General features: G+C 40.1%; 2 protein-coding genes across 3 annotated transcripts; one reads left to right on the top strand and one right to left on the bottom strand.

Moving 5' to 3' along the window:
* Window positions 1–82733: 82733 nt before the first annotated feature.
* CDYL (chromodomain Y like) lies at window positions 82734–240082 on the top strand. Its single transcript, XM_089516676.1, has 7 exons — window positions 82734–83306; window positions 149354–150008; window positions 217039–217292; window positions 218804–218976; window positions 222431–222641; window positions 235895–236038; window positions 238044–240082. The coding sequence occupies exons 1-7, from the start codon at window positions 83283–83285 to the stop codon at window positions 238200–238202; spliced, it is 1620 nt and encodes a 539-aa protein (XP_089372802.1). The 5' UTR covers window positions 82734–83282; the 3' UTR covers window positions 238203–240082.
* An 18800-nt stretch (window positions 240083–258882) lies between these two features.
* Window positions 258883–270693, bottom strand: LOC149317015 (ribonuclease P protein subunit p40-like). Of its 2 annotated transcripts, none has more exons than XM_089518800.1 (8): window positions 270536–270693; window positions 269626–269770; window positions 268087–268155; window positions 267787–267882; window positions 265504–265629; window positions 264235–264433; window positions 263920–264054; window positions 258883–259107 (listed from the first exon to the last, which is right to left on the bottom strand). In XM_089518800.1, coding segments are annotated over exons 1-8 (897 nt in total). In that variant the 5' UTR covers window positions 270662–270693; the 3' UTR covers window positions 258883–259106. The 2 variants fall into 2 exon arrangements, with proteins under 2 accessions (XP_089374926.1, XP_089374925.1); XM_089518799.1 differs by lacking the exon at window positions 258883–259107 and adding an exon at window positions 261681–262032.
* Window positions 270694–274486: the final 3793 nt, after the last annotated feature.

Consider the following 274486-nt stretch of genomic DNA (forward strand, 5'->3'; position numbering starts at 1 on the left):
CGTTGAGACAGTGGTAGAAGAGGGTGTTCTAAAGAATTAACAAAAGCCAAAAAGGATAACTATTTCTCTTCAAATGGAGTGTGACACAAAATGGGGATGTTGATCTTGTCCGATCACTTTTCCATTAATAAGGTGTTCCAGAACTTTTAACCCTCAATTAACTCAGGTGGAGGAAAAGGAGAGGGGGGCATCTTGCCCTTCCCAGTGGGCTCTGGCGAAAGTAAACTTCTGCAGCTTTGCCTAGATGGTGTGTTTCTCATTAATAACTTTTGCCACCTTGGCCACACTTGGCCACATGTATCCCAGTTTTCATCTGTGAAATGGTGCAGGACATTGGACCTACCTTGCAGCAAACCCTTCCCTTAGTTGGAGATGTGGTGGGGTGTGTCAGCTTTCAAGCTCATTCAGAATGCTTAGAGAAATGTTTGGTTGCAAAAAATCTCCTAACAACCAGTTCCTACCTAGAGACATTGGCAGGCCATCCTGGGACACTGAGAAACATTTCCCTTCTGTCAAATGATCCCAGGCTCTGATCCACCACCGCTTTAAGGCAAAACTGGAGGGACAAATTGTTCCAAGTACTCAGGCAGCAAACTCACAGGAAGATGCAATCTTGAATCTCTTAATATATGCTCAACGACTACGGGAAGGCAAGAGTGGGAGGAGAAAAGGAGAAATTTGTTAGTCTTGGTTCTTATTTTGGTCATTGTGGAATTTTTTGGTTATGTGGGCTGTGCTAGTGTATCTTTTCATTTTGTTTTGTTTTGTATTGTATTGTATTATATGTTATAAGTAAACTTCAATAAAACTTCAATAAAAATTATTAATAAAAATATGCTCTCAATGATGGAGGATAGACATGATGGAGAGAAAGCTGGCCTCGGAGCATCACTCACATGATTCATCAAAAGAGTTGTTGAGAGGGCTTCCCTTCCTTATCTCCCTGAAGCCATTGATGGTAGAAGATGCTTCTAGGCAACTTGTTCCTTGTGTTACCAAAGAAAAGAAGCTTAGGCATTCTGCTTTCCCTGCCTTAGCTGATCTTCTCTGGTAGAGAACCACAGAAACCTAACCATTAGGAGATTACAAACATTTCCAGATGGAGGCCTTCCTCATTCCAGCAATTAGATAGCACTTTGTAGCTATTCCATCTTTTTATTTTTACCAAATTTTGTGTGTTAAGTAAAAATATAATTCAGTGGAAGGGGAAGTTCGAAGTGGAAAACGGCATAATCTAAACTGCCTACAAAATTCAGTGAATGAGGCTGGTACGTTGTGTGACCAAAGGCTTTTAAGAAAGGTCTCAGTTTTTGGACACCATGGAAATTTGGTAAACAGAATGGTGTTGGGAGGAGGGAACCTCCACAATAAAATAGCTGGCAACAATCCTGGCCAAGCTTTAGTTTGAGACTAGAGGTTATGAGAAAGCAATAGTCCTGCTTTAGAGAAAACCACCTTCTGTTTCAAAGGTTGTCTGGATCAGGACCGCTTTAAAGAAAAAGAATTATGAGAAGGGAAAATAAGAGCCTTGAAGCTGCATTGACATTTTGTATCTAGATCACAAGAAGAGTAGGCAGAAAGGACAACCTGGTCTTCCCCATGATTGCAGGATACAGTGCATTTCTCTTTAAATTCAGTATTGATTTCTTAATTTGCATCTAATTTAACATATGCAGATATTATGCAACTCTGCCTTATGAAGGGCAAAACTGTTTTAAGTTATTCAAATATCAAATTATACAATTGTTTAATATGTCACAGATGATTTACATTAATTTTTTATCATTTTACATTTCAGATTGTTTAGAACTGATTTAAGATGGCCCAATAATAATAATAATAATAATAATAATAAATTTTATTTGTATTTCCCGCCTCTCCCTGCGGATCGAGGTGGGATTACAACAGGGAATAAAATCAATAAAATACAAGATACAGTATTATCTAAAAATACAATCAATTGAACAAACAACAAAACTACTACCAATCACTAAAATGACCAAATCATCATCGGTTTTCCATGCTATCAAAGTCAGAAGTATTCTTTGAGATTAGCTATAGAAGGTCAGATGGTTAGGTCTGCCGGAAGAGGACATGAAAGAAATATTTTAATTAATTAATTGTTAATTTAATTAATTTATTGCAATTAATTAATTAATTCAAATCATTCTTATCCTTCATAAACAATCCAGGCTTTTGCAAACATCCATTAAAAAAACAACAAACCAATCTTATATTCAAGCAGAATTAAAATAGTTAAAATGCTAATACAAACATACATGATCTAAATTGCTTATACCAAGTTAATTTGCTAATACAAACATAAATGATCTAATCTTGTCACCAGTTTTCTTTCCAATGAAAAGATGTACTCTAACAGTTCTTCAGAAGCACAGCAACAATGGGTCAGAGGCGACATTGTGAGATAGGTATTGTCAAGGACATTATTCTCTTTCTAAAATTGTAGTTTAAAACACATGTGTGATAAAGTCTCTGGCACACTGAAACCCCTCACCACATTAAAGTGCACATCTGAGAAAGGAAAGAGGAATACACTTGGGGTGATATTCTGAAAGACAGTGTGATACAGTGACCAGAGGGTTCAATCCAGCCTTAGGACATCAGACTCTTCATTGTGGCTAAGTCATTCAGCTCATTTTGTGAGCCTGAGTGAGGCAGCCACTCTAAGCATCTCTCCTTGGGCCCCTTCAGTGTTTCAAGAAGAAGGCATACCATGGGGAAAAGCCATATGTTCTACTTTCCCCATCTGGTTTGAGACCTGTGAGATTACTTTCATGATTTGAGAAGGAGCCACAATGCAGCCACTATATTGTCACAGAGCTAATATGAAAAGAAGCCCACGGGGTGCCGTGAAAGTGAAATGAGCTCTCTCCACATATGCTATCTTGAACACTGTTGAGGAAGGGTAGGTCAGCAGTAATGGTGGGTGACTACAGTGGAGTACCTTTCCAACACCAAAGCAGTGTCATCATAGCTAACTCATATTACCACTGCACAGAGAAAGGCAAACGTGAGCCTCCTTGCAATAAACTTTCACCAAGCAAACCCCAGGATGAGATGATCCAAGACATAACAAGAGAGAGGGACTGGACACAAACAGAGAACTAAAAGAGCAGAACAGAGGGCAAGCACAAATAGAGATGTGGTCCAGGGCAAAACAGAACTAAAGATGGGAAACGACCCAACATACATATTTAAAAATGAAAAGAAGATCCAGGACTGTACTAAACATGCTCTAGGCCCATGGAATGTGAGAAGCATGAGTCAAGGGAAACTAGACATAATAAAAATGGAAATGGAACAAATAAACGTAGCAATACTAGGAGTGAGTGAACTAAAATGTACAGGAATAGTGCATTTTGAGTCAGGTAACAATACAGTGTTTTACTCAGGAAATGAAAAAGGAGAAAGAACGGAGCATCATTAATAGTGAGGAAAGACATACCAAAAACAGTAAAAATCTAGTGCAAAGTCTGACTGAATCATGTCAATAAAGCTTCAGTGAAAACCAATAAAGCTCAACATAATCCATGTGCCAAGCACAGAGGCAGAGTAAGAAGAAATTAAGAATTTCTGTGATGGAGTCCAGGAAGAAATCAATAACACACCAAAACAGGACTGTTTGATAATCATAGGCAATTGGGATGCCAAAGTCTGAAGCAGAGAATAATCAAAGAAAGTAGAGAGATTTGGACTAGGTTCGAGAAATGAAACAAGAGAGCAATTGATAGAGTTCTGCAAGTCCAACAATTTATTCATCTCAAATACATTCTTCATACAACCAAAGAGGAGATTGTACACATGGACATCACTGGATGATCAACACAAAAACTGAATAGATTACATAACAAGGAACAAAGGATGGAGAAGCTCCATTCTTGTGGCAAAAACAAGACAAGATGTAGACTATGCCACAGACTGTGAATTAGTAATATATACAAAATAAGAAAAAGCTAAAGAAGAATAGCATAGAATCATAGAATCGGAAGAGACCATCCAGTCCAACCCCCCTGCCATGCAGGAAATCACAATCAAAGCATCCCCAACAGATGACCATCCAGCCTCTGTTTAAAGACCTCCAAGGAAGGAGACCCCACAATGCTCTGAGGGAGTGCATTCCACTGTCGAACAGCTCTGTCAAGAAGTTCCTCTTCATGTTGAGGTGGAATCTCTTTACCTGTAGTTTGCATCCATTGTTTCGTGTTTTAGTCTCTGGAGCAGCAGAAAACAAGCTTGCTCCATCCTCAATATGACATCCCTTCAAATACTTAAACGGGGCTATCAGGTCAATTCTTAACCCTGTCTTCTGCATGTTAAACATACCAGATCACTAAGTCTTTCCTCATAAGGCATGATTTCTAGACCCTTCACCATTTTTTCTGCTCTCCTCTGGACCCACTCCAATTTGTCAACACCCTTTTTGAATTGTGGTACCCAGAACTGGACACAATATTCCAGGTGCGGCCTGACCAGAGCAGAATAGAGTGGCACTATTACTTCTCTTGATCTAGACACTATACTTTTATTGATGCAGCCTAAAATTGCATTGGCCTTTTTAGCTGCCGCATCACACTGTTGACTCCTTTTCAGCTTTTGGTCTATTTGGACTCCTAGATCCCTTTCACATGTAGTCTCCTTAAGCCAGCTATCCCCCATCCTATATCTATGCATTTCATTTTTCTGCCCTAAGTGTAGTACCTTACAATCCTCCATGTTGAATTTCATTTTGTTAGCTTTGGCCCAGCTTTCCAGTCTATTCAGGCCATGTTGAATTTTGATCCTGTCCTCTGGGGTATTAGCTACTCCTCCTAATTTGTTGTCATCTGACAATTTGATAAGTATGCCCCCAATTCTGTCATCCAAGTCATTGATAAAGATGTTGAACAGTACTGGGCCAAAGACAGAGCCCTGTGGGACCCAACTGGTCACTTCTCTCCAGGATGAAAAGGAGCCATTGTTCAGCACCCTTTGGGTCCAGCCGGTCAACCAATTACAAATCTATGTAACAGTTACGTTGTCTAGCCCACATTTTATAAGCTTGTCTGCAAGAATATGATGGGGGACCTTGTTAAAGGCCTTACTGAATTTGAGATATGCTATATCTACAGCATTCCCTTTGTCTACCAAGCTGGTAATTTTATCACAAAAGGAGATCAGATTAGTCTGGCATTAACTTGTTTCTCAGAAACCCATGTTGACTTTTTGTGATAATGGCATTGCTTTCTAAATGTTCACAGACTCTCTGCTTAATGATCTGCTCTAGAATCTTTCCGGTCATTGATGTGAGACGATAATCATTGGGATCCTTCCCCCCCCCCCCCCCCTTTTGAAGATGGGGACATTTGCCCTCCTCCAGTCGGGTGGACTACTCCTGTTTTCCAAGAATTCTCAAAAATTGTTGCCAATGGCTCTGAGATTATATTTACCAGTTCTTTTAATACCCTTGCATATAGTTCATCTGGTCCTGGAGACTTACATTCATTTAGATTAACCAGGTATTCCTATACTTCCCCTTTACTTATTCTGTGCTGCATTTCCCCTATTGTGCCCTCTGCTTCATTTTCCTCAGGTTGAGCACCCTTTTCCTTTTCTGAGAAGACTGAGACAAAGAAGGTGTTGAATAGTTCTACCTTGTCTCTGTCCCCTGTTAGCATTTCACCATCTTCTCCATGCAATGGCCCTACCATTTCATTTTCTTCCTTTTGCTACGGACATACCTAAGAAAGCCCTTTTTATTGTTCTTAACCTCTCTAGCATGCCTGAGTTCATTCTGCGCTTTAGCTTGTCTGACTTTACCCCTACATGTGCTCGCTATTTGTTTGAATTCCCCTTTGGTGATTTCCCCATTTTTCCATTTCTTATACATGTTTAATTTAAAATTTAGCTCAGTTGAAAGTTCCTTAGTCATCCATCCTGGTTTCTTGAGACATCTCCCATTTTTATACCTCACTGGAACTGTTTGAAATTGTGCCTTCAGTATCACCCTTTTGACAAACTCCCATCCATCCTGACCATTCCTGACCATGGGATCATGATTAGTATTTCTCTAAGTTTACTGAAACCAGCTCTCCTAAAGTCTAGAATGCATGTCTGACTATGCCTGGCTTCTTCTTTCCACTGTATAACAAACTCCAAGAGAACATGGCCACTCCCACCTAAGGATCCCACCACTTGCACCCCTTTAACCAGGTCACCCTTGTTGGTCAGGATCAGATCTGAAATGGCTAATCCCCTTTGTTGCCTCTTCCACTTTCTGGACAATGAAACTGTCTTCCAGCAAATCAATAGCCATGCCAAAATATGATCTGGAAAACATCTGAACAGAATTTAAAGAAAACGTAAAAAAGAGACTCGCACTATTAGGTTTAGCTCAGTGAGAACCAGAACTATGAACAGATGTCAGGGACACACTCAAACAGGGATGCCGAAATATAATAAATGTGGCCAGAAAAGAAGGAGAAGACACAATGGATGACAGAAATACTGCAAGCAGTTAAAGAAAGGCAAAATGCAAAAGCAAAGGGTGACAGGAACAAAATTAGAACCATGAATGCTACAGTCCAACAATTAGTGCACAAGGACAAAGAGAATTTCTACAACAGCCAGTGCAGACAAATAGAAGCTGAAAACAAAAATGGAAGCACAAGAGACCTCTTCCACAAGATCTAGGAATTCAAAGAGAAATTTAAACCAAGGGCGGGAATGCTCTATGATCAGAAGGGGAGCATAATACATGACCAAGATGTAATTTAAAACACACACACACACACACTGGAAACAATACACAGCCAAGGTATATAAAAATGTGAAAGGATAAAAAGGAGACAGGAACAAAATGCTACCATCCAATGATTAAAGTGCAAAGACAAAGAAAATTTCTATAATAATCAATGTAGAGAAATAGAAGCTGAAAACAAACAAACACAAACACAAACAAACAAACAAAAATAAGAGATTTATTCCACAAGATTTGGGAATTCAAATAGAAATTTAAACCAAGGGTGAGGAATATTCTATGATCAGAACTGGAGCATAATACATAACCAAGATAAAATTTAAACAAATCAATGGAAACAATACACAGACAAGCTATATAAAAATGTGAAAGGATAAATGACACATGGGAAGAAGAAACATACAAAAACGAATCCCAAATTTTGGAAAGTAAAATGAAAGCCATATTCAAAACAATTGGGAAAAATAAATCACAAGGAACAGGTGGCATACCAATAGAACTGCTACAATCCACAAAATCAGGTTCAGTTCCAACTAAATTCTGTTAACAAATATGAAAAACAGAGCAATGTCCTAAAGAATGAAAATGATTAATATACATTCGTGTACACAACAAAGGAGAAACAAAAGATTGCAGGACCATTGCACTAATGTCCTATGCAATCAAGGTCATGCCCAAAATAGTGTAGCAAATGTTATTGTATATTTGTATTGAAAATGTTCAGATGTGACATTGGTTTGCTAAAGTAAAAAATTGGTTACAGACTGAAGGCCAAAAGACTAGGCCTCAGACAAAGTGTTCAAGGACATCGGACGAGACAAAATGTAAACAAGACATGTTTTTCTGTTTGTACTATGATCAGTTCCTATGTTGCATGGCAACTGGTGGGAAAGAGGCTGGACTATGAGACTACATCGTGGGAATGTGATTCTTGTGAGAGAACAAAGACTGATGTTATGTTCAAGTTTTTTCTGAGAGTATGGACTTTAAGAGAAAGATGTGTTGTACAGTTATTAGCTATTAGCTCATGTATATAGCAACTAAGACAATAAAAGCCCTCTGAAGAGTGAAGCCTGCTATAGTGTTTGTTCTTTTAATTAAGCAGCTGTTTCACTAGGCATTGTTCCAGCAAGCTGAAGCTTGTGTTGGAGTTTGCCAGGATCCTGAGTTCCAGAAGAGACTGCATCTACATCCAGTTGGAACCATGGGGCAAGAGTCATCACCCAAAACAAATTTTTCTAACAGCAAAGACTGCTACCATATATGGAATGAGAAATTCAGGAGGAGCAAGCTCATTTCAGGAAAGGAAGAGACACTATAGATCACACTGCAAACATACAGTGGATAACAGAATGCACCAAGGAATTCCAGAAGAAAATCTGCATGTGCTTTATTGACTGCAGTAAAGCCCTTGACTGCATAGAGCACAAAAAACTATGGAGTGCTCTCAGTGAAATGGGATTACCTCTACATTTGATTGAACATCAAGAAAGCAAAAAAACAAAAACAAAAAATGACTATGGAAAATCTACAAGAATTCATCCTAGATGACGAGAAAATTGAAATAGTCAAAGAGTTCCCATACCTTGTTTCAAACATTAATCAGAAGGGAGACTGCAATCAAGAAATTAGAAGAAGGCTAGGATTGGAAGGGCAGCTATGAAAGAAATGGACAAGATCTAAAGTGCAAAGATATAATTCTGAACACTAAAGTAAGGGTTGTCCAAGCCACTGTATTCCCCATCACCATGTATAGATGTGAGAACTAGACAGTGAAAAAAGCTAACAGAAAGAAAATAAATTCTTTTGAAATGTGGTGCTGAAGAAGAGTTTTGAGGATACCATGGCCAGCCAAGAAAATGAACAAATAGGTTCTAGAACAAATCAAGTCCGAACTCTCCCTGGACTCCAGGATGACTAAACTGAGGCTGTTGTATTTTGGTCACATCATGAGAAGACATGAATAATTAGAAAAAAGAAATAATGCTAGAAAAAGTTGAGGGAAGCAGAAAGAGAGTAAGATCATATGCTATATGGATGGACTCAAGCTGCAGGACCTGAGCAGAACAGTGGAGGATAGGTGGTCTTGGCAAAGTCTCATCCACAGGGTCATCATGAGCTGAAGACAACTCAAGGGCAGTTAACAACAAAGGTCACAATTAGAATACAGCAAGGATGTGGACTCTTCACCCCATGGGAAATTATTAGACACTAACTCTATCAGCCCCAGTCAGCTAGGCCAGTGGCAGGGATGATGTAGTCCATCAGCTTCTGGAGGGCTATGGTTTCCACATTCAGAGATACACGAACAGCAATGTCTTATTTTTTTCTGAAATAGTTCCAATTGAGACCTCATTCACACATACATAACTCAACAGATCCAGTTGAGGGTCATTGCTTGTATTCTCCTAATATAATTCTGTTCTGGGGCAGAAATTCTTTTTTTTTTTTTAAGTGATCATTTCATTGTGCCAAAATCACTGAGGATTTCCCCCCATCTCCCTCAGCCTTAGCAAACATGCAATCCAGCACTGACACTTTTATGCAGTTAAGAGAATCTCAAAATAGCTTGGGGGAGATCAATCAAACTGGAGTCATAATTTAGCTGTAAAAGAAAATCACATCATGCATGCCGTACTAGGCACGCCGCTTTGGAAAGACAACATGAGATTAGAGATACTACTCCAAAGGAGAAGCTGCCACCCGATGAATTGTCATTTTAATTTATGGCTGCAATACAGCAGGCTGCATGATTTCTATATGATTCAATAACATTCGATTATTTCTGAGTGATGCACAGAGCAAACCTGCATCAGTGTCCCAGTACTAAATACATCTAAATATGGCAATCATTTCTTTTCTTCTGAGAGAAATGATGATTTCAAATGTCATTTTTTTAGACAGTGCTTAACAATATCCCTGTCACTATTGTCACAGTGAACCATTGTTATTAATTTGGGATTATATGACATCTGAAAGCAGATAATCTTGAAGCATGGATATAAAACATGCTTTCTGGTTCCTGTAAGAATTCCTGGGAATTGATCTTCTATTTTTATCAACTGTTTCATGATTAGGCTGGCTGAGTTAGAAATTGTGTTTCATGGGCAGATGGAGGAATGGCCTTGCAACCAACAGAGAGATTCTGACATCCAGATCTGCTGACCAGATGAGGTTAGAATGGAGCAGACATGTATCTATGTCATTTAAAAGGAGTTCCACCGGTAGAGGACCATGTGTGAACTGCAACTCTGGTGTACCTGCTGGAAACACTGCTCCTGCATATCTTTCACTAGGAATGTTTCTACTGATGGTAGGCCCTGAAATATGATGCTCCAATGGTGGACTGGAGACCAGCCTTGAGTTTGCTAGATCTAAACACAATAGTTTCCAGAATTAGGCCTCTGTTTAGAAAGTTACTTTTAAGACAAATAAATATAATGATACCATGAATCTATCCATAACAGACACTCCAAGGCCAATAGCATCATCCTATCTCTACTCATTTATGGATCGTTCCAATGTTTTATTCCATTCATTCATGTTAAAAGTAACTCACATTTTGTTCTTGTCTGGGTCCTTTTGGATCTAGCAATGGCATCTCCCCCCGCCATCAAAAACTGAAGGATGTGCTTTTAAAAAAGAGGACACAAAGAGATAAGACTACCTCTTCCTTGGCTCACTTCTTACCCAACCCAATTAGAATTGTTCTGCCCAATCTGTTTTCCTACTGTTCTCATTTCCTCTCATAAACTTCCCATGGTCATTAAAAATTGTTACATAAAACAGAAAGAAAATAGGAGACCTTTGTACCTCTGCCAGGCTTATGACTGGTTGGGAGAAAGCAATGTAATTGTATTTCTCAATAGTAAGTTTGTCTCAGAAATCAAGGCATGTTTAATTTTCCTTCCCCTACTGGCAAAAACAATTCAGTCTGGGGCACTTGTTCAAAGGACAACGCTCAGATTATTTCTGTATCCAGACAGTGATACAGATAGGAAAAGGCTGCATCCTGTCACCTTACTTGTTTAACTTCTATGCTGAAAAAATGAGAAAAGCAGAATTAGAAGCAGAAAATGGAGGAATGAAGATAGAAGGAAGGAGCATCAACAACCTAAGATATGTGGACGACACCATAATATTAGCAGAATACATTAAAGAATTGGAACAGTTAATAAGGAAGGACAAAGATGAAAGTACAAAGGCAGGTCTGATGTTAAACATAAAGAAAACATAAATAATGACCACAGAAGAAATACACAAAGTCAATCTAGACAACGAGGAAATTGAAATAGTTAAAGAATTCCCATATATAAGATCAAACATTGACCAGAACAGAGACTGTAGTCAAGAAATAAGAAGGTTAGGAATGGGTAGGGCAGCTATGAAAGAACTGAAAAATCTACTGAGGAGCAAAGACATACAACTGAGCACTAATGTCAGAATCATTTAGGCCATTGTATTCCCAATTACACTGTAAAGATGTGAGAGCTGGACAGTGAAGGAAGCAGACAGAACGAAAATCAACTCATTCTAGATGTGATGCTGGAGAGTGGTACTTAAGATACCGTGGGCAGCCAAGAAAACAAACAGAGGGTCCTTGAACAGATCAGACCAAACCTCTCCTTGGATACAAAGATGATCAAGTTGAGACTATTGTACTTTGGCCACATAATTAGAAGGCATAGATAACTAGAAAAATCAATAATGCTAGGAAAGGTACAGGGTAGAAGACAAAGAGGAAGACCACAAACCAACTGGACAGACTCAATCAGGGGGTTATGGGCAAGGGCTTGCCCATAAGGGATTCTTGGAGATGTCTCATCCACAGGATCACCATGAGTTGAGGTAGACTCAAGGGCAACTAACAATAAGTTCAGACAGACAAATGTACACAGTGGCTTTTTCAGAGAACATAGAATCATAAAGTTGGAAGAGACCACAAGGGCCATCCAGTCCAACTTCCTGCCATGCCGAAATACACAAAACACTCCCAACAAATGGCCATCCAGCCTCTGTTTAAAAACCTCCAGAAAAGGAGAATCCGCCACACTCTGAGGCAGCATATTCCACTGTTGAACAGCTTTTACAATCAGGAAGTTCTTACTAAAGTTTAGGTAGAATCTCCTTTCCTATAGTTTCAATTTATTACTCTATGTCTTTGTCTCTGTAGCAGCAGAAAACAAGCATGCTCCATCTTCAATATGACATCCCTTCAAATATTTAAGCATGGCTATCATGTCACCTCTTAACCTTGTCTTCTTCAGGCTAAACATACCAAGCTCCCTAAATTGTTTCTCATGGAGCATGATTTCCAAATCTTTCACCATTTTGGTCACTCTCCCTTGTGATGTTTCTCCTCTTTCCCCATATCGTATATTAGTCTTCAACATTTCCCCTGGTACATTCAGATTTATAAGCTATCATTCCAAGTAGTGCCTAGGATCATGTCATTTTAAAGACCGAGCTGCTTGAGTTTTTATGAGGGAAATAGACAAAACTTTTTTGCTACATTAGAATTAAAGGGGAAAGGTCACCACATTTTCCTCCTCAAAAATCACTATGTGAATCGGCCCTAATTAAAGTGAAGCTTGTTCTGTAAGTGATTCATAGCTATATAAATAATTTTAGTAAAATTAACACTACATAGCTGCATTTGTGCATCACTGCATCCTGGCATGAAACTACAATGCAACCAACTGTGTGATGATACATACAGTGCATTCATTTCTGCTTCACTCCTGCGCACACAATGAGATAAACAAATTGGACATTTATGTAGCTGAGCATGAAATCAAAATTTGGGATTAATTTTTTTCGTGACTAATTAAACCACAATGGCAAGCTTTAAACCAAGGCATGCTGCTGTTTGAACAAATCAGGCAAAAATGGGCTACAAACACTAATACACCCATTTGTACTGAAATGAGCTAAAAACACTAATACACAGACCATTTGTGTCATTGTCTAAGAAGCCAAGATTTGGGGCTTAAAGAGGGGGTGGGGATTTTGCAGTCCTCCAGATGTTGCTTGAACTGCAACTCTCAGCAGCCCCAGGTAGCATAGCCAACAGTATGGGATGCTGTGAGTTCAACAACATCTGGAGGTCCCTATGATTCCAACTCCTGGCGTAAAGTGACATATGAACATAGTCACTGCCACATACTTGGGAAAAGAAGTTTCATATTATTGCCACTTTTAATCCAGCAAACAGTAAAGGCATACACTAGAATACACTAGAAACAATAAGAGGTTAAACATTAATTCTAAAGAAAGGTTGCAACCCAGAAACTCTCCTTACTACGTTAAAAACGGGCTGGAAGTCTTCTGCCACAGCGGGACCCACCCTTGCTGCTGCAAACTCCTCCAGATCCCATTTGATCTTCGAAGCTAAGCAGAGTCAGCCCTGGTTATTACTTGGATAGCAGACCACCAATGAATACCAGGTATTCATTATGCACTATAATAATAAAAATGATGATGATGATGATGATGATGATGATGATGATGATGATGATAATAATAATAATTTATTTATAGCCCGCTCAATCATGTAGAATCCGGGCGGGTAACAACAATAGCAAAAATGCATAACAATTAATAGTTTCAATTAAAAAATAGCAATACAAATGTATATCAAATGTGTGTGTGTGTGTGAGTGTGTATTAGAAGGAACTGGCAAAACCATCTCTGAGTATTCCTTTACTAAAACCCAATGGAATTCATGGGGCCACCATAAGTAAACAGGGGACTTGAAAGCAGGCACACACCTGGGCACCCACACATCCACACACCTAAAGCTACTATTGTTGTTGGGATTCCCATCTGAAGGGCAGAGCTTGGGAAAGTTACATTTTGGGGATACATCGCTAAAAATCCCCTATTCAACATGGCTAATATGGCCATGCTGTCAAAGAAATTCTGGAAGTTATAGTGGAAAAGATATTAACACTATTATATTTACTTTACAAGGCGGGGGGGGGGGGGGGAACAAGGCAGCAGTTTTGGTGATAGATTTCAGAATTAATATAGGACCCATTTTCTTAAAGCCAAGTGGACAATTACAGTGGCCCATTTTTCTGTCCCTCTGAGGACCAAAAAAGACTATTTTTTTCTGTTAAGCAATGTGGAGGTGGGCTACAACCTATTTTAAAAAATCTGCTGCTCCTGGAGGCTTTCTGGAAAGCCGGGTCATTTTTCCCCCCTTTTTGGCCAGAAGGGTTGTCAGGAAGATCTGGAGGGGCCAAAACAGACTAGGAGGCCACAAGCAGCTCTGGGACCTACTTTGCTCACCACTGGCTTAGGACAGATTCATTTGTAATTTTTTAAACTACAAAGCCAGAACTGGCTGCCAGTGATACAAGGGCAGAATGACAAAGATACCCTTGCTGTCCTCTAAACTCCAAATTAATTAATTGGCGATTGCTTCACTCTCTCAAGGACATATCTGACAGCAAGGGAAGAAGTGCTGGGAATGAGTGAATGAGTGAGAATCTGAACATATGGTTCACTGCTCAGTCTGTCCGTCTCCCCATTGCTGAGATGTAGTTATCCTTTCAGCCTTGAAGGTCATGATTCAGTTGCTAACTGTGGGTGGGCCAAATAAAACAGTCTCACCTAATTCTCACAGTGAGGTGTCCAAACAACAAACTGGATAATTGGGGCAGAATCTGGGACTTTTCATCAGCTCAGGGCTTTTAATCCAGAAGAGGTGGGTGGGAATTTATCTCATTTTGAGCAGAAAAACCAGATATCTACACTCCATAGCAACATCGTTGTGGGTCCAGGGGGGAATAAGTTTAGAAATATGTAGATACACTTGTATTGGGGGGGGGGGGGGGACTGGAGCAGCCACCGCCATGTGGCCATGCATACTGCAGTTTATTGGACCAGAGTGGATTCAAAACAGAGAACCATGCGGTAATCATGTAGACAAGCCCATGGTCCTGCAGATCAGGTAAGATGAATTTCCTGTCAATGTAGATGTGCTCTGTGGGTAAACTCTGGGTGTTTCTCAGAGAAAGAGAATAAAATGAAAACCAGCTCTTAATTTGCAAAAATCTCACACAAGAATGCATGCAATGTTTGCATTGGACAAAAATGGAGAAACCCAGGCTAATGAGAAGAACAAAAACTTAATAGCACAAGGGATACCAATCTTTTGGCAAGACAGATCTAACACATGATCTTAATATATTCCAAAAGGGTAGTTATATTAGTCTGTTGAAGGAAAAACAAAATCTTTCATCTAGCTGCGCTTTGTTGTCTTGTACTCCAAAATGCCATACCTCATGACTAGGAAGCAACCAACAAACTAACCAGAGCTTGCTTATTTCATCAGAAACACAAGGAAACACTCTAGGCAAAACCAGAGGAAACATAATTTTGGCATACAGAAAGCTAACATCCCACAATGCCGAAGTCCTGATCAAAATCACAGTTATCATTATCATTATATTTATTTATATCTCACATTTTCCACAATTCAGGACTCAAGACAGCTTAAATCAAACACAGCTAAAAATCAAAGCATACAAAATGTGAAAATGTAATTACACTATCAAAAAAAAATCAAAACCTGTTAAAAATAAACTTTTAAAAGGAAAACAGTGAACAGCACAATAGAAAGCTGCTGTTCCCCCTGAGGGAAGCTGCCATCTGTACTAATACAGGACTTATATCCCACTCCTTGACACCCCTCATTCCCTCAGGTAGCTGGTAAGCAGTTATGAATAACAAGGGTTGCAGGGCAAGATGGAGAAATGCACTAAAAAACAATGTTCCTGGAAACTAAGACTGTATTGAAGAAGTTTCTACAAGCTAATCAGGCAGAACTGAGAAACAGACGTTCAGTATACTGAACTGGGTGTGTGCACATACAGAGAGGTTTTGACTCTCTCAATATAGTGCGGGTGTTTTATTATTATTGTTGTTGTTCCAGAGTAGCCGATTAGCCAAAACTCAAGGCCAGTCTAGCAGGAACCAGGTGGATTCATTCTGTAGCTGGGCTCCAGGCAAAGCAAAATCCTGTCTTGATATAAACCAGTCTAGTTTTTCATTCTACTGAAGGTAAGAGCTGGTACCTTCATCCAGACACCCTGGTATTTCTGGTTTAAATGATAGGTGTCTGGACTCGGTACTTTTCTCTTACTCCAATTTGAAAGTACTTTTTAAAAAGAACACCATGGAAGTGCATCCAGTGTAGTGCATATTTATTCTGAAAGACCAAACAAAGACATGTTTGAATAAACCATGGCAGATTCACTTCATGACATTTATCCTCTTTCCCCACATTATTTAAAGAAGAAAGATGGACTAAGTGGAGACACATGGGAGCATGTTCCTGTTAGTTCTGCCAGACCACCTGGGCATTTTGGTATATCTTTCGCCATGGTATCTTTTGAATATGTGAAACAGCAGTGTACACAAAATGTCTTCAATGGTTGCATATTATAACCCAGAGAAATACAGTGCAACAATCTTGACTTTTTAATTAAAGAAGCATAAATGACTTAATTGAACCATTATCTTCTAGTTACTAGTATACTCATATAAGTCCTGACTTGTCTAGGCCGCTTGAGTATATGATGCTAGTAGTGCCCACTGTAACTTGTGCCCACAGTAAAAGCAATGCATTTTATTTTGCATTTTAAGCATTTATACACCTCTCATCAGCCAAAAAGGCTCCCAGGACATCTTACAAATAATTTCAATAATATACAATTGCTCATCTCAAGCTTATAATATAAGGTCTAATCTGCACTGCAGAAATAATGAAATGTGATACCGCTTTAATTGCCATGGCTCCACCCTATGGATTTCTGGGATTTGGAGTTTGTTGTGGCACTAGAGCACTCTGACAGAGAAGGCTAAATATCTCACGAAACTACAAGTCTCAGAATTCTATAGCATTGAGCCAAATGGCATTAATGTAGTGTCAAACTGCATTGTTTCTGCAGTGCAGTTTAGACCTAGGTAAGGCATGTAACCCAAGTGAAAATGAATGGCAAGGCAGAGTAAATTCAGTAGTGCCTGGCACAATGAAGGTATGCATGGCTGCTCTTCTTTTTCCTTAGAAGCCAGAGCAATGGTGATTGGAAACTGGAGGGAAGGGCTCTCACAGCATTTGGGTTTAGGCTCAAATTTTCTCATTCTGTTCATTCCCACAAGGCTTGGTAGCTCTGAAGTCTTCTAGGTTACTCTTGTAAAGTGGAAGCACGCACAAGTGTGCTTCTTTAGACAAGCTGGGCCAAGAGGAACTATTTTGAGTTCCTGTTTCAACATTTGAAACACAGCCATTTGAACATTGTCTCACCACAAGCTACTTCCAGTGGAACAATGAATTCTATGAGCAGAGAGATGGGGTAGCCATGGGAAGCCCTCTGAGCCCTGTGATAGCAAACTTTTTACATGGAAAACTTTGAAAAGCAAGCCCTGGAAACAGCACCAAAAAGCCCACAACATGGTTCCACTATGTGGACAACGCTTTCACTATTTGGAACCACGGAGAAGAAGATCTGACCTTATTTTTTAACCATCTGAACAACATCCACCCCAACATCCAATTCACGATGGAAAAAGAAAAGGAAGGAATATCAGGGTTCTTGAGTGTCCTGGTCATCTGCAAACCAAACCAACGATTGGGCCACACAGTATACAGAAAACCTACACAGACGGACAGATAACTACACAAGAACAACAACCATCACCCAGGACAAAAAAGAAGCACAATAAAAACACTGGTAGACTGCGCAAAAAAGATCTGCAAACTCCACTTCCTGGAAGATGAATTGAAGCACCTAAACTGGGCTAATGGTAACTCCAGCTCAGACATCAGAAGAGCTGCCAGACCCAGAAAAAACCACAGGAGCGAGGAAAAACAACCACCCAAAGGGACTCCATCCCCCAGGGCGCCATGATGCTGTGTGGTGCTCCACATGGCGGCAGCATCATGGCATTCCTCTGGCGCTGTGTCCATATGACGCAGTGTCAAAGGAGTACCATATAGCTGTGGCAATGTGGCTATGTCGCCCTTTCCAGGCCGCTTTTTGTGGCTCCTTTTCATGCCCTGGAAAGGCCAGATCGGAGCCACTGCATGAGGTTGCCACAGCCCCAATTTGGCTTAAGAAGGGGTGGCTGGAGGCCGCCCCTTCAGGGCTGTTTGTACAGCCCCAAAGAAAGAGTTAAGTTGAGCTTCCCTAGGCAGGGAATTCCACAGGTTTAGCTCTCTCTCTCTCTACTTTTCCCAGAGAACAGATCAGCATCTGGTGGGATGGCAAGAATAATTTATCCTGCAGATCTTAAGAACCAGACAGAATCATACAGCAATGGCAGGCCTCTAGGTCTCCCAAACCTAAGCTGTTTAGGACTTGAAAGGTAACAGGTTGCAAAGTTTGGATAGGGTCCAGAAACAAACCACAAATTAGTCCAGCTCTTCCAATATGGGTGTCTATTAAAACTACAGTGAGGTTTTCCAAACGTCCAAGTGACCTCCTATTCTGTCCTTCTGTTGCTGCATTTTGTCTCCTTCAATACTGCAAAAGGGACCATTTTACTTGCATCATAAGGTTAGACTTCTAGAGATTCCATTTCCCGATTCTCTCTTTTCCATCATGCTTTAAGAAGGAGGTGTAGTTTCTGAACTGGTGTCTGAGATTTGTAGTGGGCTGGATAAGTACTAGCAAAATGAAGAAACAGGGTGAACTGACTGTCCACTGATTACAGTCTGTTTGGGATGAAAATTACTTAACACAATAATCAGGACTGCAACACAGGAGGGCTCTTAAGCACAGGAAATCACCTTGAGAATCTGTACTCCTCTCCAAGATACTACTGAAATGCAGTTCCTATCAATTGTATACAGCCTGGAATATCATAAAAGCAGTAGTTTATCAGTATTTGGAAGTCCATAACTTCCTCATCCAGGTCCTAGTTGATAGAATCATAGAGTTGAAAGATACCACAAGGGTATCCAGTCCAACCCCCTGCCATGCAAGAACTCACAACCAAAGCATCATTGACAATGGCCATCCAATCTCTGTTTAAAGACCTCCAAGGAAGGAGATTCCACCACACTCTGAGGGAGTGTGTTCTACCGTCTAACAGCTCTTACTATCAAGAACTTCCTCCTAATGTTGAGGTGGAATCTCTTTTCCTGTAGTTTGAACCCAGTGCTCCACATCCTATTCTTTGGAGCAGCAGAAAACAAGCTTGCTCCATCCTCAATATGACATCCCTTCAAATATTTAAACAGGGCTATCATATCACCTCTTAACCATCTCTTCAGGCTAAACATACCCAGCAATCTAGTTAGTTCTTCATAGGTCATGGTTTCCAGACCCTTCACCATATTAGTCACCCCCTCCTTTGGACTCCAGCTTGTCGACATCTTTTTTGAATTGTGGTATCCAGAACTGGACACAGTATTCCAGGTGAGGCCTGACTAAAGCAGAATAAAGTGGCACTATTACTTCCCTTGGTCTACACACTATACTTCTACTGATGCAGCCTAGAATCGATTGGCCTTTTTAGCTGTCACATCACACTATTGACTCATGTTCAACTTGTGGTCTACTAGGACTCCTAGATCCTTTTCACACATAGATGCTTTACAGAGTGCCCAAAAAGGGCGCTCTGCTGGCGCCTGTGTTTGCTGTGCGAGGGAGCCATAGCAGACAAACTGCGCGGCTCCCCCGCGCAGCAAAAAGAACCCGCAAAAAGCGGGTTCTTCTTGCGACTCAGTTGTGACGCTGCAAGGCGCCAATGGCGCACTTGCGGCATCACAACCATGCCGCGACGTGCGGACGCTAAGCGACTGTCACGTCAAAATGGCAGTGCCCTTGTGTATAGGGCACCGCCATTTTTACGCCCCCAGTACGTAGTAGGGGTGAGGCCTGATTGGACGCTGCGTCCTCGGCCAACCCCTAGTACGTACTGGGGCGGAGCAAAGGCCCGTCTATAAAGGACCATAGTCTCCTTAAGCCAGGTGTCCCCCATCCTATATTTATTCATTTCATTTTTCCGCCCTTTCATCCAAGCCATTAATAAAGATGTTGAATAGTACTGGCAAGAACCCTATGGCACCCCACTGGTCACTTCTCTCCAGGATGAAGAGGAGCCATTGCTGAGCACCCTTTCGGTTTGGCTGGTCAACCAATTACATATCCATTTAACAGTTGCACTGTGTAGTCCACATTTTACTGGCTTGATTGAAAGAATGTCATGGGGAACCTTGTCAAAGGCCTTACTGAAATCACAAGACATGCTATATCCACAGCAAAGAACATATAGTAAGGTACCTACAGTGAGGGATCCTTTTAAGTAGTTTTGGTAGGCACTCCCACTACACCTACACATGAAAAGGGCATGGTGGCCACTGTTATACATGGCTTATTTTACAGTTCACCTATTACACAGGATCACCTTTGAAAAGTATTTGCAAACTGCATCTTGTACAGAATACTGCAGAAATGATGCAGTTGGCTTCTATCTTGGGAGCGTGTTATTCTGTTTTTTGATCTACACTGACTTCTGACTTCTGACCCCAATTCACTGTATCGGCTGTTCTCTTTAAAGCTCTAAATGTTTCATTCTGCTATCACATCACCCTGTATGACCACTTAGGTCTTTTGCAGAGGTTCTACTCTGTGTACCACTGAAATGTAGCTGGTGGGAATGTTGAAGAGAGCACTTCCAGTTGTAGCACACACTGCAGAAATAATCCATTTTGGGATCACTTTACTTGCCCAGCTCAATGCGTTTGAGTTCTGGGACCTTTCGTTTTGTAAAACATTTAGCCTTCTCTGTCAGAAAGCTCTGGAACCACAATAAACTACAATTCCAAAGATTCCATAGCACTGAGCCAGGGCAGTTAAAGCACTCTCAAACTGGATTAATTTTGCAGTGTGTTTTGGACTACAGATTCTTGAAGTCCCTCAGATTGGGAGGCCAAGTTATTGCGTCCCCTTCTAATATTTCAAAAATATGGAGGCTATTCAGCATAACCAAAGTATTCATGTTGCCTAATTTATTTCTTCTGTTCTGCTTAGCTTTACATATATCTGCAGCTTTTTCAATGCCTATTACCACTTAAGTGATTAAATATGTAAATTGATTTTATTGTATGATTGGCACTGTCATGCCACCAGAGCATCTTTGATGCTCTTGAGACATATATTTAGTTGAGATTATATTAGGCTTTCTGAGGTGCGTTACCGACTGGCGAAAAGAAGCGGCTTGCACCCGCCCCTTTCCCCGCCAGATCGGGGTCTCAGTGGCCAGAGCGGCAGCTGCTGAGGCCCCAATCTGCCGCTTTCCAGGCCACGGGGAAGCGGCAAAAGGCCACTTCCCCAAGGCCTGGAAAGGGGTGTCCTTGGGGCTTCAAGCCCCAAGGACACCCCGTGGCGGCGGGGAGAAGGAGGAGAAAGGGGCCACTTGGCCCCTTTCTCCTCTGCGTCGCTGGGCGCAGCCATCTAAAGGCTGCGCCAGTAACGCAAGACCAGGAAGGAGCTCCGTTTCGGAGTTCCTTCCTGCACACATGAAAGGGCTCACTAAGTGCCCTCGCGCAGCACGACGGCATCACATCCGCGCTGCCTCGTTCGTGACGCCATCATGGTGGCCCCCATGTAGATGGGACACCGCCATCTTGTACGTCCTCAGGACGTATTAGGCTTGGGGGCGTCAAGAAGTGACGCCCCTTTTAAAACCTAGGACGTACTGAGGATGTCCCTTATGGCGGTCTGTAACCCGCCTATGTATCAGTTTAGGAGGGGAAATAGAGATCTACAGCTTTAAGAAAGACAAGGATTGTGGGAAATCCCAGGGTCTTATACTGTCCCCCTCTAGCTAGTTTCAGTTATGTAGTAAGATTTCAGCCAAGTCAGACCTGGAGAGAGTATTTTCCTTTGACAAAGTCCACAGAAGAAGAAAGATAAGTCCACAGAAGAAGAAAGATAAAACCCACCAAGAAGAAAGAGCAAGGTATTTAAGAAGGACTATTGAGAAAAAGGAGATCAATTTCATGTTTTTGTGTTTATAACTAGTAAAGCTTTCAGGCTGTGTTCCTAGGAGCCAGAGGCCTTACTACACCAAAAGTCCATAGCATTGCTCTTGGGACAAAACAGGCACCCTATATCCACAGATTATTTAGCCACAGATTCAAGCATCCACAGCTTGATTATACACACACACACACACACACATTCTAAAAAGCACACCCTGATTTTGCTGTTTTATATAATGGGCACCAATTTACTATCCACTGTACTTAATGGCACTTGAACATCCATGGATTTTGATATCCATGGGAGTGGTGACTGGAATCAAATCCCAGTGGATGCCCAAGGCCCACTGTATTTGAATGTGCTTCTATCTCCCACAGAAGCCATTTTGGTCAAAAAGCATCATCTGTCTGAATACGAACAAAACTTTTATTTCTGAGATCACTGTCATTTGTATTCTGCAGATAAGTTCCATATGAAAGTATACCCTGCAATAGGAATGACTTTTAAATGTAATGTTTAATCACTGGGTCCTTCTAGGAGAAGGTTGAAAATTTGTAGCCTTCAAGATGTTCAGCTCTAGTTACCATCTGCCCCTGGAAGGTGAGAGATCATGGAAGTAATAGTTCATCAATATCTAGAGTGCCACAAGTTCCCAATCATTTTCTCAAGGTTCAACAGATTCTCAGATAAGACTTAAATCTGCATTCTGGATCAAGGCCATAAATGATAGTAATTGTGCCTGTTAAGCATTCCATGAGGGAGGTTCTAGGCTTTTACTGAGTAATAATATGAGCAAGAAAGACTTGTCTTAAATCCTCATTTGAAAATAAGGATGGCAGGATAGAAATGAAAAAAAAAAAGGAAGACAAGAACAAGATATTAAAAAAATATATATAGAAACTTGCCATAGAGTGACAATTCTGCTATCCAAGTTTTCTTCTAAACCACATTTCTTCTTCTTCATGGATCTAGCTGCTATCATATAATTAAACCAGAAGATAACACTGATGTCTAGAATACAGTTTTATATGCACTCCGCATTCAAACAACAACTAATTTGTATGGTGAGATGTGGTGCCTGGAAGCTCATGCAAATCAGAAATGTGAAGAGAACTACCTTGCTTCTGTTCTTTGAACCTGAAATGAAATAATCATGGCTCTGAAAGTGGAAAACTGGTCTCTCTCCAAAACTACATTTGTGTTACAGCTGGAATAGCACACACAGAACCCTGAGCAGATAGATACTTGGGATAGATCCAGATAGGTGTTCAGTGGAAAAGAGGAGAACTAAATCCAACCTCCTGTTCCTCTTCATGAACAGATGAACAGTGTTATAACAGCTACAGAACTAGCGCTACATGTTCTTAGTTCTAGTAAACAGGTTTGGGTGTGAAACTAGACACTCAGCACACATTTGTGTATGCAATACCTTGTCTAACTAGGGCAGTGGTGGCAGACCTTTTACCCTCCCAATGTTGATGAATGACTATTCCCTTCATCCTTCTCATCACAGACCAAGAACTTTACTGTACCCATTTTTTTTCCACTGTTACGGGTACAGAAAGAGGACGCTCATGTGCACGTGAGACCGGCCAAAAATGGATTTTATCGCATGCCAAAGCATCCTCCAAAAGGCCCCATTCCGTCCCCCGGCACCAAGCCGTCCCCCTTCAGTGCTGAGGCGCATGAAATGTTCTGGTTGGAAGTCTTCCGACCGAGGAAAATGGTGCCCGTCAGCACTGAAAGGGGACGGCTTGGCTCCAGGGGACGGAATGGGGCCTTTTGGAGCATGCTTTGGAAAATCTGGTTTTAGCCAGTTGCACACGCACACCAGTGTCCTCTTTCTGTACCCATAACGGTGGAAAAAACGGGTGTGATAAAGTTCCAAGGCTAACAGGAACTGGAGGCCATTCTGGAGGAACACAGGTTCTCCAGGCCTGAAGTGGGGGCAGTTACAGATATTTAGGTCCCAAACACACTGCAGAAATAATCCAGTTTGAGAGTTCTTTAACTGCCTTAGCTCAATGCTAGGGAATTCTAGGAACTGTAGTTTTGTGAGACATTTAGCCTTCTCTATCAGAATGCTCTGGTGCCACAATAAACTACAGTTCCCAGGATCCCCTAGCACTGAGCCAGGGCAGTTAAAGCGGTCTGAAACTGGATCATTTCTGCAGTGTGTTTGGGACCATCGTTTCTAACCAGGCTGGGACTTTGAAAGTCACATGTGGGAAATATACGATTTGTGAGCTGCCCTTGGGTGGGTCCTTTGTATCCCCCCCCCCCCCCGAACTGCCAAGCCCTGGATTTTGATTTTAAATCAGAAAAACAAATCATTTTGTGAACATCATATCCCACTTTTCTCCTGAATGGGACTTAAAGTGGCTAAACACTGTATTCTCCCCCCCCCCAAGAAAAAAAATCACATCAGAAAATAACCCTAAATAACTGTCTGAAATGTTACTTCTAATTGCTGCTGAAACTATGAGGTCAGAGGGGGGTTGCCATTGGTTCTCTCTGAGGCTGAGAGATTGAGACTTGCCCTAGATTACACAGTAGGTTTCCATGCCCAACTAGGGATTCAAACCCTGGCCTCCTACAAATTCTAGTACAACACACAAACTACTGTACAGTGATCCCTTGTTATCCAGTGAGGTTTGGTTCCAGGACCCCACCCCTCTGTGGAAAACAAAATCTGTGGATGCTCAAGTTCCAGTAAATATAATTGGGTAGTAAAATTGTGTCCCTTATATAAAATTGAATTTTTAATTTTTTTGAATATTTTCAAGCTATTGATGCTTGAATCCATGGATAAAAACATCTGTGGATAAGGAAGGCCAATTGTACCATGCTGGCTCTTTCTAGAGAAGGGACACAAACACAATTAATAGCCTTTATGAAGTCAGTGAAGGAATTTCCTCAGTAACAAAATCACTTATCTGCAGATTTTCACTGAATCTGTCAGAGTATGAAAAGTTACTTTTAAAAGTATTATCTTAGTAAAAGTAAACAGTAAAAGTAATAATTTAAAGCTACAGTATGGTTAGTAACAGTTATAATTTTGAAGTAACTTTCCCTTTTTCATTTCTCAGAAGTAATGTATAGTATTTGATTCAATAAAACATCTGAGAGCTACAAGCTGCTACCTTGGGGCACAAAATGCACTTTCTTCCCATCATTAACTCAACATATCCTACGTCTCCAGCAGAAACCAAGGTAGGATCATGAGACACAGCACAAACCAGTTTGTGAACCTTGTGATGTCTACGTAGTTCAGTGAGGCCACAAATCCTGACTACAGAAGTAACCAAAATATTCAGTTACAACACAATATGACCAAAGTTATCTCTCTTTAATTTACCAATGTACTTTCAACTTTGTTAGGGTGGAAAACAGCTACCATATATATTCGACTATAAGTTGACCTCATGTAAAGTTGAGGGCAGGTTTTGAGTCTGAAATTATGGATTTTGATATGACCCATGGATAAGTCAAGGGCATATAACAAAGAATCTAAAGGATGAAACGAAGCAAAACAATGTCAAAGAACTTACAAAATTCCAGTAGACAAAGCTCTTTGTGCTCACTCCTAAGGCTGGATGGTTGAGAGAATAGAGGGTATCGGTGCTTCCAGGACAGATTATACTCTTGTCTTTCACCAGGACATGGTTCCTTCTTTTAAATAAGAGTTAAAATACAGTACTTACATTGACCCGTATATAAGTCGACGCAGTTTTTTGGGGTCAATTTTTGGCCTAAATTTCTAGACATATACATGAGTATATACAGTAATTGTGTGTAACAAATTACTTCCAAATATTGATTTCTCTGTTGTGAATTGCCAGTGAGGGCTAATATTTAGAAAAGGAATTGTTAAAATGGTGTCTCTAATTAAACTTAGGCCTGTTACAGACAGGGCAAAATAAAGCTGCTTCGAGTCACTTTGGAGGTAAGGTATTTCAATGATGTATGCGTCCTAAGAGTCCAAAAGCCGCACCAAAGCTGCACTCCAGTCCTTAGAAATGGAGTGTGGCTTTGGTACGGCTTTTGGACTCTTAGGACGCATGCATCATTGAAATACCATACCTCTAAAGTGACTCGAAGCAGCTTTATTTTGGCCTGTCTGTAACAGGCCATTGATCCCAGTTTTCAAAGCCAAACTAGGCACTGTACAGGAAATAAGTTAATAACATTTTCCAGCCTTGTTTTTTAAACTTTAAATCAGCAGCAGAATTTTCAACCACCGAAAATGCCCCCACCGACCACCTTAGTGAGGGCCATTTTAAGTCAACAAACAACTTACACATTAAGTTTTAAGGAGTCCTTGCTGTTCCTTAACTGAAACTGCCAGCTTCCAATGCTGCTCTCTTTCCACTTTTAAAAAGTTGTGATATAATTTATGTATGTATTTCCCACATGTTGGTTATTTAGGTCCTAGAAGAAGACACAATGGGGTTCTTGCTGTTGCAATGAGACAGTTTGGGTTAGATTTGGACTGCCTTGTAATGTCAAACCTTATACCCACTCCTGTTATTAGCAAAGAGAGCTGGTGTAGTATAATGACTAAGGCTGCAATACGATGTCTGGATACTTATATAGGAAAAAAAAAATCCCATCACTGGTGGCAAGTGGCTTCCATGTTAGTGGGACAGTAAATCCACTTTGACCTTTAGTCCACACTTTAACATAGTGGGACTCTGCCCACAAAATAGGTTCAACACCTCAGATAGCTCCTTCAAAGTTAGGACCAAAATGCAGAGCAGAATCCCCATCCCATTAACTGTTGAGCCACCAACTATGTTTGAGTCCCATTGAATTCACTGGGATCTGCTTTTGAACACAGAGTCATAGGATTTTACTGGATGAGACTGAAGTCCCAGTGTGGTGCCACAACAAACTACAGTCCCCAGAATTCCATAGCATTCAGCCATGGCAGTTAAAGTGGTGTCAAACCAGATTATTTCTGCAGTGTAGATGCAGCCTACGTTGCTTCAGTTAAGGCCCTCCCAGCCACAGTTCCCCTTTAAGTATGGGGACAACTAGACTGCTCTGGCCATTGTAAAAAATTGCTGCCTGAATGTGTGTGAAGTGCTTTGAGCAACCTAAAGTGTGATGTAAATGCTAACCATTAACATGTAATAGTAAAGAAAATGCCAAGTAATTTGTCATCAGTTTGTCAAGAGAACCATTTCCCCATTGCCATGGATACAGTGTTCTATTTGTGGGCCTCATGTTTTGCCCAACAGGTGAGAGAATTCAACAGCCAAAAGAAAAGCTGAGAACATTTTATTCTCAGTTTTCCTCTTGTTTGAAAATAGTTCCCTCTTGTTCCTCTGCTTTTATACCAACTTCACTGACTGCCAGTTTCTTTCTAGGTGCAGTCCAAAGGGCTTGTATCATGTCTGAAGCCTTAAATAGTTTATGACCAAGGGGCCTTGCACACTATACTATTATATCACTATGATTCCAGTTTAATTCCCATGGCTCCATTCTATGGGATCCTGGGGTATGCCCCTAATAAAAAAATGTTTGCCTTCTTTCTCTTCCCTGCTTCCATTTGTAAATGAGACTCCTAGGGAATACTATTTGGGAGGCATCTAAGACAAAGGTTAAAATGTCAAAATACTAAACGCTAAAGACAGTTCTGTTAACAAACTTGTAATAATGAGAGCCAGCCCGGTGTAATGGTTTGAGCATTGGACTATGATTATGGAGATCAGGGTTCGAATCCCTGCTCAGCTATGGAAACCTTCTGGGTGACCTCTTGGGCAAGTCACACTTCCTCAGAGGAAGGCAAGGCAAACTCCCTCTCAACAAACTCTGCCAATAAAACCTGTGATAGGGTTACCTTAGGTTTGCCATAAATCAGAAACACCTTGAAGACACACAACAACAAGCATTCTTTTCTTGTTGTGCTTTTATTATTCTATTTTTGTATACTTTTATTTACTGGAAGCCTCACCGAGCATTTTAAGAAAATAAAGAAATCCAGAAATAAAGTTTTTAAAAAAGAAATCCAGGAAGAAATACATGTTAGCATCCTTTTCAGTGTTCAGAAAATACCATCATCCCTCTATTTTCAGTGCCACATTAACAAACACAGCACAAACCATGCTAGAGAAATGACAATGTTGTTTTCACTATTAGGTGTGTAAATGGTTTTGACACCTCTTAATTGTTATGCTTGGTCAGTAGACAAAAATACAGATTTACAACAAAGTTTTTGGGTTTTCAGAAGCTCAAGGTGACCTGAGCTTCTGCCAATTACTGTTGCTTGATGAGAACTGGTGGCTACTATATACTATATAGGCCAGTAAATCTGTTCTGACAATTAGTCCAAACTCTAAAGGAAGTATCCAAGGTCCTGACCTCAAAAATAGGTTCAAGAACCCCAAAAGCACCTTTATGTTGTTGTTGTTGTTGTTGTTGTTGTTGTGTGCCCACAAGTCATTTCCAACTTATATTGACCCTGAGGCAAGTTTCTTCAGTGAGGGTTTGCTACTGTCATCTTCTAAGGCTGAGAAAGTGTGTAGTTCAAGCTAAAACCTGGAACAGAGTCACCACGCTCTGAGCAAGAATCCACTACTGCTGTTACAGTTGCTGATGTTCTCAGCAATGTGGTCTTTTCCTACTTGAAAGACCAACACCATGATTTAGTTCTTGTTGCCATCACACAGGCAGGTTACAGACCGCCAGAAAGTACGCGACGAGCGCATACTAGGGTTAGGAAGGGGCTGTGCTTCCGCACCCCCCTAACCCTAGTACATGCGCCGCGCGCACAAAATGGCGGTGGCCATTCCACACGGCTGCCGCCATTTTGACGTAACGGATGCTCTGCGTCTGCACGTGGCGCCCTGGAAGTGACGCCGCGAGTGCACGATTAGCGCCTTACGACGTCTTTTCTGGGGCGCAAGAAGGAGCGCGATTTCCGTTTAAAGGCTGCGGCTCCCGGACGCTGCAAGCAGAGGCGGAGCCAGACCGCCGCTTTTCAGTGGTCTGTAACCCGCCATAGTTGCATAGTTATCATCACTGTCATCATACGAGAAAAGTTGCTTGCCCCAAGCACTTTATAGTCTGAAAAAATTCTAAGCATGATCACAACTTTACATCTCCTGAATCCTATCTTGCAGAGCTGATGTCATCACCTGGCATCTTTGTGCAGCTACTGGGGACCTATCAGGGCGCACCATAGACACATCTGGAGAGAAGTGACTAGTGGGATACCACGTGGTTCTGTCCTAGGCCCAGTGCTATTCAACCTCTCTATCAGTTGCTTAAATGATGGAATAGGGGGCATGATTATCAAATTTACAGATGACACTAAATTAGGAGGGGCAGCTAATACCCCAGAGGAGAGGAGCAGAATTCAAAATGAGTGGAGAACTGAGCCAAAATAATAAAATAAATTTCAACAGGGAGAAATGTAAGGTACTGCACTTAGGAAGAAAACATGAAGTGTGCAGATATAGGATGTGTGATATCTGGCTTAACAACAGTACATGTGAAATGGATCTAGGAGTCTTAGGACATTATGACATAGGGTTATCCCATCTTTGTCCCTTTCCTGTCCCATCCTTCCCACGCAAACACGGGAAGGACTTTCAGATGGTATTGTGCTTATCCAGACATTATCTCATCCAAAAAAATGCAATTGACCATTATTGTACAAAAGACTTTCAGATGACACTGCACAGATCTCATCATTATCCCATCATTAACCTGGTGTAGCTGGTGTAGTATCATGACTATGGCTACATTTTGCATTTATGGAAGTTCGAGTTATTGCAATGCCGCTTTAATGGCAGGTTAATGTTGAGATTGGTGCTACAATTTGAAAGCTTTTGTGCTATCACAGTCATGGACAGGTTAATGATGGGATAAGAATGGGGGAAGCGATCCCATCCCTATCCCATCTGTGTGTGATAATCTCCTTAGTAGACCACAAACTGATTGTGAGTCAACAGTGTGATGTAGCAGCTAAAAAAGCCAATGGGATTCTAGGCTGTATCAATAGGAGTATAGCGTCTAGCTTGAGGGAAGTAACAGTGCCACACTATTCTGCTTTGGTTCTGGGCACCACAATTCAAAAAGGACATTGAGAAGCTAGAGTGTGTCTAGAGGAGGGCAACCAAAATGGTGAAAGGTCTAGAAACCAGGTCCTATGAGGAGTGACTTAGGGAGCTGGGTATGTTTAGTTTGGAGAAGAGATGGTTAAGAGGTGATATGATAGCCCTGTTTAAATATTTGAATGGATGTCATATTGAGGATGGAACAAGTTCGTTTTCTGCAGAGAATAGGACAAGGAGCAATTCAAGCTACAGGAAAAGAGATTACACTTGAATAATAGGAAGAACTTCCTGGTGGTAACAGCTGTTTGGTAGTGGAATATGTTGCCTCAGAGAGAGATGGAGCCTCCTTCTTTTGAACTTTTTAAACTAAGGATGAATGGCCATCTGTTCAGACTGCTTTCTTGGTGTCTTCCTGCATGGTATGTGGTTAGACTGGATGGCCCTTGTGGTAATTTCCAGCCCTATGGTTCTATGAGCTGTCTTGGGCCTTCTTTAAGAAAAGAAGATGTGCTGGCCAAATGGCCGTAATAAAGTTATTATTATAAGAAAAGAAGAAGAATAAAGACAACCGTCCAAGAAATCTCAGGTAAGTAGGTACGGTTGCTATTCAAATGCCCCATAGTGCCCTGCAAAACATTGCTTTAGGACACTGTGGGAATGTAAAGTGGTGGCTAGAGGTACTTGCTTGATCATATTTGGAAAGCTGCCATTGATTGCCAGGAAAACCACTGTGTATTTTGTCTAGGGCCATTATATGATTAATAAAAACATAAGAGCAGTGTTGGATCAAAACCTTTATCTATTCCAGCACTGTGTTCCTGCATTGGTTAACCAATTGCCTCTGGGATGCCCTTCAACAGGACATGAGCACAATAGCATCCCTCTCCCAATGTGATTGGAACTAGCAGACATAGTCCTTCTTTATCTTAATTTCCAGGGAGATGTTGGTGGAGGGGAGGGGTTGGACGCACCTATTTAATTTACTGGGGCAAAACCAGCAGTCTAGTGACACCAGAAAGGCTGAAATGTATTATGACGCATAATTTCCATAGAATGCAGCCGACTTCATGCATAACTTTTCACTCCCACCTGTACAGGAGTCCAACCCTAAAACACTCCTGAAAAGTGGCCATCTAACATCCATTTAAAAACTTCCAATACAAGGCACTATCTTCTGAGGCAGTCTATCATTGAACAGCTGTTTCTGTCAGGAAGTTCTTCTGGGTGTTTAGTTGGAATCTCCATACTTGTAATGTGAATCCATTGGTTCAGGTCCTTTGTGACTGTTCTCGGATTAATTCATTCAGCATTAGAAAAAGTGCAATTTTATTAATCATCTTTTCCTCTTTCCCTCATGATCCTCTCAAGTATTAGCACTTCAGCAGTACTTTACAAGTGTTGGAAGATTTCAGATCCATTTGTCTCCTCTTGGGAGTTATCAAAATAATTGTGTCCTGCAGACTGTACTGTAGAAAGCATGGAAGCATCCTTGGCCCTGTGGGAAAGCTCAGGAACCTAATTATTGCGATTTATACGGGTTGGGAAGGGGGAGGAAAGAATGAAGCAGGGGAGCCTATACCACTGGAAATAATCAAAGGCTTCATAAAATGTGTAGCCTGCAGCTGAGCCTTGCTTTCTTTTTTACTCCCACATAGGCACACAAGGCCTCAATCTGGATCATGGACTAGGGTTGCCAGGGTAAAAACTGGAGAGGACTCCTGTATCTTTAATGGTTATGTGAAAGAGGGAATTTCAACCAGTATTGCTTGTCATGCAACCAAGATGACAAGCAACACTGGCTGAAGTCCCTTTTTCTACTCAACTATTAAAGATCCAGGGGCCCCTTCAGTTTTCACCCAGTTTGCATACAAAGATTTAAACCCATCCACCACAAGATTCTTTCTTAAAATCCCAATGCTTACTCACATTTATTAGCAGTGGGGCCTTAACAATCCAAACTTTGGACATTATCACACAAGCTTTTTTCTCTCTCATGACATTTACATTAGTGAAGCAAATGGGAACATACTAGTTTGAAAATGTTCAGTATCACACTTTTCTTCAATCTTGGGAGTGTGTTGCTTTGGCATTCCATGATCCCACCTTCCATGCATTGCAGTGCTTATATGCCTTTGCTGAGATTGTTTTTACTCCATTCCTTTCAGGTTTCTTTTTAAAATGTTGTAATTATACAATCACAGCAAAAATAAAAATTTTAAAAAACGGTGAAAGGCACGGAGGGAAAAAACCTTTGATCTGCTTGGGATTGCTGTCAATCTTTACAGACATGGAAGAGACTTATCACATCAGGGGGACTAATGGAATAGGAGCGATATTAGGAACCTATTTAAAGGTTTTCCCAAGGTTTTCCCTATCAATAAAAAGGTGCACTACAGAAATAAAGGAAATGCAAAGCAGCAACTGAATAGACATGATATCATGGGATAGGTAATGGACAAATATATTAATAACTTGCTTTAATTCCAATTTACTGCCTCGTGTAAATAAGTCCTTCATTAATGCCAATGGAATCCTTTTCTCAGCTCTCTCACTGGTGGGAGAAAGTTTTTGAGAGAAAAACAGTTGAGTGGGAGTTTTAAAACTCTTCTGCCTGCACACAGTCAGCTAATCTGGATAACATGAAGCTGTGGTCCTACTTCTGAGGCAGAAGGGAAACTGCTTACCTAACTACCAGTATTTCTCCAAGCCAACAGAGGCAATCAAAGTATACACAGACTTTGGAAGAGAGAGGTTAAGTAACAAACTAAACATAAGCCCGAGACAGATGGGCCGAAAGGGGCATGGTGGTGGCAATACTAGGGTTCCAGACCACACAGCAACCGCACGGTCTGGAACCCTAGTATGCAATGGTGGTGGCCTGATGGCGGTGTCCCGTCCACATGGGCACTGCCATCTTGACATAAGAGAAACACAGCATGCGCACATTGTTGCACATCTGTTATGTCACAAGTGTGACAATGGCGCACTTGTGATTTAACCCAGGCACTGCTAAAAGAACCCGGAAAAACCAGGTTCTTTTAACTCCAGAGGGACGTCGCGTGGTCTGGCGGCTGCAGTGTTCCTCCGGAGTTAAAACGGGCGCCTGCAGACTGCCATTTTTGGGCGGTTTGTACTGCGCCATAGTTGGCATTCTTCTGGTGACCCTTGGCTTTGTCTGTCATGACCCCACCCTCTGCTCCACCAGCCCCAATGGGCAACAGCCTCCATTGCTTGATTTTTTGGGAGTGCTATTTGTTTTGTTTTCTTTAAGAGGATGCCTCATTTAAATGTGCTATGTATTTAATGTACTGAACTTCAACCAACCCGATGATAAATAAACTAGAGCAGCCACATAATCAATACCAAAGCAGGTTATTTGGAAGATGCTTAACAGAAATAAATAAAAGGTGGCTTCCTATTAGCCTTCAATTATATTATTAAATGGTAGAATAATGACTGCTGTATTAACTATGAGATGTCATTTATCATCCCTTTCTTATAGTCCAGTATTCAAATAATATCCTGAGTATCAGTATAATTTACTTTAGGTAATACTTATATTTCTCCAGGAGATAAAGAATGGCTTTGCCTTGATAATACTTCTTTCCTGTTCATCTGCTGCCTGAAGACTTCATTACAATATTTTTTTCCAAATGGATTTGCAAAGTACTGTTGAAAGGGAAAAAAATGCAAGTAGCTATAAAGTGTTGAGCTCAGCTTCTCAGCAGTTAATGTTAACTTCCTATTATTTTATGCTCCCCTACTCATGAAACAGTGGGACATTCTGCCTTACAGGCTCAGTTGCCTGGTGAGAAAGGAAACAGGCACACTACTTTTAAATATTAGTCCTTCAAAAGCAATGCAGCAGCTCCGTTGCAGTTCTCCTAGGCAGCCTTTGGTCAGCCCACTCTGAACAATAAGATAATAATAATAATAATAATAATAATAATAATAATAATAATAATAATTTTATTTATAGTTCCCGCATCTCCCTGCGGATCGAGGCAGGATTACATCAATAAAATAATATAATATAGTATAAAATATAGTCAATAAAATGCTAATATTACTACAATAAAATAGCTAGAGCATCATCTAAGATAATTTTTGACCATGTGTCAATTTTTTTAAAAATGGAGCACACTGGCCAAGGCTCATCCCAATAGTGGTGGAGCAGCGAGCTCTGCTGATTCATTTTTATCAAGCTTCCATTCCCTTTAACAACCTCAGTTTATGGTGCAAGGGTACGCCACCACACTGATTCAATGCTGGAGGCCCCCAGGCATCATCCAGCTACCATTTTGCAGATGGGAGCAAAGCAAGTAATGTTGCCTTGATGGACCCACAGGAAGTTATCCTACAGTATTTCACCATAGGAATTCCAATCACTATGTCTTTTCATCCTTCTTGGCGTAATGTTCTGTAGCCCCTTATGACTTATGGTGACCCTAAGGCAACCCTATCATGGGGCTGAGAGTATATGACATTGAGACTCACCCAAGGTTACCCAGTGAGTTTCCAAGGCTGAGCAGGGAATCAAATCCTGGTCTCCATGGCTGCCGTCTTATGCTCAAACCATGACACCACTCTCTCTCTTTACAGACTACAAAATATTGTAGCCTACACAGGCATTAACTATACTAGCTGAAGGATTCTGGGAACTGTAGTCTTGAAAAGTCACTTTCAAGCTCTGAACCTGCCTTCCAAATTCTAGAAACATTAACTGACCTTCACTGGTCATAAAGCTAGCATCTTTAGCGATTAGCCTATAGAAAAGGTTAAAAGAGGGCCCATTCACACTACCATATACCCCGGTTTCCACCCCGGATTAAAAGTGAGAAGTTCCCACTGGCAGCGGATTTTTCACACCAGGATCAGGAAGTTCCCGAAAGTAAAAAGGTGTCATTTTTGTCGACTTTCTGTTCACTTTATTTTTGCATTATTGCTCTTTGGAAGAAACATCATCATCTGAAAAACACCCCACATTTGCAGTTTTTTTCTACTTTTAAATCCTGTTTCTGCCTGGGATTCATCAAGTGTGATAAGGTCCATTCATGCAACATGCTAGGAATAGTGGGAAGCTGCACTGGCCCCTTGGATACAATTCCCTTTCCACCTTCCTTTTATTCTTTATATCAGGACATTGACATGAGCCATGGATGACCGCTATTTCCATGGTGCCAGGGAGGAAATTTACCTTGGACCATACTCATAGGGTTTTGCCTTCGCTGTGGCAATTCACCTATTCCTCTTTGTTTATTTATTAATTTATGTCTGGGGGAGGGGGGTTGTCACAGTTTAACTCTGGGGACATGGTTGGTTGGCATTGCACAGGATACATTTCTGGGGCAGGAGATAGGTCTAACTGCTTCTCCAAAGAGGAAGGTCAAGTTCCAGAAGGGCCAGAATTTAAGGCTCTCTAGGCACATTCCCAGCTCAGGACAACTGAGGAGTAATCAGCATCATTATTGGGAAAAGGGAGCCACACACTGGATTCATGCCCAATGCTGTGCCCAAATTTGCCAGAACTGTATTCAATAAAATTGTGCCCCATTTTATCCTGGTTCAGTCAGGTCATACCCTCCAACTGTCCCGATCTGGCAGGGGCAGTCCTAATTACTCTGTGGTCCGACTTTTTTATCTGTTTATAAAATATTCTAGTTTCTTTCTCCTTCCATCACTCTTTTCCTGAGCTAATTTCAATTGCTGCAAAGAGAGTTTAAAATACAAAAGGAGTTTGCATTCCATTAACATATCAGAAGGGAAAGGAAAGGAGGGGGCAGAAGCTTGGCCCTCCCAGTAGGCTCAGGCAAAAGTAAAATACTGCAGTCTCTCCTGGATTGCATCTTCTTTCTCATTAGTAACTTTTGCCATCTTGACCTCACTCTGATGTTGCTTGTATCCTGGTTTTCATTCATGAAGTGTTGGAAGGTATGTGGCATTGGTCTGGTTTGCTCAGCTCCCTCCTTCTCCCTTTAGCACCCATCACTGCTAAGGCTGAAAAGTGTTACTATTTAAATTCATTATTACTGTACTATACTGCTTGGAAGAGGGTGCTTTTCTATCTCAAGTGGCAAACTTGTCATGTCTTAAATACTCTGTAGTGTAGCATAGTGGTTTGAGTGTGGGACTACAACTCTGGAGACCAGGGTTCAACTCTCCACTTGGCCATGAAACCCATTGGGTGACCTTGAACAAGCCACACTCTCTTGGCCTCAGGAGAAGGCAATGGCAAACCTCCTCTGAATAAATCTTGCCCAAAAAACCCTAAGATAGGGTCGCCTGAAGGTCATCATAAGTCAGAAATTACTCGAAGGCACAGAACAACAACAAATATCAAAGAAAAAAAATATCTTGGGCCACAATTGAATATCTGTCTCCAAATGGCAAGCTATTTATGTTCAGTGGCAATGTGGATTCAACAAGTTGTTCCATGCCACCACACAAACCCTGAAATAAAACAGACAGTAGTACAGGGAAACTGTCCACCCCCATTTGGATCTTCTGCGTGGAAAGAGCCATTCTAAAGCCAGAATCAAATTATATATTTCCACTGCAGCCTATACTTTCCACATGAACTGGTAATTACCTCCTCCCTCCTACAGTTTTTAGGTGCCACAGAGAATTACCAGTACAGTGGGAGCGGAAACAAAACCTAGCTTCAGTAGTGTTAGATACCGGAGTATACTACTGGATGTAGGCCTAAGACATCAGACATCATGGCTGGCCCTATCATCAGACAGAGTAAGGAGGCCACCTCAAGTGTTAAATGCTGACATATGGAGAACAGTAATGAGGATAAAACTTGCAGCACTGAGACGCAACCCTTCTGCTATTAGGAATCTATGCTGAAATTCTGTTATACAGTCTCTTTGATTGTGTTCTGTATGTGGGACTAAAGGGCAAGGCACTTGTCTTTCACTTCATGCAGCAAAATGTCTTGGGCCAGCCATGTTCAAGAGTCACTGCCAGTTTACAACACTTGGTTGACTGGACACCAAGCAACTGTTGTTTAAAACTGTCACTGTTTTGTGTGCAGTAGCTTAAGAATAACTGGTTTTGCTGCTGGGTAATGCCTGAAGGAGTCTTTTCTCTCTGTCCAGTCTGACTAAGAGAGAAGCATGGTGGCGGTTGTCATTATACAGCAGGCAAATGAGATCATTTTTAGAGATACAAAGCTTGCACTGTACCTTAAAGTGGAGGATGGTAGCAAGAACAGATATGCCAATTTGGTATGACCTCCCTAGAAATAGAACAACATAGAATAAATTAACAACTTGAATACAAGAGTAGTTTACATGTTTTATCATCCCTGATAAAGCAGTTTCGAATATGCACAGCTCAGCTGATCAAAAGCCTATAAATGGGTATGTCTGTGAGCTGACATGAGGGCAGAAAGCACCAAGATGAAAACAGACATACTGTATCCCATGGTCTATAAAAGGTATTTGTTTGTTTTTTAGGGGGTGTCGATAAGCCACCTCATCCAATCCCATATACTTTTTCCCCAGCTTTCTGGAAGAGAATTATGGCAACCCTATTCACTTTTCTCCTGTCCAGTCCTCAGGGCAGGTCATTCATCAAGGCAAACAAAGTGTGACTCTTTCAAATAATAATATTAATAATAATAATAATAATAATATAATAATAATAATTTGTATCTATATTTCCTGCCTCTCCCTGCGGATTCCAAGGTGGGATTACAACAATAAAAACAACATTACAACAATAAAAGCTACAATATCATATAAAATACACTCGGGCCCCATACAGACAGGCCAAAATAAAGCTGCTTCAGGTCAATTTGGAGGTATGCTATTTAAATGATGCATGTGTACCAAGAGTCTGGAAGCCACGCCAAAACCACAATCCAGTCCTAAGGACTAGAGTGCAGCTTTGGCATAGTTTCCAGACTCTTAATACGCATGCATCATTGAAACAGCATACCTCCAAAGTGACCTGAAGCAGCCTTATTTTGGCCTGTCTGTATGGGGCCTCAGTAAAACAGTAACACCACTACAATGCATTTTATAGCTATGTCTGAAACCCCCTTGATAATCCATTTCATTCAGGATAATCCATTTCACCTCTGGAACTGGGAGGCCACCACATAGTAGTACAGTGAGCCCTTGCCTTGTGTGGGGGATCCATTCCAGACCACCACCCCCCTCATGTAAGGCAAATTCCTCATATGCTCAAGCCCCATTGAAAACAATGGGGTTCGTGCATGTGATGCGGTGCGGCACGCGCACCATGGGTGCACACACCATTTCCTCTTCTGTCACACTGCTTTCGGTGTAAGCTGAAAGCTGCATATAGCGCGCCTGCGTATGACAAAGTACCAGGCAAACTGTTCACATGGGCTATGGAGTTGATAAATAAATACTTAAATAAATAAAATGGTGTTTGAGGTATATATAAGAAGAGCATTATAGAGGGAGGAATAATTTTTTTCATTGATTCTACACAGAAATCCCTTCACTTTGAGTGGTTTATATATAAAATTGTCCATTTTCAGACGCTTCCCGGGTTCTTGCTTAGAAAAATGGCAGACAAATGTCAAACATGTTTCCTCCTAGTTGCCATCTTCATGACATTGACAAATTAAACAATGGCTGTTTTAATCTTAGACACGAACAAGCTTGTGCAGTGGAACACTATGTTCAACACACTCCGTCACTATGGAAATAGTGGGCAGAATTTGTAGAAGCAGTCTTTGAAAGAGGGGGGAATCCTATACATTGCATTTAGGTGCATCTGTTCTGAATCTAAAACTATAGGCTTCTCTATGATGCTTACCTACAGAATACAATGCCATTTCTCAAAAATTCTGAACTATCCATTCTCAACTATACAGAAAAGTTTAATGATTTATTTAATGCAATTCCATACAGGTGGGATGATTTTATACAGAATGAGCTATTAAGGCCACTCTGCTAATTTGTCAGCTGTTTTGTTTTAGTGCCAGGGATAAAGACATTTAGCTCAGCTGTGTGATCTGCAGTTGTCCATGGCTGCATCTGCACTGAAGAAATAATATGCTTTGACACTGCACAATGCTATTGAATCATGGGATTTGGAATTTGTTGTGACAGAGAAGGCTAAATATCTCCCAAAACTACAAATCCCTTAATTCCATAGCATTGAGCCATGGCAGTTAAATGCAACTACTAAATGGGAGCTAGAGAAGCAGGTTCCTGAAAACAGGATACCAGAGAGGATACAAGTGGACTGTGGTGAAAACATGGGCACTACTGACAATATGGGAGAAGAAGAGCTGCCTTTGTGAGCTGCCTTGGTTCTAATTTAGGAGAAAAGTGGCAAAGAAAGAAGAAAACTTATTCTTCTCCTATAACAGCAGAGGATAAAAGAAACACAATGGTCAGGGAGGAAAGGAGGGGTTCAAAGGTGACCTCGTGAAAAAAGAAAGATGATTCAAAACACCAGGGGTCACTTTGTATTCAATATCGTCAATTTCTAACATTTTAGAAATAGCAGCTAGAATCCTCTATCACAGTCCACATTATGTAACTTGAAGTATACTTAGCTACATAACAGAGGCACTAAGAAACCTTGCTAGTGAATTACGGATCTGCATAATGAGCCACCAGCAAGAGTGTCCTGATGCACATTGGCACTCCCTAGCCAGTGTCCTGTTGTGCATCAGTCACTTTGCTGGCTCCCTGTGTAGTAATGTAGGAGCAGCCCCTTACTGGATATGGAAGTTACAGAACTGCCTAATTCTAATTCCTGCACACATAAGTCCATGTTTTTGTTGTTTGTTCTTAACTACCCTCAAGTTGATCTCTCACATGGGTTGAGAATAATATATCTCCAAGACTCCCTGGCCTCACTGCTCTGCTTAGTTCCTGCAAACTCATACCTGTGACCTCCTTAATAGAGTATATCCATCTAGCATGCAGCCTTCCTCTCTTTCTACTTTCCTCCACCTTTCCTAGCATTACTGTTGTTTTTTCCAGTGAGTTGTGCCTTCTCATAATGTGTCCGAAGTACGACAGCCTGTTTTGTCATCTTGGCTTCCAGGGAGATTTCTGGCTTGATCTGCTCTAGGACCCACTTGTTTGTCTTTTTAGCTGTCCATGGAATCCTCATCACTCTTCTCCAGCACCATATCTCAAATGAATTGATTTTGTTCCTATTTTCTTTTTTAACTGTCCAGCTCTCACATCCATACATGATAATAGAGAATACAATGGCTTGTATAATTCTAACTTTTGTATTCTGTTGTATATCATTGCATTTTAAAATCTTTTCTAGTTCTTTCATAGCTGCCCTTTCCCAGTCTTAATTTTCTTCTGATTTCCTGACTGCAGTCCCTATTCTTGTCAATGTTTGATCCCAGGCATGAGAGTTCTTTTGCTCTTTCTATTTTTTTCATTATCTAAATTGAATTTGTGTAAATTCTTTGCATTCATCTTTTTTGTTTTGTTTTTTTATGTTCAACATTAAGCCTGCCTTTGCACTTTCTTCTTTGATCTTTCTCAGTAGTTGTTCCAGGTCTATGAGGTTTTCTGCTAGTATTGCGGTGTCATCTGCGCATCTTATGAGCTTATCACATGAACTTTAAAACTGGATCAAGCCTCCCGGGCTGCAACCAGGGTTGGAGGCGGGGATATTTGCATGCTAAATCAATGCCTGATCACAGGCCACCATCAGCCCAGGTCCCAGCCATGCTCTGGCAGCACTTTTTAGAAGCTGGAAAGCTTCCAACTTCTAAAAAGTGCTGGCAGAGTGCAGCTGGGACCCAGCTTGAACCCAGGCTGATGGTGGCCGGCAATTAGGCCACAATTTAGCATGTGATAATCCCCACCTCCATCCCGTGTCCTGGCTGCAGCCCAGGAGGCTTCAGCCGGTTTTAAAGTTCATACGATAAGCTCCTTTTAAACTATGATTAATAATACTATTGAGCTAAGAAATACATGTAAGTGTACTCCTAATTATTTCAATATTAGGTATATAAATAAGTGCAAATTAATATGGTGTAAATGGATATAATGCCAATGTTTATTTTAATATATGACCACTAGATTATTATTATTATTATTATTATTATGGTGATGGTGGTGTTGCTAGCTAACAAGAGCCACAATCATTCATACTTGAGCTGAATAGTATAGTGTTCTGGAACAAGTATGAAATAGCTGGAACCCTTATAACAAAGAAAGGAAAATACGTCCTGCTGGAATGCATTTCTTGTTGCCACTAACACAAATAGACATATACACAGAGGTAATAATAATAATAATAATAATAATAATAATAATAATAATAAATAAATAAAAATTTTATTTATATCCCGCTCCTTTGAGGTCAATCGGTATGTTTGTTTCTGAGGTATGTTTCTGAGACTGCATCTACACTGCAGAAATAATGCAATTGGACACCACTTTAACTGCCATGGCTCAACGGTATGTAATCCTGGGGTTTACAGCTCATTGTGGCACCAGAGCTCTCTGATGGAGGAGGCTAAATATCTCACAAAACTACAAATCCTAGAATTCCATAGCACTGAGCCATGGCAGTTATATCAGTATCAAACTGCATAATTTCTTCAGTGCAGATGCAGCCTGAAGAATGTAGAAGAATGGCAGCCATCCCCTAGATTGCTTTTGGTTTCATGTAACAAAGAATATCTTTGTTCTTTTGAATGTGTTGTAAACATACTGTTTTTCCCCCCATTTTTTCTTAAGGTTTCTCCCCCCCCCCCTTTTTTTTTGTTTTTTTGTTTTTTTGTTTGTCTTTCCTGACAAATGGAAGATCACGAAGGTCATGAAAAAGGGGGAAAGAGAATCGGAGCTGAACAGCAAGATAGCCCCACAGGGAAACAGCAGATATTGAGCAGTATAATTTTTGAACAGTCTGTTTCTCCCCAGTATTTCTGACTGAGAAGGGAATTGTTGTCACTGGCTGCTGCTTCCTTCAAAATGCTATCTATTAATCATGCATGTAAGATTCTAGTTTTTATAGTGGAATATTGCTGATGGGGTCAGGCCTTTTAGTTAATGTGTACAGTTAAAGGTGTTTGTCTCCTGCATCATTTTTTCACACATGCATTTCTTTCTGATCTCACATGTAGTGGATTCCTTCTCTCCCAAGCTCAAAATAGAGATGAGCAGCAAGAGCAGTGAAATCTTGGATAGGAATTTCCATCTTCATACCAGTAAAGTTTTTAGTTGAATAATGTAATGCCAATTTAAATGCCAAGTAGGAATTAACGTAATGCAATAAACAACCCCCTTTTCTAAATAATATTTTGAGGGGGACTTTTCAGTGTCATCATAACACAGCTTGCATCTACACTGCAGACATAATGAGGTTTGACACCCCGTTAACTGCCATGGCTCAATGCTATGGAATTCTGGAATTTGTAGTTTTGTGAGATATTTAGCCTTCTCTGTCAGAGAGCTCTGGTGCCACAACAAACTACAAATCCCAGGATTTCATAGGCTGGAGCAATGATAGTTAAAGCTGTTCCATACTGCATTAATTCTGCCGTGTGGGAGCAGGTCCAACTGCATTTTTTTAAACTAATAATGGGAAGGGTGGAGGTGATCTCCAGTGTATCCTGGAATCTCTGGAGTATCCAGAAAAGGTGTGGCTGGGCAATTAAAACGTTGAACAGAAACAATCCAGACAGTACTAGTTAGGTCACTAGTCTCGCTTATATACTTATAAACTTATATACTACTTTCACGTAGTGCTGAATTCAAATAATGTATAGCTCAGTTCAATCCATGCTTGATTAGAAACTCTATTATTTCACAAACCTTCCTCTAGAATAAATGTACTGAGGAACAGATAGGTTTCTAAACTGATGTGTCAGTATAAATAATAATAATAATAAATGTTTTATTTGTATACCGCCCTTCCATGAGATCAGGGCGGTTCACAACATTAAAAATACACAAGAAACTCCAATAAAATGATATTAAAATTACAAAACAATACAAAGATAAAAACAACAACAAATGCCCCCGGGTTAGCCAACCATTGCCTGTGCGGCCTTTGCGGCGGGGGGGCCTATAAGGACTTAATCGGGGAATGCGATTTTAAACAGGTGGGTCTTCAACTCCCGTTTGAATTGGGCCAGGGAGGTGACTGAGTGGAGCTCTATGGGCAGCGTGTTCCAAAGGGCCGGGGCGGCGATGGAGAAAGACCTCCTAGAAGTGGAGGATAACCTTGCCCCGGGAACCCTAAGGAGTTGCTGCCCAGATGTTCTGAGGGTGCGAGGCGGAATGTACGGGGAGAGGCGGTCCTTCAGGTATCCTGGGCCCAAGCCATTTAGGACTTTATCGGTCATTACCAGCACCTTGTATTGCGCCCGGAAGCGAATGGGCAGCCAATGGAGGTTTTTTAAAACCGGTGTTATATGGCTGGCCCTGGACGTGCCAGTGACCAGCCTTGCAGCCATGTTCTGCACCAATTGAAGCTTCCGGGTTTGGTACAAGGGCTGTCCCATGTAGAGTCCATTGCAGAAATCCAATCTCGAGGTTACCAGGGCATGTACCACAGTTTCAAGGTCCCTCTGGGCCAGGTATGGGCGCAGCTGGCGAAGAAGCCGAAGCTGATAGCAGGTGCTCTTGACCGTCGCATCCACCTGAGCAGTCAGGTGAAGCGACGAGTCAAGAAGCACCCCCAGACTGCGCACGGAGTCCTTCACAGGGAGCGTGACCCCGTTCAGGACAGGTGGAACCACCACCATTCCTGGACCAGGGGAACCTATCACAAGTACCTCCGTTTTCTCTGGATTCAGCTTGAGTCGGTTTTCCCTCATCCAGCCCATTACTGACTCTAGACAGGCCACGAGAGGAGAGACGCCATCCTCAGTCACTGCATCAGTCGGAGACATAGAGAAAATTATTTGGGTGTCATCTGTATTTATCATCCAGACCTGCAGCCTCCTGGAAAGAAAGAAAGAAAGAAAGAAAGAAAGAAAGAAAGAAAGAAAGAAAGTTAAATTAAATCTGACAGGACTTCATTTTGATAAAACAATTCCTTACATTACAATCCTTCATATCAGATATGAAATAAATATGCACACTGAATATCAAAATCCAAACACAAACCAATAAGCAATTCTCCTATTTCAGTGTCTGAAATTAGTGGTTTGAGGTCAAATGTTAAACTAAGCACAAAGAAGCAGCCAAATCAAAGAGTTCAGCCTATGCTTTATGAAGAGAAATGGAAAATGTTACTAAAATCCCACAACCAGCATGGATACTTGTCATTCTAGCTGAGCAGTAGCCCAAAGTTTGATGTATTGCCCTAACTCAAGGACCAGATGTTGTTGGATTGCAAGTTTAATGAGACTGATCCAGCATAGGTACTGGTGAAGAGTGCTGGCAGTTGCAGTACTACTATATCTGGAGGGATGCATGGTTCCTATCCCTGCTCTAACAGTTACCAGCCTGAAAGCTCTCACTGGAGTAAACCTAAAGTATATTGACACTATGTTTGCCACTGTTGTGTGCATTCAAATAGTTTCCCACTTATTTTTCCAAAAGCAAATGTATCGTGGTGTTTTCTTGGCAAGATTTGTTCAGAAGAGGTTTGCCATCACCTTCCCCTTAGGCTGAGAACATGTGATTTGCACAAGGCCACCCAGTAGATTTCATGGCTGAGCTGGGAATCAGCTGGTCCTGGTCTTCAGAGTCAAAGTCCAGATTACTACACGTAGCTTTTAAACAGCAATTACTGCTGGAAAAAAGCACCTTTGGTGATACTTATTGCACAGTGAGGCCTTTGACCCCTTGGTTGTTGTGTCCCTGAAGCATGTTTGGTCATCCCTTTTCACTGATGGGGAAAACTTGTCAATGAGCTCCCAATTGCACTAGACCCCAGGTGTGAAAAGTCACTTCCAGGGTAATTGCGATATGGGCAGACATGTGGTGCCAGTATCTCCTCTTCTTTTCTATTCTTGAAAAAGCAGAGGGAGAAACCTGGGTTGTAGACAGGCTCCCTAGGTGGATATGGGCTGCCTACAGCCTGGGCACGGGTAAATGCAATAAGACCCATTTTTGTCTTTTAGATTTCATGTCTCTCCCACCAGTTTTTATGTGTGCAATAATCTCCTATGGCACCAGTGGGACCCTGCTGATGGATTCAAAGCAAATCACAGAATAAGAACTGGGGAATTTCCTATATTTCAAGAGACCTTGTGCAGAAGAATTTCCCAGTGGACTGTGTCCTCAGAGGAGCATACACCTGAATCCAGTGATGTAGACTCAGATCAGATGACTCAGACTCAGCTCGACTTGTACTTAACTCAGCAATAAATGATACACTGAATCAACTCAAGTCATGACTTGTATGTTTTTAGCAACTAACTTGCTGGCCTAACTTCATCAAGAAACATTACAGAACAGAAAATAATTTTCCTCCTTTGAACAACACTTCCATCTCACTCCTTTTTCCTACCAGTCATGTGATGGAAGAGGTACTTTACATTTGCTGCTTCAAGCTATTTGCTGTTCCCCACTGAAAAACATGTCCTGTGCTATGGGGAACAGTCTTGCCTGCTCCTCCTAGGAAGACCTTTAGAAGGCTCCTTCAATGTGCTGTAAGGACAGGCTGCTGAGAAGACCTAATTTTTCTAAACTGCAATCTTAATATATTTCCTATGATAATTTGTTTTTTAAACTAATTTTGTGCACATCTTCTTGGTTTGTTAGTTGTTAAAACTCCACCCTCTTTACACACATCACTTCCTTTTTTCTGATAAAGTTGACTCCCAAACTTGAGACTCAGTTTGAGACTTGACTTGAAGTATCTTGCAAGGATTTGAGACTAGACTTGAAACTGAGACTTGGACTAAAAGAGTTGGAGGACCACTAAAAACATGTCTTACCACTGCTGAATTGAAGCTTCATTAGGGCTGTATCCTGGTGTTATCACACAGCTTTCTCCCCAAAACCGCCATCCAGGTACAGCCCGGCTCCAACACAGGTCCTAGAACTCGCTTTGGGAGCCATTTTTCAAAATCGGAAGCTGTACCCGGATGCAGTTTGGGGGAGAAAAGCTGTGTGATAACACCAGGATACAGCCCAAATGAAGCTTCAGTTTGGCAGTGGTAAGGCACGTTTTTCAGCGTGTGATAATCCCCTTGAATACATCACTGCCTGAATCTAATTTATTCCTTTACTTTTCAGCTGAAAACCACTGCAAGTTTTGCCTCTACTTTAACTCCTCTGATTCTAAAGTGAGAGGTGAGGACAAATGGTGAGGCACTCAGATCTTTGAGACATCGGCATGAAAAAGGCCCTGCTGGGTTCTTGCCTGTGAGTGTTAAGAGTCAATTAGCTTTGTCATCCCAATATTATCAGGTCTGTTGTGTCATTATTTTCTCCAGTGAACCCCATTCCAAAAAGAATGGGAAGGAAAAGGAGTTAAATATACTGCTGTCGCTGTTGCTGATGTTGATGTGTTCCTTCAAGTCATTACCAACTTAAAGTGACCCTAAGGCTAACCTATCATGGGGCTTTCTTGGCAAGATTTGTTTAGAGGAGGTTTGCCCTTGTCTTCCCCTGAGGCTAAGAGAGTGTGACTTGCCCAAGGTCACCCAGTGGGTTTCCATGGCTGAGCTGGGATTTGACTTTGGTTTCCAGAGTCCAATGTTCAAACCACTACACCACACTGGTTCTCTAAAATATGCTCCACAGCACATTTTTATTTCTATTGTTATTGGGAGGTTTCAGATCCAAAGGGCTGAACTTCTCTCCCTGCCCACTGCCATTCCCCAGTTGTCCTTTCCTCTTCTCCAAGATTTGGGTTATGATCTGGGTGGGAACAGCCACCATGGAATCCTCTGTGTGATGGCTTAAAGCGGGTGGATGTCTGATGTCACATCTTCCCAGAGTATGTGGAAAGTTTTTCTTGTTTAAACTACATCATTTACACTGGCTGGGAGATTCCAGAAGATGTAGTCAAAACAAAATAATCTTTTCCAAGCTCTGGATGTATCCCTCTGAGGACGGACCATTTTTGAACATTTTGCCAGATCTCAGAGGGAGGGATAGCTCCTTTAGATGCCTTCTGGGATTAAAGGATTGCAACCTTAATTGGCTAATGTTGTAGTCTTTACATTCTTTTTAACTGGTATTTCTTTCTTCCTAATTACCCTAAAATTGCATCATCTTATTGGATCTTAGTACTGTCATGTTGAGTTTCCATATCTGCCTTATGGAAGTTCTCGAGTTCCAGGACATTAGTTCCGTTAGCCAGTTATTTAAAACCATGAGATGTTAATTTAATGTTTCTTCTAAGTTATAAGTTGTTGTAAAAACCATTGCATCATACCATGGTATTTTGATTATATTAACTAATCATTATTCAATTCCTTTCCAATTACGGAATAGAAAATAAGTGATGGATAATGGTTTCTTTTCTAAAGTACTTTTTAAAAACTCCCCAGATCATTGTCCTTTGCCCTTCTAGACACAGATTTTCAGTTACACATTTAGATTCTCATTCTTCTGTTCTCTACACTTTATAGTGTGTACAAGTTCCCATCACTTTTTATATAGCAACAGCAAAAAAATGTCTTTTATTGCCAGATTTATTTTCTCATATAATATTTTATTGCCTTTTCCTTTAGTCTGTTTCAAGATTTTTCCCCCCTGTATTTGTTTTGAATGTGAAACAAGAATGATTTTCAGAATCTGAATATAGCTCATGTTGCTTTCCTATATTAATAATACCTGTAGCAATCTTGTAATAATGTCTCTATCACAGCTCCTCATCTATCCAGACTTAGGTTTGTTGTTGCTGTTAACTGCCATCAAGTTGACTTCAGCTTATGGCAACCCTGTGTATAAGAGACCTCCAAGTCACATTATCAACAGCCCTGCTCAGATCTTGCAAACTCAGGGCCACGGCTTCTTTGACTTAGCCTATCATTGGGTGCATCTACACTGTAGAAATAATGCAGTTTGATACCACTTTAACTGCCATGGTTCCATCCTGCAGAAACCTGGGATTTGTAGTTTTGTAAGGCACCAGCATTCTTTGGCAGATAACACTAAAGACTGTGTAAAACTACAAATCCCAGGATTCCATAGATGGAGCTACAGCATTTAATCTAGATGCACCCCATCTGGAATGCAGTCTTTCTCTTTTCCAACTGCCTTCTACTTTGTTAAGCATAATTGTCTTTTCTAGTGAGTCATGTGGTCTTATGTGGCCAAAGTATAACATGTCAATAAGACTAAAGGGAAAACCCATCAACATAACCATAATCTAAGAAGAAGAAATTGAAAGATTCTATGCTGGAGTCCAGGAGTAAATTGATCACACACCAGAACAGGGCTTCTTATTAATCATAGGTAATTGAAATGCAAAACCAGGGAAAAGAGCAGAATTAAAGATTTTAGGAAAATTTGGCCTAGGATCAAGAAATGAAGCAGGACACCAAATAACTGAATTTTGCAAGGCCAACAGTTCGTTCATTACAGAAATATTCTTCAAACGATCTAAGAAGCAAACGGACATCATCTGAAGGCCAATATAGAAGTCAAATAGACTATATCATTGCAAGCAGAAGATGGAAAAACAGGACCAGGAGCAAATTCTGGCACAGACCATGAACCACTAATAGCAAATGTTAGATTAGATCTAAAGAAAAGCATGAAACCAACCGTCATGCTGAAATGCAAATTGTGTCTCCCTTATCCAAAATGCTTAGGACTAGAAGTGTTTTGACTTTTGGAGATTTTGGAATATTTGCATATACATAATGAGATATCTTGGCTATAGGACCCCAGTCTAAACATGAAATTTATTTGCATTTTGTATGCACCTTAAATATATAGCCCGAAGGTAATTTTAAACATATTTTTAAATAATTTTCTGCATGAAACAAAGTTTGTATCCACTGAACTATTAGAAAGCAAAGGTGTGACTATATCAGCCACCCATGTGGACAATTATGGATTTTTTTAATATTTTGGAATTTGGAATTCTGGATAAGGGAGACTTGACCTGTACAATCTGAAGAACCTCCCTGTAGAATTTGAAGATAATGTGAAAAATAGATTTGCACTATTAAGCCTAATTGTCTGAGAATCTGATGTTGTAAGGCAGATCAAGGAAGGAATAAGGACTTTGCCTGTGTTGGATGGGGTTACACACCCCTGAAATCTAAGGCTCACAGTGTGGATGTTCTCCTGGACTCAACTCTGAGCCTTGTTGCACAGGTTCCAGCAATGGCCAGGAGTGTATTTGCACAGTTAAAACTAGTGTGCCAGTTGCACTCATTCCTTGAGATGTCAGATCTGGCTCCAGTGATACATGCCTTTATTACATCCTGTTTCTACTACTGTAATGCACTCTATGTGGAGCTTTTAGAAACTTAAGCAGGTTCAAATGCCACAGCTAGAATGCTGACCAGGGCCCGTTATAGGGAGCATGTAACTCCCTTGTAGAAACTGGCTATTGGCTTGTTTCCAAGCACAATTCAAAGTACTGGTCATGACCTACAAAGCCCTGTACGGATTATGTTCAGACTATTTGAGAGACCACATCTCCCCATAAGAACCTGCTAGAACCCTAAGATCCTCAAGAGAACTCCCTTCCATGGGAAGATAAGCTGCCCCCCTCCCTGCTTGCTTTTCACCAGAAAACAAAAAACATTTCTATTTAGGCAGGCTTTTTAATATGAGAGGGTGGTTTTATATGGAGTATTTTAGTTTTAACTTTTGTAACTGTTTTTGAATTTTTATTGCAAAATCTTTTAAAATGTTTTTTTTCTTGTGGGCCACCTTTGGTTCCTTTCTTGAAGAAAAGTGGCATAGAAATGAAATGAAAAGAATAGATTTATCTACACTACATGATTATAGTGGTCTGGTCCAACTAACAGTGATGGTTCCTTTCTATGGAATCTTGTGATTTATAGTTTGGGGAAGGACTTAGGAGTTTTCTGTTAGAGAGCTCTAGAGCTGTGGTTCAGGGAGAGTCCATACAGAATTCTAAGTCCCTCCTCAAAATACAAACCCCGTGATTTCCTAGGATGGAGTTATGGAATTTAAAGTGGGATCAAAGAGTTATACAATGAAGACGCACCTGAATTAGTTATCATACCCTTTATCATTTTTATGCAAAGGAAATGAATATTATTTATATGCAGCCATATTTTGACTGAATTCTGGCAATGTAGTCCAAATAAATAAATAAAATAAATCCATGCTTTTTAGAATACACGACTGCTGAAATACACAGTGGAGTTTATCAGACAAGGGAAACTGGAAGTATAATCCAATGGCAAGCCGAATGCAATCATGGGGTTTAACGTTATTGCGTGATAACCCACTACATGCAAATTCGGTCAATGGGAAGTCAGTCCGAGCGCAATCATGGGGTTTCACATTATTGCGTGATAGACTGCCACACGCAAATTAGGACAATGGCATGCTATTTTCGGGCAGTGGGAAGCCAGTTCAAATGCAATGTGCATTCACGTAACTGCGCAAAACTAGCGACTTTAAGTGAATGCGTTCTGGCCCCGCTTTCTTTTCATTCGAATTTAAGAGAAATTCCTCCCATTTGATAAACTCCACAGTAGAGAGCTGACTTCATCCTTTCTAAGATTTTGGTTTTTCTTGAATTACACCTTAATTATATGTAACAGTGGAGATATAGACATTGTTAGACTGAAACTGCCATCAGCTTTCACCGCTGACTAAGCTGACTAGTGCTGATGCGAATGGTACAATAACATCTAGAGGGCCTCAAGATGCCCACCTGTAAGTAATATCTTGATTATGCTGGGCCAACTCAAATACACAATGTACTGTGGCAATAAACTGTATTTAAACTCAGTTTTTCAGTAAAGTATTTAAATAATAACATCAGATTGTGCAATAATAGAAGAATGCAAGTTTTTCATGCCCTATGTAACATAATTTAAATTTCAACAACTATTGGAAACTATATGCTATTGACATAACTATGGAAATGATGGATGGGTCAGTTCTGAAAACTAAGCCTACTCCAAACTGAGCCACAGCATTATCAGCCAGTTCTTATGCCACATATGACTATCGATAGGGGTCACATATCTTTCTTGAGCATGACTTCCCCTTTAGCAAAAGTCATGATGTTACCATTATAAAGGAGGAAGCAAGACAATATCAAGCTTGTTGTAGTCATCACCACAGGAGAAATGAAAGTCTACAGAACGCACACAACATGACACAACCACTTTTTTGTGGGTCTCCAGCCCTTAACTCCTCAAGCCTACTAACCTCCCACAGATTAATTTTTAGGGTAGAAAACTGTTTGGAAAGCAGCAGTTTCCTTGTTATGAGCTTGTGGCCTCCAATCTGCCTCAAACACCTAAAAAGGTTTAAAAATTAGCTGAAAAACCAAGAAGGAAAAAAAATAGTCCTGGTCATTTCTGGGAGCTTTTCTTAGCTGATTTCCAGGTGAAAATGTGGCAGTGTGGACCACTACAGGGACACATAGCTTACCATTTGCACCTTGATAAACAGCATAATGAGAACTTTAGTCTTATATAAATTGCAGACCAAATTTGCTACTGTGGAAACTAATGTTCACAGGAGTCCTTTACACTTACCGTGTCATTTACTCCATGCCTTAACAAGAGCTCATGCTTGTAGAGGTATTGCATATATTGTACCTTATATTTTGGTTTCTAACTATTGCTTACCTTGTTTATCGTCCCAGAAAATTCTCTGTCTGGCTTTGAACGGCTTAAGACAAACAGCCAATAGGTTTTTCTACCAGATTATATTTATCTAAACTGTGTTTTCTATGTTAATGTATTTTCTGTAAGAATATTATTAATTACCTTAAGTAAAATAAGACTCAATGTGTTATCATTTCCACTTCTTTCTTCTGACAGTTTTTTTTAATACACTGCAGTCATGTGAGCTACATTCTAATATCCTGAGTATGTTCTCATTCTGAGACACAGCATATCTTGAGCAGTGTCAGTTAGTTTCATTATGACCAATGCGGTGCAGTGAGTTTGAATGTGGGGAACCTACATTTAAATTCTTCCTCAGCTTTTATGCTAATTCGATAAGCTTGGATATGTACCTCACAGCATTTGCTACTCTCAGAGTGGCGATAAAATGCTGTTTTCATCTCACTGGGGGAAAGTTTACATGCAGAATAAGTAAGCAAATGGATCTTGCAACTTCTTTGAGACTAACTGTGCAAAAGAAGTTGTAGCATGAGCTTTCGTAGGCTTGGTCTATTTCCTCAGAAGCATGCAAAAGCTCATGCTACAAGTTCTTTAGCACAATTAGTCTCAAAGGTGTAGCAAAATCCTTTGCATACTGATAACACAGCTATGTCTCTGTATTCTACTCCCATGCAGAATTAGGTTAGGGGTACAATGACATCCATGTACTTAAACAGTGAGCCTAAACAGTGTCCACCTATAAAGATCTTTTTATTTTTAGTTTCTGTCAGTAACTCCTTGTACTGCTTTGAATGCTCCCATTAAGAGCACCCTACTTCAGGAGCAGTCTTTCAGAAAGCACAAGGAGTTTCTATGGAAAGAAGTGGGGATGCTAAACTCAAGTATTATTTTTCATATCTCTCATACATTTGTCCCAATCTTCCTGCAAAGACCTCCAGATGATTCACATAACATCATCCTTTCTGCCTACCATGTTATTCTCAATAAGCTTCTCACAGTATTTTCACAATATAGTAATCCTCTGAGAAAGGATAGGACAGAGGACCAGGTTGACAACTGTCATTCAGAGGACATTTTCTTCATCCACCTTTAGACTGTGGAACGACCTGCCAGAAAAGATTCAACAGCTGAATATGCTATCTGAATGTAAAATAGCATTAAAGGCTAGTCTCTCCTGGTAGGCCTACCAAGATGATTTTAAAATGATGAATATTTAAATGTGGATTGTTTTAATATGTATGAATCTTATTTGTTCTTTTAAACTGATATGTGTTTTTAACTGGTGTTGTGTATTTGTTAGTCTGTTGTTCCTCATTTTGATTGATTTTTGATAGGAAGAGGCGAGTAAGAAATGATGGTGGTGATGGTGATGGTGGTGATGATGATGATGATGATGATGATGATGATGATGATTCCATTAAATTGTGTTTGGGAAAGATTTATGTAAAGTACTCATCCTTCTAATTAGTAATTTGGGGGTATTTCCTATGGCATAATATGAGGGGTAGTGTTTGCATTCACAACCTTGTTCCCTTTCTAACAACCTTCCCAAAGCAATGTCCACAGCTGCAATGCTAAGTGTGGTAGGAAACATGGAACAAGAGGAGAGAGGAGCAGGAAGAGGGAGCCTGCAGTGTGCTGTCTCGTGGTGTAGAAATGTGTAAGAAAGGGAGGCTGCCAGTGCAGAAAATGATGAGAAGAGAATGGATGCATGATAGCTCAGGTGAAATAAGAGAAAGGAGAGTGGAAGAAAGTCACATGAAGGACACATGACACATTAGAGCAAATCACATGAGATTACACACATTGGAGGAGGACAGTAACAAGGAGATATATAAATTATAGAGGAATCAATACGGATGAGGTAAATTACTAAAAATTGTTCAGTATTTTTTATTAAAATGGGGTCATCATACGAAGATATTGTTGATGAAGCTTAAAGAGTGAACTTGTGTGACTCTGATTTATAATTTACAGATAATGCTCTTTTTATTTCCTACATCCTTCGTGTGTGTGTGTGTGTGTTTTAACTTTACTCGTTCCCTTTCTATTGGTGGGTGGGTGAGAAATGAACTTTTCTTCTTTCCCCAGGCTCAAAACAGGGACAAATGGGTGGAAATCATGGACACAATTTTTCACCTGCATTCTGTTAATGTTTACTTGCAAATGTAAATTTAAATGCCATGTTAGAATTGGCATAGTAAAAATAAATGTCCCCTTTTTAATGTAAATATTTTCCTTTATTTATTGATTTTATACTAAATCATACCATACAACTTATATAATAAACCATTACTAAATATTTCCATCTTTACAGTACAAACATTTCCAACCCTGCTCCATCATCCCCCTCTGATGGTTATAACAAATATTTTAGTATCCAGTACCCATAATGTGGAAAAAATTACTAATAGTTTCTCTCACTTCAATGTATCCCTTTCTTTTTAATGTAACATTAATGTATTCTTATTAATGCATTGTTTTTACTTAACTGTTCTTTAATGTATTGTTTTTATGCTGGTCTTTGACCATAATAAAGTATCATTCATTCATTCATTCATTCATTCATTCATTCATTCAATGTTTCCCTTTTCACCTTTGACTTTCACAATCCAAAATCCCATTTATCCCATCAGATAATTTCCTTTTTTTAAATGTAAATATAATTATGTTTAAAAATGGAAAACCTAACATGGTGGCATTTTCCCACTAACTTTCATATCTCTGGGTTAGGCTGATAGACTTTGACTGGGCCAAATTCACATAATAAGCTTCATAGTGGAATTCAACTTGGATTTCTTCACAGTTTCAGTCCAACACTATAGCATATTTTAAAATATTTTAAAGCCTTTTCAGTAACTGCTGAACAGAAGTAAGAAATGGATAAGGAAAGGGGGAACTACTAATTCTTTATTTCACGTGTGTTTACTACCTTCTCTTGTGATTAAATGCATATATTTGTATTTTATTATTTATTATTTAAGGACCCCCATATGTCCTTAAAACTAATGCTTGCAAATGTGTTCAAAACAGGATTGGGATTATGTTTTCAATGCAGAATTTAGAAATCATAATTTTCAACAACACAAATTTACTCTTTGGCTAGACAAAGGAGTTTATCACATGAGGCTAGTAAAGTGCAATCACAGTAGGTTAATAGCATCTTTAGCAGGAACTTATTGCATGACTTCTTGTCTCAGCTGTTGCTGCTTTGCATTTTAATCATTGATGGAGTGCACCTTTTCACTGATTTGCTCCCCCCACGGTCATTTAAAAGGTGCACTCCACCAACAATTGATAGGCTGTGTGATAAGTACATGCCAAATTGTTAATGTATATTTAAGGTGAAAATGTTCAGATGTGGCAATGGTTGCTAAAGTTTAAATTGGCTACAATTGAAGGCCAGAAGCCTGGGCCGCAGACAGGATGTTCAAGGTCGACGGAACAAGACAAAATGTAAACAAGATATGTTTTCTGTCTGTACTGGGTTTGGTTTCTATGTTGCATGGCAACTTGTAAGAACAGAGGCTGGACTAAGTAGTTACATCATGGGAATGTTGTACACATGAGAACAAACACTGTTCTAGTGGATTCTTGGAGAATGGAGTCTGAGAGAGTAAGACATGTTGTACAGTAATTGTTACTAGCTCGTGTATATAGCAACAAGACAATAAAAGCCCTCTTAAGGAGTGAATACTGCTGGAGTCTGTTTCTTTAATTAAACAGCTGTTTCACTAGGCATTGTTCCAGCTACCTGCAAAGCCTGTTTTGAAGTTTTGTTTTGATCCTGAGTTGCAGAGGAGCCTGCATCTGCATCCAGTTGGTACCAGACCGGGACCACGGGCAAGATACATCACCCAAAACAATTCAACAAAATATGCTTTTATCCTATTGTAATTGCACTTTATTAGCCTTATGTGATATTAGGGTTGCCATCATTGTCAACTAAAACCTGGGACAAAATGTAGGACAAAATCTAGACCAAACTGTAGGACAACTGCAGGACAAAACTCAGCCCAAAATGTAGGACATTTAAAGTCCTCCATTTTTCTTAAATGTCGTACATTTTGGGCTGAATTTTGTCCTGCAGTTGCCCTACAGTTTGGTCTAGATTTTGTCCCGGGTTTTAGTGGACAATTATGGCAACCCTATGCTTGATTATATCACCAGTACCCACCCCTGTGACACTAATAGGAGGCATCCCTATGTTTCAGATACTGGTTCTGGGATACTCCTGACCTAGAAACACATTGTCTTCTTCTCAGTATCTAGTCTTAAATCTCTACCTGTTTCCTCTGGTTGGAATGCAACTCCCATCACCCCATATCTCAGGTTTTAATGTATGTATGTGTCAAGCAGACTTAGGAAGAGGAGATGAATCTGGGAATAGGTCTTTTAGGCCCAGAACAGATGGGCTGAATGCACCGTGCTGACGCTGATTCTAGGGTTAGGGACTGTGCACCAGCCCCACAGTCCCTAATCCTTGCATGGTGCAGCAGCGTACTAATGGCAGCCTCCCATCCACATGGAGGCTGCCATCTTACATAACAGACGCATAGCATCCGAATGTCCTGGCGCGTCCGTAACGTCACGAGTGTGCCATTGGCGCACTCGCAATGTAACCAGGGCGCCGGGGGAAAAAACCCAGAAATTGGTTCTTTTAACTTCAGAAGGATGTCACATGGTCTAACGGCTGCGGCGTCCCTCCGGAGTTAAAATGGGCACCTGCAAACCGCTGTTTTCAGGAAGTCTGTACCGTGCCTTAGTTAAGAATCCTATTTTAGTTTCCAGCCAGAGAAATATTTGCTGTGTGTGCATGTGTATGTGCTTGAATGGCATGCTGTGAGGAACTGTGATTGATGCTTGATCTATAATGCTTAATGACACCACCAGGATTTACCACCTGTGAAATCACCATGGGAGCTGTCCCTAGATCTCAGGGTTTGGGAAGATTCTGACCTGGCAGTCCTAATGATGACAAGATAACTACTTTGCTGTCGATTGTTAGGCCTGCAATCCACAAACTAATAATGTTGGCAGAGTGTATTGAAATTAATCAACATGCCAATCCTATAGGTATTTTGGACATACAGCCTTTCTACAAAATAGCCTGAACTCACTGAAATGCCAAAATAATATCATATCTTTTAATAGACTGGCAGGGATGTTCATTTTACTTGTTCAGAACTGCAAATATTTTCTGTGCCACATCATCTAGGAACCCATGCTCTCACACCATCTCACTCCCACACAACTATACTAAGGCCCAAAGCACACTGTTTCGGGGTTATGACATGCAGATGAGGCATGCATCCAGATCAGCTCAAAGTCACCAGCAAAAGAAGTGTAGAAATGTGCTCCTTGTTGGTGGCTCATTTGGGAACATGGCAGTGGCCTGCTTTCAGAGCAGGCCATCCAATCGCTTTGGTCCTGGGCTGATTGGGGCTGGAGTGGCCAGAGGCCAGAGGCCGCTCCAAGCCACTGGTCTGGTTTGGCCCTATGTCTCTCTATGAAGATACATTGGTACACACTTCATAGGCACATAATTTTTCTTTATTTTTCTCATTTGTAACTTTGTCATAACACACTACACAACTGTTTCCTCTTAGGCAGGGGTGGGGATGCCATCTCAACAGAACTTGATGTTTTCCTAAGGAAAGAAACAAGACTAATACATAAGGGAATTAGTTCTAATGAAAGCAGATTAAATAAAAACCCAGAAAATCCTATTTGATGATATGGCATTTATGAATCTGAAAGCAAATTTGATACTTGAACTCTCATTTGTTTTCTGTTTGGTTGTTTGTTTTTGTTTTTTATCTGAATGAAAAGCAGAGAAATGAGTTTTGTGCTGTGTCTTTTTATTAATATGTGTCTTTTGTGTGAGCTGTGTGCTGTATCTTTTGAATATGAGAAACAGCATTACACAGAAATGTATTTAAGTTATTTGTCAGAATCTCCTAAAACACAGCATAGCATGTTACTTCAAGAAATCATAAAAACTATTCCCTTTAAACTGAAAAGCTAGTATGGACTACAAGCATTGAAAACTTCTCAGCTGGACTCTTAAAGAGGTGGTACCGAAGACTGCCCAGAAATATGTATGATTGTATGATGGGAGACAGTCAACTTTTTTAAATGATAGTAATTTATAAGAGGAATAATTACTTGCAACATATAAGTTTATCTTAAATAAAGGTTAATAATAATAATAATAATAATAATAATAATAATAATAATAATCTGATAGAAAAAGATCTGTTTAATTGTAGATGACGAGAAGTGTGTGTTTACACCTTAGGAAGCAGACCATCTTTCAAATCACTTCCAGTTACTTGAAAGACTATTCTTTGCAGTGTAAAATAGCAATACAAGATGTCTTTCTTCAGTCCTACAGATACTGTCCAGGGAGTAAACTTGAGAAACAAAGTCAGATCTGCTTTAATGTGAACATTCATAGGACTGGACTGTCAGGACTGTTATACTTTAAAATATTCCGTTTGAAACAAATAGAAACACTACTTTAAAAGGTAGAGGCAGTTGGCAATATGTGGATCTGATTGTATAGAAAAATACCCCAAAGTGTTGAGCATACGAAGCTTTTAAAAAAAAATATTTTTGAATTTTTGATCCAGTAATACAAGGTAGCTTTACAATACGCCCTGATCAGAGATAATGTTTGAAATACAGCACTGTTCAATAAAAGGCTTAGGGAGTCCACTTTCATGAAGCTGAGGAGCAATAATGGCCAACAAGTGCTTTGGCACATCTGCAGGGAACATAGAAAACATTTAAGAAGAGATAAAATGATTGTTGAAGGTAATGAATAATGATGATTAGAAAGAAACAGAATTCCTTTTTTCATATGGGACATTATGAGGTATAATGCTTAGAATTAATTGCTAATGGTTGCCCCAGGTCACCCATTTAACTCACTAAAATGTCCTGATCTACAGTTGCTCTGGGGCATTGGGAGAACTACAAGGTGTGTCTAGAGCCTGTTGCCCAGTGGTGATCAGCCAGAGGTCCTCTAATAAGGTTTCTATAGAGTGAATACAACAGAGGTTTGGATATTTGCTGCTGTTCTTGTTTTATTCTTGTTTTGGTGTGGCTTTAAATATTCAAACAACATTTCTGTTGTCCTGGACTATTTTCTAGCAATTCCCAATACCAGCTCCAATATTTTATTCTCACTTTCAAGTGGGTTGCTTTTTAATTCTGAAACATATCAGAACAATATGTTGCTTTCTCATCTCCTCCTTTCATCCTTTTACCCTTTTTTAGCGTTATAGGGCTGTAGGGCATTAATGAAATGGTACTTTTACACTATAACACTGGAATTCTAAATTTTTAAAAATATGTCTTCATACTACAGAACCACCTCAGAAAACCATGCCCCAACAATCATCGCCAACAATACTATTGCTGTGTTTGAGAAGACCAATGCACTAGTCAGTTTCATGAGGCGAATTATGCCTTCTGACACCAACTGATCACCACTTCTCCACCCAGGCACATAACTGTGTGTGAAGAAACTACAAGTATTTTACAAGCTGTTCCTTCTGGACTTCAGCAGAGAAAAGCTTGCAACAATCCCCCCACCCCCGGCCACCTCTCTTTTCCAGTCTTGCGTTCTTCTGTTTTTCAAGGGCACCATTGATTCCAATGGAAACTTAATCATGTGTATATGGTCTTTCCAAACACATCAGGAGCATCATTGGAACCTACTATTTGAATATGAAAGCACTAAAGCACTAAGAGAGTTTTACATTTTAAAAAAATCAAAAGGACAAATGAGGGAGGAAGATGGGAAATAAGACAGAGAACAGAAACATTTTGAAAAAAGAGTTGAGGTTTGTTGTTGTGTTTCTTCAAGTCATTTCTGACTTATGGCAGCCATACAGCAAACTTATGGTCTTCCTAGAATTTGTTCGGGGTGGGATGGGGAGGTTGACAGTGCCTTCCTCTGAGGCTGCCAGAGTGTGACTTGCCGCAAGTCACCCTGTGTGTTTCCATGGCTGAGCAGGGAATCCCTGTGCTATAAAAACCTTTACAGTGCGCCCTCGCCTTATGCAGGGGATCCATTCTGGACCCCTCCACATAAGGCAAATAGTGCATATGTTCGAGCCCCGTTGAAAATAATGGGGCTCGTGCATGATGCGCAGTGCGGGGTGCGTGCCATGGGCGCACACGCCATTGCAACTCCATCGCATCGCTTTCAGCATAAGCTGTAAGCTGTGTAAAAGGCACCCGCATATGATGTGGACGCACTGTATTTTTTAATTTATGGAAATAAAAAGACACTGACAGCAATACACCGAAGAGTTACATAAAAGAGATGAGGGAATGGATGATATTTGGAATATGAAGATCAACCCCAAATACTAAGAAGTGAAGTGGAATCTGCAATAAAGGAAATAGGAAGAAATAAATCACTGGGAACAGATGATATCCTAATTCAACTACTACAGGACCTACAGACAGATGCAACTTTAGTGCTAACTGAAATATGCCAACAAATATGGAAACAAAGAGGTGGCCAACAGACTGGAAACACTTGATATACATACCAATCCACAAGAAATGAGATACAAAAGATTGCAGCAATAGCACTAATCTCACATGCAAGCAAAATAACGTTCAAAATTCTGCAGCATAGACTCCAGTCATACATGGAGAGAGAAATTCCAGAGGTGCAAGCAGGATTCAGAAAAGGACGGGGCACTAGGGACCACATTGAAAACATGTGATGGCTAATGGAGCACACCAAATAATTCCAAAAAACAATCAGCATGTTTTTCATAGACTACAGCAAAGCATTTGATTGTATAGATCACGAAAAACTATGGAATTAACTCAAAGCCATGGGCATGCCACAACATTTGATAGTCCTGGTGAGGAATCTGTACCAAGGACAAGAGGCCATAGCCAGAACAGAATTTGGGGAAACAGAGTGGTTCCCAATAGGCAAAGGGGTAAGACAAGCCTGCATCCTATCACCCGACTTGTTTAATTTATATGCTGAAAACATTATAAGAAAAGCAGAATTAGAATCAGAAAAAGGAGGACTGAAGATAGGAGGAAGCAACATTACCAACTTAAGATATGCAGACGACACCATAATATTAGCAGACGACATTCAGAAATTGAAAGTTAATAAGGAAGGTCAAAGATATATGTGCCAAGGCAGGTCTGAATAACAAAATAACGGCCACAGAAGAAATACACAACTTCAATCTAGACAATGAGGAAATTGAAACAATTAAAAATTCCCATATCTAGGATCAAACACTGACCAGAAGAGAGACTACAGTCAAGAAATAGGAAAAGACTAGGAATGGGAAGGGCAGCTATGAAACAAATGGAAAAGATACTGAAGAGCAAAAACATACAACTGAGCACTGAAGTCAGAATCGTTCAGACCATTGTATTCCCAATTACCAGGTACGGATGCAAGAGTGGACAGTGAAGGAAGGAGACAGAAAGAAAATCAACTCATTTGAAATATGGTGCTGGAGACAAGTACTTAGGATACCATGGTCAGCCAAGAAGACAAACAAATGGGTTCTTGAACAGATCAGACCAGGACGCTCCTTGGAAGCAAAGATGATCCAGTTGAGACTATCATACTTTTGCTACATAATGAGAAGGCAAGGATCACTAGAAAAAACAATAATCCTAGGAAAGGTAGAGGGTAGAAGAAAGAGAGGAAGACCACAAACCAGATGGATAGACTCAATCAGGGGCAGAGACGTAGCCAGGATTTTGGGAAGGGGGGTCCAGACTAAGTGCCACCATTATAATGGGGCTTGGGTGAGGCGACGCGGCAGCACGCACCATTCATTTTATCTAATGGAGGGGGGGTCTGGACCCCAAGGCCCCCCCCCTTGGCTACGTCCCTGTCAGGGGGGTTATGAGCAAGGGCTTGCAGGATCTGGGCAAGGCAGTGGAGGATAGAGATTCTTGGAGATGTCTCATCCACAGGATCGCCATGAGTCGGAACCAACTCAAGAACAGCCAGCAGCAACAATCCCAGTGTTTTTGGGTGCACATGCACTATCTGATGAGCATAGGCAGGAATATAAAATATTTTGGAATGATGTGGAAAAGGAAGGGAAATAGCCGCAGATACCTCATGCTTACCAAAATGTAATTTAGACTTTTAATTTTAATTTTTTTAGAAAATTGAAAAATACAGTAGCAAATTTACCCCATCTGGAAGACCCCACTGTGAAGTTCTAAAATGTAAATTTAAAACAGCAATGCACTTCAGTGCAAATAATGTGGCAAATATCTGAACCTTGGCAGAAAACAATGGTCATTGCTACATAATTATCAACTTCTTCAGGAAGGAAATTGGCCATGCTGCCTATGGCAGCCCATTAGGTTATTATCTTATTTCATTTTGTTGTTAGGATAGCTTCACCAGAACTCTCATCATTTCCTAAAGAATACATAATTGTCTTGCTAGATGGAAAATATTCCTGGATCTTAGATCTTGTTTTTGCAAATGGAGGTTTAAAAAATAAGGCTGTTGTAAGTCAATTTATGATAGTTTACTTTGAATAAACACATGTAGGACTACATTATTAATCGTGTACCTACTTACCTGGAAATAAGGACCAAAGAATTCAGTAGGATTTACTTTTGAATAGACATAGACAGGATTGTGCAGTAAAATCTTTTCTGAGAGCTGAAGGCAAAATAAAGCAGAAAGGTCCCCATTCTGCAAGCACTTAATGGTTAACACAACTGAGTTAAATAATACATTGAAGTTAATGGTGTGTAATGATGAATAATGATACAACTATCCACTATAGTACAGACTCAGAGAACAGCAGTTGCAAAAATCCTAACTACTCATAATCTTTATGGATTGTCCATATTTTGGAAGTCTAGCTGACGAAAAATAGAAACATGTACCCCAGAATCGGAGAGGAGGGGCTCATAACAATGACTGAACTATAACATATGGATAAAATAGATTCCAGTCACAGGAATAGAATGACTGTCCTGCTCTCATTGATCCTTGGAAACACATACACCAATTAACTGTTTCACTGAACCAAATGTAGGCTTACCTCTTGGAGTAAGAGAGAGGCAGGGGAGCTTGCCGTAAATCATATTTATTCTGTGTGCAAGAGAAAGATCTGGAAAGGAAACATCTACAGCATTGTAACTCAGAGTCATCCTTGAGTGAGTAACATCCACAAAGTATCTTTCTGCTTTTTTAAAATTACATTTTACATGTGCTCTCAAGCTAGTTTCTCTCATCACTTTAGGACTTTGGGATATTGATGGCTCATATCTGAGTCACAGAATCATACAGTCTGAATAGATTTTAAGAGTTATTTAGTCTATCCTCTGCCTGAGCATCACTGCTGAGAAATGGTCATCCAGTCTTAGCTTAGCAATCTCCAATGAGGCAGAGTCTACTATCCTCCAAGGCAGCTCTCCAAGGGACCTTGTTGTACACAATAGTGGCAGAAGGACTGCACTATACTTTAATATACAGTCGGCCCTTCTTATACACAGATTTTTTTATACACGGATTCAAGCATATACGGTTTGAAAATGTTCCAAAAAAGTATAATTTTACCTTGATATTCCATTTTTTATAAGGGACACCATTTTGCTATGTCATTATATTTAATGGGACTTGAGCATACACGGATTTTGTTATACACGGGGGATCTTGGAACCAAACCCCAGCGTATAACAAGGGTCCACTGTATTATGCATAAGCCCTTAGTCTCACTAAAATTTAAAATTAATATTTGGTTCTGTTGTCATAGTGAGGCAATCAACGAAGAAGCAATTTTTTACTGAGACAAGTTTTTAACAGTAAAATCCTAAATGCAGGATTATTATGTAACTGTGTCATGTCTTACTTGCCTTCTTTCTAAGCTGATCAACTACAAACATTGTAATATGTCTTCATAGGTGAGATGCTCCAGTCCTTTGGTCATTTTGGTCACCCTTTTCTGCACCTTTTCCATCTCTTCAATATACCTTTCAAGTGCAGTGACCACAATTGTACACAGTATTAACAGATGTGGTTGCACCATGGATTTGTATAAAGGTAATATGGGAGAGTCAGCATGGTTAAGTGGCTTGAGTATTGAACTTGGGCTCTGGGAACTCAGGCTTTAAATCCCTGCTCAGCCATAGAAACGCACTGGGTCAACTTGGGTAAGTCACCGTCTCTCAGCTAGACAAGAAGGCAAAGGTAACCCCCCTCTGAACAAATCCTGCCAAGAAAATCCAGTTACGTTTGCCTTAGGGTTGCCATAAAATGATTTGAAGGTACACAACAACTACTATATGATTTTGGCTGTTGTATTTTTTATTTCTTTTCTAATTATGCCCAATTTGGATTTTGCCCAAAACAGCAACAACAACAACAACACATTGAAAGCAGCAGGAGAACAGAGTTCGAATCTCTGCTCAGCTGTGGAAACCACTGGGATAGCTCAGGCAAGTCACAATACTCTCAGCCTTAGAGGAAGGCAATCTCTTCTGAATAAATATTACCATGAAAACCCTAGGATGGGGCGACCATAAGTCAGAATCTATTGCAAGGCATATAACAACAAAGACACACTAGGTTGACATTTTCACAGATATAACAACCATAACCCCCAGACCCCTTCGGTCAATTGCTGCCAGGTCACATCTCATCAGTATATATATGAAGCTGGAATTTTCTTTTTTGCCACAATATGCATCACTTGATTTGTTTAATTATTCATATTTAGTATTTATTTACATTTGCACTGGTTTTCATTGAATTTTTAATTGCTATTTTAAAACCCAGTATACAAAAGGATCTTGTAGCACCTTTGAAACTATGGGGCAAAGCAGATGGGTAGGAAGGAGCAGCCAGATACCACTCCCAGCCCAATCACCCTGGGGCACAGTGATCACATGCCCCAAGGGCACCTTCTGCCATGGTCCCAAAAGGAGTGGAAAAGGTCCAGTCCTTCTGGGGCCAGTTTTGGGCCACCTTAGGTAGCCACAGGGCCTCTGGGCTCTGAGGGTATGCCTTGTGTAAACGCCATTCCCCCGAGCAGCCGGAAGCTGCCCCCATCTGCCTGTCTGTTTCAGGCCTAACTTTGTGAAAGAAGTTGTAGCACAAGCTTTCGTATACTTAGTCTACTTCTTCAAATGCATAGTGTAAACTATGCACTCCGTGCATGTATGGGTTCACTTCATACATATGAGGAAGCAGACCAAGTCTATAAAAGCTTAATGCTACAACTTCTTTCGCACAGTTAGTCTCAAATCCCTTTGTATGATGATATTTTCCAGACTAATAGCCAAAACAGATGGCCCCTAAGGGGTGGCATGAGTGCTGGATTGGGGCTCCGCCAACCACAGCCCCAATCCAGCTAGCCTCTGCCCCAAATAGGAGCTGAAAAAGTCAGCTCTTATATGGGGCAGAAAAAAACTTCCCTTTCCACATGGTGGTGACTTTTCAGCACTTTTGCGTGCAGCGCATGTAAACGCCACACCACCAAAACATCATGAAGCCAGCGTATGTGCGACCAGCCATGCAGTTTCCTGGTGGCATGAGAGTGTGGGGGGTCTAAATGCCGTGCTCAGATGCCACTCCCAAGCCGGCACAAAGGGGGTAGTATGCTTCGGCAATAACATGACTCTGTCTCTGAATTTTGAAATCTATTATCTTAAATTATTATAATTTAAAGCCTGAGATCCTTTTGAAACTATAATGTCTTTCTTTTCTCACTATCCTACATAATTTATTTTATCCGCAAATTTGACCGCTTTACTGAAGAACCCTAACTCCAGATATTCCATCCAGATACCTCTTGCTTAGTAGATACAGTGGGCCCTTGGTATCCACTGGGATTTGGTTCCAGGAGCCCCTGTGGATACCAAAATGTGTGGATGTTCAAATCCAGTTAAATACAAGGATGTAGTGAATTGTATCCCTTATATACAATGGAAAAAATCAAGGTTTGCTTTTGGCATTTATATTATTTTAAAATAATTTCAAGCCATGGATGCTTGAATCTGTGGATAAAGATTCCATGGATTTCGAGGGCTGGCTGTACATATTTTCTTTTTCTTTTGAAAGTATCTTCATGGTATCTGACACAGATTTTGCTTTTGAAATAGTGGAGTGGACTAATGGGTGTGTTAGGAAACTTTGCAGGTACCTTTACATTCACTTAATGGATTCTTAACATACTTTTCCCTTTGCTTGATAGATTAATTGTATGTATACATTTTTTTATTTACTCAGTTTTGTAATATTTCATTTATTAATTTGCCTTGGCTTTTATGGTAGTCACATAATTATTTGATTCTTATGGTGATGATGCTGAGAAGGCTTTCAGCGCAATGTATTCTGTGTTTGTTTTGTAAAAACACACCTGTAAGTAGGCAAGACTAATAATGTTTTGCCAATGTTGAGCCTCCATCAACTTAAAATTAGTTTCAGGATCCCTGAATAGAAGATGTTTTATAGATGGAGTTCTCATATATTTTGTCCCAGGAAATAAAATCTCAGTTCCTGACAAGATATTCCTCAAGAATGACAAATCATAGACAAATGTACATCAACCTCAGGTAAGGAAATTTCTACAGATCAAGAAATGAGACAGTTTGGTAGAACTGCCTTCCTCAAATCATAGTACATAAGTGAGGAATAAGTGGTCCTCCAGGTGTTGTTGGACTGCAGCTCCCATTTTTTTGTTAACTGCCCTCAAGTCGAGCCCAATTCATGGTGACCCTGTGGACGAGACATCTCCAAGACCCACTGTTCTCCACTGCTTTGTTCAAGTCCTACAGATTCATGCTCATGAGTCTGTCCATCTACCGTGTGGCCTTCCTCTTTTCTTATTTCCCTCTATCTTTCCTAGAATTATTGTCTTTTCTAAATGAGTCGTGCCTTCTCATGATATGGCCAACAAAGGACAGCCTGAATTTGGTCATCTTGGCTTCCAGGGACGGTTCAGGTTTGTTCTGTTCAAGGACCCATTTGTTTGTCTCTTTGGCTGTCCATGGTATCATCAGCACTCTTCTCCAGCACCACATCTCAAATGCATTGATTTTCTTCTTATCTGCTTTCTTCATTGTCCAGCTCTCACAACCATGCATGGTTATGGGGAATACAATGGCCTATACGATTCTAACTTCAGTGCTTAGTTGTATATCTTTACTCCTTAGGATCTTTTCTAGTTCTTTCATAGCTGCCCTCCCCATTCTTAGTCGTCTTCTGGTTTCTCCCATTAGTTCTATCCAAAACAACTGATGCAGAGGGATGATGGGAGTTTAAGGTCATATGTTCTCCATCTTTGCTGAAAGGAAAAGTAAACCTTTCTTTTCTAGAAGTCCATCTACAGCAGATTGAATAAAAGAGGCAGATGCCATAAATTCTTTGATGCCCTCCTTGTGCTGCCTTGTTAATGGTGCAATTGGCTATGCTGGCCATAAACCATCAGGTTAAATGGTGAAGATATGGTTTAGAATGTGTACATCATCTTTCTTTGCAACTTGGTTTCCAAAGCAGCACACAACATAAGCAAATCAGTCCATGATATCACAGTACATGGTAACTATAAACACAATATAACAATATAAGGACAATAAAAGAAGCAATAGCAATATAAGGAGAAAAACTGTATGTTTATGTATATGCATGTGTGTGTGTGTGTGTGTGTGTGTATACACACATACTGTTTTTCTCCTTATATTGCTATTGCTTCTTTCATATACACACACACACACACACAGAGTCCTCCCTCCATTTTCGAGAACTTCAAGTCCGTTGTCTCAGTCCTTTGTGGACCAGCAAGTGGGAAGGGTTAAAATGGTGTGCGCACCCATAGAGCACACGCAGATCCGCACACAGGAGTGCGCGGCCATTCAAACCAATGGGTCTTGAATATGTCCGAATTTCCATTTTCATGTGGGGGGGGGGCAAAATGGATCCTCCGCAAAAATAGAGGGACATTATTATTATTATTATTATTATTATTATAGTTTATTTTTATACAGCTGTAAATGTACACAGCGCTGTTCATACAAATGATCAAATCAATAAAAATGAAACCTCCCAATGACATACAATCTACAAAATACGTATAAACAATAGGTAATAATATAATATAGAATTGGTTAAAATAAGCCGGCAACAATTAAAAACATCAACATCAACTATCCAATCAAAAAACAGATAGATAATCACACAGTGCCTGGGAACGCTTCCCTGAACAGGATAGTCTTCAACTCAGATTTAAAAGTGGTCAAAGAAGTGATGAGCCATGTTCATGGGGGAAGGAGTTTCCAGGAATGAGGGGCAGCAAGTAAGAAGGGATAATTCCAGGATGGGGCAGTGGAGATCCTAGGCTGGGACAGCAGACCTTGACTACTAGAACAGAGGGTACGAGTGAGAATGTATAGAGAAAGAAGTTCAGATAAATAAAGAGGGGCCAGCCCATGCAGAGCTTTAAAGGTCAACAACAGAAGCTTATACTGAATACAGAAGGGTAAGGGGAGCCAGTGAAGGGATGATAATAAAGGAGAAACATGGTCAAAGCGGCGAGTGGATGTAATGATGTGTGCCACTGAATGCTGAACAGAAATTAAGGGACGAAGATAAGAGAGCGAGAAAGCCCTGCCAGAAGGAGGTTGCAGTAATCTAGTCGGGAGACTACGAGAGCGTGGACCAGAGTCTTGGCAGTGGAAGTCGAGAGAAATGGACGGATTTTGGCAATGTTGTAGAGAAAGAATCTACAGGCTTTGGCTGTGGCCTGGATGTGGGGGATAAAAGACAGAGAGGGACGACTATATATCAACAACACCAGCAAGAACATACCCACCAACTGTTTCAATTTGGCAGGGACAGTTCCAATTAATCCTCTGTCATCCCATTTTTTTCAGCTGCTTTTAAAAATGTCCCAATTTTACTCTCCTCCTCCCACTTTCCCTCTTTATCCTTAGCTTACTTCAATTGCTGTTCAGAGCACAAAATAGTTTACACTCAATTAATAGGGAGGTGAAGGGGAATATTGCCTTCCCCTATAGACTCTGGTCAAAGCAAACTGCTGCAGGCTTTCCTAGCTTGTGTGTTCCTCTTCATTACTGATTTCTACCATTTTGACTACACCCTGGTGTTACTTGGCCATACCAGGCCCAGTTTTCAAGTGTGAAGCATTGGATGATGATGATGATGATGATGATGATGATGATGATGATGATGATGATTATCCCTCCTCTTCAAAAGTATCAAGGCGACTTACAAGAATTGGTATGCAAGAATTATAGCAGCGGTTTATACAAATAAAATTGCTAGTATAGCCAGGAACACAAACCTATGCTATATCACTCTCTTAAAGGAAAAAATATTATACCTTGCATGCTGTCAATGTACTGTAATAAAAACATATGACTAAAATATTTGGTGGCAAGAACCCACACTCTCACTCTGGTTCTGCTTTGGCAGACAATATGGTGGGAGAAAGCCCTTGATTATTGGCATCCCAACAACCCAGGGAGTACAATGTGTCTTCTAATATTTCAGAGCCTGCATAAGATTTCAATAGGGCCTACCAAAATATATAGTCAAATAAAAGAAATCCTACTTCCTAATAACTGTAATTTGAAGAGATGAAGAATGAAGACATGATATAACTACTGTTGTAGTAAACACCCAGGACTCAAAACTAAAGCTCTTCTAGTTATCCATGTTATATAGTGCATTGAGTCAGCACATGCGTCATATGCAAACAACTCTAGAGACAAAAACCATGGTGGAGGGGTAATCTAATACAAGAACTCAAAGAAAGTGCTTCTACTGTGCTACCTAGAAGAACAACCTTAGAACTAATGTTCTCGGATTAGCACCCATAGCAAAAGGATGCACTAGTGTATATGTGCCTTCAAGTCACCTGTTGACTTATGTCAACCCTATAGATTTCATTGTGTTCTCTTAGACAAGGAGTACACAGAGATGGTTTTCCATTGCCTCCTCTAAAATACAACCAGCAGCAGCTGGTACTCTTTGGTAGTCTCCCATCTCAGTACTAACCATGGCTGACCTTGAGTAGCTTCCAAGATCAGATGGGATCTAGTCCCTTTAGGGTATTTAGACATATGCTCTAGTAACATCCAGATTTTTATAAGGAATTTAATGCAATCAGCTGTCTGCAATTAATGGCTTCTCAAAGATATTTGCAGGCACATACTCAAAAAGCAACATATGAAAGCAGAACATATTAAAGAACTAGGCAACATGATTATCCAGTCTCGGTGCTTAGTAATACTAAGAAACATCATAGGAAAAAAGTGTCGAATAATCCTAACTCTGGCTCTGCAGGAGTTATGTGGAAGAGTCGTGCTTGCTTTACAGATACCACAAGAGCTGTCTGGAAGCAAAAAGGAATTTTCATTAAAAAATAGAAACTCTTTTGTTGACCATGAAGGGATGGTGTGACAAACTCACATAAGTTATTGTTTTCTCCCTTAAAGATCAAAACATTGAGAAATTATTGTTTGTAATAGCCAGGACTGCTGGTTCAAGTGTTTAGGAAGTTGTGGTTGAAAAAAATGTATATTCCAATCTCTGTTCAAAAGATATGGTGACTATGGATTTTATTATTTATTTATTTATGGTATTTATACCCCACCCTTCAGCCCTAAAGGCTATCAGAGCGGCTTACAATTATTATTTTTAATTAGACGGTTCCCTGCCCTCAGGCTTACAATCTAAAAGACACGACACAAAAGGAGAAGGGAATGGTGGCAGGAAAGGGGATGAGGTCCAGTAGTTATTCTCTCCCTCTGAGGCCTGGACCAAGGCAGATGGACTGGAGGGAGGGCTCTCTTTCTTCAGGCTAGCCCTGATGGAGCTGGGCCTGCTTGTTCACTCCCTCGCAGGCCGAAGGATATGGGCTGGTTATAGAGTTTGTGCTTGCTTCTTTCATCTCACTTAATTAAGCCATTTTACCCTAGGAAACTATTAGGAAACCTCTGGCCCACCAAATATTTTAGTGCTCCTAATCAAGGTTGGCCCTACCTTTGGGAGAGGGTAGTAGACAAAAGGATCAAATGGTATAATTTGAAAAACTCAGCCATGGAAACCCAGTGGGTGAACTTGAGTAAGTCTCACACTCTCAGCCTCAGGGGATGGTAATGGCAAACCTCCTCTGAACAAATATTATATATAAAAAACTGTGATAGGCTCACCATAAGTCAGAAATGACTTCAAGGTACACAACAACAAAACTGCATAGACATGAATGTTTGCTAGGATATTGGAATGATAGAATTGGAATGATAAAGATTTTAAGCAGTTTAATGTAATCCCCTTTGAAATATCAGATTCAACTAACATATATATTGTATTAGTATTTTATCCCAGAACTATCACATGTAGTTCATATGCAGAGCACATGATGCACTTGTCAACCCATTGTCCTGACGTACTTTCTTTTTTAATACTCTTTCCCTCTTTGAACTACTTTAATGATATTTTTTTCCACTGGTTGCACTTTTTTTTTTACACTAGCAGCCACATGTATTTGAACCCACTAGTGTTATAATTCATACTGGTGGGACTGGCTTTAAAGCTACTGAACCTGTTTTGCATCTTTCCCCTTACCTCCACATCTTTCACCTCCTCTTCTCTTTCCTGACTCTTTCCTTCCAAGGATTTAGTTTAGATTTGCAAGCAGGAAATCACTGTAGGTTTTATGAAGAATTTTTTAAAAGAACAACTATGCACCTACAGTACATTGCCGTGCTGTTGTGAATCATCTCAGAAAAAGGGAACTTGAAACAGAAGTGTGACCTTCTCATCTTCTTCCCACTATTTCCTTTCTCAGATAGAATTTGATGGGATTTATGAGTTAAAAATCCATGGTGTTGTTTTTAGATTGTTTTAAAATGTGCACCTACAGAGCTGCAGAGCTGCACAAGCACAAAATGTATTTTTAAACCATTCCTTCACAGTTGCAAAGGTTAACACTGAGTTACTGGACTATTTTTTAAAACAACCAGAAACTGCACATAGCCTTCCAGTTCTTTTGCAGTTGAAGCAAATGCTGTGCTGTGTACATTAAAAGTGTGCCTCTGGAGCAGTTTGCTTTTTGGGGGGAAATGCCAACATAGCAATGGAAAAAATGCCAGCATAGACCAAATGGGCTTCATTGAAAAGCCTACTGAAATCACGACTACTCTTCTTTAACATTACTTGTTTGCTGTTAGCCTGATGATGTTAGTAAGGTTGGGTTCTGAATGTTAATAATAGTGAAGTGAAGGTGTCTCTAATTCTAATTAGAAACAAATACAGATTTGATGCTTCTTTTGAGGTTCAGATTGGTTTATTGGTTGGATCTAAATGTGTGTTGATATGAATGGGACTGAGTTAGTAATGACTAAAGTAAATCACAATAGCCAACATGGTGTAGTGGTCTCAGATTTCGACTGTGACTCTCGAGGCCAGGGTTTGAATCCCTACGGCCACGGAAACCACCTGGGTGACCTTCGGCAAGTCATGTTCTCTCAGTCTCAGAGGGAGACAAAGGCAAATCCCTTTGAAAGAACTTGACAAGAAAATCCCATGATTTTTGGTTTGCTGTAAGTCAAAAATGACTTGAAGGCACACAACAACAGCAACATTAATTCCGATGGATCTGTTCAAACTATGACTAAGCCCTGAAGCAACCTAGCATATTGTTTTATCTTATGAGGTAACTTTTAATAGAAACTAGATACTGTATAGTTGTTGTTGTTTTAAAAAGGTCTTTACAAGATTAGGTTTTAATTCTTCAGTGTACTCCCCCCAAAAATTTCAGTATCAATAGTTTCCATATACCCATCTATCATATGAGACTGTACTTTCAGAACAATTGTAGTTATGCATTATGCTATTACTATGAAAATATACAAAAGGAATCCCACAGGAGCTTTGAGACAAAGACAAAGAAAAAGAAATTGATGATGATTAGTGGAAAAAGTTCTTCATTTCAACCGATAAGCAGATAAATATATGAAAATAGAGGAAGTTCCGTTGAAATTAGGAATTTCTTCCACCATTTGATGTTTATCTGGGCTTGTATGTAAAACCTGTCTTCCACTTTTCTTTCTTTAACTACTCTCTTTGACCACTATTGAGGTTGAACTTGTCACTTCATCACCATAAACATTAAAGTATTAAAAAAGAAATTTTGCATTTATATTACAATTCACACACCCCTCCACCTATACCCATTGGTATAAATGTCAGCCCAAGAGATCTTCATTCATTTGACAAAGTGGACTGTAATCCACGAATGCTAATGGTAGAAATTGGTTTTTCTTATTCTCAAAGATGCTACAGTGGATACCTGGGGTTTGGTTCCAAGTTCCTTTGTGGATAAAAAAATGTGTGGATGCTCAAGTCCCATTAAATATAATGACATAGCAAAATGGTGTCCCTTATAAAAAAGTGAAAATCAAGGTTTGATATTTGAAATTTATACTTTTTTTGAACATTTTCAAACCGTGGATGCTTGAATCCGAGTATAAAAAAACCCGCGTATAAGAAGGGCTGGCTGTATCTTTTAGACTGAAATTGACTATCAAGGCTATGTCTTTGAATACTACTATATTTCTAGTTTTAGAAACACTATATTACATAATTTAATGGTAAATGCTAGTAGAGGACAGAAAGAAAGTGGGATTGCTCAACACTTACTTTGCCTCAGGCTTCTCCAAAAAGGAAAACAGTATCCAGCCTGGTATGTTTAGAACAAAAGATGCAGTCACACCTCACCTAAATATCCTAAAAGCATTAGATGTTAGTTAGTACTTGGATGGGAAACCACAAACATATCAGGTATTGTAGGCTATATTTCAGAGGAAGGAATTGGTAAAAACACCTGAGTATTCCTTACCTAAGAAAACCCTATGAAATTCATTGGGGTTGCCATAAACAGAATGAGAATAATATTTGTGGTTCTTATACTTCTTGCCACAGTGAAGAATGCAAACATAGGGTCAGTTTAAAACATTTATTCCAGTCAATTCCCATTTTGAAATTATCATGCTTGCTGAACAAGAATACATATCTGCTTTACAAGACATAATTATAATGACATATTATTATATTTTGGATCATGCAGCTCATGTACCTTTTGCACTGCATAAATCATATAGCTGAAAGTAAAAGACTGGTTTCTCTTTGGCCACTCTCATTACAAAAGAATGTCAAGAAGATTATTTTCTTGAATGTTAAGACCATAATTTAGATCTATTCATTTTGGACTTGTTCAAGTGTTAAAGAGTTCCTGTATTGAGGGTCAAACATTGATCAGAATGTTGACTGTAGTCAAAAAAATAAGAAGACTAGGAATACTGAGAAGTTGGAGCATGTCCAGAAGAGGGTGATCAAAATGGTGAGGGGTCTAGAAACCATGGCCTATGAGGAGAGGCTTAGGGAAATGGGTGTTTAGCCTAGAGAAGTTTCAGAGGTGCTATAATAGCCCTGTATAAATATTTGAAGGGGAATCATACTGAGGATGGAGCAGGCTTGTTTTCTGCAGCTCCAGAGAACAAGACCTAGAACAATAGATTCAAACTAAAGGAAAGGAGATTCCACCTCAACATTAGGAAGAACTTCCTGACAGTAGAGCTGTTTGGCAGTGGAACACACTTCCTCGAAGTGTAGTAGACTCTCTTTCTTTGGAGGTTTTTACACAGAGGTTGGATGGCCATCTGTCGGGGGTGCTTTCATTGTGTATTTCTGCATGGCTGGGGGTTGGACTGGATGGCTCTTGTGGTCTTTTCCAACTCTATGATTCTGTGATTCTATGAAGTGAACAGGCAACTTACAAGGCACAGACACTCACAGACAGAATGCTGTGTCCAGTTCTTCACACCACACTTTATGAAAGATATTGACAGACTGGAACATGCCCAGGGGAGAATGACTGAGATGATAAAATGTCTAGAAACCAAGCCCTATGAGGAACAGCTTAGGGAGTTTGGTATATTTAGCTTGAAGAAGAGAGTGACATGATAGCCATCTGTAAATATCCGAGGGGAAGCCATATAGAAGATGGCGCAAGCTTGTTTTCAGCTACTCTAGAGTAATAAAAAGAGATTCCACATAAACATAGGGAGAACTACCTTATGGCAATACCTATTTGACAGTGGAACAGACTGCCTCTCCTTCCCAGGAGATTTTTAAACAGAGATTGAATGGCTATCTTGCACAAGTGTTTTAGCTTGTATTCCTGCATGGCAGGAGATTGAACTAGATGGCCTTTGCTCTTTGCTCTAGCTCTATTATTAGGATGGAAGTTTATAATAGGATATCTACATATACAAATTATATGTGATCCTGTACCACCTCTGTAGAGGAAGAAAGTGCTTATGATGGGTGGAAAGAGAACTTTGAGACAAACTTTAACAGATGAAATAGCCCTTCCATCCTCCCTCTGTTCTTGTTCGGATGTTAACATTGTTTTTCATTAAAACAGCATCCATTAGAGGAGATAATCTTGCGCCTAAATGTGACAGAGCATTGCCTTAGATACCACATACCCAATATCTAAAGAAACTGTTCACCTGTGAACTACAGTAAAATATATGTGTCAAATTTATTATGTTATCACTCATTCACTAACCCATCTGAGACACACTTGGACATTTCATATCAGTAACTTCAAAATCAATCACCCTGTCAGATAAATTTTTCTTCTCTCATGTAATGTTGTATTATTTCCCCTCCCAAATCATTTTGTGAAGGTTTGGCAGTTTTTCTTGAAGCTTTCTGATGCGCAGCACAAAAGATAAGTTCCACTGCAAATAAATTTTGATTAATAGGTCAAAGGGGCCTTGATGTTTACTTCTAGTAGATGTCTAAAGTTCAACTGCACTGTCTTATCTCTTTTTCATGTGAATTTTGCACAAATGACTTAAAACCAATCTTAATCCATATAGTTATTCAGAAGCAAACTATACTGAGTTCAACAAACTTAATCCAACAAACTTAATCTAGAATTGCAGCATTGGGGTTACAAAAACACTAGGATCATTAACCAATTAAATGGGTTTTAGTTGCTTAAGAATTTGTCTTTTAACAAATATATTAAATTTAAATAGATTTGTGCATTACTCTCTCTCCCCATAAGCCCAATTTTGGGGCCTTTTTTTGAAATACTTTGCAATTAAATATAAAAGTATAAAATGCAAAAGCAGTCTGCTGAGAGGACAGTCATCCCTTCATAACCATGGATTCAACCATCCATGGCTTGAAAATATTTTTAAAATATATAAATTCTAAAAAGCAAACCTTGATTTTGCCATTTTATATAAGGGACACCATTTTACTATGCCATTGTATTTAATGGGACTTGAGCATCCACATGTTTTGGTATCTACAGGAGGGACTGGAATCGAACACAAGGAGATACCAAGGGCCCACTTTATATTGAAGGGCAGTCTAATAAGAATGAAATAGCTAGTTTTAGTATTTTTCAAGTGTTATCTTGTGTTGTATTTTTAATGTTCTACTGGATGCAAAATAGCTTCACAACAGCATGTGCTCTTAATTTGGAGATCCAGTGAATAATATAATGTCTCCCACAACTGCAGAAAAAATGTACAATCCAGCCCAAGCAACAGTGATCTTTGTAGGGCATTATTGTGTTGAATATCTGGTGCTCAATGGTAGTGATATCTGCTGCTATCACTACCATTGTCATCCTCTGTCACCATGTGCTCCTCTGGTCAATGCCACTGGAAGCATCATCTGCTTTTCACATCAATCAGAAATTAATGGGAGCAGGGAGGCGAGAGAACACATGTCAGAGCCTACTGGCATGCAAGACAGCTATCAGAGCACTCCAATTTCCCCCAAACCTAAACAAAAATAGTACTAGGAGTATTTTGTTGTAATCATGATTACTGAGATTTTGAAGCTTTGGAGAGATTCCACCTTGAGACCACATTCTACATGGCTGCATATTATTTCTTTTGTTGCAGGGTCTGGCTCCAGACATTAGGAATTTGACTTGTATAACACCACATCCCTACCTTTGCATGTAGACTTCTAAAACTAGCACTGACATGCTGCAAGTATCATGATACATTTTACACTGAATACATTGATCCATTTCCCTGCTATTTAGTAAGTATTTTTGATGGACAGATACCATGCCAATCAATGTACCTTGCACTTTGCTGGATAGGATTAAAATAGAATTCTTGTTCGATTACAGTCTAAAAGATTACTTGAGGAAGCAACAGAAGAAAACAGAAAAGAAAAGATAGAGGCAAGCAAAGAAAATGTGTTCAGTTCGGTTATATCTGGTTTCACTTTGTCTCAGTCCAATAAGGGTTGAACATCAACAGGACACACTAAGCCATCAAAGAAATGGCAGGTTTCTAAAAACATAAAAGCCACAATATTGATTGAATTGATTTTATTTTTTAAAAAATCAGTCAATCCAAAATTGGTGCTCATTATTCAGACAAACCACAAAGCCAATCTGCTTTAATTGGAAAGTTTGCCTCTCTCTCTCTCTGTTTCAGTGCATGGGACCTTAGTTGGTCCAGTCAGAAGTGGCATCAGATGTCAAGCACATTGACCATGTTTACTGCCTCATTAACGGCAAATAAGTAAAATGGTGACATATGAGAACCAAATATCTAATTATTAGTTACTTAAATTGAATTGATATCTTTGAAAACTAGTTGATTCTGCTAAAATGCTGGTGATAAACCTACAAGATGGTAAATGGATATTTCTAACACAAGGCCCATTGTATTGTAGTGAATTCAGGAGAAATATAATACATACTACTTACAGTATGAACTGACATGACTAATTAGCTCTTTGGTAACGCGGACTAGCACCATTACTTTTAGTTGTTTTAAGAAAAATAAAGTAAATGCAGCATTTTTAAATAATGAATAACATTACCTTTTTTTTACTTCAAAATGTGCTTTGAGGGATCATTATTGCAATGTTAGGCTATGTTTTTATTTTTAAAGTGTTTTTTTAAAGTAAAATATTAGGAACATGTTGAGCCAGGGTAGTGTAGTGATTGGAGTGTTGGAGCAGGGACATAGCTAGGATTTTAGGAAGGGGGGGGGGTCCAGACTAAGTGCCACCATTATAATGGGGCTTGAGTGCGGCGGCGCAGCGGCACACACCATTCATTTTTCTAATGGAAGGGGGGGTCCAGACCCCAAGAACCCCCTTGGCTACGTCCCTGGTTGGAGTATGACTCTGGAGACCAAGATTTGATTCCCAGTTTAGCCATGAAACCCACTGAGTGCTCTTGGACAAGTCATATGCTCTCAGCCTCAGAGGAAGGCAAGGGCAAACGCCCTCTGAACAAATCTTGCCAAGAAAACCCTGTGATAAGTTGGAAATGATTTGAAAGCACACAACAACAACAGCAAACACGTTACCAACAAGTAATACACTTTTCTGACTTTATTGATATTGATATTGTGTAAAATTAATGACTTAAAAATAACAATTGCATTTGAGCTTGTAAAGCCACACTTTAAGCAGTGTTTATGAAGTAGCACAACTATTCATGATGAAATAAACATTCTAAGAACTAGTGCTAGCAGATTGCACAGATTACTTCTTAGCTAGTCATAGTTTTCTGGAAATAATGGTGGTTTGAGTGTTGGAATACAACCTCAGAGGTAGGCAAAAATAAACACCTCTGAACAAATCCTGGCAAGAAAAACCTTATTATAGATTCGCCTTAGAGTTGGAAACAACTTGCACACAACAACAAGAGCAAGAACAAGCACCACCAGTTTCTGCCCAGATCGCAGCTGGCAGTTCTGTACAGCAACATTTTAGATTAAGAAAGTGACAGGAAGGTAAAGTACTGATGTGTATAGTAATATGAAGTGGAAGAATACTGGGAGGCAACTAGCATTGGTTAGTGTACAACAATGAATGAATGCCTTCTAGCCAGTGAGAAGTCTAAATTTTGAAATGGAAGATGTGGCAGTCTACAGAGAAGTAATAATAAATTTTATGTAGCTTCAGTTAGGTAGCCTAAATTTTGCAAATTATGGAGGATTCTTGATTCCAATGGATTATATAGAAATATGTTTTCGTTTTAGGAAACAGGACACATGAGCCAGGAAAACAAAACTGCATGTGGACTTGATCACAACATGGAACTTTTCTTTGCATAATGCTATATATTTTCATATTACAGATAATGCAGATCTGATTTTTGGTGGTTGTTGAGAAAGCCTCCATGAACTTTTCTTTATTAGAATGGAACAAGATCCAGAATCCGATTAGAGCATTACAGTCTTGATTTTTTTTGAAAGTTACTTCATATTGTTTTTTGCTGCTAACTTATCAAATGGTCTCATTGTTTCTCACAGTCATCCAGGATATACTTCAGTGTTTAAAGCAAAACACTCATTGGTGACTTGAGAGAGGATGAGCGTATGAAACCTTAAAAGATAAAAGGAAGCAACTGCTTTTGATATCATGGTCGAAGACTGAAATGCTCAGTCTGGCTGTAACTCATGAAAACTCAAACGCTTAGTACAAAAGTATTATGGTCAACCAGACTGTTTTACCAGAAAAGAAAATGTAGAACTCTTTTTTCAGTAACTGTTATTTCTGTAACGGTAACTTCTGATCCAGGAGCAGTCAATTAAATTGCTGAAATTTCTATATGTTGTACACTTGTCATAGCAAATACTGCATGTGCAAAGTGAAATTGAATATACTAGACTAAGCAGCAGTACAAGTTTAATGATCCTCCTGTCTGGTGGGAGACAATTTCACTTCTTCCCAGTATACTTAAACAAAAAGCTCTCTTCACTTCGTAATCCAGCCATTTAAATCTCTCATGAGTGCATTTTCCATGCAGCAAGAATTGTTGTCAATAAGCTTTGCCCGTCCATGGATTCTGCAAATGTAAACAACCTAATTTGTTTTGAAATCCTGGCTGCAGAATGACAGCTAAGTAATCCTGTGTTATATTTTATATTGTTTAATGTTCCTATGCTCTACAAACCTGAAAAATTGTTTGGGTTTTTTTTTTTCATTTTCTTTCCTGGTAAATATGCTTCCAAATTTCTGAAAAGTGACTTTTCCCCTTGAAATGTTGATTTTATTTGTATACAAATTTATGATCAATTAACTTTATAACAATTGTCTGAGTGTCTTTGACTGTGTGTAAACCCTAGTTTTAACTTCACTTGATGCTACTGTCCTTACATAGTTGACTGGGTCTTGATTCTGTGACTATGTTTTCCCTTGAGTGGAGTCAGGCTTTCAGCAATTTTAGAGGCAACATTTAATCTTTTTTTTTTCTGATGGAGCTGGAGAGATTGTCTAGGAAGCCATTCACGAATGCTGCTGCTGTTGTATGATTTCTCTTGTTCAAATGCTCCACTAGTATTTGGTCTCTGCAAGCAGCCATAGTAATGCATGCATAGCCAACTTACATTTTGAAGTCTTTATATAAAAATATGTCAGGAACTGAGTAAAATAAGATGGATAAATAGGCTATGGACAGATGAAACCTAAGGGACAAATGGATAGCCTACAAATGGATTGGATGGACAGTGGATGGGATTGGGCAACACAGCAAAATAGAAATAGGTGAAAGCAATTAAGGTAAAGATGAATGAGAAGATAGAGAAATAGAATGAAGGTGATGAGTAGGGAATACTTTGGAAGAGATGAACAAGTTAATGTAAAATGGATGGGCTAAATATAATAAAGTATAATAAAGTATATTATAATAAAATATATTATATAAAGTATAAAATATAATATAGTGGGTAGGCAATAACATGTAAAACCAGATGTAATAGGAGATGTCACATGTAAGACTTGTAAAAGGAGAACATGTAAAAGGGGTGAAAATAATAAGACTTGGAAACTCTACAGTGATGAACAGATGGAGATAATGTGATATGTAGACGTGTGAATGGGAAATGGGCAACATGATGGGGTTTGTGGATTTTAGGTGGATATGAGTGAGCAAAAACCAAGTAGACAGGAGAACGTATGGATGGGCAAGACAGTGGGGTAGGATAATCAATCAGATATGTAGATGGAGGAGGACCACTGTTGATCGGTTGAAGGTGAATTGATGGAAAGAATACATCATCGAATCATACAATTGGAAGAGACCTCAAGTGTCATTAAAGATGGGGACGGACTAAGAAAGGTATGTGAAATAAACATGAAATGGGAGGATGGGCAAATATTTGAAATTTTAAAAAAGACAGACAAGTAAGTGGATGGAAAGATCAACATTTAGGTGGCAATGTGGAAAGGCAAGGAAATTCTGGAAGACCATACACACACACACAAAAAAAATAGAACAAACATTAAACACCAGCTTCACATTGTCACCCAAGTTGTATCTCCTAAATATGCTGATGGAAATAGATGCTCGACTTGAGAAGAGATACGGAAAAATATTGCTCTACATGGCCACTGCAGCAAGAATAACAGATGCAAAAAGGGGGAAAGATAAGAAGACACCACCTGTTACAGAGCAGATAGCTACATTAATGGACCTATCAATAATGGATAGGATCACAAACCAGCTAAATAATAACCCTAATAAAACCTTCAAGGAGACTTGGAAAGAGGTTGCTACCCTATGGGAAAGGAAAGAAAAGGAAGAGACTTCAACAAGATAGAAGAAATAGCCAATTTCAAAAGAAATTATAAGAAACTTACAGGAATAATAATAATAATATCTATCTATCTAATGATGTCAGATCCCGTATGAAGAAAGTGCTTGAGGAGAGTATCAAATTATAAATTAAAAATCAAGAACATAAAAGGAAAAATAGACTAAACAATGCAGCCTTAGTAACGGTGTTAGGATTCCATAAATAGGAAGGGATGGAAGAGAAGATTGAAAGAGAATGATAGATAAAATGTTTATTGATGGATGGAAGGATTGTAGGAATGTGTAGGAATGTGGTCAACATATTGGGTAATGGCTATAACGGACTGATTTTTCTACTTAACTAACCAACTGGAATTGTATGAGGAGTTTTTATACGTTTTAATCTAAAAATTTAATAAAAATTAATATTAAAAAAAAAGGATGAACATTTATTTAGTCAATGTTCTGTCAAAAGGCCGTCAAGACGGATTTCTTGCGACAGGCCTTTCCTGACTGATCGACCCGTCCACACTGATATGGACGGTTCCAATGACTGCCCCAAGATGTCTTTCTCCGTTACGACTGTTTTAAATGAGTGGTTTTAATTGTTTTTTATAATTGTTTGCTGAATTGTAATTATATGTGGATTAGTTTAAAGAAAGTGGGGATAATGGGATTTATTTTATTGTGTTATATGTTTTCATTGACGTAAGCCGCCTTGATCTTATTGAAGAGGCGGGATAGACATAAAATGTATTATTATTATTATTATTATTATTATTTAGACGGCTCGATGCAGTCACAGTTGTCCTGAAGTGAGTTTGGGTGGATTCAAGGTTGAAGAGGAGAGATGGATTTAAAGATATAGCCGTGTTCATCTGTGGAATTAGTATGTAGAGAGATCTTGTAGCACCTTTGAGACTAACTGAAAGAGCTTTCTCAGACTTTAGTCTACTTCCTCAGATGCATTTAATAATAATAATAATAATTTTTATTTATATTTCCCGCCTCTCCCAAGGATCGAAGTGGTATTACATCATTAAAATAATGCAATACAGTCCAGAAAAACAATGTAATACTAATACTGAATTACACATCCCTATTAATTCCCATCTACTTCCTCAGATGCATTTATTGTAAGCTGCCTTGATCTGTCTAGAGAGGCGGGATATAAATAAAATGTGTTTATTATTATTATTATTATTATGAAGGAGTGGATGCTGAGTGTGTGGCCCAGAGTGTGTCTTGGGTGGTTGAGGCACTTGTGACTGGAAGGCTAGAGGGCATGTAATGGCTGACTCTTTGACTTTCATGACATGAGGGAGGAGGCTGAGGTGATGCCCCCTTTTGAGCAGAGGGCCCCTTCCCAGTTGCTTGGGAAACCCCAATCTCCAAGCAACTTCTCCTCAGGGCGGCCACCACCGACGACGACGACGACTTCCTCCAACGAAGCATATGGTGGCTGCGATGGTGGAATGGCGCCCCTCCCCCACTTTCTGTGGCCCCGCCCCTCACTGCCGTGGCCCCGCCCCCTCCCTCCCTCCCTCCCTTCCTCCCGGTCGGCCATTGGCCCGATCCCCGCCGCCCCCTCCTCGCGCCGCCGCTCAGCTGAGGAGACAATGGGCGATCAAAGAGGAAGAGGAGGAAGAGGGCGCTAGGCGAGGCGCTCGGCGCTCGATTAGTGCGCCTGGAGGGAGGTTCCGAAGGACGGCGGCGGCGGCGGCGGCGGGTGCGAGGGGAATCATCGTCGCCGCCGCAGCTGCTGCTGCCTTGCCCTCCTCCTCTTCCTCCTCCAGCCCCCTCCCTTGCCTCGCGAGCAAAGTGTGCAGCGGCAGCAGCAGCAGCAGCAGCGGCGGCGAGAGTGAGTGCGAGTGCGAGAGTGAGGGAGCGAGAAGGAGAGCGGGCGGGCTGAGCCCCGTTGCGCAGCTCGCTCTGCGCACCAGCCCCGCCGCCGCCGCCGCCGCCGCCAGGACCAGCACCGGAGGCAGAGGACGGCGGCAGCAGAAGGAGGAGGAGGAGGAGGAGGAGGAGGAAGGGGAGGCCACGGAGTGAGACAAAAGTCTCCCCGAGCCAGCACCCAACTCCACCTTGGGAGGAAGAGGAGGAGGAGGAGGAGGGCGCCCCAGCATGGCTTCCGAGGAACTCTACGAGGTAACAGCCCCCGCCTCCCCCCGAGGAAGAGGAGGAGGAGGAAGGAGCCTCCCTGCTTCTCTCCGGATGAGGAGACATCGGCACCCTCGCCCCCACTGGAGCCCCCCCCTCCCCATGGGGGTCATCTGGTTGTGTTAATCTGCAACTGTGACCCCCCTCCTCTTTTTTCCTTGGCAGGGCCTTAGTGCGTGTGTTTCCAAATTAGGAGCCCCCTCCCCCTTCTTTTTCTCTCCCTCTCTTTTCCTCCTCCCTCATTCTCTCTCTCCCTCATTCTTTCCCCCTCTCCCCTTCACTCCCTCCTTCTCTTTTTCCTCCTCTCTCTTTCTCCTTCCTTCCTTCTCTTTTTCTCTTCCCCTCTCCCTTTCCTTCCTTCTCTCTCTCTTTTTCTTTCCCTCATTCTCTCTCTCCTCCTCTCTCTCCTTTCCTCCCTTCTTCTCTTTTCCTCTCCCCTCCTATTCTCTTTCCCTCTTTCTCCTTCCTTCCTTCTCTCCCCCTCTTACTTTCTTCTCTTTCCCTCTCTTTCTCTCCCCCTCTTTCTCTTTCCCTCCTTCTTTCTCTCCCCTTTTCTCTTTCCCTACTTCCTTCCCCTTCTTCCTTCTTCCTTTCTCTTTCCCTCTCTCCCTCCTTCTCTCTCTCCCTTTTTCCTCTTTCTCCTTCCTTCTCTCTCCCTCTTCCCCCTCTTTCTCTTTCCCTCCTTTCCCATCTTCTTTCTCTTTTTCTTCCCCCCTATCTCGCTCTCCTTCTATCTCTCCCTCTCTTCCTTCCCCTCTTTCCCTCCTTCTCTCTCTTCCTCCTCCAGTTTCGAGGACGGAAATGTGTCTGGAAGGAGAGGAGAGGGCGAAGTGTTGCCATTGGCTTGCACTCTCTCTCTCTCTCTCTCTCCTTGCCCGCCTTCCCCCCTTCCAGCTCCTTGGCCACCCCTTACCCTTCTTCTCCTCCTCCTCCTCCATCCTGGCCACGAGGAGAGAAGGAGAAGGAGGGTGGGCGGGAAGGAAGGAAGGAAGGAGGGAGCCTGGCTGAGTGGTGGGTGCTGCTTCTGACTTGCTCACACTCCTTTCTTTGCACACTCAAGTGTGGGCTCCCTTTCACTGGTGTGTGTGTGTGTCCCTTTCTCTTTTGGGGAGGGAGGGTTTCTTCTGCCCCTTTTGGACCTCCATTGGGCATCAGCTTCATGGTTGCAGATGCAAACCACCCAAAACTGAGAGGGCTCCACACTGTTTGCAGAAAAAAGACAAGGTGGTTTTTTTGGGGGGGAGGGGGTGTTTATAATACATAGTAGGAGAAATACACTAAATAATGTCAAAATTCATTACGACACACAATATATATGTATTTACAATTGACTTCCCATGCTCATCCAGGTTGTGTAAAAGTTTTATCACTTGATTCTCAATGTTGTTTTTAATGGACGTTCTTGAGTCACCAGCCTTGCCCTTGACTCTCTGCTTGAAAAATGGCCAAGTGATTGACTCAAGGGTCTCTCTTTTTTGTCTTTGGCTAAGAAAGAAGTGACTACTTTTCCTTTGATTCTTTGGTGTCATGTTTCCTATCCTTAATGTCTGGGCCCACATTGGGATTTCTCTTGGATGCAACTTTCCTGGTGTTATGTGTTGTACCAAGTGGTGTGTTGAAGATCATGCAACACTTGTCTGTTTGGGAACCATCCCAGCTTTCAGTGAGGAAACTATAGTTTTCTGGTTCCTTGTGGAAATAAATTTTGAGATAGGTTTTTGGAGTCTCTGTGTATCTGTATAGGTTTTGGGAATCTTCTGTGTGGCTCTTGTGTAGTTTTAAATTGCTGACATCCTTCTGAGTCTAGAACCTTAGAACCATTGATGTACCTGGAACAAAGAATTTGAAACTTGGCCCGTGTTGTTAAACACAATTAGAGTAAGACTTGTTGAACACAGTGAGACATCCTTTTGTATAAACATGCATCACATTGCAGTCTTAGTTGTGTTGCCAGTGCAGCAGGAACAACTTATTATGAATGGAGAATATAGCCAGTTCAGCCAACTAAAGGAAGATACATGCTATGAATGTTTTGAGTAAATTGGCTACCATGAAGTTTTTGAACTTGTAAAGCTTTGGTCGAATGGTTTCACTTGTAAGGGTGGTAGATCATGGCTAACGTTTATGAAGTTTTGGCCACCTTCAGACCATAAGAGAAATTATATCTTGGAGGGGGCGAAATAGTAAGGAAATAGCTTTGTGACTAGGTTCAATAACTTAAGACATTTATTGTTGTTAGTGTGTGCTTTTAAGTTGACTTATGGCGACCTCAAGCCATGGTTGCCATATCATGGGGTTTCCTTGGCAAGGTTGGTTCAGAGGGGGTTTGTCATTGCCTTCCCCTGAGGCTGAAAGCATATGCTTTGCTCAAGAGCACCCAATGAATTTCATGGCCAAGCGGGGAATTAAACCCTGGTCTCCAGAGTCATAGTCCAACACTCAAACCATGACGCCTCACTGGCTCTCAGCTTAGACATACTCAGACCTTGTTACTCAGATCTCAACCACCTAGAAGCCAGTCTTGCAATGGTTTTAAGTTACCTGATGAGTTACCAAATTGTCTTTGGTTCATCTGGGTATCAAGGTGCATGGTGTTGAGCGTCATCATTCATTAATACATATAGTGGGCTTGAGAAGCTTAGCTACACCAGATTGGTCCAGAAAGAGTCACTGAGTGGGAAATTTATTTAAAGATGTAAATATAGGCTAAGACTTAGGGTAAATAACCATATGACTCTAATCTAGATTTTGAGTTGGAAATATTTAACTTCAGCTGCACTCCTAAGCATATTTAAGTCCTCTAGAACTGAGTGGGATTTACTTCCAAGTAGATGTGAATGTGATTGTAAGTGAAGCCTGTTGACCAAGGCCATTATTTACATTATATATTAGGATGAAAACTTTATTTACAAAAACATATTTGTTCTTATCTTAGAGCACCTTGTAACATACATGTGTATTATCCGCTTTTATAGCTTTTCACAAATATTCACTTCAATATATATGTTGAATAATGTCAGAGTTGCTTTATGATCTTCATTGCCAAGTTTCAGGTGGAAGAGAACTGAGTCTAATTTTGCTTATAAAGGGCTGGATAGAAACAATGATTTGGGATACACATTTTGTTCAGACACAACTGCAGACTTTGCATTGAATTCTGAAATGATTAATTGGTAATCACTAATACACAGTATTAAATGAAATAGCTACTTTGTACTCTCTTCCTCGGTCATTCGTTGACTTTATCCTTGAGAGCCGGGATATGGTAGTACTGCCTTGGGTCTACATTATTAAAGTAATTTGAAAGATTTATGATTTTCTTCATCATGATACTTTCTGGAAATACAAGAAAACCATGAAAATGGAATACAAATCTCAACTATTGGATGTTGCTGGGAATTACATGTCCACTTTATTGTTTGGGAATACAAGCAGCAACTGGGAAATGGAAAGTTTTTGGATTTTTTTGGTTGAAAATGTGGATTATGGAATCCTTAGAAGACTTTATTATTGTTGAATGTGGAGGGTTTTTTGCAACTAAAAAGCAACTTGACCAGCACTTGCTTCCATGTTGAAGGAGAACATGCTTTGAGAAGCTGTGGATCGAATGTATCTTCCTTCCTGGATATAGTTGTCCTTGGGTTAATTTAATTGTTCAGAGGAGGATGCATGAACACAACTGAAGAAGTAAATGCCATTCCAGGAGTATTACAGTTGTTGCAATCTAAAAGCATTCTGGAAATTATAAAACAAGCATTCATTCATTCGAAGAGCTGATGAACCTTAAAGTCAGTGAATACAACTCCTTCCCTTCTGAAAATATTACTTCTGCTTTTTATTAATGGCACCACTTTTTTTTTACTAAGGAGTTCTGTGCACCTTGAAGCTTAAGCAACATCTGTAATTAATTTGACACATTCTGCAGTGTTGAATTTGTTTTTGTGGTGGAAAAGAAAGAAGAGTAGTACCAGGCCACCTGGTTCCACATGAAACGGCTGAATTGTCTAAGATATTCAAAGGCCTTTCAGTAGTGACCTCGATTTATAAATGAAATGGGTGGCAGTTCTGGAGAGTGCTTTTCTGTGGTAGTCCCTTGCTGTGGAACCTCTTCCTCTGAGATGTTCATCTGATCTTATTGACTTTTAGGTATCTGTTAAATATACCTGTCTCTATTGCAAGATGCTTTTGCTGTTATTTTTAGAGTTTTAATTCAGTTTAAGGATGTTTTTGTCATTTTATATAGGTGTCACTTTGAAAACCTAAGTAGTGTATTATTCTTTCGTTGTTAATTTGGAAGCTGACTTTCAGATTTTCTTGTAAGACTTAAAGGTTGGGCAAAGCATCCTAAACAAATAGGAGGTTACTATTTAACCGTCTAATCCACAAGGCCATTAGCTGGAGAACTTAACATCAATGGCTGACATACAAGAGAGATTCCTACCCTGCACTGTCTACTAGGTTTGGTACAATTTATCATTTGAAATAGACAAGATAAAATGTGCATTATACCTCTCACATTAAATGTGAATGCTGACCACTAAATGACAGCCAGAGTAAAAAGACATATTATTTCTAAATTGTATTTAGGCTTTGGTGACTGCCTTGGGAAAGGGAATACCCATAGCTGTTTAGATTTGACACATAGATGGAGTAATCAAAATAATCTCAGTTGAAGTGGGAATTATGATGAGATGTATAGGAGGAAGAGGGGTCTCTGGTGACTAGGGCCTAAGGAGTTTCAAAATGCTATGTGTTACTAGCGGTATGACTCTGAGACAAATAAGTGATTTCAATCTGCTTCTATTATTTACCACTGTCTTTGTTAGTTAATTGTTATTATTATTATTATGCTTTATTTATATAGCACTGTATATTTACACAGCGCTGTACATTAGTTAGGGTGTGATCATTACTCTTAAATGTGAAGCTCTTCCATCATGAAAATCAGGGCAAGGTAGACAGTTTATTGTGGTCAGCAGAAAGGATAACAGCTAATTTGTGACAAAACCTACAATCTAATCAAAATGCAAAGACAAAAATTGAAGAATGATTGAAACAAATAAAAATGTGATACAGTTAAAAGTTGGTGCTTTCTGTAGATTCTTGGAATAAAGGTGTTGAGCTAGATTATGGGTTATAAAACGGTTGAAGACTGAGGGGACTTGGGGTAAGAGGATTATAATCTGATGGTCAGCTTGTATTTTATCAAGTACTGGTGCTTGCTGTGTATATATAGTACTTCTTTCAAGTTTGCAACTGTCTGTTAGAAATGCATTAGACAGTGGGAACTAGTTGTAATTCCCCAGTGGATGCCCACTCTGTGTCTGGATATATGCAATTGCCCTTTGATGCTTATGGTTTCAATGCTCACAAAAGTCAAAATGTTGATTGGTTCTCAAGTACAGCATGTTTTAAAGGAGGTTTATTCTGAGGTGAGATATATGAAGAAACAGAATGTACTTGTCTTGCTGAATGAGACCAAGGTTGGCCACCCCCATGGTCAACTAATTGCTTTTGTAAGTGGATGATGTTGTTCCCTGCTTGTCCCCATTCTCTGCTAATCAGAGATGTGGGGTGTCTGAAACAAGAGGTTCTGTTTTAGCTATCATAATGAACTGGTTGGAAGAACTGTCCTCTATGTATTTGTCTAATTTAACCTCAAAATGTTGAAACTAGAGTTCTTTGAGAACAGCAATCGTAATCCAGGTTGAGGTGTGTTGTGTCAAAGAGGTGAATAAATTTTCTGCAAAACATGATACATACCGTAGATAGTAGTGGAAAGTTTTTAGTGAAAGGGCTGAAGAATTCATGTTTCTGAATAAGAACATAGCATAATAACAGCACCACATTGCTATATTTTTAAATTTATCTTAGTATTTGTGGAATATACAAGGATGAGCTTTTAACCAAGGTTTAAAATAGATGAAATCTATAAAATCTTATGAAATATTAAATCTGGTTGTAGTGAAATTGCACACTTTATATGCATGCCTTGAGTTTAATCATACTGTATATACTCATGTATAAGTCTAGAAATTTAGGTTAAAAAATTATTTTATTGTATTATTTTTGTATGTTGCGAACCGCTATGATCTACCTAGGAATAGCGGTATACAAATAAAATTTTATTATTATTATTATTATTACCCAAAAAAACTGACTCAACTTAAACACGGGTCAATGTAAATACTGTACTTTAAATCATACACAAACACACACACAATCATCCTCTGGTGAAAGGCAAGAGTTTAATCTGCCCTGAAAGCACTTACCTCCTTCCACTTGCGCATCCATCCCACCTTATGAGGGCAAATAGTTATGTCTGCTAGAATTTTGTAAGTTCTTTGGCATTGTTTTCTTTTGCTTCATCTTTTACATCCTTCATTTACATGCCCCTAAGTTTTACCCTTGGCTTATCCATGGGTCATATCAAGATCCATAATTTTAGCCCCTAAAGCTGCCCTTGACTTATACATGAGTTCGATATATAGTCAGGTATACACGGTATCCTTCCATTAGTGGTTTACTGTGTTATTCATATGCACTTTCCTGATACTGTGTAGTATTAAAAACTTCTATTGACAGATAAATTGATAGTTGAACTGTAAATGTCCATTGATAGACAATCTTACTATTGGTGTCAGATATACGCCTCTAAAACATGTTACTAAAATATTTGGTAGAAGGTATTGAACATCATAAGATATCTTTTTAATTTTTTTTTAACTTAAGCAACATAGTTGTACACTAATGATCAGGGTCAGTAATACAAGACAAATACAAAAACTTACACAAACACTATATGTGGCCTAATTAATTCCATGGATTATTAAACTGAAGATAATATATTTTAATTTTAAGACAAATATTGACATACTGGTTTTAAAACAAAAGTCACCTTAAGTGTAACAGTTCAACCGTCATGAGTTATGAATTGCCAGCAGCAATAACAGATCTCACAACCTTTGCAGCTATACCATATCATAAATGAGCTGCCCATGTATAATCACATTGCATAGGACAGACAACAGTTATATGTTGCACATTGTTGTGGTGGTTTTCCTTCTTTGTATCAATAAATGAAATATCGCACCCATTTTATTCTTACTGTCAGGTCCTACTAGTTCTGTGGCTGCGTCTTAACATCTCAGCCAAACTGGATATGTCTTTAGACTCAACTCAGTTGATAATCAATTCTACACTCTGGGCTGCTAGTAAGGTACATATTAGGATATTTATAATGTTGTAGGTTATTACACACTGCATGGGCATCTGTACAAGCAGTGAGTCAGTGGTTTGTGTGCTAGACTACAAATCTGGAGACCAGGGTTTGAATCCCCATTCGGCCATGGAAATCTTTTGGGTGACCTTGGGCAAGTCACATGCTCTCAGGCTCAGAGGAAAGCAAAGGCAACCCACCTCTTAACAAAAACAACAACAACCCTGTGATAGGTTCACTTTAGGGTCACTGTCAGTCGGTAACACAACAATAGCCAGTGATCAAGTACATTTAAACAAAAACACTGTTAGCCATAAATGTTTGGAAATATATCTGAAGACTATTTGGTTATAGATTTCTCTCGAAGTTTTAGTCTTGCTATTATAATAAATTGCCTCAGGTTTAGATTTGTTGCTGGGGGTTACTGGATCTTTATGCGCTGAAGAAAGGAGAGTTGGTCACTTTTTTGGATTTTTTTCCGGCAGCATGTTAGCCAGAATCAGTTTTTTCTTAATATAGCTAGTTCTCTGGCTAGTTTCGTATTGCAGAAAAGTGGTCAGTTCTTTTAATGCAGCTAGAATCTGGAAACTTGGATTAACCACTGTTTGATCTAGATTCAGGCCATGCTCAGATATGTCAATATAAATATATGATGATCTAGAATTGTAGCACAGCTCAAACTTTATGCTATACTTTGTAGTTTCGGATGCCATGTATTGTTTTATTAGGTATCTTCCATTGAATGCTAATTTATCATTTACTATTCCTTCATGGTGTAAAGCTCTACTAGCTCAATGGTCTCCAAAACCAGATTAATAGGTTTTATGCAAAACAATAGGTGTGGTGAGTCCTAAGGAAGATTCTGATGGGATGTAGGTCTTTTGAACATCCAGGTTTATAAATAGATTTTGAAAACCTCTGGGGAAATGTTGATCATTGATACTGTTTGTGTTGATGTTATGGACAGTGAGTAATATGTCCCTGATGAGAATAGGTAAAACAGTATTGTTGTTTTTTTACCCTCTAGCCACTCTTCATGAAATGGGTAGAACCAGTTTTGATCTATTCCTGTACAGACACAACAAGTAACTAAAAGCTTTAGAGTATTTAGCAATGTCACTTGATGCATAAGACCTTATATGCATGAGTTTTTAGCTGGCCACATCTTTCCAATAAGGATTGTGAGAAGTCTTGTTTCACTAAATGGGACCTCCACACACACCATAAAACAGCTTATATCTTTTAAAAAATCATTATAGTTGGAGACAGTCTGGAATGTGGAGTTGTAAAGACTGACACAAGCATTATATAATTTTGCCCCCACTGCTGCTTGGATACATTTAATGTTGTCTGCTGATGCAGGGTAAAAGAAAACTGCTCAATCAGATGTTTTATGTAAACTACTGCTAAATGCACAGGTTCCTTCCACATAAAAGATACCTTCAGCCCACTTCTGAAGGGCTGAAAGGGGTTGTAAATACTGAAAGGGGCAGACATTGTCTTGTACTAGCAGAGTGGTGTTTGTGTGATATATGGCATACCTTTCCTTAAGAAATGAGATGATACTCAGTAGTTTTGCTTTTCTTTTTTAGCTCTCTGAATACACTGCCATGTTTCTGAGTTTTAAAAAAAATGTTACATTTCATAGCATCAATAAAAACTGTTCAACACTCATCCAAAATTAGCTTGGAAATAAAGTAACTAATTACTAATAAAAGGAATTATTTTAAAGAAATTACTGTGTCTTTTCTTTTGTGTACCAATTTCACCGGTATATCCATATATATTGACTCTAAATGTATAAATAATCATTTGCTTATACTAGTAGCCAGCTTCTAGTATGGTATGATAATAATTACTATGGTTAATAAATGAGCAGTAAGACATTGGTTTTGTATTTATGAACATCCAGTATATAATTAGACATTACCAACCATGGGTTTAACCATAGTCTAACACCTGTCTGCTCAATCAAGTTTAAAATGTGACCACAGTATAATTTTATTTCAGGGGCAAATCAACAAAATTTGATTCAGTCCTACAATTTGATACTCCATACTTTCTGTCAATGCAAAATAACTGTTTCTGTCGCCTTTGTGTTCAGTTTGTTTCATGTGTTTGCTAATTGGTCCTCTTAATGCTTACATTTGTGCAAAACAACACTGATATTTTGGAATTTCAAACTAAAATCTGTTTGATGCTGTTGTATTCAAATAAGAACAGACTGGTCCAAGTTATCCTAAGATTGAGAAAATACAAGATTTCTCTAAAGCATTGCCAAGCTGCTGGTATATGCTTTAATAAAAATACTTATAATAATAGCATTGTAGAGTTGGAACATACCCCCAAGAGTCGTCCTGCTTGCTTATACTAGTAGCCATCTTCCAGTAGGTCCAGTGCTAGGATCCACAGCTAAAACATGTGTGGCAGGTATCCATCCAACCTCTAGTTAAAAATGTCCAGTGAAAATCTACAGCACTATATAAATAAAGTATAATAATAATAATAATAATAATAATAATAATAATAATAATACTATTCATGATTCTGAAGGAGAATCCATTCCATTCCACTGCTTAACAATTTTTACTGTTAGGAAATAGACTTAGGCCCTGTGCAGAGTGTCCATTAAGGCCAGCCTGGCGGTGGAGTTGGGGCGTTGTGTCCACATGACGCATTCCCTGACTCTGCGCCCAGGGCACCATAACTCCAGATTATTTTAGAAATGAGGTAAAAAGCAAATGCAATGTTAGTTGGAACACCACTGTTTACATTCTTCCGTTAGAAAATTGACCATTTTATTCCTTGAATCTGTTTTCAGTTTTTTAGTTATCAATCTGTTAGTAGACAAAGGGTGAAAGGTCCTAAGTCTGTTCAGGAAGACATTTATGGAGGTATGCTGTTTAAATGATGCATGCATCCTAAGAGGCCAGAAGCCACGCCAAAGCCACGCTCCACCTCTAAGGACTGGAGCACAGCTTCTGGCCTCTTAGGATGCATGCAACATTTAAACAGCATACCTCCAAAGTGACCTGAAGCAGCTTTATTTTGGCCTGTCTGTACAGGCCAATTGTCACGGAAGAATGCCCAAAGACTCAGCCAAAAAGAATGAAAAAACTCATTGAATGACAGATGAAATTTCAATTAATTAAAGATAGGCAAGAAGTAAAAGGTGACAGAAATAAGTTCAGACTCCTGAAAATGACTGTTCTACAGATACATCTATCTGATGCAGATAAATAGAAGGTAAAATAAAGGTAGAACAAGAGACTTCTTCTACAACATCTGAAAAATCGAAAGGAAAATCAGACCAAGAGTGGGGATGCTATATGACCAACAGGAGAACACACTTGATGATGAAGAAGAAAAAGAACAGTGGGAGCTATATGCTGAAGAATTCTACAATGGTCTAGAAAAGAATGACAGATTCCTTTAAGAAGGAACCTTTTGTTGATGAACCCACAGTTTTAGAAAAGGAAGTAGAAGTCAGTCTCAAAGCACTTGGGAGATATTAATCACTGGGAACAGATACCATGTCAGTAGAGCTGTTTCAAGCTGTAGAGAAAGAATCATTCAAATTCTAATTAAAATCAAACTTTAATTACGAAGAAATATTGAAAACAACTATGGTCTACATACTGGAAGCATTCAGTTTTACAGTCCCCAAGAAAGGTAACGTCAGAGATTGCAGTAACCTGTATGTGAATGTGCCTTCAAGTCACCTGTTGATTTACAGCAACCTCATTAATTTCACAGGGTTTTCTTAAGCAAGGAATACTCAGAGGTGGTTTTGCCAGTTCTTTCCTCCTAAATATCATCTACAACACTTGGTATTCCTTGGCCATCTCCAATCCAAGTACTCACCAGGGCTGACTCTGCTTAGTTTCTAAGATCAGAAGGGATCTGGTGCCTTTATCACTGCATTAATCTCCATTGCCAGCAAGATGTGATGTGCAAAAGACTTTTAATATATATTGAGTGGGAAATGCCACATAGCCATCCTGCTTAAAGAGAAGAAAGAGATTCTAGGAATCATATTGCACACATATATTTGATAACTCAGAGGAGTGAAGAATTTCAGAACAAAATCAACCTCTGCTTTATAGATTAAAGGATAATAATAATAATAATAGATTATAGCAAGGTCTTTTACTGTATAGACCAATGATTCCCAAAGTGGGCGGTGCCCCCTCCCCCTCCCCCCAGTTCTTGGAAAAGCTCCAGGGAGGCAGTGAGGAGGAAAAGGGCAGCAGGGAGGCAGGGAGGAAAATGGAGTGGCAGGGAATTGTGAGGATGAGGGATGCATGAAACTTGTTTTGTGCACCATTCTGGGACAGGATATTCTGGGTCTGTCTGTCCTTCCATCCAGGCTGTGTGGCAAGAGACGCAGCATGGCTCTTCTGGCTTTGCCTTGCCCTGGAGCAGAGCAAACATACCCTGTCTTTCCTCTTTCCTCACTCCGCCCCTCTCTGGGTGCCAAAATACTTTCCATGCCCACCGTTTTGCAGAAACTGCTTGGCTTCTCCTTGCAAGTAGCCCAAGGAAGAAAGCCTCTTTCAGTAAGAAACACATGGGCTGATTCCAAGGCAAAGAGGAAGAGAGGGGGCAGGCACAGAGGTTCTCCTCTGTTACCTTTTGCTTTGGCTAGCTAGCTCAAGCCAGGTGGTCTAGGCAAAGGGAAGGGAAGGAGCAGGGATGTGCCCTTTCCCCCTTTGCTTTGGCTAGCTAGCTCAAGCCAGCTAACAAAAGGGAAAGGAAGGGGCAGGCACAAGTGCTCTCCTCCTTTCCTCCTTGCTTTGGCTCAAGCCCAGCTAGCCAAGGCAAAAGGAATTGGGGGGGGGGGGGGAGCAGGCACACACACGCTCTCCTCTTTTTCCCTTGCCTTGGTGACCTAGCATGAAAGGGGGCACTAGTGTGTCACCTAAGATGAAAGGGGGTAGCCTGAAAAAGTCTGGGGACCACTGGTGTATACAGTGAAAAATATGGATTGCTCTAAATGTAATGGCTATACCTTAATATTTGGTTATCTTGATATGTAATCTATACTCAGGACAAGAGACCACTGTCAGGACAGAATATGGAGAAAGAGAATGGTTTTCTATTGACAAGGGGTTCAGTCAAGGCTATATTTTATCACTCTACTTAATATATACACAGAAGATGTTGTAAGGAAAGCTGACTTAGTTATGGAGGGAGGAGTCATGATTATTGGAGGAAGAAATGTCAACAGTTTAAGATACTCAAATGACATCATGTGCTAGCAAAAATAGCAAAGCTTTGGAATGACTATTGAAGAAAATCAAGGAAGAAAGTTATTATTATGCTTATTTATATAGCGCTGTAGATTTGCACAGCAGTGTACATACAATCAGTAGAATGGATAAAAATAAAGTTCCATATGGTGTACATTCTACAGAATTATATAAAATACAGTCGGCCCTTCTTATACACAGATTTTTTATACACGGATTCAAGCATACACGGTTTGAAAATATTCCAAAAAAGTATAAATTTACCTTGATTTTCCATTTTTATAAGGGACATCATTTTGCTATGTCATTATATTTAATGGGACTTGAGCATACATTGATTTTGTTATACACGGGGGATCTTGGAACCAAACCCCAGCATATAACAAGGGTCCACTGTACATAATAATACATGATAGGATTCAATAAAATAAAGCAGGCAACAAATTAAAAACAACAGATAACAATCATGCAATGCCTGGGAATATTTCCCTGAACAGGATAGTCTTCAGCTGAGTTTTGAAACTGGTCTAAGATGTGCTCGTGGGGGAAGGAGGCTCCAGGAGTGAGGGGCAGCAAGTGAAAAGGGATGAATCCAGGATGAGGCAGTGACAATCCTAGGCTGAGACAGTAATCTTGACTACCAGAACGGAGGACACGAGTGGGAACGTGAGGGGAAAGGAGGTTTGATAAATAAGGAGGGGCCAGCCCATGACAGGCTTTAAAACTCAACAACAGGAGCTTATAATGAATATGGAAAGAGAGGGGAAGCCAGTGAAGAGATGACAATAAAGGAGAGATATGGTTGAAGTGGTGAGTGGATGTGATTATTCGTGCAGCTGAATGTTGGACAGAAATTAATGGACGGAGGTGAGAAAGAGGAAGCCCTGCCAGAAGGAGATTACAGTAATCCAGTCACAAGACCACTAGGGCATGGGCCAGACTCTTGGTGGTAGAAGCTGACAGAAATGCTCTGATTTTAGCAATATTGTATAGAAATAATCTACATGTCTTGGCTGTGGCCTGGATCTGGGGGATACGTGACAGAGAAGAATCAAAAATAAAACTAACACTTGCTTGACTGGTCAAATAGAAATGTCATCAACAGAAACAGAAAAGGAGTATTGAACAGTAGACTTAGGTGGAAAAACAAGAAGCTCCATTTTGGACATATTGAGCTTCAGACGCCGATGCCATATCCACTGAGAGACAGCTGTAAGACAAGATGAAACTTGCTGTTCAAGATCTGAAGAAAGGTTAGAGGTGGAAAGATACAGCTGAATGTCATTGGCGTACAGATGATAGGAAGAGCCAAAAGAACTAACGAGCTTCCCTAGGGACAATGTATAAAGAGAAAACAAATAGGGGACCCTGAGGAACTCCAACAGATAACAGAACAGAAAACGAAGCCTGACCACCCGTGACCACAGCAAAAGATCTATCTGACAAATAAGATTTAAACCAATCAAGAACAGAGTCTGAGAACCTGAGGTCAGAGAGTATATCAACTAGGAGACAGTGATCAGCGGTGTCAAAGGCTGCAGACAAATCAAGAAGAACGAGAACAGAGTAAAGGCTGTTAGCCTTGGCCTGCAAAAGATCATCCGTGATCTTTGCGAGAGCTGTCTCTGTAGAATGCCATGGGTGGAAACCAGACTGAAAGGGATCTAAGATGGAGTTGGCTTCAAGAAACTCAAGACAGTGATAACAAACGACCCATTCCAAAACCTTAGAAAGAAAAGGAAGAAGAGAGATTGTATGATAGCTAGACAAAGAAGAGGGGTCAAGAGAAGGTTTTTTCAGAATTGGGGAAACTAGAACATGTTTAAAGACTGAAGGAAAGGAGCCCGGAGAGAGAGAGAGAGAGAGAGGTGAGGGCAGAAAAGAAGGGGCTATAGAGATTAGAAGATGAGAAGAAATTGGATCAAGAGAACAAGTAACAGGTTTGGAAGAGTTCAGCAGCGTAGAAAGTTCATCCAAAGAAACAGAAGGAAACAAAGAAATTTTTTTAGTCGAAAGTGATAGAAGATTAGTGGTTCATGAAAAATCAGAGCGAATAGTAGTAATCTATCGGCCCAAACAGATAGGCCAAAATAAAGCTGGTTTGGGTCACTTTGGAGGTATGCTATTTAAATAATGCATGCATCCTAAGAGGCCGGAAGCTGCGTCAAAGCCATGCTCCAGTCCTAAGGACTGGAGTGAAGCTTTGACGCAGCTTCTGGCCTCTGAAGGTGCGTGTGTCATTTAAACAGCATACCTTCAAAGTGACCCGAAGCAACTTTATTTTTGGCCTGTCTGTTCAGGCCGTTTGTGATGAAATAGTTAGTGAAATCATTGGGAGAAAATAGAGACAGGAGGAGAAGGTTTTAGCGGAGTGTTGAAGGAGGAGAACAAATGCTGTGGGCACCTCTCATTGCGCAGATCAGAGATTTATAATAATTCTGTTTTGCCATAGACAGGGTGTGAGAAAAAGAAAAAAACAAATTTATAATGAATAAAATCAGCCCACTCCCTGGACTTTTTTGAAAGATGTTCAGCCGCTCGAGAGCAGGACTGGAGAAACCCAACAGTAGGAGTAAGCCAGGGCTGAGATCTAATCGTAGAGGAGTACACGCATACAGATACAGGGGCAAGGCTGTCAAGAGTTGAAGAAAGAGTGGAATTCAATAAAGACATTGCTGAATCAGCAGAGTCCCTAAGATTTAGAGAAGAAAGAGATGAATCCAAGGTCTGACTGAGATAGTCAGAATTAACAGACTGATGATCACGAAAATAGCTACTGCTTTAGGGGCAGCAGAACGACAGTTCCAAAGTGAACAGAAGAATGGAAGCTGGGAGTTAGGAAGAGGCCAAATGGGGGATCAGGTTACAAGAAATACGTGGAACCATGGGAAGGAATGGATTCACTACCCAATGATCAACAGGAGAAAATGTGACAATAACAAGAACAGAAAAGTAAAGACCAACAGTGCTCAATAACATTACCTGTCACCATAAGGCACAAGGGATATAATATATAGTCAGATGTTGCTGGACAGGGAGGCGAGCTCCGAGCACGTTCTCCACTGATTACTGCTAGCTGAGTGTTAAAGCTGCCTCCTCCCCCTCAATCCCACCCTGGAGCGGAACCTCACTCCCTAAAGGGAAAAAGGCAGGCTAAGAGATCTCCGCCTCCCTCTCAGACCTAACATGGAAAGAGATAATTAGTCTGGAGGAGTACAGTAGAAAGGGGGCATTGGTTTCCAAGTCTCCCAGTCTCTTGGGGCTCTGGTGTTCGCGTGCTCTCCAACTTGCTGGGCATCCCTGGAGAGAAGTGAGTGGGTTTTAAAGCCTCCCAGTCCCTTGGGGCTCAGGTGTTGGCGTGCTCTCCCTCGCTGGGCGTACCTGGAGAAAAGGGTGCGTTGGTTTTGAAGCCTCCCAGTCCTTCGGGGCTCAGGTGTTGGCGTGCTCTCCCTCGCTTGGTGTCCCTGGAGAAAAGGGGGCATTGGTTTTGAAGCCTCCCAGTCCTTCAGGGCTCAGGTGTTGGCATGCTTTCCTTCTTGCTGGGCGTCCCTGGAGAAATGGCAGGTTTACACATAACAAAAGATAACAAAAATAATGACCATAGACGATTTACATAAATTTAAAGTAGATTATGAAATAATTCAAGAAATAATTCAAGATTTTCCATTCCTTGGCTCATTCATTAATCATTATTGAGACTGCAGTAATTCGTCAAGTGTAAAGATAAAGAAGTTCTTGTTAATCATAGGCCACTGGAATACAAAAGTAGGAAGCAGAGAAGACACAAAAACTGTAGGAAAATTTGGACTAGGATCAGGAATTGAAGCAGAAGAGTGACTGATAAGAGTTTTGTGAGGCCAGCAATCTTCTTCATACAACCAGAGAGGAGACTGTACACATGGACATCACTGGATAGCCAATACAAAATCAAATAGATTATATAATTGGAAACAGAAGATGGAGAAGCTCTATTCTCACTGCACAAACAATACCAGGTGCTGATTGGGGCACAGATTATGAATTACTAATATCAAAATTTAGAATAAAGAGAAGAAATATGAATGACAGGTGAGATGCTTCAAGCAAAAGAAGAGAGACAGGGATGGAATCAGAACCATGAATACAGTTCAATGACTATTGCAAAAGGATGAAGAGATTTACTATAATAAACCATGTAGAAAAATAGAAACTGACAACAAAAAAAGAAAATCAGGAGACCTCTTCCATGAGAACCTGGAACTCAAAGGGAAATTTAAGCCAAGGGTGGGAATGTTCTTCGAATAGAAAAGGAGCCAATACTTGACCAAGATGAAATAAAAGACGATGGAAACAATACACAGAAGAGCTGTATAAAAGAGATAAATAAATAAATGACACATGGGGGAAAGAATGAATCTCAGATTTTGAAAAGCAGTAACTAATATCTGCCAACAAAACAATAGTCCACAGATAGGAAAAGATAAGTGTATTTCTTCTTCGTGGTCTCTGCGAATCACACAAATGGGTTATTCTGCGCCTGCGCAGCAATGCTTGGAAACTTCTAGAATCTCTGGGCAGAATGCAAAGTAACTTTCTGCAACTTTTTGGCGGTATCCCCGCCCACCCCTATATAAAGCCCCTAGCGGCCCGCTCTCCTTCAGTTCCTTTATTCCGCCGCAAAAGCAGCTCGAGGAACTTCGCTAGCAATCGGCTAACATTTGGACTGAATCTCTGGCAATACTGACCACCAGCTTGACCCACTGACCACTCCATACGGACTTTCCCTTAGATTTAGACGCACTGTGTTTTTCTCGGCTCGACCTGGACTGGTAAATGACCTCGACCCCCGTTCTCGCCGGCCGTTATGGCCTCCTTTAAGCGGTGCTCCAAGTGTGGGGTAAAAATCCCCATGTCGGATGGTCATGATAAGTGTGTCCTTTGCCTGGGGGAGACCCATATCCCAGGTTCTTGTGTCCATTGTAAGGCCATGACGTCCCAGGCCCTGAAAAACCGGGACCAGAAATTGAAGGCCTCCCTTTACAAGAAGGTCTTCCAACCATCAACCTCCTCGGGGGAACCAGCTCCCCAAGAGCCACCGTCTGTGTCCCATGCCGACAAAACAAAGGCTCCGAAGAGGAGACATGAGGATAAGCAAAAATCCTCCAAAGAAGACAAGGAGAAAAGACACAAATCCTCTAAGGAGGATGAAGTGACCAGGCGGGCCAGGTCAGCATCCCCGGTCCCGAAGGCGAGGCGAAAGGGGCCGCTGAGTACAGTCTCGGTCCTGCCTCCGGACCATAGGACTGTGGCCACCCCGATTCCGGCTTCAAGCTCCGCTCCTCCACCTCTGGAACCGAGGGTCTTGCTCGCACCTCATCTGTCCATTCCTGATGAGGACCTCCAAATAGTCACCTTGGACCATAGCTCTGAATCGGAGGGGGAGATCCTGGATTCCGACCCGCCGGCTTCGCCCCGCAGATTGAGGTCGCCTTCCGAGGGCTCCCGTCGGGCCCGGTCTCCCTTACGCAGAGACAGAGCTGCCCTTGGTACCGAAGCGGATGAGGCCTTGGACCAGGGCCGTGACGACCGTGCCTTACCGGATAGAGACCTTTTTGATACCTACCCAGACTTGGTCTATGATCATCACTCCGGACAGTACTTCCTGCCTGTGGATCCTTCCCACCTCCGGAAACGTTGTCCGGGCCCGACCAGGGTGAGGCCTCGCTCTCCGTGGCAAGACACCACTCGCAAGTCGGATGACTTGTTTGTGAGGAGACCATCTTCTGAGAGGGACCTTTCGCCACCTAGCCGTCAACCGAGCAGGTCCGTCTCGAGATCTCCATCCAGATCCCGTTCTTCGTCTCCATTCCCCAAGGAAGACCAACCTTATGTCTTTGGGGTTCCGGACGCCCCGTCACCATCTGATGATGTGAGGTCCTTTGCCGATAGGGTCGTCCGTATGGCCGACATGTTGAAATTGGAGGTGTCCCACATGGAGGATGATGCCCTCGACCCCGTGGAGAGACGGATCCACGGCTGCGCTCCTGCTCCTCCCTCTCTGGCTTTTCTCCCATCTCTAGAAAAGATTGCCAGGAGGTCCTGGGACACTCCTGCCACTATCTCCTCCACATCGAGGAAGATAGAGAACCTTTATAGGGTCACTCCATCGGGCCCGTCATGGCTCTTCAACCATCCCAAGCCCAACTCTGCCATAGTGGAGGGGTCGCAGATGTCCTTTACCCCCCGTCAAGCTTCCTCTCCCGTGGACAAAGAGGGGGAAAAGATTGATGGACTGGCTAAAAAATTTTATGCATCCGCAGCGCTAGACATCAAAATTGCCAATTATGTGGCGTGCATGGGAGCGTATGTACAGCTCCTCATGGAGAAGATGGACCCAACCATCGCGGAACTCCCAGATGACAAGAGGCGGATCATGACAGCTCTCCGCAATGAGGTTCATCTAATTGGAGAACAGCAGATCATTTCGGCCAGACACTCCACTGACTGTGCCTCCAAGATCTTGTTGGGCTCAATAGCCCTCAGACGCCACGCATGGCTGCGCTCCTCGGACCTTACTCCACAGGCGAGGTCTGCGATAGAGGACATGCCCTTTGATAATTCCGGTCTATTCAACAGGGAGACCGATGAAAAGTTAAGCTTTCGCTACCGAATGAAGACCGCCACACGGAAGCATGGTATGTCCTCATCCTCCAAATCTCCTCGCATGAGGTATGGCAGCCAGCGCCCATGATATCCACACTCACAGCATCGGTCCCAACAACAGGACCGTCAATTCCACCCTCAAGACAGGCCACCTCAGAGCCGTCCGTCCCAGTCCCCATCGGCCCAGCCGGACCGACGCCAGACGTCCCAGCCCAGATTCCAGCAGGGCTATAAGAAGAAAGACGGCAAAGGCAAGCGTAGGTTTTGAAGTCCCCCAGCGCACTTCGCTCCTTCCTTTTCCGACAGATTGAAGCCCTTCTTTAACACCTGGGCTTCGATCACAACGGACTCTTGGGTTTTGGACATCGTCCGACGGGGTTATGCCCTTGAGTTTTTACAGCTCCCGCCCACCGGAGCTATTAATTCCACCTTACCCTCGGACACCCTTCTCGACGAAGTGCGCTCCCTTTTAGAAAAAGGCACTATCAAGCCCGTAAATTCCGCTCGGGCCCGATACTGCTTCTTCACAAGATACTTTACGGTCCTGAAGAGGGACTCCGGACTTAGACCTATCCTAGACTTACGCGAGTTGAATTCTTTTAATATCTACAAACGTTTCAGAATGGTAATTCTTGCCTCTATTTTGCCGTTGTTACAGAAGGACTCCTGGTTCGTCACTTTAGATTTGAAGGACGCTTATTTTCATATCTCTATCAGAGAAAGTCACCGTCGGTTCCTCGCCTTCACCATCGGTATCGACATTTTCCAGTACAAGGTTCTGCCATTCGGCCTTTCCACAGCACCGAGGGTTTTCACGAAATGTATGGCCCCCATGGTGGCATACCTGCGACAAAAAGGGATAACTGTCTTCCCCTACTTGGACGACTGGCTATTCACCGCTCCATCCCGAGAGATGCTACTGCGGGACGTCCAGTTCGCACTATCATTGCTAGAGGCGTTGGGACTTCAGGTCAATTTACAGAAATCACATCTCTCCCCAACGAAGAGGCTGGACTTCATTGCGACGACTCTGGACTCCGAGGAGATGAAGGCCTTCCTTCCGCGTCCAAGATTTCACGCGTTGACCTCCTCTCTAAAGGACTGTCTCTCCCGAAGGAAAGTCCGGGCACATACAGTCCAAGTCGCCATGGGCCACTTAGCTTCCACGACATTCGTTACCCCCTGGGCCAGGCTACGCTTCAGGCCTCTTCAGTCATGGTTCCTCTCCGTCTTCGATCCCGTACGAGACTCTCCAGCAAAGGTGCTTTCCATCCCGAGGAAGGTCCAGAGATCCTTGCGCTGGTGGCTCGAACCCGACAACGTCTGCGTGGACATGCCCTTCGTACCCCCACAGCCGGACATTACCCTTACAACAGACACCTCCTTAGTAGGATGGGGTGCCCATGTCCTGGATTTTACCATCAAGGACAAGTGGTTGGAGACAGAGGCTTCTCTCCACATAAACGCTCTAGAAATGCTCGCGGTGGAGAAAGCTCTCAAAGCCTTCTGCTGCCTTCTCGCCAACAAGGTAGTACTATTGCTTACGGACAACACTACCACCATGTACTACCTCAACAAGCAAGGAGGCACAAGATCAACAACGCTCCTGGAGATCATCCTCCGCATCTGGGAGTGGTGCATCGCCCACAGCATCTTGCTGCAGTGCATCCATCTACCAGGGGACCAGAACGACCGAGCAGACCAACTGAGCAGATCCCCAAAGACCTGCCACGAATGGAGGCTCCATCCCAAGGTGGTCGCCAACCTTTTCCTCCGGTGGGGGTTCCCAGTGTTGGACCTGTTTGCTTCTCCAAACAACACCCACATTCCAGAGTTTTGCTCTCGAACTCGGGGACCGGGCTCCAGGGGAGACGCCTTTCAACTCGACTGGAGCCAGGGACTGCTGTATGCCTTTCCCCCCTTTCCTTTGCTAACGAGGGTGCTGTCAAAAATCATGACGGACCAAGCCAATGTCATTCTAATCTCCCCGTGGTGGCCGAGACAGCCGTGGTTCGCTCCACTCCTCCGTCTGTCCAAAGGCCTTTATCTCCGACTCGATTACCGTCCCGACCTCCTCTGCCTCCACAACGAGATGGTCCTGCACCCCGACATAGAGTCTCTCCCATTGGCAGCATGGAGGATCCGCTGTTAATTTCCCTCCCGGCTGATATCCAGGATGTGATAATGGCGGCTCAGAAACCCTCTACGCGTAGGGCCTATAGTTATAAGTGGGACAAATTTCTCGCCTTCCTTAACGAGAAGGATATTGTACCATCCCAGGTTTCTATTTCCACGATTTTGGGCTTTCTTATGTCCCTGGCCAACGCAGGACTATCTTTGAATTCTATTAAGTGCTACTTGTCTGCTATCTCCTCCCATTATACGTTCGGAGATAAACCCTCTTTATTTAGGAACCCACTAGTGAAGAGATTTCTGCGAGGGTTCAATAACCTTCACCCGCCTTGCTCTTCTCCTTCTCCAGCTTGGAGCCTAGATTTGGTACTCTTCAAGCTAACCTCCAAGCCCTTCGAGCCCATGGCTACGACGGACCTGAGGCTGCTGACCTGGAAGACAGCCTTCTTGGTAGCCATCACCTCCGCTCGTTGGGCCGGTGAACTGTGTGCGCTTCGGGCTGACCAGCCCTATCTCCAATTCCACAGGGACAAGGTTGTGCTTCGGGCCGACATCACTTTCCTGCCTAAGGTGGTGTCAGCCTTTCACCTCAATCAGGACATTATTCTCCCCACTCTGGCCCCGAACCCATCCACTGATGAGTAGCGTCGCATGCACTCGCTAGACGTCAGAAGGGCACTGGCATTCTATTTGGACAGGACCTCGGGCTCGAGGCTCTCGAATAGACTTTTTGTTTGCTACTCGGACGCAAAAAAGGGGCTGCCTGTCTCATCTCAAAGATTCTCTAAGTGGGTCTCAAATACCATTTTTTTGTGTTATGAACTGGCAGGCGTCCCTGCTCCGGTACAGGTTCGGGCCCATGCAACTAGGGCGGTGGCAGCATCCTCAGCCTTCTTGATGGAGATTCCCCTTGAGGATGTCTGCCGGGCTGCTACCTGGTCCCAGCCACTGACATTTATTAGACACTACAGGCTGGACTCCAGGGATAGGCAGGGAGCAGCCTTTGGGAGGGCAGTGTTACTCTCAGGTTTGCATTGATTACACAGACAAGGCCATGTTGGTCATATTGTTTATTCTGTGTCAATAAATTTCATTGATTTACATGCTTGGACACTCCCTCCTCCTTTGACTTTAGCTAGCCAGTCTAACCCATTTGTGTGATTCGCAGAGACCACGAAGAAGAAGGACAGGTTGCTCACCTGTAACTGTGTTTCTTCGAGTGGTCATCTGCGAATTCACACAAATCCTGCCCATCCATCCCCTCAGTGTCCCGCTCATGATTATTGCTGACGTTACCGTCACGCTGTGGCGGCTCATTCGGAACTGAAGGAGAGCGGGCCGCTAGGGGCTTCATATAGGGGTGGGCGGGGATACCGCCAAAAAGTTGCAGAAAGTTACTTTGCATTCTGCCCAGAGATTCTAGAAGTTTCCGAGCATTGCTGCGCAGGCGCAGAATAACCCATTTGTGTGAATTCGCAGATGACCACTCGAAGAAACACAGTTACAGGTGAGCAACCTGTCCATTACCAACCCCAAAAAAGGAGATGCAAAAGACTGCTGTAACTATAGAACTATTGAACTAATTCCTCATGCAAGCAAAGACATGTTCAGAATTTTGCAACAAAGACTCCTACCATATAGAGAGTGAGAAATTCCAAAGGAACAAGCTGGATTCAAGAGAAGAAGGCACCAGGGATCACATTGCAAACATATGTTGGATAATGGAGTGCACTAGGGAATTTCAGTTTGAAATCAGCATGTTCTGTATCAACCACAGCAAAGCTTTTGACTGCACAGACCATGAAAACCCATGGACTGATCTTAAAAGAAATAGGGGTACCATTACATTTAATTGTCCTTGTGCATAATCTAGTCAGAAAAGGGGTCAGAAATGACTGCATTTTTTCACCATACTTATTCAGCTTGTATGCAGTAAATATTATATGCAGAGCAGCTTTAGACTTTGAGAAAAGAGAAGTAAAGATTGGAGGAAGGAATATCGACAATCTAAGACATGCAAATGGCAGCATAATGCTTCCAGAAAACAACAAAGACTTAGAACAGTTGCTAAAAAAAGTGAAAGAAATGCATGCTGAACATTGAGAAAACAAAGGTAATGATCCGGGAGGATTTACATAAATTTGATCTGGACAACAAAGACCTCATACCTTTGATCAATTTTTGCAGTCATGAAATCAGAAGAAGACTAGGAATGGGAAAGGCAACTATGAAAGAACTAAACAAGATCCTCAGTTACAAAGATATAAAGCTGAACACTAAAGTTAGGATTGTCTCAGCCATAGTATTTCCCATCATCATGTACAGATGTGAGAAGTGGACAGTGAGAGCTGGATAGCTGCTAGAAAGAAAATCAATTCATTTGAAATGTAGTGCTGGAGAAGAGTGAAGAGAATACCATGGTAAGCCAAAAAGGCAAACAGTTGTGTGCTAGAACAAATCAAGCCAGAACTCTCCCTGGAAGCCAATATGTCATACTTCAGCCATATAATGAGAAGACAGGACTGACTAGAAAATATAATAATCCTAGGTAAGGTGAAGGGCAATAGGAGGAGAGGAAGACTGCATACCAGATGGATAGACTCAATGAAGGAAGCCATGGCCCTGAACCTGCCAGAGCAAAGAAGAGCAGTTGAGGACTTGGGAGTATTGAGGTGTCTCATCCACAGGTTTTCCATGAGTTGAGGTTGACTCAAAGGCATTTAACAAAATTAATTAATTATATCTTATTATTAGTTCGATTTCTATCCCATCTTTTGTCCAAAATACAAAAGGATGCCATTGTGTTTCTGATTTCTGTGTATAGTTATAAAAGCTGGACGGTGAAGAAAGTTGATAGGAAAAGAATCAAGTCATCTGAAATGTGATTATGAGTTCCTGGCGAAAAGACAAATCAGTGGTCCCAAGAGCAAGCCTGAATTCCTGGAGGCCAAAATGACCAAACTGAAGCTGTTGTACTTCGGATATAGCGTGACACAACATAATTCATTAGAAAAGATAGTAATATTTGGTAAAATAGATGGCAAAAGGAAAAGAGAAGACATCTTTACAAGTGGATAAACGAAGCCAAGGAAGTGATAGCCCTGAGTTTGCAGGAGCTTAGCTGAACTGTTGAAAATATGGAGTCTTGGAAGTGTCTCATTTATAGCATTGCCATAAGTCAAAGCCAGCTTTATAGTAATTAACAACAAGATCACAGCAGATAAACCATTGAGTACAAGTTAAAGTTCACTAGAGGAATGCGGTGGCTTAGCGTTTAAGATGGCAGTTCTCATAATCGTAAGGTCAGAAGGTTGGCAGTTCGAGGCCCAAGTGCTGCATGTCAGAGTGAGTTCCCATCACTAGCTCCAGCTTCTGCAGATCTAGCAGTTTGAAAACATGCAAAGGCAAGTAGATAAATAGCTGGCCACATGACCATAAAGCCATCTTTGGACAATGCAGGCTCTTCAGCTTAGTAACGGAGATGAGCACCACCCCTTGTATTCAGTTATGACCAGACATTTGTATTAAGGAAAAACCTCTACCGTTTAACTTTTAACTTTCACTAACAGGTGAGGCACTTGAATGCCCAAAAAAGATTGGCTTGCTTTGAACCCCTCTCCCAAGGATGCCCGCTTACAGAAACAGGTAAGGATGTTTTGAAGGTTGCTGTGTGCTGAAGCCCCTTTTGCTCATTCTAAAAAAGAGAAATGGGATCTAGGAAATTATACATAGTGTAGAGAAAGTGGATAGTGAAATACTGCAGGGGGGCCATATACTTCAGAATAGGAAATAAAAGAAGTATCTCTTGTGGTCTCTTACATCTCTATGATTCACTCAGCACATACTGTGACTGTGGACTTTTCTACTTCAAGATTTAGTGGTCGCCACCAACTTGGGCAACTTTTAAACGGATCTTCAATAAATTCATGCAGAATAAGGCTATCAAGGACCAGCAGATACGATGTTAAATATTACTTTCTGCACTGGTGGCAGTGTGCTTCTCAGTACTAGTTGCTGAGATACAAGTAGGAGTTTACTCTTGCACTTACATCCCACTTGTTGACTTCCCATAGGCACTGCTTGGCTTCATTGAGAAACCAGTACACATTCTTGGGCCGGAGGCTACTTTGATTTGATTCTGCAAGGCTTTTCTCATGTTGCAGAGGAGAGGAAAATACAGTGCACCCTTGCGTGCCATTCATTCTCCCATTGCATGGCTTTCAGCGTATGATGCGGGCATACTGTACTGGTCTTGAGGATTATCAATGTTTTTATAGTTGTTCAGTTTGTTTTGTTGTTAGACTCCTCCCATTAAGTTGGTTGTTATAATAGTGATTTGTTTTATGTAATTGCAAGTGGGATGGGAGGAGGGATAAAACAGTGGAAAGGGAGGATACAAGTAAGTTTCCTAATATAACATTTTATTGTATAGATCTCTCTCATGTAGTTTTTGTCAGTGGCAACAGTTTTTTTTTCTAGCGTTTCTATTAAAAAAATAAAATCTCAAATTTTCATGCACAGTTGATGTTCTTTATGTCATTTTACACATCCTAAAAGCAATAAAAGGATATCAGTGTGCCAGTAGTTTTGATTTCTTAATTTCTTAATCATGGGTAAATGTTGGTAGCTAGCTGTGGATGAGGCCATACTTAATACATCAGGTATGTTTGCTGCAGAACAGAGCTTGCTTCTCTGAAACTTGAAGGTTAACATGCAGTACACATGTATTGTAGAGTTGTGGGTGAATTTAGCTTTGTAGAATGTGTGAGAAAACACACCTCTCTTCTGTGCTTCATACAGTCATTGGGTTTATGTGTCTTAAAGATAAAAAATAGTAAATTATGTCTATATTCATATTGGTACAAGTGTTGCAGAATAATGATCATTCCTTCAGTTTCCTGCATGATATTTTGGGATTGTTCATTTTCAAATCATAAGATTTTTGTGATATCCGTTGGGACCAATTCTAGTGTACAATTTCTTAAATATTAAATATTTATGATGTATTATTGATTAAATATGGTGGGAGAGATTCGAACTCTGGACATCATTAGTTTTCCATGCTTGCTATCCAGAATTGTCATTATATTCATATGTACCTTCACTGTATCTCTCTCTCTCTCTCTTTTGAATATTGGTTATAAATCAGGTCCAATTTATGTGAGCAACATGAGATACATCTCTGATGTTATTGAGCTAATCTTTTGTAAGATTAGGTTGAAAATACAAGGTATTCTACATAGTATTTCAAGGTGTAAAATACAGTTTATTCATCTGTTCAGCTACTTTTTGCAGTTGGGGGACACAAATGTTTGAGAAGAATTTTGGACCAGTTGGATATTGCCTGTGGTAACAATCTGAGTTTCTGCTTCAGAAATCTTTGGGGATTGTTTCAAAGCGTTGTTTTTCTTTTGAGAAAACACTATGTAGAAATAGCATCTACTTGAACCATCCTGTTATATGTATTTTAAATGTTATGTTTACTTTAGTGCTACAAAAAATTCCCACCAGTTTTCACACTCCAGCACCATAATTGGCTGTATCTGTGAAAGCTGGATCTTGTTCTGCCTTCTCCTCAATAGAATTGTTTGGCTGCAGCACTCCATTCTGCCCTACAGTTCATCTGTATAAACTCATTGAAGTGGGGGACTCTCCACAACTGCAGAGAAAGAGGATTATGATGATGATGTAACACCTAAGGTCATAGTTTGATATTTCATCTGAAATGTGCAGTCCTGTAAAAATTTCAATTACTTTAAAAATGTCATTCAATACCTTTTCATAAAGCAATATTGTAAAACAATCCATTTTAATGTAATTTATGGGTGTTACCAAATGGCTGTCCCTTTGCTGGTGGAAAGTATCTATCCTAGTCACAAGGAAAGGGATTTTAAGCAGTTTTCTTCCTTCACCCCTTGCACACACAGAGAGAGAAAGTCACTTCTCAAGCTATTCTGAACCCTCTGGAAGGGATTTTGGGACATCAGCTAGATGCAACCCTATGTGTATAATAATCTTTAGCTCCTAATAGTTCACATTTGAAAGCGTAAACCATGTTGTACAAGCCTTTCTCCTTGTGTCACTGTGGATAAAACTAAACAAACTGAACTGCTTTCTAACTAGTTTAGTAGCTGTCTTGTAAATTATATGAAAGCTGCAGTGATAAGATCAGTCCTATTGAACTGAAAAAAATTTTTTTAGAGTTAATCAGCTTGAGCTAGAAGAAGAAATCAGTATTCAGGAGGTTTTTTATTTATTTATTTATTTATTTAAAAATGTGTTATCTCTAGTCATGCTTCAGATTGTATCTTCTAACTGTGGCACATTGTTCACTACAAAAAGACTTAATTGTTTTGTCTTTTTTGGCGGGGGGGGGGAGTACCATTCCTGCATCGTGTAAAGCAGACTCTTTGCCTTCCTAAGTCTAATAAATAGTATCCTTTTCCTTAATACATTAAACTGCAAATGGGGGAATAATTTGGAATGTCCGTTCAGATATTTTCCAATATGAATTTAAGCATATCTTAAGATGGGTGTAAGAGAAAATATGGCCTTGCTTGTTTCCTCTAGCTGCAGAATATAAAGGTCATAAAGTTCTAATACTAACCTAGTAATTCCCCATTGGATCTAGCCTGGCATAGTGATTTGAGACTGTGACTCTGGAGTTCAAATACCTGCTTGGCCATGCAAACCCATTGGGCAAATCACACACTCTCAGTCTCAGGAAACCCTACAATAGGGTTGCCATAAGTCATACATGATTTAAAGGCATGCAGCAGCAACCACAAAGGTTCCTTTAACATTTGATTTTTTAAAATCCCATCAGAATATTGGCGGGAATGGACATTAAATAAGCAGACAAACTACATTTAGGTCTGTGATAGAGCAGCTAACCAGATCTTTAATTATTTCAAACAGTTTAGAGAATGGGAAGTAGAGACTGATGAGAGAGTGGTGATAATAGGATTGCTGTATATCCTTTAAGAAAGTAGGGAATAGGTAGATTGTAAACTTGCAAACAATTCTTTTTGTTTTAAAGGGTATGCAAACCCTGGCTCTGGACAAATGCCTGATAATAATAGTGATTTGTCATCATGCTGTTGTACAGATGGACACTGTGTATTTTCAGTAATCGCTGTGGCCAGGTCCATCCCTGGGAGTGAGTTTTTCTCTTGTAGGTGGGATGGTGGAATATGGAAATGTGCATGAGTATGTTTCTTAGTATTCTCGATGGCCATTCTTATCATACTGTCACACTTTTCTCTGAGACTTTGATAAAAGTCTCATCCTTCGTCCACTGTGTGGCAAAAAAAGTTTTGGATGGGAACTGAATTACAGTCGGCCCTTCTTATACACGGATTTTAAAGTATAAATTTCAAATATCAAACCTTGATTTTCCATTTTTTATAAGGGACACCATTTTGCTATGTCATTATATTTAATGGGACTTGAGCATCCACGGATTTGTTATCCACAGGGGATCATGGAACCAACCCCCAGCATGTAACAAGAGTCCTCTGTATTTTCAAAGGAACTTGGTTTCCTTTGTGTGTGCCACACCAGAGATGCCTAGGAGGTCTGTGCATATCTTGCTGATTCTTGATTCTTGATGTTTGGTCATGTGACATGTGGGTTGGGCACTGTTATGAAAGATATATATGGATGTCTTATTACCCTGTCTGTCCAGGTTTAAGAATCTGTGTATACATCCCATTCAGGGGGGAAAGGTTAAATTATGCCTATAGTGTTCTTTCTATCTCAGTGGTAGGCAAAATGGGGCCCTGAGCCATTTGTGCTCCCACCTCGGTTGTTTTTACAGCTACCAACACTTTTCTAAACCATTCTTTTCTAATCCCCAGTTGGTCTCCATTTTTAGAAGACTCCCAAGATTGTTGCTAACCAACCCACCTGTATCATTTAAGATAAAAATGTCAATGTTCAAAATCATTGTTTTTTGTTCTCTGCATGAATCCTGGAAGGTCAAGTGGAGAAGATTGGTCCCTAGACCCATTAAAGTTGTCCACCTTGATCTATCTGCAGGCACTGCACTTTCATGGGAAAGCACCATGCCATTAATGTTTTAATATGTATTTCTTCACTTAATGTATATTTCTTGTCTCAATGTGAGTTTCTTTTTATTCAGTAAAATAATAGAGTGTACTAGGAGAGGAGAAGGGATGTATGTGAAAGCTAAATTTCTGTTCAACCAGTGATTGTCAGAATTCTATTATTACAGCGCTCAAGCCACGGGGCGTGCACAGGGCGGAAGGGACGGCGCATCCCATTCAATTAAATGGGCGCGCGCCCCCATTGCGCCGCCGTACACGAGCCCCATTGTTTCCAATGGGGCTTGAGCATAGGCGGAAATCGCCTTACGCGGAGGGATCCAGAATAGATCCCCGTGTAAGGTGAAGACCCACTGTATTATTATTATTATTATTATTATTATTATTTTTACTACTACTACTACTACTTCTTTACCTTCATAAACAAAAGAAAATAGACAATTTTTACCCTTTTGAGTTAAATATTTGATTGAGTAATATAAAATACTCAGCATAGAATACACTAAACAAATAAGATAAAAATTTCCAGGGTGGCATAATATACAAAGTGGCATAAAATACAATAAAGTTGTAAAATTTACATCCAATAATAATAATAATAATAATAGCAGAAGAATCAGTCACAGGACTCTACCTAAAACCAAAGTTTGTACATACTCCAAACTCTATAAATGCTTGTGTAATAGTTTTCATTTTTTTTAAAGAATATATTATTATTTGTCAGCAAATGGCTAAATGCTCAGTTTGTGTTGTCTGATGAAAGGGCTTTGCTCCCAATAATTGTAAGATTTGCCTATATCCTGAACAGGATATTACAGAGCTAGAACTGTACAATGCAGCCTTGCCTTATGTAGGGATCCGTTCTGCCCCCCCCCCCCCCCGCATAAGACAAATACCGCGTACACCTGCATGCCAATTCCTGTATTGCAGTGCGGCTGCTTCATAAACTGGAAGCTGTGTATGGCACGCCCACGAATAGAGCGGGCGCACTGTAGTAGAAATTATATAACAAGTTATCATGTTCTGTATTTAATTCATTATAGAAAACACTGTAGTACGTTTCCTTTCCATATGTCAAAATTTCCTTTCCAAAGACTACTAAACTGTATTCATGTAGGAACAGGATGGGATACTCCCATTCATGCCAGATGTGTCGGGCTTTAAGCTCAGAATGTCACACAATGTGGTATGGGATCTTATTCCTTCTCATGTTTGCTCCGTCTGTGATGGCATTTTCAAATTGGTCTCTCTTCTGAGTGCAAAGAGTAGCAAAGAAAAGCAGAATTCCATTATGCATTGTGCAGTATTATATGTTCATGTACAGGTTGAGTCTTCCTTATTTGAAATGCTTGGGATCATAAATGTTTTGGATTTTGGAATACTTGCATATACATAATGAGATATATTGGAAATGAGACACAAGTCTAAAGATGAAATTTGTTTATGTGTACATTTTACAGACATAGCCTGAAGGTAATTTTATACACAATACATTAAAAATAATTTTCTGCATGAAACAATGTTTGTGTACATTGAACCATCAGAAAGCAAAGGTGTCATTTCAGCCACCCACGATTCTGGAGTACTTTGGATTTCAAAATTCCAGGTAAGGGAGACTCAGCCTTCATGTTGAAACTGGCTGTTAGTGGTTTCTTTTAATATGAGATAATTTAGATTCTAGACATGTAAATGAATCTCATTTTAGTTTCTAAATTGGTATAATAGCTGATGCCATGAAGGCTGGATCGTTCCCTAAACCATTGATAGTCCACTATCTCTTTTTAAGGTGCTCGATGTGCCAGAAGAGAAAACAGGTTGTGTACATGGGCAGAGGGACAAGCCTTGTTATTCATTCCTGAAAGCCAATGGTGATGCTGTGAAAAAGAAGTTTAATAAGAATGTATTCCTTTATTCTCTCAGCCTCAGAGGAGGGCAATGGCAAACACCCTCTGAACAAACCGTACTAAGCAAATTCCATGATAGGGACACTTTAGGAATGCCATAAGTCAGAAATTACTTAAAGGCACACAGCAGCAATTCCTGGAACAATGCTACAGGCTAGGTTAAAGTTGCCCTTTTTTGACCCTATTCTGGAATGAAAGGCCAACTGCAAAGCAAGTACTGGACAGTATCCCAGGGGTTCAGGGTCAAATTATACTTGACACTACATTAAAAAAATCCAGTTGAATTCCTTTTCCTTATGTTGTTAGCACCAGAGCAAAGGCTCCCATAACAGTGCAGGGGTGGGGTGGAACTATCACTAGGGCCACTGTGAATGAGGAAAGAAGTTGTTACCTTACACTGTTATTGAGATGAAAAATTATTTGTCTTTCAAAGCCTGTTAACTAACCAGGGGGAACTGCCCTGATTCCTGATAACATATTGAGTGTTGCATTCAGCTCTGGCCTTTAAACACTTAAGAAGTCTCCAAAGAGTGACAGTGTCATAATTGTTCAGCTGTAGTAGCCCACCTGGGGCTTTATCTGCTGAAGGTGTGCGAGACAACTTGTACTCATCATTCCTTGTAATATTGATTAATGGGTTTTTTTTCCCATTCTTTTGCCCATGTGGTGAAATTGGTATCCCTGAACACAGAGTAGACTTGGTGACCTTGAGGTTAGCAGAAGTTTTCAGGGGGAAGGAAGCTTAGGGCATTGACTCCCTCCCAAACAGTTCATAATAACTCAGTGGTATGGAATGCAAACAATGTTATTGGGGAAAGAAAAACAGCTGTGTCAAAGAAAGGAATAAAATTGAGTGACTGGAGCAGGATTTCTTCTTCAGTTTTGTACATGCACACACAAATGAAAGAACAATCTCATTATTTGGACTGGTAATGGTTGTGGATCACACCACAAAGTTCTTTTTAGTTACTAGGGATGGAGAAGATGGCTATCTCTAAATATCAATGGGTGAATTTAAAAATTTAATATAGCTGAAGTTGTATACTAGCACAGTTCATCTCTAGGTATCTCTTGTGGGTGACTGGCAGTTAATTTCTCCCAGTGTGCCAGGGATTGGCATCTTATTTGTGGGAACAGGTTACAGTGGCTTCTTTCTTACCTAGAAACTGACCAGGAGCTGGCAGTCAGTGAGTTAGAAAATGGCACTAGACTAGGGACAACCACTTTTAATATCCTTGCAGTAGTGTCCACTGCCCAAAGTCCTGTCTAGAAGAAGAACCCAGAGTAACCAACTCTATGGGGAGATGCTAAATGGGCACAAAATGCTAACTGTTATGTAGGGGTGGGAGAATGGGGTGGGAGTAGTATTATCAAGTAGTATAATTGGTATTGTATTGAACCTGGCTTATTTAGATAGTACTTTGTTTAGTTATATATTCACATATTATATAAATAAAGAACAAATACCTAGATCATTTTTAAGAGTGCTGTTCTTGTATCAGTACCATCAGAAACCAATGAAAGGAATGTTTTGAAATTTTTGAGGACTGAGTACCAAAATATCTGCAGGATGGAAAAGAATATACGTTCTTAGTAGTTGACATGATTGTTCAGCCAACTGAAAAAGCAAATATTTTGACCAGAAGAGAAATACTTCCTGGGGTGCACATGCTGCTATATTTGAGTAGATGTTTTGGATTCTTCAGGTAGATCCTTCCAGAATGGAAGAGTAGCTATGTGTGTATGTTAACTTGAAGGGATTTTGACATTTTATGATGTCACATCTGGTAAGGAGAGGCAGTGTGGTATAGTGGTTTGAGCATTGGAGTGTGATTCTGGAGGCAAGGGTTCAAATCCCTGGTTGACCATGGAAACTCACCTTGGGCAAGTCACATTCTCTTAGTCTCAGAAGGCATTGGCAAACCCCCTCTGAACAAATCTGGTCAAGAAAACCCTGCAATAGGTTTTCTTTATGGTTGCCATAGGTTGGAAGCAACTTCAAGACACACAACAACAGCAACTGGTGAGGTCGCAGGAGATGGCTTTTATGGTGACTCTACTCTTTTTGTTAGCAAGCAAATATTTAAACAGGCTTCCAGCCTTAACTGGTTGAGGTTAAAGCATGTGCAACAGATGGGTTGTTTGTTATATATATAATATTTTTAAATGTGCTTTTAATGTTTTAAGTTAATCTTTTATAATAGAATTGTTTAATGTTTTTTTTAAATTTCTGTACTATTTTGGATATTTAGTTTTATTCTACAGCATAAGCCACTTTGGGTTCTATATTGTGACAAAAGTGGAACAGAAGTTAAATAAGTAAAGTATTGTTTTTTAAGATCTTTGGTGTTTCTTATCCATACAGAATCATATATAAGGATAAAACTCTGGTTCTGTTTCATTTAATGTTTAGTTTTCAGCATTTTTTGACAGATATGATCCGGACCATTTTAAGTTTGTATCGAAATATTTGATTGGTCATTGGCATTATAGGCAATTCTTTCTAGCCTTTTCTGTTTATTTAATATACCATTCCACACCTTATGTAGAACTATGGTTTGAGAAGGAATTTTATTTAAATCTCAGCTAATACAGAATTTAAGCACTAGCCATGTTTATAACCTTTGGTAAATTTTCACAATTTAATTAGATCCAGTCACCCAGATACTTCATACCTATATCTGGGACCAAATGAATCTTGCGAACAAGGAGGCTACAACTCAGGATGGAAAATCCAAATCCCATTTTAGAGGTGGCAAGAAACCCCCTAGTGTGTGCATAGCACTGAGCATGCAAACCGTGTGTGTGTGTGTGTGTGTGTGTGTGTGTGTATATATATATATATATATCACTCATAAAATGGGGGTGAGAGTTTTGCATCCTTCCAGATATTGTTGAGCTACCTACATTCCTTACCATGGAATGATGTCTTACTGAACTGTATGAAAGCTCATGCTGCCAATTTCTTTCTTTCAGTTAGTCTCAAAGGTGCTATAAGATTTCTCCACATACTGATTCTACAGACTAACATGACTATATATTTGAATTCTTTCATTATTTAATGTTTTGGAGGTTAATAGCATAATATGGAGAATATAAAGAAGGAACTTGTTTCATTCTCTCCTTAAAAACCAGGATGTGTGATGTAAATATAAAGCCAGTTCACTTAACCATGAAATTTTATGTTCTGCTATCTTGTGCTAGTAGAGCTGCTCCAAGCTATAGAATCTATTCTAGTTTTAACTAATATGTCAATAAGTTCGGTAACAAAACAATGGGCCCACAGACTGGAAACACTCAGTATATATTCCAGTCCACAAGAAATGAGACACCAGGAACTGCAGTAATCACCAAATCACTGCATTTTCTCATCAAGCAAAGGCCGGTTACAGACCGGCACTTTAGTGTGTGACGAGCACGCACTAGGGTTACAAAAGGGCGGTGCTTCCGCACCACCCTAACCCTAGTGCGTGCTCGTCACGCACTAAATGGTGGCGGCCCTTCCATATGGCTGCCGCCGTGAGGACGTCACGGCCGCGCCGCCTCTAGACGGGGCGGCGCGGACGTGACGTCCTTGCTCCGCACCAGGGCGCTTAGTGCGCCCTGAACACGGAGCAGGAAGGAGCTCCGTTTCGGAGCTCCTTCCTGGTTTAGTCCGCTGGGCGCAGCCTTCAGACGGCTGCGCCCAGCGAACTAAAAGAGAAAGGGGCCAAGCGGCCCCTTTCTCCTTCTCCCCGCCGCCGCGGGGTGTCCTTGGGGCTTGAAGCCCCAGGGACACCCCTTTTCAGGCTGCGGGGAAGCGTCGTTTTGCTGCTTCCCCGCAGCCTGAAAAGCGGCGGATCAGGGCCTCAGCGGCTGCCGCTCTGCACACTGAGGCCCCGATACACCGGGGAAAGGGGCGGGTGCAGACCGCCCCAAATGGGTGGTCTATAACCCGCCAAAGTGATGTTTAAAATTCCACAAGAAAGACTCTTACCGTATATGGAGCAAGATTTTCCTTGTCCAAGTAGGGTTCAGCAAAGGAAGAGGCACTAGGGATCATATAGCAAACATACACTGGATAATGGAGCTTACTAAAGAGTTTCAGAAGAAGAGCAGCCTGTGCTTTATAGACTATAGCAAAGCATTTGATTATATAGATCATGACAAACTATGAATCGCTCTTAAAGAAATGGATATGCCATAACATCTGATAGTTCCGATGTGTGACCTGTATTTAAGACAAGAGGATACTGTTAGGACAGAATATGGAGAAATGAAATGGTTTCCAATTAATCACCCCATCTATTTCATTTGTATGCTGAGAACATCATAAGAAAACCAGGATTAGACTCAGAGGAAGGAAGTATTAAAATTGGAGGAAAGAACATCAACTATTTAAGATATGTGGATAACACCATAGTACTAGCAGAAAATATCAGAAATATGGAAGGATTATTAAAGAAGAGATCAAGGCAGAAAGTACAAAGACAAGTTCACAGTTTAAAGCTATTTCATTAAATACCAAAATTAGGATTGTTCATACCATTGTACAGTAGGCCCTCGGTATACACAGGGGATCCGTTCCGGACACACACACACACACGTTTACCAAAATCCGCGTATGCTAAAGTCCCCTTGTCATTAATAGTGATCCGTTCATGCGGCCGCAACACAATTAAGGACAAAAAGTCCCTCCCCTCCTCTCCCCTCTTCTTCCTTCCCTCCCTCCCTCCCTCGTTCCTTCCTGGCCTTCTCCCTGTCTCCTTCCCTGTTTGCTTACCTGCTTCCTTCTCGGCAGCTGCTGCCCCAGTTTGGCTGTGGGGGTGGAGTCTGCTGGGTCTGGGAGGCAGAGTTGAGTTCCTCTGGGAGTTGGAGTTCATTGTGGGGTCCAGAGCTCTGCAGAATTCCCTTTTCGTGGGGGGGTGGGTTCCGGAATGGCTCTCCCACGTAAGGGAAGGGCCCACTGTACATTGGGTTATACCCAATTGTTTTGGTCTGCCAACAGAGCGCTATCCATAAGCGAATGGATTTTCTCTCATCCCCAGCAACATCATTGCCAGATCTGCTCTGGAAAGGCATGCCCCTCTGGATAGATTTCAATTTGTTATGAGAATCTTAAGGAGAATGAGGAATAAGGGAATGATATCTGTACGGGCAGAAAGCTGCTTCAGCAGAGCTGGATTTCAACCTTGATTTAGAAAATAAAAACACATAAATATAAGAAATAATATAAATATTTCTACTACCTGCATTGTCAATAAATATTGATGATGCAGGTAGTAGAAACTATGGGCAGTAACCAAGGACATAATCAAGGAAGACTGCAGAAAGACATTAGCAGTGGCCAAAAAGAAAGAAAGGAAACAATGGGTGATAGATTAAACACTGCATGCAGTAAAGAAAAGAAGAGAGGCAAAGGTTTTTCCATCAGCAGGGGAGGCGGAACAGAATTCCCACAGATAAGGAAGCCCCACTGTACTATAATGAACAAAAAAAGAATGAGAGACCTTTCTCACAAAATCCAGGAACTCAAAGGGAGGTTTAAACCAAGGGTTGGAATGCTCTGTGACAAGAAAAAGAAGATATAAGATCAAGAAGAAATAAAAAGGTGCTGGATGCAATACACAGAAGATTGGTATAAAAGAGATGCAAAAGTGAATGACACATGGAGAGAAGAACCCTATGAAGATGAACCCCAAATTCTGAAACGAAAAATGGAAGAGGCAATAAAAGAAATTGGGAAAAATAAGTGACCAGGAACAGATGGTATTCTAATTGAACTGTTACACTGTACACAGACAGAAGCAACTCTAGTGCTAACTAACATATGCCAACAAATATGGCAAATAAAATGATGGCCAACAGATTGGAAGCGATCAATATACGAGTATCCCAATCCACAAAAAAGAGACACAAAACACTGCAGCAACTATAGGATCATAGCATTAATCTCCCATGCAAGCAAAATTATGCTCAAAATTCTGCAACGTAGACTCCAATCACATATGGGGAGAGAAATTCCAGAGGTGCAAGCAGAGGAAAGGAAGAAGCACCAGGGATCGTATTGCAAATATATGATAGCTAATGAAGCACACAAGAGAATTTAAAACTCAGCATATGCTTTGTACATTATAGCATAGCATTTGGTTGTATAGATCATGAAAAGCTATGGAACGCTCTCAAAGACATGGACGTGCCAATGCATTTTGCAATCCAAGATGTCCTCTTTTGCAATCCAATATGCCTCCATTCCAGTGAGGTCACAGGCCTCTTTGTAGGCAGAGAACAATGAATTCCTCAAGAAGTTTCCATGTTTTTTCATCAGAGACATTTGGGTGGTGGAGAGGTAAAACATGCGAATTCAGTCTAAATTTAAGAAGAAAAGAATTGTTTTACCTTGGTTGAAGTCTGCCAACAAAGAGGCCTGTGATCTCGCTGGAATGGAGACATATTGGATTGCAAAAGAGGTGTCCCTGTTGAGATTCAAATGGACTTTAAATTTCCTGGATTAAGAAAATCTCCCTATTGCTGCATGGCCAGAAGAGGAGGAGGAGCCTGCCTAAAAAGATATCCTCCCCATTCTAACATCTTTACTAAGGACTGAAGCAACATGCAGGCATCTGACTAACATCTCCAATTATCCCCCCCCCCCCCCAACTATTTGGTTTGCCTGAGGAAGAAGCCCATGGAGTTTTGAAAGCTTGCATCAGGTATGTTGTGCATTTTGATTGGCCAGTAAAGGTATCACTGATGGATTTTTGTTTGTACAGGGTTAGACTCAGAAGAAGGAGTGAAGATAGAAGAAACATCAACATACTAAGATACACAGATTCTGGAACTGCCGGGGAAAAATCACACAATTGATTAAGGGAAGTCAAATATGAAAGAGCAAAGGCAAGCTTAATGTTGAATATAAAGAAAACAAAAATACTGACCATAGAAGAGATACATAAATTCAGCCTAGACAATGAGGAAATTGGAAATAAAGAATCCCCATACCTAGGATCAAACATTGATCAGAATGGTGGCTGCCATCAAGAAATAAGAAGATTAGGAATAAAAAGGACAGCTATGAAGGAACTAGAAAAGATCCTAAACAGTAAGGATATACACCTGAGCACCAAAGTTAGAATCATCCGAGCCATTGTATTCCCCATCACCGTGTATGGATGCAAGAACTGGACAGTGAAGAAAGCAGACAGAAAGAAAATCAACTCATTTGAGATGTGGAGTTGGAGAAAAGTGCTGAGGACAGCCAAAAAGACAAACAAATGGGTCCTGAAACAGTTTAAGCCTGAAATCTCAGTGGAATCCAAGATGTTGTATTTTGCTCATATAATGAGAAGGCACAGATCACAATAATGCTAGGAAAGGTGGAGAGTAGTAGACAGAGAGGAAGACTGCATGCCAGATGGATGAGCTTAATCAGGGAAGTCATGGACTTGAATTTGCAGGAACTGAGCAGAGCAGTGGTGAATAGGGAATTGTGGAGATGTCTCATCCACAGGGTTGCTATAAGTAGGTGTCAGACTCAAGGGTGGTTAACAGCAAGCAACAAACTATCTTTATGCATTTGTTTGTAACATTATTGAATTTTTGTTTTCATATTTTTATTCATTTTCAGTTTTTATTCATTCAGTTTTTCCACAAAGAGGCACTTGAAAATAAGTGGTGCAGCTTTGAAAATAAACCAAGAATGAGGACAAAGAAGCCTGAATCCTGTCGATTAATTCTAATCAGAATAGACTCATTCAATCAGTTGTTGAATAGAGGGTCAACACATAAATCCTTTTAATTCAGTGTGTCTTTTCTACTTGGCACAACAAGTAGGATTCAGGGCAAAGTCAGCATTTTAAGGTTAAGTGTAAACTACATTAATTAAAGATCAGATATAATGGGCATCAAAATAGTGAAAAGAAAACAGACGTCAGAAGAAATCAAGATCTAGAGGTAGATCTTTAGATGGATTGTTCCAAAATATGTAAGAAAATCACCAAATTGGTAAGGAAATAGTTATATAAGGAACAAACTCATTCTCAGAAATATTCTTAGGTTTAATCTGATCAACTGGAAAATGGAGCTGAAACTAATCAAATTAAATTCAGCAGAAACAATGAGACCTTCATTTAGGTGACAAAATCCAAATTCACAGGTATAGGAAGGGCGATACATGGCTCAGCACTAAAAAGATAAAGGTTTCCCTTTTGATGTGATAGTCTAATTGTGTCCAACTGCGGGGAGCTAATCCATTGCTAATCCGAGGGAGTCAGCGTTGTCAGAGATGACTCCATGGTCATGTGGCCAGCATGACTAAATGCCAAGGTGCACAGAAGGCTGTTACCTTCTCACCAAAGTGTTACCTATTTATCTACTTGCCCTTTTACATGCTTTTGAAATGCTATGTTGGCAGAAGCTGGGACAAGTCATGGGAGCACACTTTGTCATGCAGTGCTTGGATCATGAATTGGCAACCTGGCGATCATCAGAGCTGATGCCTTAACCACTAAGCCACCACATACCTGTTGGTTCTGTACTACTGTATGTGAAAAGAACCTTGCGATTATTGTGGATCATGAATTGAACATCATCCATCAGTGACTCTACAGCAAAGAAGGCAAACAATATTTTAGCCTACATTAATAGAATCAAAATTTTCAAGTGAAGGGAGGTGATGGTTCCACTTTATTCTGTGCTCATCTGGAATACTGTGCTCAGTTTTGAGCACTTCATTTTAAGAAGGATATAGAGAAGTTGGAGAAGGCTCAGTGAAGGGCAACAAGGATGATAAAGAATTATAAAAAACAAAACATGTGAGGAAAGATTGAGGGAGTTGGGCATGTTCAACCTGGTGACAAGAAGACTGAGGTGCAACAGGTTCTTCCGAAAAACAAAGCAAAGCAAAAGATCTAATCGTTCTGTGTCATTATTTGGATTAAGTCCTAACAGGGGCTGACCTTGTTTAGTTTTCAAGTGATCTTTCAATGGAAGTGATCATTCTTTTTCCATTTCAAGTCAACTTGACCAGAAAGCTGTACACAGATCCTTCCCAAAACATAATGAAATTCAATTGACAACAAAAAAATCCTTTTAATATGACAAACTGTGTTAATAGCTTTCCATATTCATTCAAGCTCCAAAATATTGGGAACATTTCCTTACAATAGTGCAGATAAGGTCTGTTATGTTGTAGTTACTTCCAGATTCACCTCTCACCTTGAAGCTAGATAGGTGTCGGGGAAGAATGCTTGACACAAAATTTTCATTGGGAAATCATATTGTATTGTTCCTTCCTGTGTCATCATTACATTTATAGACATAGTGTATGTAACAGTAAAAGGCAAGGTGTGTCTAGCTTTGGATTTTCAAGGACCATCCTAACTTGATCATTTAGTGTGGATGGTATTGGATATCAGTTAGTCACTTATAATACGGAAAAAGATTCATTTGCATGATAGCTTGACTTCCATAGGCGGGATACAGACGGGCAGGGGAAGACGTCTTGGAGGTGTATTCTGCTGAATACGGAGCCTCCAGACCGCCCACCCCGGGGGCGTGGCTCAGGAGATGGGGCTTCCACATGGGGGGCAGTGAAGACGCCTCACCTGGGGCCGTTTCTGACCCGCAGTTTCCAAACCGCCGCCTCGGAGGACGCTGCAAAGAGAGAGGCAGCTTCCTCACGGGCGGCCAAAAACGGGGCTTTTTTTTTTCCTTTGCCGGCTGGCGGATGCGCAGCTGCAGCGCTAAGCAGCGGCGGCAGAAAGCCTATGTGCACATTTAAAGTGCCCAAGCCCCTTTAAAACTTTTTTCCCTGCTCTGCCCAAGAACAATGGTGGTCTCCTGCCAGCTGGTGATCAGCTGGTGTTGGCATCCTTGTCCTCTTGCACTTTGCCAGTGTCACCAGCATCATGGATGCCTCCTCTCCTTTGGTCCCTGCGCTCCTGCTGAATCTGCAATGCACAGCCACAGCTGTCGCCGCTGCCACCGCTGTCCCCCTGCCATCCCCCATCACCTCCCTTGTACATATGTAAATATTTACAGTTTTAGTGGTTTTTATTGTTAGGTGAAAATGGCACAGGAATGTGTGTAGGGGCTCACTTTAAAGTCCAAACTTTCCAAGCAGCGCATACGTACATGTTGCTCTAGGGTTAGGGTTAGGGTTAGGGTTAGGGTTAGGGTTACGAGTCTTAAAATGCGCTGCAGCTGTGCTGCAGCTTCCACACCTGCATGGCAGCTGACGCTGCAATTAAAGCCTGACTGCAAACTGCGCATGTTCCAGGACCCCGACTCGGAGCTTTTAAATGGGCAACTTAAATTAGCGGCGTAGCAATTCTGGCGTACCGGTGCAGCAGCTTACAGACGGAGCTGCGCAGCTGCGCATCAAACGGAAAAGAAGCGGAGAAAAGCAGCACCTTTTTAATGCCGCTTCTTCCCGCTTGGGGCGTGCGGGGGGCGTGTTCATGGCGGCATTCAGGTAAGTCCCGTCTGAAGGCTCTACCTTCTTGACGTCATGAATACACCCCTTTTTGCCCGTCTGTATCCCGCCATAGATTCCTTATGTCTCTTCCATTACAAGACAGTTCTGGGGTTTAGAATGTCTAGGATTCTATCCCTGAAACCTATCTAGCTTCAAGATGAGAGGTGAACCTGGAAGTAACCACACCACGACATAGCAGACCCTATCTGCACTACTGTAAGGAAATGAAGCCCTGCTCAGCCCTGGAAATCCACTGGATGATCTTAAGCAAATCACACTTCTTCAGCCTCAAAAGAAGACAGTGGTACATCACCTGTGAACAAATCTTGCCAAGACAACCCTGTAATAGATTTGCCTGGGGTTTCACCATAGGTACGAAATGACTTAAAGGCATACTGCAACACTCTTTTTCTCATTCTTTTTCTGTATATCTGAGGGGTTCTAAAGTAATACAGGAAAATATATCCAATTCCTTCTTTGCATTAATTAATGCTTAAATTACATTTTAAAAAGTAACATCCTTTTCTTTGGTGCCTCTTTGGCATATCTTAAGATAAAGGATAGACATTCTGTGCATGATCTGATAAATTCCTCTCTTTTTTGTAGTTTATTTGATTAACTGCATATATGTTTCAAGGATTCTCAGAGTTATCTTCTGCAGATTTTGTTGTATAATCTTCATATTGTACATTTTTTCTCTCTTAATAGAGGCATGCCCTCTCTTAACTCAGGTTTTAAACTGTTCTACTATTTTCAGCTTTGCTTCCTGAATCTCTGTGGGCCAGACTTAGAGGCCCGGGTAAGCATTCAGAAACAACTCCTTCTTTTTCTCAAGGATTTTTTTTTCTCCCAGAACCAAAAATTAGAATGGTGAATAAAATATTTAAGATAAGATGTTATATTGCTTATTTGCCCGTCCCCTCCTCATGTCAGGGCATACTTGGATCTTGATGTATGAAAGGCACACTTTCCATTGTTGTTGAACATTGAATGTCTTTATATATTTTGCCCATGTTGCTGTCTGGGATTTTTCCACGCAGATCCCTTCTGCAACATGGAAAGGCGTTTGCCTGACACAGTTTCTGACGCATAGAAAATCTGGAAATGAAGTGACATAGGAAAGCATAGCTCAACTCAGGCAAACTGTCAGATTTAAATGTAGTTGTTGGTTCCAAGTATAGTAGGCCCATGAAATGGTATTTACATAAATGTTCTGCCAAGCTCCCATTAAGTCACTATGTCTACTTTAGTTGGGACAAACAAAGGGATTTTGGCCTCAGGTCCCCATCCCCAAATGATGAGAAAAGGAAAGGTTAAACACTCAATGAATTCTATTTTTGCAGCATGAATTTGTACCACTGATCTTACTGTCTGAGCTATCATCTTAAATAGTTTCTGTTTCTCAGCTCTGTTTTTGAAAATGAATGCTTTTTGGATCTGAAGGTAAATGCTTTGACATTACTGAGGCAGCTAATTTCAGAATACATACTATTCTTGCTTGTTTTACTTTAATATGGGTTATGGTTCTTTCTTCAGTTGCAGCCTTTGGTCCCCAAAACTAAGAGAGGCTAGATTTCATAGAGATCAGTAGAGATCAGTAGCTTGTAATTAGAAAAGTATTTTTTTTATTTGTTCAGTATTATTCAGTTTCCTCCTAAAATTTATTCCTCCCTGTGTTATGGGGGGGGGGGGGGGAGTATGGGTTTTCAGTGAATTTCTGTAAATTTGACATCTCTAATATAATCTAAGAAGTGGAGGAAGCTCTGAAAAACCATTTTGTTTTGTGGAGAACCATCCATTTCCTGTCTCTTCAGATCAAAGCAATCCATCCCCCGCTCCTAAAAAATTTAAAGTAAACGAGTAAGTGGAGAAAAAAGTGGTGTTAAAACTCGTAGACTGTATGGGTTTTGAATGTGTGGCTTTGGCAGTTGATTTGTATCTTATTGTAACTACAAACAGGTGAAGGGAGGAACAGACAGTAGGACCTATATATCAAGAGCCTATTCACTTTATTTTAAAACTGTAAATACTTTGCCCTGCTCCTAGTGCCAAGCATGTAAAAAATGTTTTCCTTGAAAGAAACATTTTGCAAACAACACAGTCAAATGTAAAAACTGGCCAGCAAATCCATACCCAGGAAGGGAAAGAACAGTGAGTCTGCTGGAAACCACTCATTACCCTGAAACCCTATAATACCTCAGAATCAGATGGGAACATCCATAGTCTTTCTTTTCCTACACTGTCAAATTTCAGATCAGTCTCTTCCATCCTTTTCTCAATATAAGCCATAGTGCTTGAGTTCAGTGACAGACTGCAGTTCATCCCTCTAATACTTACAATGCACTATTGTTGTTTGCCATCAAGTCATCTTTGATTTATGGCAGTCCTGTGAGAGAGATTTCCCTAGAGCCCCAATCATCTACTCAGGTCTTGAACGCTGAGACCAGGATGTCCTTGACTGAGTCAATCCATCTGTAATACAATCCTTTTCTTTTTCTTCTATCTTTTTCTATTACTGTCTTCTACAGTATGTATTGTCATATTATGAGACATCCAAATTATGATAGTCTTAATTTAGTCATTTGGCTTCTAGTGAGCATTCATTTTTTATTTGGTTTTGGACTCATTTATTTGGTTTTGTTTGTTTGTTTGTTAGAAGAGGGTGAAGTTTCTCCTCATCATCCAAAGGCGCTGTGTGAAAAGCTGAGCAACTACCCGCCAGTCAGCTCAATTCAATATCAGGAAAGGGTCTAGAACAGATGATTAAACAATTGATCTTTGTGTACTTAGAAAGTAATACTGTGATTCTGAAATGCCAGTATGGTTTTCTCAAAAAACAAGTCATGGCAAACTAATCAATCTTATATCTCTCTCTGTTTTTTTATAAATAAGAGTTTCAAGCTTGGCAGATCAGGGGAGTGCTGTGGATTTAGTGCATGTTGATTTCAGTAAGACTTTTGAGAAGATCCTCCATGATATTCTTGCAAGCAAGCTGATCAAATGTTGCTAAACAGTGTGATTGTTAGGTGGATGTGTAACTGCTGGACAGATTTAACCCAAAGAATGCTCCCCAGTAGCTCCTCTGGTGACCATTGCTGTTCACATAACAGTTTGTTATTGATAGCTCTAACCACAAGGAGAAGTGGCCATTGGTAGCTTCTTGTCTTTCAGTAAATATAGTACTGCCACATTCAGAACTATCTTACCATCTAAGGGAACATTGGTTTTGACCAGAGAGAAAAAGAACCTTCTTAGGTATAGTACTTCATTTTTAGAATATAAATGTAGAGAAGGAGATAGAAGAAGAGGAATAAGTCTGATGGTTTTAACTTACAGAAGAGTAGATTTGAATGAACATTAGAAGGAACTTCATGATAAGAGCAGTTTGGCAGTGGAACCAAATACCTAGAGACATGGTGGGATCTCCTTCTCTGGACAAGTTCAAAAAGAGGCTGGATAGCTATCTGCTGGGGATGCTTCAACTGGAGTTTCTGCATTGAGCAGGGGATTGGATTCAATTTGATGGCCCATGAAATTGTACCAATGATTTGACAAATAGAACCATATAACTGAAAAAGATAGGCATTGGAATGAAGGCCCAGGAAGGCCCAGATTTAATTATACCCTCTCTTTTCTCCAAAACAGCGACTGAATGTGGCTTATAAATTAAAATACAGTATAATTAGGGCATACAAAAGATCAATATGAAAATGGAATTAAATTGTCCACAACATTTAAAAAAATAAAACATAGAGTTGAAATACTTATTATACCTAGGACTGATAAGAGAATGGCATAAAACAGTGGTTGTCAGACGGCGCTCTTTAAGGGATTTTGGACTTCAGCTCCCAGAATCCCAGACTATTGGCCAACATGGCTGAGACTTCTGGGAGCTGAAGTCCAAAATCTCTTAAAGTGCACGGTTTGGGCACCACTGGCATAAAACCTCCTGTCACAATGTCTATTAAAATGTCCCTTTAAAGTAAATGTTGGAAATGTTACTTGTTACATCAATAACATAATTTTGCTCTTCTTTTGTGAAATGTGGCTTTGTTGCATCCTTGCTGCCTCCCCCCCCCCCCCCCCCCATAAGGTTGTCAGGTGAAATAAGAGCTGGGGCTCCTTTCACTTTAATAGTTGTGTAGAAAAAGTCATGAGATCCCATCTGATCTTGGAACCTAAGCAGGGGCATCTCTGGTTACTACTTGGATGGGAGATTGCCAACCAAAATGAGGTGCTGTAGGCTGTATTTTAGAGGAAGGAATTGACAAAATCACCTGAGGATTCTTTGCCTAAGAAAACTGAGGTCACCTTAGGTCAACAGATGATTTGACAGCACCCTAACACACTGAGCAGATGGGCCAAGATTGCATGGGCTGAGCTGGTACTCACCTGGGCCGGTCCCCAGGTCAGCATGGGAACAGGCAGCAGTTTACACACCCATCTCCAGGCCAACCTGGCACCTGCTACCAGCGTGCACTCTTTACCTTGCATTACTGTCATTGGTACTGAGAAACTCCACCACTACCCCCATTGCAATGTCTCATGTGGAAACAGCCAGGAGTTGCCAGAAAACGCTGCAGCAAACCAGGAGTCAAATTGATCCTGGGATTGGATCGAATCTACCAGAGCTATGTCCAGTTTGGCAGGATTGTGCCCGAGATCCTGGCCCTGGGTTTTGGCCTATGGCATATGAACTGAACAACATGAGGCGGCGGGAAACACTGGCCTTTGAGCCTATGTGGACAATGCCAAAGAGGACAAAATTTTAGCAGCATTACTTGTCACAAGCAGCACCTGTTAAAATTTCCTTTTATATCAGGGGTAGGCAACCTTTTTGAGCCGGGGGCCAGGTTACTGTCCCTCAGACAACTGGGGGGCCGAAGCCAAAAAATAAATAATTAAATAATTTTTTAAAAAAATAAATACATAAATAAACCGGGACAAATGTAGGACACTTTTATTAAAAAATGGAGGACACATGAAAAAAATTACTGCTTTTTTAAAAAATGTTAAGATAAATGCATGTTTCTGAGGCTTCTATAGACAATTGCCCCACCATGCCCCTCGCGCAAGAGGCCAAAGGCCCTGGCGGCAATCGGCGGCAGGACCGGGCTGGGGCCGATCTCAAGGCCTTGGCGGGCCACATCCGGCCCGCGGGCCGCAGGTTGCCTACCCCTGTTTTATATGTTCAGTTAGCCCTCCTTAGCCATGGGTTTTTTAGCCATGGATTCAAGTACCCACAGCTTGAAAATACTTTAAAAATATACCAATTTCCATAGGCAGACCTTGATTTTGCCCTTTTATATATATATTTATATTTAATGGGATTTGAGCCTCCACGGATTTTGGTATCAACAGGAGGTCCTGAAACCAAACCACAGTGGATACCAAGGGCCCGCTGTACAACCATTAAAAGGACAAGAGCTCTGTCCTTAATTTCTCCTGCTAGCCCTACCCCCCCCCCCCCCCCAGCAACTAGTATTGTCACTGTGTTGTAATTCTTTAGTTTCAAGCTCTGGTCTACAATATGCCAGAAAATTGTGCTACAGTTTAGGTGCTGCATACAGACAAGACAGCACACAATTTGTTAACCTTAGCAACATTTATGCCCATACTGCGTAGTACCTATCCAAGTAAGGTGTTATTCACCACCCTTCGCATGATGTACAGTATGTGCCTGATGTCTTCAACTCACCTATTGATTTATGGCAGGGGTAGGCAACCTGCGGCCCGCGGGCCGGATGCGGCCCGGCGAGGCCTTGGGACCGGCCCCAGCCCAGTCCTGCCGCCAATTGCCGCTGGGGCCTTTGGGGGGCAATTGTCTATAGAAGCCTCAGAAACATGCATTTATCTTAACATTTTTTTAAAAATCAGCAATTTTTTTTCATGTGTCCTCTATTTTTTATTTAAAAAGTGCCCTCCATTTGAAAATTTTGTCCTACATTTGTCCCGGTTTATTTATTTATTTAATTTTTTTTAAATTATTTATTTATTTTTTTGGCTTCGGCCCCCCAGTTGTCTGAGGGACAGCTACCCGGCCCCCGGCTCAAAAGGGTTGCCTACCCCTGATTTATGGCAACCCCATGAATTTCAGAGGGTTTTCTTAGGTAAGGAATATCTTAGAGGTGGTTTTGCCAGTTTGTTCCTCTGAAATATAGCTTACAGAGCCTGGTATTTGTTGGGGATCTCCCATCCAAGTACTAACTAGAGCTGACCTTGCTTAGCTTCCAAGATTGGACAGGATCTGGTGCCTTTAGGGTATTAAGGCACATTGCATAATTTTTGTTGATGTTATTATCCTTTAAGCAATTTCTGACATACAGTGACTCTAAGACAAACCTGTCATGGGGTTTTCTTGGCAAGATTTCTTCAGAGAGGGTTTGCCCTTGCTTTCTTTTGAGGCTGCGGGAGTGTGATTTGCCCAAATTCACCCACTGGGTTTTCAGGGCTGAGCAGAGATTTGAACTGTGTTCTCTGGTGTCCTAGTCCAGGGGTCACACCACTACACCACACTTTGCATGGTAGTTATGTTTAAATAAATTCATGTTGAATTTAGAGAGGGAAATGAGTATGATGTAATGACAGACCCTTTTATTGAAGAACGCTCCTTGCTGTTGCAAATAAAGTAGAATTGGGGGGGGGGGGGATAAAGTAGAATTGAAAAAGAATTATTAATCTAGGTTTTATTTTAAAACAAATATTTAGCAGAATTACCTATACTAATTGTAAATGAAATAGTTATTTTAGTCCCAGTGGAATGCTAACCTTGAGATTTTATGTGATGTGCAGGAATTTGATATCTAAAGTATATGGTTTAAGTATACAAGTTAGTAATAAATATGAAAGAAATTTACAGCATGCAATGATTTAAGTGTCACAGGGCAGTATTTGAGTGATGGGTGTGGTATAATCTTTCCCCTAAAACAATTACTTACTCTTCTGTGATAATTTTTAATTGAACAAATGAGTGACTAAAAATCTAGCAAAGGCTGTGAAAAGGCAGTTCCTCTGCATTCGTAATTTAATCACAATCAATCAGAATAAAGCAATTCTATCGTACACAACTGCCACATTCTTTAAGAGACAATCTGGTAAAGGGTGTCAAGTGTGGATTTTAGCTGATCCCTACCCATGTGAACTGTACTCCTATCTACTATTCTGGCAAATGTCTGATTTATTTTGACAATAAAATTTGATAAATTCTTCAGTTGCCACTCACCACTGCCTTAGTGGTAAGAGAGAGAGAGAAAGTATTTTATCACTTAACTTTAAACTGCTTGAGCAGTACTTATCTTTAAGGCAATGGCAGTTTTATTTCATGTGCCAGATCACAGGGAGCCATTATTTAGACAAGAATGTATTTTCAGGCAGTGACAGAATTGGCTCTTTTGGTCTGTAGTTGCAGATTGTGCTTTTCAAGTCTCTTTTATTTCATTTCCTTATGAGTGTATGGTTTTGATGGTGTGTTCTCTGCCATGGTAGCAAAATAGGAATTCTTGGGATATTTCAGAGGTTGGGAATCTTTTCCTATTTGAGGATATATGTTGCACAGAAGTGGGCATGTTATCAAGTGTTACCTCGATGCAAGTGGTATGCACACATCTTTCCTCTATATTTACTCACCATCAATTTATCCATCCACCGAATTATGTTTTATTTATCATGCATGCACACATATATGCTCTGTGAAGTTGATGGGGCTGGCCCTTGCAGACCCACCATGTCACAGAGGAAAACCTGAAGCCTTCATTAGCCATTCACCTTCAAAGGCAGACCAGATTAACAGATCCACATCCTGGCAGGGACAGATTGTTGTTGTTGGTATTAACTGCCTTGAAGTTGCCCTTGACGCATGATGACCCTGTGGATGAGACATCTCCAAGACCCTCTGTCATCCACAGCTCTGCTTAGCTCCTGCACGCCCCAGCCTGCATCCTGTTTGATTGAGTCCATCCATCTGGCCTGCAGTCTTACTCTCTCTCTGCTACCCTCAACCTTTCCTAGCATTATTGCCCTTTCTAATGATTCATGCCTTCTCATGATGTGGCCAAAATATAACCACCTCAAAGTAATCCTTGGCTTCCAGGCAGAATGCAGCCTTGATTTGCCATTTGTCTGTCTTCTTGGCTGTCCAAAGTATCCTCAGCACTCTTCTCCAATACAGCATCTCAAATGAGTTTTCTTCTTATCCACTTTCTTCAATGTCCAGCTCTTAGATCCATATATGGTGATAAGGAATACAGTACTAGTACCCATTGTCCTCACTCTGACCAGCTTGGAAGTCCACAGATCTATATGCTCCAAGCTGAAGACATCCCAAATGGGATGTTGAAGTCTACTGAGATCAATAATCTGGGCAACTCCAAAACCAATTCAGTTACCTGTTCTGTAAGATCAGCCAGACAGTTTAATAGACAGCAGGGTAAGCAGGGAAGAGACCTGGTTGCTATTGGAGGCCTCCACAAATGTCATTTCTGTGTATATGTTTGTGCACATGCACATTCAAATTGCATGCACCTTCATGCACACACCTTCAAATTGCCTCTTCTCTCATGTTGACCCCATACATTCCATAGGATTTTCTTAGGTAAGGCATATTCAGAGATGGTTTTTCCAGTACCTTCATAGCCTACAGCACCTAGTATGTACTTTGATTGTGTATTCCTGCATGGCAGGCTGTTAGACTTGATGAACCTTGAGAGCTCTTCCAGCTCTTATGATTCTGTGATTCTATCTCCACAGAATAAGACTTTGTTCCAGGTAAATGTTCATAGGATTACAACCTTAGTCTCTACTTCTGTGTGGAGAATCATTCTCCTAGTTGCAAGATCATTGATTGTTGTTAATTATTTGTTTGAAAATGCACCAGAGCTGTTAATCAGTTCAGAATTCATATCTTGTGTTTGATATGTTAAAACATTATTTTAAGACCTTTTAACCTAAATAGGGGTTTGATTAAAAATTATTTAGTTACAGTAGAGCTATTGTATTTTAAAATGATTGTTGGAATCTGGAATGTTTTAAAAGATGGATGTAGTATCATTAGACTCAAAAAGCAATTCATGAAGCAAAATGTTTTATTACCTTTTTCACCTTCACAGTTTCCTTTGAAATCAGATGTGCATTTTCCCCAAGCAGTTGTAGTTTTAGACAGAATTTTGAGACAGAAGATATCGTATATACTTAACCATAAGTCGACCTTACGTATAAGTCAAGGGCAAGTTTTGGGGTCAAAATTATGGATTTTTATATGACCCGTGGATAAGTCAAGGGTAAAATCTAAGGGCAGGTAACAAAGGATATAAAGGATGATGCAAAGGAAAATAATGCCAAAGAACTTAGAAAATTCTAGCAGGCATAACTATTTGTACTCAAGACTGGATGGATGAAAGAACAGAGTGGGGTCAGTGATTCCAGGACACATTACATTTTTACCTTTCACCAGGGGACACTTAACTTTTTAAAAAAATAAGTGTTAAAATACAGTACTTACAGTACCTATATTGACCTGTGGATAAGTCGATTCAGGGTTTTGGGGTCAATTTTTTGACTAAAATTTCCTATCTTGTTGAATTATACTTCAGTTTGAAGAGCTAAAATTCAGTTTATGATTATGCATCTTTATATTGTAAAGAACTATATGGACCATGAGAGCCAGTATGATGTAGTGGTTTGAGTGTTGGACTAAGACCCTGCAGACCAGGGTTCAAGTTCCACCTCAGCCATGAAACCCACCAGGTGACCTTGAGCAAGTCACTCATTCTCAGCCTCACAAGATGGCATTGGCAAATCCCCTCTGAAGAAACTTGCCAAGAAAACCTCACGATAGGTTCACCTTAGGGTCACCGTAAGTCGGAAATGACTTCAAGGCATACAACAAGAGATACGAACCACAAGATGTAGACTGGATGCTGATTTGACAGTTCACAAAACAGCCAAATTCAACTCTGACTACAGTGGGTCCTTGGTATCCACGGGGATCCGTTCTAGATCCACCTGTGGATACTAATATCCATGGATGCTCAAGTCCCATAGTACTCAGTGGTGGCACGACCATGTGTCTGCGCCACCATTGAGGACAATGGCACTTTGCCCCTGACCCCCACCCCGAAGCCAGCATCTCCACTCTCACCATGGCAGGCAGTAGGGGGCTACCTCTTCTTCCTCCTACTCCTTCTCTTCTACTCCTCTTCACCCCATCTCTGCTCTTCCTCCTCCTTTCCCTTCCTCGTCATCACCCCGTCTCTGCTCTTTCTCCCCCTTTTCTTCATCCTTCTCCTGTTCTCCACCTCCACCTCCTCTTACCCCCCATGGCCGCTGTTTATGCATCCCATGACTATCATTTGAAAATACAGGAAAAAATGGATACGTTTCTCAAAATGCTTAATGGATGGCTGCTTTATTATTTATTCTCATACTATCATCAATGTTGTTGTTGTTAAGCACTTTTGAGATATGTCTCTGGTTTGTCCTGTAGATTCTGTTGAATGCTCTCCAGATTTTGGAATCAACTATTGGTAGAGCCATTGTGGTGTAGTGGTTTGAGCCTAGGACTCGAGAGATTGTGGCTCAGAGCCCTGCTCAACCACGCAAACCTAATGATTAAGTGATCTTGGGCAACTCACACTCTACTCTCTGAGAGGAAGTCCATGGCAAACTTGCTGTGGACAAATGTTGCCTAGAAAATTCTGTGATAGGTTTACTTTAGGGTTGTTGTAGATCTGAAACAACGTGAAAGCACACAACAATTAGCTGTAACGTTTCCCCCCTATATATCTGGTTTGCTTGACATTTGTAGCCATAGACGTCTTCTTTTTTAAAAAAGGTAGATCTGGCAGTGAAAAGGCTACACTCTCCATTCAGTTTCCCCTCTTCTCTTCCTGCTGTTTTGTTTATTTTGTTTTGTAAACTGCTCCACATATTACCGTATATATTTGACTATAAGCCAATCTCAAATATAAGTCAAGGGCATGTTTTGAGGCCAGAATTACAGATTTTTATATGATCCCTGGATAAGTTGAGGGTAAAACCTAGGGCCATGTAACAAAGAATGTAAAAGATGAAGTAAAGGAGAACAATGGCAAAGAACTTAGAAAATCCCAGCAGGCATAACTGTTTGTAATCACCCTAAAGGCTGGATGGATGAGAGAGTAAGGGGATCAGTGCTTCTAGGACAGGTTACACTCTTGGTGGTTACTTCTTAAATAAGAGTTAAAGTACAGTACTTACATTGACCCGTGGAAAAGTCAACTTAGGCATTTTGAGTCAATTTTTGACTAAAAGTTATAGACTTATACATGAGTGTGTGTGTGTGTGTGTGTGTGTGTGTGTGTGTGTGTATTTAAGGCTTTTGTAGATTAAATCCAAAAAATAATAAAATAACCCTGAGTCCTCATATTTTGAGAGAGTAAGGGGGAGAGTCACCCTATTGACTTTCTCGCATCATGCACAATTGTAGACAAATTGTATTATATCCCCTCTGACCTTTTTAGAATCGAAACACATGTTGTGTGCTACCTTTCATCATGATGGGTTACTTTGATCCTTGATAAAATTTCCTGTTTTTTTCTCCTCCTTTTCCAATTTTCTTTTTGGACATGCATTGAAATCTTTAGTCCCTGCTCAGAGTCCAGCTGAGAAGTAAGGATAGGTTTCAGGGACATATCTTCTTTTGTGGTGCTGCCAATATTGTAAAATGCTCCGCCAAAAGATATCTGTCTTGTTGCCTTGCTACTTTCAGTACAGTGGTAGCTTTATCATCCTTATGTGATAACTTTATAATATATTAAATATAATATATTTAATGCAAAGGAAATCTGTAGATCTAGGTGTGAAATTTAAAATAAAGTGTGAAATAATGTGCATAAAAACATCTAAATTGTATTAATAAAGTTATATTTCTGACTAATAATAATGATAATGATTTATTTAAAGCCCACCCAATCACAAGGAAACCAGGCAGGTTACAGCAATAAAAAATACAGAGAATACAATAAAATAAAATACCAAAAATAAATAAAATACAATAAAATAAAAGAGAGCGACATGAGTTACAGAATTCACAGTTAGACCTGATGGAATCGGGTCTGTCTTTTTCACTCCCTCCCAGGTCTGATGATGACAGTAGGTACGGAGGGAGGGTTCTTCTTCTTGAGGCAAGAATTTCATTTTAATTAATTTAAATTTAATTCTTCTCATTAAATTTAAGAGAAATATTGATGGACAGAGCGACGTAAGGCACAGTAAACGGGGAGAGGTAGGGAAGGCCTGCCAGAAGAGATCCATCTTAAGAGCTTTCTTAAAGGCTGTAAGAGTAGAAATGTCACGGATCTCCTTCGGCAGGTCATTCCATAGCTTCGGAGCAGTGGTGGAGAAGGCCTTCTGGGAAACTGAGGTTAGTCTAGATTTTTTTGGCTGAAGAAGATTCTTCCCCAAGGACCTTAGAGTGTGGGATGGACAGTATGAAAGAAGGCGTTCCCTTAAGTATCCTGGACCCAAGCCATGTAGGGCTTTAAAAGTAATCACCAACACCTTGTACCTTGCCCGGAAACTAATTGGCAGCCAGTGAAGGGATTTCAAAACTGGTGTTATGTGATCATTACGCCAAGTAGCTGTAATTAACCTGGCTGCCATACTTTGTACAAGTTGAAGTTTCTGATCTTGGCATGAGGGTAGCCCCCATGTAGAGCACATTACAGAAGTCCAGTCGAGAAGTGACCAGCGCATGTACTACTGTTTCAAGGTCTCCTGGTTCCAGGAAGAGGCGCAGCTGGCGTATCAGCCGAAGCTGATAACAAGTGCTCCTGACTGTCGCATCCACCTGAGATGTCAGGTGAAGGGACAAGTCGAGGAGCACCCTGAAGCTGCGGACAGAGTCTTTCAGGGGAAGTGTGACCCATCCAGAACTGGCTGACATACCTGGGCTTGGGTTTCCTATAACGAGTACCTCCGTCTTACCTGGATTCAGCTGTAGTCGGTTTTCCTTCATCCAGTCCATTACCGCCCCAAGACAGGCATTCAGAGGAGAGATGCCATCCTTAGTCACTGCATCAGTCTGAGACATAGAGAAATATATTTGGGTGTCATCAGTGTACTGATAACACCCTGCCCCATATCTCCGGATGATTTCGCCCAGCGGCTTCATGTAAATGTTAAACAGCATGAGAGACAATATGGTGCCCTGGGGGACGTCAAATTTTAGCTCTCTTTTAGAAGAGCAACTGTCTCTCAGCACCACCATCTGGAATCTGCCTGAGAGGTAGGACCGGAACCACTGTAGAACAGTGCCTCCGATACCTCAGGCTTTCCAGAAGGATACCATGGTCGATGGTATTGAAGGCCGCTGAGAGGTCTAAGAGCACCAACAGGGTCACATTTCCCCTGTCAATACCCAGACGGAGATCATCGACTAAGGCGACCATGGCTGTTTCCGTATCCTGCCCTGAATCCAGTTTGAAATGGGTCCAGATAATCGGTTTCATCCAAGACTGCCTGTAGTTGATTGGCAACTGCCCTCTCGATCATCTTGCTCAAGAATGGCAACTACGAGACTGGCCTATAGTTATTTCTATCCAGGGGATCTAGGGAGAGCTTTTTAAAGAGTGGTCTGACCACTGCCTCCTTAAGACAAGAAGGCAGGGTACCCTTCCTGAAGGATGCATTGATTATATTTTTCAGTATCAGCTTGCCTGTATCACCTGGACAGCCAGCCAGGATGGGCAAGGGTCGAGAGGACAAGTAGTTTTTTCCAAACTACTAAGGAGCTTGTCCACGTCCTCAATATGTATCTACTCAAACTGATCCAGTTTAAGAGTAATGGCGGAGGCATTGGATGCCTCTCTTATTGCTTCTGACTTAAAATTGGCACCCCAATCAGCTCTTTTCTGAGAGATTTTATCTGTGACATAATCATTAAAAGCATCACAGCAAGCTATAGTTGAATCTAATAGAGGGTTCTGGGTGGGAGGCAGTTGTGTTAAACTCCTTACCCCCCTGAACAGCTCAGCTGGATGAGATTTTACAGACGTGATAGATGCAGAGTAGAAAGATTTCTTGGCTGCATCTATCGCCACTTGATAGGACCTTAGAAAAGTCCAATGAAGTGTCTTATCAGATATGAGCTGAGATTCCAGCCAACACTTCTCTAGTCGTTGTCCAACCCACTTCATTTTTTAAGATCTTCAGTGTACCAAGGGTTACAGTTTTTAGCGGGCTGGAAAGGATGCTTGGGAGTGAGCATGTCTATAGCTCTGGTGATGTTGCTATTCCACAAATTAACCAGAACTTCGACAGAGTCGCCAGCACTGCCAACCATAGAACCCTCTAGGGCTTCTTGGAACCTAATGGGTTCCATCAGCCTTCGAGGGTGGACCATTCTAATTAGTCCTCCACCCCCAGAGGGCGGAATAGTAGCTTTCAGTCCAACCTTAACCAGGAAATGAACCGTCCATGATAATGCGGAAATACTAGTTATTTCTGCCCACGGATATGTCTATTCCGTGCAGAAGACCACATCAAGAGCATGACCTGCACAATGCATGGGCTCAGAGACTATCTGGGAGAGGCCGATGTTTGTCATGAAACCCATTAACTCCTGAGCCGCAACAGTAAGATTAGTCAAACCAGCCTCTAGGGGGATGTTGAGGTCGCCCAGGACTAACAGCCTAGGCGAGTCCAACACCAGCTCTGAGACTAGTTGTGTCAGCTTGGCTAGGGAGTCTGTTAAGTTACGGGGTGGACAGTAGACCAACAGAATCCCTAAACTCTCCCTGGTCTTAAAGCTAAGGTAAATGCACTCGATGTGGTTTAATGCACAGATAGGTATCCTAGTTAAAGTGAGATTATTTTTATAGATTATGGCTACGCCCCCCCCCCCCGCCCGCTTCCCCTTACCTGCTCATTGACTGAGTACCTGGCTGGAAGGGCCTGAGCCCAGGTTACAGAGCTAATCTGTTCCTAGCCAGCTCTCTGTGATCTATCAATAAGTCATAGATGATACGGGACTTATTCTTCACTGACCTGGCATTACACATGCGCAGAGAAAGGTTTGGTGGATGATTAGGCATGCTCTTCAGATCTTTTGGGGTAGCAGGGCGCATGGAAGGCGGAATAGATATCAGACATCTATCACGTCTTCTTCTGTAACGACCTTTTGCTCTGCTAATGCCATATCTTCCATTGTCCCACACAATTTGAATTGCTGCTCTGTTGAAGACATCTAACCCCTCCCATGAAATGTAAATTGATGGATATGTGTCTTGGTTGACCTCAAGACCCTCCATCCATCCAACCAACGTCTTGTAGTCTCCTAAGTAAACTAGAGTCGATCTATCATGACTCCTTAAGTAATGATAAAAAGTGGGGACAGAGTTCAATGGTCTTGAGACTAGGCATGAGGAAGGAGGGGCAGAAAAGACCCTTGCCCAGGCCTGGCTGCTTCTGCACCGCTACTGTCAATGTAGAGCCGATGGTGGTTACACATCATGACCATGCTTTATCTACAGACAGCAGGAGAAGTGGATCCAGTGGGCAAGTAGAGATTTGTGGTGGAGATTTTCACAAGTAGTGGTTAGCATTTTTTAATGCTAAAAAAATTTTTTTTTTGAGGAAATTAATTGGCAGTTGACCCTAACAATTACTTTCCCATCAGAATTTTTGGAATGGATTCAGATTTTTTAACCTTTCTTCTAGGTCGGGAGTGATCACTAGTGGAATAATTTCCAACTTTTTTTATTTGCAGGGTATATATAATAGAGATATCTATTATTTCTATTGGTATTTATATTTGAAACCTTCAGTGTGTGCAGTTAGGCAGAATCCAGCAATCTGTGGGTTCGTACATCGCTTATGCGATTATAATACACTGTTATTTATTGTTAATGACTCCAACAGATACTTGGCATCAACTGTGGCATGCTTAGCAAAGCTGGAAGTACCAAAACACTGAAGAGCCTTTACTTTGGCATGATGCCATGCTCTTCCCTCAGCCGTATGTGAAGGCCGATACAAGAAGATCCAATTCTTAGACAGATTATGGCCCTGTGACTCTGGCCAAACAGAGACAACAGAGCACGTATTTCTTCAGTGCTCATACTATAGGGATACCAGCCTCAGTCTTATTTCACCTTTATTGTATAAACATCAAGGACACACCAGTCAATTTGACACTTTTTTGTTGCTTTCAGACATCAACCCTGATATAACATATAACATTGCTAGATTCTGTGCAGCTGTGGTTAAAATCCATCAGCCAATGACCTTCACAATTGGCTAGTATCAATCTTGTCCAGCCACATTGGATTTTAAAATGATATTTTAAATACTGTTTTTAATCTGTGTTTTACCTTGTTTTTAACTTGTTTTTGCCTTCTTTTATTCTGTATCGCCCTTTTCCCCTGTGCTGGTCTATGATTGTAGTAAAGATGAATTGAACACTGTTATATGCTGATGATCTTTTGTGGTTTATTCATTGTCTGTACCAGAGTTGACAGAATACGTCACAATGTATGAACCTCCTTTCTGGCTTTAATGTTACGTGGTCCAAATCAAGCTGTTAGGTATTTAGGCATATGGATTCCTTGAGATAATGTGCATATGATTAAATTAAATCAAATATGTTTGCAATACTTGAAGAAATCTCTCTTCATTGGGATAATTGAGTATCACTTAAATGAAGCATTTGGGATAAAGTTAATATACTTAAGATAGACGTTCACCACATATATTGTATATATTTTGAGCTATCTCATTGTTTATTCCTCAGGTATATTTTCAGGAAATTAATACTGTACTTAGTAAATTTATATGGAAATCTTCTCCACTCCATTCTCACATAAAAAGATGAAGTTGTCATTTTTGGAGGGTGGATTTAATTTCCCATACATTTTAATAATAATTCTTGACTTGAATAAACAGTTGGTAGATACACCCCAATTCAGGTACAGCCCAATTCAGACTCTCCTCCTCATTTCTAACTCGCTTCTTTCCATGGATCAGGGCAGGGAACAACAACAATTAACAGACACATCACGTGAGTTAAAACCCATCAATTAAAATACACATCAATTTAAAAGGACATGCATACAATTTAAAAGGAAAGATATACACATATTAAAACAATCTATATTTAAAATTCATCATTTAAAATTCACAATTTAAAAATCATCCGGGTAAGCCTGCCAGAAGAGACTGGTCTTTAATACCGTTTTGAATTCAGACAGTGTATTCTGCTGTCGAATCTCTTCCAGCAGGTCGTTCTATAGTCTAAGGGCAGCTGAAGAAAAAGTCCTCTAGCTGACAGTTGCTAACCTAGTCCTGGCTGAATGGAATAGTTGTCCGCCAGAGGACCTAAGCTTATGGGACAGAGTATATGGGAGAAGGCAATAGAAATAGCACTTACATTTCTATACCGCTTTATAGTGCTAAGCACTCTAAGCAGTTTACAATGTGTTACCCAATTGCCCACAACAAACTGGATACTCATTTTACTGACCTGTGAAAGGATGGAAAGCTGCGTCAACCTGGAGCCCTGCAGGGATTGAACTCACAACGTTTTGGCACCAGTACCAACATGTAACCACTGTGCCACCAGGGCTCTTGGTGATCCTGTAGGCCAGTGATGGCAAACCTATGGCACGCGTGCCAGAGGTGGAACTCAGAACCCTCTCTGTGGGCACACATGCTGTTGCCCTAGCACAGAGTTTGCCACAGTTTCTTACTAGAAAGCCAGAGGGACGTGGCACTTTGCAATAAATAAGTGGGGTCTGGGTTGCAGTTTGGGCACTCGGTCTGTAAAAGGTTCACCAACACTGCTGTAGGCAGTCCTGTAGGTAACCTCGACCCAAACCATGTAGGGCTTTAAAGGTAATAGCAAAAACTTTGTATCTTGCCTAGAAACTAGTTGACAGCCAGTGGAGTGATTTTAATACTGGTGTAATGTGATTACTCCTGAATGTGCCAGTAATCAATCTGTCTGCCATGTTTTGAACTAGCTGAAGTTTCTGGACTTGGTACAGAAGTGGCCCAATGTCCAGCACATTGCAGAAGTCCAGCCTTGAGGTTACCAGTGCATGCATTACTATCTTTAGGTCCTTCAGATTTAGGTAGGGGCTCAGTTGACACAACTGTTAGTACCCTTTACATTTCTGTTGAATGTCATTTTACTGGTTGGGGTGGGGTGGAGGTTCAGTCTGACATCTAGCCATCTTTTGCTTGCAGAGCTGAAAAGAACAAATTTGCTAGCCCCCCCCCCCCCCCCCTTGCTATAACATGCTGATGAGAAGAGCCTGTGTGCTTTAGTCCATTACCTTTTTGCAGCTTGGCAGGTGTGAAAATCATTTTGATAATGTGAACATAAAGTTGTGGTCTGTTCTGTTTCCAGCAAAACAACTGTGTTAGTGTACATTTTCCTGTACATACTCCTCTTAGTTGCTATGGTACATTGCCCATCTATCCAAGTTTTCATATACAATATGAGCAGCATGATATTTCGTGCAAGGGATAAAATGGACAGTGCCCATGAAACATGTGACATATTGAATTTGTTATCCTTATAGACAAGAGTCCTGGTTTCTTTGCTGAAATAGACTGGTGTTGGCACTCCTTCGGAAACTGCTATTGAAGTGGTAGGATTCCACAAGCAGATAACAGAATTTGGCTTATGGCTGGATATTCTCTCATTGTGATAGGTTAGTCTGTGTCCTTGATTTTTGAAGATCTGTGTCAACACACCATGCAGCAGTAGACTGGGAGGAATTTGTAAGATGTAGAACAGCTTTCAAGATTGAATGCATTTTCCTTGACTGTGTATGCATTAGAATTAGTTTTAAAACTGTGTGCTCATACACTAGAGCTAAATATAGAGAAGTCCTTGATGGGAGACTTTCTTTTGAAAGTGGGCCTTGAGTCTCTTGAGTATTTCTCACAACTGAACACTGCAAATCTACAGCGCTATATAAATAATAATAATAACAACAACAACAACAACAACAACACTGTAGGATAAAAGATTTACTTTAGCAGTGGCTTCTCACAGGACTTTGGTAATAGTAGAAGAGAACATACCAAATGGCATGAAAACTTTTCAGCAAAATGCTAAGAAATTAAACAGTTAACATCTCTTAGTTCATCTGAAGTGGATAATCTTGGAAAACAGGTCCCCTGAAATTGAAAATGCTGCTGTAGAATTCCTATTTGGTTAATGAGTTAAAAACAGCTATCCAGGGCTTGATTCTAGCAAAGCGTACTTACTTGGCTTATATCACAGAGAACTGGTTGAATAAGGGAGGCTTAAATTTCTCCACCTTGGTCCATCAGGATTGTCTGTATAGCAACAAATGAGACCTGGAGGACAGGAAGGCAGAGCTGCAGTGGTCTTTCATGATTCCATCTCCCCACCAGTATGCTGGCGTTGGGGCATATGAAAGTGGATGCCTGGAATAGAACTGGAGAGTCTTTTGGCGTAGTGCCCCCTCATTGCTCATCACGTTCCTAAGTCATCAGGGTGGTCTCAGAGGTGGAGCTTGGTCTCCTTGTCTTTTACATGGGGGGGAGAAGGAGTCAACATTCATGCTCTGGCTGGCTGGTTCAGGACTTCCTTTTCAACATGCATCTGTCCAAATTCGTCACTCATTTTGAATGGGATATTAGTGATTCTGGAGTTCGGGATGTTTTTTTCTTCTTCTGTTACAGATAGATTGCTATCCATTGGGAGATTAATTAAGACTGTCCACTCTTAAGCGAATGATCTAGATGGCTTTCTCATGACTTGTGGAATTTCTTGCTGTCTCAGCAGATAATGCTGTCGAATAGCAATAGCAATAGCAAGTACATTTCCATACTGCTTATCAATGCACTTAAGCACTCCCTCAGTGGTTTACAAAGTGTAAGCTAATTGCCCCCAACAAGCTGGGTACTCATTTTTGCAAAGGATGCAAAGCTGAGTCGATCCTGAGTCCCTGGCTAGGATTGAACTCACAACCTTGTGGTGTGTGAGGGAGTGGCTTCAGTATAGGCATTTAACCACTGCGCTACCAAGACTCCCTAAAAGCCTTGGTTGGCCCCTGGAAAGCCAGGATAGTAGACATGATCACTTCTGACTGAAAATTCCAGCTGAAAATAATGAAAGAAGCTATTTGGTTTTCTAGGGAGCTGATGATGATGTAGCAAGTATCAATGGTGAACAGAACAACACTGACAGAATACTTGGACCAGTTTCAACTAAGCATAGGCTAGCAATGATAATAGTGAAAGAATTGTTCTTCTCTGTCATCATATCTAAGCAGTGGAGCTGCTTTGGGTGGTCAAAGACATGTTACACTTTGGTTCCTGGAACAAGAATCCACTCACTTTGACTAAGCTTCAGGACACTTTGGGCCCATACAGACAGGCCAAAATAAAGCTGCTTCGGGTCACTTTAGAGGTATGCTGTTTAAATGATGCATGTGTCCTAAGAGGTGAGAAGCTGCGCCAAAGCCACACTCTAGTCCTAAGAACTGGAGCGCAGCTTTGGCACAGCTTCTGGCCTCTTAAGATGTGTGTGTTGTTTAAGCAGCATACCTCCAAAGTGGCCTGAAGCAGCTTTATTTTGCCTGTCTGTATGGGCCCTTTGTTAATAAAATAACTTGGATCCTTTCCAGCTAGTTAATACAAGTCCAGTAGATTTGGCCTTTCCTTGACCAGTAATAATGGATACTTTTCAATAAAGCTAAGTTGGTAAGGAGAGTGGAGAGAAGCAAGATTCTACTCTGCATAAAAAGGTGAGGTAGTAAGTGACCTTAGAGTTCACTTACGAAGATTGCTTATTCGATAATTCTCCTATATTCTATTATTGGGCAGAGTGCTAAAGTGCCAGGTGGTATCTCAGGTTCATGGATTAATTAAATTACCTGGCTCCATTTCTGATTGACTTCCAAGCCTGTCTGTGGGATTGAGACTGCTTTGGTTATCTTGGTGAATGGAACTCTACAGAGAGCTGTGTTTCTCTTGCTTCTTCTGCAAGACCTCTCAGCAACTTTTGATACCATTGGCCATTGTATGCCTTAGGCCCATCTATCGGAGAGGGATTGGCTTAAATCCAGTTCTTCTCCCAAGGGGAGGATATCATTTGAATCATGGGAAATTACACAAGTTGGACTTGCCAAGTTCCCTCTGATTCAATGGGTCTAGTTTAATTGAGAGTAATAGTTAGATTTTAGCCATTATTTTATGGTCTCTTCAGCCCTTTCTGGATTGACCAGTTTATAGGCCAAATCTTTGGTCAGTGTGTCGGAATTTCATTTTATTCCCCATGCTGTTTTTTAAAATTATTTTCTTATTTAGATTTACAAACAAAAATGCATTAAAAAGTAGTTAAAACTACCATACTGTTTTAACAGATACATGAAGCTGTTCGGAGAGTTTACCCAGGATTTACAAAATTGTTTCTCCTGGTATACTGATGACATCCAGCTCTAGCTCTCCTTTCCATCTTAATCCTAGGAAGTCATTTTGTTCTAAATTAAAACCTGAAATTATTGATGAGCTGGAATATGGAGGAACAAATTGAACCTCTGTTGAAACAAGATAGAGCTTTCAGTGATAGGATGGATATGTCCATTTGGCAATTAATTGCCTGTGGCAATTAATTTTTGTTGCTACAAAGGAGGTTTTTAACTGGGTGAGCATTGTTTTAGTCTGTGTCTCAATTTCACTTGTATCTTTTGGATTTGTTGTTAGCTATCATTCTTATGCCATTCTTGTGAGGACATAAGAGTAGAAATCTACTAAATACCTACTGTAAAAAAAATTACAAGAGTATCTTTAAAACAAAATACTGAAATTGACACATTAATGGTTTTTTTGTTTTAATTGTACATAGAATTTAAAGATTATCTAAATAAAGGAGGGTTGGAACCTCTGGTGCAGATTTGCAGAGGGCACAAGCAGCTGCAACAGCAGGGAAGAATGGTCAAAAGTTTTATCTCTCTCTTCACCAGCAGGATCTTCTAACACCTTCCTTCCATGAACAGAAGGCGCCCTTCCCTTTGTATAGCAGAAAAGTCTGGATCCCACCCAGTTTCCCCACAGCATTTTGGCAGCTAGTTATCACATAGCAAATGCCTCTTGTAAATGCTAGTATAAATAAACATAAAGAATGAGATACCATCCAAAATGGCTATCTGCTTAAAATGAAAAATTATAGTTAACAATAGAAGCTTATGTGAGGTCAGTTTTGAAGTGTAGAGGTTAAAATGTTGATTCATTTCCACGTCTAAACAAGATATGCTACCTTTTACATATACTTTTCACTTTCCCCTCCTCAGCCACTTGACTTTTTCAAATTGCTAATGGCCATTTAATTATATTTTGTGTCTGCTCTAGTGCTGAGTATGCAGGTAGATCGTGCATTAATAAGCATGTTATTATAGTGATTCATGCTAGCCTTGAGAGAGATGTTTAAAATTTTACATTTTTAAAAAATTAACTGAGAAAGCATCTGACTGGAAAGGATTTTCTTGTTTATACTTGATAAATTGTAAAGTATGCCACAGTTTTTGCAGACCTAACAGCCCACAAAAATAGTACTGTGATCTTGAATAGTATAGCAAAATAAATATGTTAAGGCTCTTTAAGATTCTGGGAAGCTTTGCTCCATAAAGTGTGTGTATTTGCTATATTGTAAATGATATTGGTGTGGCCCTCATTGTGGGAGGGGGGAATCCTATAGGAGTTCTATTTTAGTGAGACATGTGCAGGATATTTCCTACATAAAGTGTTGCAGCACTACTAGTTGTTGGACTATCTGGTAAAGTATTGCCGATTTAGGTTGACTCTCCCTTATTTGAAATGCTTGGGACCATTTGGATTTTAGAATTTGATCTTGGAGATGGGAGCCATGTCCAAACATGAAATTCATCTGTTTTGTATACAGTTTATCCATATAGCTTGAAGGTAATTTTTATACACAATATTTTTAATAATTTTGTGCATGAAACAAAGTTTGTGTATAATGAATTGTCAGAAAACAAAGTTGCCACTTTCTCAGCCATCCATGTGGACAATTCTGGATTCTGGAATATTTTGGATTTAACAATGCCAGATCAGAGAGACTCAAACTGTACTATAAAGTATTGCAGTTGCATGAATATCAATTTTATATCATGAGCTAACGTTTTATATACATAAAATTCAAAACAGTAAAGATGTTAACTTCTCATGACTCTGTTACTTCTTATAGGAGGATCCTTTAGTTTGTGAAAAGCAACTTGCTTTGGATTGCAAGAAGCTGAGCTTCTAACTGATTGGAAGTTAACAGATATTATGTTTACATATTGCCCTTTCTTTCTCATCATATACTGTAGGTGGCATTTCTGCGGAATAAATAGTTTTACATAACATCAATTGGAGAGAGACAGCACATGGACCAGTGCAAGCATTATTTGAATATAATGTATGTTAAGTGTGGGAGAAATGAGGTGGTAATACACAGAGAATTTAAATGAGAAGTTAGGAAGCAACATGGTGGATCCTTCAGTTTGAATGGGCTGCTTGATAAATATCTTGATCTGTTAGCTGTAGCTTTGGATTTGTTATCTTACCTATCTGTTAGACATGAGTTGTCTCTCTTAATATAAAAAATGTACTGCTATATGTTGTAGATTTGTGCTGTTGCAACCTTCTCCAATCAGATGTCCTTCAAATTTGCTAGACTCCAGTTTCCATCATCCTCCAACATTGAGCCAGAATCTCTGTCTCTCTCTGTGTGTGTGTGTGTGTGTGTGTGTGTGTGTGTGTGTGTGTTTGTGTATTGAGAGATTATGTGAGACTTTTGCTTATAGCCTTTATACATTCTGAAATTTTTAATAAAAAATGTACTTTTGCCCAATTTTGCAAATTAGGTAGTGAATATATAATTTATCATAGGATCTTCTGAAATATATTTTATCCAAAGATTTTTTATAGCGTTAGTCTTTTAACAAAAACTGAGAGTTGTGTCATTAAATTTCATGCATAATGGTTACTCATAGTAACAGAATGTTATTCAAAGCGTGTACTAATTTTTGAAAAATGGTTAGGGCTCAAAAGATTAAAATCTGATTAATTGTATGACTGCAGTAGTTTTTCTTCTAGTCATCACAATGAAAATACGTTGCTCACTTTCAGTACTTGCCACACTTATGAAACTGAAAATTTTAAAATTTCTGCTTCTTTGATTACATGGAAGTGCTGCGGAGATAGTTAATTCCATGAGTTACCAACATTTCAAGAACATGATATCTATTGAATGAACAAAATAATAATTGCCTCCTGTACATTTTAGATGTACCTTTTAAAATTTTTGGAAGCAAATCATCATGAACTGTATTTTTTCTTTTTCTACAGGTAGAGAGAATTGTTGATAAAAGGAAAAACAAGAAGGGGAAAACGGAATATTTAGTGCGATGGAAAGGCTACGAAAGTGAAGATGACACGTGGGAACCAGAACAACACCTTGTGAATTGTGAGGAATATATACATGAATTCAATAGGCATCACAATGAAAAGCAAAAAGAAAGCACATTAACAAGGACAAATAGGACATCTCCAAATAATGCAAGAAAACAAATTTCTAGATCTACTAATAGTTCTTTTTCAAAGACCTCAAAATCCTTAGTTATTGGAAAGGACCATGAAGCAAAAAACCAATTGTTTGCTAACCAGAAGTTTAGGAAAAACAACACTCCTCTCTCTGGTAGAAAAAATCTGGACCTTTCGAAGTCAGGTATTAAAATTCTTGTGCCCAAAAGTCCTATTAAGAGTCGGACAGCAGTGGATGGCTTTCAAAATGAAAGTCCTGATAAGCTGGACCACATAGAGCAGGATCAGGAGGATTCTGTGGCACCGGAGGTAGCAGCAGAGAAACCTGTTGGAGCTTTATTAGGACCTGGAGAAGAGCGTGCTCGAATGGGGAGCAGGCCAAGAATACATCCATTAGTGCCACAATTGCCTGTGCCAGTAACAGCTACCATTGCATCAACATTAACCTTAAATGGAAAAGGTAAGTGTATGTACATGTTTAGTAATTTGGTAAAGGACAAATTTGTTTAGCTTATTTCTTCTAGTAACATATTTGTTGTTTTGGCATATTTCTATGCTACACATAATATTTATATTTTTGATAAAGGGTGTAAAACCATTTCATTTGTCACTTTCTTTTCTGAGATGTGCAACTCCTATTTCAAAATAAAATCATATATATACCTTGAGGCACATTCACTCATTCCATTATTGCATTTTTTTACTTGTTTTCCTTACAGTTCCCGAAATTAGGACAAAATAAACTATGATTCATGGATGTTGTGATCTATTATAATTCTGTGGAAGGATTTGTTTCTATTGGCAGATCTAAGGGTGCCATCCCAGCCCCTCAAATCTTAGAACTTGCACCAGGAGGAAACATTTCAGAGCAGCTTTACTGTCAGTTCTGAGGGTTTCGGGGGGGGGGGGTTAAAATCCTGTCAAACTAATGGACACCCACTAGTGCAATGTAAATTGTAGGCCAGAATTCACTTTAAAGCCCTCTTCAGTTGTATTGGTCTTCTGTTGATATACTGAGATTATGATATCTGTATAGAAGTATTTTTTTTTTCATATAATCTGTCAGCAGTTCTTTCTACCCTCTCTCTGCTGCACTTGTTTTTTCTCATTGATCTAGGTCTGTTTGTTTTTCAGTCTCTTTGTAAAGAGTAAATATTGTGGAGTATATATTAACCAAACAGGACTGATTGTTGAGGACATAATTTACAAGAGAGATTCGCTATCTGACAGATTGTAGTCTTGCACTGCTCCTCTAAAGTTGTTACAGAGCTTGGTTCCTAATGAATGGATAAGTGAAAGCCAAACTTGCAATCCTAAATACACTTAATTGTAGTAATTCCCATTGCATACAAGGCAGTTGACAGCTGAATAAGATGCATATGACTGTTGTTGCTGTTGTTGTTGTTTTCAATAGAAAACAAAATAGAAAATAAAGCTTCCCCCTTCTTTCATGAAACATTCCATTTTTGTGATTAATATTTGGGTACCACTTTGATATTGCTTATATGCAAGAACGTTTAGATTATAGCCTTTATTTAACCAATGCAGCAACCTCATATTGAATTTAGTGCAATTCTGGGTATGCTTGCTTAGACATGAAGCCCACTGTATTCATCAGGGGTTATACTCAAGCTACCCTTTGACTTTTATTGAATAAGCCCCATTGAACAGAGGGGTCTTACTTCTCAGCCAAATGAATAGGATTGAGCTTCGCAATCTATTTGCTACTGTTGCAAAAGGCATAGTGTTAATAAAAATGTTTTGTTGCCATTACTTCACAAACGTTTTTAAGAAACAGAATTGTTTTTAGTCTTAATATGTTTAGAATGTATGTGATAGACCTAGAAAAGAGTTCAGCTGAATAAAGACATCCTGCAAGAATTTCACAATAAGTCGGGAACGACTTGTAGGCACATAGCAATAAGAATGCAGTGTGCAATGTGTTGACAGAACAGTACGTCTCTAGACATAAGACTTGATAAGAACTTAAAATTCTTTATCCTAGAAGTGATCATATTTTTTCAGATTTATAATTTAATACAAAGTTTTATTTCTGTTGAAATTGTATAAAATTGAACTATGAGATGATCAAATTCCACTTTAAAGAGAGCACAAGGTTTATGAAGCAACAATCCTAGAATCACAAAAATTCCCCAAAGATTCAAATAAATGTTTCTTCTTGGGACACCTATTTTATTCTGACAGATGAAAGGCAGCAAACTGATTAATTTTAATTAATAGTAATAAAAATATTCAAAACACTTTACATGCATTATTTAGTACTAGTCTTTACATCACTGTAGTATGCCCTTCCACATCATATCAGTCGAGGTAGTCTGCTAGATTACAACCCTAATTAATACCACCCTAGTTAGCATGTCCCATTGACTAAAATCGTTGGGTTGGTGCAATTAATATGCTGAGAGTACCAGTTAGAATCATACAGTTAGAAGAGACCTCAAGGACCATCAGGTCCAACCCTCTGCCATGCAGAAATACACAATCAAAGTATCCCTGAGAGATGGCCCTCCAGCAGCTGTTTAAATCCTCCAAAGAAGGAGACGCCAGCACATTCTGGTAGCATATTCTACTGTTGAACAGCCCTTACTGTCAGGAAGTACTTCCTAATGTTAGGTGGAATCTCTTTTCCTGTAGTTTGAATCAATTGCTGTGGATCCTATTCTTGAGAGCTGCAGAAAATAAGTTTACTCCATCTTCAGTATGATATCCTTTTAAATATTTAAACAAGGCCATCATATCACCTCTTAACCTTCTCTTCTCCAGGCTAAACATTCCCAGTTCTCTAAATCACTCCTTATAGGGCATGGTTTCCAGACCTTTTAACATTTTGGTTGCCCTCCCCTAAACACATTCCACCAGGTACACATCCTTTTCAAATTTTGATGTCCAGAACTGGAAACACTATTCCAAGTGAGGCCTGGAAAAAGTAGACTAGAGTGGCACCATTACTTCCCTCAATCTAGCAACTATATTAATGCAGCCTAGAATTGCATTGGCCTTCTTAGCAGATGCATCACACTGTTGACTCATGTTTAACTTGTGGTCTACTAGGATTCCTAGATCCCTTTCATATGTAGTCTTATTAAGACAGATGTCCCCCATCCTATATCTATGCATTTAATTTTTTCTGCCTAAATGTAGTATCTTACATTTCTCCCTACTGAAATTCATTTTGTTAGTTTGAGCCAGCTTTCTAATCTATTAAGGTCATTTTGAATTTTGATCCTGTTCTCTGGGGTCTGGGGTATTAGCTACCCTTCCTGATTGGATGTCATCTGCAGATTTGATGAGCACACCCTCTATTCCTTCATCCAAGTCATTGATAAAGATGTTGAATAGCACTGGCCCCAGGACAGAAGCCTGTGGCATCCCTCTAGTCACTTCTCTCTAGGATGAAGAAGAGCTATTGCTGAGCCCCCTTTGGGTTCAGTCAGGCAACCAAGTACAAATCCACCTAACAGTAGCATTGTCTAGGCCAAACTTTACTAGTTTTTTTGCAAGAATATTGTGAGGGACCTTGCCAAAGGCCTTACTGAAATTAAGATATGCTACATCCACAACATTCCCTTCATCTACCAAGCTGGTAATTTTATATTTTAAAAAAGGAGATCAGATCACTCTGGTATGATTTGTTTTTGAGAAACCCATGTTGACTTTTTGTGGTTATGGTATTTCTTTCTAGGTAGGAGGAGAAATGATTCGAATGGCTTTTCTAAGACTATCCACTAACCACTAAACACACCAGTTTTCAAAATAACTAACTATTGACTAATCTGGTCAACAAGGCAAATTCAGTATACTGTTCAGAAGGCCTGTCAAAATCCTTACCAAGAGAAACTGTATAGTTTCAATTCTAGTTTCACAGATGTGTTGAATCCTAATGAAACCATGCTGCTTATTTTAAGTAGGTTGTACATGAAAGCCAGCTGAACCCTGTATACACATTAGAAAGGAATTCAGATTGGCTGTAATAATTCAAAATTTGAACACTTACGACGGATGTAAAATAGTACATTTGTAGAACCCTGTCTTCCTTTAGATGCAGAAATTAATTCTTAATTGTTCTTTCTTTTCTAATTAATTAATTAATATATGCTTAATACTTTGCAGTTGGCCCTCCACGTTTGCAGCTTTGACGTCCGAGGATTTGATTATTTGCAATTTTAATTAATATGTACTCTCTAGGAATTTCTAGGCACTCTAGTGCAACTCTGCCAAAAGTTGTACTGGAGAACCTAGAAGTTCCTAGAGAAGACACTTATCTAGGCGTGTGTAGCTCCTCCAGCATGATTCTATAATCAACTTCTGGCAGATGTTGACCTGAGTTGTACTGGAGGACTTGGAAATTCCTAGAGAGGTGTTATCTCAGCTAAAAGGAGTAGTATTTTTTTTAATTTGCTGTTTTTCCACATTCACTAGGGTTTCTTAACTCCCCAACCCCAGCGAATGTGGAGGGACCACTGTACTTTCAATAGCGCTGTACAACACTCAAGTGTTTGAAACATTTCACATATATTATGCAAAATTAGGAATGTATTATTCTCAAATTACAATTTCAAGATTGAGGCTGAGAGAGATTTAGTTCAATAATAACGTCCAAATCATGGTTAAGAATTACTTATCTCCTTTAATTCTCCTGTTTTGGTGTGTTTGTTTGTTTTTTATTCTCACTTCACATTCTATGCTTTTATCAACTCTCCAAAAGGTAAAAATGAAATGAGTTATTTTATTTTGAATCCTACCTACACACACACACACACACACACACACATTTTATGGACTTGGTTTTTGAAAAATAATGCTTTTGTAATCCTTTGCAATTTCATGGAGAATAACACTGGCAAAATGCTGTGATTTCCCCAGTCTTCGGCTGCTTAAGTCTCCTGTTTCTTAAACCAGATCTTCCTCATTTAATGAAACTTCCCCTCAGCAGAATATTGAGAGAAGGGGGAAACTGGAAATGTGTAGCTTGTATTGACTCCAGACAATCTTCTGTTGGAATTTTATTTTTTATGCTCCAGGGACCACTCTTGCAGGCAAAAATAGCAAAGAGCTTTGTGCAAATGCTTCCTGACATCATAGGTCCAGTGCCCAAAGAAATGTTGCTTGAAGAACACTAGGAAGTCAACCTTTCAGAATGTTTAGCAGTTTATAGCTGCTGCTTGCAATGTCCTTGAATCCATTCATTCCGTTTTCAGTGGTTGCAATGTTTAATTCACATGGTTTTGCACTCAGTACTATTTTTCATTGTGATAAATGGAAATAAATCTGTGCAGCTGTGTTCAGCTTAGTATCTGGTATCAGCACAGGTGGCATCCTACTACTCAGCCTATGTACAGAGAGAGAGAGAGAGAGAACTGGATTCCTTACTTGCTCTCCCATCCTCTCTAACTACTGTTATCTGGTGTTTCTGGTAAGGGATTCCACTTTCTGTGATGTATTACTCTCTGATTCAGCAGTATGTCATTGTCCTCTTCTTTGGTTTCTAGTAAGTTCAGCTTTTAGTTCCCAGTCACAATTTTGAAGGACAAGCATGGTTGCAGGTAGTGTTGCTACCTGCAAATGGCTGCTCCTTAGCAGATAGTCAGTCCCATTATTAAGAGACAAATTCACAGGAAAACTATTTATAACAGCAGAATGGCTATAATGAAATAATGATGGCATTTAATTGGTGGACTAAAAATGGAAATTATGAATGGCTCTTCATTGGATGAATGTCTTTTTAAAATTCCTTAATTGTTAAACTAGCACTTGATATAAAGCCAACTCCTCTTTGACCCTGTAACTCGCTCTGTAGGTATGTTTTCTTAACACATATTTGCATATGTAACAATTTAGTATTATTGATACGATAGCACAGCCAATTTTCTTTTTGTCCTGCCACTGAGAGCCATTGTCTCTCAGGGAAGGTGGTAACACATACAGCAGAGATACCAGCTATTTAGAGGGCATAAGTGATTTAAATATTAATGTAGATGATTTATGTGCCTCTAGACCTGTTGGAATAATGGTTAGCTTCCCCTCAGTCTTGTTAATTCCTATATAATTCCATATGCTGACGCAAAAATTAGACCTAGCTTAGACATTTACTGTTTAAAGTTTCCTTACCGTTATTCTGAATTAGTCAGAAGTGGTTTTGGTTTTCAGTTGAAGACTGAAGAATACAATTTACTGTGGTCATGAGGGTATTTCAAAAAGCTTAATGTGAACATATCACAGACGTGCTTATCAGTAGAAGCTGGTAAGGGAGCTTTTTCTAAAGCACTTGTTTTCTAAAAAATATGAGGCTAATAAGGAAATGTTTAAAAGGAAACACTACAGAATTTATTCTGTTAAGATCTATCCAGGTAGATGGTTATCTTGAGACTTGTTTAGACAATGCTTTGCCCCAAATTGTATCCAGGGAGAATCTGAGACAGAGAGTGTATCTACACTGTAGAAATAATGCAGTTTGATACCACTTTAACTGACCTGGCTCCATCCTGCAGAATCCTGTGGTTTGTAGTTTTGTGAGGCACCAGCACTCTTTGGCAAAGAAGGCTAAAGATCTTGTAAAACTATAAATCCCAGGATTTCACAGAATGGTGCTGCAACATGTTAAGTGGTGTCAAGCTGCATTATTTTTACAGTGCAGATGCACCCTAGTCTCTCTTCAGCATAGGGAAAATGAATGTCTGAAACAGGGAAGTCCTGTATCTGTTGAAACTCAGATTCTCCATCATTCTGCCAGATTAAGGGTGGGTGAGTGTAATGTATTTCTTCCTGTTTGAATGAACAAAAATGGGTAAAAAGAAGACAAAGTAGTAATGTTGGTGAGAAATCATAAAATTACAAATCTTAATGAAGTATTAACCAGAATACAAGAAGTTAAAGAAAAAGTTGATTTTTTGTGTCATTCCTGAAGACAAGTAGCCTAATTGTTGTTGGTTTTTTAAAATAAGCAGTTAGACTGATAAGGAAATTAACTAAGGGAGAATGCAACAATGTGTTCAATTAAAGAACAATAATTATGTGACATCATTAAAGAAAGCTTTGCGAAAGTATTGCTTAGAAGATCTGAATCTGGAAAACATAATAGTTTGCACTGAGGGTGGGGCAAATATTCCAAAGCCCCCTTGAACATAAAGCTATCTTGAATAATCTGATTAAAAGTTAGAAATAGCATGTAGATATTAGTAACTATTTCCAGAGGCATTGCCTCTATGGGGAGACATACTTCAACAACAACACTGTCAGCTTGCAGGCCTTTTCTGTTAAATTCAGAACCCTGTACATTAGGGGAATAACTTTTATTTGATGTCTAGCAAGATGCCAGGCAGTAAGTGGCTTCTGAAGATATCTCTGTGGCTGAGATGGTAAGTGGTATCAGAATGAGGATCTAAGTAAGCTGCAGGTCAGTGGCTGTTGGATATTTGTCATTGCAAGTAAGAAATGGCAGGATGTTCACATTGGCAGATAGTCAGTAAATGGTTGCGGGATAGTCCTTTAAATAAGCCAGAAGTAAGTGAGGAAAGGGGAGAGACTGAGAAGGTGATAAATCCTAACTCCCAGGGAGCAAGAAAAGATAAAAACAAAACCATTGAAGAGAAAATGTCTGAGGCACGGAAAGATGTACCCCATCAGCCCCTTCCTATGCTTACCCTTGACATAGTAGAAGGCTTCTCTGTCCTGTCTCTCCCCACTTCGACCAGTTGGGGCTAGCAGCACTCCATACTTTCTCATTCAGTAACATAGGGGAAGTTTGTTCACTCTTCCTTTGAGCTTTCTACCTCTGCTTTCTGGCTCCTCTCCTTTAAATCAGGCTTTGTTTTTTATTGGCTTCCTAGCTCCTCCTTCCTGCAGAGATAAGTAGCTGGTCATCATTCACAACTAAGACCAGGAATCTGAGCAGGCAGGGTGGTGGTTCTTACTTATTTATTTATTTGTTTGCTGCCTTTCTCCTAAATTGAACCCAAAGCAGCTCACAAAAGATGCTGGCGACTTCTATTCTTCCACATATTGTGAGGAAAAACAAAGCAAAAGGTATAGGTGGGTTGATGGAGAGAAGTTGTAAAGGTTTTAGAGTTTTGAACATTTGTTAAGAGTGCAGACTTGCAGCATGCAGATTCCCTCAAAATTGTTAAAACCTGAGGAAGGGAAAGACCCATCGTGTACTTCTGCAACATTTGAATGTTTATTACAAAATTCTGGCATTAGTTTTGCCTTCCAGATGAATGGCTTCTTTTCAATACATTCATCCTGATGAGACTGGATTTATTCAGGAATAGCAACTGTCAAATGTATATAGAGTTATTCATACTATAGCTGTAGATAAAGAGGCAGTCTTATATAGCTTTGGTATTTGGGGGCATAGATAAGAAATATTGATTAAATATCGTATTCATTGGCTACTTTTGAGTTTAGGGAATAATTCATTTAGCAGATGTAGGTAACTTGAGATACAGTCCGCCCTCAGTAACCATGAACTTGCCATCTACGGATTTGCATGAGGCTGCCCCGCCATTGGAGACAAAAGGATGAGTACGTGGGCTATGGGGAAGTCAACACAGGACTCCCACTGGGCTGGCAGGAGGGCAGTGGCAAGAACGAAGAGGGGGATCCCTGACCTCTGTGCTCCCCTCTGGGTGATGGTGCACCCTAGAAGCCATTTGCCTCCTCACTCTGTGGCAGCAACAATCTCCTAGGTCCCCCTCACGGCAGAGAGCTCTTCATAAAGGAAGAAGGAAGGATGGCAGCCCTGCCCACTGCCCTCACCACTGCTGCCATCTCCTTTGACAACCTCCGCCTCCTGCCAGTCTCTTCTGCGGAGACTGGCCTACTTGCTTTCCGGAAGAGAAGAAGGGGTCAGCAAGGGAGGTGGTGGTGGCAGCGAGGGCAGCAAGCAGGGCTGCCATTCTTCCTCTCTTCCCAGGAGCCCTCTGCTGGGAGGTGGACCCAGGAGGTTACTGCAACTGCTGCTGCTGCCACCAGAGAGCAAGGAGGAGTGGGCAAGTGGCTTCCAAGGCACACCGTTGTCCTGAGGGGAGCACAGAGGCTGGGGGTCCCCCTTCCCACGCATGCCACTGCCCTCCTGTCAGCCCAGTGAGAGTCCTACATTGACCTCCCCTGCACACAGCCCACTCACCCATCCATCCCTTTAGCCCCAGTAGTGGTGCAGCCTCATGCACATGTAGCCACTGGGGACAAGGGGACTTGAGCATCCTCGGATTTTGGTTTATGCAGGGTGGTCAGCAATGGTTCCCCCATGCATATGAGAGCCAACTGTACACATTGCCAGATTATTTTGTCTACTTTAGTCCTCATTTGGAACACCTTGCTACTGAAATGAGGTACTACTCAATTTGAGGAGGGTTCACTTGCTTTGGGGGGGAAAATAAGAACAGTTTTAATTATTTTTATTCATATAAGCTGTTTTTCTTTTTATATATATATTTTATTCTGGGGCTGTACAGATGGGTGGCATACATCTTTATGTATGCCCCTTTACTGGCTGGATTGGGGCTGCAGCATGTGGAGTCTCCAGAGAGTGCAAAAAGGAGCTGCAAAAAGCAGCTCCTTTTTGCGCTCTCTAAGTGGTGCCATAGCTGCGGCGGCATGGCTTTATGACGCCCCTTCGGTGCTGCATTGTGTAGATGCAGCGCCAGAGTCATATCATCATGGTGCGTGCCGTGTAGACCAGTATGTGTCAAAATGGCACCCTGGGGCAGGGCTAGGGCGTCCAGCATGTGTACGCTGTGCCCTGGCTGTATAGGCCCTAAGTCTCCAGTATTTTATGCAATAATAATCTCAATCAGTCAAACTAACAGTGTGTACTATCCTGAATTTAGCTTGGTATTGATGTTACGTTATTCTATGTATACCATTAGGCAACAAATTGCCATTATGTTCTGGAGCATCTGAAATTACCATTGTCTTCAAAGGCAGACACTTCTTAGCAAGAAGAGAGGAGCAGAGGACTGCATCGCTGAAACCAGTGAAATGCATTCCTGGCCACAGTTCCAACCTGAAAATTTTGGAGAAAGCCACACCAAGGATTATAAAGGGGAGGTAGAACTGGGTATCCTCAGCATATCAATGACCTCATCCCAGATTCCTGGGCAGCCTACCAAGATGGTTGGTTTCCAGTACCAACACTGACGAGACACTCGAGTCAACAACGGTCATATTCTCTCCGTTTTCTGGTGAAATTCTGGATGAGTGATCTGAGTAGACTCAGTCTTGAAGCCTAAATAATAATAATAATAATAATAATAATAATAATAATAATAATAATAAAAAAACTAGGCTGAACTGGAGCCAGAACCAGAGCCTCTTAACCAGCTTTGGCTTTGACAGTGAGGAGGGGAGGTTTGAAACAGCCTGATGTAAAAAATACTGTGAAGCATAAAGTACTACCCAGGATTTCATGTTAGAAGTTGAACTTTAATAAAATTGGTAAGAATGGGAATTAATATACTAAACATTGGGTGTAGTATGACCAAACTATAACAAGGCAGACATTAAAAGACCACAGCTGTATGAAATCTTGAATTAACCTGGTATCTGACTTGATTCAGCTTCGTAAAATTCAGCTTCACTCTGCCCCTTTGAGCACTGGATCGAGGCTGCGGCATCTGCACACCATGGCTCCAATCTGCCTATTTGCCAGCTCAAAAAGAGGTGGTAAAATGCCACTCTTTTTTGACCTGGCAAAAGGGTGCCCTTTCTGCCGCCGCCACCACCACAACTTTGTGGCAAGTGGCATATAAACTGTCTGGGCGGGCAGGTGGGCAGCTTAATGCTGGCTTGGGGGTGGCATCTGTGCAGGTGTCAACTAAACACCACATGCCCCACACCACCTCCAAGCTGGTGCTTACTGCCAGTCTGTTCCATCCCTAAGTTAAAGTATTGGATGAAATCAGTGAAGATCTGCTTGAGATGGTACAAGCATATTATCCCTCATCTGTTTTCTAAGTACTAGTTTCTCTTATGGTTACAAATTATTCTATTTTCTTCTTTGATAAAAGCATTGCATAAGATTAGACAGTTAATACTAACAGGATATTCAGGATTTAGTGCTACTTTATATAAAACTTACTTTGCTATAATAGGGCAGTTAGAATGATTATGAAATTTGATGATTTTAAAATTAAAAAAATAACATGGACAAATTAGCTTGTATGTTGTATGTGCACATACAACACTGGATGAATGCATTTGTCCTTTATAAAGAGTAACATCCAACTTATATAGTGCTGATGTGATAAAAGTAACATAAAAGCTTCTATATTTCAAGTAAATGGTTAGAATGGCAGCTTAGTCTTGTCAACGCTGGCTGGCAGCAGCTCTCCAGAGTTTCTCAGCCTTACTTGGAGTAGTTAGGGATTGAATCAGAGAAGTTTTTACGTGCTAAGCATGTAAATAGCATTTGAGGTGTGTGTGTGCACGTGTGCTGCTGTTTTGCAGCAGTCTTCATTTGGACAGTATTCCTAAAAATGCAGCCTTTCAGAAGACATAGCTTAGCACCATTTTGAAACAGTTGCAATTTGTATAATCAATTGCTGGGTTATTTTTAAAAGCTTATCACTCTTGTTGCATAGCATACTGGAGGATTTTTCTCACCTGAATTAAATTTCTGATCACCACTTGCAACAGATTTTATATGGGAAAAGGAAGAATATATGAGACTAACCTAAGAACTTTTCCCTCAGGTGTACCTTTTGTATTTACAGCTGCAATTCAAGGTTATGCAAAAAGGGCACTCCTGGTGACTGCTGTATTAACAGAAATCTGTTCCTGTGGGAGGGCTTCACAGAGCATGTACCAAAAGCATTTAAAGAGCTTATTAATTTTGTTGGCCAGAATTACATCTGCATTTAATTTTTTTGATACCTTCAGAGTTGATGATACTCATATTTTCAGAGCAGCAGTACCTATGGTACAGGATGTGGGTTCTGCTTAGACACAAAGCAGAGTGAGGCCACAAGCATGGATTGTTCTGTGTGGGGAGTAGGAGAGAATACAGAAGTGAGTATTGTGTATACTCTTGTACAAGTCTAGAAATCTTAGTCAAAAAATTGACCCCAAAAACTGAGGTTGACTTATCTGTGAGTTAGTGTAAGTACGCCACCTTAAGTCTTATAAAAAAAATTTTTTTTTAAAGGAAGCACCCACTTCTCTGAATCAAGTAGCAAAAGGCAAGAGCTTAGTCTGTCCCAGGAGAACCTAAAAGGATCATCAACCCCTTCTACTGTCTCCACTGTGGTGCTGCTTCTGACCTTTTTGAATGCCTGGACAGGAAAATGTCAGTGGCAGAAGCAGATCTTTGGAGCTTGTCCTCAAAGGTTTACTGAGATGACTCAGGCTTTGAAAAATTTGAATAACATATTTATGCATGTTACTCAGCTTTTGTGGATTAAAATCAGGCACAGTTATCACATTAAAGCTAAAAGTTATAATCACTGCTAACACAAATGTCATTTTCTTGCCTTAGTCTTTTCTTAGCCCCACTCGAATCTGATCGCCACCCCAACACATTGCACAGCCACTGTTTACAGTTGTTCTCTCCTCATCCATCCAGCCTTCAGAGTAGGCACAAACAGTTAAGCCTGATGAAATTTTTCCTTTGCTTCATTGTTTACATCCTTTGCCCCTAAGTTTTACCCTCAACTTATCCGTGAGTCATATCAAAATCTATCAAGTTTGGCCCCAAAATCTGTCCTCAACTTATACATGAGGTCAACTAATAGCTGAGTATATAGCTTGTATCTATTTAATATTAATGGCATCTCTTATGAGGAACCAGTCCATCTGATATCAGCAAATATGATATATTACAAAGTGTGTAAGTGTGAGGGCATGAGTCCTGATCTTACTAATTGATCCCTTCTTCTGTATAAACTGGGCACAGTGTTCCTCAAGCATTGATGTGACCCTATAGCAAAAAGAAAAAAAAAGAATCTCTTACATAGGAACAGATTCCGAGGAAGTAGTTCTGTTGAGAGTTCTCTTTCAACCAGTAGAACCAGGAGGGTATTTACTCCTTCCTGCTTGGTGCAGCCATCACTGCACCCCAAAACTTTCTCCACAAGGTTGAGAAACCTCCAGAACCAGTTTTCAAGTGGCAGGGTCAGCTGGTTGCAGAGGGTCTTGGGGAGGCTGTGTCTGTAATATTAGTGGTCCAGCCCCAAAATGATATTATTTTTAGGTCTACATTTATCCAGTATTAAAATAAAAGTAGTGTCCTCAGAATCTTCCTAAAACACAAAGTAAGGTAAACAATGGATCATAATAGGCCTGTAGATAGGATCAGTTCCTATGACTGTGTATTGTCCTTTCCCTGAACATTAATGGCAAAATGGTCCTTTGGCAAATGGCAGCCAAATTATTCATTTCTGTTCATGTTTTAGCAGGAAAATCATATATTTCCTAATTGAAAATGTTGTTTTATTTCATTGTCATTGGAATGTCAGAAGCAGTTTTCTTTTTACTAATTTTTTACTAATAGTTTTATATTGTAAGTCTTCTGTGCACATGACAAAGCTTTTTTAAAAGTAGCTAAAAGTACTAGAGATACTATGATAGAAAATATTATTCTACGGAAACCTTTCCATGATCATTGCTGATGAACATTATTTTCCTGTTCTCTGTGTGAATTAGATTATCTGACTCATTCATCACCAGGAAGGCAAGAAACCTGAAATTTTGCATACTGCTGTATATCTCTAACCCAGCTTCATGTGGAACATCTGTACTGTAAATGTAATCCAGTTTTACCTGTTTAACTGCCATGTCTTCTAATTAGACGTGGGATTGCTATTGCTTGAGTTTAAATGATCAATAATATATTATAAAAATGTGATTGTTTATGCTTTCTCAAAACCCCAGATATCTTGAGTAATGGAAGAAAACCCTGACATTTAAATTAGCTTAAAACTGCATTCCATGTATAGACCAAAAATTCACTTTAAGAAGAAGCTGACAACAACCATTCAGTTTGTTGTAGTGTAGTTCTACAGTTAAGTTACATACGGTTAAGTCTCCCTTATCCAGAATGGCAAAATCCAAAATACTTCAAAATCATCCACATGAGTGACTTAGTGCTTTCTGATATACACAAACTTTGTTTCATGCACAAAATTATTTAAAATATTATGTATAAAATTACCTTCGGGCTGTGTTTATAAGGTGTATATGAAACATAAATTAATTTCATGTTTAGACTTCAGTCGCACATCCAAGATCTCTCTTTCTTTCTCTTTCTGTATGTGAGTGTAAATATTCCAGAATCTGAAAAAATCCAAAACAGTTCAACAGTTCTGGTCTCAAGCATTCTTGATAAAGGTGACACAACCTGTATAAGCTTAACTAGGAAACTGGCCATATTACAAATTTACTATTCCCTATTTCTATATAGTTCTGTTTTGGGATTTTGTTTGGTTTTTTAAAAACTTTCTAACATAGCTGCAGTAGCCATTTGTTTCTCTTGATATGGCACAGGTCAGTAGACAGCCCAGAGCACTAGCAAGATCAGTAGGAGGCATATATTTAAGGAATAGGAGTTGAAGTGGAATTCATCAGACAGCCAGGGTAACCACTGATCAGATTATTGGGTAAGTTGCTGCTGCCTGTGGCTCTACTCGGTAGAGCCACCACTATAAAGGAATATGCTTTGATGGCCTGTCTATTAGGACTGCAACATGTGAATCAGCCATATGACAATTCACTTGAAATGGCTGCTTGCAAACTTGTGTCACAACCAGCCCTCTGTATTTCAGCTGGCAACGCTGCATAGCTTTTCCTCATGGTCTTCTGTTGTATTTCCATTTTTTCATCCATGTGAATATTCCCACAAATATTGCTAACTCCAGATATTCAGCAGTTTAATAATTGGATTTTAAAATACACTTATTTTAAGTTTTGTCTTAAGGTCACAGTGATCCTTGTGAATAAATTGTTAGGCTCTTTCACACGCTTCATATGACCAAGTTACTTTTAAATTAGTTACTGTTAGCTTTATGAGTTCAGACCCAGAGCTTAAGGGAATTCTTAACTTGCTTTTTCAATAAAACATGAGAGATTTGTATGCTGTGTACTTGTATACACTACATGACTTTCAGCATTAAAAGCACATATTTAGCAGAGTCACCTAATATATGCATTGATAGCCTGGAAAGAGAAGTGAATAGGGACACAGAAGAATCTGCAGATGAAACAAAATTATTTATGATAGTTAAATCTTCAGTAGGCTATGGGAAGGAACCCCAGAAGGATATTTTAATACTGAGAAAATAGGCAATGGGAGTGTCAAATAAGACTTAATTCTAAGTGCAAACTGATGCTTATGGTGACTATATTTCAAATATTTGCTTTTATTTAGGATCCATGTTCACTATTTTCATATTTACTCATGCAGACAGTTTTTATACACACTCCCTTGAAACATTAGTGAGGGATACTGTATGGATTTTTTTTGGCAGAGAGAGAGATAATAATGTTCTGGATCCAAGCAAGCATGCAAATAACTGTATTTGCCCAGTGGCAGTTCCTTCATGCTACATGACAAAGCACTTCTGAAGTTTAAGAGACTGTATTGTTCCTTTTCACCAGTTAAGAAAGGCTAAAGTTTAGCTTTGAAGTGCCACTGAAACACTTATTTTTGCCATTGCCTCCTGTCTGGAATTTAACCTGGGATCTCCTGCCTAAATAAATAAATAAATGCAAAAAATCCACCCATTTCAAAAATAATAATAATAACCTGAGATTACAATAGGAAAGAATAAAAGGAAAATCAAATTGAACCTTGTAGATGACCTGTTTTTCCTTAAAGCATTTTTGGAAAATTTTGATAAGATTTGAACTTGTGATGAATGCAGTGTAATTCATTTGGTGACATGATAAATCTCTCTCAATGAATGAAATTAGCGCACACTGTAGTCTTAATTTTTTTTTAAAATACGTATAATTTGCTTTCCCTATCCAAAGATCGCTATTCTTGGGGGCCTCCAAGAGGAATCATTTTATGATTAAAAACTTATGATGCCCCAGGGGAGGCCCTGTAAAGGCTGGTGGACAGAAAAAAATGGCGTGCTAAAAGCGTTTGCCCAACTTGTCGTATCTAATCTTATCTGAAATAGTTTCTTTCCAACTTATTTTAACAAATTTGAGATATTCAGTTCTCACGCAGAGAGCGAAGTTATAGCCCAGCTGAAATTTTAATTAAACTGGCTCAGGCTAACTTTGTTCTTGCAGGCAAGATGACTAAATAAATTAATAAATTCTTTAGTAAATCCATAGAGGTTGTTCAGAGTATAGCACTGAAAAATGTATTCTGAAAAGTATTCTGCTATACTTTTGTTTCTGAGCCACAGAACACTTGAATGTGCAGACCAGAGAAAAATTGTAGGGTTCAGTGAATCTTCTATAATTATAAAATGTCTGAGACTTAAATTACTGACATTTTAGCATAGCTGAGATCACATTTCTAGGTATTAGAACTGGTAAACAAAACTTTAGATAATAGATGATCTGGTTTGATCTCAGATAAATCAAGGCACCCTATGTATACTTCTTCTTCGTGGTCTCTGCGAATCATACAAATGGGTTGTACTGCGCCTGCGCAGTGCCTTCGGAAACTTCTAGAATCACTGGGCAAAGTACTCTTTGCAACATATAGAAACTTTTTGGCGGTAGCTCCGCCCATCTCTTATAAAGCCCCTGGTTTCCCGCTCTTTCCCTAGTTCCTTTTTTCCGCCGCGTTTGCTGCCTTTGGGAACTTCGCTCCTCTTTGCTATATCGGATCACTGGTAGTTTGACCTCGGACTGTTTATTGACCACTCTTTGCTTGACCCTTGATTGATTGAAACGTTGCGACCTTGGACTGTAAACGACTTCCCATTCACTTGCCGGATTGACCCTCGTCGTGGACCTCGGATTGTTGACTACGAACCGTAAGCGGATCATGCCATCGGTGCCCTTCAAAAAGTGCACCGTTTGCGGGGGGAAAATCCCCGGCCAAGACCCCCATTCGGCTTGTCTCCTGTGTTTGGGAGAGGCGCATATCCCAGCATCCTGCGCCCTATGTAAATCTCTCACTCCCCAAGCAAGGAAGAACCGGGAGACTAGATTGAAGGCGGCTATCTACTCCAAGGTCTTTTCCGCAGGTGCCATGTCTTCTCTGGGCCCACCTTCTTCGACTGGATCGGCGCCGTTACCAGCCCTTCCCGAGGCCCCAACCCAGCCTATGGCTGAGCCTCCGACCCCTTTGGAGGTGAGCCCCCGCGAGGGACCCGACGCCGACACACCTTCGGTGGACGTTCCTCGGCCGTCCAAGAAGGATAAGCGCCAAAAGAGCTCTAAGCAGAGCCGCGCTTCTGAAAAGGACTCGAGCGCCCAGAAGGGTTCAGCCTCGAGATCCTCGGCCCCGAAGGCCTCGACCTCAGTGAGCTCAACTAAGGGCTCAGGATCCACACCTTCGGTCCCGAAGCCTTCGGCCTCAGCGGACTCGGTTTCGAGGCCCTCGTCTTCCAAGGTGGCGACTTCGGCTTCGGTCACGGTGTCGCCCTCGGCTTCAAAGAGGGCTCATACGTCTTCTTTGGGGGACCAACACCCATCGGCTAAGCGTCACCGCTCCGACAAGCGGGATCTGGACGACTCCCGTTGCAGGGAGACCTCTCGGGACCGGCCGGCCACCGAGCGCGGATCCCTAGAATCTCGCCTTGCCGAGAAAGCCTCCAAGGTTGGGAGCTCCAAGCACGCAAGGGCCTCCGCTACCCGACTGGACCGTCCTCGCAGTCCTCCCTTGGATGGCCGAGCCCTGCCTAGTTTTCGCCACATGCCGGATGACACTATTGACGTCATCTCCGAACCGGCTTCTCCAGCGAGCTCCACGCATAGCCGACGTTCTGTCACCCCGATGCCGAGATCGGTAGTCCACACCGCCATGGTCCACCGGGCCGCTTCGCCTTCTCCTCCGAGGGAACCGAAGAAGCCGGACTACCTTTACGACAGTGAGACGGACACCTATTATATGGCGGTCCCACACGACTCCATTGCATCCCGCTTCAGGACTCCTTCGCGGAAATCCAAATTAGACCCACGCACCAAGCCAACCCGGGACACCACATCGTCCTCCCGCCGGGCTGATGTTGCCCCTGATCCCGACCTTCAAATAGTGGACCTTGACCCCGAGGAGGAGGCACTTTCTCACACTCGGTACCATCCCCGGAGTGACTCCGGCTCCTCGGATGCCGAAGATTACCAGCCTTCCATCCAGGAGTTCGCCCAACCTGGGGCCGTTTTGCCTACTGATGATGTCCGCACCTTTGCTGAGCATGTGATAAAGATGTCAAATGCACTCGACATCCAGACCTCCCAGGTGGAAGATGAGGCCTCGGACCCCATAGAGAGGAGAATCCATGGGAAGCTACCCACCCCGCCTGCAATTCCCCTGCTACCATCATTAGAAAAGCTTGCGAGACGTTCGTGGGAAGCTCCCGCCTCCACGGCTTCTAGCAATCACAGGATAGAGTCGCTTTACAGAATTGCTCCCTCCATTCCTTCCTGGCTCCTCGGCCACCCGAGGCAGAATTCCGCCATCGTGGAGGGCGCTCAGTGGACATCTACCCCAAAATCGTCCGTGATGCCAACGGACAAGGAGACAAAGAAGGTGGACGCTCTAGCCAAGAAGGCTTATTTTTCTTCAGCCCTGGGGATTAGAGTGGCCAACTACAATGCTTGTATGGGGGCATATATCCAGTGGCTGATGGAGAAGATCTCCCCTCTAATCCCCGACCTCCCTGATGACTCACAGGCCACCCTTTCCGAGGTTCGGGATGAGGCACACTCGATCGGGAGTTGGCTAATCACATCAGCCAGACACTCCACAGATTGCTCGGCAAGATCCATGGCCTTGCACAGGCACGCTTGGCTGAGATCTTCGGACCTCAACCAGAACTCCCGTACCACCATAGAGGACATGCCATTTGACGAGGACGGCCTCTTCCACCGCGAGACGGATGAGAAACTTAACTTCAAGTACCGGATGCGGACTGCAGCAAAGAAGCACGGTATGTCATCCTCTCCTCAGGCTTCTCGTAAACGCTTCACTGGCGTCCGTCCATGGTATGGGCAGGGTCAGAGATCCTACCAGCAGGATCGTCCCTTTCAGCGCCAGGATCAGCCAAGGCAGAGGTACCCCTCGCAGTCCTCCTCCTCTTCAGGTCGTCGTTCCGCTCCTAAATATAAAAAGAATTACCGGAGGCAGGATCCCGACCAGAACAAGAAGAGGAATTGAAGTGATGCCGCGTACTCCATCGCCTCCTCATCCCTTTGCTTTCTGGATAGGCTGAGGCCTTTTTCCAACATCTGGGCCTCGATCTCCACCGATTCTTGGGCCCTCACCATCGTCTGTAGGGGTTATGCCCTCGAATTCGAAGAGCTCCCTCCAACTGGAGCTTTCCTATCCACCTCCCCCTCAGACACCCTTCTCGACGAAGTACGCACCTTGCTGTCCAAGGGCGCCATCTCGCCCGTCGATGCCGTCGACGTCCCTAGATGTTTCTTCTCCCGTTATTTTACGGTCCCTAAGACTGATGGGGGCATTAGACCCATTTTGGACTTGAGGGCCCTGAATGCTTACCTTTCCTATCACCGGTTCCGGATGGTAACCCTTGCCTCTATCTTACCTTTGTTGCACCAGGGCCTGTGGTTTGCGACCATCGACTTGAAGGACGCCTACTTCCATGTCAGCATCCGGGAGAGCCACCGCCGGTTCCCAGCCTTTGCCGTCGGGACGGACATCTACAAGTACAACGTTCTGCCCTTCGGCCTTGCCACGGCTCCTCGGGTATTCACAAAGTGCATGAGACCGGTGGTGTCCCACCTCCATCGCCGAGGCATCAGGATCTTTCCATACCTAGACGACTGGTTGATAGTGGCCCCTTCAAGCCAGGAGCTCCGCCGGCACACCTCGGAGACCCTAGCTCTTCTAAACGATTTAGGACTGGTGGTCAATCTCGAAAAGTCACAGCTGCTTCCCACCAAGCAAATAAGGTTCATCGGATCCATCCTAGACTCCAGCAATTGCATGGCCTTCCTACCCCTCGACCGGTTTGCCGCCCTTCGCGTGGCCGTCCGGCGGTGCACGGACCGAAGACGAGTCATCGCCAGAGACGTCCAGGTGGCCCTCGGACACATGGCCTCGACGACCTTCGTCACACCGTGGGCAAGGCTTCAATCCCGAACCCTCCAGTCTTGGTTCCTGTCAGTCTTCGACCCAGAGACCGATGCGCCATCTCGTCGCCTCACCATCCCGAGACCAGTCGCCCGTTCCCTCCACTGGTGGCTCGACTGCCGGAACGCTTGCGCAGTCATGCCGTTCTCACAGCCCCAGCCGGAGGTAATACTAACCACAGACGCGTCAGAAGACGGATGGGGAGCCCATGCTCTAGATCTCTGGGCGAAGGGCCCTTGGTCCCCCGACAAAAAGGCCCTGCATATCAATGCCCTGGAACTGATAGCAGTGGAAAAGGCCTTAAAGGCGTTCGAATCCTCCCTCTCCCACAAGGTCGTACAACTCCAGACGGACAACACCACGGTGATGTACTACCTGAACAAACAGGGAGGCACCAGATCACGCACCCTCCTCGACATCACGCTCCGAGTGTGGGAGTGGTGCATCGCCTGAGGCATCCTGCTTCAAGCGGTTCACCTGCCAGGGACACAAAACGACCTCGCGGACCTTCTCAGCAGGTCTCCGTCATCATGCCACGAGTGGAGGCTTCACCCAGACACTGTGAAAGACCTCTTCCGTCGATGGGGAACCCCTCAGATAGACCTGTTCGCGACTGTCCACAACACCCATTGTCCCCAGTTCTGCTCCCGGACGCGAGACGAGGACTCTCTCGGGGATGCGTTCGGATTCGACTGGTCGGGGGTGCTGCTGTACGCCTTCCCCCCGTTCCCTTTGATCACCAGGAGAATATCCAAGATGACATCGGAGGCTGCCAACGCCATTCTAATCACTCCGTGGTGGCCGGGGCAGCCTTGGTTCCCGAGCCTCCTTCATCTTTCCCGGGACACCTTTCTCCGACTCGAACGCAGGTCGGATCTTCTTACAGTTCAGGGGGGTCGCGTCCACCATCCCGACATCGACACCCTTCCCCTGGTAGCATGGAGGATCCATCCCTAGCGTGCTTACCAGACCCGGTACGCAGAGTCATTCTAGCTGCCCAGAAGCCGGCCACCCGTAAATCTTATTCCCAAAAGTGGACCAAATTCCTCAAGTTTCTGGCGGACAGACACCTTTCCCCTGCCCAGGTCTCGACGCCAGTGGTGTTGGACTTTTTAATATCCCTGGTCGACTCGGGCCTCTGCCTCACTTCAATTAAGTGCTACCTGTCGGCCATTTGTTCCTTCTTCCAATTTCAGGGTAAGCCTTCGTTTTTCAAAGATCCTCTAATTAAGGGATTTCTTAAGGGTTATAACAATTTAAACCCTCAGGTGTCCTTACCACCCCCAGCTTGGAGTCTAGAAGGGGTGCTGGGGGCCTTGCAGTCCAGGCCCTTTGAGCCCATGGCCACAACGGACATCAGGCTCTTGACCTGGAAGACTGTTTTTTTAGTGGCAATTACCTCCGCTCGTCGGGCTGGAGAACTTTGTGCACTGAGACGGGACCAACCATTCCTCAGGTTTCATTTGGACAAGGTAGTTCTTAGGACGGACATTACGTTCCTACCCAAGGTTGTGTCACTGTTCCACATGTGTCAGGACATTGTGCTTCCTACCCTGCCCCCGAACCCGACTACGGATGCGGAAAGGGCCCTCCACACCCTAGATGTCCGAAGGGCACTGGCTTTCTATCTAGACAGAACTAGAGACTCTAGCCGTTCCGAGAGACTGTTTCAGTGCTACTCGGGACCGAAAAAGGGATTGCCGGTGTCGGCTCAGAGACTCTCCAAGTGGGTGTCAAGCACCATCTATTTGTCATATGAACTCTTGGGGAAGCCTTTGCCGGCCAGGGTTCGCTCCCACACCACAAGGGCGGTAGCCTCATCTTCTGCCTTCTTGTCAGGGATTTCTTTGGATGACATGTGCAAAGCTGCAGTGTGGTCGCAGCCCCTGACATTTATCAAACATTACAGGTTGGACACCAGGGCCAAGAGGGATGCAGCCTTTGGCAGGGCGATCCTGGTTTCTGGATTGCACTGATTCTGGTCCTCTTTAAGTATATTAAGCTATCTGATTTAACCCATTCTCCCCTTATGGGCAGGGGTTGTGTTTGCACACTTGACTCAGGTTCCAACAAACGGGTCTTTTGAGACAATGTTTTTGAATTCTGGTTTATTGTGACAAATAAACATTTGTTGGTTAATTATGGTGTCAGGACACTCCCTCCGCCATTAACCTTAGTTTGCTAGTCTCAACCCATTTGTATGATTTGCAGAGACCACGAAGAAGAAAGACAGGTTGCTTACCTGTAACGGTATTTCTTCGAGTGGTCATCTGCGAATACATACAAATCCCGCCCATCCTCCCCTCGGTGTCCTGCTCTGAATCGGCTCACTCCTTGTCGCCTACTTGGCGGGAAAATGGCGGAACTGGGGAAAGAGCGGGAAACCAGGGGCTTTATAAGGGATGGGCGGAGCTACCGCCAAAAAGTTTCTATATGTTGCAAAGAGTACTTTGCCCAGTGATTCTAGAAGTTTCCGAAGGCACTGCGCAGGCGCAGTACAACCCATTTGTATGTATTCGCAGATGACCACTCGAAGAAATACCGTTACAGGTAAGTAACCTGTCCTTATCGCATTACTAAGATTTTGATCAGTGGCCCTGTTCCAAGGCTCCGTGCCATCTTAAAACAGTGGAGGATTTGCCCAGATAATACCTTTTTTACAGTGATGTCAGCACAGTGGAACTCCCATCAGCATGGAGTGGGGGTTGTTTATTCATCTTCACTGCTTGACAGCAATGCTGCCCTCTTAATTGAAAAAGAATTACCCTCATTGTTCTCATGTTGAGTTCTTTATTGCTTTGCTACTTACTTGATTCTGCTACTTTTGAAGTGTTGTATCTCATTTTAGTATTGCTAAATCACCTTGAGAGGCCATAGGCCCCAAAATAAGATACCAGAATTTTAAATAAAATATACAAGTAGCATGCTTACAGTGCAAAATACCTTTATTTTGTTGGTTTTATAGTAATTTAATACAGGATTGTATGCTGCTATCAATGTTTTAGGTTGGCCAGCAACTTCTCCAAGATCAGTTTTGATGTAAAAGGAGCACCACATCCTGTTGTGGTGTGATTCTTCTTGTTTTTGTGAAGGTTCAGACTTGTATGTACTGAGTTCCTTAAAAATAATTGATAAAGAATGCTGGAAAAATAAGGTTCAAGCATACTTCTTACTTAATTGCATAAGTATTGCAAACAGGATTGGCTAGAAGAATTTGTAGAGGTTCACCTAACACCTAAGCTGATTTTAGCTATTCTGAGCATTTCTGAAGAGCGGGGTATTAATAGAATAAGTAAATAAATACAATTTCATTTTATATTAGCAGCCTTTGATACAAGTTTTTATATGTCCTATATATATGTTTTTATAGATCCCCAGGCTTCTTTCTAGAAGTGGAATTAAAACTCACCCATGCTTAACAAATGCCATATAAAACAGTGTTTGCATAGTAGTATATTAAGTTCGCAAGGTCAAGTCAATACTGGAATGGCCAGCCTAGAATCCAGTTTGTTCTTCTACAAATACTGTACATGATTTCCCCAGACCTGTTTGTCTTGTTCACTGGTCATTGAGCATGCTGGTGAGGCATTGGGGGTCTGAAGACCAACAGATCTGGATGATTAATGTCTGAGAACCACTGATCTTGTTTAAGCAACAATATTGTGGGGCGGGGGGGGGGGGAATTATCCACAATCATAGAAATGGTAGTGCAGTTCGAAGAGACATTTCTGCTACTAAAAAGAAGAAGAAGAAGAAGAGCGACACCATGCTAACATCCCACACAGAAGTGATACAGCTGCTAAACATTTGATTGGTATTATGAGTCAATGAGCTGAGAAGAGCAAATTGTTATAACTTTTTAATAGAGATAAATAACATTTTGATAAATATGGATGCAGTCCTCCCTCCATTCTCACAGTCTTTGGACTTGCGTCCCTCGCTTATGTGTGAAGGACAAACGGAGGGAGAATGAATGGGGTGTACACACCCGCGCACCTGTACCTATATTTAAGCCAATAGGGCTTGAATATATGCAAGCTCCATTTTCACGAGGGGGTCCAGAATGGATCCCCCACGAAAAAGGAGGGGCAACTGTAATTTGCAGAATCATTCTTTTCATAGGATTCTACACTCATAGGATTGTAGAATTCAAAGGGATCTCAAGGATCATCTAGTCTGCTGAAAGTGCAAGAGTCAACACCTTAAAATCTTTGTCAGATGGTCTTACTACCTTTTTGAAGAAGAAAAAAACCTCCAATGAAGGATATTCTACTATCTTCTAGGGCCTACCCTTCTGTCCATCAGGAGATTTTTTCTAATGTTTAGACAATCTCTTCTCTTATAATTTGCATCCATTAGTCTCAGGCAGTAGAAAACCAGCTAGTTCCATCTTCAGATTTCCTTTTAAAACCCCTTGAGATGAAATAACAAAAGAAATAAATCAGTGACATCAGCAATCTGAAACTTTAAATAAAGTTTTTAAAGGAAGTTGTGCCTAAGTAGGACTTGCATTGGCTTCAGCAGATTTTTCACCTAAGCAGTTTTAGGCACTGATCTTTTATAGCAGGTGGCCAGTAGGAAAAGCTTTGCAATGCTGCTAAATTTGACCCAGGTTGCTGTAGAGTGAAGAGCAAGCAACTGTCATTCCTGCTTTGATGAAATGAAATGAGAGAAAAAAAGTCACTGTAATGATTGTTTGCCAGCCAAACTCTGCCTGCATGGAATATTTTGACTGGCAAATAGTAGGTTGTTGATGCTTCAATTAACAGTTTTTAAAACTTATTAAATAGTTAGCATGGTAATAATTATTGGGTGTGTTAATTAAGCTTAAACCTAAACTTATTATTTCCAATGGCACTGACAATGTAGTATAATTTGCATTTATGAAACTTGTTTATTTTCAAATAGAGCAAGGTCCATCTAACTCATTATTGACTGTCTTGAATGGTAATGGTTTTCTGATATTTTAGGAAGGCGTTTTTCCAACCCTGCTACTTGGCATCCTTCTGCTTGAAAATGTGAAGATCAGATGAGATTTTTGCATGCAAAGCATGTGCTCTGTCCCTTGAGTTGTAGTAGTATCTTATTTTATCTTGATTAGAAAACAGAAAACAGATACCATAAATGTTGAAACTGGTCTTTTCCAATAGGAACAACAAGATTGACCTTGATAGGCAGGTGATTGCTAGAACCAAATGGTAAATGATACAAAATTAGAAAGTTATCTACTGAGTTAAATGACACAGATGTAATTTAGTTTGCTCGTGCCTTACAGATATTAATAAAGTCACCCCCCTCCCCCCAGCACTATGCTATTAATTTGGTTTAAAGGTACTTTCATAAGCTGGATACAGAATTTATGCAAATTAACTCTGCAGTGTCTATACTTGGTCAGATAAAAAATAAATAGTGATTTAGCATAGCTCTGTGGAATATAAACGTGACCATCAACTTGAGAGAATGATTCCTAAGGATTCTCCCTTTTGAACTGACCAGGTTAGATTCATCCATCATTTTAATTTGTCAGTAAAATACAGATATGAAACATCTAAACAGCAACCTTTGTCTAATTCAGGACAGAAATTGATATTGCTTTGCTTTTAAAAAAAATCAAATCCTTTCCTGGGCTTTGTTAATTCCAGCTAGCAGTACTCCTAAGATGAAATCAAGAGTTTATGCCTACCTAACCTAGTGGTTTCTAGAGAAATATCAATTATTACAAAGTAGATACTCCTCTTGTTTACTCAGGCCAGTGCAAATCACACACCAAGTAATCAATCGATCTGTAGAGTCTTAAATGTATCTGCTAACTTAGGAAACATCCAGGGGTAGCTATGATGGCCATTTTGCAAATCCTGTCAAATATCCACCAAACAATGATACCTTTAATGGCCAGCCAAAATGCACGCTCCCCGTAAAGGACTCAGTCCGCAGCTTGGGGGTGCTCCTTGACTCGTCGCTTCACCTGACTTCTCAGGTGGATGCGACAGTCAGAAGCACCTGTTATCAGCTTCGGCTGATACGCCAGCTGCGTCCCTACCTCGACCGGGGGGACCTTGAAACAGTGGTGCATGCACTGGTAACCTCTCGACTTGATTTCTGTAACGCGCTCTACATGGGGCAACCCTTGTACCAAGCTCGGAAGCTGCAGTTGGTTCAAAATATGGCTGCTAGGCTGGTCACTGGTAGCTCCAGGACCAGCCACATAACACCGATACTGAAAGACCTGCATTGGCTTCCAATTCGCTTCCGGGCCCAATACAAGGTGTTGGTCGTTACCTATAAAGCCCTAAATGGCTTGGGCCCAGAGTACTTGGAGGACCGCGTCTCCCCATATAATCCGCCCCGCACACTCAGGTCAGGGGGTAAAAATCTTTTGAGCATCCCCAAGACAAAATATGTATCAACTGCGCAAAGGGCATTTTCTGTGGTAGCCCCACAATCTTGGAATGCCCTCCCTGAAGAGCTCTGCTCAGCCCCCTCCCTGGAGTCGTTCAAGAAGAACCTGAAGACTCAGTTATTCCGTCAAGCTTTCCCCCACATGTCCTGACTGTTCCCCCTATGTGTACTGTTGTGTAGTATTGCTGTTTTGTATTGTTTGGATTTTTAACTCTTTAGTAATTTTGATTGATTCTATGTGGATTTTAATAGTTATGCTGGTTTTAATCGGGGTGTTTTATTGGGATGATTGTTTTTGTTTTTGTTTTTTTTAATCTGTATTATATTATATTTGTACTGTCTGTAAACCGCCGTGATCGCAGGAACGGCGGTATAGAAATAAATTTTCAATCAATCAATCAATCAATCACAATATACATGCTGCAAGCTTTCGAAGCTTCACTGGCTTCTTCATCAGGCAAGGTGTTAAAAACCCAACAAATAAAGATGTTAGTCATAGGCCTGCATTTTGCTATTTCTGTTCTTAAAGTTGGTGTGGAGGGGCATATCTTGTAGGCTGGCCCCTCCTCCTTCTGGCCATGTGGCTAATTTAGGAGTTATAGAAGAGTGCTTGCTTGGAAGTGGTTCTCCTTGTTTCCCTTAAGTGGTAGATTTCTTTTAACAGCAAAGAATAGGGATTGACTTGGGTTCTTTATCACTGTCCAGGGTTGTATGAATACTCATGTTTCCTCCTCCGGGTTGGAAAGTTGTTTGCTAGAAAGTGTTCTGGAAAAAAATATATGAAAATCTCAGTGTAGTCAGTTTTGTACCACATACAATGGGAAATTAGTGGAAAATTAGTCAGCCTGAAACTGTAGTCTCTTTAAGGGAGCCATGTAGTAGAGATGGACATGTTGACTTTAATTTAAAAGAAAGGCAGCTTTTGCTTCTTTGAAATCCCCCATAATACATCCTGATTTATTAATAATATCTTGAAATCAGTTCCATGCATTGTCTACTCAGATTCTGAGTTCAGTGACTTACTCCCAGAGAGGTAGGCAAAATTGCTTCAGTCTTTGACTCTGAATGGGTTGTAGTAAAACCTAATTAGTGATACTCTTTGGAGAAGAACAGAAGTGAGAATTCTAAGAGTAAACCCATAAAAAAAACAGGGGATTCTCTTGCCATCTAACACTGTCTTTACCTTTTTGTCTTATTGAACTTTCCCTCTTCCACTGTCCAGGTGGCTTACAGAACTGATACGTTAAATGGAACTTAATTGTTATTCTTGTTGTTGTTGTTAACTGCCATTGAGTTGTCCCTGAGTCATGGTGGTGACCCTGTGGAAGAGACATCCTCCACTGCTCTGCTTAAGTCTTGTACATTCATGCCCATAACCTCCTTAATTGACTCTAGCCAAGTGGCCTGCAGCATATTGCTCTCCACCTTTCTTAGCATTATTGTCTTTTGTACTGAGTCATGTCTTTTCATGATGTGGCCAAAGTACAATAGCATCAATTCGATCATCTTAACTTCCAAGAAAAATTCTGGCTTTATCTGCTCAAGGACCCACTTGTTTGTCTTTTTGGCCATCTACGGTCGCCACATCTCAAATGAGTTGATTTTCCTCTTATGTTAACTGTTCAGCTGTTACTCTTAGGGGTTCTTTTATGGAGGGGGAGGCTGTGAGTGCAGTGGCTAAAATCCTGATTCACTATCCTATACAGTGTGTCAGCTTCCACAAAATGGAGGAAATGCACTTTGGCTGATTTGATTTTAGGCCTTTCTTTCTTTCTTTCTTTCTTTTTCAGAAAGGGAGAGAGAATAGACTGGAATGAAGGACAGAAAGTGCAGAGAGAGAGAGAGATTGGCAATACAACCACATACAACACCCACCCACCCCCAAAAAAAAATCAGGGAGAGAGAGAGAGATAGAACAAGCTGCCATTAGCTGCAAACAGACCTTCACTCTAAAGGGAATCATAGTGGGTCTAAATTCACTCTCTCTCACACACACACACACACACACACACGATTTTCCCTTTCAGCCAAACCCATTTAATCCAGCCTGTCTGGCATTATAAAGGGATGGAAACTTTCATACAGGAGTTGTCTGCCTGGGTTCTAAATCAAACCCTTGAGGGGTTGATCTTCATGGGTTCCCTTCAGTCAAACGTCTTTTCAAGTGCCCTCTGAATTGCTGTTGCTTCTTCCTGATCTCAGTTGTGTATTGATCTGGAAGGTGCAGCCACAAAATGTCTTTCATTCAGAGTCCCTGTTCACAGCCAATTGAGTGGATTCCCAACTGGCAAACTTTCCTATCCCAAGACACACCCAGAAAAATTCCTATCCAAAAAGAAAAGCCAGGGAGAATTTTAAAAATTTACCTTGCTCTATGTGAAGAACATATTCTTTACCAGCCAAACTGGTTTGCCCCTTCCGAGATTCCCCTTTAGTTGAACTCACCAGATAGTGCCTGGATCTTTTGTTGAGAAAGTGTATAAGCAGTTTCTTGATTAACACTTGTAAATCAGGAATTAACACTCTTGCCTGGCTCACCAAAATTGTCTCAAAAATGAAATTCATTGCCAAGCATACAGTCCAAATTAACAGAAGCAATGCAAGCAAGATGTAGGGGAAAAGACAAAAGTTTATTTCTGCAGCAGAAATAAGGTGCAGAGTGAGACAACCAAATGATTTTCAGTGCCCATCTTATATATCCTTTACAACTGGTAAACATTCAGAAGAACATTAACAACTTATTGTTATTGTCAAATTACATCCTTTCTGTGTACCATTCATCAGCAGCATTGGAAGGGTCCTGGAGATGGCTATGCTTGTTCTAATCTGTTTATCAAAGCATATAGTATGTGAGATTCTGTCAACAGGAACTCTGAATATTTACAAGTCACTTTAGAAAGTAATTTCTTGATTAACGCTTGTAAATCAGGAATTAACACTCATTTATTTATGTATTTAACTTCATTTATATGCCGCCTTTCTTCCAAGATGGGACCCTTGTAAATAAAGAGGACAGTCCCCTTCTTATTTATATGTTAAACACAAGACAAAGACAGGAATATGATGATCAAAGAGCCACCAATTTCCTATGTGACTCTCCAGCTTCCAAATAATGGCAATTTCAGGGCTCATGAATCTAGCTCAGGAATAGGGAATTTATAACCTGAGAGTGGAGGTGTTTCCATTTTTATTATTTTCATCACAAAATAGAGATGATAGATAGATAGACAGACAGACAGACAGACAGACAGACAGACAGACAATATGATTGTCCTGAACAAATAGTACGGTATTTCATATTTTGGAAGGAAATGTCATGACAAAACTAAGGAATTAAAAAGCTTGTGCTAAGTGTAGAATTCTTGACTACTTCAGCTTGATTGAACCACCTCAAACTAGTTTGCCAACAGTTACTAATCCACTTTTTTAAAGTGTTTATTTCTTGACCACTTTTGTTTCATTGAACCTCTCCAAAATTAGTCTCCTATCTTGTTGCCACAAGAGACCTGTGCATAGTCCATTTAGCCCTGAAATATTGTAGCCATCCTTGCTGAAAATCTTGTGAGTCAACAGGAAAGTGAATGTTATTGTCACTTCCCCCAGGTGGGAGTTGATAATTGAATTTCTGTAATCCCCAAAAATATTTTTTTTCAGCTTTGCTTTGATGAGATAACAAAATAACAGTACCCATATCACTAAGTCCTGCTTGGTTTTCATTGTTATCCTTGAAGACATCGTTATGAATATTTAGTTTGCTTACTTTCCTGCTATCTCACAAGTGTCACAGCAAAGATCACTGCAGTATAGGGACACAAGTTTCTTGTGGCAACATGATAGCAGACTAGTTTTTGGAAGATTCAATGAAACTAAAGTGGTCAAGTATTAAACACTTAAAAGTCACAAGCAGCTACTTCTTGATACAGAAAGAAAGCTTATTAAAATATTGTCCATGAATTCCAAGGAAGATGGCAATCTATAAATGTATGCAATCTTAAGCACTGGCTCCAGAATCTAGTTTAAGGTCTAGTTATTGAGTGAGCAGTTAACAGCTTAGCCAGTCCTGTAATAACTATCAATCCCATGTAAAGTTTTCCTAGCATAGCAACAGATCTGTTTGAAATGCTTGTTGGTCTTGAATGATGTTAAATGAATTTGCGTAATCCCTCTTAAAACAAAATGGGCAAACTTTCTCATGTTACTGAATGGAAAAGCCATGTTACAAAGGAAGCCTGAAATAATTACATTTATCACTGTCAAATTATAATAGAAACTCAGTTCTCCTAACTGTTGGTTTACCCACATGATTTCTTTTGAGTTGAGAAATATAAAATTGAGCTGAGCAAACATGGTTGGACTTCTTAATGTTGTGATACAAATCCCTTTTCTCTCTTTTTATCTAGAAATCATCTCATCATAATGATGACATTTTATTTTAAGCTTCTTGAGAACTGCTTTTGCACAAATCTACCAGTTCAGAAGCATATTTTAATGTATGAGTGTATTTAAACTGTCCTGACAGCAGCTGCACTTTTTGTCAATGTTCTAGTGTAATAAAGCTTCCCCTGACTGATTAAAATGCTTGTGATATCATGGCACCTCATTTATTTCTTCATGCATCACAATGATGGATGAATAATGTTCTCAAACACTATGAAACTTTGAACACAGGTTTTTGTCTCTTTCCTCTTAATTTAATAGGATCTGATTCCACCACTTCACCAGTGGAAAACTGGTAAGGAAAATTTTGGATGAGGTGGTATGTTTCCCAGCCAGCCCAACTCAAAGACTTCCCTTGGTCTCTCCCCATGCACAACTTTTGTAGCATGGGCAAACTGCCAAGCTCAAGTGGAAAAATCCCCATGTTTTTTGCAATTTTCATGTTTTGGAGAGACACACACACACACACACACACACACACACACACATCCTGCTGAAAGATTTTCCATATTATTCCCTCTTAAGAAAACCATTCAAATATAGGCTGCCTAAAATGCATTTAAAAACCAACCCAACCCATATTTTATACATCCTGATAGTCCTTCTTTTACATCAGTTCAGCTTTGAAGAGTCAGAACTGGCAAACACTTTGCCCTTTCTTGCCAATTCTTATTTCTGTTTCCCGTTAAGACCAAAGCCTCAAGTGTTGGAGGCAGAAAGAAGCATGTGAATTTGAGTATACAGTGGCTGAGCATTTTGAGTACATAGGCAGGACAGAGCCAATCAAGCCTCCCCTATCTTTAATATGTCTGGACTCTGAGCTGGAGAAGGGATGTAAAGACATCTCTGCAGTCTTGGCTGGTTAAAGCTCTTGTCCGTACAGAATCAAAGCTTGCCTCAGCCTTCCCCATCTACTCTGACCTTTGCAGGATAGGCCACCAAATATCTGCTTGATTACCGTATATAGTCGACTATAAGTTGGCCTCCTGTATAAGTCAAGGGCAAATTTTGGGGCTGAAATTAAGAATTTTGCTATGACCCGTGGATAAGTCAAGGGTAAAACTTAGGGGCACATAGCAAAGGATCTAAAGGATCAAGCAAAGCAAAACATTGTCAAGAACTTACAAAATTCCAGCAGACATAGCTCTTAAAGTTGGATGGATGAGAGAATAGAGGGGGTCAGTGCTTCCAGGACAGATTATATTCTTGCTTTGCACTAGGGGATTGTTCCTTCTTTTATTTAAGAGTTAGGTTGCAATACTAACATTGGATAAGTTGACTCAGGTTTTTTGGGTCAATTTTTTGACCTAAATTTCTAGACTTATACATAAGTATATACAGTACATGCTGACTGAATGCTCTGAACCCATTTGTTGGAGCAGAGGAAAGAGAAGCTTCCAGCACCCATCTCTTATGGCCATGAATAGGAGAAGCTGAGATATTGGTTCTTACGTGGATAGATGCTCTGAACATTTAGGTGTAGTAGGTCTATTTCTCTCCCACTCTCTACCTGGAACATTTCTCTAGTTGTCCTGCTAGATTCTTGCAGGGTAGTGGAACAACTTTAAATGACTAGTAAAGTTTATCACTAGCTATCTAGGTACCCTGAAGGCACCAAATCCTGTCTGATCTTGGAAAATCAGCAGGGTCAGGCTTGGTTAGTATTTGGAAGTAAGGCTGCCAGACAATAAACATCAGGTGCTGTAGGCTGTATGCAAAGGAAGACCAAATTACCTCTGAACAAATCTCACCAAGAAAACCCTATGATAGGGTATTCAAAAGTCTGTGTTGACTTGTAGAGACTTAACAATTTGTCGCTATTTTGCTTTTGCTGAGTATCTTTCTTTATAATGAATTCAATACAGAGTCTCAGCAGAAGTCTGTGCCTTCAATTTCTCATTATAATTTAGCAACAAATCATTGAAATTCCATGGTAGTCCAGTTGCTGTAGTTGAGTTCTATCAATGTCCAGTTGGAAAACAATATTTTGGAATCCAGAGAAAAAAAATTAGGTAGCTATCATAAGCAGGTTAGCATAGGTCTGTAGAAAATGTTTTTGAATTCTTATGTTCTATGGCACCTACATCCCAAAAATTTAATCAGAACTGTAGACCTTTGCTTGTAACTGGCCCTGTGGTAATATCTCCAAAGCTGTTATCTGTGAACAATGCTTTCTACTGCACTGCTTCAAAATAAGTGTATTTCATTTCATTTCAAGGTAGCAAAAATGAGACTGGGAAGTTGTTTATCAGCAGAATAAACGAATACAGTGGGCCCTTGGTTCCAGGACACCCCCCCCCCCCATGGATTGCAAAATCAAGTCCCATTATAGACAGTGGAGTAGTAAAATGGTGTCTGTTGTAAAAAAAATGGCAAAATGAAGATTTGCATTTTGGAATATATATTTTTGTGTATATTTTCAAGCCGTGGATGGTTGAATCCGTGGATAAAGAATCCATTGATATAGAGGGCCGACTGTACCCTAGTATATAAACAGAGATAATGGTTAAGAGCTAAATGAGATGGACTGCAAACATTATGTAGGTGTAGATGGAGGACAATGGAGTGCATGCCATTTCCGACTTATGAATACCCTAAGGTGAACCTACCACAGGGTTTTCTTGGCAAGATTTGTTCAGAGGGGTTTTGCTGTTGCCTTCCTTTGAGGCTGAGAGAGTGTGACTTTCCCAAGGTCTGTCAGTGGGCTTCCGTGGCTGAGCGGGGATTCAAACCCTGGTCTCCAGAGTCATAGTCCAACACATATCCAAATTTGACATACATTTTATAGATGGGTTGCAGTGATTCATAAGAGAGATGCTGTAGGAGGTTGGCCAGCAACCTTTGTTTCCACATCTGATACCAACCTGCTCATGATGTCTACCCATGTCTTCACCCCACTCCATTCCAATTGTAAGCCGCCCCGTTTAACGTGTAAGCTGCCCTGGTTGTGTTGCACAGAGAGGCGGGATATAAATAAATTTATTATTATTATTATTATTATTATTATTATTATTATTATTATGTCATGTACCGGAATTCCTGCATATCCATGGATTCTTTATCCACTGATTCATCCATCCATGTCTTGAAAATATTACAAATATATATCAATTACATAAAGCAAATCATGATTTTGCCATTTATATAAGGCACATAATTTACTTTGCCGTTGTATATAATGGGACTTGATCATCTATCAGTTTTAGTATTCATTGGGGGTCCTGGAATCAAACCTGAGAGGATACCAAGGGCCCATTGTGTTCTGTGTGATTCAAGTGGAAATTAACATGAGAAATAACAAATAGAAGCCTATTACAAAAACACTGTTATGAGAAGAATGAAATAGAAATATTGCATACTTACAGGTTTGTACTCCATAGCCAGTTGCATTTCTCATCACTATTACAGTGAGCATAAATTACAACAATAGTTTTTACTAGTTTAACTAAATCTGGAATCCTGAAATCACTTCTAGAGAGTAGAAGTATATGGGTTTATACTGTAAATCAGGGATGGAAAAGCACAGTCCTCTGGATGTTGTTCAGCTGTAACACCATGAATTTGTCACCATTGGTTATGCTGGCTAATACTGATGGATATTACAATTCAGCAATGTCTGAAGGATTGTACCTTGACCACTCATGATATAAATAATTTTATAGAAAAGAAAAATAATATTACCATAAAGGGGCACTTACACAGATAGTACTATTTTACTCTAATTTTGAACTTGTTTCTCTTCAGTTTCTGCTATCTCCATCTGAGATATAGATAGATGAGATGTTTAGTCTAAAACAAAAGAATGGGTTATGCATGCACACACCTCCATTCTTCTTATATGTTAGAAATGCTCATTTGGATTATTTCAACATTTTTTCTTTAAAAATCAGAGAACTGCATTTGATGATAAGGACATTCATTCATGAAATATAAAAAAGAAGAAGGCAGCAAAGTTTAGGTTCTGTAATAATATCAAGAAGCTAGGTACATATTTTGAAAAGTTTTTCTGAAAAATGAATGTTGAAAATTTACAAAGAAACCCTGTTGGGTGCCTCAAAGTATAAATTGCAGAATCAGAATATGTACAGACCTAGCTATAGCAGTGGCTATCGATGTTTAAACTGTGAAGTGCATTGATTGCCATAGATAAAAACTATGATAAAATTGTCTTGATTTTTATGAGTTATTTATCAGGCTTCTTCACATAAATAAATATGATAAATTTTTTTTTCCTGCTTAACCTATGACTACAAGCATTGTTACTGTTGTTTTATCAACTGGGCATTGCATAATGTTAGAAAAATTAATTTTTTGTTTATTTTAAAGTAGTTTGTTGACCACTAATTGTGGAAATTGCATGTAAATTCTGTTGGCACACGTGAGACATTTTTTCTGGCTACTCTTAAAAATGGCTGCAAAGTGTGTGGTGACATAACCTTTTTTGTTATGGCCATATCCAGTTGTAAAATCAGCTAGGAACTTTAGTGGTTACTTTCTGTTTGGGCTAATATCAGATTACAAAGCCTTTTTGGAATCAGAGCTTCTGTGTCCTTAGCTGCTCTCGTTCATATTTTTCTCCTGTGTGTGTAGTGATGGCAGTGGGGGGAGGACAGAGTTGTTGAGTCAGAAGTTTGGAGTTTTGTCCTGACCCTGCAGGCTGGACTGGGAGGTTGTGGAGACATTTTCCTGCAGAGTACCTGAATGTAGCACTTCCATTATAAAGGCGAATATAAGTCTCCGATGAAACTTCATACCTAGATCACCTTGGGCTTTAAGTGTTTGCAGAAGTGTAACCTTCTGTTCTCATGCTAGTGCTGATTAGTGGCCATTAAATAAAGGGAGCGGATTCAAGTGGATGTTGTTGGGACTTTACCTCAGAGCTTTTTTTTTAATGCCAGCTCTGCTCTGAAACATTACAGTAGGAATGAGAATTGTGCAGCCTTCAAGTTGTTGTTGAACTGAAACTGAAAATTTAAATTAAAGGGGGTTGTTGTTGTTGTTGAACAGCAAGTCCCAGCTGCCTTAGCCACCATAGGCCATAGTGAGCAGTATTCGGAACCACATTTCTTAATTTTTGGGGAGGGCTGCACACTTTCTAATTTAAAATAAAGTGTATCTATCCTACTGGTGAGTAGTATCAATATCTTGCTTCTCTTGTCATTGAGTTTCCTTAGATGCAAAGTGACATATCTGAAGAGAAAAGGTTCCTGTTCATCCAGAGACTGTTTCCACAAGCAGTCACCCTGATTTTCCAACATTCTTGGTAGCATAGAGAAGAATTGTTCCTCTTCAGACATGTTATTTTCTTTCTTTTTTTCCTTTTAGGCTTTTTATTTATTTATTAAAGAATCATTAAAACATTTTAACAATAACGAATTACATAGTTTGTAATTACTTGCTTCGCCCATGACATTTCCTTACAATTTCATTTCATTTCTTTAAAGCAGTATAAACATAAACTAAAAGTATAAAACAAACAAAACAAAACATCTCTTATAACCTAATGTTAAATTACTCAAAACAGGTATTTTGTCTACTTCCTGAAGGCCATCCTAATTTTTTCTTTATTAATTGTTGCCTGTATTTTCCTCTTAATCCTCTCTCTTTCTTCTACCCTTCCACTTTTATTCTATCTTACACTTATCCTATGTTGTTTTCTATGTTAAAAAACAGTGACAAAAGGAACAGAGTTAGATGCTCATGTTTTTTAAAAATCAAACCAAACAGTGCTTTTTCTATACCATATAGATGCTATAGGAGAGCAATTTATAGAGCAGAATTTCTCAGCCTTTCTCAACCTCATGTCTCAGGGAATCCCTGCATAAAAATTATTATAAGTACACCTCAAGAATGATATTTTCCCCCATCATGATCTCTCATGGAATCCTAGAGTTCTAGGGAACCCGATTGAGAAACCCTGCTATAGTCCCTATAGGAGAATAATTTGCCTCCATCTGTGATCCAGCCATTACTCTAGTATGGCTTCAATCGTGTTGATAGAGCTGGAGCTGGAGGATGTAAAGATGGTAGTGCACATGTCAGTAACCTCAAGGCTGGATTTTTGCAATGCACTGTACATTGGGCTACCTCTGTACCAAGTCCAGAAACTTTACTTAGTTCAAAAAGCAGCAGTCAGATTGATTACTGGGACATTCAGGAGTGATCATATTACACTAATATATTACAATGACTCCTCTGGCTGCCAGTTAGTTACCGGGCAAAGTACAAAGTGTTGGTTATTACCTTTAAAGACCTACTTTCAGTCTAGGTTACCTACAGCATCGCCTCCTCCAGTATAATCTGCCCCATACACTCAGATGCCAGAGGATCTGAGCCAGGACTAGTTTGGCAACTGTCAGAAAGGGGACTTTTTCTTCAGCCGCCCCTAGACTGTGGAATGTCATGCCAGAAGAGATTCAACAGCCAAGTACGCTGTCCAGATTTAAAACACTGAAGACCAGTCTTTCCTGGCGGGCTTATCCAGACAATTTTTAAATTGTGAATTTAGATGCTGAATTTTAAATATGAACACTTTTAAATTGTAAATGTCTTATTTGTCCTTTTCAACTGTTACATGTTTTAATTAATGTGCTTTAATTGATGTTCATGGTTGATTTGTTGTTGTTCACTGCCTCGATCCACAAGGAGAGGTGGGTAAGAAATAAATGCTGCTGTTCTTGTTGTTGTGTGACATGTAAACTGAATATCCAGCTTTGTTACTGTAGGAATTTCCACATTATTCTATATTTCTGCACTCAGGTGTACAAAGTATCTTCTGATAAACACAAATCTAAACAATATCTGGCATTTATATTGTTACAACATCAACCTTTTTTTCTAATGACACTCCACTCTATTTCTCCTTGTCATCAGAGTCAGCTGGGCCTGTGCAGGTGCTGGATTAGTGCCAAGATGCTGTAATGGGCTGGATGAAGGCCAAGAAACTGACTCTGAATCCCAATAAGACAAGGTCTCTATGGATTGGTGGTTCTCATGTCTGGGAATTGGGTAAACAGCCTGTCCTGGATGGAGTTCCACTCCCCTGAAGGAGTGTTTAGGAGTACTCTTAGATCCATCCCTGTCACTGGATGCCCAAGTGGACTCCATGGCTCAGAGTGCATGGTGCTAGCTTTGACTGGAGCAGCAGCTATGACCTTTCCTGGACAGTGAAAAAGTAGCCACAGTAGTCTTTGACGAAGGCTGACAATGGGATAGGAATTTTATTTGTAAATTACCGAATTTGCAAAATCAAAAAACACTGTTTGCACAATTTGTCATAAAAAGTCCATGTGGCAAAATAGTTAAGGAAATAGTTAAGGAAAAGGAAATAGGAGAAAAATATTTTTAGAGTCTGTGATGACTTCTCAACAAGTCAGAAAAACAGCTGATGTAATTTGATGACAGTGCATAATATCCAGTCTTGGGGACAAGAAGCAGTTTTCCATGGACTTGTTTGTTACTACTCAGAGCAGAGGAAAGGGTACATCTACTTTTTCTTTTAACATTCGAAAGAGAAAGAGTTCTGGCTTTTACTGGGTATAATTTTCACTGGAAGATTCTCCTGTTACAATGCCTTGCAGAAATATTAACATATATATCCTTTTGACTTTTCCATATTTTGTTATGTTACAGCCTAGTATAGAAATAGATTTAATTAGTATTGTTACTGCTCAATGTCCATAAATTGCTTCACACAGTGTCAGTACAAAATTTTGTTAATGTAGTATAACTATATATAAAAATAAAGTGGCACTTGTTGGTTGCATACATATTCACACACACTCCTTCAGTACAGGCTAGAAACACTTAATGGTCACCTACAGACCCAGCTGAGACCACTCAAACACATCGCCAGTGAGCTACAACCAATTCTGGAGAAAAACTCTGGAAGACAGGCTTTTATTAGTCTATAGATAGGCTCTATATCTTAAACAACTGCTCATTTACAACAGGACACATAACATGGATGGCAATACAGGTCCAAGACCCTGCCATAAATCCAGATGTCAACTCTATTCCTACATCTGCTCTGGGACCAGTAATACACAGGCAAGTCATGACCCACAACATCAAAGGTGCATTTATACTGTATATTCTTCCTCCAATGTGATACATACCATGCTATACCAGCAAGGCTCCTGTACTTTCTACATTGGACAAACAGGGCAGCCTCTCTACAGAAGAGGATTAATTGACACAAATCTGATATTAGAAAACTCCAGGGAAACTCACTTTTTTGGAAGTTGATTTAATGTATCCACAAAGCAACACTAACTGAAGATCTGAAAGACCTGGATCACCTTGCCCAGGCCTTGGAACAAAAAAATTAGGGCAAGGGACATTATCTGCATATTTCTGGATCCTATTATCTTGTATCCCACTCCCACAACTATACAAATAGGCTTTATACCTGAGGCCTTAATAACACTTAATACTATGTCCAAAGAAATGGATTTATATCTATGAAAGCTCATGCAAAAATAAAAGCCAATTAGTCTTAAAGATGCTGCCGCATTTTTTTCTTCCTCCCTTCCTGCTTTTTATGCCACAAGAGACTAACATGGCTGCTTCTTTGAAAACTACATTTGGCAGCAGTTACAGCTGCCTTTTGGGGCAGGTCTCTGCCCACTTTACACATCTGGATACTGCAATATTTGCCCATTCTTCTTGGTAAAATTACTCCAACTGTCAGAGTTGATGGGGACTGTTGGTGAATATCAGCTTTCAGATCTAGCCACATATACTTACCAGACTGAGATCTGGGTCATTCAAAAATATTCAGGTTCTTGCCTTTAAACCACTCCAGTGTTACTTCAGCTGAGTGTTTAGGGACATTTTCTGGCCTGCAGTCCTCAAGTCCCTTGCAGACTGAAACAATTGTTCATCTAGACTTGCTCTGTGTTTGTCCCCATCCATGCTGAACAATTTCCCAATCCCTGCTGAGGAGAAACCAACTATACTGTGCTGTCAAAAAGTACAATTTTGGTCTCATTTCCAAAACTTTTCCACACTTTTGTTATGTCTCCTGCATCACCCCCCCCCCCCCCATTTGTCTTAATAGTGCTCCAGCCGATGTTCATATTATAGGATATTTTTTAATAACCCAGCCTGGCACCTGCTCTTGTTTTGATAGCTCCTTGGTCTCCATTATCTTTTTTGCATAGATATGCTCTCCAACAAAATCTGAGGCCTTACAGAAATCATGTGGTGTGGAATTACACCCAAGTGAACATGTGCCTTATGGAAACAGAGGGTTGTAGTAGAACATCTTTAGGTGTGTCATGGTCAAGGAGTGAATATTTGGAACCAACAGGTACCAGGATTTCTTTATTTACTTCATTTTTGTGCCGCAGTAAAAATATTTTCCATTTTCACAATGTTGAGTATCTTGCGGACATAAAGAGGGAACAAAATCAATTTCTATCCCAGTGTGTAACCAAAAAAAATATATGGAAAAGTCAAAAGGGTAAATACATCTGCAAGGCAGTGTAAGGGACAGTACAGGCCACCATCTGCATTTGCCCGTTTTAACTCGAGGGATGGCGCAGCCCCCAAACTGCGCACCATACCTCTGGAGTAAAAAGAACCCAGTGTTTCCGCGTTCTGTTTGCGGCACCAGAGTAACATTGTGAGTGTGCCATTGGCAGACTCGCAATGTAAGCATTGCCTGGTGACGTAAGTGACGCATGGCAATGTGATCGACGTGTGGACGCTGCGTGTCACTTACGTCAAAATGGTGACGCTTGTATGGACGATATGCCACCATTACTCTGCTGCCGCACCGTGCTAGGTTCAGGACCTTGTGGTTGGTGTGCAGTCCCTAACCCTAGTATCAGCACCAGTACGGCGCATTCGGTCCGTCTGTTTTGGGCCTAACTTACCAATACCCTGATAGTATCTTGGCTGGAGAACAAAATGTTTGTGAAATTTCCATGTCAGTTTGCTAAGGACTGGCAGTGGGGGAAGGTATTTTTTGTTTATTGAGTTAGAACTGAGAAGCAGAAATTCAGACTCGGAAAAGACAGCCCAATTTTAAGTGTAATTGCCAGAGGCCACTGCCCTTACTTTAGCTAGGCTGACAAGCAAAAATGTCCCTTTGCCTTCTCCAGATTTGTTGTTAATTGCAGGGAATAGAGACAAGGGTGAAAGTGAAAGACAAGTGGCTGTCTCTCCTGTGTATGCCAGAGGACAAAGGGTAACGCAAGGGGCTCTGCAAATAAATTCAATAGGTGAGTTGTAATGAAGAGAGTATTTGTAGTCCTCTGTTTGGGGCACTTTTTCTATATGGTGCAGAGCTATAACATCAAAGTTTTCACAGGTTTTTGTTTGTTTGTTTGTTTGTTTGTTTGTTTTACAAAGAGAACCAAAATCTTGAGTTATTCATGAGTTAGGAGAATTTGACCATTCTATAAAACTTTGGCAGTGGAGGGGGGTAAATTAAAATAACTGGACATGTTTGGTTACACACTGGAATTGTGATGAGGGCTCTGTGTTCCTTGGTGATTGTGGTAAGATTTTAGCTCTTGGTTCATGGTATGTTTTTTGTAATGAACCTACTGTCTGACTGGATGTGAGTATTTGGGATTATGCTAAATTTGCTTTTCTTTGACTAGATTGAGAGCTAAGATCCTCACTGTAGGGATATCTCACTTCTCTTATGAAGGGGCTTAAATCTATTCTGCGAAGAACATGGAGTAAGAATTCGAGTTGTCTAAAGCAGTGGTTCTCACACTATGTTATTCCAGATGTTTGCAACTCCAGCTCCCAAAAAATCCTGATTATTGGCCATACTAACTGGGTCTTCTTGGAGCTGAAGTCCAAAACATCTCTAAAGAGTGAAGAGTACTGCACTAAAGTTTGTTACATGTTTTAAGGGGTAAGAGGCAATCCTCCACTCAGCCAACTCTGGTAAATCATACCACTTTAGGGTGATTATTTGACAAGCATAACATATTTTTTAAAGGTTTTATTTAGGCATACTGTGTCCCACCAAGGAGTAATACACATGTAAGGATACAAGAGAGAGCTTTCTTTGCTGTGGTGCTCTGGTTGTGGAATATCTCCCCTATATTTTAAACTGTTCTAACTTGTTTATTTTTCAGTGCATTTTAGTCTGTTTAAATTACCTTTACTATTTTCAATTATCTTTTAGTTTTTAAAAGATAATTGTTCTAATTATAAACAATTTTATCTTATGTTGCCCTGAAATCCTATATTATAGTGTGGGGTATAAATTTGTTAATAAATAAATAAAATATTTACAGTATTTTTATCTGACCTTGCAAAATAAAATGTGCAAAATGAAATACACCAATATGGATTAGTACCTTACAATTTTAGGACAGATTATCCACCTTCTAAAAGTTTAGGCACCATAAAATGTGGCTGAGCAGTCTTTTAAGTGAATTGATTGTGTGTCTTCACTTTGTGTGTCCTTGAAACACATGGCATGTGCTTTAAAGAGCGGCAGAGTATCCAGAGTAGAAAGGACACAGACAGAAATGGAGAGTGTGAGCAGAAGAAAGCAAAATGGGTGCATAGAATATTGAAGGTGTAGAAGGAGTAAAGGAGGAAGCTCAGTGACAAAGAGGGAAATTCAGTCCCAACTGGCAAGATAAGGAGGTCATGTGGAAAGTGTGAGAAAGGGAGAGGAAAGCAAGGAAGTGTGCCAGTTGGCATTCTGTGACTGTGTATTAAATATCTGAACTGGAGAAGCAGAATAGATGAATGTGACAGCACTTTTCAAGTAATGTCGTCTTAGGCTTTCTGATTTTTTGTAACTTTGAATTGTGTTGTTCCGCCATGTGTGTTTTTCACTCTTCAAAATTAGAGACTTGTAATCCTTAAAGAAAACAAAATTAATGCTTAAAGCAAACAATAAAACCGGGAAGGTCAGAAAAACGTATTATTACTAAGCTGTCATAGCTACTCCTTGCCTCCTCCTTCTTACTTTAGCACAGTCTGCAAATTCTCTCCATTCCTTAGTTGGGAGAAAAGGAAAGGATAATAATTTCCTTATATTAAGAATGGCAGCTTCTTTAGCTTACAAACTATACTGGAAATATTACCTCAATTGTTATGGGGAAAGGAGGTGTATACAGTTATTGTGTTGGCTTGTCTAAAGTTTCTATCCTAGTCCTTCCAGAGAATTTAAAAATTTTGTCAAGAACTTGTGTGTATTTATACAGAAATTAAAATTACTCCATTCCTGCTCAGCCCTATCATTAAAATATAATCCAAACACGAAAGTCATGCCATCTTTCTGTAAAATGGTTTGGTTTAAATTTGACAGTCTTCTGGGATAAAAGAGCTCCACAAATGTGAGGCAGTTTCTAAGATCTCTGGGAATGCCTTTGAATATGGTGCTGTCAAGAGGTTGTTATTATTTGATCTTAAGAAGTCATCAGAGAACAAAGCTCAATAAATTTTGGATGTATTGTCTGACATATTTAGTACCCAAGCTGGTGGTGCCTTTATACTGTAAGTCAAATTGAAAGCTTTAAATTATGTTTAGAAAGTACTGGAAATAAGGTTGCCAGAATGAAAACTAGAGATGATGCCTCCTGTACCATTCATGGCTGTGCAGAACAGGAAAGTTAAGCAGATGTTGCTTGTTCTCTGGTTGTATGACAAGTAGCACCTGCTGAAATTTCCTTTTCTACATAACCATTAAAGGTACAGGAGCCATCTCCAGTTTTCAGTCTGACACTCCTAATTGAAGATCTATTGAAAAACTGGTATAAAAACCAAAGCAGCTGTCTTTAAAATTATTAGTTTGTAGTTAGAGATAGCCTATAACCCACAGGTTGTTCACTACCCAGAATAGCTTTGCTGGATGTCATTTTGCATGGGGGGAAGGCAGTCAAAAAGAAAGTCTTCTTTGCTGCTGCTACAACTGCAGTGTAGTCTTTTAAAAATATACCTGCTGGAAACAGTTAGGTTTGTGTCAATTCAATGTCATCTGTACTTATAGTTTCTTTCCTGCTTCATCCTGGTCCTGTGTAGACCAAAATGATGTGTGCCAGTGAAGTGAAAGAACAACAAACCATTGTGTTAGCAGTCAGAATCAACCTTCTGTTTCCCTCAAACATCAATAGCCATTGAAGTCAGTATACAAATCCTTCAGTATCCTGGAATACAGCTAGCTCCATAAACTGATTTATTCCCTATTATTCCATATACCAAGACACCATTCAGTAACTGGATACCTGGTTATAGTTAAGGATCTAGTGTGTACCTAACATTGTTTTAGGATATTCTGCTTTTGTCTATGTCCTCTAGACAAGTGTACCGGTATGGTGTGCGGACACCAGGGTCCTTTTTCCTCCAGAATGCCAAACAGTGGAATTATTCATGCCATTGCTTGCAACTGTTTCATTTTTTATTTTATTTTTTATTTTTGGGAAAGCCACCATGGAGTGGCAGGCAATAGCTGAAGGATTGACACTGGTCCATAGACCACAACTCTGAATAGTACTGTTCTAGACCGTGACATATATGCTATTCATTAAAACAATGAATCTGGACAACCCCAAACACTTAAGATCATCTCTGCTAGGAAATCCATGATGCAGTAGGGAGGTCACGTAGAGTCCCCTGTCTTTTCCAGGTGTCCACAAGAAGTACAAGTTCTAGTTTGGACCTTTTAAGCAATGGATAGGTTTTGAAAAATGATTTACACAGATTTAACCAAATGTGGCTATTAGTCATTATTATTATTACTATTATTATTATTATTAACCTTTATTTATAAAGCGCTGTAAATTTACACAGCACTGTACATACAATCTTTTTAATTAGTCCTTGGCTAATGACATGTTAATTAAGCATATTATGAACTATTTGGACAGGCACTGCTTAAGCATTTTGTTGTACAGGTTCAGTCTCCCTTATCCAAAATGCTTGTGATCAGAGGTATTTTGCATTTCAGATTTTTTTGGATTTTGGAATACCTGTATTTGCATGTACATACATAATGAGCTATCTTGGCGGTGGGACCTAAGTCTGAAAACAGAATCCATTTTATGTTTCATATATACCCTATACACATAGCCTAAAAGTGATTTTATGCATTATTTTTAATTTGTGCATGAAACAAACTTTTTATACACTGAACAATCAGAAAGCAATGGTGTCACTATCTCAGCCACCCATGAAAAGAGTTTTGGTTTTTGGAATATTTAGGATTTCAGAATTCCAGATAAGCAAGACTTGGAGCCTTTATAGACCAGACTGAAAGGCTGGCCTGGGGGCATAGTCAGGGTGCAGCATCCTGATGACTCACGGCCAACTCCACACCCCAGGGTGCCCTGATGCGGCGCACCACTTCAAATAGCTCACGGCATCATGGCATGCCTCTGACGCTGCGTCTGGATGACATGGCACTGAAGGGGCGCCATACAGCCACGCCACCATGGCTATGGTGCCCTTTCGAGGGTGCAAAACGGAGCCATATTTTGCAGCTCCTTTTTGCACCCTCAAAAGGTTGGATCAGGGCCTCGGTGTGAGGTTGCTGCGGCCCCGATCTGTCGCAAATGGGGCAGCTGAAGCCCGCCTTTTCAGGGCGGTCTGTAGAACCCCTCAATTTGTACTGCAATTGAATCATGAATGACAGATACTTTATTTACCACTAGAAAATCACCAAGGTTCCACATTTATTCTCCCCATGGAGAATGTAAGAGGAAACCTATCCTTTCAACCTGGGATTTAAAGAATGGGATCACAATCATTCTTGCACCATCATGATTGGGAGGGTGACTGGCAGGTATTTGACAGCGAAGACACTCAGAGCACTTGGCAAATATAGTGATAAGTTCAGAAAACCTTACCAGATTTTTTTTGTCCCCAAACTTGAAAATGGTTAGTGGTACACCACAGACCAGTAAAGATATGTTTGTGGAGGAACTCTGGGGATTATTTTGGCTTACTTTCACTTTAATATCTTGCATTAAACAGTGAGAGTAAAAGATGAAAGGCATTATCTGGCACCTGTCTGGCTTAACTCATATGGTAGACACCACGGTTTGACTGTTAAGTATTTAGTAGTTCATCTGGTTTGCTAATTAATTTGAATGTGGGATTTCATTGTCCTGAGACTTTAGCACCAGCCTCTGAATTGGGTAAAGTTTTCTCTTTCAAGAAGTATTTCTTGGCAGATCAGAAACTATGACCCTTCACTTTTCTCAGCAGTGATTAGAAAGAGTTCTAACATTTTGTAATATGAAGTATTGTTTGAGTGCGCATCCTGTAATTAAATAGATATTAGAAATTGTGTAACTTGAAAGTATCATGCATTTAGAATTCATTTTATGTAACTTCTTAGTTTCTAAGCTTTACTAAGATATTGCAGCCAGAATAGCAGCGTTTTTATCTCTGCAGTGCTAAGGACTACAAACTTTGAGGATAAAAATCAAAAGCCCCTCCAGTCTGCCTAGACGTTGCTGTTGTTGTTGTTTTTCTTATTCTTCTTATTATTATTATTTATATCCCATCTTCCTCCCAGTACAGGGATTCAAGGCAGTTAACAAATTTAAAATAGTCTAAGTTAAAACAATATAAAACATTAAGAACACAAAGTTTGAAAATTAATTAAATTAATTAAAGAATTTAATTAAAGAATTCAAACAATTTAAATGTTACATTATTAAAATTAACAATTTAAGGCTCTTCAAAACAAAAATAAAACAGCACCCCTACCAGTATGCAAAGACTTGGTGGCATAAAAACATTTTTATCTGCCATTGAAAAGAAAGCAAAGATGAAGCCATCCTGGCCTCTCTAGGGAGGGAATTCCAGAGCTTGGGAGCAGCTATTGAGAAGGCCCTCTCTCTTGTTCCCACCAAACGCGCCTGAGAGAGGGTGATGGCACAGAGAGAAGGGCCTCTCGGGATGATCTCAATACTCTGGGGGGCTCACACAGGGAGATACAGTCCTTCAAATAGCCCGGACCCAAGCCATATAGGGCTTTATGGGTCAAAATCAGCACTTTAAATTGTGCCCAGCAATGGACTAGCAGCCAGTGGAGCTGTTGCTACAAGGGAGTTGTATGCTCCTTGTAGCCAGCTCCAGTTAACAGGGTGCAGCTCTTTGGGCCATCTCAAGTTTCTGAGCACTTTTCAAAGGCAGCCCCACAAAGAGCACATTACAGTAATCCAGATAGGATGGAACCAAGGCATGTGCCACCGTGGCCAGATCAGATGTCTCCAGAAATGGGCGCAGTTGGCGCACAAGTTTTAGGTGTGTTTTATCTAAGGGAGAGGCACTGAGATAGTCTGCCCACTTAATTTGCCCACATGTTAGGTATATTAAAATCAGTATGGAGATAATATCTTAACTTTGCTGAGTTTAGAAATAGTTTATTATAATCACAGAAACAAAATTAGTCAATATAACTTTCCAACTAGTTTAAAAAGATTTTTTTCCTGAATTATTTCTTATCCTTGAGCTAACTTCTGCTTCTAATTTTTATCTTAATATGTGGTATCTAGAGGGATTTCAGAGCAGGTTGGACAAATAGAAAGGTCAAATTATAGGAGGGCATGTGTTTATATGTTTTCTTTTTTAGTGGACTGACCAACAAAATAGAAATACTACAATGCTACAGCAAAACATTTTGGATTCCTCTTTCTGTTATTGCTCTGAATGAAGGTATGCTGTAGCCAAAATGACAGCTTTAGAACAGAAAGACTATTGCAAAATAATGTTCCAAAGTGGATGAATGATGCTAGGTATTATTTTCCAGTGCAACCCCTCCAGATGCAGCTGAACTACAATCCCGGCATTCCTCACCATTAGCTATGCTGGCTAGGTTTGATAGGAGTTGCAGTTTAGCAACATTTGGAGAGACACACGAGTTTCAGATCTGTTCTTGTTTGAACCCATGTGGTGTTAGGATGTTGGTTCTGTACATACAGATGCTCCCTCTTGTTTCCAGTGCTCTTGGATCTGATGCTATTTCTATTTGAATAACTGCAAAATCAGAGAAACTGAACTGAAGGGTCTTGGCACTGGTTCTTTTTCTCTGGGCAGGATCAAGATTGCAGACTTGATGACCTAAATATAGTCAGCCCTCAGCAGCCATGGCTTGAAACATCCATGGCTTGAAAATATTCAACAACTTCAAAGATTTTACTATGAAAGAAATTAAAGAAATAGAAACCCCCCTTTTAAAGAATATATTAGAGATTTGGGGGAAAAAAACATAAAGAAAAACTAATGCCTGCTATCTCACCATTAACACCAGTTATAATGTTTTAAAATTCCCAATAAATTTAAAGGAAGAACTAGGGAAAGAGCTAAGAGATAAAGAAATATATAGGATAAAAGAATGGATGAAGATAGTGAAGGAGAAAGAAAAGATAAAGGAGAAATTGCAAAGATTAAAATTAACTTGGTTTAATTGTATTCAATTGGAACAATGGACTAAAAACTGGGAGAGAAAAATTATAGAGTTTAGAGAATATACAAAATTTGAACAATTGATTAGGCAAAGAAACAGAATAGAGGCAAATGAAACTTTGAAAGGTGTTACAAGTGAAATATATAAATTATTATTAAAATATTATGAGAAAGAAGAATATCTTAGGATAATATGGGAGGAGGATTTAGCACAAACAATAAATTTTCATGAATTTTGGGAAAATTTGGAATCAACGTCATTTAAAAAAAATATCCATAAAAATAAAGGAGAATTATTATAAAATAATTTGGAGATGGTATTTAATGCTATTAAGGTTAAGCCATATAAACAAGAATTATTAAAGGCTATGTTGGAGAGGGTGCCAAGAAATAGGTACTTATATTCATATGTGATGGGGCTGCAGAATTGTAAAGACATTTTGGCAAATAGTATTTAAAGAAATAAAATAAATAATAGAAATCGATCTAGAATTTAGTCCTAAGATAACATTATTATCTATATATGACAAGATTAATTGCACCCAGGCTATAAAGGAATTAATTACAAATTTATTAACAGTGGCAAGATTAATGATAGCAAAAAAGTGGAAAGATCAGGGAGATCTACAAATACAAGATTGGTATTAAGAGATATGGCAGATAGCAATTAATGATAAGTTAACTTGTCATATTAAGGTAAAAAAAGGAATAATGAAGAGAAATGATTTTGAAGCGCTATGGAAAATATTTGTACAAAAGACTTTAGCAAAAGAAGGAGGTGTTTTACCCCAGAGGAAGAGTTACAATTTTGGAGGGTAGAGTAATGAGAAGATACTAGGCTCTGGTGATGGGAGCACTTGGGGGAAGGGGAGAAAAATGAAAAAAGAGAAAAGAATTGAAAAATGAATTAGTGATATAATTAATGGTATTGTACCTTTGTGTAACTATGAAAAGTGTATAGTGTAAAGAAATGTGAATTAGAGTTAGATAAAGTACTAAAGAATGGTATATCATATATATGTGGAATATTATGTAAAAGTTTTCATATATTATTGTAAGCAGTTATAATACTAATAAAGATTAAATGAATCCTTTTTAAAAAATAAAATAATTCAGTTATATAAATGGCAAAAGCAAACCTTACTTTTGCCATTTTATAGCAGGTACTAGATGGTCCTTGTGGTCTCTTCCAATTCTGTGATTCACTATGCCATTTTATTTAATGGGACTTGAGCATCCATGGATTTTGGGGTCCTGGAACCAAACCGCAGCAGATACCAAGGGCCCACTGTATGTGTGTAAGGTCTGTAGTTGTTTTACATGCATGCTAGGACTGCTTAACATGCAGGTAGTGATATGTTTATATTGTATGTAAATAGCCAGCACACACAAATAATGAGTTAGTTATTTAATCAGTAGGAGAACTTAAAAGAATTCTAGCAGCTTTTGTTCACACACACACACACACACACCCAATTCTTCTAATCCCTTGTTGGTTGTGTTTTTAATTTCTCACATGGATCTCAGGTCAGTTGCTACAACAGAGCTACACTGTCTTTTCAGCCCGAAGGATCACATGAGATGCACTCTGTTATTATCTACCATCAAGTTGACTTTGACTTATGGCAACTGTATAAATGAGAGACCTGCAAGAGCCCCAGTCATTAGCTGCTCTGTTAGGTCTTGCAAATTCAGGACCATGCCTTTCTTGTTTGAATCAATCCACCTGTAATGTGGTCTTCCTTTTTTCTTATTGTCTTCCACTTTAACAATGTATTGCTTTTAATTCTCTTGTGAGCTATCTTGAGTCTTGTGTTCCGAAAGAAAAGCAGGTTATGCTTTTCTTTCAGAACATATATCTGCTCTGTGTAATGGAAGTTGTTCAAACAGGCAGCACTGTTAGCTAACTCAGACTTCACTCTTCACAACCAGCAATTCCCAGAGTGGTGTGTAAGTTATGATAAAAAGAGGAGCTAGCAAATACCAACATTTTTCACTTGTCCATAGATTTTTTTTAAGTTGCAAGCAGCAGAAAAAGAGATCTTCAAGAAGCTTCCTTGTGGGAGACATCTTACCTTATGGATAAGAATAAAGTTTGAATGATAATCATTATAGGATTTTGCTTGGCTGCTGCTAAATTAAGAGTACATCAAGATCATCCTTTGCATTAAATACTTTGAAACACAAAATGGATATATGTAGATCAGCTTTTGTATTGTTCAGATCTGCAAGGGTCAGTTTGTATTGTCTCCAAATGCAAGTTAATTTGATTGGGGTTAAATATTCCAAATAGTTTTAATTATATCCAAAAATGTCAATTAGAACTGAATAATTAAACTCTACAATTAATCAGATTAATTTGTTTGATTAATTAATTTTTAAAACTCTTCACAATTCCCCCCACCACCCCCAGTAATCAAAGAGAAATCTTTTTTAAAATAAGAATTTTTTTAAAAACACATTATGTCTAATACAGTTCCTTATAAAAATAATAGAGTATAAGTACCATGTTTCTCTCCTGACTTTTCCTAAATAGTTTGAGGCTTTTCTTCTCTCAGAACTACACTCTTCCCTCCACATTTGCTGGAGTTAGGGGCACAAGATCCCCATGAATGTGGAAAAACTGCAAATAACAAAAACACTATGTTTTTACCTGACAGAATACCTATCTCTCTAGGAATCTCTAAAACAAAACAAACAAACAAGCTTCATTTATATACCGCTTCATACTGCCTAACTGTAAGCTAATTTGCCCCCAACAATCTGGGTACTCATTTTAGCGACCTCGGAAGGATGCAAGCCTGAGTCAAGCTTGAGCCCCTTTGCTGGTCTTGAACTCGCAACCTTGTGGTTTTGAGTGAGTGGCTTCAGTACAGGCATTTAACCACTGCACCACCAGGGCTCTAGGTCCTCCGTTGCAATTCTGTGGTGAACATCTTCCAGACACTGACCATAGAATTGCCCTGGAAGAGCTACAAATGCCTAGTGGAGTGTTCTCTCTAGGTCCTTCAGTATGAGTTTTGGTTAAAGTTGACCATAGAGTTGTGCTGGAAGACCTAGATATTCCTAGAGAGAACATATTAATAAAATCCATGAATAACCAAAGCCGCAAAAAACAAAGCCACAAACATGGAGGGATTATTGTATTTCTTCAACTCTTGGTCTTCCCACTTTCTTAAGCTTCTTTACTATTAAAAAAATTAATATCCTTGGTAGTGGGTTTTTAATATTGTTACTTAATCACTTCCATCCACACCTTTGTGAACAAGAAGAAAACAACTTTTATTTGCAGAAAAAAACCTATGATGGTATCTCTTATGGTAGTTTGTTCTCAAATCTTATGGTTACAACGTGTATATCACTTCACTGGTCACAAATTGACTTTGCTTCAGTTCATTCAACGAATTCATTTACACTTCAACTGTGTTTTAGTTCTTTACACACACCTCCCACTGAAGCCTTCAAGCTTTGGGTTTAAAGAATAGGATGAGAATCATCGTCCTTGCACCTGCATGACAGTCCTCACCTCTTCCCTCCAAGACAGGAGGAAGTCTGGCAGCTGTGGGCTGTACTTTCCCTACATCCATTAGTGGGCTAACATTTGCCAGGGAGTAACTTCTGTCACACTTAGCTGAGGCATAATACCCTGATTGCAATATGATGAAATCTGCACATCAGTCATATTAGTGGTCAGTCAAGAAGTAATCATCTGAGCCAGATACAGTTGTAGTGTCCATTTAACAACTGCAACAAAAAATGTGGATTGCTGTCTTTAAATGGCATGGAGGTCGTTGTCATCAACACCCTAAGTAGATTGCAAGAGAAAGGGGGACACTTTCCTGAACTGATAATAGCTAAGATGTACAGCATTTTAAAAAAGAGATGATAGAAGGACCTGGCAGTCCACAGTATACTAGAGAACTATGATTTGTACACAGTGTGTACAAGTTTGTTTTTTTACTGAAATGCTGATGCCAGCTATCTTTTTCCCCCAGCAGGTGAATAACCCTTTCCTCCCTGGTACTATTTTTCAGATGAAGAATTCCCCACAGCTGCTTGCTCTGTGTGATGGCACGTTATATTACAAATACTGGCTATGAATAAATATTTCATTACATTCCTCCTGAGTCTTCTCCTTTCTCATTAGCATCATCTGCTGCCGCTATTCCTCCTCCTCCTCTCCTCCTCCTCCTCCTCCTTTTTTGGATTTTACACCCTGAAAATGTGTGCTGACTTTCTAGTTCAGAACCAGTTTAGTAAGGATGAGCAGAGTTTTCCATTTATTACAAAGAAGCGATCAGAACATGCCTTTTCATTCCACACTTTAGATTTTTATCATGAATATAAATTTTGCTAACTTATTGTTTCTCTTTCTAGAACAGATTATTGAAATATTTTTATTTAAATTAGATTATTGAGATATTAGGTACTTTCCCAGTTCTTTTTGTCGTGAAAATGTGATTGCTTAATTTTAACCTAATGTTACTACCTTTTTAAAAAACCTGCCCATATTAATTTTTTTAGAAACCTTCAGATTTTCTGAAGAAAATGGGTACTCAGGTTAAGTTGTGAATCCAAATGTTTTATCTCAGCTGAAGTCTGCCATCAGTTTTGTGTTGATCAATTTCTAATGTAATGTAATCTTATTGTGTCACAGCTTATATCTATCTATATCTTGGCTCCCAGTCAATACTGGAATTGTTCTGATTACTTTGAGAGTCCTTTTACATGTTTATGTTATTACCTTTTCAACAGCTCAGCTACATTTGTGATAATGATGACTTTTTGTATGTCAGTGACTACCTGCATAATAATTGATGTTATTTCTATCAGGCATTCTGCAGGATGTGATGTGCTCTAGTGACTTTACACAATTTTAGCCATTTTGCATTAAAAACCTTTTCTGTTTCACTGTGTTTGAGACAGAATTACTTTTTATATAATCAGCAATTAGGATGGCTTCCTTTTTTCTGCCCTCTGCAGAGAATTGAAAACAAAGCTGATTGTGAGCTAATTTGCATCAGATCTGCACTTAAAACTGTCTAGGGCTGCTTCTGCACTACAGAAATAATCCAGTTTGACACCACTTTAATTGCCATGGCTCAATGCTGTGGAATTCTGGGATTTTTAGTTTGGTGTGGCACCAGAGCTCTATGACACAGAAGGCTAAATGTCTCACAAAACTACAGTCCCCAGAACTCAATAGCTTTGAGGCATAGTTAAAGTGGTGTCAAACTGGATTATTTCTGCAGTGCAGGTGCAGCCTAGGAAAATTTATGTTATCCATTAGTCTTAAAGATGCTACAAGATCTCTTTGCATACTGATCTAGACTAACATGGATATGTCTTTGAATTCTAGCATCTACCTGTCTCTATGTTCATGTCTGTCTGATTTTGCCCTCTAGTCCCTGTAACTATGATGTACAGGTTGCATCTCGGAGAAAGAGCAATAAGGTACTTATATGTAATATGTTCAGAGTAAATAAAATGCTTATTTCCTTTATAGCCGTGACAATAACTATATTGAGTATGCTTCTTAATTGGGTCTCAAGTAATTATAGTATTGGTTTTAAAGAGAATGCAGAATAAAGAAAACAAAATAATCTTTCTATTATAGGAATTGATAAAAAGAATTAAAGATACAAACAGTTCGCAGAGTGCTTCATGCAAACTGATAAGAAATTGCAAAAAGGCCATATTAAATACTTGTACCAGCTAAACCATATAGCATATTGTTACACAATGATGACTTAAAAGTTGGAAATGCAATGAAATTGAAAATCATCTGGACAAGCAATAGCTATATAAATATTGATAGTCTTGTATCTAATCTCATTGGATACCTGTCCTCCCTCCATAAGAACCTGCCTTCTTACTGCCTGGTTTGTAGAAGCTTAAAATTAAGAGGCAATAAAACTAGAGGAGGTTTTGATGGTTGCTTTTAGTAGTGAGTCTTCCTAGTTCAATGCCATTTTCCAGCCCAAGTCCTCTGTGTAAGATATACTGCTTACTACTAATACATGAATCCGTGAATCCCTTTCCCTCCATTTGGCACATGTTTGTTTGGGATGCTGTGCTTACTCTGCTATTGAAAAGCACCGCTGCTACTACAATTTTTATCTCCATTAAGTCCAACTGAATACATAGAATTGTTAATCAGATCATGACAGTGCTACTCCACTTTCATAATTGCTTTCACAGTGAAAGCAATTCCATGGGTTGTGGAACTGAAGGTTTTCTGGGCTGAAGAATGGAGGATTTTTATGTATATATTGAAATCTTGATTTTACAGAGCATGAATAAAGCCAGAGATAACTGCAGTGTAGTCCATCATGAGGAAAGCAGTGGTTATATTGACATAGGAGAGCCAAGATACTGTAATGACTTGAGCATTGGACTGTGACTGGAGACTAGGGTTTGAATCCCAATCAGCCACAGAACCAACTGGGACAACAAAGAGTTGCCAGCCACATCCTTGGTACAGAGCAAGCAATGAAAGTTACAATGTTGCTAATTAATTTTCAGTTCTTTTTCTGTCTCTGTTTTTTAGTGTTTCCTTTCTAGAGTAAAGTTTAAGATATACAAATCTTTCCTAAGATTCCTTTCAAATCTTTTTCTTCTTGAATAATAAGAAAAAACAAATATACAAATTAGGCAATTAATGCTGTTAGAGAAATAAGCAAAAGCTGTCCAATATTCTATATTTTTGTAAAGCATCCTGCTTATCAAAGAATTGGGTTGGACAAATATAAAAGGGTTTTGTGGCATGCATCAGCCATCAAAGAACTCTAGAGGGCCCCACCACTCTGTCTTTTTACCCCCTGTGCCCCCTATGCTCCCAGGATTTGGAGGTCAAAAATGTTTTTTCACTCCATTGCAGCACCAACTTCACTAATCTATTTCAGGCCTACATGGGCAAATTTTACAAACAGCAAGTGACCAGCTGGTCATTTCTTGTTTGCACAAAGACCTATTCCCCCCCCCCCCCCCCGGCAGAAAAAAAAAGGCAATAGTATCTCCCTGATCATTAGAGTCATTGTTGATCTTTTTTAAGTGGAAATTTGGGGAGACCTCAAAATTGAGGAAGGGGGCAGGATCCAAAAAAAAACAACCAACCACTGGTTACATTGGGTCATGTGTGGCCCCATGATTCACACATTCCCCACACTTGTTATATGGGATGATACAAGATAAATTACTGGATATATGATACTCCAAAATTATTTGGTGGCGTTACCTGGCCTCAAAATACAGATAATGCTTAAATGCAGATAGATTCTGCTGGCGTTCCCCCCCCCCCCTTCTTTCACAAAATGCAGGGATTGAAACCATTTCTTTCCTTCCCAGTAGGTTTTTGTTATCATTGGCCTGGTACATACGGGCCCTCTGTCACGTGCTAGGGTTGCCTCAGGGCAGAGCGCCCATACGCCCCACAACCCTAGCACGTGATGAGAGCGTAATAATGGTGGTGCCCTGTATATGGTGCCGCACAGGGCTTATGTAACGAGTGCGCCAGTGGCACATTTGTTACACCGCCCTTGCAGCATAAAAAGAACCCGCTTTTTGCGGGTTCATTTTCCACTGGAGGGAAGCCACGCGATTTGGCGGCTGCGGCTTCCCTCCGGCAGAAAAACAGGTGCTGGCAGGCTGCTGTTTTTCGGCGGTCTGTACCACGCCATTATTTGGCTGAAAATCATTGACTTCCCCCATTTTACTCTGTTTTTACCTTGCATGAGCAATGATTTGATTGTCTTTCTCATCTCCAGACAGGTGGGAAAGGCAGTTGAAGTCTCAATGTTAGCCAAAGAATTACCAAATGGGAAAGAGATTAAGAGTCCCTTTCCCAATATAAGGCTTATGTGCAAGACTGCACACTTAATTTCTTTCCTTGCAACGTGTATGAAAAATCAATGCTTACACCATTTGTCTACTTAAATTATTGCAGCTGCAAAAATGGCGCTTTGAAGTCAACAACTGTGTTTCTCTCTAAATTTATATATTGTGTTTCACCATAGTTTATTAGTCAGCAGAAACTTCTTCTCTAGAGACTAGGTAATCCTTTATTCTTTTGTGAGATGAAAAAAGAGGGAACACAAATAGAACTCATGCTTTACAGATTTTGAAAAAAGAGGGATCAATGCACATTTTGCATTGAGTTGTCCATCCATGGAACATTTTATAGCTCCTCTTATTTTAAAATTGACATAAGATAGGGCTTCAATAATACCTTGAGAATGAAGCAAAGAAAAAGATTCTGCATGCTCTTTAAATCTTTCTGAATACATTTCAGCTGGCATCATGTTAGGAGGTTACAATGACATTAGCTGGCCTGACTACCTCCTAACCCCTTAGTATTCATATTTACAATGGTGACTCTGTTGTCACAACCATAAAAGCTTTCCAAACCCAACTTAAAATCCAGAGAGCTGTACTAAGAGATGGAGTTCTGCAGCACTGGCAAGCTGGGAGCAAAAGGAGGATGGCTCCAGTACCCTTTTGCCAAAGAGCCGTGGTGTGACACATAGCAGGACCCGCCAGGGACTTCATTATGGCTCATTGGCAGAATGGGACTGGACGCGTCATCTTTCAGTGCCTTGATCAACCATGCTGCAGAATTCGTCCCTCAGTATAGCTGCCTTGATTTTAAGATAGGTTTGGAGGTTGGATCAGGACACAGAGTATAACCATGAGCTCATGATTACATAGCCGATGAAAGATTTCAGCCGTAATCTTATTTTAATTTTGTCATTCTTGAATCACTGCTGTGACATATAACATATATGTATCTGCACATATAGTGACTTATGTGAATCAAGATGGTATGAGGTACTAATATAAAATAGTACTTCCAAGAATATACACTCATCCCTCCACATTTGTGGCTTTGACTTTTGCAGATTTGATTATTCACAGATTTTATTAATATGTTCTCTCTAGGAATATATAGGTCCTCCAGTGTAACTCTGTGGCCAACTTTAACCAAAAAGTCGCACTGAAGGACCTACAGATTCCTAGAGAGAACACTCCACTAGGCATTTGTAGCTCCTCCAGGGCAATTCTGTAGTCAGTGTCTGGCAGATGTTGACCACAGAGTTCCACTGGAGGACCTAGAGATTCCTAGAGAGGCATTATTTCATAGTGTTTTTGTTATTTGCAGGTTTTCTACATTCATGGGGGTCCTGTGCCCCTAACTCCAGCTAATGTGGAGGGATGAGTGTAGTATATATGGTATAAGATTGTAACCCAGATATAAGATTAATCAGCTATAATCAGATCAATACAGCAAATATGTTTAGAGGTGTTGTACATGGTTCAGTAAGGTCCCAGCATTAGTTCAAGCATGCAGATGAGCATGCAGGCAACACAGGTATTTGAGGAGCAAACAGTGGTACTGTCTTTCTGAGAGCTGGAACTTCAATGGCCTTAGGAGTACCCAAAATGCTTTCCTTCTGGCAAATGAAAATCATTCAGTGCTACAATGACAATGGAGATCAAAAACATGGGACACAAATTTTCTCCCTACCCCCACTTCCTGACCCCAAGCCATTATAATTCATGTCAAATCTATATACATAAATTATAGTTTGGTAAATTTGTACACTTCTTCAGCCAATTAGGACAGATTAATGTGATTATAACTTAGGTTTCATGGTACATTCAATATTCATGTAAGGCTTCAGTCCAATTATTCTGTGCTTGTGTTTGTGTGTTTTGAAAAGGGGAGGGGAGAGCATGTGAAATCAGAGGCAAACCAGCTACTTTAGATGCGTGTCAGTCTTGGCAAATAAAATATACATTTTATTATTTTTATTATAAAGTAGGTAACTGAAGGTGCAAATTTCTCATAAATTTACACTTAACTTGCATAATGGATATTTTTGTAAGCAGTATTTCAGATATAATATGATTAAAAGTGGTGGTATCTGTGCTGCACAAGGTGGTTTCTCCCTACTTAACTTGCTCAGACTTTCTCCTTCCTAAGAGCACAGTGCAAGGTACAGAAAGTTAACCTTGTTCCTGAAATGTTTTAGACATCCCTTTGCATAGCTGTACATAGGAACATATACGAAGCAAAATAGAATAATTAAAATCTCCATAAGCACGTAGCTGTAAATTTTAGGTTGTTTTTATGTAACAACGTGGGAATCAAGGCAGCTCCCAATAAGATAAAAAATTTCTTCAGGGAATGTCATCTAGAGGATCTCATACAGTCCATCTTTCTGAATTCAATCCCACTTTATTGAGGAGGGAATGGTAACAGAATATAGTAAATTCCCAACCAAGTATTCTTTTTAGCAGTTAGCATAGGTTTGTTCCTACCTGAAAATAAAAGAGCATGTGAATGTTGTTCAAAAGTGAACAGTCTCTCTATTGCATTTGGTTTTGTGCAGGTTTTTTTTTTTACACTCCTACCCCAGTATTTTTCATGTTATAGCGCCATACATACACACTGATCATAAATTACAGTCAGTTTCTTTTACTTTTACTTTGTTGTTGTTATTGCTGTTGTTGTTGTTGTTGTGTGCCTTCAAGTCATTTCTAACCTATGGCAGCCCTAAGGTGAACTTAAAATGGAATTTTCTTGGCATGATTTTTTTTTGGGGGGGGGGGGGGTTGCCTTTCTCTTCCTCTGAAGTTGAGAGAGTGTGACTTGCCAACGATCACCCAATAGGTTTCCATGGCAGAGTGGCTATTCAAAACCTGGAATCCGGAGTCATAGCCCAATGCTCAAACCACTACAACAAACTGTCTCTGGCCATAACCGTACAGGGAGCAATTCTGGAAACTGTGCTCTTATGACAATCAGTGTGATGTAGTGGGACCTAGCTTTTTCTGCTTTTGTCCCCCACTTTCCAGTTTTCTTTTTTTTTTTCCCCCTTCAGTATGCAATCTGTCTTCATTTTATTTTCTTGTTCCATTTCTATCTTTATTCTCTTCCTCCATATCACTGGAAATACTGTTTGTTTTAGCTTCTGTAACTGTACATTTCAGAGTATTTGCTTTGAATTTCCAGTATCATCTTTAAAGTATTCTTTACTTCCTATTTTCTTATAAATGTAGTATATTCTTAAACACACACACACCATATTAACTATTGGCCTGTTTATAACCAAGTGGAGTTGTTTTGAAGCTGCTCCTGATGTTTTGAAAAATAACGACTAAATTTGAGCCTGGCATTTTTTCCCTGGCAAAGATTGCCAGTATTGCTTCGAGTTTGTTACACACTGTGTATATTGTTTTTCATATCCACAGTTGTCACAAATTGTATAGCACTGCTCTGATCATAACTAAATTTGATTTCTTTGTGCCATTTAATCACACTTGTAACTTGAGTTTTGTCCTGTTCCTGATTCATGTTTTTCCTTTTTGTTCAATATTCAAAATTTGCTATAGACAGTTGGTTCTGTAAAATGTTCCCAAAAACAGATACGTAGTTTGATCTTGGTATCTGTCTGTCTTAACCTGAGTCATTTCTAAAATCTGCACTATACATACAAAACCTGAAATCCTTTCCAACTAAAATTTCCAAGTGGAGCATGTATATGCTAGCACTACCCATAAATATTAACAGCATGTGCATTATTCAGTCCCCGCATTTTAAAAAAGTGAATTCATATTAGAGTGTGCAGTCATCTTGGCTTCTTGACCTCATTCTTGATTTATTTTAAATTCATTCATCACGTGGTTTTGCTGTTGCTTTCCATTGTTTAGAATTACAATGTTGTGCAATCATTGTTCTGTAGGTAGGTTATTAATGTCCCTGTGCATTACCAATGTGACAGTTTATTTTTCCCTGAACAGCTGGCTGTAAGTGGATACTATACATAATATATATTCAACTGCGTGTTTTGGAAGCAAAGTTGTGGTACTACCTGGAGCCAACTTGCACCAGGTTTTTTTGTTTTTACTTAATTCAACTATAATTGACTTCCAGGAGATTAACATTTTGGAGAAGCTCAAATACTGAGTCATATTGTTATTTCTTTTATAGCTTTAGAATGTAAAGTATGGCAATTTTTTGCCACCCTTTTTTCCCTCACAAATCAGCTAACGACAGCCAAACGTCTTAAAACATAGTGTGATGAAGGATACTACATCACATTTGAATGTCATAAAAACACTTTGTGTACTACTTTAGTAACATTTTATTCCTTCAGTTGGGAGGAATGTTAGAAGTCTTCAAGTTCCCATTAATGCAGAAAGGTCAGCTGGAAAATACTGGTTTTAAAAAAATATGGACATTAAAGTAGGGATGCCATATCCCGCCTGGGGGCGGGACTTTCCCGGTTTGGGGCGGGTCCGCACGGTCCCGCCCCGCTTTGGCCCCGCCCCCGGGACACCCCCCTGCGACAGACACCAGGCAGGGAAAGGAGCCTCGCATGAGCGAGGCCCCTTCCCTGCTTAGCCTCCGCCGCCGAGGGAGGTGGCCTGGCTGTCTTCCCTCTTTCCAGGCCTCTGTGAAGGCCAAGCCTCCACAGAGGCCGGGAAAGGGAGGAATCCTCCCCTCAGCGAGGCTCTTTTTCAAATGTAGGACCCAAAAAAAAATAGGTCCTACATTTGAAAATTTTGTCCTACATTTGTCCTGGTTTGGAGGCCCTGACTAATGGCAACCCTACATTAAAGCCATATTTCAAACTAAATACTCATCTGTTTTAAGCCATGATTGGTCACTTTCTTCTACAGGATGGGTGGCTTGGTTTATTTTTTTTAAACTGAAAAACCTGCTCCCAGACAGCAACTTTTTCTTCACAATAGTTGTTTAGAACATTCTGTATTCCCAGAGTCCAGTTGTTCACTTTATTAATGGCATTCTCCCAAAATCTTAGTGAATAGTAAACTGTGTTTGGATTTTCTGATTTTTAAATAACTGGTCATCCTATTCCTGCACTTGAAAATGCATATTATCAGGCCAGTACACTTACTTGGATACCAGATTGGATATTATTAGATAATGAGAGATTATTAATGTTAGAAGGATTCAGTTTGCTCTTTGGATGGCACGTATACTTTTAGTATGGAAAAGGTAAAAGTCCAAAGGAATTCAAAAACATTACATAAGGAAATCCTCATTGAGAAATTAGATGATTCAAAAAAAGAACTTTTATATGAGGATGCCAAGTTGGATTTCCCCTTAAGTAGCTTTTCAGGTAAAATGGAAATCCTTAGTCATCCTTAGCCTAAGGAAATCCTTAGACTAACGTTTAAAGATATGTTAGGTAGTCTGCACTGGCCAAATAAAGCAGCTTCTAACCACTTTGAAGGTGGGCTGTTTAGATGATGCACAAGACGAAACTGGGTGGAAGGTGAAACAAAGTACTGTTCTATGGCTAAAAACTGGAGCAAAACGAAACAGGGATGCTCCAACTTGGACCAGAAAATGTGCTTCATCACACTGGCATATAAACAACCCGGCCACCAGTACAGGAATGCAGCAACATACACAAACCAGACAGTCCAACAGGGGAGCATGGGGTGAAGGGAGATGAAGGAAGCATGTGTGGGGGCCTCCATAGTGGTACTTTGCCAGTGTATCACTTGGCATATCGATGCACTGTACAGGCAGTGCATCACACATGCAACAGTGCAACCGATCATACGAACAGGCATCCAATGGGATGGCATCTGGGCAGGAAGAGGAAAGTAATTGGAGGTCATACGTGGTGTTGGTGAGATGGTGCACATGCATGGTGAGGAGATGACAAAAAACAACAACCACACAACACGGCTTGAAGCCACATGGTGCGGACAGTGCATGGTTGTTTGGCCCATCTTGGAACCAGGCCATATAGATAGTGTGGCTTTGACCTGCTTTCAGAAAACCCAGGATTGAGCTGCTTTTTCTTGCTTGTCTGCTGTGTGGCCCTGAGTAAAAGATTTTTAAAAATATTTAAAAATTAACATTGGTTGCCCTATACACAACTAAATACATTGGTTGCCCTATACACAACTAAAAAAAGATACAAAATTGACTTAAATTTGGAAGGATTTGAGAATGAGAGAAATTATGGATAAAATTCTTATCAATTAAAAAAACAAAACTTAACCCAAAAAGTATAGATTATTGTTAACAAGATAGAGGGAACAAGAATTAAATTCAAGATACAATGTAAAAATTGGCTTTAGATATAAAAGAAGAAATTGATCTTGAAAGCGGATATATTCTAACAACAACAAAAACAAAACAAAACCAAGATACGATTTGCCAAGACCTGAAAGAAATGGCTCGGCATTGGTATTTGACACCATTAAAAATGTCAAAAGATTTATAAATCAGATGAAAGCAAATGTTGGAAGTGTCAACAAATGACTGGTTCTTGGTTCCACTTGTGGTGGACTTGTCCTAAAATGGGGTGAAAATTAGAGGAAAATACACATAATAAGTAAGGTATAAAAATTAAATTCCAAATGAAAATGAGTAACAGGATATATAAAAACAATGAAAAGAAACATTGGGAAGTATTCTTATATATAGTAACTAAAGCCAGACTATTATTGGCCCAAAAATGGAAAACAACTTCCAGCAGTAGAAAAATGGCTGTTTAAGTCAGTGTACATGATCAAATTAGACAAATTAGGAAGTTGGCTGAATCACAAAGCAATAGAGGGGAGGGAGAACTGGTCTCAGTTGTGGAATTTTGTCGAAACGGGGAAGAAATAACAGGGCTAAAGCTATGAAGTAAAGGACAGATAACATGTGATATTCATATCACTAAATTTTCTAAGTAGTATACTGAAGAGACATCAAAATAACAAAAAATGTGTATCAAATCAGAAGTCAAAAATAGAGGAAATTGAGTCCTATGCAATCAGATGAATGAAGGGAAGTTTGTATAGATGTATGGATGTTTGTTTGTTTGATGGACTTTTGTAATATTTTATGTGATTTTAAACTAATAAAAGATAATTATTTTTTAAAAGTTAAAGAGTTCATATGTTATATGGTAACAGTCACAAGGCTGATACAGTTGGCCCTTCTTATCAGTAGTCTCCCACACAGATGGCAAAAACTATGGGACCTCACATGCAGTATTTAATGTGTATGTGGGGGGGGGGTTCATGCACACGCATCCATTGAAGTCAGTAGGGCTTGCCATCTGCGGATGCTCATATCCACGGATAGCAAGCCCACAGATGGGGTAGGCATACTGTACATGCAAAATATTGCATGTGTATTGCTTACTTTACTGTTTGGTTTTGGTCTCCAACTGGAAGAATAAAATACTGTTTTAGAAAAGGTAAAACTGTTTCCCATTATTGTTCTTAAACCGATGGATTTGTATGAGAAATTTTGCTATGTGTATTCATTGTATAGTGACTAATTTTTAATATATTATAATGCAGGACTTGCCCTACCCCAGATACTTACCACCTAATTCGATTACCATAAAATAATCACTTTTGGGGAACGGGGGATGAGAAATCATAAGGCCCGGGAGGCTGGTTGACTAGTTGGCTTATTCATTGGGCAGGTGAGTTAGTGGACACTTGGAAATTTGTGGTGGTGGGAAGGCTTGATAAGAGAAATACTGAGAAACAGTGGAGCTTGTGTGTATACCCCTACTGTATCACGGCCATTCAGATTCAAAACTGCCAGAGTTTCTATCATGTGCTCTCTGTTGCCTGACAGCAACATTTAAATGAATATGCTTAGATAGCTGTTTAATGTAGACTTTATTCTTCCTTCATTAAATATTTGTTGGATAAAATTGCAGGAAGAAGTAAAGTCTGTGTTTCTAGATGCCTTTACAAAGACAATTTTATTATACAGACTTTTATTGATTTAACACAAATAGTACCTCCTTTTATATATTCTCTAAAGGAAAGTGAGAGGTTTGGCACACATCTTGTTGAAGAATTTTGAACATGTAATAGAAGAAATAATAAATATCCAAATATTTGTTTCTGCCCTCAGGAACAGCTTGAAAGTAATAAGTTACAATCAACTAGTTACTTGTATTGCCTCCTTTCAACCATAACAACATCACAGTTGTAGCATAAGAAGGCATAACTTTACTTTTTTTTTTTTTAATGACTTCTATAGCCTCAGTAAATCATGTTTTCTACTATGGTCAGCAGGTTGTCTTACTCAGTTCCTGTTAGGTGAGTAGTGGTGGTGGTGGGGGGCTGTGTGTAAGCAAGTAAAGACCTGCCACCCAGAGCCTGTGAAAGGGTAGTATTATTCTCCAGAATTGGTTGTAACTAACTGGTAAAGGATTTGAGTTGTCTCAGCTGGGAGCTGTGGATAACATTCAGTGCTGTGTCATTTTCTATTTTTTGTCTGTCTCATAGTAGATTATTGCTCTTGCCTTGTTGCCTTGTGTTATGGTTTGTTTGTGTGCTTATTTTTACCTCATTGGGTGGATATTGCAGTTCGAGAAATGCATGCTATAAATCTCTGAGTTTTCACTTTCTTTCTTGCATGTCTGAGCAGATGCAGTTGTACCAGAGGGCTTGGCTGATTAGCTTAGGTAGTGAGTTCTAGAGCATGGAGTCATGACAGGATGTGTAATGATCGGTGGATTTTTAGTATAGCTTAAATGTCCATTGCATACCTGAACAGATATGTGAAAAAAATGAAACTTGTTGTGTGGATTGTTCCAGGTTCAGGTTGATGGAAAACAAAGCTGTTGAATTTACATATCTAGTCTGTTTCAGAATTAAGGAATTTTGTGACTTTGGGTAAAAATAAACAGTACTTAAGCTTCTCTGTGTAATATGAACCTTAGATTCTATGTTTCTCACAAAAAGTAAAACACCAGCTTTCTGAAAATGAAAAACCAGCTCACCATGTACAGTATGGGATAATTACTAGAGCCTGCTTGATTGCATTGTAGACCTCAAGGCAGTACACAGTGCATATTGGTACATGCAAGAAGAGCCATTGAAAGCACAGTGCTTAGCTGGTACTGGCATTTGCCAAAACTTCATAGTATCGGGGCATGTTATTAAAGGCACTCTGCTTGGAGGACTTTCGTGTTTTTATAAGCCTATCCTGTACTTCAGTGGCCTATTTTCTTAAAATCCAATCTCTTGCTTATGGATAGATACCACAACTTTCAGTTTTGAATAACAGAAAGCAATATTTTATTTCATCTTAATAATAATAATAATAATAATAATAATAATAATAATAATAATAATAATAATAATCTTATACCCCACTCTTCAGCCAAAAGGCTATCAGAGCGGCTTACAAATTGTTACTTGGACATTTCCCTGCCCTCAGGTTTACAATCTAAAGAGACAAGACACAAAAGGAGAAGGGAATGGCAGTGGGGAAGGGGGAAAGTCCAGCAGATCTTCTCTCCCTCTGATGCCTGGACCATGGCAGATGGACTGGAGGGAGGGCCCTTCTTCTTACTTATCTTAGGCCTGAAACAGGCGGGCCAAGCGTCGGCTCTGGGCTGCATTGGGTGTGGCATTTACACACCACATGCCCCACTTCTTTGCAGAAGAACCAGGCCAAAAAGCAGTGGTAAAACTAATCGAACCCTTCCAACATCCTGGATCCTGCTAGATCAGACCAAAATCTTTGTATTCCAAAATCTTCCTTTCAACAAAGGCCAACTTTTTCACAAAGATGTCATGAAGGTTAGCCTTCTCTGCTGTAGATATCTTCCAGCAAGTGGTGTTCCAAAGTATACTGTCTCTGAGGATGACTGGTTCTATTAGTTTCTTGTTGAAGGTGGGCAAGGGTAGATTATATAAAATTATCCAGGTGCATAAAGATAACAGATACATTCATTTATATTTATTTATTTATTTAATTTATATTCCACCTTTCTCCTGTTGTGGGACCCAAGGGCAACACATAACACTTTAAATACACAATATAAATAAAAGTCCATAATCCAAAAGTTAAAATACAGATCATAAGGCATATGCTGTTAACATAAGGAGATACAGTCTTTCAAATAGTCTGGATTCAAGCCAACTCTTTCAATTCTGCCTGGAAATGGACCAGTAGCCAGTGTAACTATTTCAACAGAGAGGGGTTACATGATCCCTATACCCAGCCCCAGTCAGCCGCATGGCCACAGCATTTTGGACCCACTGAATTTTCCAAACAATTTCCAAAGGCAGCTCTACATAGAGGATGTTACAGTAGTCCAAATGGGGTGTAATCAAGGCATGTCTCACTGTAGCTAGATATGATTTCTCAAGAAACGAGTGAGCTGGTGCACTAGTTTTAAGTGTGCAAATGCACTCCTGGACACAACTGAAACCTGGGCTTCCAGCACCACCCCCAAGCACTGAACCTTAGATTTCAGGGGGAATGTGACCCCATCCAGCACAAGCTTAATTCCCTATTCCCTGATCTGCCAATGAAAGTGATAAATTTAATACAGTGGGCTCTTATTCCTGGGCTTGCCAACCATGGATTTGAGTGTGGCCAAATGCACATTGCTCATCCATAGGAAAGAACAGGACATGGGGTCCTACATTTTTTTTTGCTATCTGTGGAGAGGGGGGTAGAATGGATTCCCATGGATAACAAGGGACAGCTGTATTTCTGATTCTTTTAAATACAGTGAGCCTGCCATCTTTGACTAAATCTCTTGCAGATCACCCCATCCCATCTTAGTCAATGGCAACGTGTGCCTGCAGGTGCACTGACATGAGCATGTGCATATTGCTGCCCATTGATTAATATGGCCTTGAGGTCGCATGTTTTTCCCCTTCCATGGTGGGGCCTGCTGGAACTAAACTCCCATGGGTGGGAAGAGCTCACTGTATTTTACTTTGTTGTTGCTGTAGCAATGAATACTACAGAATGTCACTGATAATAACTTCTGATGTACCTCTTCCCGTTCCCTTGCTGTGGCAGCTTGACAGCCATTTTCCCATACCTACCCCTATTCCAAAATTGTCTCCCAAAAGCTGCATTTCTGGGTGGTTGCAACCAATGTTTTTTTGGTTGTCATGGTATTTTGACATTGGCCTGTTTTCCATGGTAATTGGGATTTTATGTGCTAAACTAATAATAAAGTTGATATCAAAGCAACTTTGAAACTTTTCACAGGTACATCAACCTTTATGGAAGCATTGACAACGAATGGTACCAACATACAGACATCTGTAACAGGAGTAACAGCCAGCAAACGAAGATTTATTGATGAAAGAAGGGACCAGCCTTTTGACAAAAGGCTACGATTCAGTGTGAGGCAAACAGAAAGTGCTTATCGGTATAGAGACATTGTTGTCAGGAAGCAAGATGGCTTCACACACATTTTATTGTCAACGAAATCGTCGGAGAACAATTCATTAAATCCTGAGGTTAGAACCATTTGGTTACTTGTGATTGAGGAAGAGTTGTGTATGTGTTGCTGCTGCTGCTGCTAGCATTATGGATTATTTATGCAATGCTGTCAGTTTGAGAAGGCAATTTACAGTGGCCCATAAGCAAAAAGACAGATCCTGTCTGGTTTTTCTATCTAAATTTGAAACAGTGCTTAGAAGACATACTTTTTAAAACTACAGTGCCCAGAATTCTCTAGCCATGTTACTTGGGGTTTGGAGGATGGAACTTTAGTCCAAAGAGTAACTTTTCTCAATTCTCACCTAAAATTGGAAAAGACAGATTAGGATTAATTTGAATAAACACGTAATGCGTTTAATAATGCATTTAATTAAATGCAGTAATGCATTTAATGCTGGAAAAATTTGGGGAGGGATTTGAGGGAAGGCTCAGGTGTACCATCCTATGTATTTTCAGGAGAAAATGTTTTAGGCTTAAAAATCAGCAAGGAAAAATGAATGTCTGGATTTGGAAATAACAGAAGTGGCTGAAAGTGCTGGAGTTGTGGAAGTAAAGATCATAGGCCAAAAGAATATGAAAGGTATTATTTTTAGCTTTATTATATTTAGTATTCTCTTCATAAGGCTTCATGTTAGATGTAGAGTCTAAATTAGAAAAGAAAAAGAAAAGAAGGACAAAAGCACATCAGTATTACAAACCGTTAGTTTTCAAAATTAAAACGTAATTCATTTGTTAGTCCTGGGTAGACTCATTGAATCAATGAAATTTACATATCTTGACTCATCAAGTTCTCATTGATTTAGCAGTTCTATTGTAATTGGGACTAATCTGAAAATCTAATATTTTAGACATTAAAGTTAATGGAACTGAAATTAACACAAATGAAGATTTTAAACAGTTTTATTTGTTGCTTTTGTGTATCTTTTGGCCTGTTACAGACTGCCAAAATAAAGCTGCTTCGGGTCTCTTTGCAGGTATGCTATTTAAATGATGCATGGGTCCTAAGAGTCCGGAGGTCGCGCCAAAGCCACACTCCATTCCTAAGCACTGGAGTGCAGCTTTGATGCAGCTTCCGGATTCTTAGGATGCATGCATCATTTAAACAGCATACCTCCAAAGAGACCCGAAGCAGCTTTATTTTGGCAGTCTGTAACAGGCCATATTTTTTGTTCTCCATTTTAATAATTTGTAAGGTGTCATTTATGCTAACAATTAAGACTTTCACTCTGTCCTCAAAATGAATCTTAAGAATTCCCCAATCTTACACACATTTACCTAGCAGTCAAGTCCATTGGCTTTCTCCAGAGTAAAATGCAAAGGTTTGTGCTGTTGATGTTCAGGATGTTTTCCTTTCTGGATGAAAAAGGGAACTTGGAAATGAATTTTATCCTAAATTTAGATTTTTTCTGGACTGGTTGCATATGCCACCTGCTGTTCAGACCACAGAAATGCTGTGTGAATGCAAAATCCTTGAATACAGTGTTCTGCAATGTTCTATTTTCATGTGTTTAATATGTCTTAATTCCAGGTAATGAAAGAAGTCCAAAGTGCACTGAGCACAGCAGCAGCTGATGACAGTAAACTTGTACTCCTCAGTGCAGTTGGCAGTGTTTTCTGCTGTGGCCTTGACTTCATTTATTTTATTCGACGTTTGACAGATGATAGAAAAAGGGAAAGTACTAAGATGGCAGATGCTATTAGGTTTGTTCATTTATTTTTGTAACTTTGCATAATGAAATGTGAGCTCAGGAAGCCATATCCTTTATGCAATAACTTTTTGAATTATCAGCTGTGATATCAAAACTGATAATTCTGCTCACATTTGGAACAGTGATATTAAATTAAATGGTCAATATGGAGATGTTGTAAAAGTTTCCTTATTCTTTTTGAGAACCATTACAGATTTATCAAAGGAAAATAGGCACAGGTTGAGGCTCCCTTACCTGAAATGCTTGATTTCCAGTTTTTTGTTTTTTTTTGGATTATTATTATTATTATTATGGATTTTGTAATATTTACATATACATAATGAGAGATCTTGGAGGTGGGACCCAAGTCTAAACATGAAATTCATTTATATTTCATATACACCGTATATACATAGCCTGAAGGTAATTTTATACACAATATTTTTAATAATTTTGTGCATGAAACAAAGGTTGTGTACACTGAAACATCAGAAAGCAAAGGTGTCACTATCTCAGCCACCCAGGAAAAATGTTTTGGAGTATTTCAGAATTCTGGATAAGGGAGTCTCAACCTGTGTCTCAAAAGAATCTATGCTTTTAATACTTGGATCAGCAGTATACCTTTCAAGCAATTCTGTAAATTCTGGAGAGTGTTAAAATTCTAAAACTTCCAGTTTGATTATTATGAATTTTTTATTCCCCTAATATAGGGGAGATCAACTCAAGGGCAGTTAACAACAATACAGGAAGCAAGATTTCCAGAAGGCAGATTCTATAGACTATTTTAAAACTGCCCCTGTGTTAAAAGATTTCAGGATTGATCCCTCTCCCCCAAAAATTATGCATTATGACTTTGCTTTTCAGAAGTTGTTTTTTGCTTTTAATAGATAACAGACATGATAGCAAAATTGTAGGGGGTTGTTGTGAAAATTCATTGTACTTTGGTCCCTTGTGTTCTCTGTTTCTTCACAAGGGGAGGGAATTTGAAACTATGTCTTCTGAAGACCAGAGTTCATCCTACTCCTTTAACTTTAAAATTAAATTCAGTAGAGGGTATAAAAATCTGTTGCTTAAAGGAGAACATTATTATAATTAATTATATATTTTCAGGTGAATTGCCTTCTTTATTAGTTCTTGTATTTATTTGTAGTATAAAATATATTTGTCATTGTAAATGCATTGCTTGTTAAACCAACAGCTATTTTCCTCTGAACAAATTGTATCTTCACTTATTTTTTATCTGCATAAATACATTTTTCTCCCAAGTTACATAAATCAAAAACATAATTCCTGTATCCACTTTGATCTTCTTTAGTGGATGAAAATATTCACACAACGAACGAAATTAAATATTTTGCCTGTAGAGACTAACCATCGCCCGTAGACCTCTTTTCAATAGCACTTTTAAGATTGTAACAATATTTACCCTGTTGAGGAAAGATAAATGAAAACATTTGATGACTTCAGATTCTGAAGTCAATTATCATGGGATTTCTCTTCTCCTGCCAAAATGGTTGTGGAAAGTGAGAAAAATGAATACAAAAGAAGATTTGCTTAAAAAAAAAGTAGAGACTATTTTTAATGGAGTATGTTATGCCAGTGGAACCTCGCCAGTGGCTACAACTGTTTTCCTTGGAGGCTCTCCAGGGACCAGCATTTGGTTTCTTGTGAACTGCACCAGTCCATGGACCACCACTTTGAATAGCACTGATCTAATAAACAATGCATTTTGGAAGTGTAACCAACATCATGCTGTTTTTTGTTAATATATTTTGGCAATGACTATTAATTGTTCAGTTTCAGAATCAGGTATTGACCATGTAAGCGTCAAGATGTAAGATTCCTTTTGGCCATTCATATAATATTTTATATTTAAAGAGTTTGGATCCAAAATTGTTGATTAATCTGCCTGGTGCTGTAACAGAGTTACACAGTTTTTCATGGATGGAGAGTCTCTATTTAACAAACTAGTACAGTTTGAGTGTCCCTTATCCAAAGTGCTTGGGACCAGAAGTTTTTGGTTTTGGTTTTGATCTTGGTATATTATTATTGTTGTTGTTGTTGTTATTATTATTGTTGTTATTATTTCTTTGTATTTTGGAATACTTACATAAACATAATGAGGTGTTTTGGAGATGGGAACCAAGTCTGCACACTAAATTCATTTATGCTTCATATACACCTTGTACACATAGTCTTAAGGTAATTTTTATAAACAGTATTTTTAATAATTTTGTGCATGAAACGAAGTTTGTGTACAATGAACCATTAGTCAGCAAAGGTGTCACTATCTCAAACCATCCATGTAGACAATTTTGGATTTTGGAGGATTTCCAGATAAGGGATACTCAATGTATAGTTTCAAATGGGAGATCATATGAAGTCTCTCTGAAAATCTGAGCCTTTATGTGACTTTTTAAAAATAATGCTTCTTAATGTCCTAGGACTGTTCACAATAACTAATGAATCAAAATAAAACAACAATAATGAGTGCAACAATAAAAGGCAGTAGTTTATACATAATATAATAGAGTGTTATTATACATTTCAAGATTATATATAAATTGGTCATTTGTTTTCTTGGGTTGTATCCGATTAATGCCTCTCACTGATGGACTGACCTCTGCCAATGGAACAGGAAGTGGGAATGTTTCCCCTTACACCGTCCTCCAGAATACACTCCACTGGTTTGGAGGGACCCCCAAAGCAGTTTGTAACAGGCTGCAGAGGAGACAAGTTCAACTGAACGAAGAGAAATCTGCTTTCACAATGTTCAATTTTGCCCTGTGTAGTAAATTGATTGCACTCAATAACTGAATTCTTTAAAATATGGGAGACTTGAGAACAAGAATCAGACCTCTCATTTCAAGAACAGGTGTACCAGCCAAATTGTGTGTTACGAGTGCCCTTCCAGTTCAAGTTACCAAGGGTGGTTGTGAAACACTTCTGCAGTAGGAAGGGTCTTGATGAATTGATTTTAAAAGTGTGGTTGAAGAAGCACATACACACACACCAAGAATAAATTGTTTAATAATATACAACAACAAAAAAATGATATGCCAATAGGGAATAAAGTAGTGTTTTGATAGTAGAAGAAATTTGTCATGTGGTATGAGTTAGATCTTAATTGATGTTTCTGTGAAGAACACATTTTTCCGTTTTAGAGCCTTGTTTACAGTTTGAAGCAGTTTTATACCCCAGTCATTCATTTGACCATTTGACCTCTTCCTCCATTTCCCCCAGTAAAAGAATCAATGTTCTGAGTCATGTAAGTGATTGTCATCCAATACAGATTTCTTTTGTACTTGGATAAAAAATGTGGTTGTGCCTACCAAAGTTTTAGGTAAGCCTAGGCAAGTCTTTATTTACAAAAACTTTGTCAGAGCACTTGTAGTTTTGAAATGGATGTGGCTAAAGTATATTATTTCTGAAATGTGAATTGTCATTGGCTATTTATTTTATTTCAGGAATTTTGTAAATACTTTCATTCAGTTTAAGAAGCCCATCATTGTAGCAGTAAATGGCCCTGCCATTGGTCTTGGAGCATCTATATTACCTCTCTGCGATGTGATTTGGGCTAATGAGAAGGCTTGGTTTCAGACTCCATATACAACATTTGGGCAAAGTCCTGATGGATGTTCATCCCTCACATTCCCAAGAATAATGGGCCTGGCATCTGTAAGTAATCTGTGGAAGAGTTCTATGCTATAGTTATTTACAGTGTTGGCTACTTTGGTGCTCCCTCTTTCAGCTTACACATCTGTTGTGACCTAAACATAGGCCTGTTACAGACAGCCAAAATAAAGCTGCTTCGAGTCACAGTGGAGGTATGGTGTTTCAATGATGCATACGTCTTAAGAGTCCAGAAGCCACACCAAAGCCACGTTCCAGTCTTTAGGGCTGGAGTGTGGCTTTGGTGTGACCTCTGGACTCTTAGGACGCATGCATCATTGAAACACCATACCTCCACTGTGACTCGAAGCAGCTTTATTTTGGCTGTCTGTAACAGGCCACTGTTTGACCCTTAGGTTTTTTTAAAAAATAGAATACTAACAATGATAGTCTTCTTAGTATGTTGTGTGTGTCTGCCTTCAAATTGCATCCTATCAAATTGTTAGTTTTAAAGAGCTCTGTCTGAATTGAACATGTGAAAAATAAAAAGCATTCCACCTTCAAAAACTGCAGCATTTCAACTGATCCAGCCCTGGGAAACCATTTTCTACTGTCCTAATATATAAAACTTCAGTACTTCTGTTGGATTGTTCTAGAATTTTGGCAGAAGCCTCCAACTCTTCATGGTGCAAATATCTCTGGCTCCTGATCACTCATTGTCTGTTGCTAACAATGGCTGCAATCCAGTATGCAGTGCAGTGTGCATAAATACTGTTGAACCCTTTGGGACTGGAGTGCCTGTGCTTTGCATTACAGCTGTTGAGTTCAACATAGAACATTGTGGAACTTGGTTGTGAGAAAGAATGGAAATTTGTTAGGCTTTCACTTTTAGTGATTCTTTGTGTGTATAATAAAGAGTGTGTGAATATGTGTGTTTATGAGGAAAAGATAGAGAAGGACGTGAACTCTTAATTAGTCTACCTTTCTTCTTCTTCCCACATATATTTCTCTCTGCTTGGTGTATGACACGTACCTCTGTACAATGTGAGACTGCACTCATATCTATCATTTCAATTCAGCACTATTTTTTCTGTACATATGTAAAACATTGCTTGCCGCCACTGCTACTTAAAATGGTAACCCCCTTCCTTCCTTTATATTGTTTATACTAAAATACCATGCTTTCATGCTTGCTTACCAAATTGTCTTCCTTTTAAACTGAATAGTGTTCACATTGTAGACTTGCAAATTATGGCCTCTTTGGTAAATGTTAATATTCCTTTAAATTATGTTAAATTGAGAACCATACCCTCAGGATAAACATCAGCAATTCTTACTGACTCCTTTTCTTTATAATGCTGCCTTTTGGGAAATGTAACACAACAGTCTCTTATAAGTATTTTTTTCTCACTGTTTTCAAGGTTTCTTGTTAAAGAATGTACACAAAATTAACAAAATAAATGTAAGAACAAATCTATATTTTAATAGGAAGCTAATATTTCTCTGTGTGTAATTATTATTATTATTAGTAGTAGTAGTAGTAGTAGTAGTATCCCGCCTCTCCCTATATTGGATCAGTGTATATGTGTGTGTAAGCACAGGCTCAGTTCCAGCCCAGGATTAGGTATTAAACCCAAAACATTTGGCCCTTGACACCTCCATGAGGTAGTTTTAGTATTTCAGTCCTAGTTTATTTAAACTACAGTTTCTTCATTAGGTCTGGAACAAAACAAAACAAAAAACAACTTGTGGTTTCATGTCAGTTTACAAACAGGATGAAACTGTGGTTTATGGTATTGTTTGCAAAGCAGACTGAAATGTTAAAACTTGAATATACTAACTGCTAATTCAAACTATAGGAAAAGAGATTCCAGCTCAACAATAAGAAGAACTTCCTAACAGTAAGAGCTGTTTGACAGTGGAACACATTTCCTCAGAGGGTGGTGGATTCTCCTTTTTTGGAGGTCTTTAAACAGAAGTGCTTCGATTGTGAGTTCTTGCATGGCAGCGGATTGAATTAGATGGCCCTTGTGATATCTTCTAACTCTATGATTCTATGATTTTAATTATTTATGTAATGGTATGACTGCTCTTTATCACAACATTTAAAAGGGAATGCAAAAAAAATATTTTTTTTAAAAAAGCAATGCAGCAATGGCTGTATCTTCTATCATCTCCCACAAGGACTGTTTTTTGTCAGTTATTTCAGTTGAGTAGATGGGATGTGCTACCTACAGGCAGCTTTAAAATTAAAGGTGGATGGACTTTACCCTATATATTTTTGTGAACAGAATCTTCTAGCTTCCAGCACTGCTGCTTCTCCCAAACTATAAACCTGATTCTTTGGGATAAATGCACCTCTTAATCACAACATGCTATTTTCCCAGTCCCAGCTGAGATTGTCTATATCATGGATTCCCAAACTCTGGCCTATCATGTTTTGGACTTCGGCTCCCAGAATCCCAGACCATTGGCCAAGATGACTTAGGCTTCTGGGACCTGGTAGACCAGAGTTTGGGAATTACTGGTCTATATTATCAATAAAACCTCCAGCTTCTCTGGAATGAATCTTGGCTAGTCTGTATCCAGTCTACCACTACAACAATTTAGGACATTCAGGGCCTCCATGACAATACAGTTGGTCCTCTTTTTTTCACAGGGGATCCATTCTGGACACACACACATACACCACGAAAATGAAAAATTGCCTATATTCAAGCCCATTGCCTTGAATGGCAGCTTGCGCCTCATTTTGTCTCCGTCTCTTTGCTGCCCGCAAATAGGCGAGGGATGCAGATTCCAAGTCCGCAAAAACAGAGGGGCGACTGTAGTTGAAAAACAAAAATAGAACTGCATATCATCAGCATAGTGATGAGACCTGACTCTCAGTGGCTTTATGAAGAATTTAGAGAGCAAAACAGATTGGTGAGAAATCTCAAAGGTCAATGAAAATAAACCTGAATAATGATCCATCCTATCATCTCCTGGGAATTTTCAGCAAAACACAAACAGAATCACCCCAAAACAGTGCCAACACATTCAAGAAACCTACCATCACTGATGATGTGAAAGACTACTGAGAATTGTAGCAGAGCTGACAGGTTAAGTTTGCTTCCTGAGATAGATCTTCAAAAAAGATCACCTAAACGATTTCTATTCCCAAATCAGGCCTCAACCCAGATTGGAAAGAATTTGTATAATGAGTTTCATTCACAAAGGCCTGAATCAGTAACACACACTTTGAACATTATATAGCCATGAATTTAAATTTTATTTTTGTCTTGACACACCAGTAAACAATTTGTTCTTTATCCCATTCATAATGCTTTCAAGTAAGTCAAAGCTTTTTTCTGCCTTATTAGATTCTAATAATACAAGTTTCTTCCTGAATACTAATAATGTATCTTCCACTGTAAGATATCTATTTATGTTTATATATTTTCTCCAATATAATACACTCTTTTAGCATGATCCTGTGTTCATTCTCTCAGGATTTCTGAACATGTACCACTCAGCTCATAGAAGTATAACATTTTACTATCTTAAAGGCATGCTGTCACGTGTCCTCAGACTTTTTAAGCTACAGGTATCCCCATTTTAGGAGGTCTCTCACTAGTTCATTTTAATAATCCTCTGTTTAGTCTTCTTTCTTAGTCAGTTCTTAACTTCTTATTGCAGCATACTAATGATTTCAAAACTAGCAGCTTGTGAGTAGGCTTTCCATATCCCGCCTGGGGGCAGGACTTTCCCGGTTTGGGGTGGGTCCGCATGGTCCCACCCCGGTTTGGCCCCACCCCCAGGATTCCCCCCCCCCCAGCAAGGCCCTGGAGGTGGCTCTGCGATCGCAGAGTCCTCCAAGGCCTCACTGGGGCTTGGGAGACGCTGTCTCCCAGGCCCCAGGGAAGGCTTAGAAGCGGCGCCCTCCAAGCCTTCCCTGGGGCTTGGGGAACGCTGTCTCCCAGGCCTCAGGGAGGCCTTGGACAAGGTTTTAAAATGTAGGACCTTTTTTTTTTAATTTCCTAGCAAGGGAATTTAAAAAAGAGTCCTACATTTTAAAACCTTGTCCTACATTTTTCTCAGTTTGGAGGTCCTCGGGGATGGCAACCCTACTTGTGAGTCCAGACCAGTTTCTATTTTCACATATATAGATGTTGAGAATAACAAAATCTATAACTGTGCAATATCCTTATCATGGTTCAGAAAAAAATATTATTTAATTTGTAAAATTGGTAATTCATTAGATAATCATTAGAATTTGTTAAGAGGGTGGGATGTTGTACTCTTTTCCAGTTTTCAGTTAAACAGGAAAGACACTGGGGAAAAAAGAATTATGATTGGAAGAAATGCATCATAAGGCTCTAGTCTGTCTGGTTTTTTATCATCTGTCTGCTGTATTGTGGATTAGAAACAAGAAAATGATGAGAATTTACCTGGAATAGAGGAATGGAATGTGAGGAAAGAGATGGTTTGTTTGTTCATCAGGAGACTGTTAAGCATCCATGAAGGTCATTTCAGAATGTCATGAGCTTTAGGGCTGAATGCTCCCCCCCCCCCCCCAGCAATCTGTTGGCCTGTATGGAAGTAGTTGGGAGCCTTGGGGGCAGCAAAAGATTTCTGTGCAAGAGAGAGTCTTTTTGATTATTCTCCCATGTTTATTGAATTCAGTTTATTAACCTTAAGCTCCAAGGTTTTAAGACATTGAAATAAATATTCAGATAAAATGAGTGGAGAGAACTATGGGCTTGTTAGATACCTGATCTTTTAAAAATGGAAATACCACAGATGAACTTGGGATCTCTGGCTTGGGCATGCTGCATGCCAATATATGTGCCCTACTATTGATCTTTGGAATCCGTGCTTCTTGACTAAGAGGAAGGAGGTAGGTAGGTACTCAAGACTTTTCTGATTAAGAATTCTTTGCCCCTTATTCACCGACCGATTTTTGTAGCCTGTCACTTACTGCTTACACTAGCAGTCCCTGAAACAAGCACATCACTCCTTATTGATGTTTAACAAACAGAGTATTTGAAGGAGGAATTAACTGTGTGGAAATAAGAGAAAAGAGAGGCAGATTGGTGACAAAACAAAATTGAACAGTCTATGAGATGAAATGTCATCCTCAGAGTGACATTTTCTAACTTAGGTATTCAATTCCCACCATCCCTATGTAAAATTATATTGTGGGTATTGCATATCTGGAGGGGAAATCCATTTTTGTTTTGGGGTTTTTAATGACAAAAATGGCACTTTTGATGAAATCGGGAACAAAATGTGCCCCTGACAACCTTCATATGATTCCCTATTAAATTCCATAGTCTTTTTTCAGAATTAACATTATAAGCAATTTATGTTAATTCAGCAGATTAAACTATTTCATTTACTAGTGTTAATGACCAGTTCTCCCAGCATCTAATGTTTTAACATTAACAAATTAATTTTTCATTATAGCATTCCAAGTTCTAATATTTATACAGTATATCAGAACCCTTTACCAGGATTGCTGGTCCAAAAATATGCAGGGGAAGCAGCGAAGGCAAAAGTTTGGTTAGATGTGTTAAGTCATGAGGTCTGAAGTTGAACTCTGTGTCAGGTTGGAAAATGAATCTTGTTGAGTCAGTGGTTGGTGTGGGTAGTATCACACGAAACTTAGCAATACCAATAGTGAGTCTCCCTTGTTGATGTCTGTGGAAATGAAGGACCATATAAAGAGACTGCAGCCAAAAAAGTCTTGAACACCTTTGTGGGAATAATAGAAAAATGTATGCAGCTATTGCAGGTAAAATGGTGAAGAACCAAATAATCCATTAGCCATACATTATCCTTGAAAGAGCTGTATTGATAACTTCTAGATTCTTGAGCTAAAAAGTTGAATTTGCAATAAAATATCAGTCTAGTCACCATTTCTCTCCCAAAATAGCAGCAACAACAATAATACTAGTAATTATTAATATCTAGTACAGTAGTAGCTGCCCACAGATTTGGCTTCCCAGTAAAGGCCAAACTGCACGTAACACATGAGGTGTGTGAGATGTGGAATTCTCACTTGTCAAGAGGGAGCACTATTGTGATGAGAGGTGTTGCATTTATTTGTAAGTGGCATTTTAAGCTGAGGCAGTACAAAAGTTTAATTAACTCAACTTAAAGACCTACACCACAGTTAATGCATTTATCCAGACACTTTATTTCTATTAATCTAATGCTTACTAAAATATAGTCTTCCTCTGCAGGCTGGGACCGATAAAACTTATAGGCTTAAGAACCACATTTAACTGTATAGGGTGAAACTGATGGCATTTGAATAGAGCTTCTGTCTAATCAGTTAGCACTGCTAAAAGTTGACAGCTTAGTCTTTGTTAGTACTGTTTTGTTTGTACACCGGAATGTATGCACTCAGCCTTTTGGCATGTTCAGATAACAACATAATAAAATAAGGCTTAGTCAAAGGAAATTCTCTCTCTAATAATACATCCATAAGCTTTTGCTTGAAGCTTGATGTTTTAAATACTTTTTATAATGCTTTAAAAATAATTCTGTTAAATGAGCCCCAGAGGGCCAGCTGCAAATATTTATATCTTGATTTCAGGTATAAAATTGATTTGGAAAGAGGACTCGGGTGGCACTCTACATGCTATTGCTTTCGAGAGAATGTGGAAGAGACCTCTTATGTACTTCTGATGTATTATAATTTGAGGGTACACAATCTCAGTGATTTGAGTGTTAAACTAAGAGACTGGGAGACCAGGGTTCAAATCCCCACTCAGCCAGGGAAGCCTACTGGGTGACCTTGGGCAAGTCACAGCCTCAGAAGAAGGAAAGGGCAAAGGCTGCCCCCCCTGAACAAATTCTGCCAAGAAAACCCCATGATAAGTTCTTCTTAAGGCTGTCATAAGTCAAAAATGAATTGAAGACATACTATCTCCACCTTGTGAATAATTGATATTTAAATTATGTCAATAGGGATGTTCCAGATAAATATTTCTGTTGTAGTGGAAATAGAGGATCTTCTATTCATATAGGATAACATTGTTCTCCAGTTCCAGTTCTGGCGTAGTTAAAAAGGAGATATTCACCAGCCAGTTACAGAATTGTTTCCAGCTTTAGTGTTTTGTCCCTATTTACAGATGCTAACAAATCTTTATTACATACATTTTTGTTATTTAGGAGGAAGGTTAATTATTGCACAGATTTAAGAGGTTAATATACTCTATCAGTTTCATAGTGGAGAGATAAACTATGGTCCACCACAGTTATGAATAATATCAGTTTATATGTGCATTCCTTAAGACATAATAGCTGTCACAGTGCAAATGTTTACACAGTCTGGCATCTATTCATTTCATATGCTGATAGCAGTAGAGATGAATTCAGTATACGAATTCCTCACGTAAATTTATGGAAAGATCTGATACATTAGCAATTAACTTTTGTATATAACCTTTTCACTGAGTGATGAAAAGAACAGTGAGAGTATGAACTTAACTTGAAAAGTTTTCCATCTTTCCTTGAATAGGCTGGAATGGTCTTTTTAATGATTATTTGATAATACTTTTTCTGTATGTGATTTTTTTCCCCCCTTGTCAGTTGTATTGTTTGTTTGAATTAAAAAAAACTGGGGGAGAAATCGATCTTGATGTTGCCAGCATTGTCAAGCTGAATGATCTGTAGCTAGATCATGAAATCAATCGTAGAACATCTTAAAGGAGAAACAAAGAAAGAAACCCTGTCTTTCACAAAGTCCTTCATTTGTCTTCCTGTGTACATATTCTCCTCTGCCAACTGCATGTCAGCAGAGATCTTAATGTCATGAGAGACTACCGTTATTGTTTTTGTATTTGATGTTTTAGGAAAGTTTGTTTTGGTTGTCCCTAATGGAGAATTGTGGCCAACTTCTATTATTGATTAAGATGTAACATACATTTGATCCCCTTTTATAAATAATACTAAGCTGAAATATTAGAGTGCATACTATTTGTAAAGTTATGGATGCTTTGTATAACTAGGTAACACAACTTGGTAATAAAAAAAATGAGGACAAAGAACAAATAGTCAATTAATTCAAAGACAGACCTTGCTTTTTTTGCATAACTTTATTATCATAATACTTAATGGTATGCTTCACAAATCATTTAATTTTAAGTATGCATACAGTACCTGCCAGGTTCTTAAGAACTGGTAGGGAGAGAATGGAGCTTCAGAATTGTTAGGGGACGGATTCAGAAAGAACAAGCAACAAAGGCCCCAGGTGCAGAAAATTCTGGCCATAAACTTCAGTGCTTTCTTTCTGTGTAATATTCAGGCATATTTATCTTACCTACTGCGGTTTAACAGGATTGCACAGTGTGCATTGACTTGTGAGACATGCATAAACTGTAATACAGACTATTGTTTTGATAATGCAGATACCATTTGGGATGTCTCTTCATTAACTATTGTTCAGTCTTTTGAGAAGATACAGTAATTTTATGAAGTTGCAGCAATACTAGAAGATTAATTTTGAACTCTTAGGGCCCGAACAGATGGGCCAAAATAAAGCTGCTTCAGGTCACTTTGGAGATAATGCTGTTTAAATGACACACGCACCTTAAGAGGCCAGAAGCTATGCCAAAGCTGTCCTCCAGTCCTTAGGACTGGAGCATGGCTTTGGCACAGCTTCTAGCCTCTTAGGACGCATGCATCATTTAAACAGCATACCTCCAAAGTGACCCGAAGTAGCTTTATTTTGGCCTGTCTGTCCAGGCTCATATACTCCCTTTTCATAACAGAATCTTATCTCGTCCCCAGGGGATTATAATTCATAAGTAAACAGAGTAAACAAAGATACCACTTATTTGCAAGTTTGCAAGTATAATTTCCTGATATGGCTTAGAGCCAATCTATTATTAACCAAGAGTTAGTTATGCTAAAAATATTCCGTATGCTGTCTTTTTCATGCATCATGTTTAGTTCTCTAATGAATTCATTATCCATGATTGAAAATTTTCAGTATTTGATAGCTTTATCACAGTTTAAATCCAATTTAGTTCTTATTTGTGATGATTGTATGCATCCCAATCAAAATACACCTACAGCATCAGTGTGTTGGATTTGTGGTGTACTAATCCAACAAATGTTTTCCCCAGTTGTAAGTACAGTCGCTTTTACAGTCGTTTTTACAGGGGATTTGTTCTGGAACCACCCCCACCCCTGTGAAAATGAAAAATCACCTGTATTCAAGCCCCATTGGCATGAATGGCGGTGTGCCCCATTTGTCCCCCTCCGTTTGCTGCCCACAAATGGCTAGGGACGTGGATTCCAACTCCCGAAAACCGAGGGGCGACTGTACTAAAATAGCAACTCCTAGATTCAGGCCTTCTAGATTATAGTACAGTGGACCCTCGACTTACACGGGGGATCCATTCCGCCCCCCGCGTAAGGCGAATTCCATCTATGCTTGAGCCCCATTCACTACAGTGGGCCAAAGAGTTGGTTCATGCAATGCAATCGCCACACTAAACTGGCTTCAAATTGATTTCTTGCACTCCTGGCTGTATAGCAAATAAAGGATCTCACCATACTGGTCTCAAGGGTTCATTATTAAACTATAGGTATTTATATGACTGTTTCAAGCTTAGGAGAGGCTCCCCCTCCCCAATAGACAATGCTCCTGAAATTGAAATCCTGGTCACTACCTGTTGAAAAAAAAGCGTCCTCTGGTCCTAAAAATTTCAGAAGTGGAAGAAAAGGTGTAGCCCACCAAGGTCCACTGAGTCCCTGTTTCACTCTGTTATTCAAAAGCTATTCTGATGCTAAAACAAGGCCTGATGTGGCCTTTAGATAGCCAGTCCCATCCCCCAAAGATTTCATGGAGCATGTCTGGCCATTGTAAACCACCACTACCTCAATGTGAGCATCTTTAAAGATTTTGAAAAGCAGGCAGGGGGAGGCCACTGAAATCCAGAGAAGGGCAGAAATGGCTTCCAGACCCATGCATGTTGCCCAGCATAAGGTTTTTGTTTGAATGTTTTGTTTTGTTTTATCATTCTTGTTTTTGGCCACTGCTAATTTATTATATTGCAAAGTGTCCCAAACTGCATGTTTACACTTGGCCAACAACTTTTCATGCTGCCAGAAGTTGAGTTCTAATGTTCTAAAACATTAACTGTCTTTAACGTAGGACAGGTATTAACAGCCTGCAAGTGGTGTGGAACTTCTCATGCTTTCTTTCCAGTGCCTATATGTGCTTTCAACAGTAGTGGGCAATTTGCCCTTGGCTATAATGTTCCTGGCTGTTCAATTTTGACATAGCACCTCTTAGCCATTGGCTTATTTGATCTGATGTCGTAAACAGTCTTACAAATTTTAGCTTGGAGCTGCTTGGTGCTTGAAGCTGGGTGGGATGAATTTCTCAGGTCCATAAAAGAATGAGGAAGTTAATTCTGTTCAACTGTGCCAGTATTCTTCATTATACTTTCCTGGTACAGGTTTACTTCATTGGCCTTTGAAGCATTCAGTGAAAACACAGACAACATCCTGTTCATTTATATGCAATAATTATGAGTTTTGATGTGCTGCATGGGGAGGTTTGGTAGCTGAATCCATCCTAATGAGTAGCAGACTGCACGGATTGTGCATAAAAACATGGCAGTGCTGGATCATTTAAACTAGAGTTCTTATAAAATGAATTTGGGTGGAAATCGCAGTTTTATTTGGGCAGAGTGAGCAGCTTTCAGATTAAACAAGGACAAGAATGGATACATGCAACAGACTAACTTACATGTTTTTACATTTTTCTCGAGTATCTGTTGCCAAAAAATAAATGTTACATTGCCATTTTTGTTTATCTCAATGTGACACAAATAGTTTTAGCTACAATATATGCTGCTGATATGAGGAATTTATCTAAGAAATTTCTTCACTAACATCCAAAATGAAAATATGCAGAACTTTTATAATTAAAGAATATGGAAGCCAATTAAAACACAGCCTTCATCATTTATTTATCTTCAAGTGTCTTTATTTCTCTCCTGATAATGACAGATCTCATGACAGTATCATTTAATACTTGGCTCTTGCAAAGCTTCTTAGTATCAGACTATGCCACCACCTTTTGTAGTTATATCTTGTCGCAAACCTGAATTGGTTCCTCATTCAACTAAAACCAATTTGGATTGGTGAAGTGTTTAAGAGCATATTTGTTTATTTTGCTCTTCCTAACAATGGGGCATTAACAGGGCCAGCCCGTCCATATAGGCAACCTAAGCAGCTGCCTAGGGCACCAAAGGTTTAGGGGCAGCAGAGCCAGCAGGAGGGCAAGTGGCACCCGAAGGGTGCCATTTGCCCTCCCCTGGGTCTCCTGCCTTTTGCTCTCCACGGAGAGCAAGAAGCAGGAGACCCAGCAAGGGAGGGAAGGGTGCCCTTTGCTCTCCCCTGGGTCTCCTGCCTTTTGCTCTCCGCGGAGAGCAAGAAGCAGGAGACCCAGCAAGGGAGGGAAGGGTGCCCTTTGCTCTCCCCTGGGTCTCCTGCCTTTTGCTCTCCACGGAGAGCAAGAAGCAGGAGACCCAGCAAGGGAGGGAATAGGGCCTGGCTGTGCATGCACGCGCCAAGCACTCTTCACTCTCCTCTGGGTCTCCTGCTTCTTGCTCTCAGGGGGCACCAAAATATTTCTCACCTAGGATGGCAAAATACCTCTAGCTGGCTCTGGGCATGAAAAAGAAAATATTAAGATAGCCTTGCCTCTTAATAATGACTTATTTTTCCCTGATATCTTTCATTATCTGATCAAGGAGGATATATGGAAGATTTGGCAATATGTATTTTAAAAACAGCCATTATCAGTTACTTCATCAGTTGATGGATCAGTATTATATACCTTACCTAATTGCTGGGCATAGCATTTACAATCTGTATCACTTCTGTACAAAGCCTACAGTGCAGGCTTTAAGCCATACTTGAGAACGGTTGCATGTGCCCCTCTTCATTTTTATGCATTCTCAAACAGCTTCTGAAGCTGCCACTCTGTTTGTGATAAAAACTCAGCAGTGGAGTGGCAAAAAGTACCCTTTTTAAACAGTGCCCATTTTCCCTTAAGGTGTATGCCCTCCAAGTGCCTTATTTACAAATAGATTTGAACTCCTGGAGGCCCCCTACTAGTACAAAAAGGAGGAGGGGGAGGAAATGTGGCAACACCTAAGAATAAGTGGATTTTATTTTCACATGAACTTTTATGGATACAGTGGGCCCTCTATATCTGCTGGGGTTTGGTTCCAGGATCCCACCTTGGATACCAAAATCCGCAGATGCTCAAGTTCCATTAAATCCAACGGTAAAGTAAAATGGCATCCTTTATATAAAATGGCAAAATTAATGTTTGCTTTTTGGAATATATACAGTTGTCACTCGGTTTTTACGGAACTCGCTTACTTGCAAGGAGCAAACGGAGAGACTTAAAATGGGGCACCCGCCCATAGTGTGCACCCACAAGTGCCTGCTGGGCTGCACTGCCATTCAAACAAGTAGGGCTTGAATATTTTTGGATTTCTGTTTTTGTGAGGGGGTCTGGATCAGATCCCTCGCGAAAATGGAGAGGCAACTGTATATATTTTTTCAAGCTGTGGGTCATTGAATCTATGGATAAAGAATCAATGGATATGGCAGACCAACCGTATGAAGCCATTTTACTGGATGCCAGTACTGTTGATACACTGGATCCTGGTACTGTGGATCCCAGTACTGTGGATCCACTTTAGTAGTGCATCCTGTTTAAAGCCAAGAAGGGCCATATTTAAAGAGAAAATGCTGGGAGGGAGGTTTCTCCACTGCTGCATTGTTGACCCTTAAAACATGGCAGTTGCAGAGTACCCACCCTGCAGGTTCTGGGGGAAATGGCTCCTGAATGCACAGATTGCCCAACCATGTGTTATCCTCTGATCTTTGAGGTCTCAGTCTATTTTAAAGTCCTGTTTGGCTTTTGTTGACTGAACCAGAAGTATGGCGGGCACCCTTTGTAAGCTTCCTTTCCTCCACGGTTTTGTTTTGGTTACTTAAAACAATTCCCATAGTTAGTTTAAATCCTTCTCCATGTTGGGGGCATGATTGAGGGCTGAGGGCGCAATAGACCCAATATAACTGTCCTTTCCCTCACTACCCACTACCACATGCTGATACAGCAGGTGTTCCCTCTCTCCAGGGTCATCATTCCAACCAGTGAGGGCAGCTATATGGAAAGCATTTTTTTCTCTTACGATACAGATCCCCTGTGTAAGAGAATGGTGGAGTGTATGTTTGGTTTTATAAAAAATTATAAAATTCCAAATTATAACTAACCTTTTTGTCTTCTTCAGGCAAATGAAATGTTGTTTAGTGGAAGGAAGCTTACTGCACAAGAAGCCTGTGCAAAAGGCTTGGTATCTCAAGTGTTCTGGCCAGGAACGTTCACACAAGAAGTTATGGTTCGAATTAAGGAACTTGTCACATGTAATACAGTTGTAAGTTGCTTTTATCTTATTTCACTCAAGGCTGAATAGGCGAGATCTCATTGTAATAATTAAAGACTACTTCACACTGTGATTTTTTTTTTCTGTGCACAACTGATGCCAAGGAAATGGAGATCAGGCTATGTCCATTAGGCTATGTCTGGATACAGCCAGAAGACATTTCAGTAAAAATGCCAACACTTGTCACAGTTCTATGAGTACAAAAAAAAAAAAAATTACTTCCATGGTATCTACCCATTCCCTTGTTCATGCATCCTTGAAATTTATATGATATGTTCAGCCACTTTTCACTTTGCCTGACAGAGGAATTCAGTGTACAGATGTGTCCTATTAATACTTTCCCAGTACCCAATAGGGAGCAATCTTATGTTTGTAATACATCTTATTATCAGCTGTTTAATGTGTTTGGAGAACTTTTACATAAACCTGGAAAGAGAACTTCCAAAGATTAAAAACAAAACTTTTTTTTTTTGTAAATGGAAGGATCAGTTTTATGTAGCATACTAGAGAAAATAATTTGTTATAAATCAGAGGTGGAAAAAGCATTGTCCATGGATTGCATATGGCCTCCAACCCCTTTCTTTCTCCAAGAACCTCCGTTTAAAAACAACTTTATTTCATATCAAACAATGTCATTAAATGAAGTCGAAGACTTTCATGGCTGGCATCCATAGTTTTTTGTGGGTTTTTCGGGCAATGTGGCCATGTTCTAAAATGTCATTAAGACCAGCACTCCACTGTCTGGAGTGGCAGTGCCCAGCGGTGATACTTTTGGATGATTTGGAAGATATGATGTTCTCCATTTTTGTTTGCAGGTGAGGGTGCTTTGATATCTAAGCAGAGCTTTCAAAGCTATGATATTCTATATTTGTGTTTGCTTGGCCGAAAAGAACCAAAAACACTCATCACATCAAGAAAAAGCATTTACCTAGTTCAGTGTACAGGCTTTCAGGATTTCATCCTGCATAAGACCACATTTTTGTAATAAAAAGTATATTTGCTTGTAACCTTGCTAACAGCATAGAGGTTGAGTTTCATATTAGTAAGCTAAAATCACAGAGATGCAATAAATAAACAGTGATTTTGTGACGGCCAGAAAATATGTGGCAGCAAGCGTCACCATTCTTCCGGGGGTTTTTTACAAATGAACAAGGTATCCATGTCTGTAAACCTTCTTTTTAAGATGGATTGTGGTTCCCTCAGGCTTCTGAGAATTGCAATCTAAATTGAAAATGAGGCTCACAGCTCCCTTCATACCTTGCTTATATTACAGAAGAGGCTGGTTGTGCCACTGCCCAGAGTGGGGTTAGTGGAAATACAGGCAGAAGGCTGGGGTGACTGTGTGCAGCCGGGGTCTCCACGTTGCTCACCCTAGCTACTAAGCAATTTTGTAGTATTTAAGGAGTTATTGAAGTGATAGCACAGTGGTTAATGCTGATAGTGCAGCTCCAAGGTTGATTCAGCCTTCCATCCTTTCATAGGTTGATAAAATTAGTACCCAACTTGTTGAGAGCAATTGACTTACAGAATATAAACCACTTAGAGACTTCTGAGTTCACTATCAAGCTATATAGAAATGTAAATACTATTGCTATTTATATTTGCATACAACTCATTCTTTCAGAGTATCAGCAGTTTATCGAACTTACTTTCTGAGAGAGTTCCAACTAAGCTACTTCCCAATGTTCCTTCCCACTCCTGCATGTTCAAGAAACAGATCTTGGGGGCAGATGAATGTAGGGAGGGTCTAGCTTGATTCTCATTTGATTTCACTGGACAAAATAAAGATATTGTGTTGCTCATTAGCCAAAGGACAAAACCTGCCTCCTATCTGTGACCCTGGGTATGCAATGCACAGGACACAAATGCATTAGAGATCCCCTGGTGTAAAACATCCTTCTGCACACATCTTACCTGTTCGGTTTAATGTTGACATATGTATGGTTATGTAAAATATCCAGCTCATGTGTTTACTCTGTTCTTTACTTTTGTATAGGTACTTGAAGAATCCAAAGGTTTAGTTCGTAGTATTATGAAAGTGGACTTGGAACAAGCAAATGATAGGGAGTGTGAAGTTTTAAAGAAGATTTGGGGTTCTGCCCAGGGAATGGACTCAATGTTAAAATACTTGCAGAGGAAGATCGATGAATTTTGAAGTGATGTACATCGACACTGGAATTGTATCTCCTTGGACATCTCTGTTTCATGGATGCCCTAACTGAATTTAAAAATCAAAAATAAAACATGCCCAGTGCTCAGAAAGCATGGGACTAAAGTTTCGAAGAACATGGTTTTATTGTCAAGGGTTTTTTAAAAGAAGTACTGTATGTTAAGCATTGAACAAATTTCCTTTCTCCATATATAGATATAAATATATATATATTATATTTCTTTATATACACAAACTAAAAAAATATAATGGAGTGCACTACCAAACTTTTGTCTTCTACTTTGTTATCATTGGCTAGTACTGTATCTGAAGAAAATTATGGATAAAATGAGGCATTGCGTTATTTTGTATGTGGCAGGAAGGTCCTGAAGCAATGAGATATTTTTTCACTAGAGTACAGAATTAAAACGGGTATTGGCCAGCCCTTACTTTCACTGCCCAAAAAAGTCAGTTAAGAAGAGGCATTGCCTTGTATTCTGAGGAAGGTTAGAAATACCTCAAGGACTGATGCATTCTCAAAATCAATTATTTTTTAAAAAATGAAACCCTGAACAAAATGGTGTCTAGTCTCTCCCCCTTCCCCAACCCCAAAAACGAGTGTGCTCAGGATTTATGCTATTAAAAAAACACTCAATCCTTCTTGTTTTGGAGAGCATGCCCATTTCTTACCCAGATAGCATGAAGACTCTTGTTGAGGGAAGAAAACGAAAACAGCTTCATTTTGCAGTATTAGTGAATCACTGAAATACCATATATTCTATGGGTATCTTAAATTATAGCTTAGTCTTAGTAGGTTTTATACAAAAATTAGGGTTTTTTTAATTATTTTAACTACATACAGTAATTGCTTCTGTTACTGGGCGAGAAAATGATACTATATGAGGTTTTGTTGTTCTTCTGTTTGCTGGTTTAATTAATGGATTACACCAAAAAAATATGTATTATGTTCAATTTTTTTTTTAGCTTCACGTAGAATATATTTTATTTAATAAGTTAAAATTCTTTTGGCACACTATTAAATATTCTTTTTTTAAAAAAAAACTACCTTATATTAGATGTTTAATATCTTTTTTGTCAGTGCATTTTAATTTTAATTATATGGCCCTGATCCAGAGATCTTTCCATGCAGCAACAGGCTAAATTGCATTCTGCAGTGGATGAGGATCTCTAATAGATTGTGCACTAATAGATGATTAGTGCAGTCTGCTGATTGCCTGTTGGGGAAAGGAGTGCTTGGAATCAGAAGTATCACCCATCAATTTGACAGGTCAAGCTTGATGCAGGAGTACCTACCACACACACAAACACCAAGTGCCAGATGCAATTTATTTTCTCTCCCCCACATCCCCACCCCACCCCCAAACACCCACACATACACAGTGCCATTTTGTGTGCATGGAACTGCATCCAGAAGAGCAATTCTGTCCTTCATGTGCAGCTGGCCATTTCTGGATCAGGGTGCATAATGTACAGTGTGAGCTACAAGGGTGCCCTGTGTAAACAGACTTATTTTGCATTCCTTTCAGGAGTGTATGACGATTCCTGACTCCAGATATCTTTTAGTACTTGGGTATCTGTGCTTGCAGTCTTACTGAATGTATGAAGAATTGTGGGGGAGAGGGGAAAATCAGACCTTATTTTTGTACAGTTTGGAACTTTATACTTGGAGCTTGACCACCTCATCCTAGCGGAGGGATGTACAGTGTGTAAATCTGCTTTTACCTTGGATTGGTACAGTATTTTTGCATCTGTGGGACCTACTTTTTGTTGTTCTAGTAGTTTGAACTATATATAAACTGTACAATCTGTAAAGTTTTTATAGAATAAATATTCAGCTGTGAACTGGTTAAAATAAAACTAATATTTCTTAACACCTCTTAAAAGTGCTGCAATGTGCATTCATCTTTCTCCTTCCCTTGTTCATATCCCTTTCCCCAGGAAATAGCTAATTCTAGCTTTTCTAATCTCTTTAAATGGTTGGTTTTTAAAAATATAAAGAATGGAGGGAAAGAAGAAAAAGGGGGAATATGCATAGGAATATAAGGTAAGCACTTACTTTCAAATAAGCTGATCCTTTGCCCAAAAATATTTTTTTCTTGGAGCTGGGGTCTGTAATGATGCATGATTTTTAATAATTCTAGTAAATTCTGCCTGTTTTCCTTAGACAAGACTGTATTTAATTTTCTCATTTGCAAGTAGAGCAAATTAGAGAAAGGTCAACAGATTAACCCTTCACTCTGTTCTGTTTCTTAGATGTTTCCATGTAGATATAACGGGATTAGCTCTTTCCTTTGGTGTCAAGTGGAAAGTTCAGTCACTGCTGGAGAGTGTATTAGTATTGTGTCTTAGGCCTGAGGCCAAAAAAGGCACATGGGGTTGTTCAGTTTCCAAATTATTAATGTTTTCACACAGTTACATCAGCAATTATAATATCTGTATTCAGGCCATTTTTTTGTTGTGGACATATATCCATATTTAAGGAAATTAGAAAGCCAGCTCATTTACCATGTTTACCCGCTGAAGACCTATTTTACTTGGGAATTTTTAGCATGACATGACCTAGTATTATAATAATAATGTTAAATGTTAAAACCACATTTTTTACTATATAGTGAGCTGTACAAGCCACGTACCATCCAATTATACAAATGGCCAGAATCCTACTTAATACTGGGAACCCCCCAGGTCTGTGATTTGGAGCTAACATCTCATAGGATTTCATCAGATGACCCCTGTTCTCACAGTTATCTTTATAACAAAAGGAAATGCATACATACAAGTTTGGGGGGCACTTCCTATCACATGTTTTTTGAATAGAAGTACCAGGTTGTTGTTGCTCCCGTGTGCTCTCTTATGCTCTCATCCTTAACCGACCTCCTTACCCAGTGTGCCTTTCATTTTTCAACATTTTTTTTTTTGGGGGGGGGGGGGATCAGGTGATTCCAGAGTTATGCTAATACGATTTAACAAAAGAAAATTAAAAAAACAGGCTGTTTTGGAATAGCAGAAGTGGTAGGAGGCGACACTGACACTGTGTGACTGCCCCGTTTCAGAAATGCTGCAGGAGTAATTGATGTCACCTAAAGACTAATGCTATACCAGTGCACTTGGAAGCTAATTGATGGTTTTTCCCTGTCTCTGGCAAGGTGTGCTGTAACAACGCTTTGAGGACAAGGCAGAAACAAGACAGAGATGGTGTTGTGCAATAGGTATTGCCAAAGAGGATATTTTCAAATTTTTATGATGGTTTATAAACCATAAGTGATAAAAGTCCATAAACCACATGGCATGTAAGAGGGTGGATATTCTTATGTAATGGTTCGTATTGTTACGTAAGAGTGTGTAGATTTGGGCAAAAAGTTGTTTGAAAATGCTTTAGCTTATTATTCACCCCTTCATGCCTATTAGCAATTTCATTGGACTGGTAATCGTTGTGGGTCATGCCAAAGAAGATTTTTTTAATTGCAAAGGTTGGAAAAGATGGCTATCTCTACATGGTGGATACATTTAGAAACCTGCTGCTGCTGGAGTTGTGCATTAGCACAGTGCTCAAGCTGATGTGGAGGACTGGCAATTTTTTTCCCAGTGTGTTAGAGACTAGCGCCATATCTTTTAGCCATTGGCTACAATTGTTTTGTTCCTGGAAACCCCAAGACCAGCAGCAGATGGTTCATGGAGCAACCCTGGTCCAGCAACCACTGCTTTCAGTTGTGCTGAAAACATCTACAGGATGAAAAAGAGTTTGTGTATTAGTGGGTGAGCTTGGACAAGTCACACACACTTAACTTAAGGGTCACCACATGTTGGAAACGAAGGCTCACATCAAGCTGACATGATTCTTCACATGAATGAAAAAGCAAATATTTTGTCCAGAGAAGAAATAGATCCTATGGAGCACATTGGCCCAATACAGATGGGCAAAAATGCCATCCTGTGGGTGGGGGCTGAAAAAATGGCTCCTTTTTGTGCTCGGCAGAGGCTGGATCGGTGCTGTGGTGTGCGTTTGCCACAGCACTGATCCAATCCGGGGCAGAAAAGGGCAGCGTCTCACTGCCCCTTCCTGCCCTTTTGTACAGGGCCGTTGTGCTGCTGTATTTGAACAGGTATTTTGGATTCTTTAGGTAGATCTTTCCAGAATGGAAGAGCAGAGATGTGTTTGTGTTAATCTGAAGGGATTTGAATATCTCAGTGGCTGCTCCTAGACTATGAAACTCACTTCTGAGGGAGGCAGAGTTGGCGCCCGCTGTGCTCTTTTTACCAGCAGGCAATGATCTTATTTAAACAGGCCTCCAGTTTTTAAGTGGTTGTGTTACAAGAATGTGCAACAAATATGCTGTGTCTTAATAATATCTTTTAATGTATTTTTATTTTTTTGTAAATTAGTGTTTTCATTGGATTGTTTAATGTATAATAACTATTGCACTGCAGATTGATTTAACTGTTTTTTTAGCCTACATTGCAAGCTAGTTTGGGTCCCATATTGGGAGAAAAGTGAGATATAAATAAAATAGATAAGTAAAGCACACAAGAGTCAGTGCTAATGTTACCTGGCTGTGCTCATTGTAGTAAAAAAGCATGGGGAAAGAAACCTCAGATATATATGGGGCAGTGATGTAAATCCACAAACAAATATTTAAATTTAAAGTAAAGCTTTTCCAAGTGAGGCAAACATGAGTGGATTGTTTCCATATAAATCTTACAAACTTACGTAAGCAATGGGAAACAAGGCTATAAATATTGCTCTGTTTACTTTAAAAATACAGAAAAATAAGCTGCAAGATCTCGAGTAGTAAATACTAATAAAATGTAAGCCTGAGACTCTTTTATACTTTGATTATGCTTCATGAGAAAATTCTTCATGCGTAACAATAAATGCTTAAATATCTGGTTTAGTTGTTCCCCCTGAGTATTTCTGATGAAGACATTTCTCAACTCAGCATTCAAGAAATTACGTGGTAGACAGTAAATAATGCATGTCAGGCCCCCGCTGGCACAAGCAGTGAATTTTAACAGAGAAATAGATTGCAAGCAGGACTGCCTTCTTACAAGTTTTTGTGCATTCTGCCTTGTAGAAGGCAATAATGCAATGAGTGGGTGATATCATTGTACAATAGCATGTTGTAGATTCAGAAATGTTTTGTTAAGTTCATCGGTTGGTAGCAGAAAGAGTTGCATCTTGTTCTGAATGGCTCCATAGATTGCTATAATAATGGTGGCTTCTGGTTGACATTAGACACAGTTATTAATTGCTGAATAAATTGCCCTGCTTTGCTCAAAACTAAGAAGTCATCCCTTTCTCCAGAACCCACTTTCACTCAAATATCCAAACTAGGACTCTCCACTAAGATGCTCTTCCTCTTGAAGATGCCATAATAGCCATCTACCCACCCCTTTATTTATATTCCGCCTCCCTCCCAGATTAGGAGTCAAGGCATCTTGCAAAAATGGAGAAAATGCAATAAAAACACACATGGTTAAAACATACAGAATTAATATAAATAATATTTAATATGTTTCTGATTCAATAGGTAACTTTATAATGTGCAACTAGAGCTATTAGAAGGGGTTGGAGGCTGGAGGGCAGAGATGACATCATGCTCACTGGGAGCAAGCTATTATGAATGAAGTGATGGACACAGAGAGTATTGGGCCTCTTAGCAGATGTATGCATTTCTGGAGCTTTTCAATCATCTATGCAATAAAACAAAATTTTGCTGCACAGTACTTTACCTGTTGAAAGTTTAGTAAACTATACAAAGCATTTCAGGACTAGAACACAAACTGATATGTTGCTTTTATCTCCTTGGACTAATTAGGATCTATTGTTTTTATCTTTAGCAGCCAAGTGTAGGAAAGGAGAAGAAAGCACAAAATGCTTTGGGAAGTGAAAATGGGCACAGCTTCCATGAGTTACAGATGAAGTGCCTTGGAACAGCATAGCAAAGGTCCAGGCATTGGATAATCTGCCTGGTAAGCAATGGACACCCAGTTCCAGTACCTCATCTGGGAAAGGAACTGCAGGATGACAGTGTAGGGGAACACACATGGGCACAAGTCATTGAGGGTTTTCCCTGTCACCTGGAAGAAGAAAGCCAAGCCTGAGCTGGCCATGTACTAAAAAGTCTCCACATCCCAAGATCTCTTAAGGGAAATCAACAACATGGGAGTGAATGAATACACAGGCACCATTCCCCCCCCCCAAAAAAAAAAAAAAGAACCGGGTTCTAGCTCAGTGCTCAACTGAATCACTTAAAAGTTGAGTGGGACAAAATTACAAATAATTAGCCCTCATAAATGTCAAAAGAGGAAGGAGGCTCAGGAAAAGTGAGGCTGAGCAGCATGTTGGAGAATGGTTTTACATTTCCCTCAGTGGAACAGACTGAGGACTTCCCAAATACAGACCATCCCCAAAGCCCACTTCCATTTTTTGTGCCTGTCTAAGCTTCAGGCAGATTGAGTTTAGGAGCAACAAACTGCATTGGCATCTAACTGGAGGGTTTTTCTTCTGCTCTGATCTGATCGGTGTGCCTATGTGATCCACACAAGGACCCAGGTAAGCCAAGACCTGTGCTAAATCTTTCTTTTTCACCCACACACGCATACAAACAATTTCTGCTTGCCTCAGTTTTACCACATGATAGTTCCATTGACCACTGAAATACTGGAATGAGATTTGGTAGACTTGTTTAAAAGGTGCTATTCTAAATTTCAGAAATAAATGACAGCTTGATTTCCTTTGAATTTCCAAGGAAAAAATTAAAAAGTATACAGGGATTGTAATATTATCTGTACCTTGAATTTAAGTAACATGTTCAAATGCCACTTTTTTATGTGCAGTATCAAATATTTACTCTTTGGGATTGTACTGTATGATTTATATTATGTTAGATTTACAGTCCTGTAAATACTGGTTGTGTGCCATAGACTGACCTAGCAACTCATTCTTAAGCAAATAAGGCTTGGCAGGAGGGGTGACTACTTGTGTATATCTGTCACCCCACATGGTGTGGCATATCACTCCACATTTGGACAAAGGCACGTATTCATAATAAAAGTCCCAATAACTGACTCTTCTTCTCCTCCTGCTCCTCCTCCTCCTCCACCACTTGTGTTCCTACTTTGACTTGGAATATCCCCCTAGCCAAAAGTAGTATTTTGTGTTCTTTAAAAACAAAACAAAACATAAAGTCAAGAGTACAAAATGTAACTCAAGCATTAATTTTTGAAAATATAGAAGTTCTTATAATCAATTTGTTGTTGTTGTTGTTGTTGTTGTTGTTGTGTGCCTTCAAGTCATTGCCCTCTTATGGAGACCCTGAAGTGAACCTAGAATCAGGATTCAAGATGACTTTAACAGATTGGAGAAATGGGTCAAAAGTAAGTATATGATTTCAAACAGGGACAAACATACAACAGTAATTCATACAGAAAACACACACACACATACATGTTGTTACTGTTCTGTGCCCTCAAGTCACTTTTCGATTTATGGTAACCCTATCATGGGGTTTTCTTGGCAAGATTTGTTCAGAGGGGGTTTGCCATTGCTTTCCCTTGAGGCTGAGAGAGTGTGACTTGTTCAAGGCCACCCAGTGCTGGGACCTGGTAGGGCAGAACTGGGGCCTGGCACAGCCTCTGGTTCCTCCTGTACCTGAGGAGCCGAGTCCTCCTCCTCATCCTCCTTGTCCTCCTTGTGGCTGGCCATGACATCCAGACAGACAGCACCCGTTTTGTTTAACGGCAGTATGTGACCATGCTAGAGGGCAGCTGTGTGCTGCTCTGCCATTAATTTTAATGCTTGAGCATACAGGGATTTTGGTATCTATTGGGGGGCGATCTGGAATGGATGCTCCCTGAATATGGAGGTCCGACCATATAACTGCTCTGATATAAAACCTCCAGTACATCTGGAAACGGGCCATAGAATCCTAGAACTAGAATTGGAAGGGTCTGTGGAGACCAGGGTTCAATTCCCTGTTCAGCCATGAATCCTAGGTGACCTTGGGCAAGCTACATGCTCTCAGCCTCTGGCAAAGGCAATAGCAAACTTCTTCTGAAAAAATCTTGCCAAGAAAATTTCATTATAGGGTTGCCATAAATCAGAAATGACTTGAAGGCACACAACAATAAAATTTACTACTGTACATTTATCCCTGTTTGAAATCATGTTCTTAGTTTTGACCCATTTCTTCAGTCTGTTAAAGTTATCTTGAATCCCGATTCTGTCTTTGGGTTATTAGCCATCCTTCCCAGTTTGGTACCATCTGCAAGACTCTTATTCTTTCTGATGCTGAACAACACTGGATCTTCTTCATTCCCTTAAGGATTTCACTCTGCTCAGACTTGTTATAACCAGTCAGTTTTGAACATGACACAGAATATAAACTGCTTTTGTTTCCTAGGGTCACAACCCATCAGCTACTAATGTGACACCTCTCCTTAAATTTACAGCACTGCAGAAATTCCTCATTGCAAACATTCTGGTAGTTCAAACATACAAATGGAAAATATGGAAGAGAAATTTTAACTTTGCTGTTGTTTGTTTGTTGTGTGCCTTCAAGTCATTTCCAACTTATGGTGACCCATTAGACCAACTTTTCAAGATTGTTTTAAAACCTATATAAATTATCACATTTGATCAACTCTAATTAAGATGAAAAACAGAAGAACATATTTGACTTAAATCTAAGAGACCACCAAGGAATACTAAGTGCTGTAGGCTACATTTCAGAGGAAGGAATGGGTAAACCACCTCTGAGTATTCCTTAGCTAAGAAACCCCTATGAAATTCACGGCACTACAATAAGCCAACAGGCAACTTGAAGGCAATGAACACACAGACAAAAGATGAACCTGTTGTGGGATTTTCATGGCCAGATTTGTTCGGAGGGGGTTTGCCTTTGCCTTCCTCAGAGAGTGTGACTTGACCCAGTGGATTTCCACAGCTTAGCACTGGATTTGAACCCTAGTCTACAGATTCATAGTCCAACACTCAAACTACTACACCATGCTAGCTCTCTCTTTGACTTTCTTCCATATAATTTCTTGCATTTTATTCAGGCACACTGTTCTTTAAGTAGCGGATTAACTCAACCATACAGAAGGAGTGGATCAAATCCAAGATTTAAGAATTTGATTTTAGAACAGAGCAGATGGTGTGTTTTTCCCTTATCTATCACTATTATATTCAAGATGCTTACACTGCATGCTGCTTTGCAAGATGTATCTGGACAAAATGATAGCCTGCTGGTACAGTTGTTTGGGGATGGGGGAGAGAAGGAAGGAAGAAGAGCAGAGATCTGATCTGATCTAGGTTCAGTGTGGATCAATATGAAAAACATACTGATACAAGATTTAATCAGTCTCCCCAGTCATTTCACTTTATCCATCAAGTAGGGATGCATGAGCAACAGTTCCTGAAACTGGTAGAACTGTGCCCTTTTCAAATGCAGAGAACCCAACTGATCTGTATCTTTCTCTTTCAATATTCCTTAGTGCTTGTTGTAATATCTGCGCTTCATATAATGTAAAAGTGATACTGTCAGCACAGACTAAAAAGAGTCAGAGTTACAAAAAAACTATGCACATGTGTGCAGACTAATTTATGTGGATCAACAAGGCAACCTCCTTCCCTCCTTGTGACATAAATGCAGTGAATCTGTAAGTATTTGGTTAGTATGTCATTTCTTGTTGGACTTCTATTTTTATCTTGATAATAAACTTCCAAAGACAACGAAGTCGTAGTCTATGTTGCAAATGGCATGCATTTTACTTATTAGTCATTTCTCTTCAAACTTCGTAATGTCCCAGCTTTATCTTTACTAATGTATTACCCTGTAGCTAATACATGCATTTCAAATACCTGCTTTACTGCTTATGTGCCACCTCCCTTGCATGAACAAAATGGGAGCACAAAAGCTATGTTTAGCATCTCTGCTTTTTACATGCTTTAAATAAACTCCTTAGTTTTACCTATATGCTTTTTCAACTAATTAATAATAACAACAACAATTATAGTGATGGCTCAGGAACCCTCATTAGTATATCTGTACTGTGTGTGGATGGCATCCTAGTAATGACTTGTGAAATTGTAAGTTCCAGCTTACACATTTGCAAGTTTGTATGTTTTGGTCATTGCTGAAGTTGGAATTCTCTACTAACCACATGCAATGACTAAATTCCCCCACCAACCCACCCTTTAGTTGCTGCAAATCCCTTGCCCCAGAACATGGTGATTTACTGGGCAGTGGAGGGAAGGGAGTGGCAGAGAAGTACCCAGTTATGTTCCCATAGTTTGACACACAGTGATGATGTCTTCCTTCAGGACCTCTGAGGAACCCAAAGGAGGTCCTCAAAGATCACTGATCGTTAAGGAACATAGCTAGATGTTTCTCCACCACCCACTTCACTGTCCACCACCAAGTAAATAAATGCAGCCATGGAGGGCTGTTGCAGCTAAAGATGGACTGAGGAGGCATGGGGGAACATTTTGTAGTTCCACTTGTGTGGAACTTTATGATACATTCCCTGATCCAAGATCCCTGATCCGGGTGATGGCCTATATTTGCTACTGCTACATGTCATACCCTCCTACTTTGACAGGTTAGGGCAGTGATGGTGAACCTCTGGCACACGTGCCAGAGGTGGCACTCAAGGCCCTCTCTGTGGGCACATGTACCATCGTCCCAACACAGAGTTCACTAGAGTTTGTCACTAGAAATCCAGAGGGACACGGCACTTTGCGATAAATAAGTGGGTTTTGGGTTGCAGTTTGGGCACTCGGTCTCTAAAAGGTTCTCCATCACTGGGTTAGGGACTAAAGCACCAGCAAAAAGCTGAAATTGTTGAAATGGGGAACCCATATTACTATTTATTATATTACTATACAGGAACAAATATAAGAATGAATAGCTGTACAGTGCTATATATTAAACAGTATACAGCGTGCTGCCTGAAAAGAATGATGATGGCCTGTTACAATCTGCCAAAATAAAGTTGCTTCGGGTCTCTTTGGAGGTATGCTGTTTAAATGATGCATGTACCCTAAGAATCCGGAAGCTGCACCAAAGCTGCCCTCCAGTGCTTAGGAATTGAGTGTGGCTTTGGCGCAACCTCCGGACTCTTAGGACCCATACATCATTTAAATAGCATACCTCCAAAGAGACCCGAAGCAGCTTTATTTTGGCAGTCTGTAACAGGCCGATATTAAGTAAAAGGAAAAAGAAGAAGAAAGCACGTGGTCACAAAAGCATTGTATAAAGCGACATTTTTTAATTCAGTCCATGTACTGTATATTTTAGAAGCTGTTCATGATGCCATTATGCGCTTATAATACAGTACTGTACAGGTATTGATACTTATACATATTGAAAAAGAGGACCATGCAACACAGAAATGAGTTCTGGTAATAATTTAACACCGAGAGCCAGTGTGGCATAGTGGTTTGAGCATTGGACAATGATTGGAAAACAGGGTTCAGATCCCAGCTCCGCCATGTAAATCAGCTTGGTGACCTTGGGCAATGACAAACCCCTTCTGAAGACACTCACTAAGAAAACCCCTTGATAGGATTACCCTAGGGTCACCATAGGTCAGAAATGACTTGAAGGCACACAACAACAACAGCAACCACAATTAAATAGTGTTGAAAGAGTAGATCCGTTAAAAAGTGGGGGATGCCTGTAATTATACTAATATTGGGATGCAAATGTTCTGAAATATAGACAGGTGCATGAACAACCAAAATCTGTGGTGCTTGTAACCAACTCCATAGCAAGAATTCATTTCTGAAATGGAGATAACTGAATCTAGTAAGCTGAGTAAGTTGTTTCCACAGCTACACCCCCATGTTTTTCCTAACTATTTCTCTAATGGGTTGTTGTGCTGTGTGGCCGCATTTCTGTCTGCTTCCTCCTTCAAGTTCCACACTGAATTGCCTTCTCTTAAATAGCGATGAGTGTTGCCATGAGTCACACTTCTGAACTTTTGATGTAAGTGGAAAAGGGAATGTTCCCCAGGTTCACAGAACAGGCCTATGGGTGTCATGCTGTGAACATGGTGTGAGAAGAGCACAATGCCTTCATAAAAGTCACTTGATTATATTTAAGTGAGACATGATCCTAGGCATATTTTTTCTAGGAAGTCATATTAGTTGCTATTACTACGCAGTCAGCATCATAACATATCTTCAGCGTAACCATATTGACATAGGAAAAGACCTTCAGCCCTTCTGACAGGAAAATAGAGGGCTTCTTGAAGGAAGAGAAAATGAAGAACTGTTTCTGTATTTCCTCCTGACAGCAGTAATTGCCAGTTTTAAGACTTGCCTGGCAAGAAGCCCAGGAAAGCGAAAACCACTGTGTCAACTCAACTGACAAGCATATTACAATTATTGGGTTTGGGAGCTAAGAAGCCATCTGAAAAAAATCAGCACCGCATGGTTATTTTTTTGGAAACAGATTTGGAAATGAAGGTTTTGGATTGGTTTTTGGAAAAGTAATCTAATATTTCCAGATTTCCAAATGACAAAATTTTAAGGAAATTATTTTAACTGCTGTGTGAAGATCAGGTTGCTTGAAGGAAATATGAGAGGCCTACTGAATTAGGCCAGGCTGTTTGTTGAACAGTGGCCAGATTTTAGGAAACACCAGGACAGAGCTTGAAAGTAACTTCCCCCGGGTTGGTTATCTCCAACAAAATTGGAAATGTTTTGTCAAATGCACGTCTGCAATCCTGCATTGTCAGACAGAACTATAATGATGGAGCTCTGTCTCATTGTAACTATATCTGGTTATTGCATACCCCCAAAATTGCCTTTTTGGTCAGGCAGTGCTCCAACCAAAGGCTTTCCAAGCTGCTGCGGACCAAGATAATGGGAAATTATGTCTGCAGCACTTTTCCAGTCGTGTGGCACACTGGAAACAGGCAGCTGGGAAAGACCCCTTGAGGTCCTGCCACAACTGCTTTTCTCAATGCACCCCATGACCAGGAGAGCACTGCAGATGTCATTTCCCAACACCCTGATCTGGAGCACCTTAGAAATGCTTCATTTGGGGTTTGTCTGGCTCAGTTACAAGTTACAATCTTGTAACTTTTGGGATTCATGTTTATGTTTACCATAAACATGAATCCCAAAAGTTACAAGATTGTAAATCTGTATTACAATCTTATGAGTACTTAACAGGATGCCAGCCATATGGTTTATCTACCATACCAGAGAAAGCAGAATATACTGTTTTCTTAATTATATAATTAATTAACCACAATAGCTGGTTAAAATGCTTCTGAGGTTCCCATATGTGCCCTTGCCAAGAAGTATATGTATATGCTTTAAAATGGAACTTCTTTGACTGTTAGTCCGAGGACAGAGAGGTTATCTGGAAAGTGTCATCTTTGGGGCAGGTTGGTCAACTTTAGTCTTCTGTGATGTCTTTCTTAAGTATGTGCTTGTCTAAGACATTGCTGCCTTCTGTTAAGTACCAAGTATTAGATATATTAGATAATGTCTCGAAGGCAGTCCAGATGGACATCCTTTGTTCTTTTGTTTTAGAGAATTTCCTGATGTTGTTATCTTTGCTCCCGAAATTGTTTTTGAAAAGGAGTCTAAATTAAAGGTAGTGATCCTAGGAGTATATTTGAACCAAATGTTTGAACTGTTTTCTTCCAGAGGTCTCATGCTGAAATCTCTGGCTATAGTTTGTTCCTCTCTTGCTGAAACCGCTGTGTAGGCTAGCCTTGCTCCATATAAACTGAAATCACTTTTTCAGACCCCTCCATGATCTGAGATTTTGGCCAGAGAATCATATTAGCTCATTCTCTTTTGAAAAAGTTCTGGCTCTGGCAGAAGACTTTGGTTAACTTGTCTCCTGGTCTTTACACTGTTCCAACCAGCAATACCATTATTTCCTACTATCCCAAAAGAAGTCTCCAAACAAGGAGAGGTAACTTTTGTCATCAGCAAAATTTGTCCTTCAGGGAGCAATTCTCCTGTACATTGAAGCTCCTCCCAAATGCTTGTTTTTCTCTGGTATGTGTTTTTCTCTGGTATGTTTCTCATGCATGTGTGTATGGATTTGGGAAAATATTATATTGTCCCTATTTTAGCCTCTTTCTTCCTGCCACCTCGCCCTCCTCTTAGTAGCCGCAGCAGCTATTGCGTAATTCCAAAACCTTGCAGCCTTCTAAGTTTGCTCATTTTGAGTTAGTATCTTCCCATCCTAAATAAAGCAACTGTGTTTGATCAGAGTTTTATTTCTGTTTTGGCATGTACTTTTTGCCATTTGTGAAGCTCTACCATAATATTTGCTATTCCACAATGCAACTATTGTGTATACCTTCATCTCTGTGTTCAAGTAAAATTCCCCTTTTAGAGAGCTCTGTGTGAACATGATTGATCGAGTCAATTTCACCTAAGATTCACTATTGCCAAAGTCACAATATCCCTGATAGACATATGTACTCACATCACATATGAGCTTATTCATGCACTATGGGCATGCCTGGTAACAATGTGTAGGGCTCCCTGATTTATTGCCCTCACATTGTAAGAAGCCAAGACATCAAGAAATACATAGGCTACCTGACCTGGGCTCAAAGTGGAATTCTTGGCAGTGTCCATGACTGCCATGGTCTTTGGCTTCAGTTTTCTAATGACCCATTTTTGTTAATGGATTTGTGCCTCTCTCTCTCACACACACACACACAAATACACAAATGGAGTTGCACCTTTTCCTGAATAATGCAAGACATGGCTTGTGCCTGCAATGTAAATATGCACCTCTAATCACATAAAATAATTGAAATAATCTTACAAAATGTTCCAAATAAAAGTTTTTTCTGTTCTTCCATAAGTTATGGCATATGAAGGAAAAGAAAGGTAAATGTGAGTTGGCTATTGAGAATGTCTCTCTTTCTAGTTACTGCTGACAGGTAATTCCAGTGACTCAATGAATGTCTACCCATTTCTTTCTCGCTTCAGTTCTCATTCTCCCATTGGGATTCTTGCTCTGTTAACGTTTTTACCTTTCTGCACAGAAATTATTACATTTTTTTCCAGTACATTTCAAATAATTTTTAAAATGGGTATGCATTTTTGTAATTAACTTGTTTTTGCACATGCTTTCGATCCTATATTGGAATTATTATTATTATTATTATTATTATTATTATTATTATTATTTATAGCCCGCCACTCCCTGGAGGATTGGGATGGGTTACAATAAAAAACAAAACATAGTAAAATAATAACACAATCCCTAACCCACAATTTAAAATAAAGGTACGATAGAAATTAAGCAAATACCTTCAGGCTGCTTGACAGCCTTCTGTGAAGAATTTGTGCCACACTTTGAAGACAAAATTGCTCAGCTCTTCTCTGACTTGAATGCTGTAGACCAGTGCTAGTGGTCTACAGCTGTGTACTGGGAGAGTACACAGGTGACAGCTTAAAAGTGGGGTGGCACTCAATTGGGCTCAACTCCCGCTCCAGAGGAATATGTGCATGTTGGTGGCGCTGCACCCAGCACTGGCCCCCTCTCTACTGCTATAGATCATAAAATGCTGGAAATGTAAATAAAACATGGGCACATTCTATCACATGTGATGGACATGCTCCAAAGATTTAAAAAATCTGGTTATTAATTCACACTATGATCTCTAAAATTTTGAATATTAAAATATCAATGCATCCTGAGATGTATCTACTGAATATGCTACATGTGATAGGCGGGTTACAGACGGGCAAAAAGGGGTGTGTTCATGACGTCATGAAGGTGTAGCCTTTAGACGGGCCTTACCTGAATGCCGTCATGAACGTGCTGCCCGCACGCCCCAAGCGGGAAGAAGCAGCATTAAAAAGGTGCCGCTTTTTTCCGCTTCTTTTTGATAAGTGGCGTATGTGCGCAGCTCCGTATGTAAGCTGCTGCACCGATATGCCAGAATTGTTACGCCGCTAATTTAAGTTGCCCATTTAAAAGCTCCGTGTCTGCTGCGTCGCATAATGAGTCAGGGTCCCGGGACATGCGCGGTTTGCAGTCAGGCTTTAATTACAGCGTCAGATGCCAGGCAGCTGTGGAAGCTGCGGCACAGCTGCACTCTATTTTAATGCTCGTAACCCTAACGCTAGAGCAACATGTACGCATGCGCTGCTAGAATTGTGGAAAGTTTGGAATTTAAAGTGAACCCTTACACACATTCCTGCGCCATTTTCACCTAACAATAAAAAAACACTAAAACTTTAAATATTTACATATGTACAAGGGAGGTGATGGGGGATGGCAGGGGGACAGTGGTGGCAGCGGCGACAGCTGTGGCTGTGCATTGCAAATTCAGCAAGAGCACGGGGAGCAAAGGAGAGGAGGCATCCATGATGCCAGTGAGACTGGCAACGTGCAAGCAGACAAGGATGCCATCACCAGCTGGCAGGAGGTCACCTTTGTTCTTGGGTAGGGCGGGGGAAAAAGTTTAAAGGGGCTTGGGCGCTTTAAATGTGCACATACGCTTTCTGCCGCCGGTGCTGACTGCCGCAGCTGCGCAGCTGCGCATCCGCCAGCTGGCAAAAGAAAAAAAAGCCGCGTTTTTGGCCGCCCGTGCGGAAGCTGCCTCTCTCTTTGCAGCGTCCTGCAAGGCGGCGGTATGGAAGCTGCGGGTAAGAAACGGCCCCAGGTGAGGCGTCTTCACTGCCCCCGGTATGGAAGCCCCATCCACCTTAGCCACGCCCCCGGGGCGGGCGGTCTGGAGGCTCCGTATTCAGGGGAAGACACCTTCAAGACGTCTTCCCCTGCCCGTCTGTAACCCGCCATAGATAGGACAGAGAAGAAGTTTTCAAAGATAATTTTATATATGGTGACAGTCACAAAATTAATTTATCCATAAATGTAGAAAAATTACAATATATTAACAGTTAATGACTGGCAGATAAATGATATGGTCAGCTTAGACAAACTAACAATAATGATTAAGGAGGGTATTATACCCAAATTGAAAAGGAATTGGAATGTTATTATAATGGTTAGGAAGGATAAAAAAGGATAAAGAGTTCCTAACTTTAGGATTAATGAAAATCTGAAAGAAAGGGGGGGAAAGATACAGGCTAAGAAATATAAGAAAAGAAAAATAGTAATGGAATTATAGATGATAAATTAGATCAAATTTTTCAGTTGTTTAATATAATGATAAAAAGTAAGAAACAGGGATTAATAGGTTTTGATTTTTAAAATGTTAAGTTCTTGATAAGACATGGTAAAATTTTAAAAAATTAGATAGAAAGAAGTAAAGTGTTGGCTTCAAACTTAGACAAATCAAAAGGAATTATCATATACAAACTGTGAACCGGCCAATGAAAGAAGTGGAAGTCAGTTGTTTATGTTTGTGGCTTTCTTAAGTTTTGTCTATACGTGTTACATGTTAATTGTTAATGAGGTTATATGTCAGTTGGAGTTTGTACTGATTCTATAGATCAGTTGGTGTAATACACATATTATTACAAAACAAAACAGTGACATCTCTCTGAGTTTCCTCTTTGGGATGGGACTTATAGATATAATTTTACAATTGCTGCTGCATTCTTTATTGAAAGGGCAAGTTCAGAAGGTGGAGCTGAGGGGTACCTGTTCAATGCCCTGGCTGTTGGCCTGAAGGGTCTTGCAGGACCCTTCATACTCTTGAATACATATATATATATACATATATATATATATATATATATATATATATATATATATATATGAAATAACCAGGAAAGGTAGTCTGAAGTTCTCGAATTCAGTGCCACCAGTAGGGTAATGACATCCCAAACTTTCTTCTTACTACTTTCAAGGAAGTTGTTTCACTACTCAACCAGTGTCTAGTGTCAGTAATGGACTGGATGGAAGTGAACTCATTGAATCTTAAACCAGGCAAATCAGAAATGATCCTGGACTTAGCCTTCAATCTGAGTGCCCAGGTTTCTAAGGTGGCCAAGACTCTGAGGGCATTTGCAGAATTAAAGCTTATATACCAGCTGTGATCTTTCCTTGAGCTGTCTGATCTGCCCATGATGACACATGCCTTGGCTACATTCTGTTTGAATAACCATAATGCGCTCCATGTGGGGCTGCCTTTGGAGTGTTTGGGATCCTCAGTGTGTTCAAGATGCTATGGCCAGATGGTTGCAAGAAAAACAAACACTCCTTGTTTTGACACTTTACTAGTTAGTGGTTCATTTCTGGACACAGTTCAGAGTGCTGATAATGACCCATATGGCTCAAGATCAGAGCCCCTGAAAGACTCTATCCAGACTCCTGTTGGTGAAGCACACAGATAAAATACTCACATAGGTAATTTTTGGAGCACCGTGGAAGAAGATATTCAGTAATTCCATTGCTTCCTCTCCCTCATGCAAGGCAGCTTCTAATTGTTGATCCACTCCTGCACAGCACACAGAATGACAAAGACATCCTTCATGTCCTCCCAGGGGTCCACCAGAGGTCCCAGAGGATATTTGTTTTTCTGCCTCTGACAATATGGAGAGAGCCAGGCATTTCTCTTATGTCCTCTACTCTCCACTGGCCACTAAATGGCCATGAAGGGAGACCTCCACAAGAGAGAGCACTGCGGGAGAGGCAATGTGATGTAGTTCTTCCCAAGCAGAACTTGTGCTACCGACTCCCCCAGGTCTTGACTATGGTTTTGCATCTATTTTCACTCTGAAATGTATCACAAGTCTTACAAGTGTATGACATTCCAAGGCATGGTGTACTATGTAGTTAAAAAGTAAAAAAAAAGGTAAAGGTAGTCCCCTTGACATGAATGTCTAGTCGTAACCGACTGTAGGGGCGGTGCTCATCTCCGTTACTAAGCCAAAGAGCCAGCATTGTCTGAAGACAACTCCAGTGGCCATGTGGCCAACATGACTGCACTGAATGCTGTTGCCTTCCCACTGAAGTGGTACCTACAGTATTTATCTACTTGCATTTGCATTCTTTCAAACTGCTAGGCTGGCAGAAGGTGGGACTACTGACAGAAGCTCACCCCATCATGCAGCACCTGGGCCTCAAACTGCCAACCTGCTGATCATCAGAATTGGTGTCTTAACCACTAAGCCACTGCAAGGTGTTAAATTAGTATTTCTGTATGAATATACGAATCCCATACATTTATTTCCCATGCCTACTGGTAACAGACACTAACTTACATTATCATGATGGCACACAAAGACAGCAACAGACTGGACTGTATGCAACACTGAAACTATTTAGGACTCCAGAACATATGAAAACCAAGAACATATGAACACCCCCCCCCCCCCCCAGATCCTTGGGAAATCAGCATCTATTTGCTGATCTAACATGTACTTTTCACTCTGAGAGAAGTTCATTTTCTGAAGCAAAGGTATTCAAATAGTTTTCTGTACTCAGCTCCGTGAGGGTATATTGCAAGGTCATTTCAGAAATGAGAGCCATGTGGCAGCCTTTAATGGCATGGTGCCTGTACTAAATGGAGAACCAGCATTCAAGCATTCAGCTTTAGTCTTTGACCAAGACATTATCACTGTTGTGCAGTTGCTTCAAAATTGGAGGTGCCCAAAAGTGGCAAGAGATTATAGCGGTAACTGTAGGAGTCCAAATCACCTGAAGTGGATTTTCCTAGTGATCAGGCTTCAAAAATATGAAGGCATGAAAGAGAGTTTGGAGTTTAAACCAAGCAACTACATAAATGTGTACCCACTGTAACTCTCACTTTACTCTCTAGTCATAACACAGCTATATTGTCACCTATGATAAGCTAGTAGATTGCACTTTTGTCAGCATCAGCACTATACAGTGGGAACTCTTAATGGAAAGGTTCCAGTCTCCATAGAGTTAAAAAAAAAAGGTAGGATGAAAATTTGGGGTTCATCTGCTTTGGAGAAGTCCTTCTTGAAAGAAAAGTATTTGTTGCTACAATACACTCTCAGAGGTCCTTGATTTTTTTTTTAATTTACTGAAATTAGATTTCATCCTTTGCCTTGTGTTAGTGAGTTTGTAGAAAAGGATCGATGGATGGAAAACTGGAAAAGAAACAGTGCTAGATTATGCCACTAAGGGAAAGAAAGAAGCATAATCCTTTGGCCAGGGCACCTTACAAACCATTCCAGAAAAGCTAATTACAACAGCAGGTGCCAGATTCAGAGCACAGTTGGCACTGTGTTCAGAGGATATAATTATAAATAAAGCACAGCATTTCAGACCATGATGAGGCTTTCAAGAGTGTGGTGGTATGTATCTAATTCATAATTTAAATCCTCTCAAATGCTTTTAGATCCACATGCCTTCAACAACCATCTTCCTTTAAGTGCTCAGTATCTTTTCAATTTAAGATGATTTAAAGGATCCCTCACAGGTCTGTTGTGTGTGCTATAAGGTTGTCTTCTAGCCATTTTACAAATACTGTAATCAGGTAGAACCTGCTAGTTAACCTACAATCAGTTAGTGAGCACCAGGTAATGTAAATCTCTATTTGCTTTTAATTTATGTATACGATTTGCTGGTTTCATTTACTATAATGCTGGCAATTCAAAGGAATTGATGGGTATATTTCAAGTGAGAAATGTACCTCTCTTCCACAAAACTCTAGCAGATAGTGACAGCATTTCATCCTTCAGCCCCACATATAAGAGGTGTTAAATACAACATTTTTAAAAGTCCAGTGGAATGATTTGAGGAAAAGTATTTGCTGGTATTCTTCTCAGGTTTGAAGTGTGCATGTTTCTCAAGAGAGGCAGCAAACAGCTGTACAGATTAAAATGGTTTATAAAGGATTTAAAAGATTCCATTTTAGCTCTGTTGTTTTCTGTGGCGCTCTGCCAGAAATATGTCCAACTCCACCTCTCTACGCCTTCTTCCTTCTCAAATATTTTTAATGCGGCTTATTTCTGTATCAGAAATTAGAAAGGTTAACATTTAAGTACCCACAAAGCTCAAGATCAATTAGATCCATCAAGTGTACAGAAACAAAGCATTTATCTATACAGAGATCAACAGCATCACACCTAGGCCAAGTTGTTAGTGCCAACATGGACTATGCTAGCATGCCAGGCAGCTGTGGCAAGTGCTAGTCTGAAAACATCACACATTTAGAATTGGCAACTATTTTAGGTTCACAAAATGACATGTCTGGATCCCAGATAAAACTTTGTTGTCATCTCTGTTGTCATGTTCCAGCTGGGCCATAGATGGAAATACTGTTATCAGAGATTATGTAGATAATCCTGCCGTAGAGGTTGGCGGATGCTGCAAAGATATGCAGAGACAATGGCCCCTATGCTCAGCCCATCAGAACCCCATGGACCCTAGTAATTTGAGAACTGGAGCTCTGCTCCTAGAAAGTCAATACTTGTTGGTCTAGGAAGGCAGAAAAAAACCATGCACCTTCTAGAAATAAATTGGTTAAGATGTGCCTGTGTCTATAATTGCCCAGAGCTAATGTGTAGCCTTGTTCTTTTTGCATCAAATAATTATATGTAAACAGTAAAGTGAAAGAGAAGTCTTTGCTGTAAAATGACTTTACAAAGAATGCTCCCCATTCTTCATTGAGTCTAAAGTCCATGCATACACACATATACATTAATTTGAGGGCTCCATATTACAGTAATTTGGAAACTTTGAAAACACACCTGACCAGTATTAGAATTAGTTCTTAAAAGCACTTCCTTTGTAAAACTTTGTAAGACTGTGTTTACAGAGTATATCACCTTTTTAAAAATGTGCTGATTTTTTAGAATTATAAATACTGATAGAGGAATACTAAGGGCATAATTAGGGGTATTATGTATTGCACACTGTACAATAAACAAAATCTTTTCAGGAATGCATATTTGCCTGCTTTAGAGCTGCTACTATATTCATGCCTAATTGAATAAAGGTATAATCCTTCCCCTGATTCTACCATCATTCTTAGAGCAAATTTATTAAATACATGGCATCATCCACAGCTGCGTTAACTTCCTTCCTGTCTGGCTTCAACTTGACTGGCAAGCAAGGATCAAGATCCTAGCATAGCAATTAAGGGAGAGACTTGTAGAGCAGTTCCAGCTGCATTGATCTTAGCAGGCCCAACTGATCAAGTCTTTGTTGCAGCTGAGCGACTTATTTTGTGTAGGTAGCTAAAGACCTTTCTTGCAAAGTGCAATATTCAAGGGAGGTACATATCCAACTGTTGAATCCAGTGTTCCTCAGGATTCTTCTCAGTATGTATGCTTCTCAGTAAGCTGAAATGTGGCAGACTAGCTGGTCTGAATCTGTTTTTTTAATATTTCAAGGATAGTACTGAACCATGATTTGAAGCTGGTCAAAAATCCTGACTTATTTCCCACACAGTAGCTATTGTTTCCTGGTTTGCTTCCAATAATGTATCTTTACCAATTAACCTAGCAAAAGTTTGTCAGGTTATTTCACAGGTGGCTTTCAGCTACAAGGCCTCAGCATGTTGCCATATCTTTTGCCCAAAATTATTATTCTCCCAAAAGTGTAGTGATATGGCATTACTGCTGTGATACTAACTCCCCCCAACCTACTACAACGAGCGTTAGCTGTATGGGAAGAAGGAGGTCCATTAAGTGGCCAACTGGAGCGCAGATTAGTCAGTATACTTAACTAAATAGATTATACAGGATTCTAGCCATAATCTGCTGGTTGAGTCCTAAATCCTATATAGTCGTACCTTCTCTAAGTACAATGACAACTAGATTCTTATGCAATGCTCACAAGCAGGACAGAAGATGAATAAGATGCACCTCCTTTCTGTTTTCCAGAAACATATTCAGAGGGATACTGCACTGGATACCAGAGGTAATATACTGTATAGCCTTATCCTCTATGAATTTGTAAAATCCCTTTTGAAGCCATCCATATCGGCAGATATAAGTACTTATTGTGTTAGTGAATTCCATAGTCTAATTATGCACTGTGTAACTAAAAAGAAGTACTTGTTGGTCTTAATTCAGCTTCTGAAGTTTATCTTGGGAGTCAACATTATGAGACAGACTGTGTTTCTCTCTATTCAATTTCTCCACGCATAATTCATAAATCTTTGTTATGGCTCCTCTTATTCTCCTTTCTTCTAAGCTAAAAAATCCCAAATGTTATAACTCATAGAGCTATTCTAGCCCATGATCATTTTTGTTGCCTTTTCTATACTCTTGACACTGAGTATCAGGCTTAATCTAATGCAGTGACAAGAACTATACACAATATTCCAAATATGATATTCCAAGTACTCACATCATGAATTTGTAGAAAGGCAGTATGATAGACAGTTCTTTTTTAAAATTCTATTTCTAATTATGCCCAGTGTGAAATGTGTCTTTTGCTTTCAAATACAGTACACACAAAACAAACAAACAAACAAAAAGAGCTGCATAGCAGGGCCATGGTTTCATGGAGCTGCCATCACTCTGAAAACATGTTCTTTTGCAGTCTTAGTTTATTACTCTACCATATAATTTTCAAAAATATAAAAAACCTTATGCACACAACTTTTAAGATCAGTTTTCAAACACCATTATATCAACATTTTTCTTAAGTTATATTTGGGTCAGACAGGTAGTAAATATCTCATAGCCTACTTAATATAACATCTTTTAATGGTTTCAATGTCAATTATTTAAGGACAATCATCATATGCTCCTACTGCCATTTGAATCCAGTAATCCAAGCTCCTAAAAATTACAAAGTTGTATAAATTCTCTCCCCCCTTTAGGAAGCTATGTTCACTTTCTCTCCAGGAAACAGGGCTGTCAGCAAAGCCATGCACAGTAAGAGTAACCCAGTGAGCCAGCTTTGGTTCTTGAAAATAACAACTGCAGAAAGACACAGAGAAGCATGGTTAGTGAATACTACGTAGCTTTGCAACAGATGTTAAAGTCAAGCAGCTTGATCCTATACATACTTACTGAAATATAAGCCTTACAGATATGCTAATATACAAAAGTCTTCATTCAAAAGCATGTACATAGTCACATTTAGAACCCACTGAAATCAATATGAAAACTTAAGCTAAGTGTGACTAACTCATTCATCTCAGTCACACAAAAACAGCTGCAATAATAAATGTGTTCTCTGGGTACAAAGACAGAAAGTGTCCCTTATGAATGCACAGAGATGGAGAATAACGAAGGTTGGGTCTGGATATTTGGTATTCATTTGCCATATAGGAAAAAGGACTTTCTTGTTAATAAACCAAAATCATAATTTTTGATTAACAGTAATAGATACAGAAACTACCCGGATTTATAAAGTTGCTTTATAAGTTATGAAGGGTTTTATACATTACTGTACAATGCTTAATTAACATGGTAGTCCTGTTTTGTTACTCAAATAAGGAATTAATTTTTAAAAAGAAGCAAAATACCATTTTAAAAAACTCATAAGGATATAGTAATATTCTCTTGCTCTAGCTAAACCTTTGTCACTTCTACTGACCACAGGACTATATGGGATCTGAAGCACAGTAGCTCAGTTCAGAAAAAAATCAGTACAATAACTGCATCAGATACAGAGCATAGATGTCAAGAAAATAATCTGTAAGTAAAGTGTTCCAGTTTAAGTTAAACATTTGGAATAAAAGTGCAGAACTTTAGCCAATCTAAACCACATTGACGTCAGTGGAAGAAGTACACAGTTAAATCTTTCTGATTTAAAATCAATTGGTCCTAAGAGAGTTTAACTTCTTTTGGTCTGTCCAGTTATTCACTGTATGGTAGTAATAATGTGAAATCAACTACTAAAGAGTTCTGGGCTAATAGTTTGCAGTATTATTATAAAAAAGACATAAATTCATTACTACACAAAAATTGTATCAAATATACAATAAAAAGAGAAACTGTATTCCAAACCCCCCAAATTACATCAAATCAAAATGTGAGGCTTGTACTAAGAGGACCCAAGGCACATCCTTCCTCAACAAGGGAGCTCACACATATTTGGATCTGGATATTATCTTTCAGCCTAACCTACCTCATCGATTCTAGTGAGGATAAAATGATGATCAGAGAAAAGGAAATGATGATCAGAAGGAAAAGAACAACAAATACTGCTTTGACATAGCTGAGATATAAAAGCAGGACATAAAAGGGAATAAATCAGTTCCACTCAGAATCCAAATGCCACCAGGCATTTAACCCTCGTGGCGCATTGGCTTAATGCCTGTACTGCAGCCACTCAGTCACAAACCACAAGGTTGTGAGTTCAATACCAACCAGGAGCTCAGGGTTGACTCAGCCTTACATCCTTCCGAGGTTGCTAAAATGAGTACCCAGCTCGTTGGGGCAATTAGCTTACAGTTGTAAACCACTTAGGGAATACTTAAGTGCACTGATAAGCAGTATAGAAATGTACTTGCTATTGCTTTTGCTGTGAGAACAAACAAGAAGTATACAATCCTTCTTCCTTCTAGAACCTCTCACATGCCGTAAAGACTTTAGAAACCTGTTCCAGAAGGCTGAGAAGCCCTTTGGAGTTTTCTCTTCAGTAGCAAAGGTAGGAATGGGAAGGGCTGAAAATATTGAGACTATTGCCCATTGGTATGTCATATTTAGGCCACATATAAACAAATGTGCAATAGAACCCTATACATGTTTCCACAGAATGTTCAATAAGTTTATGCGCTGTGTTTAAGTATTATTGCAGCTTCAATCACCAAACATTGCTACAAAATGCTGAGTCAGCCTCTATGACAAATCACTTACCATATTTGTTCCAATAAGTGAATTATCTTCTCTGGAAGTATAAATCCAGTTATTGTACACAACAAAGCTTGATCAACCAGTGTGCTTGGCTGAGGACATGAATAGGTTGATAAGAAACTAGAGGATGTGTTTTCTCTGCAAAGAGATAATATTAGACACTCAGAATGATTATTAACATTTTACCATACAGCTTTAAAAATCACTGCACCAGGCAACAAGATTTCTATCACATATGCACACACATAGACAGACAAATGGCACAACCAGTATAAAGCTAAGTGATGCTATATATTTAAGTATAAGATAGATACTTACAAACCAACATGAGTGAAAACGGCACCAAGCCACTGGAAAAAATCCTGCGCACTGCATGCTGCTTCTGGCTCTCCTTGCAGGCTATTATTCTCCAGTACTGGACACTGCACATTTCTTAATCTGCTGAATGTTATTTTTGGCTGATAGGCTTTCACTTCGTTTTTGGAGAAATATGACTTCAAACTTAATTCTTCTGAACCTTTAAAAAAAAGTCATGTTTTTAAAAGGACCATCAAAAACAAGGTTTTGTTTCTAAGTACTTTAATTCTTTTATAATTGTATGTGAAATAGATAGATTTGATGAAAAACTGCACAACAATAAAATCTATTTGCAAATGGTTTATCGATGTCAGCAGAGGAAATTGTGTGGCTTTCCAGACATGATTGGGATTATGATTTCTGACAGTCCTGGCTGGCAGAGCCAGCAACATGGAATGCTAGGAGTTGCAGTCTAACAGCATTTGAAGAAACACACAATTCCCACCCCTGATCTATGCTCTCCCGAAAACCTATGAATTCCTACCCTATCCTCCTCCTGGTTCACCAAGCTGTGGCATTCCTTTTAAGAAACAAAAGTAGTGATATTTTCAGATATTTTTATTTAGAGCTAGAGGATGCTCTCAATGAGGTGCTTTTACAGAATGTATATGATCATTATTACAGGTTTAAACAGAATGAAATATAACTTTGATAGGGAACGTATTTACAAAATGTTCACTACATGAAAGAAAAAAATAAAGGGTGGGGGAATCCAAGAACCCATCTGAATAAGTGGAAATTAAGTGCAAAATGTATTTAAATGTACTCCATGTGTCATCCATCCTTTTCAAAAATAACGATATCAAAAAGATGACTTGTAGAATAAAAGACATGATAAAAGATTCCATTTGAATACTCTTACTAATTTTAAAAATAAATCTAAGCTTATTAATCTGTTGCATTCTCAAAACTAGTCAGTGTTTTTGGCTATATGTAACCCCACTTAAAAAATAGTGGTATATGCACTATCATACCAGCATTCCTCTTAACAAAGAATAATCCTACCCCCAAAGGAAGACATGCCTTTCCCAAATCAAGTTATGTCATATTTTTTAACAAACATATATAAAGCGACCACTCTTCACAGATGCTTTCTGGAGGGAGGTGTTAGCATAAGCTTCCAGGTGATAAACACAATTAAAATACTGTACATGAAAACAGTATGTGAAACAGAATGATATCTGATTTCATGTCTTTTACAGTGCCTTTTCATGATCAGCTCACCATTACCTGTGTAGTGCCAAGCCAATAAGAAATCAAACTCTAGCGGCATTTTTTCTTTCAAGGCCCAGATCACTCTATTACGTTTCTTGCTATCAGGATCGAAGGCTGAATCAGTTAGGTCAACAGTAATAACTATTTAAGAGAAAAAGACAAATATTGATGGAAGCAAGTTACTTGGATAACTAAAATATGTTCTTTTTATTTAAAAAAACACTACAACTTTAATTATTGTTATACATGTGATCAAAAATATTAACATTGCATACAGCAGGAATATTATTTACAATATTTACAGACTGCTATCCACTGTTTGCAATTTACAAATCAAAAATACAAATCGAAAACATTCATAAAGTCCACAAAAAACCTAAACAAAACATTTTAAATTTCCTGGATAAAACCACAGTGAGAACTGCCTAATTTCTCCAAATCCCTGACCAAATCAAGATACTTTCACTGGACTACAAAAGAACATGTATAAAAGCCTTACTCAACTACTGAACCACCACTGCTCTTGGAAGATTATTGTTTTATCTCCCTGAAGGAAAGAATCTAGAACAATGCCTCACTAATAGAACCTACAGCTCTAGCATCATTACATGAGTATGAGGAATACATGATATTCCTTGAGATATTTGGGGCACAGGTTATTCATGGCATTAAAATTCTAAATCTGCACCACAGACTGACCTCTGAACAAGCTGGTAGAAGTTCATATAATAATTACTTGTCCCAGTAGGTGGGAACGACTAGCCTAGTACTCTGCATCAAAACAGATAACCAACCAGATGAACAGAGTGTGATGGGCACTGTAGCATGAAGGATGATGCATTTGTGATGTAATGTGGAGGCTGTACAGTAGTGTCTTATGTTAATATGGTAAAAAGAAACAGGAGCTTTATAGTAACAAGGAATAATATAGGGATCGCTGAGAGGTTGTGTGAATTTGCATGTAACAGAAGATTACCTAAGAAAATAGGAGGAAAGGAATGGTTAATATGGTATGACAAAGGAGAGTCAGACTACAAATTAGGTAGTTGAGAAGGACTGTTGTGTTAGTGAGAAAAGGAATATGTGGGAGAGTGAGAGTTTTGTGTTGACTGGGAGCAAGAGTAAACAATACTATAGAACCAAATTATAATCCAGAAGTGTATAATAATATATTATGTAAAAATGGTGAGTACTTTTATTCACTGCAACTGAATATTATGAGGAGACTCGTGTAACTTATTATATACTCGACTAAAAGTTGACTTTATGTATAAGTCGATGGCAGGTTTTGGGACCAAAATTGTGGATTTTGATATGACCTGTGGATAAGTCAAGGCTAAAATTTAGGGGACTATAACAAAGGATGTAAAGGACAAAGCAAAGGAAAATGATAACAAATAACGTACAAAATTCCAACAAACAGAACTGTTTGTGTTCACCCTAAAGGCTGGATGGATGAGAGAATGGGGGGAGAGGCCAATGCTTCCAGGACAGATTATGCTCTTGCCTTTCACCAGAGAATGGTTCCTTTTTTAAATAAGAGGTCAGAACAGTACTTACATTGAGCCATGTATAAGTCGACTCAGGGTTTTTGGGTCAATCTTTTTGACCTAAATTTCTAGAATTATACATGAGTATATATACAGTATGTAATAAATAAAATATACTCTGATTTGCATCAACCTTGCCTAGTACTTGTTCACTTGTTGTGTGTCTTCAACTTGTTTCCAACTTATGGCAGCCCTAACCATAGGATTTTCTTGGCAAGATTTGTTCAGAGGGGGTTTTCTCTGAGAGTGAGAGAGTGTGACTTGCCCAAGTTCACCTAAGTGGGTTTCTATGCCTGAGCAGGGATTTGAACCCTGGTCTCCAGATATACTCCGACGCTCCAACCACTATACCATGATGGCTCTTCCTTTCTCAATGCCGATAAGAATATAGTATGCTTTTGTTCACATAAGGAGAAGATTATGGACTCGAGGAAAGGTCCTGGTAGCAACACACTACTGAAAGGAAACTTTGAAGGTGAAAGGAGTGGTGAAAAAAACCCTGCACTGACTCCCTAAAGGAGAAAAGGAAATAAAGTATAAGAGCAGTAATCACAACTTGAGGTCAAGGGCAGGCTGAATCAGGGAAACTTTTCATTTGCAGGAGGCTACACTATTTATTTCAAGCTGAACTCAACTCAAGTTCCAGATCTCAAAAGTTCAGGATAGGCTACACTGCATTTAAAAAAACATATCAAGGAAGTAGGAAGAAAAGAACAGTGATTCATATGCCATTCATGTGAATACTCACTGTATCTCACTGGTTTTTTAGAAGAATAAAGAGAAGGACAGCCTTGTAGTCCAAGTTCTTCATATGTGTCCTTGTCCACTGATATAATTAGTTTGCCTATGGGGGAAAATATTTAAAATAACAATATTTTCAGTGCAACATAATTATATGAACTGAACTCTTTCCGCCCCTCTCTGTCATGCTTGCCTTCCTGTCCTGCTGCTTTCAGGAACCATTGGCTAGTCCTGCTGAATTCAAGGACTGGTATTCTAGAATTGTAACATTTATAAAAGATTAAAGACTTTGAACAGAATTTCTTACCTGTTGGTAGCAGAGCAGCAGTATTGTCTTGGTCAATCCTTGTATTATATGTAAGAGCGTAACATGAACCTAAAACACAAAGTTGACATATCTTTCTTGAGGCAGAGGAAGTAAAACTACACTGGAAGTATTTTCAAAGGGGTTTCTTCACCCTGATTAAGTTGTCTGTTTATTAATGATTATATCCTATTAGAAACCTCTTCAAGGTGGCTATTATCAGGACAGTTTCTGACACTAGTTCACTTAAGTTTGATTTCCCTTAAGAGGATATGCCTCAGGTTTATTTCCTATAAAATTACTGTTGTAGGAAAACAATATACATAAGAATGCTATTGTTACTTCTCCAAACATCACAAGACAGACTACAGTGGGCCTTTGGTTATCTGCTTGGGTTTGGTTCTAGGACCCTGGATATACAGTGGTACCCCGGGATACGAATTGATCGCGTTACGAAATTTCCGGGGTACGAAAAAGTTAGATTGAAAAAAACTGTTCCGGGTTACGAAAGATTTTTCGGGTTACGAAATTCATTTCGGCGCGAAATTCAAATCCGAAGCGCGGCTAGCGGCTTTCCAGCGCTAACGGAAAGCCTTTTCGGGTTGCGAAATGTATCGGGTTACGAACGGTGCCGCGGAACGAATTAATTTCGTAACCCGAGGTAGCACTGTAGTCCCATTATATACAATGGCATAGTAAAATGGTGCCCCTTCCATAAAATGGCAAAATCAAGGCTTGCATTTTGAAATGTATGTTTTTAACAACATTTTCAAGCAGTGGATGCTTGAATACGTGGATAAAAAAAATCTGTGGATGTGGAGGGCTGACTGAAGTCACACAGTCTCACAATCTCCAACAGTCAGAAAACAATGGCTCAGTACAATTTAAAGTCAGTAAGCTTCTAGGCTTTATAAATGTTGGGTCCCAAGCATGCGGACTGATACAGTTGCTTAATTGCTGTACATTATTGTGTCTCTAATTAAATAAATCAGCAATCTTAGGCAGGCATTCAGGCAAATGCACTCCTTGAACTTCTTTGTGCATAATTTACATTATATGAAAAAGGATGTTTACTTTTTTTTAAATGTAAAAGAAAACCCACACATAATAGTTGTTTGTAATTAAGCTGCAAAATGTAATTGTGGGTAGGGATGGACTAAAACTTCCCAGTTTTCAACTTTGAAGGAAGAAATCCCTTTCCAGTTTCTGAAGCATTGTTCTTGAATACTCTTTTTACACTGCAGGTCTTCAGCTCCACTGAATATGACTCCAGAAAATCAACTGGGGTTTTCCCATAAATTGTGAAGGTAATGTCTCCAAGCATTAAATGTGATCTCAGATCACAGTGTTTCTGTGTTTTAGGACAAATACACTGTAGAGTAAAAAATGTTGGAGCTGTGGCCATGTTTTTGCTAGAAAGAAAACAAGGTGGAGAACTATAGATCTCTCCTATACACTGCTGTATTTGTCTTCCAAATCTTTCAGCATTTTTCCTTACGATAAATTACTTACAGTCATGAACACATTTCATTTCTCTCTTACCTTTCTTCACAAAGGTATCAATAAACTCCTCTGTTACTAGCTCATGAAGTGGCAATTTCTTCACCAGGTAGTATTCCCCAACATCTCCAACGGCGTTTTTTAGTACTTCTGGAAGTACTCCACATTCAGGGATCAACAAGGACACCTATTCAGAGAACATTGGGGTTAGTATAAGGTATTCTGCTCATCGATAAAACTGACTGTAAAAAACCTTTTTAAGACGCTCCTCTGAGAACATCCAGCTTTAAAAAATGCAAAATGTTTAAAATGAAATATCACATAGAATATTAGTGGATACCACAGACGAAAGCATCCTCTCTCCCAGACTCAAAGGGGTTCCATAATGGGTCTTCTGCCCTTATATGGACCTATATGGACCAGTCCACACAGCCTTCCCGCCTCCTATTTTTATTACCCCCTCTGCCCCATATCATCCTTAACGCCTGTTGCCTGAGGAGCTTCAAAAGCTCGCATCAGGTATTTTGTGCATTTTGTGTTAGCCCCATAAAGGCATTTTGGGTGTTACTGTGCATTCTGGATGTCATTGTACTTGTTATCACACAGTCCCTCAGAGGATGGCCATGGCAACCCCTCTCTGAAGGAACTTGCCAAGAAAACCCCATGGCAGGGTCGCCACACAACAACAACAACAACAACAACAACAACAACAGGGTTATCCCCAAACAAAAGTGTGAAGGGTGAAACAGTGGTCCAAAAAACACTTCAGGAATAAAAATCCACTTTGGGGACCACTTTAACTGCCCTGGCTCAGTGCTAGGGAATTCTGTGGGATATAAGTGTAGTTTTGTGTGAGGCATGTAGCCTTCTCTGCCACAATAAACTACAATTCCCAACATTCCCTAGGACTGAGTCAGGATGCCCCGCCCCCTCCCAGCCGCCTCGCGCTCACCTGGCAGTTGAAGGCGTGGCCTCGCACGTGCGCCGCGTGGCGGGAGCGCTCGTGCGTCACGTGGCTCCTCTCGCACACCAGCAGGTGGCGGGGAGACTCGCGGAGCCACCTCAGCGGCACGAACATGCTCTCTCTTCTTTTTTCCCCACGAGCGCGCGCCGGCCGCTGAGGGAGGAAGCACGAGCCGGCCAATGAGGGGAAGGAGGAGGCGGGACCTGGACGTCACTCATTCGCAAGCAGTGGGTGGGAGGGAAGGAAGCGAGCGGGGAGGGGCCAAGTGTACGCACGCGCGGTAGCTGCTGCTGGGGAAGCGCTTCCGCCAGTACCTCTGGCTGCCCTCACTTAAAGGGACTGGGAGGAGTGTAGTGTGTTGAACTGCTGTGGGATTCTGGGATTTGTAGTTTTGTGAGCCACATCCTCATAGGGGATGTGAGAGTAGGGTAAACCAGGCATTTTGAGCATGGCTAAGAAGCAGGGATTGGCATTTGTATGAGTGTTTCTTAGCTTTCCTGTGGTCAAGTCCTACATTTTTTCCCTTGGATGTCCTGCATTTTGCAGTGCCTTGTCCTCCTTGGCTGTTTCAGGACATCTCTGTGAGAGCTAAGCAGTGGATAGGAGGAAAACCCAGCCATTTGAGATGCAGTGCTGGAGAAGAGTGCTGAGGGTCCCATAGACAGACAAAAACACAAACAAATGGGTCCTCGAACAGATCAAACCACCACTCGCCCTGGAAACCAAGGTCCAAAACACGCTGCAGAAATAACCCAGTTTGAGACCGCTTTAACTGCCCTGGCTGAGCGCTAGGGAATCCTGGGAAATGTAGCTTATTTGTGGCACCAGAGCTCGCTCTCTCTCTGATGGCGAAAGCTAAATGTCTCACAAAACTACAGTTCCCAGGATTCCCAAGCTTTGTGCCAAGGCAGTTAAAACGGTCTCAAACTGGATTATTTCTGCAGTGTGTTCTGGGCCCAAGATGACAAAACTGAGGCTGTCGTACTTTGGCCACATCATGAGAAGGCATGAATCACTGAAAAAGGCATTGTTGTTGTTGTTATTATTATTAACACCTCGCCTTCCTCCCAGTACAGGGACTCAAGGCGGCTTACAACAATGCTAGGAAAGGTGGAGGCATATAGAAAGAGAGGAGGACCGAATGCTGGATGGATGGACTCTATAAAGGAGGCCACGGGTATGAATTTATAGGGCCTAAGTAGAGAAGTGGAAGACGGGGGTCCTGGAGATGTCTCATTCACAGGGTCGCCATGAGTCAGTGTTGATTTGAGGGCAGTTAATAACAACGAGAAGAAACCAGAGAGCGGCTTTGCCACAACAAGCTACAAATCCCAGGATTCCATAGTATTGAGCCACGGCAATTAAAGCGGCATCAAAGTCCATTAATTCTGCCATGTCGCAGCAGTCAATACTGCCACAGGATGTTGCCATGCCAATTAAAGTAGAAAATAGTACTACAATGTTGTGATGCGGAGTAGGTTATAAAGGCTTGCAATGAAAAAAACTTTTGATTTGTATTCAGACAAAGTGTTTTCAAAGTCTGTTAAAAGATTTTAACCCTCTTTCTTACTCTTTGCAGGATCATTTCATTCACTCATATATTCCGACATGGAAACGTTAAAGCGAGTTGTGAAGAAACTGTACATGATGGAGCAAATCTAAGGTCATTTTTTAAAAATTTAGAAAGTCAAATTCTTATAAAATTAGCATAACAATAACAACGACATTTATTTATAACACCCTTTTTACCAAAGGGTGGAACATCTGACACATATAATCAGTAGACGATAAACTATAACACTGTAATATAGTATATTTTTTAAAAAATAAACTTTAAAAAAAGGTTTTGTGACCCTCAATTTTGTAGGCTTTTGTTATCCACTCCATTGGAGGTACCTGTGGGCCAAAAATGAAGGCTGTGGATGACCAGAAAGAAGGATTTCTGGCTAATGCTGTGGGCAGAACATATTTTATGAAGGTGGAAGGTATCATCCATTTGGGAGACTGCTTGGAAACCAAAGCTGCCTTTAGTATAAGTTATTGTTGCTAACTTCCACCACGTTGGCCTTGATTTATGGTCACCCAATGAATAACAGACCTCCAAGATCTCCTGTCATTAACAGCCCTACTCAGATCTTCCTTGACTGAATCAATCAGTCTTCCTCTTTCCTACTGCCTTCCACTTTACTGAGCATTTTGGTCTTTTCTAATGAGTCTTGTCATCACGATATGTCCAACGTACGACAGGCTCAGGTTGATCATTTTGGCTTCTAGGGAGTTTATCAAACAGGACAGATCCCATGCAGAAACTTGATTTAAAGTGAAAAAAATCCCGCAAAAGCGGGTTGTTTTTCACATGAAGTTCAAGGTTAACCCGAACAGACATTGGAAATGACCCGCAAAAGCGGGTAGTTTTTCAGACGACATTTACTTCGATAAGAAATAACGTGACATTAATCCAAATGCAAATCCTGTTTTTGCACGGTATTTAACCAATTTGCCTCCACTTTGCCTCCGTGTGATAAAGTCCTAGGGAAAAGTGAAGCTTGATTTGTTCCAGGGCCCATTTATTTGTATTTTTGGTAGTCAAATGTATTCACAGAACTCTTCCTTGAGAACCACATTTCAGATGGGTTGAATAATTAGTCCTGTACCATTCCCAAAGTGTTGATCTAAACTAGTGGCAGTCTTTGTTTTTCAGGAGTACTACCACAAAATATATCACCCTTCCAAATTTAGTTTGAATAGTCACCAGTATTCTTTATTATTGCCATTAATGTGCTTTCAAATAGTTTCTGACATATAGACTGTGTATGTGCTGTCAACTTATGCCAACCTTATCAATTTCATGGGAGTTTCTTAGCCAAGAAATACTCAGGTAGTTTTGCCAGTTCCTTCCTCTAAAATATAGCCTGCAGCACCTGGCATTCATTTGCGGTCTCCCATCCCAGTACTAACCAGGGCTGATCATGCTTAGCCTCCAAGATCAGAAAGGAGCTAGCGCCTTTAGGGTTATGGTAGCGAACCTATGGTACATGTGCCCTCTCAGGCACGCAAAGCCATTTCTGAGGGCAAGCAGAACGTGAGAAGAGGAGGAACAGAGACAGCTAAAGGTTTGGGAGGGCAGGGAAGAGGACCTGTTCCCTCCACCCTCCCATGTCTTTAGTTGTCTTTGGGGAAGTCCTGCCCCCAGAAGGCAGAAGTCCTGGCAAAAGTTATTGAGGAAGAACACACAAACCAGGAGAAGTTACAGCAGTTTGCTCTTGTCTGAATGCACCAAGAAGGGCCAAATTCTGGCTCCTCTTCACATCTTCCACCTGCTAAAATAACAGTGCAAGCTATTTTTGCACTTTGAACACACTTCACCATAAGTAAGCAAGAGACAAAGAAGAAAATGAGATGAAGAAAGATAAACTGGGTAATTTAAAAACCAGTTGAAATAATAGGATGACAGAAGATTAAGTGGGTCTGTTCCTGCCAAACAGGGACAGGTGGACAGTATGTACACAGAATCGAAGGATTCTTAGCCCAAGAACTGGTTTTGACTACCAGAACTCTCATTTTGTTGCTGCTTATTATTCAACATTTCAGAAAACCTTGCCAGTCTGCTGCAACCATCCAGATCTACCTTCTGCTGATCTCTGCTGACAGCATGTTTCTGATTCTAAATACCATGTCAGAAAATAGTAGTCATCTGACAACATGGAGCTGTTCACTTCTTTTCTTAGCATGCTAAGGATCTGTTACTTTGAAAAGAAAGCCAATGCAATTAAGATCTAGTACCTGGGTTTGCTCTCTTCCCATCCCTTTTCATTTTATTTCATGACTTTTAAATTGTGAGCCTGGGAACACAGATCATGTAATTACTGATCTTTGTAAAAGCCCTGGGAGCCTTTTACAGATGAAGAGCTGGTAAAAATGCTTCAGATAAATAAAACA

The sequence above is a fragment of the Sceloporus occidentalis genome, unplaced genomic scaffold, assembly GCF_023333645.1.
Source record: "Sceloporus occidentalis isolate IW3139 unplaced genomic scaffold, rSceOcc1.0.p SCAF_3, whole genome shotgun sequence".
In the NCBI taxonomy this organism is placed as follows: Eukaryota; Metazoa; Chordata; class Lepidosauria; order Squamata; family Phrynosomatidae; genus Sceloporus; species Sceloporus occidentalis.

Bases quoted from the DNA above. Each gene is read 5' to 3' on its own strand.
- LOC149317015 (XM_089518799.1), bottom strand. From the start codon at position 270,661: ATGTTCGTGCCGCTGAGGTGGCTCCGCGAGTCTCCCCGCCACCTGCTG. The intron at 265,630-267,786 runs GTGAGTATTCAC...TCTCTTAAATAG, and splicing joins TAAAAAACCAGTGAGATACA to TTATTACTGTTGACCTAACT. The intron at 262,033-263,919 runs GTAAGTGATTTG...GTCTTTCTGCAG, and splicing joins CACTTATTGGAACAAATATG to TTGTTATTTTCAAGAACCAA.
- CDYL (XM_089516676.1), top strand. From the start codon at position 83,283: ATGGCTTCCGAGGAACTCTACGAG. The intron at 217,293-218,803 runs GTTAGAACCATT...TCTTAATTCCAG, and splicing joins ACAATTCATTAAATCCTGAG to GTAATGAAAGAAGTCCAAAG. The intron at 218,977-222,430 runs GTTTGTTCATTT...ATTTTATTTCAG, and splicing joins AAGATGGCAGATGCTATTAG to GAATTTTGTAAATACTTTCA.